Below are 261341 nucleotides of genomic sequence, written 5' to 3'. Positions count from 1 at the left end.
ATGGACATATCTCTTAGGAGAGGCAATAGAATGACAAAAATCTATTCAGGTGACATGTAATTCTTGCCATAATTTATAATGAGAAAATTCGTCAGATAATTCTATTTAGCATAGAGATTTAAGGAGACGTGGATTGTGAGCCTGTAATTTCAGTGTTATTTTTGCATTAGCTAACCTAGCTAGTCACCAAGTCACAAATGAGTGTAGCTGGAGATGTAACAACTCCAATTAACACCACAGCAGGTGTTTAAGTCCAGATAATTTACTTCATGCTTACATAAGGTGTGGAAGATGAGAAATGAGGATTTAGACAGCAGTAATTCTAAAGTGATTAGGTGCAGTAATTTATCTTGAAAACAGAGATGCAAATGACTGAGGTTTGGTCTTGCACCAAGTTTTGTGTTATAGTGCCAACGTGTTTTGAAGTCTAAGAGCTCACTAAGTAGTTAAGTATCACATTAAAATTATGAATATCAAACCTCTGCTCCTGATCCTCAGACATTCTAGTCTAATCCTTCTGCCCTTCTTATCCGTCCCTTGCACTGGAGCCCACACCCTCTCCCACTTAGTCTTTTATTTTTAGAACTGTTTCAGGGGAAACGTAAATGGCTTGCTGTTTTGCTCCTTTTTGTGATAGTTGAAATAAAAGTTTTTTGGGGCATGGCCATTGTCTCTGATTTTCTCTTCACAATGCATGGCACTACTGGTCTGTGTAACTTCACTGAATTTCTACGCAGTACCACAGTATTACTAGAAAAACATGGTTCTCTTCTGCTTTCCATGCAATTAACATTCTTGGTTGAATAGAAATTTAACATTCATATATATATATATACTTCAAATGCTGTATAAGGACTTTCAGGAAAAAGATCAAATAAATAGTATGGTATCTCTATCAATATTTATTATGGAAAGTTGTACATATGCTCAAGTACATATGTTATATATACTGAAAGTGGGATCATCAAGTTCTGCTAATTAGTAGGCAAGATGCTGCTCACATTACAGTTTCAAGAAAATGAAAATTTTGAGTCTCCTCTTTTCACAGGTTCTGGCTTCACTTTTATTCTGTGCATGATTAGCATTAAATTTTAATTCTTTTCATGTACAAACTGCCTAAATTAACTCCCTTATTTCCTGTGTCTTCTAAATTGTTAGCCTAATTAAGAGCTCAGTTAGCAGAACACTTGCATATTAATCACAGGGCTTCTTAGCATGTTATTAAAATAGCATGCTAATATATTAGGTTAAAATAACACTATAACACAAAGAAATGAAACTTCATAGTGTTTCTATTCATAATATCTTAATTTTCAGCAGATATCATCACCCATCATTTTTGCTGAGTTAAATATGTGGCTTCAGCGCTCAGTGATGGGAATTTTATTTTCTTCATGTTACTATTTCAGCCTCTCTTCTTTGAGGCAGTGTCAGGTAAATAATTTTGTCAGACTGCCTTCAAAAAGAAGACTTTCTGTTATTCTGTGGTTTAGTATATAATTTTGATTGTGGAAATATGAGATAGTGTATATCTGCTTTTGAAATTTAATTCAATCCCCCCAGGTTTATAAGAGCAATGATTTATAAAATTAATTTCTTTCAAAGACTGTGTTATTTAGAGTTTACTGTTACAGATAATACTGGAGGTATGTGATTTTTTAAAAAAAATAGGATTAGCAAGAACATAATTTATTGCATTATTAATTCTGTCACAAAATCTTTCAGGATTCTGTAAGAACCATGATTCACTTTCTCTTACTATGTCTATTCTGGCATAAAATACTTGCAAAGAAAAGAACTACTTTTCTTACACTCTCCTCCCTCTTCCTCTATTATAATGTTCTTTTATTTTCTAAATGTAACTCTTTTACACCTTTATTCTAAAACTGAAAACTCTGAGAAATGAAAAGGAAAGTTCTAGGAGTCTTTATCATTTGGAGTATTATTACCATTTTATTCAATTTTCTAGCCATTCATTGGAGCTAGTAACTTTCTAAGACCAAAGTATCAAAGTGTCTATGAATGTAAATTTTCAAGTAACCCATAGCAGCAGTGACAATGCTTGCTGAATTCTGAATATGTTTTTCCCAAATAGTTTAACAACTTTGATATACCAAATACTTTGAGGTTAATCTAGTTAATCTAGTCAATTTTGTAGGCTGCCTAGGTTAAATTTCTGGCAAAATTTTCTCATTGAAGGAATCAAAGACTTCATTTTATGGCAAACCATTATGATAAAGAGATGGGTTATAAGAGCAGGGTGAACAAGTTTGTTGTAGATTCACTTTAAAGTGTGCAGATTCGTTCTGATTTAAGACACTAATTTTGCTCCTAGACAATCCTCTTTTCTTCACTTAATACTGATTTGCAGCAGCAGTTTTGAGTCTGAACCCCTAACAGTTCTATAGCAATTCAGTCCATGAAAGTCTAAGTTATTTCTTATTTATAAGCAGATAGAAGAAGGGAAGAGAAAAGTCTTCTGCTTCTCTAACCACATTTCTAATAGGTACATGAATGCACTTACCTAAATTGTTTTGTCTTTTTCAGTGCCATGTAATGAAAAACCTACATTCTAATTCTGTAAAATACTGTTAAATAGATTACAGCTGTGTCATGTAGCTAGTCAGATTATCCATGTTTGATGAATCTCAGAACTAGGAAAATTGAAATCCTGCAGGATGGGGTTATTACTCCCTCATTATTGTCATATTACTTTAGAAGCAGCTACCAGTATTTAATTATGGTGAGTCCTGCTACTCAAGGAAGTGATTTTTATTCTTTTCAGTCTTTGAATAGGACAGTGTATTCTCTACATTTGCTTTAAATCACTTCATCTCCACTAGAGAGATTAAAAATTAGCAGAAGAAAAAATTGTCAGGAAACATATATGGGAGCTGAGACAAATGTGTCATACAGAAGCTTTAGAGAGTAAGTTGGCTGTCTTTAGGTTGTTGTTGGTAGTGGTGGTTTGTTGATTTTCTTTGTTCTGTTTTGTTTTCCTTGACAGTTTGTCTCATATTACCGGAAAGCAAACACTGAGTGAGATACAGTTCAAGAATATCCACTGTGTTGTGCCTTAAGTAGCTAATTTTGAAAAATTTGGATCTGAGATCTGATCTTCTCTGAGAGTTTTGGGGATGTTACCATGGCTAGGGAGATATCTAGACTAGGAATGCAAGCTATACATTACATAGGTGAGTTGCATGAGATGGAGAGTCCTTCGCATATACGGCTGAAAATCTGAAAACTCAAAATGTAAACTCTGTGGGGCTTTAAGCCATAAACTGTCCAGCTTCTGCAACACTGTTGTCTCTGAGCAATGCGTTTTTATTTTTGATAGCTTTGTCTACAATACCAGCAGAGTGTTGACAAGAATAGTACTGTCCTTTGATGCATTATTCTGCAAATCTTCAGTAGCTGTTGAAAAGAGACTCTATGGAAATTCAAAATCTGTCAAAAATACTCCTCAGATGTGCATTGTCCCTTTTCTATTGATGCCTTTGTTTTTCCTCCAGAAGGACCATTTTTGTCACCAATTTCATCAGCTGTAGTGAGGGTAGGGTCTCAGAAGCTGTCTTGTTCTGAGACCCAAGAGAACACAATGTTTTTTCTATTCATTGTAAAGGCTCTGCAGCATCGTGTGAATGTTACTTAGATAAAAAATTAGGTGTAAATTTCTATTAGAGGAATTAACCTTGACATCTGACATGTATGCTAAACTGGGGAGGGGTGTGGATAAATACAATTAATATCTATGCAATTTTACAAATGAAAAGACAGTGAAAAAAAAGATTTAGAAGCAGATAAACATGTCATTGATACTGTGGAAGTAAATTGGTGATTGTATTAAATACAGTTAAATTATATATCCAAGGCAATGAAACATCTGTAGAAAACAATTTTTCCACTTAGTGGAAGTTTGCATTTCTTTTCTTTGTGATCCATATATTACAATGTCTCAACTACTTGAATTTATACAGTAAGGTTAACATTCATCATTTCTTTAAGGTCATACACATAATAGAACTTCTAATTCTCTTAGGAGTGGCTTAAAAAAACAATGTACTTTGGGGACATTTTTATTATTATTTTCTTAAAGCATGTTTTCTTGGAGTACTATATGCCTGAATAAATAGTTGATTCATATGTAGTTTGGTTCAGAATGCTGGAATGAGCCCTGGTAATTCTGTCTTTCAGAGTTAGATAGCAGGTTATTCTGACTTTGAAGCAAGAGTTATGTGTCCATTATATGTAACACTGGTGAAGAATAGGGTAGCTGTCAGTCCAGATTAAAATCTAGAGTTGTTTCTACAGAACTCTTCACGTTAGTGTGTGACCTGTCAACTTCTCTTTCTTATTTCTGCTTTATGTCAGAGGGAGGAAGTGAAAGGATGTTTATTAATTTCTCACAGCAATGCTCCCAAACACAGGTTTTCAGGGTCATATTTCTTTTTTAAGTAACAATAGTCAGAACTTCAGCTATTACCTTTCAGTGTATTTTCAAGAGGTTATACAGTATTTAATGACATTTTTCCCTTCATGGCGGAAGTATGGCGGAAAATGTGACTATACTACTGTAAGATATTACTGAAATGAAATAGCAAGGCAATGGCAGGACTGTGGGAGATGGTCATCCACCCTGGCAGTCCTTTTTTATTCTATTTGGTTGTCTATCAATGGAGCCAAAACTTCCTTTTTTTTTTTTTTTGTTTGTTTTTTTTTGTGCTATTCCCTTTAATGTCAGCTTCAAAGAAAATGTATAGTATTAAGCTATTAGTAGTAGAATTGTCCCTAAATATGGTAAAGCATTATAATTTAAGAACTGAAACAATTCTTATACAGTGTGTTTGAAATCTTTTCTTCTTTTGACACTTGCTAATAAAACCAAACAGAAATATTTGTCTTGAAAATATTTCTTCTATAGTTGTGTGGGGTTTTTGGTCCCATTTTCCCCCTTATCCTTAAGCTGCCTCATTGCCTTCCCCACTTCCTGCGGGTGGATGTCACAAGGCCTGCATTTGTCCCTGTTAGCAGCAGCAAACACAAAGCAAACAGCACTTCCTCTGCAGCTCAGCCACACTCACAAATAGAGTTTACAGATAGTAAGTAAGTGGTGAACAGATAAATGAAGTTGGTGCTATCCAATAGCATATTATTTGGAACGAACAAGTGCTTAGAAACAGCAGAGCTCTGGATGTTGGGCATGGAGGGAGAGGCCTGCTTTGCTGGGTGCCAGTCTTCAAGTTTGCCACTGAAGTCATACTGCTGTGAACATTTCACAAAGTACTACATTAGAAAAAGGCTTTTCAGAGTCACCAGATTACAGCTTGTTTTGACAATTGTTCAGTGAAGATAGCTGCGGGCGCTGTGCTAGTCAGTCAAGGAAATTGGGACTGTATTTTGGAGGGAAATATATAAAGGGAAGCAGACGTTGGACTGTCCATACAAATGTGAAGAATAAAAAATAGCCTGAAGATACTCTCATAACTCACTCACACAAAAACTTAAAATAAGGGAGAGTAAAGAAGGAGGTTTGTATTTTCTTTAGGCTTGGTTTTTGAATTGTCTGTTTGCATACTTGTAAAAAAAAATAAAACACGTTTACGTACAATAACAGAATGTGGTAAAATGTAGAATTAGTAAAATCACTGATTAAAAAAATCTAAATAGAACTCTGCAAAGTTTATCACAACATCTAAATAGTTACAAAAGCTTTTATCTATCTGTATGTTAGATTAGCTGTAGAAATAATTTTCATACAGTAAATTCTAGCTGTTACGAGATGCTCAGCTTTTCTGGTTGATGATACAATTCTGGAGCAACCCTTCATGGAATTATAGAATCATAGAATAGTTTGAGTTGGAAGGGGCCAGAACCTTCTGCCATGGGCAGGGATGCCTTCCACTATACTCTTGGTTGCTCAAAGCCCCATCCAACCTGGCCTTGAGCACTTCCAGGGAGGGGGCATTCACACCTCCTCTGGGCAACCTGTTCCAGTGCCTCACCACCCTCACAGTGAAGAATTTTCTCCTAATATGTAATCTCCTCTCTTTCAGCTTAAAGCCATCCTCCGTGTCCTGTCACTACATGACCTTGTAAAAAGTCCCTGTCCAGATTTCTTGCAGGCCCCCTTTAAATACTGGAAGACTGCTCTAAGGTCTCCCCTGAGCCTTTTCTTCTCTAGGCTGAACAATCTCAGGCCTCTCAGCCTGTCTTCATAACATAGTTTGTACAGTCTCAGAAAGATGTGTACACTCAAAAGTTTGAAAATCTCACTAATGAATGGACAGAATGTAGCAACTGCTAGTCATCCGAAGTTACACACCTAATTATTTCATTTAAATAAGGTTTGAATAACTCTTAAGTCCTGTTTTTTTTTCCAGCTATGTCTGATCTCAGTATTTCTCGTTATTGCTGAAGCGGTTTCTGTGGTCCAGAGATGTAGTTCATGCCCTTCTCATACTCCAGATAAGTTTAAATATATGCCTTAATAGATGGCAATTCTTCTCCATCGTTATAGTTAACACAATCAATGAAATATATATATCATCATATGTTGCAAGGGTACCATTCAGGGTTTAGAAACATCTGCAGTTTTAAAGTGGATAGTTTCTAAATTATGCATATGTGTGTCGGTCAGTTTATTTCTATTTGTTTAATCACTGATGTTTGACATGGTACTGAACATAGCAGAGGCACTATTGCTACTTCGTTTGTAGTGTAAGTAGTGACAAACAGCAGAGGTAGGTAATCTAACTGCTGATGGTCACAGATATTTCAGAATACAGCATTTTTAATCTAATAACATAACAATATATTTTAAGAATGTAGCAATTAGATGTTTTGTTTCTGAAAGTTGTCATGTTTCTAGTTGATCACCTGTTCAAATGGAGGACGGTAACTCTGACCTAGACTAAATTGTTTTTCAAGTTTAGCAGCATACTTACCCACCATGTTTTTAAAACACCTGCACTTCATAACTATATATCAGTATTTTAGAGTAGTTGAAGTAGTAAATTTTATTTTTGAAAATGGGACAAAATCAAAGAAAGGGGGAAAGATTTGAAGTGCTCATACAGCAGAGATAGAAATTAGTTCCAGCAATACTAACTGATATGCTAGAAAATGGTAGGACTAGAAATAAAAAAAGCTATGAAGTGAGGTGAGATTTTTTTGTGGGTGGCATTGATAAGATGAAAAGAGGTACTGACAATGGTGAATTTGAATTAGGTCCTGAAGTTGTGGTGCTAACAAGATACAGCAGAAAGCTTGATACCAGCAAATTATGTTGTCCAGCTAATGAACCTGATATATAGGTGAAATTCTGGAATTTTTTTAGGTTGGAAGAAACTGGGTGGAATAGCAAGGTGGAAATAGCATTAGCAAGAAGGTGGGGGTTTTTGTGTTATTTTTTTTTTGGGGGGGGGGGTGTTTGCTTTGTTTTTCAACAGCGTAAAGAAATGCATTATGTGTTTCAATAGCTAAAGCTAAAATGATATTTTTTTATTCGCAAGAGGGATCTCAATAAAAGAATGGTATAGATATGGTTATAATGCTATAAGAAGACTAGGCTGGTATACTACCCTTAAATGTGTACAACATTAGAGCTGCCATGAAAAGATGGTGGCTGCTTATGTATGATGAACAAAAAGGAAGGGAATGCATATCTATAAATAAAAATGTAGAACAGGCTCTTAATAGCAAAAATGTATGATTTTTTTTTTTCACATGAACTTCTTAAAACCACATAGAATGTGTGAGAATTTTCTAGCATTTCTCTGGTTTCATAAATACTCCATGGCTTACTTCTGAGAGATTAATGAGTTCAGTATTGCTCACAAGAACTATGTTTCTTTAAGTATGTGCAGTGAGGTTTTCTTGCTTACATATCAAAGAAAACCATTTGTCTTGTGTTCTCTTCTCAGTTTGTTTATGGGAAGACTCCGGAGAAAGAGCTTTTTCTGTTTAAAAAAAAATATTGTAAAAATGCAGTTAGTGTACAGTTAGAGAAAAATGTTCTTCTGAATTATACTGGCCCTTAATGATGTGTTTCCATTGTCATGGAATTGAGGGGTTTTCTTTAAGAAGGTTTATTTGTTCTACTTTTGCCTTTTATAGTCCTCCCTTCGTAAGTTCAATCTTTTACTGGCAGTGTTATGCTTCATGAAAGAACAGCCATACTTCCTTTATCATCCTTTTATTTCTCTTTTATGTCTGTTAGAATTTGATGGCTAAAAGGCTGAGGAAGGAACAAATATTGGCAGATATGAAGACAGCAGGCATGTACTTCATATGGAAACAGTTGGCCGCAGTCTGGCAGAAAAAAAGAGGCATTGTTGTAAGGAAGAATGTATTAATAAGGTTAAAAACTGCATTGGACCAAACATAGATATTGTTAGCACTTGCTTTTTCATACACAGGTAAACTTTGGTTTTCTAGGAAGTATAAAGGGGTGGGGTGAGGGATGATAAAGGGGTGGGGTGAGGGATGCAGTACAGCACTTAGTGTATGATTTTTTAAGGCATGATTTACATGCCTGTTGCTGGGAATGCATCCTGTGGAAAGGTCTCATTTGTTGAATATTTTGCAACTGAATAGAATTACATAGGAGTATGTGTGTCTGTTATATGAATGCATCTACATGTGAATATACACACACGCACATATATACTTATATAAAGCACACACACACACACACACACACACACATATATATATATGTACAGGTACAGTTAATTTCTAGAACTCTCTCCTAGCAGAGCAGAGGACCCACCCAGCAGCCTTTTTTTATTTGTCTTTTTTTTACTCTACTGCTAATCTCCCTTTTTTGGCTTGTTTTTCCTTATTCCCTTCAGAGCTTTGATGAAATGGATGCAGTTGGAGAAGAGTCCAGTGGTAGCAAAAACATACCTGGCATGTACACAAAGAATCTACTGTAGCTGCTCCTTAACCAGGCCTTGAAGAAAAGACTCTGCAGTGGGGCATCTGAACTCATTAGCAACCAAATGCTTACTGCCATTGCAAGGACATTGTTTGTTCCTTTTTTTTTATTTATTTTATTTTCTATCTTCTTATATTCTATAAAGCTCAGCTGAATCTTCCGTAACATTCTGAGCTGACATGAAAAGTCTCTGAAGCATAATGACCTCCTCAGTGTCCTGCATGTTTCTCTCATGCACTTTCTGATGGTCTTAGATGCGTAATTTTCATTGATGCTTCCATGAAGTTAAAGAGAAACCACAATGTGCTGCTTTTCTCATGAGAAAATCATTACTATAAATTGGACAGTCTCATAATCAATTGTATTCTTTCTTTTCAAATGTGTATATTAATATATCAATTTTACAGTTCTAAAAAGCAACAGTAAAAAAATCAGGACACTTTTCATGTCTGTGTTTTCTGAGTTGCTTTTGAGAGTAAATAACACCTTCAGCTCTATGTAAATTCATTAGAATTTTTGCTATGGACTTAAAAAAAAAAAAGTCTTATGTGTATCATTCATACAGTTATTTTTTCATTCATTTTATTTCAGATGACTTTTGACTCCACAGTGTGGAAAGCCAAGCATTAGTAATTCCTGATTATTATTTGTATGTCTTGTGATGTGCAAGAGTCTTAACTGCAAAGACTATTCTGTGTCAAATAGTGTGTGAACAAAGACAATGTCTAAATATAACTCGTAGGATAATGGAGAGAGAAGGGTACTGCAGATAGTCTATTGAGTATCTTGCTGACATGATGTTTCCTCCTGCAGCAGGTGGCTGAGCTGCGGTACTCTGTCAATAGGCTGAAAGATGTCAGGGAAGCTGAGAGGAAGCAGGACTGCTTGCTCCAGGCCCAAACTGTGCCGGGGCTCCAAGCATCCTCTGTAGCTCATGGAGGAAAGAAGGAGGCTGTTAACCCGGGAAGCTGGGAAATAGTAACAGAAAAAAAAAACAAACCCAACAAAAAAAGGAGGAAGAGGACAATTAAAAGCAAGGGACTTCCTCCTGAATCTGTTGTCCCCACCCAGAACTGCATTGCTGTCCTGCAGGGGGCTGATGAGGAAACACATTCACATCATGAACAACCAGCTGATGCACTGGTAAAGAAGATCTCTACTGGTGCTGCCAGGAAAAAGTGGTGGGTCGTAGTAGCAGGGGACTCTAGTTTGAACAGGACAGAAGCACTCATCTGTCAGCCTGACCCAGTCTCAAGGGGCAGGGGCACGGATCAGGGATGCTGCAGAGAGGCTGCCTGCTCTAGTAAGTCCCTCTGACTGTAACCCACTTCTGGTGATACATGTGGGTGCTAGGGATATAGACAGCAGTAGCCTGGAGAATATGAAGAAAGACTACAGAGCCCTGGGTGAGGTGGTTAGGGGTTCTGGAACTCAGATGGTCTTTTCATCAACTCTCCAGGGTAAAGAGGAGGACCTTGAAAAGGCTAGGAGGATTGGCCAGGTTAATAAATGGTTAGAAGCATGGTGCCATAGTCAGGGGTTTGGGTATCTAGAACATGGGATTCAATTTAGTAGGTCAGGTCTACTGGGTGCTGGTGGAGCTGGTCTGAGCTGAGGTTCTTAATGACTTCTTTGCCTCAGTCTCCACTGACAAATGCTCTGACCACTCCACCCAAGTCTTGGAAGGCAGATGCAGGGACTGTGGGAATGAAGACCCACTGTAGGAGAGGATCTGGTTTGAGACCATCTTAAGTACCTGAATGTGCACAGGTCCATGGGACCTGATGAAATCCATCCGCAGATCCTGAAGGAGCTGGCAAATAAAGTTGCTAAGCCACTGGCCATCATATTTGAAAAACCATGGCAGTCAGATGAAGTTCCTGATGACTGGAAAAAGGGAAATATAACCCCCATTTTCAAGAAGGAGAAAATGAATGACCCAGGGAATTACAGACCAGTCAGTCTCACCTCTGTGCCTGGCAAAATCTTGGAGCAGATTCTCCTGGAAGGCATGCTAAGGCACATGAAAAACAACAAGGTGCTTGGTGACAGCCAGCATGGCTTCACTAAGGGGAAATCCTGCCTGACCACTTTGGTGGCCTTCTATGATGGGGCTACAGAACTGGTGGACAGGGGTAGAGCAGTTGATGTCATCTACCTGGACTTGTGCAAAGTGTTAGACACTGTCCCACATGACATCCTTGTCTCTAAATTGGAGAGACATCAATTTGATGGATGGACAACTCGGTGGATAAAGAACTAGCTGAATGGCCGCACACAAAGAGCTGTGGTCAATGGCTCAATGTCCTGCTAGAGACCAGTAGCGAGTGGTGTCCCTGAGGGGTCGGTGTTGGGACCGGTCTTGTTTAACATCTTTGTTGGTGACATGGACAGTGGCATTGAGTGCGCCCTCAGCAAGTTTGCTGATGACACCAAGCTGTGTGGTTCTGTTGATACGCTGGAGGGAAGCAATGCCATCCAGAGGGACCTTGACACACTTGTGAGGTGGGCTGATGCCAACCTTATCAAGTTTGACCATTCCAAGTGCAAGGTCCTACACCTGGGTCGGAGCAATCCCAGGCACAGCTACAAGTTGGGAAGAGAAGAGATTCAGAGCAGCCCTGCAGAGAAGGACTTGGGGGTGTTAGTTGATGAGAAAACGAACATGAGTAGTCAGTGTGCACTTGCAGCCCAGAAAGCCAACTGTATGCTGGGCTGCATCAAAAGGACCGTGACCAGCAGGTCGAAGGAGGTGATCCTGCCCCTCTACTCTGCTCTCGTAAGACCTCGCTTGGAGTATTGTGTGCAGTTCTGGTGTCCTCAACATAAGAAGGACATGGAACTGTTGGAACAAGTCCAGAGGAGGGCCACGAGGATGATCAGGGGACTGGAGCACCTTCCGTATGAAGACAGGCTGAGGAAGTTGGGGCTGTTCAGCCTGGAGAAGAGAAGGCTGCGTGGAGACCTCGTAGCAGGCTCATAGTGTCTGAAGGGGGCCTGTAAGGATGCTGGGGAGGGACTCTTCATTAGGGACTGTAGTGACAGGACAAGGGGTAATGGGTTAAAACTTAAACAGGGGAAGTTTAGATTGACTATAAGGAAGAAGTTCTTTCCTGTGAGGGTGGTGAGGCACTGGAATGGGTTGCCCAGAGATGTTGTGAATGCTCCATCCCTGGCAGCATTCAAGGCCAGGTTGGACAGAGCCTTGAGTGTCATGGTTTAGTGTGAGGTGCCCCTGCCCATGGCAGGGGGGTTGAAACTAGATGATCTTAAGGTTCTTTCCAACCCTAACTATTCTATGATTCTATGATTCTGTGGTTTGTGTGCTGCGCATGCACAGTAACTTGATTATTTCTTCTGTGTTGTGATTCATGTGGAGCAATTGTAGACCCTGAAGTGGAAAGCAGAACTAATGGATGAGTTTATAGAGATTCCCTATCTGTAAGTGTAAATCAACTCCTCCGTTTGAATCTTGTAGGCAGAGTGTAGGTAACAAATACTGAGCCTTGAGATAAGATTTAAAGGATAACTCTGTTTTATGCTGCCTTGAATTTTGTCACACTTGCAAACACTGAACTGTGATGGAAGTGAGGGAATGTGAGTTCAGTTACAGAAATAAGATGCTTTCTTTCCCTGTGAAGCAGTATCTTGTATGGGAAGCTGCTGTTTCCCAGTGGGAACAGTCAAAACTCTCTCTCTGATAAGGAGAAACAAGATACGACAGTAGTGGGAACCATGTGGAAAAGCGGGTCATTTTTGTCTGTGCCTTTTTATATACCTCCCATACAGTTATGTTTATTTTTCTTGTTGCTTTAACTGTATGTTGTGCATGCATTGCATACTCTTCTGTGTCTAGCTGCCTTCTTGGTTCCTAACAGGGAGCTAAATGTAGTCCTCTTCAAGACAAAGGGTTAGACCAAGTATGGCCTTTTGAAATCATCAGATGGTGCTTTCAGAAATTTCTCAATCTCTGAACACAAGAGAGAGACTTTACAGAGACAAATTGAAACTTGAATAGACTGATACCACTACTGGAACAGAGGCACACAGGGAGATACACATAGTGGTGTTGCATGTGGGGCAAATAATGTCTTTAATAGCAGTGTGTCAGCAACTTACTCCAAAAGACAATGGGGAGGGAAGAAAAACCAATGGTGTTATCTGTACCTAATTTTCACATACACTAGGCCTCTAAATTCTGAAGCTATTTGCATGAACACTTTGGTGTACAAAGACCACAGGAGTCAAGGGAATCTCAGAGCACATTAAGATATGAAACCACTCAGTAAACATAATTACAGTTTTAATTAAGTGATTAAAAAAACAGAAGGGACTAATGTGTTCATGTAGTCCAAACTCCTGCATGATATAGGAATTAATCAGAGAATTCCTATGACCTAATTAAAGCATAACTAGGAAAATATCAGATCAAGATTTTGATTTTTGTGTGTGTTTTCAAGATCCAATCTTGACTACCTTCTATAGTGTTTTGAAAAAAAGAAAAAAGAAAATATTTTGTTCCAAACTGGAATAGTTTCAAATTCCAACAATATTGACTTGACTTGAACAGCCTCTGAATTGGATCTCTTTTGTTGTATGTACTTTGTGACGTAGATGCTTCTTAACCTTTTTGTTAAATTTATCAGAATAATTACTTTGAGGTTTTTAAATTGAAAGGATGTTTTTCATAAGCATCTTATGGTTTTTCATTACCATGTCTGATACCATGTCAAATAATCATGCCTATTTTTCGAAGTACCTCCAGTTTTCAGCTGCATCTTTGCATTGATGGCACCAGAAAATGTATAGAATATTTCAGTATTAGTTATACCAGTAGGGAATCTTAGAATACAGTCACAGGTGTTTGAGGTTGGAGAAGAATCCTGGAGATAGTGTACTCCAAGTCCCCTGGTAAAAACAGAGTCAAGTAGAATTGTGTGTGTCTGTGTGTATGTGCTACAAAAATGATTTCAGTTCTTCAGAGTTTTAGAAGGAGAGTATTGGTAGTGTTAACTCTCTTAAATCTGGAAAATATAATTTATTTTCAGAAGTAAAACTTTACTGATAATAATCATGAAACACATCCAGTCAAACTGTAAGTTTTAACTTGCTGATAATACTTAAAATGGCTACAGATAATAGTCTGGAAGCATACTGCTGTTCTGAATCAGAGGTCCTATTAATCAAGTTTTTGTTATTTTTCTCCTCTTGATTGATGCAGCATATATTAAATACATATTTGAGTACTGAGAGGAACAAGTTCTTATTTCTTGTGTTTTAAGGCTGGATATATTCAGTGGTGAAAGATTTTCTCAGTGAAGAATTTTTTTCAACCCGATGAGAATTCTGCGAAGGGGTTAATTTCCTGAACATGATAATGATGTTAGTGGTTATTAGCGTAGAATATAATGAAGCTGCCTGCAGAGGTCCCCTTCACAGTCTCCTGTTCAATAAAATCCCTGTTGCTAGAAGCGTTAGATTGTAGAAGGAATGAGAATAAATTAAGGTTGTTAAAGACAGGATGTCTATCACACCTCTGTCAAATATAACATCTGGACTTGAACACAAGTAGGATTGTAATAACCTCTCAAACATCTGTTTTAGTATTCTGTGTTTGTATAGAACTTTTTTTCTCAATGGTTTAGCAAATAATGATTGATATTATTAGTAAAAACGCAATTATTTCTTCTAATTAATAAGACTTCTGTCAGGTGAAGGCCTGTTCTGAAATGTCTTCACATTCTATGATTATCCTGCTATTTCTTTGATAACTGCCTCTTTTAAACAGGTACTTTGTTCCTCTAGATGAATGCAATTTCCTCAGAAAAATAACTGTGGGGAATTAGTAGAACTATACACAATCCCATCATTTGGATAAACATCAATAGTCTATCAGTGTTACATTTTACCTTTGGCTTCCTTCCTTCCTCTCTTAACGTTCCATTTCTCCATTAATTCTGATAATTTTTCAAGTCATTAAGCATTTCTCCTTTCCCTGGACACTTGTGTGAGTGTCTGGCATGAGTTAAACTCTAGGATGGACCAAGTGCCCTTTGTTTATTTTGATAAATATTTTGTGAAGCTGTAAATGAGAAATACACATCTTAGAACAGGCCATTAGACGCATCTTGGAAGTCTTAAAACTTCTCAATGCTTCCTTTAACCTTAGTCTGTTGGGATATTCCAAAGCTTAAATTTCTTTTGACATAATTTTATAGTTATACTTCTGTTTTGAATATAAAAGATAGATAGTAATTATGGAGAGCTCTAAATATCAAATTTTATCATCCCATTTTAATTTTTTTTTTTGTGAGCCATTCGCAGATTTTCATAGTCTGCTGCCTAATTTTTGTAAGCTAATTGCTACCTGTACATCAATGTTACTGCTTTGGTGAGTTTAGGAGTGAGCTTTTGAAGTGAATGTCCCAATTTTTCTCACCTGCTGCATTTTGGTTGCATCACAGAATATTCTCTAAGAATGTAAGTTATTTTTCATATAATGAAACCAGAACATACTTCCATGATTTTACTTTATGCCACCCCTGCTGCTAAAGTGCAGCCAGTCTGTGGGACCTGACTGTCATTAGTCTGAAATGAATCCCCCTAAAACACAAAGAATGGGTATTGCTTCACTCTACAGATCTATCACAACTTGTTCGTACAGTCCTAAGCAAATTGTTGCAACATAGCTGAGGTAATTTGATCTGGCTCTTGATTTTTCTTGCTCAGTTATAGATGTAGTAGTTTTGGCAACATAAATAACATTGTAAACTGATAAACTGATTTGAAGAACATACAAAACTGGGAGTAAAGTCAGGTGTCTTATGCTGTTCAGAACTGCAAGTGCTCAACTATATTTGATAATATCATAGGGATACCAGGGGATCTGTTAATGTCATCAGCTTCCAGTTATTCTCTTGATTAGCTGTTTAGTCTCATTATACAGTTGGATGTTCTGTCTTGTCTTGCCATTTACAATTGGCATGGTTGTCCAATGATCACTTCCACCAACTACCTCAGCTCACATTAAGAAGGAATTTTAGAGTTCTGTCTAAATGTAATAAAGTATGTAGGTACTACTAGAATAGTTTCCTTCTGCGCAGAATTGTGAGAAAAAGATTAGCAGTTTGGGTAGTTTCTGGGTATGCTTTTAAAGTAGTTTGTATATCGCTGGTGGAAAACATGTTTCAGAGGGTGCTGAAGTAAAAAGCTTCTGTGGCTGCTGATTAGAAAATCACATGAAGTTTACATTTTCTGGTTTACTTTGTTACTCTTAACAGTTCCTGAGCTTTTTCTTTTCTTTTCTTTTCTTTTTTCTTTTCTTTTCTTTTTTCTTTTCTTTTCTTTTCTTTTCTTTTCTTTTCTTTTCTTTTCCTTTCTTTTCTTTTCTTTTCTTTTCTTTTCTTTTCTTTTCTTTTCTTTTCTTTCTTCCCTTCCCTTCCCTTCCCTTTCCTTTTTTTTCTTTTCTTTTTTTGATTTTTAAGATTAACACCTATTCATCATTTTGTTTTGTAACTTTTTAAAGAAACACTTTTTAAAGAAACATCTAGGAGGCAGTTTTCTGCTTTAACATGAATTTCTTAACAAAATGCAGGTTCTCTCTCTCTCAAACTAATCAAGAGAGTCCTCTTAAGAAGGAGCTTTGACACTTATGTAGTTTGGAGGAGTTGATGTTTAACAGGAGGAGCTATTAGTACCTTTATGGCAATAATATCCACACAGAAAAATAGATTATTGCAAGGAGTGGGGGGAAAGCTCAAAGCTGTTTGGCAATGCTATACTTTGCTTCACCAGTTACTGTGATTTTATCTTAACCTCTGGCATATGAGTGTAGGCTTTTTAGGAAGTTAAAAACCCTATCATTAAAATTAAGGTTTGTATGAACCTGATTTGAAAATGACCATAGTGGGGACTAGACCAAGCACTTACTCAGCCCAAGTTCTGATATGTTTGTGTCCAAAAGCAGACTGTCTAAGAAGTAGTATAAGAAAAAGATAAAACTTTTCCATAAAATAGTCTTCTACTCTCCAATAATTTGCAGCTCAGGGTCCAGAGGTGCATCTTCATATCCATCAATCTTTGTGATTCAGATTCTCCTTTCTTTTGTTTTTTTTTCCCCTGTTCAAGACCCTGCTTAACTAAAAGTTCCCTACTATTCAAGTTCTACAGTTTAACTACATGTTGTGTACAATGTCTTGGTTTTCTTCTGATCCTACTTTCTTTGCAGTTCTCTCTCTTTATTAAGTTGTTTCTTATTTTATTCTAAGGCACTCATGTCGTACAGTACTTATTGTATCCTATGCCAGTTATCCTTTTACAGCAATTTTTAAAAACACTTTTTATATTCAAAACAAAGCTTGTATGATTGTTTGAAGGAAAAAGGTCATTTGGTTTCATAAGCAATGTGCAGATTCCTCTGTTGCAAACATCACTGTTAAAGAGGTTGCTTAATTATTTGGTATTATCAAGAAACAAAGCTTAGAAGTGATTGCCACCCTAAGTGAAATATTTGCCAAACACTTTTTAAAATATGAAGATATATTAACATATATGTAGGAAAATACTTTGAAAAGAAAATATATCGGGGAGACTTACACAGGAGATCTTTAGGTTTAGAGGAAATACGCCTTTTTTTTTCTTTTAAATCTAAGTGAAAGAATAATTCCTAGAAAGATGGAAGATACTTTAATGCTGTGATGTTGCTGCACTTCCATTTGTAGTGGCAGTCACAATGTGTTGATTTTGAAATGATCAGTTGGATCCTGGCAGTGTTGAAGGCCAGATTGAACAGAGCCTTGGGTAACATGGTCTAGTGTGAGGTGTCCCTGCCCATGGTAGGGGGGTTGAAACTAGATAATCTTAAGGTCACTTTCAGCCCTAACTATTCTATGGTTCTATGATGTGAGGACTAAGGCAACTAATCATTGTTCTTCAGTTAGAAAACAGAACCCTAGGAAGGTGAACTAAAGAGGAAAAAGAGGAGAAGGAAATGCATAGGGTAGCAAAATAAATATGCATTCTGCTATTTAATTATATATACACAAAAATTTAAATTTATCTATAAAACATATATTCTGTTATGAACCAAATTTGAACAGAGTTATGTACAGGAAAAAAAAAAAAACAACAAACCAATAAGCAAAAAGTCTTAACCAAACAACCAAAAAAACTTCGTGTTTCTTTTGGGGTGTTTTGTTGTTGTGGTTTTGTTTTGTTTTGTTTTTGTGTGACTTGGAAGATAACACTAAGTCAATCTGTTTAGATAGAATAAAGTAATGGGTGAGCTATTTATCATTTATATGTAAATATGAATTTTCTACCTTAGTAGGTTTTCTGGGGGGTAAGTTTTAGTCAGTTTTTTTCCCAGAAGATGAGAAGTAAAAACTGGAAAGAAAAATTGGACTTGTGTTCTAATTGCAGTCTTGGTGAAATAATGAAAGTCTTGAAATGATGTTACATTACTCTGTAGACTTAGGTACAAAAATGCTAATTTATTACTAGACTGCAGCGTCCAATTTGCATTCCAAATGAGACTGCAGAGCTCCCCAAATTAGTAGGTGCCCTCACAGTGTATTTAACCTATGCTTTTCCTGAGTAAATTCATAACAGTGTGTTTGTATGTGCTTCCTCACATACATACCCACATTGGGTCCTGCACCATTTTAAGAAGGTCCAGGTTTTTTAATAGTGATTTGAAGTATGCAGCTCATTTTGGATATTAGCAATCAGGAAAAAAATTGATGCAAGGACTGTTTTAAATCTCTGAACTGCCCCTAAATTCCTGTTTACTGTGACACTGACAAATAATGTGTAGGGTGTATATAATTTGCAGTGGTTAGTGGTATGCATTAAATTGTGCTTGTATGTGTGCATAAACACAGTTGCATACAAAATGGTAGTTATAAAGATGTTTGCTAGAATATTATGAGGTAATAGCGTATATTTGTTGTTAGTTCCAGATGATACAGATATATGAGATGGAGGGAAATGAAGAGTCATATTATTCTTAAATGTGCTGATACAGAAGGAGGAGCTGGGGGGGGGGGGGGGAGGTGTGGGTGGGTGGGAGAGAGAGAGAGAGTGAAGTAATACAGCATAAAGAACCCACAGGCATCTGGGCTTTCCCACTTCAGTGGCAAATAGGGGGAATTATGGGTTGGTGGTCTGCTTCCCGTTAGGAGGACACCCCTCCATCTGTTTTCAGACCAGCCAGCTTCCAATTTAAAACACAGATTTCAATGCAAACCTCAATTTCTTTTCTCCATTTTATATGCTAAGTGAAGCTTATGAATCGGTGTTGCTGCCATAAGGGCTCAGACCAAATTTCCCCCAAAATTCAGGGGCTGTTCATTTGAATACCTGCTTACAGTGGTACACAATGGGCAGCTTTGAGAAGAAAAATTGATAATCTTCACGGAAGAATAATTTGAATGAAATTACACTTGACAGCCTGTCTCCAAGCAAACAAGGAGAGTGAGGGAGCCTTAGCTAAGCTCTGAGGACTTGCCTAAGCCTCTGCTGTTGGAGCTTCCCAGGGAAAAAAAATCCACACTTTCCTACATCTGACTGAAGCTTTTGATTAATTCTCTGTAGCTGTTTCTAGTGAAGAAAGGTAGCCATGGAAGAGAATATGGAAGAGGGACAAACACAGAAAGGTATTGTGCTAAAATTGTTTTCTGTTTGCAAGGCGATGATTATTTTGCAGTTTCTTATTTGCTTTTGCAGCATGATGTAAGGTTTGTGAATATCTTTGTGGCAGATGGGGAAAGATTTTTTATTTATTCTTTTCCTTTTTTTTCATACCATTTAATTCATTTGCCTCTCTGCAATAGCACTTAGCATTAATATGGTGATCGTTATGTGATATTTAGTATTAAGCAATCTAAATAGTGGATTTTACATCTATGCTAATAATATTCACAGAATCGCAGAAAGCATTTAAAGCAACCTGCTTCCCAGACCAGTCTTTGTTAACCTTCATTTATTTCATGTTTTCACGCTTGTCTAGCTGGGTCAAGGGAGACTAGTGTGAACTATGAGAGAGCTACTCACACAATATTTGGAGCCAGTTGCAGTTGATATCTAACAATGTAACCAGTATTTACACCTTGAATGAGAGTCCAGACTGAACAAAGACATGGGGTATATTTTGAATGTATTTAGGCAGTGCTGAAATTTCCTTCTGCCTTTTTTCCACTGCCGTTTTGTGGTGTGTTGAAGCAGCCTTGCTATAGTTCTAATATTTGCATGGTATATATTTGCATTTTTGCTGAAATTCATTTTGCATGTTGCAATTGAAATTGCTCTAGACAGATGTAAGCAGCCTGTTCAGAGCATTTCTGTTCCACTATTTCTGGTTAACTTGAAAATAGTTTAACATTATTGGAAGTGTTAACACTTAAAAGTGCAATTTAAAATTGTTGCAGACTGTTTATTAATTTGTGAATCTCTGAGAAATATAAAGGGTTTAGTCTTTTCCCTTATACAAGTCACATTACAGTACTGAAAGGAAGCAAGGGTTTGGTTTTTTTTTATTTTAGTTTACTGCAATCACAAAAGGCAATCTTGGTGATTATTGGCTACATTAAATCATGTATACTTTTCATTTTTCCATTTATTTTTAATTCACTTCTATTTTTAAGGAGGATTTAGGAACTCACATTCATTTGATATAAATTGCCTGTAAAGGCATATTTTTCTGCACTGATGCCATATTCCATTTTTCTGCTCCCTGATCAATCTGCTTTTTATATGTAAATGTCATGCTTTCTCATTATAAGTGACCCATTTAGACAGAATGCAGCTTTGAATTGTTTATGGTCTTGACTTGATAGAGATGCACATTAGTCATAATATGACCGAAGGAGGATATATGTGCCCCTTCTCTGTGTGGGGCATACTTATATTTAGAAATTAATAGATTAGTATCTGGTTGGTGATTTCAGCAGTTTCTCTGGTTGAATTTTATTACTTGCAAGTGGCAGAAATAAGGGAAAGTACAAGGCAGTTCAGTGGGGTTTTATTTTGGTTTTGTTTGTTTCTGAAGGTAAAATCAATAATCTTGTATGTTTCAAATTATCTATTGTGCTTTACATTTATGACTTGAAGACATGCTTTTTGTTTTTAAAGTTTGAACATATTTTTTCCCCTCTTAAGGAGGGTGAATTGAATTGTTTGACCACTGAATCAAAATACTTTTATTGTTGCTGAATGGTACTGAAAAAAAAAGTGTGAAATTCAAAATCCTTAATTTTTTATTAAAGAGAAAAAAAAAAGCAGAGAAAATGTGAATAGTTCTGTGTATTAAAAGAACATGTTATTGATAAACTGTATCATCATTGTTCATATGATAAGCATCTGAATGACCAATAGGCTCTCAAAATGGTGTGATTGATAGTGTGATTACAACAGCTAACACTACTTATACCCCACCTCCCATTTACAATGCTGTGTGTTCAGCCTTTTTTCCCTTTAGTGGTACCCAGCTGTCATCACAGACAGTGACAGGAGAATGTTAAGAGCTCACAAATTATGTATATTTTTCCTTATTGGTGTGGAAGGGGATGCTGCTTAGTTGCTATGACCATACTTGACAGCTGGTCATGTCAACATATCATGTTCAGATTATGCCAACTTTTAAAATGTATTTAGAGTTTGAATAAAATTATTCACAACTGAGGAAGAAAATTAAAAAATATTTTAGTTTTTGAATTTTTGGGGTTGCTTGAATGTAGCTTTTTGAATTATAGTGACGTATAGAGATGATTATGAAATCATGGATTTCTTCAAGGTTTGCACTTTGCACTTGAAAAATATTGGCTGCTATTAGTATGACTTCATACTTACATTTTTTAGTTTCTGGGGATTTTTTGCTTTAATTTAGCATGATCTATACAGTATGTGTTTACTCAATATCCATAGTATAGTTCGAGGTCATCTGGACTAGCTTTTCTAACTGTAGCATCCCAGCAAGTTTAATTGTAATTCATATATTCCAATTTTTGTCTTCCTGCCATATTGAGTGGAGCTGTTTCTTTCTCCTCTGCTTTCTACAAAATCAATGGGAGTATAAATTGTCACTGCTTATCAACTCCTATGCTCTTCACAGCAGATGCTTTGAACCTCCCACTGAACAGCATTACGTCTTCTTATCAGCCATGATGGAAGTGAATAGTTTCATATTGATGCATTTCATAAGTACCATAAAGATAGCTCTAATAAGAGGGTTGCAGATTTGGAAATCCTGTTATTTTAGATAATTTTATGCAGTAAGATACCAATAAATGCAGACATAATTCTTTCCATAGTGGCTCCAAATAACGATCTTCTGCCCCACACAATCTCTGTATGTTCTAGTGTTTAACACTTATGATTTGTTAATGGCTGTACCTTGGAAAATTGTCAGGAGGGAAATATATTTGTTTCCTGAAAACACCGATTTACTAGAGACTGTATAATTTGTGGTAATGATTGGGAAACAGAAATGGACATTCCATTCCCCTTCCCCTTTTCTTCCTATTGGTCTTGGAAATTGTTGTTTCTTCTTAGGATCAGTATCCTTAATATGGTAAACTGAGATAATGCTGCTGTCCAGCAGTTTTCATATATAAAGGTGTAAAAAATTTAACCAAAAATAAATTTATTCATTAATTTTCTGTTTTAAAGTATTAGAAGACTTGTTATCTTCCTTTTTTTTAACTTGATACCACATTACCTTCACTTGCAAGACAGTAGAGGTTGGGGAGGAGGTTTCAAAGGTATTTGCTATATAGCTGACTGTAGCTGTCCAAGAACTGAAAGTGTATAGAAAGTCTGGCTGAAATTAAGCTATGTGTGAAAACTAGAATATATTGTAAGAAAGCAAAAAGTCATAACATCCTAGAAATATCAACCTGTTCACAATTTCCATAATACTAGCATTATGTTACATGCCTAGAACTGTAACATACGAAGAGCTTTGATTGCAAATTTGCTGGCTGGAAAACCCAGGATAACTAAAGCTTGTGATTTATTTGGTTTATTTTTCAAAAAATTATCAGCTCCATTTAAAAGCAGAAGTTTCACTGATGTCTTTAGGGATGCATACTAATTTTGAAAAACCTCATGTATAAATTTGCATGTGTCAGTGGTTGGTCTCAGCTGCTAGTATTTGAAAGACAGTGATGTCAAACTGCTATGTGGAGAAAGGTATCAGTGCAGTTCCTGCAGAGCAGGTTGTAATGATATCCCCAACACCAGTCCTTCATTCCAACAGAAAACTTCTCAGAGGGCAGGCACTGTAATTTTTTGCATTGTGTGGGACTTGATACAGTGGAGTTTGGGATTATTCATTCTGACTACATACCTATTTCAGAAAAAAAGAAGCATTCTGTAGCACAGCAAGACATACCATTTGCACTAAATTGAAGATAAATGCGTGGGTTTATGGTTCATCCATAACTTCATTTTGTGTTCTGAATTCCTTTATGAAATAAACTCGCTGGAGTGGATGGAGCGTCTGTGTTTGTACACTAGCATACATGAGGAAAATCTAAATTTTCCAATGCTCTCTTGTCTATAGTAAACCTAACAAAAAAAGATAAAGTTCCACTGGTAGGATAGCAAAAAAGAAAAAAAAATATTGTGAAAAGAAATGTTTGTCTACTAGAAAATAAATAATGAGTGTGTATTTGATCTGCACTAATGAATTAAGTGGTTTTGTGGCCTATTATCAAAGTTTTTTTGTTTGTTCCACAGCATGCCAGCAAAGGAGAACTTTAAGCAGAGTTTTAGAAGAAATTCATAAAGAGTCTAGGATGCTATCAGTAATATGTACACAGAGTCTCTGCTTGAATTGCTTCCTCTTGTGTCAGTGCTTTTTGGAAAACGGCAGACTCTGAATTAGTAGGGTACTAGAGACTAGATGAAAGGGAAGATTTTTATTTATATTAAGATATAGGCCATCAGCCAGTAGTCAAAGCACTGCTGGCATCTTTTGCAAGTTAGTCTTCTAAAACTTTTTATTTACCTCTAAGATTAGAGAAGAGTTGTCCAGTTTCTTATTGACTATTTTTAGAAAGTTGGTTAAAATAAAAAAGAGCAAGTCTTAATATTTTGAACTTTCTTGGGTGACTATACTTGTAAATAAACCCAAGATGTTATTTTCTTCTTTAATGTAAATGCCATACTGTGAACCATGCTTGTATCTCCAGTTAGATTTTTTTTTTTACATTGTCAGTACTCTGCCTAGTCTCATAGGACCCCTGAACTACAATCAGTTTGGTGAGTAATTTGGAAGCTGTTTTTAAATTTAGCCTTATAAGTAGGAAGTAGCAAACTTCTGCTGGCTGATGTTCTTCATACAAAACCTGGATTTACAACATTTGATTCTTGAAAACATGGTGGTCAGAGGTCAATCTCTATTTGCTTTAGAAATGTATTTTCAATTCCAGTTTTAGTTCCCAAGATTGGATTTCTTTGTTGAGATTGGATCTTTACAGGTTCCTTCAGAGTAGGATGCTCTTAACTTTCGTCATGTTTAATGTTGCCTGTTCTTTAAAAGTGTGTGTCAGATAAAATACTCACTTGACAACCAAAAAGTCACTATCAAAGTAAATAATTTGTCTTCTTGATCAATGTCAAATATGGAAGAAAATTTTAGCATCTGGCAAAATATATCACTATATTTCCTATTTAATGCTCCTTAGTAGTTAATCAATAAGGTTTATTAAAGAGAAATGTAATAACATTAAATCTAAAATTGAAGTTAATTGTTCCAATATTATAAGAGATATTCTCCTTTATGTAGTAACATTAGACTACCTTATTTAGTATGTTTATATTAGGAGCAGTGAGTTCCAGAGCTGTAATTTGAACATATGTTATTATTCAATACATTAGGCTTTTAATCACAGATAGTGATGTAAATAAATTCAGTCTTTCTTGCTTATTTAATCTTTAACATTAAAATGTCTCTGGGAAGAGCAGAGAACTTTGTGTTTCTTACAGGCTTAATATCATACTAGTCAGAGGCATGAAAATCCAGGATTAATAAGACCTAGTTATACTTTTATATACATTCTCACAGGGTAAAAAGTATTACTGCTCCCCTAAGGCAGATGGAATACTCAATTTAATGTGTAAGAATTTAAATCTTCATGGTATTTTGACACTTGTATGCCAGTTTCATAAATAAACTATTTTAGAAGTAAGATACTAAATAAGAGATGTAAATGCTTAAAAAAAAGTGTTGAATATATTTTAAATGATTAATTTATACTAATTCTTGAAAAAATACTATATGAAAACAACAATATAAATTTATGAAAAGCTTTTGCTACGGTTTGTGAATGTAATAGCTCACTTTAGGGGGAAAAGGAGTATTTTGCAGTTTCTAATTACTCTGAAAAAATAAGCATTTGGTAATGACAAAACAGTACTAGAGATATAGCAAAAATAAATTTGATTCAGCTTAGTGCTTAGGTTCCTTGTGGACAAAGATTAATGGATTGATTAATATCTAAAAATGTATTCATTTTATATCATGAATATGCATTTGTTTTAGATAAGCGCCTTAAACAATTTTGTAAATGCAATTTCTAACCTGTTTGAATTGATTACCATTGCACTCAAATTCAAGATGGAAGAATGGACATTTGCTTTCTTGAAACAGTAGCTCTGAACTGGCAATTCTTCCTATATAAACAGATGAGAATATGTTTGGGTTTTTTCCTCCTAATAGTTCTATATGGAGAGTTAAGTAGAAAATGAGACAAAACTAAAACAAAACCACATTTTTTGGCTGTTCTACTTCAGATTATAGATGCTGTGTATGGTTTTGTAAAACCATAAAGCGCATAATCACCTGATGGCCATTGAAAATCTGAATGTAAAAAAAGCAAAGGTGTAATATTGCTCTTATATAAAATCTTTTTTCAGTTAATATTCTACTGCCTAAACTATTTGAGAATTTTCAGCGAATTCATGCAAATAAATGCATAATTGCTGCTGATATCTTACCACATGATTGATTCCTGACACAGGCCAGCAAGTCCACATTGATATGTTGTCACAAGTCTTTTGCTCGCGGGGGAGAGGCGGGGAATTACAGAGTTTTCAGCTCCAGTGTGGAAGGAATGTGAAATCAGTCTTGTCATTTTCTCAGCTGCAGAGAGATCAGACTGAGAGCATCAAAATTGTGAGAGTCAAAGATAAATATCAAATAGGGATTAACTATCAGAAGTGTGAATTTTTGTACACATATGCTCTAAGGCCTTGTGAAGCAAGGGCACTGACACAAAAAATGGCTTAAGTATTCTGTTAGCTTGTCAATGCCAACTAATTCTACAATACACTAGTATCAAGAAGGCTAAATCTTCTCTCTTTTCCCCCTTTCCCTAATATTTTTTCTCATTCTTACTAGTTGTCACGTAGGACTTCAGTAGTCCTCCCAAAACTTATATTACAACCATCTGGAATAACACTGTTCCAAATAACTGTTGCTAAAATATCACCAACTACTACTGATTGTAAGGATTACTCTTCTCTTTACATTTATAATATCCCTGATAGTGGACACTTTCAGTTTCTGAATAATTATTTGGTTCACATATTGAAAGTTTTTTTTCCCAAGTAATGACACCAATATAACTTTGTACAGCAAATAGATATCACAATAAGTTTAGTATCAATTTAAAATAAAAATCTATCTTTTTAATGTGGTGTGAGGAAGCACTGGATTTGCTGCAGTTCTTGTATAAAACTAAATTTCATCAAAAGGTGAATTTGCTGTACATTTGACATATAAGCTTTGCAGGCAGGTGCTACTAAAAATAAAGTTCAAGTAAAATATAGTATTTGGAGTTCCAGTGAGCATTCCTTGCTTGTCAGTATCTTGCCATTTGTACCCTAAGTGTGTGTTTTAAAAAATGTAGCTCATTGTGACTTCTCTCCTGCTTTTCAGTTTTCTGTGGAAGCACTTTTTTTGGCACTGTCGTGGTTTAAACCCAGTCAGGTAACTTGTTCGCTCACTCCCCCCCTTCCTGCCCTCCCCCTACTCCCGGAGGGACTGAGAGGAGAATCGAAAAGAATGCAACTCCCACGGGTTGAGATAAGAACGATTTAGTAACTAAGGTATAACACAAATCACTACTGCTACCACCAATGATAATAATGATAAAGGAAATAACAAGGGAAGAGAATACAACACCTCACCACCAGCCGACCGATAACTCGCCCCCCGCCCCCAGCCTGGCCAAGCACCGACCCATACCTTCTCCAACCCTGCAGTCCCCCAGCCCTTCCGGCTCACTCCCAGTTACCTCCTGGGCATGACGTGCTGTGGTATGGAATACCTCTTTGGTCAGTTTGGGTCAGGTGTCCTGTCTCTGCTTCCTCCCGGCTTCCCCTCCTCCCTGGCAGAGCATGAGGCTCACAAAGTCCTTGGCCAAACCAAAACATCCTTGTTGTCAGCTCTGTTCCCGAGCTGAAAGTCAAAACACTGCACTGCACCAGCTACCAAGAAAGAGAAAAATGACTGCTACTGCTGAACCCAGGACAGGCACCTGGAAGACATGGAAATGAAATTCTGCAACATTTTTAAATTTCTTCTGTAATATAAGATGACGAGTGCTGCATATTTATTAATTAAGTCATACATGATCATATTCTGCTTCTCAAACTGCAGTAGGATTGTTTCGTATAGGTAAAAGTGGACATTGAGGAGGAATTTGAAGAGAGCTTTGAAGCATACTGAAGTGCTTAAGCATGGATTGCTTTGCATTAAGACACAGTGGGGAAAAAAGTAGAGATGATTGTGTTGATAGAGGTTGAAGAAAAGCAATATGATAAAAAGAAGAAAAGAACAAGAGCTATAATTTGAAATACATTTGGCAGTGTTCAGAAGTTTGAAATTGATATGGAAATAGAGGAAGACAATATTAGAGTTAAAAGACTGAGAGGTACTAAAGGCCTATAGAGTGCCTTGATGAAAATTTTAGGAGTTTCTTAAAATATAAAGTGTGTTTTAAGGTGGAATGTGTTTAAATTGCTTCCAAATCTTTACATTTTAGTCTTTCAAGAAAAAACAAAAGAAACAACAGCAGCCCCCTCCCCCCCGCAAAAAAACAAAAAAAACACAAAAAAACAAAAAGCTCTTATGGTATTGATATAATGATACAAATTTCAATAACTTTAAACTTAAAATAAAACCCAAAAAAGCACATGTAATCTGAACAGAATAGTACTGAATTGATATTTGGAGATTAATGTTAGTAAATAAACATTTGAAAATCTTTACAGGAGGAGCATAACTTCAGATTATTTTTTCAAAGTAGTGAGCATGGAAGTTAAACATGTTCTTCCCCCCCCAAATAAAACAGCAGCCATTCTATGTTTGTGGCTACTGTGGTACTATCGTAATATTAGCATGGGAATATTGTAACTGTGGGCAGTTTCTAACTATTTTGAAGTTATGCATAGATGCTAGAAAGAAGGAGAGCAAGTCTGGTTTTATCTTAAAGTAATGAGAGATAGAAAAGATTCTCTTGGAAAAGGAAAGTGTATCACATGGAAAAGAATTATCATGGTTGACCTATTGGCCTACTTTCTCTGGTGAAGGAAGCTGGTACTGCGTACCTTTGCTTAGCAAGGTGATGTAGCCAGCGTGGGAGGCTCCACAGTGTAGTGGCACCCTCTACTATTGCTGAATCAGCTTAGCTTTCTTTATGTAAGTCATCAAAGCCTGCCACCCCCCGATTTCCCACCAAATCTTGTCTATTAAACTGTATGCAACAGTGAGCAGCTGGCATAATTTTGAATCAGTTTAAAAGCCTTCAGAAAACAACCACAGGAAAATCTTGGGGTGTCTCTTTGCAGCTCTCAAGTGAGGACACATTCATCCATAGTAAGTGTTTAGATTGTATATTTTTATACAGAAGTAGGTCCTGAGCTTCTGGTGTCATGGTTTTGATCGGTATCTCAGGGGTAGGTGAGGAAACCTATCTAAGCCAGGTACTCATCTCTACACTTGGATATCACAGAAGGTCTGACACTTACCTCTTCAGAAGAAAGCCGGGACATACATCTCATCGTGCTTTGCTTCTATCTTCCAAACTGTTTGTTCCCCATCTTTTACTCTCCTATTACATGTCTCACCCCAAACAACTCTCAACCTTTCAAAACCTTCTGCTCTGACAAAGTGCAAGTTACTAGTAGTAGTATCTTGAATACTTTGGGACTTACAAGTTAGAACCTGTATGCAGAAGTTGATGCTGTGCTAAGTTTTTCTAGTATGACAAGAAGAATATGGACTGTGATGCACAAAATACTGTACAGGTGCCAAGAGTGAACTCTCCAAGTCTGCACTAGAGGTAGAAGGCATGTCAAAGTTAGCACTGCTGCTAGTTCTTTTTTTCCTGTTGTATCAGTAAATAAATCCAGCATCTTAAGACTATTCTTTAACCTTTCACATTAGTAAACAGTTGCAGTTTGAGTGGCTTTCTTTCTGATATGTTTTGAGGGGGAAAAAAAAAAGAAAAAAGTCCGGATTCTAGATATTGTGGTGGTTTATATAAAGCCCCAAAGGAACTTGAAGACAGTCTCTTTGTTGCTCTTATATTTTGGGTTTTACCTAGTCATGTTCTTGGACTTTTAGGAAAAACAAAGGTGTACATTTTGACCCATAAGGCCAAAAAGGCTGGACTTGCTCCATGTCTCTCTTGTACTGGGGAGGCCAGAATGGACACAGCCCATCAAATGAGGCCTCACCAGGGCTAAGTAGAGAGGGGGCATTGCCTCCCTTGACTTGCTGGCAATATTCTACCTAAAACAGCCCAGGATACCATTTGACTTCTTGGCCAGAAGGGTACACTGTTAGTTCTTGGACAACTTTTATTGTTCACCAGGACCTCCAGGTCCTTCCCTGCAGAGCTATTTTCCAGCAGGTCAGTCCTTAGCCTGTACTGGTGCCTGGGGTTGTTCCTCTCCAGGTGTAGGACCCTACACTTGCCTTTGTTGAACTTCAAAAGGTTCCTCTCTGTCCATCTATCTCTCCAGCCTCTCAAGATCCTTCTTTCCAACTATGTTTTTCTGCATCATTTATTTACCATGCTCATGGCACAATTTGGAGGCTGGATCTGGTCTCTGGGAAGCTTACATTTGAAATATTCCCTTTTCAATGGAGGAGGAGGAAGGTAACAACTGAGCAGAAGGTGCTGCTGCCACTTGAAGCAGACAAATGTTTCTGTGCCCTATCTGAGTACAACGTTAAACAGGTCAGGTAGCTGCATTAGAAGAAAGGAGATGTAGTAGCTTCTACTGGGTGCAGTGAGCCCGGATTCAACCTCTCTGGCTGTTGGATTAGTCCATTCTGAAAAACCCTAATTGAGCAGATGTCTATGATGAGATTTTTATTTTTACTGAGAATAATAATGGTAAACACAATAAAATTTTGAATTCTGCATATGGCACAAAAGAACTTATAAACTTTCAAAAGATACTGTTTTTCATAGAGGTTGTATATCAATACATGAACTTATGGGGGTTGTAGGTTGCTAAGTCATTGTAAATAGTAACTCAATATGCATAAATGAGTGTGAAAGTAAACATCTGAAATTGCCTTGAGAAAGGGACCATTGACTACTGGCCACTGTGTTGTTCATAAACATATTCAATTATATTATTGAATGTTGTATTATTGACTTTTGAACTGAGTAACTTTAGCATGAAATGCTTCCCACTTAACATGGTTTGCCTTTGTTCATAACTTGTTGTTAAACCACTCCTTTCTAGAAAAGCAACCTACATTTGCAGCTGAAAGACAAATACAGTGATTTACTTTCTCATGAAATAGTCTGTTAGCTGTATAAAATGCTTTTACTATTTTTTGTGATCCTTTAATTAGCAGTACAGTTGTCTTCAGAGACTTTCTCAGCCTTCTAATTTCTTACTGAGAAGCTGAGCACTCCTTCTGATCAACATACACTTTTAACATTATAAATAAGCATAACCGTGCTTTCCCCCTTGCCTTTCCTCTTAGTACTAGGTTGCAGTTCTTTATGAACATCCGTAAATTCTCTTTGTGGTTCTCATGCTATTCAAAAGCATCTGATTACCATGTTGGTTAACTAGATGGCTGAACAAGATCAAAACTAAACAGTACCTTGTTTTCCAAGGTTTCATAATTAACTTGAGATCTACTTCTCTGAGCCATAAAACTTCTTCTGTTTAGTTTTAACTGTGCTAGCTACATAATACTTCCCTTTTGCTGGAAAATTCACAGTCCTAGTAAAGTAAGGACCACTCTTATTCACACCAATGCTGTAGAAATGAGCAGGATTTGCTTGTAAATGCATAGGTTGCCCTTGATTTTAGGGGAATGTAATGCTTCAAAACTGTACATGTAAGTAACTTCAGAATCTGAAAAAAAAACAGTGGCCAAGGCTCTCATCCTGCAAAGACTTATAACACCTTTGATGTTATACACTGTGAGCAATCCCACTGGTTTTACACCAGGTATTCACATAAGCAAAAAGTAAGCACATGCATATTTTTTTAGATTAAGACCTAACAATGCCATAGAGTGATTTGCATGTAGCTGTCAGGTTTTGGCAGGAAATCTGTGAGGGGATATGACAATGCAATTCAATAGGAACTGAGAGGAGACTGGAAGGAAAGTTGAATGGAGGTTTTTTTTAATCAGCTGTTTGTTTTGGTGATTTTGTTGTTTGGGGTTTTATTTTGTTTCTTCTTTGGTTGGTTTTGTTTTGTTTTGCATGGTATTACGGTATATTAATATGCTTTCAGGTATCTTGTGGCTGTTAACAGGTTCCAAGAAATTATTATTCTTTTCTAGGTGTTTTACTTTTTAAGGGTTTTTGTTTGTATTGTTCCTTTGAATTACTAGAATTTGGATTCACTCTTGGGCAGGTTATACTGGACCTTCTAGGGGTATTGAAATATTTTGTTAGTGTGTCTTTTTCAAACTCTTTAGCCAAGCTGACCATCAAATTTGCTGTGCAGATGGAATTTTCCCCAAGGTGGGCTACTAGTGACCTTGTTACCTTTTCTCTGCAACATGGTCATGGTCTGCTTTCTAAGGTTCTCTGAGAGTCTGATTTTGTTAAATTTGTGCTGCAAGTGCAAGGGCTAACACTGGACTTATCCTTCTCCTTGTCCTTTTGTAATGAACTATATTTGAGACTTTTGGTCTTTTAATGCAGGTCTGAAGCAGTGTGTTAGTTGCCTGTGCTTTGTGGGACGGAGTGGAGTAGATATTTGATAAATCTTCCGGAACTGGGGTTCTATTACAAGACTTTCTGTTATTACAAGGTTCTGGACTCTGACAGTATCTAGTGTGAACATAGAAAATGGGTGTTTCTTTCTGAGATTTTTGCCCTATAAATGGCGCTGTTTAAAATCCTAAAGGGGAAAAAAGATAGTGTTGTCAGCTATCTGTAGAGTTGGCAGGACTATCTTCTAGTTTTATAATGCCATTCTATCATGCAGACAAAATTAATCAAAAAAGGTGATTATCACTGTGACTATCCTGAGTTTACTAAGAAATGAATACTACAAAACATCCAAAGCATGTGGCACAAAGGCCATAAAATATAAATTTATTTCAGCTGTTCAACAGCTTATGGAGTCTACTATTTTCCAAATATGTCATCTTTCAAAATTATTCTAGATTTATGAGCACTGTTCACTAGTGAAAACATAGGAGTAATTATTACCTAGTGGTCAGTAAGTCTTTTACGTCAGCTGTGTTTATCATAATGGGTCACACAAGGCTTTTTTTTTTTACCCCTCTCCATCTGGCACAGTCATCAAATATTTAAGATGCAAGGGAACCTGTTATGGGTATCTGGGGTCTTTTTCTGCTTTATGGATGTGTTTGCACATGGGGGACTTTTAATGTTAACAATTTCTTCATTGTGATCTGTTGCGCATGTCCATACCATCTGTATTGTCTGTGCTTCCATCAGATACTCTCTGTTATTACCTATCTCATCCCCTTCTGGAAGATGAAAACATGGACTTTATTACAAATTTATTGACAGCATTAACTTCTAAAACCTAGTTCACGCTCCTCTGCCTTTCTTAAATGTCATTGGAATGTGCAGATTTCAAGTCTTTAAAATGCCTATAGCTAGGGTGGGTGTGTTTTGTGAATGTTATACTCAACCAGAGCTGAGATACACTTTTGTTTGCTGATTGAACAGTACAGTTATGTCCATGCCAGAGGAATTACCTTCTAAAGAACAGTTATTCCTACTTGTCTGTCTTGATTTATTTCTCATATTGTTTTATTTTTATTATTATCTTTTAATGGAGACTCAACCAGATTTTATGCAGCTGCTGCAGTTGCTAAATCTTGTGACATCCTCTGGGATCTCGCTTTTCTCCTTTGGTGGTTCATCCTCTCATAATTCCTGATCTTTTTTTGAGTGCATACAAGCTCTGTACCTCAAGCTGGAAACATGAACTGTCTGTTACTAGAAGTCTGAAAGTACCACTACTCAGGAATCACTGGTCTGTAAGCATTCCTCTAACATCCTGACAAGTCAGTAGACTTCAATGTTACGGAATGTGGTTGTTTTATTTCTAAAGGGATGATTTTGCTAAGATTTTCATAGTCCTTCAGGGACAATGAATTACACAATGGCCCAGATGTAACAAGCAATATAAGAGTATCAGTCATTAAACTAAATTACTGCAGTCATACTTACTGTCCTTAATCTGTAGTGTTTTTATCCCATAACAATCTCAGTGTGATAAACTGTATAAATGAAAAGCTTCCCCACAGAAATGTGATTAGGGGTAATTTGACTGGGGTAGTACTGGGTAATAGCACTGCAGAATTTTTTCAGGTAAGCAAGATCATAAATTCTGTAAGAAATCAAGCTGCTAATATGGAATGATTGCATGGAATAAATGCAATGAAACAAATTTGCTCTTTGTGAGTGGGTACACATGGTAGAAACTTCCACAATTTGTTCACTATTGTCAGAATATGAAAAAACTTCCGATGTTTTTCATTTTAATCATGCTATGAAAAAAGAGGGCAATTATTTGTGTTTGCTTTATGCAATTGCTTTGACTGTTTTTATTCTTTGTCCATTATGACTCATTTTATGAAATTGTTTGTTTTTCCTTTGTTAAGAAATATTAAGGAAACACTATCCTCTTTTCTAAGTGTCTTTATGGTTGCTGGGATAGAACAGGAGTTGCTCTGTCATTGTCACAGTGTTTATTTTAAACTCTGAATTAATTTTCTTGGTTGCTAGGCAATTCTGCTTCATAGTTTTAATGGAAATGACTAATTCATGCTGCTCTTATTGCAGAATATGCAATCGTTTGCTTTAAAACTGAAACTAGGTTTCTCTATGACATAATACTTGACAAATATATCGGTGTACAATTTTATGCCTATAGCTAATAAAGTACCCACATTTTTGTTATTCAGTCCCATGTTTCTTGTACATTCCAACAAAGCTATTGTAAATCTGAGGTATCCAAAGTAGAATTGGGCTTTTATGTGTATGTAGGGGATAAATATCTGCTCTATCTCTGATGTTTTAGAAATTTTTTAAAGACATCTCATCAAGCTGTTTATCTAATATGTATGTGGAGCTGGCATTAGTTAAGTCTTTACATCCTCAATGGCAATGTTGTAATAAGTGCTACGTATCTCAGTTACACAGTTTCCATCTGCATTCAGCAGGTCTTCTTTATTAGCAGTGCAGAGAATTTAAAAAATAAATATGAATATTCAAAGTAGTAATAACCATAACTCTTAACGGTCTGTAGCTCTGGAGCGGTTTTTCATACTGGAAAAATATAACAACTTGGCACAGTTTCTTTAAATTTGAAAATATTATTTATTCTCTTTCTATTCTTATTTAAGGACAAATATAAAAGAAAAAGAACTTTAAATGCAACGGCATCAGTTTCTCAGTATCAGGGTGGTGCAGAGGCGGAGCCCTTGTTTATTTTGTTGCTCTCAGCTCTGCTTTCATTTCTTCTGAGCTATCAGCTAGTGAAATACTGCCTTTTGGCTTATTAGTTCCCTTCCACTCTTGTATTTCCATGTTGGTGAACTGCACAGCTTGAAAATGAATGAAATCCACCCTGTTTCTCTGCAGAAACAGAAAGCATCCTGTGGGCCGGAATACCGACATACCCTAGTAGGCTCTCTGCTCCTGACATTGGTTCAAAGTTTATCAGCTTAGTTTTACCCCAGAGCATCATTCTGCTTAATTGCTCTTTATTTTCCTTCTCCCTAGTTTATAGTAAACTTTTCTTCCTGATGGGACCACCTTTTTCATAGTTAGTGCACTGAGGATCACAGCAGATTTAGTTTATCTGAATATTTCTTTGCAATCAGAAAGCTAAACGATGAGTCTAATTTTGTCCAATTCAAAGACATAATATGTTATCAAGACAGAGAAGATTTGGAGTGCTGTATATTTTAATGATTTTGTATTAAGTTTACAATCTTTGTAGTATCTTTTATACAGCTAGGCTCTGGCAAAGTTTTCCAATTGCTGTCTTACAACTTTACATCTGATGTTGGTGTTAGGTAAGCAACAATACTGTGATATTTCAGAGGTTTCTATTTAGATATGAGAGAAAACAAACTTCAAAAATCATACAATTATAGGGATTTTCAAGAAAATATCAAAAGGATATGGAAAAAAAAAGAAGAAAAGTAAACATTCTGCTGCATTCCTGAGAGAACAATGTGCTTTTTACTTGTTTGTTATATATGAGGTAATAAGGTGGATAGATAGCAAGAATATTTGCAGCTGTAACTGTAATGTGTAATGAAAGTAAGCAGTTGGATCATTAGTGTCCAGTATATACTTGGGAGACCTTCTCACTTCTTGTAAATGAGAGCTGGAATAAGCAGCCAACATTCATGAGATTATATTCATTTTAGTGAGCTCTCCCAGCTCATCTTAATCTGTTTTACCAGTTAAAGAAAGCAATACAGTTTTTAGTTTGTGAAACTCATGAAACTCATGAAACAGAAGCATAAAAATGTTCATTTGAGTGAAGCAAACCTGTGGGAGATATGGAATAATTTTATTAATGAACATATACCATTCCCTGGCTTCATGAGGCAGTACACTTTCTTGGATAAACCGATGATTATAAATGCAACTGCTTTACTGTAATAACTTTACCAAATATCAAGAATTGCCTTTCAACAAATAAAACCAACAAATCAAAGATCCCATCAAAGACCTTCCCAAGTAGTTCCAGAAACAAGAAGCTTCAGTAGGTACAAATGTTGGACCTTTGTCTAATATATGTATTTTCTGTAAGAGTACACAGCTAAAAAAGGAAATGTGTCATAGCAATAATTTACATCATGCTTGGTAATTCTAAGGAATGAAATTATTATGAAATAATGAAGGTTCAGAAGTTGTATTATTGGATTTAAAAAAAAAAGCTTTTCTTTTAACCAGTAATTTATAAGACACTGGCTTAGAAATAATGTTTTGTGAAAATTATTAGGACATCATTTAAGATTCTGGGCTGAGATACCAAAGATTTGAAATTGATTATCTGTATCATTTAGTCACTGTGTCTTTATTTCCCATCTGTGAAAATCCATACAGGACATGCATAAGCTTTCATATCTTCCACCCATGTTTATTGCTTTAGTAAGTTTCTAGTCTTTACATTTCTCCAGTGGAAATCTCATCATAATTGAGGCCTCTATATACTAAAGAAAGAGGGATACTAAGGGAATGCTTACTGGTTTGGGAATAAGTAAATAAATAGAAAAATTAATTGCAGCCAGTAAGTGTTTTTTGCTATTAAAGATGGAATACAAGGTGATTGAAGTATCTTGTCTGTCCCATTTTAGTTTCTAACCAAATATTTTATTTAAATGAGCAAAACTAAAGGAGTTGAAATCATTATGCATACAGCATATGTGTTGTTAAAATGAAGAGTGACAGACCTTTGATTTTTAGCAGTGACATAATCTAAGGCGGAATGCTGTGATATACATATGGTGGATGTCTGTGCAGTATGCCAAAGGAAGGAACAGTTCAGACAGTTGTTAAATTCAGCCCCTTCAAAAGAACTGGATTTCTTAGTAATAATAGAACTGTGACATGCGAAGTTCAGGACAGATATGATTCTACTAGGGATCACTGTCTCATTTTACTCATTTTACAGAAGTGATACACAACAGTGATAAATCGGCCTGCGTTTGCTTGCTTGTTTGTTTTTTTTTAAAAAAAAGCATTTTCTTCAGATGATTGGACATTTTATTTTGGGAAGGTGACTGTAATGAAATGATGAAAAAATTTGTTCTGTCTTTGGTAGCAGAAAACATGGACTTTCTACTAACAACACATGATGGAATGGAACCCAAATACAAAGAAAATTTAAAGTTGAATAGAATAAGATTAGAAAACCTAACTCTTAATAGAAATATATTCATAAGACTGTTTCTTAGACGTATCTGCCCTCCTTGAATACATTTGGTGTACTGCCCACCCAAAAAGAGGCCTCTCAGTGTCTTCCCCAGTGGTGCATGGGAAGTAGTCCCATCATGTCACACTGTACCCAGCCTCTACCCAGAACTGTAAGGACCACTGCAAACTAATTTGTCTTAGTGGAAAGAGTATACTGTGTTGAGTTCTGCACACACAGGTAGATTTATTTTTGCTACTTAAGCTATCTTGTTTGAATGTTGTTTATAGATCTTTCTTTCACACTCTTTGCTAACAAGATGAATGCTTAGATTAATTGTTGAAATAGGCAGCCTTCTGAATACCCCTCATTTCCTTGCAAGTTTGAAGTCCTCTAAGATAGCAGCTCCTGAAATAACGTGATAGGAACAAAATCTCAGTAGCTGAATTACAAAAGCAAATTTCTGGTCTTCATGAATTCAGTGATAAAGTTATTCTTCAAATTACATATATAATGTGTTCTATCAGTAGGATATGGGTTATGTGAAGGCTCTGGCAGTGCAGGTGAGACTTTCAGCATGCATATGCCCTATCCTCATATTCCCTTGCATGCTTCCAAATAACTTGAAATGCTGAGGGGTTTTTGTTTTTGTTTTGTTTTGTGTTTGGTGGTTGTGATTTGGTTTTGTTTTTTTCCTTTTTCTGTGGTAAAAAGAGTAGCCCTAAGCTTTTGATATTTTAGGTTTTGTGTCAAAGAACATGATGTACTGAGCTTTTGCCACTAATGTGAAAATAACAATGAAGAGTAGTTCTGCCTTCCTTGGGGTCTGACTGCAGACAACAAATGTCAAGATTAGAATGACCGAAAGCAATGTCAACTATTAAAAACTTCCCTAAATATAAAAGTAAAAAAGGATTTATTACAAATGAGACAGACAAAGTGTAAGACATGAAGGTACCTGAAGTTAGGCTGTCTAGTACATTGGTCGAGGAAATGTGGGTGGAACTTTGTCTTCAGCTTCAAGTCAAGAATTATAATAGCGGGGTAAGCTTGCTGGGGATTAATGAAAATGCTAAGAAGTCAGTCCATCGAAGCACTGACCCATGTGTTACATCGCTGAAGAAATGTGGTTTTCATATTGTATATGTGAGTCCTGTCACAACTCTTATTATTCCACCATGCTTTGGAGAAAAAAAATACTTTTAAAAGGTGCATCTCAGGGGGGATGTATAGCTGTACACAGGCAGCTGTATAGCTTTGTTTCTGAGGCTGTTATTTGTCTCAAAGAGTATCTGTGGGAAGTGAATTCTCCAGACCTTCAGCAAAGGAATTGGAATTTCTCTCCTACTGCAGTGTTAAGAGTGCAAATTTTCTTTGCTTTTTAATTTTTATTTTATTTTTTTTTATTTAGACCATAATCATTTGTTTCCTTGCATGACAAGCAGAAAAAAAAACAAAAACATCACCCCAAAACCCTGAATGGCTCAGTTTTTATTACAATCTAATATCAAATGTAGAGTATTTATACTATATTATACTACACTGCATACTATGTCAGTGCATTAGTCACTGCTTGGGCTGATTATCTGACATTTGATCCAATCACTTTTTGATGAACTCTTTGAATTAGTACCATGGTGACTGCAGAAGGATCAGGCTTGTTTACATCCTGTATGTACTCAGAAAAAGCTAAGAAGTTCCTGTGACTCAAAGATAGGTTACCGACAGCAAGCAAAAAGGTGTCATTGCTTTGGTTCATTTAAGTGGAACTTGGAATGGTTCATTGCTCACAAACAGTGGAACCACATGTTAAGTTATCAGGTCACGCTAGATGACTTTCAGGAATGACATGTTATTCAGCAACCAGTTATATTTCATATGTTGCATTCAACATTCAAAAAGGAATATTTTACTGGTATTTGGGGTGATTTTTTTCTTTATTGCGACTGTTTTCCTGTAAAACAAGTTTTAGCTCTACGAAGTCAGCAATCTTTAAAAAAGAACCCTCAAACCAATACAATTTATGGCTATATATTTAACATCTTAAGAAGATAGAGACAATGTAAAAGTTTCTTTAAAGCAGCCAAAAGAGTTTTCATACCACAGATTACAATGGCTTTTTTAGGTCAGTATTCTGATATGTTGTACAACTGAGTACTTGATTCTGCTAGGAATGGGGTGAGTGTTTGTGAAGGGTGTGGGACAAGAAGGAAAGTGAAAGTCACATATTTGAAATTATTTCAACTTTTTCAAGCAAGTAGTAATCAAAAGAAAACTTTGAATTAATTTTTTCAAATTTGATACAAGCCTGGGAAATTGCATTTATTAATTAAAAAAAAATGGAAAAGTTTATTCTTTTCAAAATTCTATCTCCTGACATTTTCTTGGGAAGGTTTGTCCTGGGTTTATTTATTTATTTTTTTAAATACATAAGTGTAGTGCTTTCTTTATATTTTCACATGCATAGAAAACTGTTTGGCTATGACTGCTATTCCTGGGAGACAGATATATTTCTGGAAGTGGCAGTGTATAATGCACAGATTGGTTTAGTCATGAAAAATGCTTTTCTGAGTCTTGAGTAGAGGCAGGTGAAGTAGTAGTAAAAGGTACTCAGAAGATGAATGTAACATGTGAGCTTGCACTCTTGGGGTACTGCATGTGGCAGGTTGTACTAGCTGTGCAATAACTATTGTACTTTCTGAATATAACTGTATTGTAGTGGCCATAAAAGCAGTGTGTATACCATTTCACAGAACAGTTTTCTCAGTACTGTGGAAAAACTGAGTGCTATAAATGATGGAGAATAGAGCTTCAAGAAAATAATTTGAGGAAAAAATGCATTTTGTTGAATATCTGCCTTTGTTTTGGAGCAAGCATTCGGCTATAGCATTTCGGAGTCATGATATAAAACAGACCAATAAGGCTTCCTGTGCTAGCAGCATGGGTAGAGTGCAGTTGTATGTTGGTATTCCTTGCCAAGTGAAATTAGGAGAGAAGAAAATGGAAAGTGATTGCAGCTTTCTCATGCTTCACTGTTCAGGAAAGCCAAGTATATCTGGGGGTGAACTAGTCTGGAAGAAATAAGTGATTACCGTTATTCATTACCACTGGAGAACAAAAGAACAACAGAAGAGTGAAGAGGATTTTAACCATGAGGGAATTTAGAGCAGCTATGCAGTATATAGGGTGTCTGCTGCCTGGAAATGTATATCAAGTCTGCTCACATTTTCAAAATTTCTGAGGACTGAGTAATAGGGATTAAATGAAAATATCAGTCTTAATGTCAGAAATGAATGAAACGTTGAAAATGTGAAGTGGATGTATTCTATAGGTTCAGGAATCAAAAAACAGGTGAAAGAATAGAAAAACCTTTAACACCACCTTGCTTTCTTCCCCCCCCCCCCCAATCCCCCTCCCCCCCCCCCCACCCCAACAACCAAACAAAAAGACCCCAGACTATTCTAAGAGGCATATGGGCTTGTTTTTCCTGTTTTATAGCTCATAGCAATTAATGTAGTCTTATAGAGTTAATTATTTTGCTATAACAGGCTTGTGACCCCACTGCAGCTGCTGCTTGGGTGAGAACTGTCCTTTAGCTGTTCCTTTCACATGAATCCTGTGTTTTCTGGCTTCTACAGCAGGTAATAACTGGTCTGTTCAGAATATGTAGTTGGAGGCTTTGTGTCTAGAGGTGATGTAAAATGCAGTGGGTTGGTAGAGGCAAAGTGTATAATGTCAGGTCACTATATCTGCTCAGTGAAGACCTGCATTTGCAGCAGCTGGATAGTGAGGTACGTCTGATGTGTCAGAGACTGTCAGGGCTGTATGGATTTACATGGAGTGGGAGGGTGAATAGCTGTTGGAATTGCCAGTGGCTGGCAAATGAGGTAAATAGGTGGATTGGGAGTGTTTAGTGTAGAAAGAGAGTTGTTAAGACAGGATGGTCTCCATCTTAGCAGGGATGTGGTATGGTATCTGCATGATACTTCTACTATTTGCTATCAAAGCAAGAGGCTGAGCAAAGAAAAAAGAGAAGCACTTTTCAGCTAGAAGGAGTTTCTGTAACAGTCACGCTGGATCTGCAAAGCTGTTGGGGGCGGCCTTGGCACTGACTTTATAGCCAGAGTGGAAGCCTTGAGGACTTCAGCATTTCCCCAGGGCAACAACAGAAGAGAGACAGAAAATGCTGTGTCTGCTTCTAGGAGAAAAGTTCCCATGAACTCTTAGCCCTCTATCACTAGCTGCCTGACAGTTCTGCGTAGGATGGTCACATTAATTTTTATAAAAGCATTGCTTTGCTTTGAGCAGTAACTTAAGCATAGTCCAGTGCTAAAGCTGCCCTTTGGTGATACTTGCCAAAAGCTGAGTGCAGCATGTGCAATCAATCCTAAAATGTTCCTTTTTTGTACTACAGTGAATTCTTTCATATTTACTGCCCTCAGTCTTTGGCGTTGAGAAATGCAGCACAGTGTTAGAAAGCATTTGTACTGTTGAAAGTATTTTGCCACTATTTCTCATGGAAATAACAGGCACTGGACTGGGATCTGCTGCGAGTTTTCCTGGTAACTATGAAGAGAGTTCAGGCTTGTGTAGGGGAGGCAAGGGATACCTGACTGCCTAACAGTGAGAGCATACAGTAAAGTTTGATTTTTCCCTTTCAGATGTAGTTTGAGAAGTGGAGCGAAAGCTGAAATAGTGCTTTTTTCCCTTCTAAAGTGCTCCTGTGGACATAGATGCTAAATTTTATTTGGAAAACTTCCATGGAGACAAAAATTGTGAAATCATTATCTCCCGCTGATTTGTATTTAAGGATGTGTTGAGAATCATAGAATCACAGAAAGGTTTGGGTTGGAAGGGACCTTAAAGATCATTTAATTCTGGTCCCCCTTCCATGGGCAGAGACACCCTCCACTAGAACAGGTTGTTCAAGGCCCCATCCACCCTGACAGTGAACACTTCCAGGGATGGGTCATTCACATTTTCTCTAGGCAACCTTTTCCAATGTTTCGCCATTCTTAGTAAAGAATTTCTTTCTCATGTCTAATCTAAATCTACGCTCTTTCAGTTTAAAGCCCTTTTCCCCCTTGTCATATCCCTGCATGCCCTTGTAAAAAGTCTCTCTCCAGCTTTCCTGCAGTCCCCGTTTAGGTACTGGAAGACTGCATCCTGTAGTCAGTGGCAGATGCAAAACAGATGATCCTGGGGAGGGAAAACTGGAAGCTTTTTGTGTCCTGCAGTCAAGGACAGCAGACAGAGCTGTGCAAATTCTTAGAGAATTACCAAGAATTTGAAATCATGGTGAGGATTTGGTAAACCAGCAGATACTCCCTCCTCAACAGAGCACCATAGGCTTTCACATGACGCAGTGAGTACAGGATAATTCTTCTGATATCCCATTTTGCATGAAGTGCAGGAGAAGCTGTCCTGTGCTCCAACTGACAGGACTGAACTCCTGGCATTTGTTTCACAGACACAACAAATCTCCACAGTGTGTGTGTGTGTGTGCGTGTGCCACAGATTTGCTGGACCAAATCTGAGGGAATTTTGGGAAATACTTCAGGTAACACGTCTCTGAGACTACACACATCTAGTCGCCATTTTCAAGTCCCTCCTGTGAAGCCTAAGACATCCTAAAGTGGTTCAAAGAAAAGCTTGCTAGGTTTCCCAACCCTGAGGGCAAACTAATGTATCTTACTTTGACTTCGCTCTTTGCAATAGTGGGAGAGTTTTTGGCTGTAACTTTTAAGATTACAGCCTAGAGGGAAACCATGCATAGCCAATTTCATGCTTAATAATTGATTTTGAAAAAACAGAAAATAAACCCAGTGTTTTATGTTGGAAAATATTGACATAACGATGGGAACCCCTACCTCTGAAGGAAGCTGATTGTAAGGAAGAGGGGAAAAGAGTGAAAACAGCAAATTAGCACAGGTATATAATTGTATTACTCGTGTGTAGTATCTGTGAAGAATGAGTGATTATGGCTTTGATAAAAAGTGTGTTATGTGAAGTATTAATAATGTATTTAGTTTTATAATATTCTTGTATTTTTAATGGCAAATATAAAGATGAATTTGATGTGTAGGGAACATGGCAAGAGAATAAGTAAATATAATCCTCTTGGGAGATAGAAAGGAGAGCCCCTATGTTACTTCTGTGTGGCATAGTAGCACAGTGGCCTAGGGAGCACTTCAAAGATATGACAGATTCAGGATTTAATTTTGGGGAAAAAAAAAGCTAGAAGTGCCCATGGGAAGGACTGAGGGCTCATTAGCATGGATATAAAGAATGTGCATGGGAAAGGGCTGTTTGTCATTCACCGTCTCTGTAAGCTATCTGAACTATTAGACAATACTGCAGAGATATTATCTATAATATAGAATTGCAGTTTTTACCACTTACTGATGCTGAATTTCCTACATTAATGTTCTCCTCTTTTAAGTTTGAGTGGTATCCATGATCTCAGGCAAGCATAAGGAACATTTTCATTTCCCCTCACACCACTTCCCGTAATTTTTTAAAAAGTAAAAAAATTATGTTATATGGACACTATGGGTGTCTGTAAGCCATGTCAGGTTTGGAAACATCAGTTTTAAGCTGTGAAGTGATACCTGGTCTTAGGTATTAATCAGAAAGGTATTTCTGATGGAGGCAGGAAGTGGAGAAGCAGTCCCAGGATTTTCAGAATATCAGCTAGCTGCAGTATGGATTCTTATAGCCCAGTAACTAATAAACATATAGAAAATATTAGGAGTAAACAGATAAATAAACCCTCCATGGTTTAAAAACTAGCCTGTTCTACAGATACTGCAGAAGGCTGCAGCTATTTTTTGCTCTCTGCATGGCTCCTCAGATAATGCCATTTGGTAACTGGTGACACATGCCTTTAAAAAAATTGTTGACTTTCATTTAAAGTGACAGGGTAATATTGCTAAGAAACTACAGGATGTACATTAAATATATATTTTTGCATTTGGCAATATGCCATAATATATATTTAGTTCTCCTGATAGTTGCTATTCTCTTCTGGCAAATTATTTACATTGGAATAACCTATTTGCAGGGAACAGAAGGGGGAGAAGCTTTTTGAGCATGGCTGTGATATTATGTGAAGTGGCAGAACGGCATGGGAAACTTGTAACTAACCTGCATATAGTTCATTTTAAAATACAAATCCATGATGTAGCTATCTTTCAGAAATCACTGTGGGTTGTTTTTTTGTTATTATTATTTGCTCCTATGGTATCCACATGTACAAATACATTTTAGATTACTTTTTTCATAGATTGGAAGAACATATTTAGGTTTTAATTCTGACCAGTTCTTGTCAAGGATGCAATATACGAAAGATATTTAATTCCCATTGCTCTTACAGCAGTATTGGCATAGGTTTGTGAGCATAGCTAAAAAAAACAAATGCACAAATAATGGATGCAGATTATTATGGTAGAAATGTCTCCTTTAAAGCAACAAATACATTGGAGGATTAAAACATATCACAGCTAACTCTGTTTATGGTGTTCTGGCCTTTCAAACTAAGATTTTGTTCCAGACATCTTTGTAGTTCAGTCTCTGGGATTTAATCTCTCTAATGTGTTACACTTGCTATTGTCCCAGTGAATTTGTTGACAGACAGTAATTGGGTCACTGCATTGAGATGCCCGTTGTAAGCTCTGAGTTCTCTCTGCTCGTTGGCAAGGCAACCACAGTGGTCCAGGAAACATGCGCAGAGTAGGCTCTCGGCCTGCCTCTCAGAAGGTGTCACTGGAGGGCAGGGAAGAAAAACCTCTTGGATGCTGGAACAGGCAGTGAATTCTTCCCAATTTTTTTAATTCGTGCATTGTCTTTCCTTGGTGGGAGCATGGGGACAGACATTCAGACTTACGAATAAAATGAAGCCGTGTGCAGAAACTGAACCTATGGATTATGGCTTTGTTCTTAAGTCTTTGGATATTATTTTAGTGTGCAGGGATTGAATACATTATACGTCAGTCTGATCTAGTTGTTCTAATGTATGACAGAAGAAAGATAAATATTTCATAACTCCTTTAGATCTTGCTCTGGTTTTCCTTTCCCCCCAACTCCTTACAGAGAAGCAACTGATATAGATATATGCAACACTGATAAAGTGCTGTATTCCGTGAATCTATAACTATAATTCCACACATGTTGGAATTCTTATTTATGGTACTAGTTGACACTCTTCACTGACAGTTTTTTTTGGGGGGAGGGCGTATTTGGGAGGGGCACAAAAAAGGAGATAAAATCCATAGAGACTCAGTTTCACTGTCCATTGTGTATTCTCTTTTTGTTCTGTTTCCTTGGGCTGTTTGAAAGAAGCAGTTTGGAGATAGTTTTATCTAGAAGCACGCCAAGCTAAAAAACCTCTACAAATTCTTCTGCTTTTTGTTCAGTCTGATCTAGACTGTGACAAATCACACGATGGCATAAGAAAATGCACACAAACTCTTGTGCAAGCACATATTTTTTAATTTCCAGGGGTGCCATTCTCATAGACGTTGGTTTTCATAGATTATATCACCTCCTCATTGGCTTAAAAGTCTTTTCAAACCTAGAGTTTGTAAGTGATGAGAAAATAAGAAACTGAAAATAAATTAGTCTAATAGTTTAATTTTTTTTGTTTGTGTCTGGATGAAGGTGTTAGCATAGGATACTAGTCTGTACTGGAGTATGGTAATAGTAATTAGTGCAAGTAATAATATAGCAGTCGCACTATTAGTAATATCACAGTAATAAGTAGTAGATATAGTAGGATATAGTAACGTGAAAGTATCTTCTCAAGAAGGCATGATGTAGATGTGTCTCCTGTAGGTATTTTGAAAATTTTGCTTGCTTCAATATATGCAGATATTATAATAGTATTTTAAAGTGAAGCTGAAATGAGTCATACAGCTAGGATTAAAGTCTCTTCTTCAGTGGCATATTCTTGCTACCCTTACAGACAGCAGTTAAAACTCCAGTTAAGTAAAAACCACCTGTGCAAAACCATCTTGATTTACAGTTCCCACAAAATGGCTTCTACATGTCTGTATAATTAATAACAATGAAACTTAAAAGCAAGAGGAGCTATGTGATTTTTTACTCAAATGAAATAAACTTGGATTTTGTGCCTACACAAAAATTTCAAACAAGGAGAGAGAAAATCCGTTCTGTCTTCTTGAAAAGGAATTCTGCTCTGTCCAATCAAGATATTTGAAAGTGTGGGGGGAAAAGTTATGTGAAATTAGTTGAAGGCTTCAGACATATAGTTGGTAAAATAGATTCCATTCTTTTAAAGTACAGAATTTTCATTATTGTCAGAATCTCTTGAAGCAATATTGTTCTGATCTAAATAAGTAGAAATTTAAGGGAAATGCTGCATACTACAGATGCTTATGGAGAGATAAGTTAGGAAACTTCATTTGCAAGTAAAGGAGATGGAAGTTAGCAGAGTTCTTCATGGTTGTTTTAGTAAGTTTTTCAAATGGCTAGAATTTTCCAAACTTCCAAAAAAAGGTAAAATAAACTGCTATCACTTTCTATTTACTTGCTTTAGTTCAATAGTTATTAGCATTTATATTGTTACTAGAAGTTAAATATTTTGGTTTAGACAGAAAAATCTGGAGTAGAAAGAACTGCCATTTTATCTTGATTTTTACCATAGGTTACTTTAAACTGGACACCCAACATTCAAAAGACGTCAGTGATAGTTAACATTCTCACCAGTTTCTGAAAAGTAGTCCATGCACAGGGGAAACTTGAATTTGAACATCCACAAGTTCATAGTAAAATAATTCCTTGGTAAAACCCTCTCTTTTTTTGTGAAATAAAAGTACTCTACAGAGTTGAGGGTCATACTGTGTTCTGCAGCTAAAAAATGTATTCAGGTAGGAATTCCCACAATTATTTTCTCAAGGCAGCTGCCATGGAGCTGGTTAAGTAGCAGCAGCCAGTTCTGTTTTACCATCCATGCTAACCTAGGGGGGTAGCCAGATTTCCTTGTATCTTTCACATAGGTCTCAGTTATTAAAAAACCAAACAAACTAGGAATGCCAGTGTCTTAGTGTTGGACACCTGAACCTCATACAGCATGTAACTCTTGTCTCCTTCACAACTTCTATGCTTCCCATCCTCATCAGCTGATCAACAGCAATTGCTTCTGCTGAAGGGTAAACTGACACTGCGTGGTAAACACTTCACAGTTTGTTTTGGGCCCGCAGATGTTTCAAAAGTAGCACAAAAAATACAGTTTGGAAGTGGCTAGACATACTGCTGTTCAGTTTGACTCACATAGCCCTGTGATTCTAACTCTTTTGTCCTTGTGGCTAAGGGCTCAGTGCTCCTTTTATGGAAATTAATGATAAAACTGCACAGATTTCACTGCTGTATAGTCAGATCTTAAATTTTCTGATTCTGAAGTGCTTTAAATTTCTTCAGGTCCAGGAATAAATACATCCTATTTCATGGGAACATGTTAAAGGACGTGAGCGACAAAGCTATAGAAAAGCCAGGAACAGTAAATAAAATCTTCTACAACTTCAGTCATTTGCAGGAGTGATTAGAAGCTGTGTTTAAGGAGTTTATTTTCAAGTGGATGCACAAGACAATGGAGGACATATGGCACAGTCTTAAATCTCTCAGCATCCCTTGCTTTTATTTCCTGTTTGTAGCACTTTAATTTTCACTGTGTGATGCACATTTTCCAAAATGAACTTTTGATTGTCAGAAGAATTGGGAATTTGATTTTATTCAGCTACTTTTTCTCCTTTAGACAGTACATTTGGAGATAGCTAGTACCTGTAGAAAGCATATCTTAAATACTCACTGGATATCTGTTTTAACAGATGGACTGCAGTGAGCATACATGAAACTGGTGCCAACTCACAGTCAGCAAAGTGTGTCACGCCTAAGGATATCTTTAAGAGGTTAAAGAAAAATAACTTTCTCCAACACCAAAAATGCCAAGGTCGCCCAAACCAAATAAGCCTAAAAATCCTACCACTTTCATTTTTTACAAGTAATTTACTGCATAATGAAACAAAATTACATAGGGTTGTTCGTTTTGGTTTTGTTGTTTTTTTTTTTTTTTCCCAGAAAGAGCAGAAGTGCATTTTCACATTGAAATGAATTCAATTAAATATTTTACTGATAAGTCAAGATGACTGGTACACCTTTTTCTTGGTCTGGTTGTCATGTCATTTTGAATAGCCTACTAGATGTGAAAGGTAAACCAGAGATATTTAAAATACTGCAGAGAGATGTGGGAAAAATCTTTCTTTTGCCTGAGATGTGGCAAGGCTAGACTTCCTGCAGAGTCTTTTCCAATTATGTTTCTTTGGTGGTTTTGAAATTGCCGGATATAACTTCAGCTGCATTCTTGGGGAAATAGCGCATAGCCTAAAAGATTGAACCATCACAGAGGCCATTTACATTTTTCTGTATTTTAAGATCTTGCAGAGTTAATGGAATGCCACTAAAGCATCTCTCTCCACATTTCTTATTTGCATAGTCAGGAGTGCTATTGTAATGCAACACGTGGTTGTCTTTTATTTGAGTTTTGTTACGTGTACCGGGAAAGAATAAAAGCCGCAGCTGAAAAATATGAAGGGAATGGGAGGAAAAGCAGTTTTTCTTATTGTGATATCCTTCTGCAGTAGAAATGTTGGGACCTGACCATAATTTTTTTAGAGTGTGTTACATTTACTCTATTTCAGCATGTATGGAACCTTAAATCACAGTTATGTTAGCTATGCATTTTGATGTTTCTGCCAGAAGAGTCAACAATCCTTATCAGAGTTTTGCATCAAGTGTTACATCATGAATTTCCAAAGAGGCTTATTGTAAAGCATATCTGTGTTTTAAAATAAAGAAAAGCTAGCTCTACTTCTCAGAAAAGCAAGTGTGGGAATATGTAATACCAACAGGATCTAAAAGAATCTCATCATACTGTTTGGTTCTGTAGTTTCCTTCCTACCCTCCCCTAGAGATGTCTAGGTGCTTGTCCCCACAGAGCAGCTTTTGGTCTAAACTGATAGGAGGGCTTCCTGAAGTCCATGGCAGTAGTTCCATGTGGGCTGTGATGGGCCGTAGCACTGTATTTTCAGGTTACCAGCCTGAATCCCTTGCAGTTGTCCATATGAAAGGTGTGGAAGACTTAGGACCCATCCAAAAGGGAGTTAGAGGTTAGGTATGCACATTTTAATCTGATCCTCACTAAACCTCATAAGGTTATGCGTAATCCTGGTGGCTTCTAAGATGTGTATGTATAATAATATGTAAGTTATATTAGAGGCATCCTGGAAGTGGAGCTGCCGATGACTGGCTTACTGGCATTCACATCTTTGCGCAGTTCAAATACGTGCAGAGTGTTGCCTCTCCTGTGTTCACTTGCAGGTTTCATCTTGTCAAGTGTGATCTAAAAATACATCAGAGATGGACAGTGCTAAGTTAATTGTTACAGAACATGCTTGGGATTGATTCCTTCCTCACGTTTCATGTGTCTCTGAGTATATTCTAACAACCAAGCTCTAGGTCAGGTTGAAATGGAGGCCATTCCCTCTCTGCTGAAACTGTTGGATTTTACTGAAAATATTTATGTATTGAGTAGAATACAGAGAGGAAGGAAGGGAAAAAAAATGGGAACAGTAAAGAGACCATGATGACAAAGCCTAGTGTTTGCATGCATATTTTAAATAAGCTGTTACTAATGAAATTATTGAAATGAGAATTTGAAAGTTTACTTATCATGCTCAGCTATCCCAATTTCATTTCTGATACATGTAGTTATTGTCCTTGTGCTGGGTAGGGAAACTTCGCATCTTACAAAGAATTTTTGTACACTGCAATACCAGTGTGATACCAAGGTTGTAGGAATAGCAACTAGTATGTATCATAAGAAACGTGTCCTGATTATTGGCTGTTTTTGCAAATGGAATATAATAAATGCAAAGTCCTCTAAAAGTACAGCTAATACTTTGATGCCCAACTTCTGTGGCTGTTGGTCCTTTAAAATCTTCAAAGAGTGTTTCAATTTAGCCCTCACACTTTTTTTCAGTCTTTTCTATACCCTTATTATACGTTGGACACTGAATTCTGTATCTCAATGGGTATATTTTTCAGATATTATTAAAGCACAGTTATTATTGTAAATGAAATATGAAGATAAAATACACAGCTGACACTTTCACGTGCAAATATTAGGCAGTTTAAAAGGCCATTACTCTCCTTTTCAGCCAATGCCAATATAATTTGCTGAATTCAGTGGAAATTCAAAACTCATGTAACTCTGTAAAAATAGTTTTAAATGCATCAGTAATATGTAAAAAGAAGTTTTTCTGGTGTATCTTTAAGGTGTATATGCAGTAATTGCATGATGTGGTTAATGACTCTTCTCTCTCTTCTCTCGTGATGGCTAGGGAAGACTCCAGTGCTCTCAGTCAGTGAATGCAGTCATCTGAGACTCCTGCACATGCTTCTAGGCATCCCTTCTACTTGCACAGTTACAGTCTGCCATAGTTTTAAATGTGAAAAATAAGGTAATCAGTCTGGGCAAGTAAGACTTGAAAAATCTCTCAGCCTTGTTTTTGTTTAGCAATTTGCATATATTGAGGAAGAATATAGGTCTCTGAGCCTTGAGGTGCTAGCAAGCTGTCTAACCAGACACAGAGTTGTATGTCAGACTGTGGTAGCCTTGGCTGTTCCACGGTCTGGTGTGCATAGCTGGTCATCTGTTTCCTAAGATAGGTGGTACTCCTCTGCTTAGCAGGAGTATCAAGCGTTACGATCACAGAAAAAGATGCATGTATGTCCTACAAATCAGTCAGAGGAAATAATCTGATGATGAAGGCAAAGAATACACACATGCTGGATATGAGGCAGAAGAGAAGGTGCAAAATAGTGTGTATGAAAACATACACACTAATGTTACAGGTACCTAATACTTTCACGATTGCCTTCTGTTTATACACTGACTTCCTCCTAGGTATCTTCTAGGTAGCAGAGTGTTGTGAAACATTAAGTGATGAGCCTATCAGCCTGCCCTGTTAATCGCTATTAAACAGACATTCAATGTATACATTCTATTGTTAAATATGTATTGCAGCTTCTGACTGGGAGACAGCCAGTCATTCATTCTATTGATCAAGTACTGCTGTTTTGTGGACATTGATCAATCTCATAATCAAATCTTGTATTTACATGAATTGTGGTTTAGTATATATTTAAGTTTTTTAGAGTACACAGTAATGTACTTAACCCTTTCAAAATGCTTCATATTGAATTTGTAGGTATGTGGCTTTGCTCTTATTAAAAACTTCAGAAGTAACACAAAGCTGCTCAATGCATGCATGCTAAATTTGTTGATATTTGACATGCCTGGCATATTTATCTGTATCAACTTTTCAGGGCTTACTAGTAAAATGGAGTATTTCTTACATGAAAGTGGCTCCACACTATGAAGGTTTTGAAGGCATTCTATATGTGCAAACTACTTGTGATCTAATTATCTTAAATCCTGTCTATTTAATTTGAACTGTAAAGTTAAGTACTAGTCTGGTCTTCTCCAGCGTTAGTATGTCAGATATTCTACCTGTATTAGCATATGGTAAAGCTACTGTTTTGCATATATTTCAGCTTCATATGGACAGCATCTCATTCAAGAGAAAACCAATTTGCATTTATGGCTTCTTCTTTAAAAGCTACCTTCTCACATTCTCTTCATGTCAATAATCCTTGCAGCGATACTTCTGAGACCCATAAAGATTACTTGTCTCTGGCAATACTACCATTTGGTGCTATATAAATCCAGTCTTGGCTATTTAAGTTTGTGTGCATAAAGTTTTAGCTTTTTAAAAATACTGTACTCGCTGCCAGTTATGTACTAGATTCAGCTTTTATTGATTCATGATTTTATAAATATTATGTTAACAAAGCACAGTTCTGTTCTGATGGGATAGTGTGGCACTGGTAACTGAGTGACCATAATAAAGAGTATGGTAAAGTCCCTCAACATTAATTATCAGTATGTGCAAAACATGGGTCTAAATATATTGTGATGGGGATAAAAGCCTACATATAACTTCCCAGATGAGAGCTGTGTATTTCAGCAACTAACTCAGCTGCCATACTAAAGCTTCAGATGTTAAATGATGTATATAGCTCTTATCTACATAGGAAAACACCAAATTTCATGTGAATATCTGAATAGTAGTACTAATCTTCTAGCAGTATCTTATAGTAATAATACTCTAATGTCCATTTTGCAGATTTTAGGGTGAAAAGCAACAGGAAGAATAGTTAGCTTATTCATCCTTCACCCTTGGAGGAGTCTCTGTCTGTAGTATAATAGAGTGGGTAATTTATCAAAGGACACGGATGTTTTTGGTTTTGTTTTTGTTTGTTTGTTTGTTGGTTGGTTGGCAGTTTTTTTGTTTGTGTTGTTTTCTTGTTTGGGTTTTTTTTTGGAGGGGGGGAGGACTGTTTGATTTGTTAGTTGATTGTTTGTTTGTTTTTTTATTGGTTTGTGTTTTGTTTGTTTTTTTTAAAAGCTTATTCTTGTAATGTTTCCAGCATCAGTATCTGAATAAGTTACACACAGACTAAAACAAATCGCTGCATAAATATTTTGCACATCTGACTTTTTTTGGAACCAGTCCATATTTTAATTTTCTGAACTCTGATTAGTTCAATCATGGTATTTTCTGCCCCATCTGGATTCACCCCCTTTGTGTTCCTAACTATCTGAGTCAGTTTGTGTGCCAAGTGTCATGATAAATACCTAGTTTTTATGAGTTGCATGGAAAAGGTGTGACATGATTTTATCACTTCTTTTCTGTATTAACTTGCAGAGTATGGTGTAGCATGAATGCATCAAAATACACAAAGGATAGCCAGATTTATGTTTTTTGTTGCTTCAAGGTTAGTTTTGTTTTTTTTTTTAATTTTTCAAGTAAATCTATTCAGTGTTTTATTGTAACTTAAGTACCCTCTCTTAAATGAGAAAATATTTGGTTTTATGTTTTATGAGGATGTAAGATTTTCCTAAAATAAACAGCAATAGGTGATATGGAATTTCACTGCTTGGTGAGGCACCAGGAGACAACACATCTGTACCTCTTTCTGGATTCTTTTTAGGGAGTACAAATAGAAAAACTTGCTCGTATTTTGTCCATCTTCAAAGAGGCCAGAGATAACCAGCTTCATGATATCAACGTCAAAATTTATTTTGACTGAAAACTATAATTCCTTCTGTGTTTCTGCTTAACTGAATTTGAAATGAAATTTTTTCTGAATGATTAAATAATCTAGACACACAAATCTAAGCTATGTGTATCTAAGCATTCATGTACAAAGATACAATGCACCATGCTCCTCTGACTACTTCATATGGTCAACCCCAATTCATTACCATATATGCAAATACCTTGGCAAATAAATCCAACTTTTGGAAATGCTTCAGAACCATCTGATAGTTATTAATGTGTACTTTGATTATGATTTATTTTTTTAATTGACTCTTGTAAGTTTTAGTGTGCCTTTGTTCATGGTCTCTATGTAGTTTTGGTTTAGGTTTTGTTTGAGGGTTTTTTTTCTTGCGTATCCTCGTTTATTTATCTTTAAATTTTGAATGTGTTATGGTGTTGTCCATACTTAATTTTTGCTTTGGTAGATGTTTTGTACCCTGTGGTTATGGTGAAAAAATGCTGTTGAACAGGTTTGCCAGTTTTTTTTTTTTCCATTTTGAAATTTTCTTTTTAATTTGAAGATTATTTTTGGAGTATTTTCTTTAGTTGTCTCTTCCTCCTGCAAGTAATACTGATCAGTGGGTATAACTTCAAAAAAGATTTCTAAGCCTTTAAAGCAACCAAGGTAAAATGTCTTTAAAAGTGTCAAGCAAGATTTCTTGGTAAACTGAGCTCCTGCGCACAATGTTCCTGTAATAGTTATTTTGACAATGCTGTTGAGACTACATGACATACATGTTCTCTGAGAAATGTTCACCTTTCCATTATGGTCTTACCTTATCGAACACTTGTAATTCTTTGTGGTTTTTTCTTTCCTTGTGACTTGGGTAACAATATAATTCAATTTCATCTTGCCTACTTCATGGTTTCGTTACTGCTGCAGTTTCTTTTTTTTTGGATGTATGTCTGTATCTGTTAGAAAACCATCACCTTCTAAGGTAAAAAAAAAAAAAAGGCCATTGCTAGACAATACGTAAAGAGCCCAAGGCTGTGAGAATGGCCTAATGAATTTTAAAATCAGCTATAATTGAGATACAATTCATATTTATAATAAAAAATATATAAAAAGACCAAACTGCATATAAACAAAATTTTATTACTAAATGATTTAATGAAAGGCTTTTGCCCTTTGAAAGATAATCTTTGTGTTTTCCTTTAAGGAAATTATCTTGATTTCCTTCAAATAATTTTTAAAGTACGTGATTATCACTCAAAAAATAAATAGGGTATGCCTTACTATTCATGTATGTAACAGAATTAAGATTCAGGGAAAAATGCCTATTCTATATTTACTTAAGTTGTCATATACCTAATTGTCAAATGATCTTGATCTTCATATTATCACAGAATGGTTTGTGTTGGAAGGGACCTTAAAGACCATCTAGTTCCAACCCCCCTGCCATGGGCAGGGACACCTTCCACTAGACCAGGTTTCTCAAAACCCCATCCAGCCTGGTCTTGGACACTTCCAGGGATGGGGTATCCAGAAGTTCTCTGGCAACTTGTGCCAATGCCTCACCACCCTCATAGTGAAGATTTTCTTCCTAATAACTAATCTAAATCTACTTTTTTTTTTTTTTTTTGTTTAAAGCCTTTTATCCTTGTCTTATCCCTATGTTCACATTTTATGATTTGTTATGTTCTCTTGGTTTTTTTTTTGCTGATAATTCTTTTTCCTGATGTATCTCAACATAAAATTAATTTCTGAAAAAAAATGCTTATTCTGAATTAGGGGAATTTTTCTAAGAATGATTCCATTTATTATTGCAACAATAATATTTACTTTGTGATCTGTGAAAAATAATCTAAGACATCACCTAAAACTTGAATAATTAATTTTCAATTTGTACAGTAAGGACCCTCCCCCATGAGATTTCTTTCCTTACATTAACTTCACAGAACCTCAAGGGCAGTTTTAGTGACAGGTACCCTTTATTAAATTTTCTGCTCTCTTCACATTTGTAGGAGATACAGTGTATGCATGAATCATGTCAGTTTATCAGTATTTTATATTATTTGTAATCTAAAAGTTCTGAATACATTCTTTTAGATGAATGATTGATTGTGAAAGCTGCTTTTGTTGCCTGTTTCCCATTCTGTAAAGCAGTGATATGCAAAGAAGACACTGAGCCTGTTTGCCTTAATTAGTTTCTGTATTTCTCTGGAAATTAGTTCATGGGACCTTGGTTGTTGTATAAAAACTCTCTTTTGTATGGTTTGATTCTGTGTTGTAAGTCATCTTGCTAAGAAAGAATAGTATGGTATAAGCATCACTTAATAGCCTGAGGGAGGTGTCAGTGTTTAGTCTTCCTGAGGGATATCAGCCATTTCATCAAGGCCATTTTTATGGTGGGGTTTTCTTTGTTGAATGTTAATCATAGAATCATAGAATGCTTTTAGTGTTTCAAGCTGCTTGCCAATCTTATGTCGGGCTCTGAAGGACAGGGAAAGACTTGATGACTGTACTGAAAGAGGTTATAGAACATAAGTTTTATAACCTCTAATAGTTCTTAGGTGGCCATCTAGGGACTAATAATAATTCCTTGTAAGCACTGAGATCCCTATTTGCCATAGGCGTCCTATTTCTCCCCTATTCAGTAGGAGCATTCATTGGCTTCTAAGGAAAACCACTATTATTCATAATCTCTGAAAAAGACTTATGCACTATGCCACTGCATCCTGGTATAGAGGTTTGAACTAACAAGTGAAGAGGGAACTTTACATGTATCATCATCAACAAGTGGGACAACTGAATGAATCTGAAACCTTTTTTTGTCCCATTGGGAGCTCTGTGTTCCTTTGCCATGGAAAAGTCCCGCAGGAAATGACAAATTCATTTTCTTTCTGTATTTTTTTGCATATTTAGGACACAGGTCTATAGATCTTTTTAGAGCATTGCAGATATCTAAATCAATAAATCTTTGAAGTGAAGCTTAAATAAACCTACTGCCACTGTTTAAACAGAATTGACTTTTGTCCTAGCTCATTATTTAGTTTTGTCTGGTTATTTTAATTTTTGTTTAGAATTCTACCCTCAGGCTGAAAATACCAGTTGGATTGTTGCGTATAATGCTAGCACGCTTAGCTTCAGGGTTGGTTCCTCCCCCCCAACCCCCCACCCCCAATAAAGCATGCTGTTGGAAGTGTATTTTTTAAAGAGAATTACATAAATATAGCATTTAAAAAGGACCACATTTTTTCCCAATGGTGTATACCCTTGAGAGCATGTTTAATTCATCCCCTAAAGAACATGACAGTTCACTTTTAAGATTTCCTTCAGCTTTTGCACTGAAAAACAGGGGTTAGAAATTTTGATAAGTATCTTTATACAATAGGTGCATATTCTTCTCAGCCTTATGACAGTTGGTGAATGTGCATTAAGAGATCATCTTCCTGTCCCCCACAGGAGATCACCTCCACACAACATATGCAGCATTTATCTGCCAAAATTCAGAAGTCTTTTGAATCAAGCTTTTAAAAAAATTCTTCCATCTGGAGCTCATAGTGTTTTCCAGAGATTCCGTAAATTCTACTGAAAGAAATTTCAGAATGTTCCAGAAGCTATAGTTAAGCTTAAATATTTTCTAAAGGAAAGGTTCCTTTGAGTATTGTGAAATAAGCAGCACATAATTTTTATGATGTGTGTGTGTATTTTTGTGGTCTAACATTTTTATATATATATATATATATATATGCATGTGAAGTGAATATATATTACTTTCCTCCTCCCCCTCCCCCTCCCCTGAGTCATAAAGTGGTCAGATTCAGGACTAGTGTCACAAAAGTGGTATATGCTCCCTGGGAAATTGTTTGTCCTGCACATAATTCATTTTATAGTAATAGCAATAGCAAGTTCGTAGTATTGGTAACTGAAAACTTTATGCTGATTTTAGACATGAGAATTTGAAAAAGAGAAGCAAAGATGGAGTGGTAAAAATGGAAATTTCAAACCCTTTATTCTCACATTATTCTCTTTGGTTTATATACACAGGATCTAACTCCCTAGTTGCCTAGGCAGAGCAAAGAAGAAGTGATATTATGAATACTAAACAATCTCTTCAGTTCAGCTTTCTTGCTGGGAAAATTTTAACCTCTCTTTTTGCTAGCTCTACGAAAGCATTTTTTCACTTGTGGTGATCAGCGCAATAAAAATGAGTATTGAACAACAGCGAAAGGGAAAGGCACAGTGGAACTGCTTTGGTTTCCTAGACTTTATTTATTTTCAGTGCTAATAATTTGGGGAATGATAATTGTGGACTGTGATAATGGTCAACATTCACAGATCAGATGGGTGCAACTTACTTTAATTGAAATTCTGAGGTAATTTTATCAACTGACTTCATTTAGCAAAAAGCTCATTTTATAGACTACTTGTTTCCTAACAGGTTTTGACAATCTGATTTTATGAAATGGTTGTCTTGGTAACCCATTCACTTTGCTTATATCTATGAAAAAGCAGATGAGAAAACAGTAATCTGGCTAGAATTGTTTCTTCAATCTTCCACCATTACTTGTTTTCATTTTCATGTCAGATAACATACAAACTGGAATACAAAGTAATCTAAATATGTAATATGTAACACTGAATAATGTTGTCTGTATGGCTCACAGGCAGATAGATGTACTATCCTCACTTTGTATATAATTCACAGGGTTTTAATTATACGCTCTTCAAGGCAGTGACCTCATTTTCAAAGACATCTGTGGAGTGCCAAGCATAACAATGGTACTATCTGTATAATAACTCTGTAACTATGTAAACTCTGTAAAAATATCTTGTGAAACAATAGAAATCTAATTCCTTCTTTGTTTATATTTTTAAAAGTGTGTATACATAAGTTATACTTTCCTTTATTTGCATACTTTCTTAATGGTTATTTTTGTTAAAACATATTTACATTGAAGTATTAGTTTATATCATGTTTTCAAGATATGCAGTATAATTGAGTATCTGTAGTATAACAGAGCATTTGTTTTTCCTAAGGTACAATACTTTGGGGGATTTAAATGCCACAGAAAAATTTGATTAAGATAAAACTGTAAATAATAGGAAGGTTATTATTGAAAATTATCAGAAACACCACCCTGTTATGAGTTACTTGAAATTGTATGAAATTAGGACGTCTAATATCTGTGTTTGCAGCCTCACTGAATTTAACGTAGAAGCAATAGTTCTGATAGCATATAGCCACACAGGAATTTTAGAATGTGGAAAAGCAAATTTGCAAGGCGTTGAGAAATGTAGTTAGGAAAGTGAAAAATGAGAAAGAAAATTATGCCAAAATGAAACACAGTCGAGCAGTCTTAAAAAGCACGCTGGTTAAGGCATGACTGATCACATTTCCAAGTGAACAGAATGAAAGAAACAGGAAAAAAGCCATGTGCCTTCATGACACAGTTAAAGATGTAAGGCTGAGAAAAAAAGAATAACTCCCAAAAGAAAAGGGAAACAACCAAGTAACAATAAAAATAATGTCAGCATTAGTTAAACTGCAAATGAAAAAAAGAATAAGGAGAACACAAAAGGAAAATCTATTCATTTTAGTAAAAAGGTAAGGGGGCATATGAAACGCTTTTGGAAAAGTAGGAAGGAATAAAGAAAAAGTAGAACCAATATTAAGAAAGGTAAGAGGGTTTTCTTTTTCCTTTTTTTTTTTTTTTTTAAGAAAGGCCAAATGCCAAATCCTAAGGTTTAAATAATTTTTTTTAATTATTTCTTTCTTTTTGAAAATTGAAACAAAATTGAGTCTTGATTTTCAAGTTTCCCTTTTCTCCACTAACTCCCACAGGGATGATATCTCATAAAAGTTTAAAAAAGTGAAAAAAACTGGGGTGTGTGGGCTTTATGGAAACAATGGGGTTTCATTTACCAGAGCTTGTTTCCTGAGATGTTGTTTGGGCAAATGGCTCTAAAAGTTTGTTACCATGCATGTTTGGGATCAGCTTTTCTTAACACTTACCTCAGCTTTATATGGTAGGTTTACTTACTTACTTATTTATTTCTCTATTTATTTATTTATTTTCCAAGAGTGGATGTGGGAAATTGCCATGATTTCTCTTTTGTTATGCTAGTATTCACCTTTCCAGTTCCAAACCACTGGAAAACACTAGAAACAGAAGAGAGGAAAGTGTTGCAGAAACAACTTGCAAAAAGTTTGTTTGTTGGTGGTGGGTTCATAATTATTTTACAGTGTGCTTTCTCTTGAACTGAATAAGGCATACAGGCTTTCTGAAGGCTAAGCATATGTTCTCTAAATTCCCTGCTGAATGATCTGTCATAGTCACCTTATGGGTTCAACTCACCGTGGTGATTCGTGGTGTGGAGCCCTTACTCTTCCATTACCTGCATTGTCTCTATGGCACTTGGACTGAAGGAAATATCCCAATATTTTACTGAATGTCAGAGAGTATCTCAAGCCTTACTCAAATCACTTCAGCTTCTCTTGCCTCCTGCTTTCATCTGGCCTGTGCTGTGCCAGGTGGAAGGCTGTGCCAGTAGAGGATGTGCTGGTGATATTGTTAAGGCTTCCCAAGGACTTAAAAATTATAAATTCTCCATGCTTTTCTTGTGAGGATTTCCTTGTTATTATCTATTCCCTGAAGTCATATTTAACTTGAACCAAACTAATGAATAATGCAAGCATAAGCATTTTTTTATATTACTTAAATCAGTCAGTATAGTTATAAATTATTATAAAATACTTAGAATTTTAACAAGAATGGCTCTTAGTATATTAATATAGCTGTAGTATGATAAGACTTCTCTGCTTCTTTCTTCATCTTACTCTTTCATTTTCATGGTAGCAATCATCTCAGCATTTTTTTTTCATGACTTTTTATTTTGTATTTATATTTTATTGTCAATCTGCTGTTTCAAGTCTTCTCAGGGATCTTGACTAATTTAATCTTTTTCCTGAAATTCCTTCATTTGTTTCCTTCAGCAGGAGACAGTTGTCGTTTGGCATGACAGCAAGTTTGAATGGTGAAAACCACCCACCTTTAGTGAAAACCTTACTGCCAGTAGTATTGTCATAGTAGAAGATTTTCAAAGTCCCTCATACTCATTTCTGTATGCTGTATACCCTCCCTGTTTTGGTATGTCCCCACAAAGCACCAGCAGTCTTTAGACTGCTATGGGCATACAAGTCATGTGTGAATGTTGTGCATAGCTGGCTGGATGCCCAGTCATTGGTCTGTGGCCTTGCTGACTAAGAGAAATTCCTGGTGCCTAAACATATGGCTGTGCATTGCATTATGTGGTAGGTAAGACTTTACACACAGATGGATAGTATGAACACATGCATTTTATATTTTAATATTAATAATAATTTTTAAATGTGTGAATTAAAATAAAACATGATATGCAGTGAGTTAAACATACTAAAGAAAGGTTATTAGTACTTGCTAAGACATTGTTCTGACAGACTTTACACCGCTGCCTCATGTACGTGTTTTCTCTTTCCTTCCCTTAACGGGCCAGATTTTCTAGTAGTACACAACAGCCTCATCCTTCTGGTTAACCAGTAATATATAATAGTTACCATGTATACTATTATATTTTATATATAATCTAATGTATAAATATATATTCTTTTATATATTTTTCTATATATAATAGTAATCAATGTATATAATAAATTTATATTTCTTAATTATATAATGTATTATAAACTATAAATATATTATAAATTATATATGATATAAAATAATATATACTATATAATACTAGATATTTGTATAATATATATTATATATAATACAAATATATTTTAATATATTTATATATTATATATAATTATATAAAATATATATAATATATATAATATATAATAGTAATATACAATAGTTACAAAAACATAGTTTTTGTAAATTCCTCTCTGGTATGTCTTTTAGTTTCTGGAAGCATTTTTTGGCATAGGTCTTTGGAAGCATGCACATCTGTAGGTAGTGCTACTCAGGTAAAAAATATAGTCATAATAATCATGTTGCTTTCACAAGACTAACTATTGCCCCCCAGATATGTAAAGAAGTAGTCATTTTGTTTACATGATAGATTGCTAAGTGTGTTGATTAGAAGTGTCAGCAGAAGAATTTTGGGTAATAGAACTAAAAATGTCACAAATCCCTGCTGTTATTTTCTGGGTTGCTCACTAGTCAGAGATACTTGGCCTAAAAAATGTTTATAATTGATGCACATTATTTTTGTTTTAGAATTATTAAAAGATATCTCAGGAAAGGGTCTTGACCTGACTTTCTTGTTTGCCTTGTAACTCTACAAGGATCATGAGATACTGTATGAGTATTTGTTCCTTTTTTCCATCTGTTGTAAATTTACTTGGCCGTTTATAGAAAACAATTTGAGAGAGATCAGTCACTGTACGGGAGAGTCAAAGATACCTATATATTCCTGACACTCCACTAATGTTTTGTGTGTTACATATTGCAGGCCTTAAAGATGAGCTGAATTTCCACCAGATTCCAATGACTTCTCATGGAGTAACTTGATAGGAACAAACCCAGGCCTAAGATAGCTATATATGGATGATGCAGGAAACCTTAGGTGGGTTTTGTCATGTGTATGCCTGATAGCTTAAAGTTCCAACATGGCGAAGTGCTACTTCAGACTACTAATGGTTGCAGGTGGTCTTCTGGAAAAAAAAATTAAATCTTGCAACTTACATTTATATAAGATTAATGTAAGGCAGAATGAATTTCCAGTTTATTTCAACCACATGATGCATCATTATTGACTCTTAATTACATGGCTGCCATCTTTCAAGAACATGGAGTCACAGCATAGTGTGATTTCTTCTGAATGCATTGACACTCTCCCTTGGCTGGCATACACTGCTGCTATGCAGGGAAGCCATCAGGAAAGCCTCAAGGACAAAATAGTTGTCTTTCTGTGATGTCTGTCCTTAAAAGTTCATGCTGAATTGGCTCTCTGCTAAGTTGATTGAAGCTTCTCTCCAAAACAGGTCTCATTTTAATGGACTGGATACATTCTCCACCATGCAGATACATCTGGGAAATCTATGCCACCAGCCTCACAAGGTTGACATTGATAAAGGGGTGCCCTGGACCCTTCCCAAAATGTTTGGGATGTCTGCCAGCAGATTTGTAGGCAGTCAGGGCTTACTCAGAATGAGATGGAAACCAAGTGCCAGGCCCAGGGGTGCACACAGAACAAAACTGGATTCCTGAAAAATTCTGCAAGATATGATTTCCTATATCACCTTATTGATTAGACAGAACCTCAGTGTGAGTCCCAGAAATAAAACCTTTGTCTCTGAAAATTTGTCTCTCCGTTTTCTGAGGTGAATTCATTCCAAATGAGCAAAGGAACTAGTTTGTATATTTTGGTAGAGGCTCACAGCATGGAAGAGTTTACCAAAAGCTTTGGGTTTTGTGTATGCAGGCAAATCTAAGCAATTTTAATGTTGGCCCAGGATTTAAGGTCAGAGTTTATAAACTGGATATTTACCTACACCCTGTGTGCATGTTTAGATGATGTTCATAGTCTTTTGTAATCTTAAATGGGATGTTTGCCCCATCTAAATCTAAATTTAAAAGATAATTCAGCTAATCTCTAAAAGCTATGAGAAAATTCTTTCAATTGCAGCAGAGCAAGCATCACCCAAATTATATTAAAAACCTAGTATATCCTGGATTTCACAAATTGTGATATGTATTTGTTGTGGTTTAAACCCTAGCCAGACAGCTTGTTCACTCACTCTCAGTGAGTGGTGTCTGGCTGGAAGCAATCGAGGCCCACCCCCCCCCCCCCCTTCCCCCTCAGGGCTCTCTCCTTCCCCACTCCCAAAGGGATGGGGAGGAGAATCAAGAGAATGCAACTCCCATGGGTTGAGACAAGAACAGTCCAGCAACCAATTGTCGTGGTTTAAACCCAGTCAGGTAATTCGTTCGCTCACTTCCCCCCCTTTTTCTTGCCCTCCCCCTGCTCTCGGAGGGACGGAGAGGAGAATCGAAAAGAATGCAACTCCCACGGGTTGAGATAAGAACAGTTTAGTAACTAAGGTATAACACAAATCACTACTGCTACCACCAATGATAATAATGATAAAGGAAATAACAAGGAAAGAGAATACATCATCTCACCACCAGCTGACCGATAACTCGCCCCCCCAGCCCGACCAAGCTCTGACCGATACCTCTTCCAACCCCACAGACTCCCAGCCCTTCCGGCTAACTCTCAGTCACATCCTGGGCATGACGTGCTGTGGTATGGAATACCTCTTTGGTCAGTTTGGGTCAGGTGTCCTGTCTCTGCTTCCTCCCGGCTTCCCCTCCTCCCTGGCAGAGCATGAGGCTCACAAAGTCCTTGGCCAAACCTAAACATCACTATCAGCTCTGCTCCCAAGCTGAAAGTCAAAACACTGCACTGCACCAGCTACCAAGGAGGAGAAAAATGACTGCTACTGCTGAACCCAGGACATTATCCACCCCTTATTCCATACCATTCACGTCATGCTCAGATCCCACATTTTCAGTATACCATCACTCTTATCTCAGTGCATGGACCAGTCCCTATAAAGCTGCTGAGTCCATCTGGTCCATGATGTCAGGCTCCATCTCTTGTAACAGTCTTCCAGAGCAGGAGAGACTGTGTGCAGTGTTCACACTCGTGAATAACCTGGGCAATAGTGTCCATTGCTAAGTCCACCCCTCGATCATGAGTCCATCTCTGTGTTGCATCTCTGCTCTGATGGCCTGAAGTGCATTGGGCCCACCAGGCTCAAAATAATTCACTGTCCCCTTCAGCAGTTTCTGCAGCTTGTTGCTGGGGACTCCATACAGCTGCCTTCCATCTCCGATGCTTCCAAAGCACTGGAGGGGCCCAGTGGACTAGATACTTGCCCATACTGTCCCACACACCCTGCCACTCATGACTGTCCAGCCTTGGGGAAAACCTCTTGGTCCCCCTATATCCTCGTCTAACCCCAGACAAGACCCAAACCTGACTCTGCTTAACTTTTAAGATCAGACAAAATGGTGGTGGGTAGAACACAGTCTGTGTGAGTGCCAACATGCTGATCCCCATCACAATCAGCAGGCAGGTCCCAAGGATACCCAAAGGCCATTCAAAACCTTCAGAACTCTCAAACGATGCTGCTGTACTTGTCACTGGGGCTGGTGTAGCTGCTGTACTTGTCACTGGGGCTGGTGTAGCTGCTGTGCTTGCCAGCTCTCCCACCGCCAGCTTCTCTTTTCCTGAGTCCAGCTCTTCCCCCTCTGCCTTGCTGGGAAATGCTGCGTGGTCTCCTGCATCCTCCTGGGGCTCGGCGGGCGGCTTCCGGGAAACGCTCTCGGCCGTCGCGGGGCTCGGCTCGGCCGCGGGGCTCGGCTCGGCCGCGGGGCTCGGCTCCTCCGCGGGGCTCGGCTCTTCCGCGGGGCTCGGCTCCTCCGCGGGGCTCGGCTCTTCCGCGGGGCTCGGCTCCTCCGCCGCCTTCTCCCGCAGCTCGGCAGCCGCCTCCTTCTGCTCCTCGACCGCCCCGACCTCCTCCACCGGCAGCCGTCCCCTCGCGGCCTCCGGCCCCGCTCCCGCCGCCGCTTGGTCCCCGGGGCCGCTTTCCCGGGCCGGTTCGGCTGCCGCCGGCTCCCGGGGCCGCTCCCCCTCAGCTCCCCACAGCCTCACGAAGATGGAGAGTAGGGTGAGGGCCAGGACGGTGAAGAGCAGCCGGACGGCCAGGTACAAGTCCACGGCCACGTCCGTCCCGCCCTGCTGCTGGAGCCCGCCCGTATTACAAGCCATTGCCATAAAGCACAGTGAGACAAGAACCTTAGCCCAGGCCCCATACTTGATAAACACTAACACAGCAAATACCGGCTCTACATAAGTTACAACATTCTGAAGCTGTGAGATCAAGCAAAACAACTCTGAGAGCCAATAAATCAGCATTGTGACGAGTGACTATTAATCCGGTCAGATCTGTCGTTATCTCAACCCTTCGTGCCCCACGTTGGGCGCCAAAAAAAGAACTGTCGTGGTTTAAACCCAGTCAGGTAATTCGTTCGCTCACTTCCCCCCTTTTTCTTGCCCTCCCCCTGCTCTCGGAGGGACGGAGAGGAGAATCGAAGAGAATGCAACTCCCACGGGTTGAGATAAGAACAGTTTAGTAACTAAGGTATAACACAAATCACTACTGCTACCACCAATGATAATAATGATAAAGGAAATAACAAGGAAAGAGAATACATCATCTCACCACCAGCTGACCGATAACTCGCCCCCCCAGCCCGACCAAGCTCTGACCGATACCTCTTCCAACCCCACAGACTCCCAGCCCTTCCGGCTAACTCTCAGTCACATCCTGGGCATGACGTGCTGTGGTATGGAATACCTCTTTGGTCAGTTTGGGTCAGGTGTCCTGTCTCTGCTTCCTCCCGGCTTCCCCTCCTCCCTGGCAGAGCATGAGGCTCACAAAGTCCTTGGCCAAACCTAAACATCACTATCAGCTCTGCTCCCAAGCTGAAAGTCAAAACACTGCACTGCACCAGCTACCAAGGAGGAGAAAAATGACTGCTACTGCTGAACCCAGGACACCAATGTACAACACAAATCACCACCGGTACCACCAACGACAACAATGATAAGAGAAAATAACAAGGGAACAGAATACAGTACCACCTGCCGGGAAACGAGTCTGACCCAGAAGCCCGTGTCCTTCCGGGTAACTCCCAGTTACATCCTGGGCATGACATGCTGTTGTATGGAATACCTCTTTGGTCAGTTTGGGTCAGGCGTCCTGTCTTTGCTTCCTCCCGGCTTCCCCTCCTCCCTGGCAGAGCATGAGCCTCACAAAGTCCTTGGTCAGGGTAAACATCACTCAGCAATAACTGAAAACATCGGTGTTATCAGCACTGTTCCCAGGCTGGAAGCCAAAACACAGCACTGCACCAGCTACCAAGAAGGAGAAAAATTGACTGCTACTGCTGAACCCAGGACAGTATTGAAATTGAAGTCCTTTTTAAGGACTGAAATGAGATTCTTGTCTCTAAAAGTTTATATAGTATTATCCATGATGCAACTTCAGAACTTTATGTAAATCTTGCATCTTTGCTCTTTAAGTTCTGTATTTGAGCAATACCTGTCTCTCTCTCTGAGGTTTTGGATGCGTATTTGTTATGGTTTTCAAGAAACAATTTAAAAGGTCAGTTATGCAAGCATCTACAGGTGGACAGAGAGTATTTTGCATATGGGTCTGAACAAAACCTATTGGTTTTGTCAGCCACCTATAATCTGTGGTCATAGCTCTGCATTAAATTTGCTGCTGGTGACTGATCAGAATAAAAGTTGAAATGAACAGACTGATATCTACCAGATCTCTTAGCTGGCTTTAATTTTTATCCCCTGGCTTATACATTAATAGTATTCCCCAAAGGAAATAGTATGAGTTTCTGTGTTACTCCTGCTTAGAAAGTTTTTGGAGCACCTACAGGGATGCAGTAGCAAGAGAAATGGCCATCTGAGATGTACATTTTACTGTCTGAAGATTTTGCAGAAGCCATTCAGGCAGGGATTTTTGAATGCCCACAATCAGCAGCCTTGAAAGTGATGACTATTGATTGTTGTAGCAGAAAGTGGACAGTCCTACACTTCCAGTTGCCAGAATCAGTGGAAACAAAAGCATCTTACTTGACCATGATCTCAGGAAGCCCATACCAGTTCTTTTCAGAAGGCTCAATATATTCTGGCAGTACATTGCAGATTGCTCTGCTCTTCTAAGCTCCTACACCTGGGAAAATCTGAAAATCAGGAGCAGGAGGTCAGAGCAACATTCATTGTACTTCAGCAGAACCCTAATGAGAATTTTTCCCCAAAGTCTTGCTGTTGCTTTCTTGTTTCATGTTGAAATGTGTACATAAAGGTAAAACTGGTAAGGAGAAATTTAGTAGTGCACCATAGGACTAAAATACAGCTCAATATTTACTTCAGGAGAATTCTCTTGTTTTTAAGGCAGAAGAACCACGGGACTTTTTTTCAGGGATTTAAAAATCCTAGTTGTGTACATTTGTAATTCACATCAAAATATATGCTTTGTGTGGTTAAAATCACTCGCATTTTTAAAAACCACATTCATTTTACTTGAAAGTGATATACAGATATACTATGATATGATAATTAGAATATATATGGTGCCTAATTTTTCAGCTGTTCTCGCAAGTGAGACACTGTAAACAACCCATAGTTGACTTTAGACCAGGGTTTGTTTAAGAGACAGCTCTACTAGAGCTTTTCCCTTATTATCTCACATTTCACTCACATTGTTCCATTTGTGTCTCTGTCTTCTACTCAGTGTGCAGTAGTTCACAATTTCCCTGCACAGAGATTCCTGCTGGCCCAGGATAGTTGGGCAGAAAGTTGTACTAGTCCTTGCGCTGCTTGTACTTGCCCATATTGGACATTGTTAGCTGAGGACACTGGGCGACCGTAACATTTGTCTCCATCCAGTTGGCTGATCTGTTGCATCTTCTCCCACTTCCAGGATCTTTTGTCCAGCCAAGATCTTCACCACCTTTGCTCCAGGCTCCCTTCTTTTTGTCCTTTTTCACAATCCCAAGGTCCCAGACTTCCTAATTTAAGCAGCCAGTGTACAGAATCATGGTGTGTGATCAGCATCTTAATTTGTAGTTCTATGTCTCTAAAAATTGGGAGATTTGGGATGTGCCCTTTTTAAGGCAGCTGTTACAAAAATTTACAAGGAGACAGTACTTATTGCAGCTGGCAAATAGAAAACTTCTGCTTGATTATTCAACAATTCAGTTACTGATATTCCACCTTCCTACACACATACACCCAATTATCTGCCACCTGTTAGTGATCTCAGTTTAAGTTGGAAGGGTTTTCTTGCCTATCACAGGTGCTGATACTTAAAATAATCTGCAGTTGTACCGCCTGCAGACTGACCCAGTCCTGAACTGTTTGCTGCAGCTCTGCCCTTCCCTAGAGCTGGATGGTGTGCGTGGGGTCAGTAGAGAGGAAAAGACCTCTTTAAGCTCCTTTGAGCTTTGCCCTAAAGGTGAAATGTGTTTTAAAAGCAGGTGATGATATCAAACTTTCAATAACTGCATGTGAAAGATGAAGAAAATTTTTGGTCCTTGCTAGAGGACTGTTCAGAAATTGATTCCCGTCAGAAATCTCATTGGTAACATGTCACGTAATTTCTCTTATCTTGAGGCTCTGAAGAACTTCAGTGAAGAAATGCAAGCATTCACATTTGGCCTAGAAAGTACAAATAAGATAGCTCACAGTATTATCAAACTATAATTTTCTTTTTTTTCCTTCTTTCACCATGTTAAGCCATAGTTGATGAAGCAAGGAAACTTACATATTTTGTAAGCATAATCAAACCCAAACCTCTTTTCTTCTGGTTTGTTTTAGATGTAAAAATATTCTTGTAAGTAAAATATTGGGATTTCTTTTTTTCATATTATGTGAGAAATATTTAATAAAAGGCTGAGTTTATGTTAATGGTTTTTGTTGACTTAGAGCAAGCAATCTTCATTTATTTCAGATGAAGTCTTTATATGGGTACAGACATCCTTTGTGACTTTTATAACTGCACATGCTTGTGTGTTTGACAATGAGCGTTTATAATGTGCATTTATAGATGCTTTGGTGCATTACAAAGATAGCTTATGTCCAAAGAATTATACAGAAGAGCCCACTGACATCAAGTGTGTAAGATCTTTGCCAGTATTTTTGGCAGTCAGTATTTCATTAGGAATTTCCTGTTTATTCATAAGCAGATTTTGGTTGCTTGTTTTGTTTGTTTTCTTTTTGGTTGGTTGGTTGGGTTTTTTTGCTACTGTACTATCACACACTCCTGAATTCTAAATTTCAAGAGAAGATACTCTCGCAGGAAGAGCTAGTACAAGTAGGTTGTGTTAAAGAGAAATAGTATTCTGGTCATATCCCCAGTAACAGCTGAAGTGAACCCAGGCAAATGATTTCAGGCACAAAGCTGTGGTAGTTGCAGGTTGTCTATGAATTTAGTCATTAAGAAATTGTACATAAAGGGTAGTAACTACTGCTTCTGAATTTTTATATATCAAGCAGTCAAACATTGGAGGATGTATTTGAATAAATGAGCATCAAAAATGAATAAAAATTTACACATTTTAACAATGATCCAGAATTTGTTCTATGTTAGGTTGGTGTTCACTGACTGAAAGACTGCTGTTCAACTTGCACTGTTTTCTATCTTTATTAATATGAGTAAAAGAACTTAAATGTTTTTCAATTGAATTTCTATTTCATAAATCAATTACTATTTCGATATAGTACAGAAATATGTTTCTAATGTTTCTTTTAATGCTAGATATAAAAGGCATTCTATATTTTCAGTTTCCATCATAACTTGGTGTTCCAAAGGTAGTTAAATGAATATGATTTTGAGTAATTTCTGTAAAAATCATGACTGTTCATATCTATTTATGTGCTGTAATAAACCATTACTAGGCAAATTCCTGAATCCAAAATAAACCCCAAAATAATCCCCAAGTTTACTGATGGCAGTTTTGTTCTTCCTCAGTGCCACTGTTTGTGGTAGTCCCTGGTGAACAGAAATATTTACAAACTCTTTGGAAGGTTTGTTTTGGTGTGAGAGATTTTGTTTCATTTTGCTTTCCTACAGATTTCATTGCATGATATGCCACGTCAGTAAGACATAAGCAGGAAACAAGCATATTCAGGAGAAATTGTGTTGACGGTACAGAATCATAGAATAGTTAGGGTTGGAAAGGACCTTAAGATCATCTAGTTCCAATCTCCCTGCCATGGGCAGGGACAACTCAGACTAAACCATCTCACCCAAGGCTCTGTCCGACCTGGCCTTGAACACCACCAGGGATGGAGCATTCGCAGCTTCCCTGTGCAACTCATTCCAGTGCCTCACCTCCATCACAGGAAAGAACTTCTTCCTTATAGTCAATCTAAACTTCCCCTGTTTAAGTTTTAACCTGTTACCCCTTGTCCTATCACTACAGTCCCTAATGAAGAGTCCCTCCCCAGCATCCCTATAGCCCCCCCTTCAGATACTGGAAGGCTGGTATGAGGTCTCCATGCAGCCTTCTCTTCCCCAGGCTGAACAGCCACAACTTTCTCAGCCTGTCTTCATACAGGAGGTGCTCCAGTCCCCTGATCATCCTCGTGGCCCTTCTCTGGACTTGTTCCAACAGTTCCATGTCCTTTTTATGTTGCGGACACCAGAACTGCACACAATACTCCAGGTGAGGTCTCACAAGAGTAGAGTAGAGGGGCAGGATCACCTCCTTCGACCTACTGGTCTCTCTTCTTTTGATCTGGAATTATTACCTGATATTCTCTGAAGCTCCTTTAACGCTCTATTTCCATTAAAAACATTTGTTACAGAAGTGCAATGAAGCCAAATACATGTTGAATTGAAATAGCAAATTTTTCTGGTTTCACTGGACTCTGTTTCTCAATATTTAGAGAGAGCTTAATCCCATTGTTGCCCTGAGGTTTCTTTTCAACATTTCTGAAAGAAAATGGAACTGAGTTATGAGTGTGCAATATGGGGTTCTTTCCCATAGCTACGATTTTCAGTAAAGGGAAAGAGCATTTCATCGTTCACCAGGCATTTTATAGTAAAACTATTCATGTAAAATTGGCTGTTGTAACTCCAGTCTACATCATGTGAATTTATGTAGATATGAATGGGGAAGTAAATGAAGGGGTTTGATGTTAACTAGATGGCTTTTGGAGCAAAAGAAGTGTCCCAAAATCCTCAGGCTAAAATGCTCCAAAGTATTACTTTATTTCTCCAGATGATGAAATACACAGAGATTTTTTTTCTGACTATTCAGGAGCTGTTATCTTAAGTCCCGCTGTGTATTTGCTATAAGGAAGGTAGTATGGTTTATTATATTTTACAGATTGAAGCCTGAAGTCTTCAGCCTCAAGGAATATACATATGCTAACTTTCTTCTAGCATGTATTTGTCTTGTTGAAGAACTTTGTTTAATACCCTGGAGTATAAATCAGCCTGTACAAATCCATACTGGTTACATACTATCATGGTTTTGACAGAGTTCTAAACCTCATAGAAAGATCAGTTCATTCCTGAGTTGTTTATTACCAACGTACAAAAACCCCGCCCATGTTTTTCCTTCCTCTTGAAGGACTGTGGTTTTTCCTCTTCTATTAAAACAATAGATGCTTAGGTTTTCTCCTCATTCAGCATTTTTCAACACTTTTTTTGCACTTTTCTGCCAGCAGATTTCCCAGTAAAAATGAGATTACAGCTGGAAAAGAATTCTCCTTTGTATTGAAGCCTTTTTCTAGGTTGCAGCTGTAGAGAGAGCTTAATAAAGAAGCTCTTCCATTGGACCATTTCCTTGGACTGTGCAACTGAAATTTTCTGCAACCTGTGACCTGAAAAATTCCTCTGGAAATGATTATAGGTTTCAGATCTTGCCTTGCATTTAATTTGTATTTTTTGCAAAACAAAATTGTTGCTAAAGTTTCAGTTGGCACATCATGGGTCTTTCAGGGAACGTTAGAGGCTTATACCACGTTTGATCTTCTCTATTAAAATATGCTTACCTTGCGACAATAAAGTCATGTTTATCTTTTTTTAATCTATTTTTTCTTAATTATTTTCTTTACACCAGGTCTGTACACTTAGCAGGTCATTGTGAGGACCTCTTTCAGTTCTGATAGCCAGGATATTGCTAAGATTTGGATATCAGAGTAAACTAAGTTTACCAATAAGATCAGAAAAATATCTTGCTTTTATCTGTGTTACATCACTGAATGCAATAGATTACTGCTGGTATTAATGACTACAGAAATTAGTGGCAGATCATTTGGAAGTGAAGATGGATGCTTTCTTTTGTCTTTCAGTTTACACCTTTAATCCTGTTTTATGGGGCAGCTGATTCAGAAAGAGAGCTTTGACACATCAAGAATCGGGTGTCAGGAAGTTGTTTATTTATGACACTTCAGCTATGGAAAACTCAAGAGCTTTCCACTTTCCAGTCCTTTTCAAAGGACTTTCAAGGCTTTCAGATATTTGCACCATCCATGTGGAGGAATATCTGATACCTCAAATGGCATTCTGTTGTAATTGTAAGAAAAATTATGAGGAATAGAATTTTTCTGGTTTTGTTTCTTTTCTTTTTTCCTTGTTTTATTGCAGAAATGTCTTAAAATTAAAGAATGACAGAAGAACAAAGACCTCTCAAGCATTATAATTCTTGCTTAACTGAGAAGAAATTTTATTCCTGCAGAACATTATTTAGCATTTTAATATCAGGGAAGGTCTATTACTATATTATTCTACAGCACAGCTGTTATGTTCATGTTATGTTCAACTGTGCTGTAGAATCAGCTACTTAACTGCTTTGTCTGTGTGTCTATACTTGTCCATCAAAATATAAAATCATAGAATCATAGAATAGTTAGGGTTGGAAAGGACCTTAAGATCATCCAGTTCAACCCCCCCCTTGCAATAGGCAGGGACACCTCACACTAAACCATGTCACCCAAGGCTCTGTCCCACCCGGCCTTGAACACTGCCAGGGATGGAGCATTCACAACTTCCCTGTGCAACCCATTCCAGTGCCTCACCACCCTTACAGTAAAGAACTTCTTCCTTATATCTAACTTAAATTTCTCTTGTTTAAGTTTGAATCCATGATGAAATCATTAATATGATTTTTTTTCTAGAATTTCAAGGAGTATGGTTTTGATTAGATTAGTTACCCTGAACATTGTGGTTTATTGTTGATTTGTAAGACCTTGGACACGCAATTTTTCATGCCAGTAACACCCTCAACCAGTGGATATAGAAATGCTGGTAACTGTAAATATTTACTTATTTACAGAAATGTTTTAAACCTAAAACCCTTAGTGACTCATTTACTCTTAGTAAATAGCTAGTTATGAAATGATGGTGTATGAAGTGGGAGAACAAACTGTACGTTGTCTCCCTAGCTTTGCTTTTATCTTTCTGATGAGTTTTTCATGCTACAAAAGTATTTCATATTTAAATTTGTTACTACATAGTATGTTGGATATGTCTTAAATTTCATATAACTCATGACATTATATCACTTCTGATTTTTTCGGCAGTAAAGAGGTAGGACAGAGAACTTAACCAGGGCTTTAAAGTAGTTTTCCTATTTAACAGGAAATGAAGAATTATAATAAGTAAGCATTCCTGGTTTATTTCCAGAAGCTTCTCCATCTTTCGAGACTTTTCTCTTCTTTTATTGTCTTGAATTGGAAATAAGAAGAGAGGATATACCTTTGTTGGCTGTTAGGTATACTGAAAAGCTAATCCAAATCAATTGTTTTTAAAAGAAGTAGCAGAACATCCATTAGAAAGTGGTTTCAAGGTCAACTTACCAGAAAGTTGATATAAGTGCATTGGGTATGACTGGTTTCTCTGTGACGGGAGGAAATGGCCTAGATGGCTCTTGAAGGCCTTTTCTTTCTCATATTACATCAAATGATAGAAATTAAAATCTTCACATCTCAAATATGCTATACTCAGTATAGGTGTTCCAGACAGCTTTGCTGTTCTCTTCTGGGTTAAAAAACAAGCAAAAGAATAAAGAGAGAGAGGGGGAAAATTCAGTATCCATTACCTCTTCTATACTTGGCTCATGACATCTAGTAGAACATTACAACTCAGTGTCATTGGTAGGTTTGTGCTGGAAATAACCCATATGCTGTGCTAGCTTGGTAGGTCACTGTGATTCTTTTATTTGCATGAAAAGAAGGAGGAATTTACCACAAAGTCTGCTCTTCAGTTTGTGAAGTGCCAGAAGCCTCTTTGCTTTTTACAGTTGCTATGCCTGGGAAAGCAAAAAAATATATGTCTACAGCTGTGTAGGCCATGTTATGACCAATAGAACTGGTTTGAGCAGTAGGCTGTTAAGTCCATTGGAAAAAAAACACAAAACAATTCTTCAAATGTACAGTTTGATAAAATGGTACCGTAACAGCTACAAGGCAGGGGCAAGGTTGCTATAATTAGAAATCCATACAAGCTGAAATTTGAGCTAATTGACTAGTAATAAACCCTGCAATGTCTTTAGGCCATTATCTTTGAAATTGACATCTATCCTATTGACCTCTCGTGGTTACTGAGAAATTTAGTGTTCTATTTTCTGTAGTGGAGGACATGTGTAATTAATTGGCCAAAAGCAAATAGTATGTTAACAAGACTAGGGGAAGCCTTTACTTAAAAACAACAAACCCTCTGGCATTTCCTTCCCAAAGTTATCAAGAATATAATTAAATCTCTCTCAAGCCCTGTGCTTTTATCTAAGAGCACTATATATTTTGAAGTTGGAGCAGGATAGTCTGTAAAGCACCCCAGTTGTTTCCTAGAATTTTCTTCTTGGCTGGATAGTCAGTCCCACAATCTTACTTTTAGCTTCACCTTAGCACTTGGACACTTGACATGCAAAAAAGCAAATAAAATAAGTCAGTCAATAAGGCAAACAAATCTTATGAAGAATAACAATTTAGTAAATGTCGTTATATTTAGGAGGACAAAAAACTTCACCAAACTAAAATTATGTAGATAGCCTCTCATTCACATTCTTTTACTAACTTGTACAAAACTTTGTGGTCCCTTTAAAATCTGCAATGATCCGACTTTGCAGTCATCAAACATACACTTATTTAGGATTATTCAAGTCTTTGTGTGCTGAAATTCAGATTAAACAAAAATGTTTAACTTCCTTTATATTATTTATAACTTACAGCTCCTCAAAAGGATGAAATACAGCTATGTGGATGTATTTATAATGATTTTATAATGGTCTATGTGTGAGTTATATGTGTGTCATCATAAGTAAATTACTCCCGAGGAAGTTGGGGTATTTTTAAATCATTTGGAGAATCGAAATGTAATTGTAGGTTACTGCTTCTGAAGTTCATCTCTATTTTTTTCTGATGCAGAGTTTCACTTTTTTTTTTTATCTCCTTCCTCTCTAGGATTTTTTGTCCTACTGGGTCAGATCACTAATTCCTTATTAAAGGGGGAACGCCAGGCTTGTGTAGGGGCATAAGCAAATGAGAGTATATGTAAGAATGAATAGTAAATTCTCGTACGATTTCTGGACATTTTTATTCAGTTTTCAAATCCTTGGTATTTATGGATCATCTAGAACTTGTGGAAGGTTAGCACACATCAAAACAGGTATCATCACATTCTGCTGTTGATTCTCAAAATACTTTCTTGCCTAAAGAATGATTTTGGATTTTTTGAGAATTTCACAGCTTAAAATATATGATTATCTAGTGATTTTTTTTCTGAATTAAGATTTTCAAAGCTTCCTTAGAACTTATCTTATTAATTTCCAGTCCTGTGCTACTTGATTGATTGGTGGCTTAACATACAGTAAATCTATCAGAATAGACAAGGAATCCTGTATATCTTATGATCAGAACACAGTAAATTAGTCAAAACTTCTTTGGGTACATATATGAATATTTTCAACTTCACTACGAAATACAGGAATTTAAGGGAAGTTTTGTACCAGATTATTGCCATCGAAATCAGTTTGCTACAAGTATGTTGACCAATTTTTCCTCCGCAAGGGGAATAATGAACTGATGACTCAGTTATAACTGAATCATTATTCAATGAATCAATGAATGTGAGCTATTTCTAGCTGTTTAGAAGTAGTAGGAATGAAGGACCTCAAACCTTTTTCTTTGCAAAATTTTTTCAAATGTATGGTTTATGAATGTTGAGGGGTGGAAGTTGTCCTACTTTGTCTGGATTCTACTTGTTTCTTTGTCTTCTAATGCAATATTATTGACAGCAATTTTAACCTGTGCTTCACTAGGAACAAATGCCTTGGCAAATGTCCATTGTAACAGATTTTCTGGGTGACATGCATATTCTATATTGATCTTGCCAAAGCCTGGCATTTCAGATAGCTTCCTTTTCAAGAGCAGGTGTTCATTTATTCCACATCATTCTGCAACCTTGGCAGATGAGATAAAATTCAGAGCTAGTGAAAAAAAGAGCTTGTTGATCAAGCTCCATAGAAAATAAATTCTAAAGCTTGGAGCCTGAAGTAGAAAATCCAGAAAGAGGAAGAAGTGTATGAAATTGCCATGTAGCTGGTTGGAAATAGGGAAGGGTGGTGAAATATACCTGAACATGTCACTAACTTGTCTGGATCCTGCTCTTTTTCAAGGAGTATGATAATACTTTGCCCACACAATTATTTATTTTCTAAGTAATTCACATACTGGTTGGATTTATCTGGACAGGAATCTTAAAGTATTAACAAATATCACTTTACAACCATTCTTCTATCCTTAGGAATACTGAGGATTTATAGTTGCCATTTGATTACAATAGTTTTCTTATTTTTTAAAATAAATCTTATTGTGTCTCTACTTTGAATATCTTGACTTTATCAACATTGTTTTAATTACATATAATGTAAACCATCAACATTTGTTATTAGTGCAAAGCACAGCTTACATGCATGAAATCTGATAGTAAAAGCCAGCTTGAGAACCTAATGTGTACAAAAATCCTACGTCCAGAAGGAAAAATACTGTCAGCCTGTGCATTTGCATGGATATTGTGCACTTGAGGGAGGTAAACATTTGGTGACTTTCACACTGTAGTAAGCTCTACTTTCTGTATACTTTTCCATCATCACTGTTCCCTTGCTTTCAAAATAGTAGATGTATTTAATCTTTAAAGTATTCGTTCACATTTGCATAGGCCATCACATATTAAACCAACTGCAGCAAACATTTTTTCTTATGTATTGCTTAATTTATCCCTTGGCCAGTATAAATATTTAAAAACTGTTTATCAAGCTTATGTGAGAAAAATAAATAATTGCAAATTATTAAGACTGCTGAGAGAGAAAATAAGCTTACTGTAAAAGCTAAAGTGTACATGTATAACATAAAATTTAAACCGTCTATCTTATCCACCTGCTCTGTGGACTGAAGACTCTCTACAATGATTCAGAATCTTCTTGTCACAATGACACCAGAGCTAACTAGATGTGGCCAGAGGACCCATTATAAACTGATGGTACTTTTAAAGACAGGAAGAACTAAGAAGTTAAAATATGACTGTAACTCCTGGAGACATCTCTGATCTTGTTTCATGCATAAAAAAATCCTTAGGTATTCTCATCAGTGTACACCTAAAATAATGTAGGCCAGCAATCTTCAGGTGGATTATGGAGCTGGTGTTGCCATGTAATGCCACAACTGCTTTGCTGACCATACCTGAACTTGCTGCAGTGTATACCTGTATGATTTAGGATTCCAGGAATTACTCTATTACAGTAATTTCCAACTATGAACTTGAGCTGCAAATACTTCATTAGTCTTACTATTTGGCACATATTGAATAGTCACTTTTTTAGAATATCTGAGCAGAAAACAGGCTTTCTACTTGTTAGGATTTGCGTCTCCAGAATTCTTTTTAGTCAAAGTCAGGTTCACAAAACCAGGAAAAATTAGTATAGTTCGTGAGAAGTAAACATGTATCTTCTGGAACAGATTTATATCTCTAATTTGAATGTAACCACACCAGTTCTCTGCATTTCTGCCATATTTTTGAGTAGACATTCATTCATCTAGAAATGACAGAATAAAAATTTATAAAGAAAATTTAATCAAAACAGATAAATTCCTAAAAATTTTTTATTCCCATTGAACTAGCCCCTTTGAATAATTTTTTTGAAGCAAAGTATTACTGATCAGCCTAACATTTACTGAAGAAAAAAAACCCAATTATTTTTAGATTTTCAGCAATCCTGTAAGCTTCTCTTTAATGCTTCAGGAAAAGAATGTGTAGTTATATTTGTCAGCACCACACTAACACTGACATGACAGTGCCATACTTTTTCTCCTACATCCTGGACTCTTTTTTCTGCTTGATCTGCAAAGCAGTAGGAAAAGATGCTAGGTTATTACATATTTTGGATTGACTTAATTTGCCTTATCATGCTGTAGGTTAAAATGGCATAATTAAAAAAATAATTTCTAAAACACCTTTGTATCACAATGTAAAGGTGTGTGCAATGCAGGGAATGGAATATTATGGAAACAAAAAACATGTTAAGTACTCAAAATATGAAAATTATATTTTGCAATAAAAGAGGACTAAAGAATCTCAATTGGATCTTTAACCCATCTGAATTTAGTTAGTGGCCTTGGCACAAAACTTTTTCAGGGAAGAATTTGGAATTATGTTTGAGATACTCTACCCAAGTTTTGTGCAATGCATATTAAAAGCATATGCATTCTTTGGTATTGCAAATATCTTCTGAGTCTTCCTTTCCATGATTTTTCCTGTGTTTTGTTTTCTTGTTAAATCTTTTTTTCTTCCTCAGTTTAAAGCAAGATATACAACCTTATGAGGTCTTAAGCACAGAGTTTAATTAAACAGAAGTGGCCTAAGGAGTTTAACTTATATTGTCTTGGTTTTGTCCATTACACATCCCTCTCATGTAAGTGCAGTCGGTTTTCCCTGCATCCCTGGCTACCTCTTACTTTCTTCACAGCCCTTTTACTTTCCTTCCATAGGATGTTGTTTCCAGATATGCATAATCCATAGAAAACTCTTGTATATCTAGGGACAATAACAAGGGATACTGGAGAAGCTGGACACTGCAAATTTAGTTATGAGGGATCTCAAGAGGAAAGCAGGGGATCCTGACTGAAAAACATCTGGGGTTAGGAGGAGGTAAAGAGAAGAGTATCTGACAGCTCTCTGTGATCAAAGTGCGCTATTACTATCTTTATCCTACCACAGATAGATAGAAGAACTAACAAGTAATCCTGCTTTTGGTGATAATTTTTTCTTTTTTTTTCATAGCATAAGTCAGTAAAACATGTATTTGCATTTTAATAGTGAAAGTGATTGTGACCTATCTAGCTTGTGTTTCTCTTTTAGGATCTTTTTTAAGGTAATCTTATCTGCAAATGTGTTCCTACAGCTGTATGAAGTACTAGAGTTTCACAATAAGACTGAGTATTACTGGAGACAAAACCTATTTAGATTATGAGTCTTCTTGAGACTTTCAGTACTGTACATCTCTTTTTTTTACCTAAAGTTGTCACACAAATGCCTACGGCTAAAACACAGCACAGTGAAAAACAAAAGTATAGATTTGGAAATGCAAACTGCAGAATAGAAATAGGTTCTAACATTTTAAATTATTTTGACAAGTGGTAAGTTCAAATTTTGTGGCCAACACTGCTGAAAATTTGGTTTTCATGTACCGAGACAATGACGTTGTGTGTCTTCATTTGCTAGAAGAATCTCTAAACTTTTTATATTCTACCCAACAGTGGTCACAGCACATTAGCTTTTCTTAATTGCTTTGATTAATATTTGGAAACGCATAAAAACATAATTTATTTTTAAACATCATTTTAAATATCAATAATAATAATGGTTCTGTAATTTCATCACTGTTCTACTCCTAACTATGACTTAAGACAAGTTAGTTTTGTGCTTGTTCCAGCTGGTGTCATTGTTTTACTGATCTTTTTATGTAACTTCTGAATTTGCATTTGGCTTGTCCTTGTAACACTAATGCACTGATGACTGCAGAAATAGTAGTCTTCTCATAAGGACCTGTAATGTGTTGTTGATGACCTTTAAAATATACAGTCTCTGATGGATAGTAGTCAGCTGAAGATTTTCTTTACCTCTCACAAAACATACCTAGGTGTCTCCAGAACAGAACCCAGAAATATTTATTAGCCTTTTTTTTGTGTGACCAGAAGAATAAAACCTATATATATATATTTTTTATGAGGAACTATAATCCTCCTCTTATTTGCAAAAAAAAATATGTGAATAAATTTTTATTTCAGAAATATTTAACTGGGACACATTTATTGGTTTTTGAGGCCCATCTGTCATTGAACATCAGTATAATGGCTATGAGAAGCCTTTCAGGCTGAGAGTCCATATGTGTGACAGCACACCTTGATGCTGTCATACACACATAAATATTGTACCAGACTCCAGGCTTACTCTGTTTACTCTGACAAAAACTGCATATATGAGCAGAATGTGAACAAATGTTTTGGTGATACTTAACTATTCTAACTTTAGGTGTGTGGGAGTTGGCGTCATCTAGAAAATGAGCTGTCTTCTTTTTTTAGCGTAATTTTCAAGCCCACTGAGCCAGCACAGTTCTTCAGAGGCCTGTTGGTAGGAGTCTGTGAAGCTGTAGTAAGGTTTAAAATAAAAAAGCCCACCAAAACAACAAAAAAACCCACAAAACCCTTCCATCAGCAAAGCTGCAAATTGTTCCATACTGAAATACCATCTGCTCTCCAAAAAAACGGATTTTTACTAGAATGCAGCATGTTTGGCTGAAGATGCACCCTGCTGCATGTTTTACAGTTTTCCTCTGTTGTACTTGCACTACCACATTAAACACTATCTGAAGTCTCTAACTTACTCTTACATGTTTGAGTGGATCTGAAAGGTATACTAGCTATCTGAAGGTATGCCTAAGATCTAGAAGGACCCGTAAGTTCCTTGTTATCATCATCTGAAATTTGTGTGATTTTTCTCAAAAGATGCTATTCAAGAAAACAGAAGAAAGTCTTTTAAGGTCATTCGGATGAGCTCATATAAATGTTATTGTCATTTGTGCTTGCGAACATGACCAGTTTTCTCTTTAGAGGAGGTATGGTTGCAGATTCATTAGGATTTTTTTTTTTTTTGCCTAGCTTACTACAGCTTGCTGGCAAAATGTTTTTGTGTTTTCCTAAGCTGCAGAAAAGTTTCTTTGGTTTGAGGATCTGATGAAAATCATGCTGATTTGATCCTGTTTTGCTGGCCTTCTCTTGTCAGCATTTCAGGCATATGAAATTTATTTTTTTTTTTTTGTGGATGTAAGCAGAGCAACCTGTCTGTTATATTAGAACTAAGCGTTTGGAAAAAAATTGGAAATCTTCTGTACTGTATAAGTTTTTGTACATTATTTTTGGCAATTCCTGGAAACTGGAACCTTTTTTTCTTTGCTTATCTCTCCAAGAACTGCTCTTTAATTCGTTCTCGTGAAGCTATACAATTACTCATATCATGCAAATTGCTTTTTACTACATATATGCCATTCTTCCAGGGCTCAGAATCCAAATATAGGTCAGCTTCCAAAAAATCCAGTTGTGAGTCTACTGATTCTAATACTGAGCTTCTAGAGGCCACTTTGTATGACTGTAGGTAATGTCTGCTTTAGTTTATTCAGAAGTCCATTGGCTACTTTCCTTCAGTATCTCATTGGACTGTGGGAATGTAATTCTCTGATTTCTGGAAAGTGTTTTTTTCTCCTTTTGCACACATCATCCTTCTTCTGAATCTCTTTTTACAAACAATAATCAACAAAGTTATTTTTATATTCTGATTTTATATCTTTAAAGTGTTTATCAAGTTAGTCTATTATGTTGCAGGAGAAATATTTGTAGTCTCAAAAATAAATAGCAGATGATGCCTTAAGAGGAAAAAAGTAATGTCCATTAGTGTTTCCTATACAGAAAAGCAAATAAGAATAGTTCCTTCCTTTTTTATTTATTTTCTTAATATGTATTTTTGGTTACATAAATTTTTGGTGTATGATGTTGAAATAAGGATAAACAAAGGTATGTGAGAATCTAAACTGTAAAAGAGCATGAAAGAAAGACTATGAAAGAAAGATTATGAAAGAAAGATCATAAAAGAAAGATGTTGCCTCTAGTTCTATCTGTTTTTGTGTGCTTAATATGGGAGTTAGTTGGTAATGTCTGTTTGGAGTCTTTGGGTGTTATATCTAAGGTAATCTTGTAGCTTTGCTGGTACGCTAAATATTTACCCCTTAATACACTCAATAAGTGCACAGCATATTGACACAGACCATGTGTGCTTGCAGCCAGACTGAGATTTCCCCATCATAAACTGGTAAGCTACTCTACTTATTTGTGGTCAGTGAGTTTTGTGAGATGGACAAGGGAATCATTGCAAACTGGTTTCCCCCCCCCCCCCCATCATCTCTTTCGATGAATTCTGCAATGCCAAGAAGATGAAACCCCTGGAGGCAGCTGAATTTTTGTTCCCTGTACTAGTGGCTGTAACCTAGCCTGGTTACAATTAATACATGATTGAAAAGCAACTGGAAAAAATCTTTCTGAGATTGCAGGTAACATACTGATATGTTTCCTGAATTAAAATGAAATAGAATATCAGCTTCAATATTTTTATAAGAATGCACTGGAATGATTAACAGTGATCTGAGCATAATTTTGGAAATATCCCATGATATTTATCTACAGCATGTGGAAGTAGACTAAATTGTAGTTGTTACAATAACAGTTGTTACAATAGAGTGTTTTTCGTAGTGCTCCCTGATTATGTTTGCAGCAGCATACACAGCTCTGATATCTTCACATAGGGAGGAGATCAGTGGCTTTGGAAAGAACTTTCATGCATTCTTCTTCATCAAGCACTGTTAGATTTGGCTATGTGTAATTAATAAGACTAAAATATTTGTAAACTAGGGAAACAGCATTATAAATCCGTACCAACACTGCTGCAATGTGACCAGCAATGGATGTATAATCCAAATATTTTTAGCATAATGTTTTATACATGTGTTGTTTACAATTTACTCAATGTCTTACCAAACAGAGAAATTTGTAACTTCCATGTTGGATAATATCATGGAAATTCTCAAATCAGCATCATTTCAAAAAATTAAATGGAAGATTTGTGTTCTGGTTTCTGTTGCCTTCTATGACATCTGGTTGCAAACTGCCATCAAAATGTGAATCCCATTAGCTTGCATTTTTTGTTGCACACAGTTAATCAGTTAATCTTCAGCTTGTTGGTATGCTTTCAGTATTGTTGACATAAATTAAAATAGCTAGAATTCACTGAAAATTCAGTATTTTAGTCTATTTAATTTCAAATACACTGAGTATTTGGTCAGCAAAACAGCTGTCTTCCAAATCCTTGAGTACCTCCCTATATGATGTTTTGGATTCTCAGTTTCTTCTCTGTGTTGCACATTTAGAGAAGAGGTAGTCCACATACTTGTCAAGTGAATCAGAATAAGCTTGTCTGGGATCCAGCTAATACAAGTAATTATAAATGAAAAGGTTAGTGCTCTTTGAGTATGCCCAGGACATAAAGTAGCAAGGGTATCTTAATCTTGATACTTTATTTAGAAGTTCTTAGAGAAAACAAGCAATAGATAGTTACATAATGAACCAAAGTATGTCCCTATCTTCTTTTCTCAGTGTCTTAAAGTATAAAGAGCATAAGTCTGACATTCTGTATTCAACTCTTCTATCCTGAAAGAGCTGAAGTACTGAAATATCAGTCTCATTTGTGGATTGTTAATTCATAAAAATCACTTGGCTTTATCAAAAACTTCTCTGTGTTTATTTTATTTTAATTTTATTTTTTATTTAAACCTCCTATGAGAATATTTTTTAAAGAAAAGTACTGAAATTCAGGCAACATGAAAAATAAACAAATCTGTTGAAATTGTTTCCTTTCCAATAGATTGTTTTTAATGAGCAACACTTTCTGAAATGATTGGGGCAGGCGGGGTGAAAGCATTGCTTAGAATACCTCTGAAGATAGTCATAATTCCTTCTTGCCAGACTGTGTAGCTCTGTGTAGCGCTACCACTATCTCGAAAAGTAGCCTAGTGATAGTAAAAATAAATGGTTTCTCTATTTGCAGTTCATATGGATGACACTAGGTCACAAGAGTGGTTGATTCTTCAATTTTCAAAATTTTATCTATATTGCAATTGTGAGTATCCTGACCACAGCCTCTTATCACACTACAGCAGCTGTTGAGTGCAACACAGCTTTCTTCTCATATGTAAGTAAGAGAGGAGTTTCCCATGTAAATGTGGGTGATGGTGTGTGCTGGGAGTAATGATATTGTAAAGGCATACATGAGATCCCAGATAGAAAGACTCATCTTTGCATTCCCAAACCTAGACATAACTGCCCTAGACATAAAAATCGATAAAGTAAAAAAATAATAATAAAAAAAACCTAACCAGAGTTTAACCTAAATTAATTTATATAAATACTTATGAATAAGTATGGTACAGATACTTACAGACATATACCTTTTAATTTTTTTTTCTTCTACTAATGTGTTTGTCTTTGTTTTGATATTTTGTCTCAAAACTTTTGTCTGTTGACCTTTTCACTTTTGTATTTTTTTTTTATTTCCCAGGCATAAAAGGTATCATTCTTAGCTCAGTGGTACAATGAGGAGACTATACAGGAGCTCAGTAAGACTTCCAGACTATGATATTTTCTAAATATGAATAGGTACCTTCTGCAGATAACGGTGCTAACCTATTTAAATTAGTGCACAGTCGCTGCAATGGGTTAATTCTGACAGCTTCAAATTTTAAAAAATAGTAGTTTGCAGCTGTTGTTACTTTAATTTCAGTGAAAAAAAATCACATATTTTCATTTTCTTAAAAAAAAAAGAAAAGGTCTTTTTTAATATAATTATACATAATGTTAACTGCTTTATCAAATAGGAGTTATTGCTGTTTAGTTCATGTTTACTATTTAGCAATAACTAAAACATTGGTGTGTTATCAGCATTATTCACAGACTAAAGCCAAACACAATACTGCAGTGGCTACTAGGAAGAAAATTACCCCAGCTGAAACCAGAACCAGAGTTATAAACTGAGATATTAACATGAAAACAAATTTAACATTCACTAAGTAGTATTTGGCCATAGTCATCAAGGGACTTATAACAGCAATGTTAGGTAAAAATCATTGCTGTAAAAAAAAAATATGGCTATTATTTAATGGTAATAACATCATGTGTTCCTAAAGCAGCTGCTGTACACTTTCTGTAGTGACCTTGCTTTAAATCACCGGTATATTTGATAATATATTACATTAGAATGTTTTTATGCTTAAACCTTTTGAGAATATGAGAAATCATCTGTGTCTCAAAGTCAGACTTCAGCACTACCTGGAAATTTTCTTTGTTTAACCATAATAAAGTAACTACAAATATTTTAAATACAGGAAATCCAATAGAAGTTTTACATATTAAAAATGAATTTTAAAGACTATTATTACTGAAGAGGTCCTTATACTTTTGTGAAAGTTTCTTTTGAACTGTTTCTATTGTATCTATGGTTTCTTTCTAAATATGATATATTGGCTTCTTGATATTTGGTATGTTTGTTTTCTTTTTCTGGAACTGCTTCAGTGAAATAATTTACAGGAAGGTGGATATTTCTGTCTGTGAAATGTGAGATTAGAGAGCATCCCATCACAGTGGTGTGGCTGTGGAGAACTAGAGAGCTCTCCTGCCATAGAAGAAGCACAACTCTCTCACAGCCTGTCTTCCTAAGAGAGTTGCTCCAGCCTTCTGATTGTCTTTGTGGCCCTCCTCTGGACTCACTCCAAGAGATCAGTGTACTCCATGTTTCATTCCGTGTCATTTGAAATCCATAAGTTAATACTTTATTTCTTTATAAAAAGCAATTCAGTTGTAAGCTACAGTCTTGGTGTACTTTTAGGTAAAGGTTAGATTGTATGGGAAGTATATTGGCTTGCAGCTTGGCGTCATAATAAATGATTTAAAAAAATATTATTTGTAAGTTTCTGTCACTATTTGGATAAAAGTGTTAAATTGCAGCTTTATTTTTACTTCTCAGCAAGTTTCTCACCTTTTATTGCCTTGGCTCTTTCAGAGATGTTTTCTTGCTTTTCCATGTGCCTGTTTTAAAAATAGTTCCCTAACCTTGGATTTCTAGGATTAAGAAAAGGATGTGATGCATTTTAATCGTGTTTCATGTTCTGTGTTCTTGAAGAACTCTTTGCAGTGTTATCTATTACCTTCCTGACCTTCAATTAACCTTAGCTAAGAAAACATGCTTTGCTTTTAGCTCAAAAAGTTCAAGAAAGCACAGAATTAGTAGAACATTCTAATTTTGTGCAGCCATCATCTTTCCAAAATTATTTCTTTTTCCATTGAATAAAGCACCTACAAAAGGGAAGGGGGCAGAGTATCATAGAATCATAGAACAGTTAGGGTTGGAAAGGACCTTAAAAGATCATCTAGTTCCAAACCCCCTGCCATGGGCAGGGACACCTCACACTAAACCATCTCAACCAAGGCTTCGTCCAACCTGGCCTTGAACACTGCCAGGGATGGAGCATTCACAGCCTCTCTGGGCAACCCATTCCAGTGCCTCACCACCCTCACAGGAAAGAACTTCTTCCTTATGTCCAATCTAAACAGCCTCTGTTTAAGTTTCAAACCGTTACCCCTTGTCCTATCACTACAGTCCTTAATGAAGAGTCCCTCCCCAGCATCCCTATAGGCCCCCTTCAGATACTGGAAGGCTGCTATGAGGTCTCCAAGCAGCCTTCTCCAGGCAGAACAGCCCCAACTTTCTCAGCCTATCTTCATATGGGAGGTGCTCCAGTCCCCTGATCATCCTCGTGTCCCTTCTCTGGACTTGTTCCAACAGTTCCATGTCCTTTTTCTGTTGAGGACACCAGAACTGCACACAATACTCCAGGTGAGGTCTCACGAGAGCAGAGTAGAGGGGCAGGATCACCTCCTTCGACCTGCTGGTCACACTCCTTTTGTTGCAGCCCAGGATATGGTTGGCTTCCTCGGCTGCAAGCACACATTGAAGCTGGCTCATGTTCATTTTCTCCTTGACCAACACCCCCAGGTCCTTCTCTGCAGGGCTGCTCTGAATCTCTTCTCTGCCTGACCTGTAGCTGTGCCTGGGATTGCTCTGACCCAGGTGTAGGACCTTGCACTTGGCATGGTTAAACTTCATGAGGTTGGCATCAGCCCACACAGCTTGGTGCCATCAGCAAACTTGCTGAGGGCACACTCAATCCCACTGTCCATGTCAGTGACAAAAATGTTGAACAAGACCAGTCCCAACACCCATCCCTGAGGGACACCACTCATTACTGGTCTCCAGATGGACATTGAGCCATTGACCAAAACTCTTTGTGTGAGGCCATCCAGCCAGTTCTTTAACCACCGAGTGGTCCACCCAGAAATTGATGTTGCTCCAATTTAGAGACAAGGATGCCGTATGGGACAGTGTCAAACACTTTGCACCAGTCCAGGTGGATGACATCAACTGCTCTACCCCTGTCCACCAGTTCTGTAGCCCCATCATAGGAGGCCACCAAAGTGGTCAGGCAGGATTTCCCCTTAGTGAAGCCATGCTGGCTGTCACCAAGCACCTTGTTGTTTTTCATGTGCCTTAGCATGCCTTCCAGGAGAATCTGCTCCAAGATTTTGCCAGGCACAGAGGTGAGACTGACTGGTCTGTGATTCCCTGGGTCATCCATTTTCCCCTTCTTGAAAATGGGGGTTATATTTTCCTTTTCCCAATCATCGGGAACTTCACCTGACTGCCATGATTTCTCAAATATGATGGCCAGTGGCTTAGCAACTTCATTTGCCAGCTCCTTCAGGACCCGCAGATGGATCTCATCAGGACCCATGGGCTTGTGCACATTCAGATTTTTAAGATGGTCTCGAACCAGTTCCTCTCCCACAGTGGGCGCAAGGTCTTCATTTTCACAGTCCCTGCATCTGCCTTCCAGGACTTGGGTGGTGTGGTCAGAGCCTTTGCCAGTGAAGACCGAGGCAAACAAGTCATTCAGAACCCCAGCCTTCTCCAAATCCTGTGTAGCCAGTTCTCCTGATAGATTCCAGAGGGGGCCTATGTTGTCCCTCATCTGTTTTCTTATTTGCTATGTACCTACAGAATCCCTTCCTATTATCCTTAACATCCCTAGCCAAGTTTAATTCTAACTGGGCCTTAGCTTTCCTAACCTGGTCCCTAGCTTCCCGGACAACATCCCTCTATGCTTCCCAGGCTGCCTCACCCTGCTTCCACATTTTATAAGCCTGTTTTTTCCCTCGAATTTTCCTCAGGAGCTCCTTATCCATCCAAGGAGGTCTCCTGCCCCTCCTGCTGCACTTCTTTCTAGTTCGATGCAACACTCCTGAGCCTGTAGTAGATGATCCTTGAATATCATCCAACAGTCTTGGGCCCCCTGCCCTCTAGGGCTGTATCCCATGGAACCTTACTAAGCAGGTTCCTGAAGAGGCCAAAGTCTGCTCTCTTGAAATCCAGGGCAGTGAGCTTGCTGCACGCTCTTCTCATTGTCCTGAGGATCTCAAATTCGCCCATCTTGTGATCGCTGCATCCAAGGCTGCCCGGGAGCGTCACATTTCCAACGAGCCCTTCCCTGTTGGCGAGCACGAGGTCAAGCATGGCACCTCTCCTTGTTGGCTCCTCTATTACTTGCAGAAGGAAGTTGTCTCCCACACAATCGAGGAACCTCCTATATTGTTTGTGCCAGGCCGCACAGTCCTTCCCAACAGATGTCAGGGTGATTGAAGTCTCCCAAGAGAACAATGGCCTGCAAGTGTGACGCTGCTCCTATCTGTCCATAGAGTGCTTCATCCACAGGTTTCTCTTAATCAGGCAGTATGTAACAGATCTGCACAGTAATGTCTCCCATTGCTGTTCTCCCTTTAACCCTGACACACAAACTCTTTGTCAGCTGCTCACCTGTCCCCCGAGTTCCATATTCTCCAGCCTGTCTCTAAGATAAATAGCAACTCCTCCTCCCGGCCTGCCAGGCCTGTCTTTTCTAAAGAGCCTAAATATGATATTGTTTTGAACTACATTTGTCAGCTGTGGCCATATTTAAACTAAAGACATTTCCTCATATGCCCTTATCTCATCTATTCAATGACATACTAAGAGCATCTTTGGTATCAGGCACTCTCAGTTCTGTGATCCAGGTAACGCTTGCCTATGGCTTCATCACAGACACTGATGTAAGGCAGGCAAAATTAATGAGTACAGGTATCCACTCAGACCAAATTAAAGAAATCAAGTTTGTCGTTCCAACATCAAACCTGAGAACAGCAGAAATTTCACTCTCACACCATCAAGATGAAGACAACAGCCAGCCTCTGCGTTGTCCAGAAACACCTTTTACAAGCACAACAGAAGGCTTATTTCATTCTCTCTTTCCCACCCCACTAAAAAATACCTTTTTCTTTTTTTTTAAAGAATGTTCTCTGATCTTAGTTTTTTATTTCATTGCATAGTTATTTGATACCTAGAAGAGTACCTAAATAGAAAAGATATTAAGATTTCTTAGTGACTTTCAGCATTCTATCTAGATTGAGTTTTGACTAAACTATCAAATTTAATGGATATAATTATATCTAATTATCTTGCAGATGAACCTTTCTGAAACTAGACAGAAAAGAGTCTCATGGCAAAGAAGCAGTTGAATAAAAGTAATATGAAACATGACTTCAGAGTGTTCTTGAAATGGAATTTTTTGTCTGCCTTTCATATATTAGTTGTGAGTGGTTTTTAGTTGTTTAATATACAAGAATAAATGTTTTTTCCAGTTTATGTAGAGAGTGAAAATTAAATGCATGCTTAATGCAGATTGATCTTTCACTAGATTCTAATCTGTCTAGTTGAGAGCTGTTTTCCTTGATGCAGTTATTCATTCCTTTACTTTAAAAATTGTCACTTCACTGAATACTTGCTGATATTTCTGTTCCTGCTGGAGTCAGTAAGAAATGCTGTTTAGTGGGAGATGGCTTAGGTTTTAAATACATGGTGTTTTTGAAGCCCATAGAAGTTGGCTACTGCAGATGTTTCGGTTCAAAAGGAGTACATAACTTAACTTGAGATCTTGGTAGAATGAAAGTCAGTGACTCAGTTCCAGTGGAAAATTTTCAGTATGATATCATTATTAGTTGTAGGCTTAACAGAGTATGTTTAGCAAAGAGACTTAGCTTATGACCTGTGTCTTTAAAGCTGTTACTAAAGAAAAAAAGTGGATGTGTAAATTTACAGTGACTGAGTAAATGATACCTTTAAATTGTTTATTCTAAGTTCAGTAACAGTTTTATTTATGTCTGCAAAGCTGCTTATTGATAATTCCATCACTTTGTGTTTTTAAATAGGATTAAGGGGTTAATTACTATATATAGGAGTCTAAACAGTGCATTTTAAAGTGTTGTACATATTCACATATATGTGTTTTGAAAAATGTACAAGATGACATTAGTTAGTTTCATGGAACAGTCTTCCTCATAAGTAGTCAAATTGTGACTGTTTTTTTCAGATCATTCAGAAGGATGACAAATATCTGCCCCATCATCATCTGTTGCTTCATCTATTCTTCTCTCTGAGGTGTTGAAGTGACAGTCCTATGTACAGTGTTATCTAAAAGATTATGGTTTTATTTCCAGACAAAAATATTCATGATATTTAAAGCTTCAGACTGAAGTTTTCTATAATTGGTTTTGGAGTTTTTTTCTGCTTTAGTTGTAGTTATTCTGCCCATTTGTGTGATAAATACATATGACAACTTGTTTCATTAAGGAGTATTTTCAGTGCCTTGGAGAGGGTTGGTGGACTTAGATGCCTAGAACAAGGATGGGGAGAAGACGGAGACAAAGCTGTGTTCCTACTGCTTATCCCCCAAAGCACATGAGCTTGATCTCTCCCAGCTTTGAAGAGAGAGAATGAGCAAGATTACCTGCTTTGGTTGTTTCTCAGGAAAGTAGGTGTTCAAAGGAGTAAGAATGGCCAGGATGAAAAGAGCCTGAGGGTAAAGGGAGGAGATGAAGCCAAAGAAAGGCTTTTGAGATAAAAGGATCAGAAGTCGCATATGATACGGAATAAAGTGCGAGGTCTATGTAATGCCAAGTAAAAGAAAGTTTTAATTGGTACGGGATCCAAGAGCCCAGGATATTTGAGTTCTAAAATTGCACTTCCACCAGCTAACAGCTGTACAACTTACACACCTTATCTGCTTCAGTAGTGGAAAGATTTGTAAAGCAAAAGAGATCATTTAAGACAGCTGCATATTTGTCATTTTATTCATATACTTCTTGCCTCTATGTCCTGCACAGCTGCTGGAAAATTTCCTGAGAACCAAGTATTCACAACTTACCTCTAACTGTATTTTTTTATTTCTGACTGTTAAGCACACACAACTGGAAATTACCACAGTAAGTATTTTGAGTATATAAAGAGCTATATAAATGTAAGTATTCTGAGAAAGCATATTAATGTTGTTCTGAGTACCAAACTGAAGGCACTTGCCAAATACCCTGTATGTTCCTCTATTCCACCACAAAAAAAAAAAAAAAAAAAGGAGGATGCTACCTTCCCTAAAATCAATTTTTGATTGATTTAATTATCAATCAAAATGTTTGATTGGTAAACAATATAGCATTTTTGGATATTTAAAACAAAAAATACCTTTTAAACATGTAAAAGGATTGTAGAACATTGCAATTAAACAAGTAAGTACACAGAAAAATCATGGAGGAATGTCCTCTGAGGTTGTAAGGTTTGGATAATGCACTATATAAAGAAAAAAGATGCATCTTAAAGCCCAGTGTAACTCAGTCTACTTGTGAATGAGGAAAAATTACTGCTGAATTATGCTTCAATACATGCTTCATAGTAGTTTTCCATTTGGGAGAAATAGTTCAAGTCTGAAGAGAAGGATTGAGTGACTGACACTATGAACTCTTGGTGAATGGGATGAAAAGGATACTTATTTTCTAGTTTTATGATCCTTGGCATTGTAATTTGCTTTATAATGAGAGTACTAAATATTGCATAGAATTAGTGTTCTTATAAACTGTTATTCCTTCCAGCAGATCAAAAACATTATTATAAAAATCTATAATAGTTTCAATCATTATTGATATGAATATAATAGTTCCACGCATTATCGATAAATATCACATTTTTATAACCTATTTATTAGCAATAATGAATTGCTAGTTTATTTTATGAACAAATCTTAGCTACATGTACATAAAATGCATGTAATGGGCAAACCATTGACCAAATTCTTTTATTTCTATCACATTTCTGTAGCTAGTTTGTTTCATTCCTGTCCCTTTAGTTGTCTGTGTTAAATCAGCCATCAGGTATTTTAAGATTACAAGATTGACTGTGTTATGCCTGACTGATTAGTATTTCAGGAGCTGACTGCTCTGTGTCAGTAACTTTAATACTTATTAGCTGCTAGATTAAGATTTGTCTCATTAAACGGCAATAAACCCAATGTTCTGAAGAGTCTATAACAGCTAGCAAGAACACAGTTTTGTGTACATTGTCATAATCAACAGTGTCTTACAAATAGGAGTATTCGTTTGTGTTCATATGTCTTTCAAAGGTGTTACTGTATAAGTTTTTGCACATATATATGTAAAATATTTTAATTACTACTTTCTCTGGAAAAGTTGCAGTAGTTTACATTGCAAGCTACGACGGTACCTATAAAAAGAGAGACTCTTCTCAAACGTGTACAGATCCCCCTTCCAATGTTTTCATTTAATAATTGGTCCATCTCTCTCTGGCAGCATTACCTATTTGAACACAAATAAACAAAACCAGCATGGACATTTATAAATATCACATATGTAAAGTTTGTTATACAGATGTGCAACAGTGTCATGTACTGTGTCTCAAATTTGGTAAGAAAAGTCTAAGCCATATTGTGTTAATTTTTATAATTGTTTTAGCCATCTACAGTCTGATCTTACTAGATTTTCCATCTACTTCTAAAATACAACTGTCAAACTATGAGCAGGCCTCAGGAACAGCAGCAAGCATGGTGGCTGTTAGAGACAAAAGGGCAAGAGGATGAAAAGTGTTTTATAACATGCTTGCTAGACCTAGTTAAAAAAAAAAAAAAAGAAGATATTGACCTAAACCCATCCCTAAACTGCTAAAGCTTCCTCTCATTTTCATTAGTGAAAATTAAAAGTTTTCATACATGTTTACCTAAGAAAATAATGAATTCAGGTGTAAGGTGAGGCTGCACTCTTAGGAAATAATTGTGGTGTGATGTCACCTATTTCTGGCTATCCGCCTCATATTCTGTATATATTATTGAAGTTACAATTTTAATTTGATTTAAAATGATGAGACAAGCACATGCTCAATACCTTACTAAATGAAGACTTGTGTAGTAACTAACCCAATTTCTTTGACAAGCTGTGATATGTGTAGCCAAGAGTTTCTGCTTAAATTAGTTCTTAGAATTGCAATTGGCAGGCCTGGGAAAGGTGACAGTGATACCTCAAAGGAAGCATGTAGCATGTATGATGATCATCTGCCTGTCTGTCAAGGAAGAAGGAAAAAAACCCTAAAATAATGAAAACGCTAGCTTCCTGTCTGATTGGCAAAGAGAATGAGACATTTTTTCCTAAAATAAGGTAGGTTTGATCAATCAGTTATCTCTCCTGGGCTGTTCAGAGTTCTGGAGTAGAAAGGGGATACAGAGTAACTATTTGGGATGATGTGCAGCCTCTGCCAAAGCTTGGAATGTGCCTTCATTGCATGAAATTTAGACCTTTGATCATGATTTGTGATGAACCTTCAATGCCAAGCCACTGATTCTCTGCTGCCACAATAGCTTAGATTTGCATTCTGCCAAAGGGTACTATTCAGGTGGATTGCTTCATGCTGCCCTCTTACTAATATACGATATCTAGCAAGTCTTCTAATACTTTTGCACTTCTTTAGTGCAACAGAGGAAGTCAGTAAACTATTTGATCATTGATCCAGTATGATAGAAGTTTAATTTTTGCACTCCCACCATTGAGTATTGCTGAAGTATGACAAATGAAAGACAGGAGGAAATTATTGTATGTGTTAATTAATTCAGATTTGCCTTTTTACATACACTCAACACATATATTTTTTTATTTCATTCTGTACCATGCTGGATGTTATAACAGAAATGCTTGTATACACACATTTTTAGTATATTTCCAGTACAGATAAATATGTGTATTTGTCTATATCCAGCTGTGTTTCAGTTACCCAGGAATAGAAGCAGTAGGTAGCCCTTTTTTTAATCCTCTAGATTTCAGTGCAGTTAAGAAGGATGGAACAAAACAGAAGCATCTTTGTTATCTGTGGGATAAGTAAGCATATACTTGCGACTCCAAATCTAGCAGAAAGAGAGGACCTCCTCACTTGCTGTTTAAGTTGCCATTCTGTGTCTTTTGATGATAATTAAAACCATGTTTATTTATTTTAGACGTATCTTTAAGCTTAGTTGAAAACTGAGTTTATAATTTTAAATTATAAATATTGTTATAAAGTTTTATAATAATAAATATATAAATAAATAGAATTAAAAAGTTTTAATATAATTTAGCTCAGATATAAAAATTTTGTTATACTAGGTGATGGTAACATAGAAATTGTAGATATCTCTGCCAGGTGAATTTCCTAAATAGTTTTTTTAATAGCTCAGTGTTATTCTGTTGCAGGTTTCTTGAAATCTATTTCTTCTTATTGACTGACTAGCATATTTCATATTACTACCTCTGTGCACTAAACCTGTTAATTATTTGAAACATATTTGGGCATTTCAATTGAGATTTAATTGCCTTGAATATAACTGAAAAAGTCTATTCAATGCATATGATGAAAATGTATATCTAAATTATATTTCTGATATAGAAAGTACCATGATGGATTATTAGTGAACCTGCTGAATTAAGTTTTATTTCTGTAAATGTAATTCTTTTAAACATTACAATCTGAACTGGAGTTTTAAGTGCTTAGTAAAAACCAGGGACAGCTCTGGATGAAATTATACACAATTTTAAGCAGTGTTCAAAACCTAAAAATTCTGTTGCCCTTGTCCAGGTTTAAATATTACTGTTATCCATTATTCAGAAGAGGAGAGTATCAATATAAGAAAGAGGAAGGGATATTGTGTCATGTATTGTATTTGCATACGTGCCATATATTACAGTGCCATATAATAAGTGTACCTGTATTTTGAATTATAATTATCATGGAGAGAAAGAACTTTACAATTTATTTATTCACTAAGAATAAATAGGTATTTGAAAGCAGGTCTTTAAGGGTCATAATAGTTTTCCCATTCCGATTCACTGCATGATTTTCTATTGTAAGGAATATTAGTGTTGTTCCAAGGAGCATTTGATGACTTAAAAAAAACCAACCAACCCACCTTGAATTACATGCAACATTTGAATTCATATTTGACTACCCTAAGCTAAACTTCACTTTCAAAGACATATGTGGCAAGAGATGTAGATTCATTTTTTCTAAATGCACTGACCTGAAATGGATGGGGTGTTTTATTTGTCATTTATATGTCTTGATCTGCACTGAGGAGAAAGTGCTCACATAACTGTGGTGGTGCAATTTGTGTGCATAATTAGCATGTAAATCACAAGGACAATTTCTGCCTCTTCTCAAAGTATAAGTCTTTTGGCTTCTTGATGCAGAGGAGAAATCACATGAAAAGAAAAGGTTAAGTTATGTTTGGCTGGTGCACTTGGAGATATATTAGCAATCTCGCACCAAAATAGCAGCATGAACTAGGAGAGGTGTGTGCAGGTAGCCTGTATAAGGAACACTTCATATGTCTTTCAAAACAGAAAGTTCATATATCTATATCAAGACTATTTCTAATAAAAACAGTAATAATTATACTAGAGGAGCAGAGATATTTCTGTGTCTATCAGATCTTTGCTGACTGAAAGTGAACATGTGTAGTGCATCATTCATATGCACTATTTAGATAATTGAATATAGTCAGTATTTTGAGTTATATTTTATCCATGTAAAAGAACATTCCTTGTCTTGTCATCTTCTATGTATTTCATTATTACGTTTTCTCTGTGAAATGATTTATGATAAAATAGAAAATGATAATAGAATTCTTTATGTTGAAAGCTACAAAAAAGTATAATGGTTTGGATTACTTCCTATGGTTTATACAAAAATACACCTTCCCAGCAGATCTAGATTTTTATCTAAGGGAAAATATTGGTAAACCTAAGCAAAATAAGAACAATAAATGCTGAATTCTATTGCATATGGTTATTATGCAGGCTTATTGTGCAGAGTGAACTGTTTGAGAAGTAATGAAACCTGTATTTGCAGATGAAAACAAACATCAAAGGAGCATGCAATCTTTTTTATCTTTCCTAGTAATTATTTCTGTGGCTGTGTATTTAACTGTCTTGTGAAGATGGTGCCCAGAGTTGTGAATGACTGCTTGTCTCTCACAGATTGCACAGCTGAGTCAAATTCTGCACTGGTAGTTCAATGTCATTGTGCAAGTTAAAATTGAACTTCTATTGTTCTGTTATTACACAGCTATTTTCACATTATAAACAGCTGAAAGAAAAGAATTGGAGTAAATGCTATGTGCGCTGCATTATCTTCTGTGGTGTATGAATGATGTGTGTTACCAGTTTAAAATCTTAGCCCTGATTCACTGATTTTCTTTAGTTTTGAGTTGATTTGACAGTACTGATAACTCTAGAGTTACTCATGAAGTAAGTAGTGAGAAAGGCAGTAAGCCTACGGAAAAGCTGAATAAATGAGCAAGACCTTCCTCAAGAATACCTGATTATTTGAAAATTTTGTGTGGTTGGAGAAATTTTTTCAGTAACTTTTTGTACTAGTGAAAGTGTTCAACTGCTAAAATATACTACTATTGAAATTTTCCCTCAAAGCCTTGTAAGCCTGAACATTTTTATTGTGAGAGGGGAATAGAAGCACTTTTTCTTCACAAATTATAAATATGTTTCAGTTATTTTTCAAATTTGGAAATAATTGGGGAAAAAAAGGGATTTGTTCCTGGTGAAATGTTCCAGTAGTTGCTTCTAATTTTATCTGTTATCACTTTATCGTACTGTTTTTACTGTTACGCTGTTTTACTGTATTACACTATTTCACTATAATAAAGCTAAAGTAATATTACTGACCCTGGATGTTTATTTAGGTTGGTAATGTCTGAATGCGTGCTCATCTCTCATTGTAGAGGAGCTTCAGGAGGTAGTGCACAGCCAGATGTTTCCAGATACTGATACTCAGACTATTAAATACAGCAGTTGTACGTGAGTTTGACCTTAATGAAATTTATTCTAGTTCAGACTAGTAGTTATTTTTGTTCCTATGTTATTATTTCTTTAACTCTCTTCCCCTTTACCTGTCTCAGAAAGTGAAAAAGATGTCTTTAGAAAAGTCTCTCTTTCACCTCCCTGCCCCAAGCTATTGCAATATCAAGAAACACTCTCCTACAGTCCATGTGTCCCTGTAAATATTTAGGTCTACCTTATTTTTTTGTCTTTGACTTTACAGGCCCTCATACATCAATCCTTCATCACTCTCCTGTCATCTCTTCCTCTCTTTTTACTTTTCTATATAATGCTGACAGGTCAAGAGTGTTACTAGTTTCCTGAGGCTTTCTGCTGTTATGCTGTACTGAAAAATGGTGATGGGCATTTTGTGATGAACTCTGATATCACACAACTATGTATTTCCCTGCAGTCTTTGTTCAATGTATTATTTTCAATGCATATTTCTAGGTTTTATGCCTTTAGACAGTAGAATATCCAGTGAAGGATCCTTTTCTAGTATTTGTGTAGGCTTTTAAACACTGGGGAATTAACTATAGTTATTGTTAACAAAAATCTTAGAAAACAGGGCTGAAGGAATTTTAGGAAATTTCCTGTATTTATTTGCATGAAGAATTAGTTACTCCAAAAGCATCTATTACAACCATGCAGGCATGTGATTTGTACAATTTGTTCCTTAGTAAGACTTTCAAAGCGATTTAAATACCTGAATTAGTACATTTTGCATTTGGGTATTTTACAGTTGGCTGTGAAATAGTGATTTGTCCTTAAGCAGAAGTAGTCTCAAGATACATCCTTTTATTTTTATACAGCGAGAACACATAGTTGGGAATTACCCCAACTTCTGAAGTCTCTTTTCTTGTACATACTTAGTATATTCATTTCAATTTTTCTTACAGGAATTATCCAGCAATTTTAATAATGCCTTTTGTAGTACCTATATTTACAAAATATCAATACAGGTTTCTACACTGCATGTATATTTGAAAATTGCTTAAATTGCTCTGTCCAGGGAATCTTGTGTATAAGTAGCTGCTAAACATGTGCCCACACACACATATATATATGAGATAGACTGTTATTTGTTCATTAAAAGCAGAAAATGAATGTCCGAACAGATAGAGGAAATTACTTCTTTGGTTGTCCAAGCTAGAGGAAATAAGAACTTATTAACTTAAAGGACAAAATACAAAATTACATGTAGAGGCTACATCTACTTTGAGAAAAGTTTATATTTTTTGTGTTGTTTTAGGGGTTTTGTTTGTTTTTTTTTTTGGGGGGGGGCGGTTATTGTTGTCTTTTTTGCTTTTAATATGTCTCTTGTATGCCTGTGATTTTGCACAGTGTAAAGTTTTTGGAGCACATTGAAATATAGTGACTCACCTGTTGAATGTTTTATAAGTAACTTTTAACTGGCTATTGTGTGTATAAGCATTATGGGCATCACCTTGATTTCTATCTCAAATCCTTTTTGGCATTAGCTGGTAATGCTTAGTCAAAAATAAAACTTCTGGCACGTGGATGTTTGCCTTCCCTCAGTCAGTGTTTCATGCCTTCCCTGTCCTTCCACAAGGCAATAGGAAGGGCTCTACACGACATTAAAATCCATATGGGAATGATGAGATTTGGAAGAATCAGAGATGTTGCATTCATGAAACTACTTGACAAACTAGGCAAGGTAGTTTTTGAAAGTTAAGCACCCTTGCTAGGGAAAGGGTTTGCTGTGGTACAGAGCACTGTTTAGACACTGATGGCTGGACAAAATGTTGGCCTTGTATAACACAGGATCAATTGTCCTCACTTAAGAAACATTACAAAGAGTAAAATATATTGAGAGAAAATTCAACTTCTATAACTGTTTCTAATTCTGTATCTTTTAGTGGATGTCTTCATTTATGCTTGCGAGGTATTTGAGTGATGTGCAAAGAAATGATGCTGTAGGCAGGAACAATTCTTTTGTCAGCGCTGTATAGATGAGAAAAATGAATAAAGCTATGATGATGGAAGGAATTGAACTGGATATGCTCTGTCTGTGTTTTTCCTGTTGTTGAGGATTCTCCTCAGTAATCCAGTAGGTTAGCAACAGGAATTCTGAATAGAGGTATAACCTAGGATTGACATTGTAACCGGCTCTGAATAAAACCAGGAAGATGCATGAGGAATTAACTGCTTAATGTTTCATGATAATCAGATGGCATGTCTACATTTAATAGGTCAAGTAGTAACTGAGAAGACTCTGAAGTTGAATTAACCTGTGCTGTTTCACAGATTTTCTGACATTATGGGTTCTTATACTTGACGTCATCTCTCTTTGGCCTGAAGTCTTTAATTTTCAAAAGCATTTCTCTAGAGTAAAAAGCTTCTTTCTGCTTTCTTCATATAGTACAGTAACAGACAATTTTATTTTCTTGTAGGGTGCTTTGAGTGCTGCATCAAATGCCTGGGAGGTATTCCCTATGCATCTCTGATTGCTACTATCCTGCTCTATGCTGGAGTTGCACTATTCTGTGGTTGTGGACATGAAGCACTTTCAGGAACCGTCAACATTCTGCAAACCTACTTTGAGATGACAAGAGCTGCAGGAGATGTTATTGATGTCTTTACCATGTAAGTTACTAGTTTCTTCTAATTATTTCTTTTTAAAGCTACTGCAGTTTTCCACAGGGGATATAAATTTGACTCAAGAAAACGTATTGCAGTGAAAATCATAGAAAGAATGATTTGAATGAGCTCAGGTGATGGATTTCTGACAGAGCTGATATTTTTGCTATTTAAAAGAAATTTGCAACACTATTTAAGTTCCCATAGCTATAATTTAATTTATTACTAAACATTACTTCATGTAATACTGATGAATCCGTTCCATTCATTCTTGCTTTTAACCTTTTTATCCTGGACTATTCTTTGCTGAAAAGTGTAAAAAATTAAAACATCTACATAGATAAAGCAGGAGTTTGTAACAAATAACAGATTAGTTCCAGGAAAAATACAATAAATGAGTTCTATTACCTCTGGTTTTCCTAGATTTCATCTGTTTTGAAGGTTTCATGTTTTGCTACTCCTGAAACCTATATATTTTGTTGAGTATCTCCTTCATTTTGGCAAATTAATTTCATTTAATAAAGTAATTTACTGTAATCTGAAATTAAATTATGTATTTGCTAATCTCTTAAATACTGTCTCTTTAAAACCTGATCTTCTTAGATATTTGAAATTCAAATCCTTATTTGGCTGCTAATGATTGCAACTAAAGCTGAATGTTATCCCCAATTTCTTAAACCTTTTCTTTCATTAATATTTTTTTGAGAAGTTATTTGATCATCCATCAAAACAACTACCTGTTATGTTGTCTAGTTCCATGATAATGGCAGCTCAGTGCTTGGCAGTGGTCAAAAAACAATCCAAGTACCAGGAACTAATAGGAAAATCTTAGAGAAACAGATAACATACTTTTGACATTGTATAAATTCATCTTTCATCCATATCATTAACATTGTGTACAACATTGGTGCCCCAAATAAACTAAAATAAAAGGATGATTAGAAGCTATGTGTTAAAAATTGAATATAGTAGAACTGTTTAAGCTAGAAAGAGGATGATTAAGAGATGTTGGGCTAGAGGTCTGTAAATGCACAACTTTATGATTAAGGTGTGCAAGGTTAGATTGTCTTTCTCTTCCAGTACAAGAAATTTGAGGTTTTGGAGGAAAATAGTAGTCATGAAGCTCAGAAGGTACAAGTGATGGTTCTTCAGTTGTTGTGTTGCAGACCTGTGAAGCTATTTGCATACTATAGATGCTAAAATATTCTGGGTAAAACCTCAGATAATCTTGGAAACCACGTGATGGTTTCTAATGATATACGGATTCACCCAGCTCAGGAAGTTTCAAAGGCTATAATATCACTGGGTGCTATTCTGTCAACTTGCCTGATTTTACTTTTTTATATTCATTGCTTGAGATAGGAAAATGGACAAGATATGTATTTGATCTGACTTGGTATCATGTTTTCATGATAGCTGGAGACTGAATCTTAAATCTCAGCTTGCTTAGAGCTATATTATCAACATGCGTCCCAAAGTTTCTGTTGCGGTTTAAGCCCAGCGGGTAACACAGAACCATGCAGCCACTTGCTCGTTCGTCCTCCTTTTTCCATCCCCCCCCACTTCTGGAGGGATGGGGAGGAGAACTGGAAGAGTGTAACTAAAATGGGTTGAGATAAGAACAGTCCAGTAACTAAGGTGTAATACAAAACTACTACTGCTACCACTAATAATGATAATGATAAGGGAAATAACAAGGGGAGAGAATACAACCACTCACTGCCCTCTGACCCAAGCAGTGATGTAGCCCTTCTGGATACCTCCCCCCAGTTTATATACTGGGCATGATGTGCTGTGGTATGGAATACCTCTTTGGCTAGTTTGGGTCAGGTGTCCTGTCTCTGCTTCTTACCAGCTTCCCCTCCTCCCTGGAAGAGCATGAGACTGAAAAGTAGTTGATCGGAGTAAGCATTGCTTAGCAACAACTGAAAACACTGATGTTATCAGCACTGTTGTCAAGCTAAAGTCAAAAACACAGCACTGTACCAGCTACTAAGAAGGAGAAAAATGACTGCTACTGCTGAACCCAGGACAGCTCCTCTGTGAATGTTTAGCTGTGTTGTCTGAGGAATCAGTAGAGGGGACAATGTACCAAGTAAGGATGTCACTGCCATGTCATATCCAGATTTCTTCTTAGGACTGAGGAATTTAGATGTTCTTGTATAATAATATATGGGGTAGATAGGAAGTATGTGACTTCTGAATCTTTTTGGCGTGGCATTTGGAATAATGGGTCTGACTTGACTTGGCGGCTAAGGTTCATTGTTAACCTGAGTGAAAGATCCATCATTTTATTAGCTCTAACTTATTTTATTGGTCCCTGGGAAGCCATTAGTGCAGAACAGCCGCAAATCGATGCTTTCTCTTCATAGCAAGTTTTCCAGCTTCCCTCTGTCAAATGTTTAAATGAAAATATCAATCTGGAGACATAGGTCAAATGCATATAAAACTGGGTGTGAAATCAAATGCTTCCAATTCATTGGAAATAATTAAGGAACTGTAAAAAACTGTGCTTTTTTGGTCTTTTTTTTTTTTTTTGGCATTTAATTGTAAAGCTTAACTGGTAGCTTTATGACACATTTGGGGTTTCTGATTACTTGTTATACTAAACCCAGTTCTTTACTTGGCAGACGTAATAGAATAAAAATTTTAGTTTATTCAGTTGTGAAATATGTCTCTAAAGTTATGTCTTAAAGGAAAGAGGAGGAGGAAGTATTTTGACTAGAAGGAGATGAGCCATTGCTTTTAACTGGGTAAACTGTATAATTCTCGAGAAACTTGCACAGTTAATTTTCTACCTGTTTAAGTATATGTTACTCTGCTTTTAAAAATAATTTTGTAGGACAAGAAATATTTCATATTTTGTCACAACTAGTAATTAACAGTTAGTGGTACAAAAGCTTTGTGGTAATTATATTGCTTTGAAAGGTTAAAAAAGCAGAATGAAAAAATAAGTAGAAACAAACAGTGCAGTCCCTACTTAAAACTATACATATTGAAATGGAAATTGCTGTCATAAGCTGTTGTTTGGGATGTGGATTACTTCAGTATGTGTAGAGTACTTATTTTAGTTCCTTGTGATTCAAAGAGATCCTAAGAAAATAAATATGGTGGTTTAAATTATTCTAAAAACTGCCTTTATGATATTTTAAATGTAAGAGGTAAAAGGTTTATGTTGCCTGCTTTGTCAGTTTAACAGCTCTGTAGACCACTGAAACTGAGTAATATGCTTAAGGAGGATGTGATATACAGTCATTCTTCTAATAACTTAATAAATTGTAATGTATAGCTGCAAAGTACTGGGTATAGCTATATTCCCTTAATCACTGATTTTGACAAGATTCCGAAGTCAGCAGGAATAGATGTATGATTATCAAATGTGTATTTTGCAATCTGGATTTTTATATTTTTCTGGTGTTTTGAACAAATTCCAGAAGATATCTTGTAAGAAATCAGCAGCACAAGGTATGTTTGGTGTTATTTCCCAACAGCATCTTTTCACAGTTCTTTCTTTTTAGTATGCAAGGCCAGATAGTGCCATCTGTCACGTTTGTGATATATAGGCCATGAAACAAGGGAATCACGCTCTTAGAGTGCAAAATAAAGAAATCTTCCTGATAGAAACATTAACATTTTCCTTCTACAGAGATAATTCAGGTTTAAATGTGTGAAATCAAATAGTAAACAAAATGAAGTTACAGTCTATAAACCTGTTGTTACTATCTTCTCTACTGGAAGTGCCACAGACACTAATGAAAGCATGCTCTTACAGATTAAAGTTTCTTTCCTTTCAAAATATGAAAGCCTCTGTTTCAGGTGCTGTTGTGTCCAAGTTTGATGCTTGCTGGTAACCGTTCTATCAGTGGATAGTCATTGCTTATGAAAAGGATATTATTTGGTAATATACATATGTATGTGAAACTGTTTTCATTTGAAGGAAAAACAAAAGAGCATACGTAGAAGCTTTTATATGCCCCCTCTTAGTTTTTGAAACCAGTGTTTTGAGAGGTAGATAGACAGATGGATGATATTCTGATCTTCTGCTGTTCTTTCATTTCATTGTCTTTGCAATCATCACAAGTTAAATATTGGTACCACTGAAAATATTGTTGTTATCAACATTATTATACTAATATTAATGGAATACTGTGAAAGATATTACAATGAGACCTGTAATAAAGGTTAGCTGATATGAAGTATGAGATTTATAATGCATTTGCATTAGACCATGTGGTGGTCCTGATTTAGTCATCTACTTAGTACACAATAGTAGTAATCTGTTTTTCCCTATACATGTCATTCTATTACAAAAGTTAAGTGTTCTGCACTTGAACATAAATAATGTTTTAAACACTATTTGTATTATGGGAAGGAAAACATCTAAGGATCTGTATCAGGACAAGCAATCACTGGTTTACGCATGGCTGTGTCATAGTATGTTTGGAAACAGCAACCACCCAAAAGAGTCCCTATAGATGACCTTTCTGGTTCTGTAAGAGTATCCATCTAGGCACCAATTCATTCATCTGAGCCTATGAAGAGGAAGAGACAGGAAAGAAGTGGATATGTATTGGAGCATTGCCAAACTAGTAGGATGAATGTACCGTTATTTATCTGAGATGCATATTGGGTTTTTTTTGGACGTGTATACTCCCTTTTGGTAGGGATTATTTTCACATTTCTGAATATGCAATAGTATCCAAGCAGTTTTTTAAACAGTAGCTTACTTTTCCTGTATATAATAATATATTATGTAGGGAGTATGATCTGAAGTTTCTAGCTTCACATGTGTAAAATTAGCATTAAAAGGTTCTTATAAAATTAGTTTTATATAAAAAATAGGTATGCCTTCTTAGAAGTATGTTTGGTTTTAGATAATAGATTTTATTGTTCCATTAGGTCAACTCAATATCTCTAAATTATCTGAAAAAAGTTGCAAATATCAGCAAAGATTCTTTATTACAAAATATTTTGCAAATGCAATACTTGGAAACTATTCTTAAAATCCCTGAATATTACTTTATTAATGCATGTGAAGTGTAGTTTCTTCTGTGACAGCAAATAATTTTTAATTAATCTCATTTCACTGAAGTATTGTAGAAATCCTACTCGATATGTAATACTGTGTGCCTACTGTATTTGCTGCACAGGCAGACAATCTTGCACTATGAAAAATGGACAACAGTGGGCTGAGAATTGTGTTACTCAAACCCTCTTTTGATGACTATGCAGCATCTCGCTTTTTGGTATTTTGAAGATCTAATCTCTAAAGATGTGGTGCAGAGTTAAGTGGAGAAGTCATATGGCTACATACATATTAGAAAGCAGAGTTAACACGATAGAAACTATTGGTAGACCTAAATACTTGGTTCTAATAACTTGCTGTTCATACAGTATGTATTTCAGGGGCTTATTCTGGGCTCAGTCTTGGCTGATAAAATAGACTGAATATTCATGAGTGGCCTGAGTGCAGTAGGAGCACTCCTGAAGCATACTTACCATTTAGCTTTACATGGAAAGGAATCCATGTTGTGCTCTCTGAAAAACATGATGCAAACCATATTTCAATAATCAGGGACAGCTGCAAGACTTGCTTAACCCCCTCCCCCATAGTATATTCTTGAGCCAAAATGCTAATGGTGATTCACCCACAATCTCTACTGCTGTGAAGTTAAAGGTTTATTCACTGAGCTTAATGACAAAAAGACTTGTAACTTGACTAATGAGAGTTCCCACTAGTAGCACTCTGAGTTCTTGTACCTGGATTCTGATTATGTGTAGAAAAATGAAGTTATCTCTTCAAGGAAGGCCTAACTTTGGCCCATATGTCTTGTTCATGTATAATAATTTGACAGGAACAACCAGAGAGAGTACAATGTCATCAAAGGATGCATTTTTTAGATACAAAAAAATGGAGTTTACTTAAGGAGAATAGTTTCTAGTTCATGGGAATGGTTCAGTCACACACAAAAATATCAACGGACAAATACAGCATATTAAAGATTCAATTCAGAACATGGCATTTTAGATCTTGTATCAGTTGTTAGATGCATTAAATCTGGAAAAACATGCCAGTACCTGAGAATATGACCTTTTCAAGATGATACAGTGCTGAAAAGTCACATTTACTGCCTACTCAGCTGTAGTATGTAGCCTGGTGTTCTGTATTCTGTTAAAAGTAAAACCAGCAAGAAATTATGTAAGTAAAATTTAGGATGTGGGACATACCTGCAAAAGTGTGATCCTAATTTTATGAAATGATTGAAGAAGGAAATTCATAGGAGAGCATTTCAATAACAGCAGAATAATATTACATAAAGAAGTATTTGGCCTTCTTCCCTTCATCTGTGAAAATACAATCCACTACTTTTAGCCAAACAGCTGTATAATTTAATACTGTCTTAAGCAGCTCTCTTTCTTGGTTGGCTGGAATTTTAGATTGGCTATAACCACTGTGTGCCTGTGACTCAAAGCATTTGCAATAGATCTTTCTCAGCAGGTGGGTCATCTTCACAGGAAATATCTGCTCTTTTAGATGCCTTCATTTCCTTTTAGACTTAGTTTACTTTATAAACATGTAAAATATCATAAATTCCTATGAATTATACATTTTGCTAAGTCTTGCTTCATGAGCCATGCAAAACTAAAATAACTGGCCTTTCCACAGGAGATCTGAAATTGGTAAAATTAAGTATTACCATCACAATCTGGAGTTTTAACATAAAGTTGTTAATCTGAAGCTATCAGTACGTACCGGGTATAACTTCAAGTTTACATTAGTTATAACAAAATACTCAGAAAACTTGTGATATGCTTTTGCCACATCTTTTTACACTGCTGCTGCAGGAAGGTGCCTGGGAATTGAGTACCTATAGTGTACAACATCATGTAATTCTGCCATAAATCTGCATATTACTGTGCACTAATTTCAATCTTTTTTGTCCTTCTTCAGGCAAAGAGGGCTCCATATTTCTTCTGTAATTAACATCTTTAAAAATGTTTCTAAGAAAGCCTTGCTAGAGGTGAACAGACAGAACAAACCTGGGTTTTCAGAAATAACTTTGAGAAGAGCCTCGTCCATATGTCATAGTCAGAATTTAGTGGTTTGGACTAAAATTTTTCATGATTATTTAAATTCTTAAACTGGATCCTTTCCTGTTCCAAGAAAGTAACAAGATTCATCAGGCAAAAATGTCATTTACACTGGTATTGCTCCTTTTCCTTTAGCTTGTTAATTCTTTACTGCTTTTAGAGCTGGTCCACGGCATCTTGGCTCAACCATCCCATTCCTAGGAAGGAAGCAACCATCAAACTTTTACAGAATGATGATTTAGGGTTGTATTCTGCTTGCCTGTAGAAAGTTGTACATCACAAATCAGTGTTAAAATCAATGATGTCATATTCTGTTTTGAATAGAATAGCTAAATCTGGCCCTTGCAGAATGTGAGTGTATTTTCCATATTTTAGTATGATTATCTTTTATTTATACTATCCTAATCTGGATTTAATTTTGAATGAATTATACATACCATTACATACAAAATTTCTTTCAGAAATACAGAATGAGAAGTTTCTGTTTCCTTTTTATAATGTTTTATTTCTACTTTTAGGTCTTTGTTGCTCTTATCCTTTGTCTACTGTTAGTTGTTTCTCCTGTTAGCATTTCCTGACAAACTTTAATTGAGCATTCTGTACTTCAGTTTTGTTTTTCTCTCCACCTGAAATTCAGAAGTTTAGACTCTGTATTAACTTAATCTCAGAGAAATCCCTCATGGACTTAATGCTTACATTTTTTTATTGGTTTCATTTCCCCTTTCTCCATAGTGAGGATATTTCAGTTTGTTTTACCTCCTTTATGTTGTTACCTAGAGTTTTTTTGGACTTACTTTGCAAGTAGCAGGCAATTATTAATAAATCCTTTTTTCTCCTTGCTGGCTGTGTGTTTGCCTTCTAAGGTTTGTCCTTGCCTGTCTCCTCCCTTTGTTAACAATTCCTCTATGCTTCATGGTACCAACTACCATCTTTGCTCAAGCTGTTTAAGTGGATGTGCCATGAACTTACACCAAGAAATTGTTCCTACATGGTTTGTAGGAGACCCTAAACACTGTTGCTAAATACTTCCATGGGGCATGGGTTCTGCGTATCCTAAACAAACCTTCTTATTTGCAAACGTCCCCTTATATCCTGTCTCTCTTCAAAAAACATACTTGCAGAACTGCTTCTACAAGGTTGAGATAGCTTGAGGGAGCAGGCTGCTATCTCAGCCTCTTAGCAGCCTCTCAGGATCAGTCCTTCAGGGGGCAAGAGGATCAGCATGAAGGCCAGCATTGCTGTTTTACAGAGTAACAGAGATTATTGTGCACTCTAGATGTGAACAGCAACTATTTAAAGAAATAAAAAAAACCAACAAAAACAAACCTCCCAAACTGGAAAAACTGATCTACCCCAATGGTAGTAATTATGTGAATTTGTCATGTTTCTAAATTGCCTATGCCAGCTGTAAAAAAAGGCAATTCTTAATTACAAATTGTACTATGATAATATCACAAACTTTTTTTAGCACTTTGATAGCTTAGTATTTTATTTCCCTTATTTTATGTGTGATTTTTTGTTTGGGTTTTTTGTTTTTTTTTGTTTGAAAATATATATAATTGCCTTAATCTACTTGCGTTCAGAGAGTGTAGGTACACTTACTGGCAATTATCTGCTATTCAGCAACTGTAGTTTCTGAATGTCTATGTCTATATTGGAGAAGTTATAAATTTAGGAAAATAAATGTGAGGCAGAATTATAAATGCTGGAAAACTAGTTCCACAGTAATAAGTATTACTCTGGCTAGGCCAAACAAAATCTCTGTAAGATTAGGATTATATTACTTGTTCAGGCTGAAGCCTATGCGTACTCTAATTGTATTAAAAGGTTTTCTGGACAGCATGGGAATCACCTGCCACAAGGCAAACTAATGTGGTGGGTTTTGCTGCTGTTAACTGCCAACAAAGGTCTGCAATGCATTCTTATGTTAACCAAATTAAAAATATCCCTAGCTAGTATGTAGGTTGCTCCAGAGAAATATCAAGTAGTTTTGATCAAAAAATATGTCATTGTATATTAGCTGAGTACCAACCTTCAAACTTGAGGGTAGAAAGTGTACCATGATTAGAGTGATTAGTGTAATGCTTCAAGGTTCTTACAGTTTGCATGTCGTTTTAGGACACAGTAGAATATAATGGGCCAATGTTAACAGTTCTTCTTGGCTTCTATGTTGGGGTAGTAGATCCATTTATTATGCTGGAACAGTAAAGATTTATTCCAGTGAAGTTATTTTTTCCACAAGACTAAAACATTATTACTTCTAGATGCAGTTAACAGGAACTAATTATGAATATTGAAATAATTTCAAAACAGGCTGTAATAATTATTATCTCAGATGGTTGAAGGAGTCTCAATAACAGCAAAATAACTTAATTTGTTATAACACATTTTTGACGAAAGCCTGCTACATATCGACCTGATCATTCTGCAATTAATCTTATTGCGTGCTGATTTATTTTACTTTTTAATCCTTGCATTTGCCAAAGCACAGTGAAAATCATAGAATCATAGAACCATAGAATAGTTAGGGTTGGAAAGGACCTTAAGATCATCTAGTTCCACCCCCCTGCCATGGGAAGGGACACCTCACACTAAACCATTTAACCTAATAAAATACACGGTAGGAAGTCTGCAACATTGACCTGACTCACTGAGAATGTTTTTATTCACCTCTAAGTTGTCTCTGCTGGAATAGTCTACTCATTGCTCAACTACAACCTGTTCATTGAGATGCTAGCATTGACAGCTTCCATCAGTAACTTCTGCCAGTAGAAGTGTTTTCTTTAGGGCTATTTTAATATTCATCTTGTTGGATAGAATCCAGATTCTGATGAATGAATTAGGAAGTCTGCTTAATATGGAATAATTAAAGACGCAGCAGCAGAAAAAGACTAAAAATTGAAAGATCAGCTTGATTTAAGTCGCAAATTGAAAACAGTGATGTTTATTTTTCTAACATTTCTGAATACAGTGTAGTGAGGAAAAAGTAAATCTGGAACCCAGGGAGCATCTACAAGATTAAGACAGCATGGAAATTATGTCTGAGATTATTCTATTAAAAAAAAAAGAAAAAAGTGTTTTACTAATTTCAAGATGTGATTTTCCCAATTAAATTGGGAATTAGATAATCATTCAGCTTATGCTACTCAGCAATTTATGTGAAAATTGCATGATCAATGCAAATTTGTTGAGATCTTCACAATCTTCATTGATTGCCTTTTAATAGAAATGTTCCATGGCTTTAATTATATCATTGTATGTATCATATAATATTAATAGGAGTACTACATTTACTGAATAAGCATTCAAGATTTCTTTTTGTTCTTCTCATTTAGTGTAACTTTAATCTTCATCTACTAGATCTCTTTCCAATCCTGTCAACAGTACAAAATTTATCTTTATAATTTTGTCTCTTTTTCCTTTGCTTCTTGCCCACCCTTTTCCTTCCATTCCAGCCTACACATGTGTAAGCCTTGCTTGTCCTTTTTCTTTGTCCTTACCCATCTCATCTATTGGCACATGTTCATCATCCCTTCTGTCTTTCCCTTCAGTCTCATGTTCTCATACATTGTCTGCAGCATTTGAGAATTTGCGGAAACACAGATGGCAATTAATTGCCCTGGGTTCATCCAGGAGGAATCAAACCTTATTTTAAAGAAAGACAATTTCCAATTTACAAGACCTAAAATTTATTAGAATTTTATTGGAAAGTCAAAGGTTATGTGAAATTTATGAGATGCTGCAGAATAATTTTATACCACCACTATCTTCAAAACTATACATATATAAAAATATTACTGTTGTAGTACTGTTATTGTAGTAGTAATGTTGTTTAGCACACTCTAAAAGTAGTTATATTTCAATAAAATTCTATCTGACTTGTAAAGAGGCAGTTGAATGATTGTTTCACAATTTTTATTTTTACTCTTTGCATTATACAATATCATTTCTCCTTGGAGTAAGTCTGACTATTTCATCTCATGTAGTCTGATCAGCAGAGATTTTAACACTTTTCTCTGTAGAGTGTGTATGAAGAAGAAAATGTTTTCTATATTTGACGAGTGTGTAGCTATATATATTTTTCTTTTAGAAAGGAAGGTTTAAGGAAAAGGTATGCCTTTGGTTACACATAAGGTGGAAGAAAAAGCAGAGATCTTTCAGTACACTTTTTGATACAAGCAGCTCAGTGGGAGGCTCAGGACAGATGGTTTAAAGGGCTGTTGCAAGGGCTGAAATAGTCTCTGGATTTTCCCAAAGTCTTAATCTCTTTAGGGCAATGATAGCTTGTAATTTCTACAGCACTTAGCCCACAGAGGTCTGTGAGAAGCTGCTGCTGGCAGAACCCCCACCCTTCAGTGCTGGTGGAGGTCACAATTTTATAAGATATATAATGTAAGAATTGGAAGAGATCTTATGGAATAGTCACAAAGTTGCTGACTGTTTATTGTAAATTTATTTTTTCTTCAGTAACTACAAGATAGGCTCAGACCACCATTTTCATATTAAAACAGTGTTACACTGGCTGAATTACTATAAAATTAGAGAAATAGGATTTTTAAAACGTAATCAGCAGTCTTATGCATTAAAATAAATATCATCTTTGCATCATCTAGTATTGCTACAGTGTTAAATTTGCTTCATCACTTTGAATATCCACGCATCTATTCTACACAGATACCAACTTACCCTCATTTTCACTTGAATATGAAATAAAAAGTGATGTAGAGAAAAGCTGAGAGGACTTTGTCAATGGAATGCTGTGAAAAATCATATCCTGTCTCATTCCCAGAACCCTTCAGTTACACCCTTGTGAAAAAAATAATGATACAATAGGTGCCCAAAGCATTACTTTATAATGATTCTTCCACTCCCAATCAGGTCATAAGTTTAACTGTGTTTTTAAGAGACTAAAGGAATCTTAAAATACATTCAGTTAAGATGTAGACACTGTCATACATCTGAAATATCAGCTGTAAATTCTAATCTGAAATGCTTGAAAACCATCCAAACTCAAAGATATTTTAGTGGGGTTTTGAGCTTTGTTACTGGATTGTATATATAAAATGTATTGAGAGCTGCCTTTTGGGTGGTGATGAAAAAGGTAATGCTAAATAAATATTATCATTAGATATTTCTTTTCATAACAATTTTGTTTTTCTTGAATAATATGCAGTTTGGGTAGTTGTTTGGTGCATGTCAAAATTCTTCTTGTAGATACTAATGGGTCTCTGGCTTATGTTTTTGTCCTATGTTGTTAGGAGCTGTCGCTGTCTTGACCTGAACAGTGTGACTGGAACTTACTAATATCTTAGACCTGCAAATTATTTACCATTTTCTAAGGAGCTGCATGACTTCTGCAGTGCCATATTGATAAACTCGAAGTTTATTGTGGCTAGTTTTTAAGGGAAATCCAAGAAAGAAACATTGAAACCTGCTGACCCCAGGCAATGTTCACTAGGAATGTTTCTATGTTTAGACAAAACATTTAGAGCAGAGAGGTTCTTTCGAATGTCTTTTCATAAACCCTGGTTATGAGATAACATCTGGGGGGCAGACACTCCTTACGCCACTATTGGACTTCTGGACAGTGGACATAGCCCACATAGCCACACAGGACAGCCACATAATCCAGTTAATCTTCTATGTAATAAGTGGAGCCTTGTAGGGCTCAACATGTTGCACTGTAAGTCATCCTTCTATTTCTTGAGCTTTGGGTCTGTGAAATGATGCTTTTGAAGTTTGATTATAAAATAATGCCACATGATCTGACCTTATGACTTTTGGAATAACATGTTTCTGGTTTAAAGCTAGGGATATCTCTTGATGACTATTATCCTGCGTCAGACACTTTTTTTCATTGGAATATAAGTGGAAAAATATTGATGAGGAGAAGACTGGCATTACAGCTTGATAACTACTTGTGTATGTAGAAAGGTGTATTGAATTTTGTGACAAAATATCTTTTCTATAACAGGAAACGATGTGCTGGATGCAGTGCTGCCTACATCGTGTTACTCAGGAGATGTATCGGATGATTGTTTCCCTTTTTTTTTCTTTGCAACTTTAGAGAGCAAATAAAATAAAAATTAACTGAATTCTACTTATTCTGAAAAATTATGCTGTCTTACCTACACAGATCCATTTTTACATATTATTAAATTAAATGACCCATTGTTTCCTGTATCAATGCTATTTTATTCCAGAGTTCACTCTTGTCCTCAGCTTCAGCTATCATTATAGCACATCAGCACTTCAGATGTCTCCAGCATAGAAACTTTGAGGCTCAGTTGGTCCTATTATCTCACCCTGAAATTTCAGTCGTTTTTAAATATTTATGCAGCTCAATAATTTTTCCTGTTTCTATACAGGATTGACATCTTCAAGTATGTGATATACGGTGTAGCAGCTGCATTCTTTGTATATGGTATTTTGCTGATGGTGGAGGGATTCTTTACAACTGGTGCCATCAAGGATCTCTATGGGGATTTCAAAATCACCACTTGCGGCAGATGTGTCAGTGCCTGGGTAAGTGGCTATGAAAAACTTTTGTACTTATGATAATTTCAATGTTTTGCGTGCCTTGTGATATTTATTTTTTGGTTGTGTTTTTTTTTTTTCATTTCTTTAATTTTTCTTGTTTAGGAAAAAAATCATAACAAAGGAAAATAGAGTGTTAGAAATGTTCCCTATATTGGTTAGTCATTAAGTAACTCTTGCTACTTAGGAACAGTTAATTCCACTAGTCGAATCATAGAATCATAGAATCATAGAATAGTTAGGGTTGGAAAGGACCTTAAGAAACGTCTAGTTTCAACCCCCCTGCCATGGGCAGGGACACCTCACACTAAACCATGATGCTCAAGGCTCTGTCCAACCTGGCCTTGAACACTGCCAGGGATGGAGCATTCACAACCTCCCTGGGCAACCCATTCCAGTGCCTCACCACCCTAACAGGAAAGAATTTCTTCCTAATATCCAATCTAAACTTCCCCTGTTTAAGTTTTAATCCATTACCACTTGTTCTATCACTGCAGTCCCTAATGAAGAGTCCCTCCCCAGCATCCCTATAGGCCCCCTTCAGATACTGGAAGGCTGTTATGAGGTCTCCATGCAGCCTTCTTTTCTCCAAGCTGAGCAGCCCCAACTTTCTCAGCCTATCTTCATATGGGAGGTGCTCCAGTCCCCTGATCATCCTCATGGCCCTTCTCTGGACTTGTTCCAACAGTTCCATGTCCTTTTCATGTTGAGGACACCAGAACTGCACACAATACTCCAGGTGAGGTCTCACAAGAGCAGAATAGAAGGGCGGGATCACTTCCTTCGACCTGCTGGTCATGCTCCTTTTGATGCAGCCCAGGATACAGTTGGCTTTCTGAGCTGCAAGCGCTGCAAGCCGGCTCATATTCATTTTCTCATTGACCAACACCCCCAAGTCCGTCTCTGCAGGGCTGCTCTGAATCACTTCTCTGCCCAACCTGTAGCTGTGCCTGGGATTGCTCTGACCCGGGTGTAGGACCTTGCACTTGGCAAAGTTAAACTTCATGAGGTTGGCATCAACCCACCTCAGAAGCGTGTCGAGGTCCCTCTGGATGTCATTCCTTCCCTCCAGCATATCAACCGAACCACACAGCTTGGTGTCATCGGCAAACTTGCTGAGGGCTCACTCAATCCCACTGTCCATGTCAGCGACGAAGATGTTAAACAAGACCAGTCCCAACACAGATCCCTGAGGGACACCACTCATTACTGGTCTCCAGCTGGACATTGAGCCATTGACCATAACTCTTTGTGTGCAACCATCCAGCCAGTTCATTATCCACCGAGTGGTCCATCCATCAAATTGATGTCTCTCCAATTTAGAGACAAGGATGTCGTGTGGGACTGGGTCAAACACTTTACCCAAGTCCAGGTAGAGGACATGGGAAACCTTGTTCTCTTGGAGACATAAGCCATTTGGGACAGGACTAAAAGCATGTTATACCTTCAGGTCTACTAGCCAAGAAATATTTCTCTTACTTATATTTTCACTGTTTTTTAAGAAATCTTGCCTGTTCTGATTTGGGACAAGTTGAGACCTGTCATCAGGTTTTGTTTTGATTTTAAATGGGAAACAGTCCATTATTTGCTCCTATTTTATCACTGGTTTGGAGAGACCATTCACTTATGACCCTGGAAAACCTAGATTCAAAAAATTCTGGTTTGTTCTGGGACTTTAATGGAGGTTTGTCATACTGAAATTGCTGTTTGAACTAGGATTATTTTAAGATCTCCGTTCAATATCAGGTAACCAACCAACGTTGCTGGTATTTGACTCTTCTGCATCTAAGGTAAGAGGCCTGGACACTTGGTAACTGTTGGAGTTGGATAAATCTACAGACACCATCAGTGTCAATAAATCATATTTAAATCATATTTTCTGATGAAAAATAAATGATTAAATATTGACAAGTATATCTGGGTGTTAAGGTACACTTAATGTTGTACTGTATTTACAACTGATATATAAAATAATAGCCAGAAGAGTTTGGGGTTCAAATCTCAAAGCTTATTAAATTGGAATACACACTAAGATCTAATATAGGCAATAGAGAATATCTTACAGCCACATTAAAGACTATCAAAACTGTTATTTTGGATATCCTGACATTTTAAGTTAAGGTGAACACAGGTAATCTAGACATTGGAAATTGGAAAATAGGGCATGTATGGCATGCCTACATAGATGTAACATGCTCCACAGTAAAGCTGCCATTTCATCTTTTTTTTTTAATTTTTTACCTGCCTAATGTCATGGTATGATTTTAACACTGAATAAGAAAAACCTTTAAATAAATATACAAAGACTGGGACCATTTTAAATAAAGAGCAATCATTGCTTATACCAACACTGCTTTTATCTCCTGGAAAGAAGTCTAATTTATATTCAGTGAGAACCTACTAAGCTAGCTCAAATTCTGTGCAGAGTAGCAAATTTTTCAGAGCATTATTTTTTCTTCACAGCTCCCAAAATGACTGTCCTCAGTATTGCAGCAGAACAATGATGCTCTCACAGGTTTTTTTTTCCCTCACAGTATAAGCTGTAATTCTGTAGCGCATGTCTAAAGGAATTAACGGTTAAACATCTATTCTATAGTTAATATCACTGTTATCATTAATGATTCATTAAATTGGTTCCCTCAGAATTTTACTTGCCTCATCAGTAATTTGTAATGTTTTTGTTTTACTTTCAGAAACCTTGGGTTGATATATATTAGGTAGTTAAGGCTAAAGCTGTATGCTATTTACGACTGCAATTAAAATAAGACATCAATTATTTTGAGTTAAATACCCTGTTGTTATTATTCCTGCAGTGGTTGGAAGTTCTTTTTTTTCCCTGGAAAAGAAAAAAAAAAAAATCTGCAGTTTGATTGCTTGTCTTACTCTGATGATGCTATCAGTAAGATTGCTATGCAAATGCTGGAGCTATTTTAGGTTATTATTCTGGCTTTTGCTTCTGTGCTCTAGAGGTTAGGGAGTAAAACTATGTACAGCATTTTTGTCAATTAAAACTTGATACTGTTTTTTACTAGGTCTATTTTGATTATCTCGTATTTAAAATTCTAAAGGGGCAAATAACAGATTACATTTTAAAAAACACTTGGAATTAGAAAATACTTCAGTCTGGCAGTGATATGCTTGTAATTTATTCAGTTCCTTAAATCATTCAATGATATGAAGAGATAAGTTCTAAAAACAACAAAACGATGACTGGAGATGTAAATCGAACCTAATCAGTACTCTTGTGTGTCAAGCATAGACTGGTGTATTGCTATGCAAATTTGCTGTAATAAATTTTATTACGTACAGTTGCCAGAATGAGCTAATGTTATTGAAGAGGATTGGCAGATACTGCATGTTGCAAGAAAGCTTCCTTGGATAAAATATTGATATAGTAATTTTATAAATATAAAAATATAAACTGCCAAAGACTAAACAGTTTGTCAATACCCTAATGCTCAGAGGAATGTGCACACAGAATACTTGTTGTTTTCAAGAATTAAAATGATAAAATGGCTCCACATCAAAACCACCTTTTTAAAAATCCAGTTGTGACTATGGTTCTATGATTTCCCATCAAATTTGTTGATGTATTTCTAAATAATAAATTAACTTTTTAAAGTCTGAAAATTATGTCCTTTCGCTTTACCATTGTCACCAATCACTTCTCATTAATATTTTGCAATCTATTATGCAAAATATTAATGACCATGTTTCTTATGCTTGTGACCAAATCTACTAGGAAAATGGAGGACAAAAATAAACAAATTCCAAGGAGGTAAAGCTTGTTTTAACTTTGTATGGAAAAGCTATATTTCTCACAGGAAATCTGAAGGGTAACATCCTTTTTCTTCTTTACCAAATTAGTTTTTGAACAGCAGGCTTTTAAGAAAACTGAAAGCCAACATCTACAAAACTTTTCATGTGCCCTTTCTGACTCTCCTTCACTGTGAATATCTCACTTTCAAGTTCTGCATAGCAAAAGGATTTTTTTTTGCCTGAAGTAATGGAAAAAGAAATAGCTCAACCTAACATTTCCAGGGATTATATAGTTGATTAATAAGAGTATTCAGAGTGTTAGCATCCAAGTCATGCCAGTGCTGCTGTGGAGTGTGTCGTCTCAGATCTGAGAGAGGGCCTGTAAATGTGACAGTGAAGAGCCTCATTGGCAGCGTTTTCAGAATTCATTTACTATGACAAGTAAAATAAAAGTAGTGTAACAATGCCAGTCACATTTGAGAAGGGAAAGCTGTGGTTTAGTCTTCATTTTTCTATGTCTGAGCATGCTTTTAGAGAATTAAATAAACAGCTATATATAATTGTGCTGCAGCATGATTTGTGAAGAATGGGAGACGGGCCTGAAGCCAACTGTGTCACTGTATATTTGTGATTTAATACCCTTCCTATTTATATTAAGCTAGCGTGATCATGGAAAGACTCATTTACACCTTATTTTAGAATGCCTGCTTACAGAGTCAATTAAAAAGTGAAGAAAGCAACACAGATTAGGCTTTTTTCTTCATTCTATGCTAAGAAATGGGGAAGCAGATCTTTTTATCTGATCAGAAAACAGTGGATAAAGATTTCATCCTGGCAATTGTATTTCTATTTCTTTGTATATCACCTTTTAAAAGAAACTTGTTAAGGCTCTAGAGAAGTCTGTTTTATATTTGAAGTTGCACTGACTGATATATCTTCATTATATTTAGTATTTAGGAACATTTTATTTCAATGAATGTAAGGGATTTTTCTGCCTTTGAAAATTATTTTGGCTATCTCAATACTATATACTATTTGACCCATGCTGCTTGAGTGCTTAAAATAAAACTTGAACTTTCCAAAACATTTCCAGAATTTATCTTTCAAGAAAAGTTATAGAAGCTTCACAAATGTTTTGAAAAAAAACCTGTGTAAGTGATGGAAATTGTCATTTCATTTTGCCGTTACCAGACCAGTTATTCTAGAAGCAGTGAAACTTCATCATGTTGACATTTGATTCTCTGAGTAACAGAAGGAGCAGAGTTCAATGCAGGCTCAGCTGTCTTTCCCACCCAGAACAGATGCATCAGTTCTGAATGCTAGAAATGAAGCTCTCATTTCTGAAAATCAGATACTGTATCTGCATATCCTGGTGGCAAAATGCTGAGCTGACAGACAGAGAGGCCTTCCTTCTGATTGAATACTGCTTTATCTGAAGAATGCAGAATGCTTCATACCACTGCTTCTTCATATATGAGAAGTACCTTCTCTCTGAGACATCAGATGTACTTATGAGTCTAGAATCCTTTAATACAATCTGAAATATGGAAAGTCTAACAAAACTTTTGTCCCCATACGTGGTAAGCGACAAATGCCATGAGTAGTTTCAGGCACTGACATGGGAAATGGGGCAGTTGAGATTCATATGGTGGTCTGACCTTTCACACTGCATAGTTAAAAACCAGAATTGTGTATTATTGCCACAATAACCCAGAAGCTAATGGAGAAGTTAGTTTCAGAGGGAATGTGTTGTGACACAGATGTATCTCACCTAACTAGTAATGTTGCTAAGGTTGCCAAAAGAAGGGCCTACGCTCCTTCAGTAGTTAAAGGAGAGATAAGAGGGTTAGAGAGACTTCTCAGATGAGATGAATTTTTCTAAGACTGTCCTATTTTCTGCAAAAAAAATAACCCTCAAGTCTTTCAAGTTGATCTTTTTCATTAAGCATTTCAGACATCTAAGTTTGGTAGGATGCTTTCCCCCTTTAACTGGAGTTTAGGTGAATAACATTTGCTATATAAACACTGCTGGAATTAGAAAATAAAATAAAACTTATTAACAATTTTATAGGTTTCTGAGATTCATCAGACCTCTGGATACTAGACCAGTGTTGGAATTTCTTTAGAGCGCTAGATTCCTTGTAATCTGTTCTTGTTCTTGAAGTAGGAATGATAAGCCCCAGCAATACTTCAGAACTCAGATGAGTGGTTAAAAGAATCTCATCTTTATGCCAATACTCCCAAATACACTATTAATATACATACAGTTTCTTAAAGAATAATGCAAGTTATTACTTTTTCTTAATTTCTCTACTTGTTATACTTTAAGAAGTCTTCTGCGCTGAGCTCAGAGATTTTTTTATATATATATATTTTTAGATGCTGACTGTATTTTCAGTCTGTCTTATTTCTGTAATTGGCCAGGTTGCTTTGTTAGGTTATTTTTATTTTATACTGAGATTTTTCTCACTCAGGGATATCACACTTATGAAGTAACTCTTTCATCTAATCATTCCTGTTCTCACATAACTTAGTTTGTGTTTTATACACAGCCTTTTTGTTGACTACAGGGATCTTTGCTTCCCTTAATAGAGTGTGCCAGACATTGTGATATGCCTTGCCAGTAGCTTCTCTTGGTCTGGCTGCCCACTGACAGAAATTTTGTTCTTGACAAACCGGACAAAACATTTTTTGCTTCAGATTGTGCTGTAAGTGTGTCTTTCACATCGAGGACAGAATTTTTCTTTGCCATGTAAGCTCAGTCAACAAGTAGTTTCTTTAGTTGAACAGTTTTCTGAGAAAGTCCTGTTATACATTCCCAAGGTGTGCTCGACTGTGGGAGCTGTTACGCTTCCTCCATGGGCTTTACTTTTCTGTTATGAACCATCATAAATTGTTCAAGATGATAGCTGTATTTCCCTTTGGTTTAGATACTCCTTCTCAGTTTTAACTGAAACACTTCATCAGATGATCAGTTTTTCCTGAACTCTGTTCTACCCTGGTTGTCTCGTTCTTTTTCACTGCTTCTAGATATCTTACCCTTTTTGTAGTTATTCAAATTTGTGAATGTCAGCTGTGTCATCACAAATTTATGGTCAAAGATGTGTTCCTTATATACTCCCAATGTTTTCTATCCTGCTTGTTTTTCAATTCTCCCACTCAAAGTTATTATCTCCAAAATCCACAGAAACCATATGCAGCTTTTTTCCTTCAGATCAACTGCATCTTCCTATTGATGTCTTATAAATTCATAGTAACCATTCTAAGTGGTTTTTTTTTTGGTATTGCTTGCCAAGGAAGAAGGAGGAGAACTTGTAAATTTATCCCCTTGTTGCTTGTATGCCTTTATTACATATGATGATTAGCATTTGCATTACCTGCTTAGTCTTAGCAAACCAGAGTATTTTGATCAATATTTCTTTTAGCTAAAGAGCTTTAAGGTTTAGGGTCACATTTTCAGAATCCCCTGTCTGATTAAAAGTCATGTTATTAACTTTCATTTCTTGGTAAAACAGCAAATGGGAAATTAAGATCTGTACCCCTTGATTCTCTCAGAGGCTCCTGAAGCCCCACTAAGAACAAATCAGGAAAGAATACATGTTCCTATTTTTGACAGCCAAGCATTCACTTTCAGTCACACATCTGTTTAAAGAAGTTGCAAGAGCGTAATTTTTACTTTCTAGTTTAAGCTTCACTGTCTTGTTCCCAAATATAGACCATGCAAATTTCCTGAACAAAAATTGCAGTCTTGGCAGTGTGAAAAAGGTAAACAATCTGTATAGTGCGATCTTTTCCCAGCTGCATGTTATCTTATTGTGTGTAAAGAAACTTGGCATCACTGAAAACCATTAGAGTATGTATCAGAGACTGATAAATAGGTTTATCAGCAACTTGGAAGAAAATACCTGGAAAATTTTCTACAAGCACCTGCCTGTATTGGTAGGGAGTGGGTCATGATGGAACAGATTTTTTTTTCTTATTCAATGTCTTTGAATTGGTTATGTGGTATGAACACAGCCTGAAGGACCCATGAAGAAGCAGAATTTAATAAGATCCTGTCCTGGGTTCAGCAGTAGCAGTCATTTTTCCCCTTCTTGGTAGCTGGTGCAGTGCAATGTTTTGACTTTCAGCTTGGGAACAGAGCTGATAACAAGCGATGTTTTGGTTTGGCCAAGGACTTTGTGAGCCTCATGCTCTGCCAGGGAGGAGGGGAAGCCAGGAGGAAGCAGGGACAGGACACCTGACCCAAACTGACCAAAGAGGTATTCCATACCACAGCACGTCATGCCCAGGAGGTAACTGGGAGGTAGCCGGAAGGGCTGGGAGTCTGCAGGGTTGGAGGAGGTATCGGTCAGAGCTTGGTCGGGCTGGGGGGGCAAGTTATCGGTCGGCTGGTGCTGAGGTGATGTATTCTCTTCCCTTGTTATTTCCTTTATCATTATTATCATTGGTGGTAGCAGTAGTGATCTGTGTTATACCTTAGTTAAAACTGTTCTTATCTTAACCCGTGGGAGTTGCTTTCTTTTCGAAGAGAGCAGGGGGAGGGCAAGAAAGGGGGGGAAGTGAGCGAACGAATTACCTGACTGGGTTTAAACCACGACAGATCCCTACTCCACTATTATTATTTTTCTAAAGTAGTTTTAAAACTGGTTTATTTATCTGTAACTACATTTAAACACAAAAGCAATAGTTTTCTTGAAGAGTGCCCAAAGTGTTAGAAACACCACCAAAAAAAAAACAAGAGGAAGAGGAAAGCTTTGAGAATGTGAAAATATAAGCATATACATTTTGAGAAAAAGTAATTCCTATCTGGAAGATTGCAAAATTAAATAGGAAATTCAGCAGCTGTTAAATAGATAAGATCCAATGTTCTCTGCAGGACATCAGAAGCCTGTTGGAATGAAAAAATTATTATCTTGCCTGAAGTACATATAAAATAAGTAATGCAAACAACTTTAAGCAGCACAATGCTACAAAACCATCAATATACTAAAGAAGATTCATAAATTAAAAAAAAAACCAATTAAAATTAGTATAATTGTTTTATAAGGAAGTACAGAAAAGATAAATCTCTTGCATCATAAGGATTTCTTCTTTATATGCTCTGTTAGTGGATTTATTTACAAAGCAAGGTTTCAAAAAATTAATCAGTTTGTTAAAGTATCTTCTTTTGGTATTACTGATGCAGCTGTGGAAATCTCCTCCCCCATTGCTACCAGTAAATAAATTGAGAGTAAATCAGAAAGTAAACCGGCTTTATATAAGCATCTTAATAGTTGCAAAGCAATAGACATCATGCAGAGAATATTTCAACCTTGAAATATACATTAAAAGGAAATTTTAGGAAAATGTGTGTGGAAACGAAAGACAGAAATTAACCAGAAAAATTGCTTTTAATTTTGTCAAAATCAGGTTTTCGTCCACAAAAAATGTCTGTAGAAGAAAAATGTTTAAAAAACCTTAAACAGAACACATCCATAAAATGGATGCTTAAAGTCTGTCCCACTGTGAAAATAAATTTGGACCAACATTGACTTTTTTTTTTTTTTTTCTTTTTGTGTTGAAGCAGTTGATTTGAATGTAAGCCAAGAAGAATCAACCACATGACAGTAATAGCATAGCATGAAATGTATCCATGTTTCAACAAGACTCTTGGATCTGTGCCTGGGAATATAACATGTCAGAGAGAGAGATAGAAGGAACATGTTTTGTACTGGAAATAATACGTGTCCAACAAGTGATTGTTAGTGATGAGAATGATAATTTAGACCAAGCAGAAAAGATTTTGTGTGCATTTTCTGTGATTTATAGCACATTTAGTGGTAAGATCACACCATTAGTATCTGTATTCCAGCAGCATTATATGTAAAATTATATAAGCTGAAATACTTTTGCTTCATCTTTTACTTCTTTTGAGAAATGAGGGATGAATTTAGGAGATACTAGCGAGTGCAAAAATGGGAATGTTAGAGGAGGCTGTTTGGTTATGAGATACTTAACAGTCCTTAAACATATTTAGATTTCATACTGTGTGTAAGAAGAGGGTGAATGAATGTCAAGAGATGATGTCTAGGGTGGCAAAGAATGATCTGTAATTTTATAAGCACTGATATATCAGTAAGTTTAAAGGCATCTGTATAATTTTTTAATTTGTGATTTATTTAGATTTAAATATATAAAAGCAGTATTGCTAGTTCTAGACAACCTGACACTCTTATTTAAGCAGCAAATGCTGTTTTAGCTTTGGCAATGCTAAAGTCCTTTCCAAAGGAACTAATCAAGATTTTCCCTTACTCTCTCTCGTATTTCCACATGGAGAACAATACATTTAAGATGCTGTTGTAAAAAACTTTGGGAAGAAGTTGAAGCATTTATGTAGAGATTCTTATTTAAAAGTGCAAAAATTGCAAAATTCTGTTTGAATGAATTCTGAACCTCACAAAATGAAAAAGAACTAAACACCTATAGGGTAAAAATACAGATTGTCAACAAGAACAAAACATCTAATATTTACAGTAATCTTTGATAAAAGTCTATTGATCAAAAGAGGTACTGATTTGGTACTGTAGATGTAAGGTAGTAGGCAGAACCCTGCATTATAGAAAATTGAATACAACAATAAATCTGAGGTAGGAACACATGTCGTACTTCAAATTCTGACTTATAAACTGTAGGAAGAATTGTGCACTCTAGCAGTACAACTTAAGATGAAGTTCAGCATTTGAGAAAATACTTGGCAACTGTAATAACTAATTTAAAAAAGAGTATGTAAATATATTTATGTAGAATGTGCATAGAGTAAGGAAACAGTAGTATCAACTAAGAGGAATTTCTCATAGGAAAAATGGACAAGACTGAAACAAAATACCTGCAAGCCAAAAATAGTTTATGAATTTAAGGCTGGGCAAAGTGCTAAAGCTAAGTAAGATTTTATTAGTATTGAAATGAAATCTATAGATGAATGAAAATGAATGTGGTTTTAGAGAGATGGTAGTTCAGGAAGAAATTGAAAAGATATTCCTGTTCATGCTTCTGAGTTGCCACCAAATGGCACAGAGGGCCTTGTTCTGATGTGCAATGTAGAACCTGTACCAGAACCAGGGCGACACAATGCACTGCAGAGGTCAGATGCCTCCCATTGTTCCAGTTAGAAACAGCCAGGGTCACCCTGGGCTTATCTTCAGGTGATGTCCTGCACAGACAGGGTTACATACCAAAGCATAATAGGCTTTTGGCAGGATGGAGGTGTATGATCTCTGTAGGTAGGGTTTTGATATCTGGCAAAAGCTGTTAAAGACAATTTCTGAGCCTGTGAAGGCTTGGAAAGAACTTCTTAGATCATAAAGCTGAAAGTAAATGAATTTTTGTGTGGGTGTCATAGGATAAAAAATCTAAATGGATATAGACACAGCAAGGTACTTGTGCAAAGTGTTCGCAACTGTCCCACACGACATCCTTGCCTCTAAATTGGAGAGAACAATTTGATGGATGGACCACTCGGTGGATAACGAACGGGCTGGATGGCCACACGCAAAAGAGTTATGGTCAATGGCTCAATGTCCAGCTGGAGACCAGTAACAAATAGTATCCCTCAGTGATCTGTGCTGGGACTGGTCTTGTTCATCGGTCTTGTTGCCGATGACACCAAGCTGTGTGGTTCGGTTGATACTCTGGAGGGAAGCAATGCCATCCAGAGGGACCTTGACACACTTGTGAGGTGGGCTGATGCCAACCTCATGAAGTTTAACCATGCCAAGTGCAAGGTCTTACACCTGGGTCAGAGCAATCCCAGGCACAGCTACAGGTTGGGAAGAGAAGAGATTCAGAGCAGCCCTGCGGAGAAGGACTCGGGGGTGCTGGTCAATGAGAAAATGAACATGAGCTGGATTCAGTGTGCGCTTGCAGCTCAGAAAGCCAATCGTATCCTGGGCTGTATCAAAAGGAGCGTGACCAGCAGGTCGAAGGAGGTGATCCTGCCTCTCTACTCTGCTGTTGTGAGACCTCACCTGGAGTATTGTGTACAGTTCTGGTGTCCTCAACATGAGGACATGGAAGTGTTGGAACAAGTCCAGAGGAGGGCCATGAGGATGATCAGGGGACTGGAGCACCTCTCATATGAAGACAGGCTGAGAAAGTTGGGGCTGTTCTGCCTGGAGAAAAGAAGGCTGCGTGGAGACCGCATAGCAGCCTTCCAGTTTCTGAAGGGGGGGGGCTATAAGGATCCTGGTGAGGGACTCTTCATTAGGGACTGTAGTGACAGGACAAGGGATAATGGGTTAAAACTTAAATAGAGGAAGTTTAGATTGGATATAAGCAGGAAATTCTTTCCTGTGAGGGTGGTGAGGCACTGGAATTGTTGCTCAGGGAAGTTGTGAATGCTCCATCCCTGGCAGTGTTCAAGGCCAGGTTGGACAGAGCCTTGGTTGAGATGGTTTAGTGTGAGGTGTCCCTGCCCATGGCAGGGGGTTGAAACTAGATGGTCTTAAGGTCCTTTCTAACCCTAACTATTCTATGATTCTAAGATGTGCATCTTACAGCTCTCTGTGTTGAAAGCTCATGTCAGAGAGTTCAGAAAAAGTATATGACTAAATTGGGAGGAAGTGAACATACACGTGCTGAGTGGGTTAGAAGTAAGAGAAAATTACATAGTGACATGAGGTTTCTGAAGTTAAATTTTATTCAGGCACTTCTGAATTTGTTGCTATGTTGTTATGTTGTTTTTGTATTTTATTTTTTATAATAAGCAGTAGTGTTCCCATGCAATAAAGTGACTGGAGTTTACTGTGTTTCCATTACAATTCATCTCTCTGTAGTGATAGTACCTTTTAGATATGATGTCACAGACTGTCCCTTGGGTCACTGAAGCAATCATCTAATATTTCTTCAGGTCTTAAAATATGTATAACACACTGAAAGAAGAACAGTATTTGAAATTCAATGAATGTACTTTTCAAGGGACAAGCAGCCATAAATTTTTAAAAGAAAGTGGTAACTGAAATCTAGATCTTATTAAAATAGACAAGATTTAGGTAATGTTTTCAGTGGAAACAAGATTTCAACCAGCTATGACCACCAGGAAAGCTGTCGTGCTGTATACATACCATTTCAGATCGTGCTCTGAAATTTCTACTTCCTGAAATTGATTTGTGCAACAGATTTTATAAGAAAAAAATCTTTCCAGAAGGGTTGATGATTTGCTGGCTTTGATAATCTGTGATTCAGGAAAGCCATTACTGCCAACAAAAATCTTATTAAATCCAACAAGAGGGTTTTACCAGCCATGGTGTTTGGTATGAAACATTAACCTCTAAAAAGGTTATAGAATTGTTTTGTTCAAATAATTATTTACTTTAGCTTTTCTTTCTTAGTGTGAACTGAGTATAGATTAGTGAACTTTTATCTTCATGATTTGGTAGATGAATTTTACTATCATTTATAGTTTGTTTTGCGTTTATGTGTTTGGCTTCTTACAGACCAGAGAAAACAATTTTCACTACCAATGCAGTACATAGCACACTAAAGAACCTCTGTGATACCTCTTTAAGATGCTGTACTGCTATTTCATAAATCTTTGGCTTGTCACATATTGTGAATGCTGCTTCAAAGGAGAAAGATCCCTTTGACTCTTAGGAGACAGTTCTGAATTTAGTACCTGGAGTGAACAGGCTCCTTAAGAATTTTTTGTAAAGTCTCAAGAGTGAAGAGGGAAGATTCTAATAACAGAGAAAATTACCTAAAAAAAACCTCTAATTTTTCACCTGTAGTTTAAGGAAAAAATAAAATTCACAATTTCACTCATTATAATGAAATTACAAACTAGCACCTTCAATTTCTAGAAACTGCTAACTTCTTGTACAAGGTTAACCTTTTGCTTCTTACTGCCCCTGAAGCACAAATTGTAGTATTACCCAGATCACATTTTTGTGTTTTGCTTCACTGACATCAGTTATGGCAGCTTCCAAGGATAACTCATAACTACCAAGTGATTTAATGTGAAATTTTAGTTATGCTTACGTGAAACAGAAGAAATTTCTCTAAATTTTTCCCTCTATTTGTTTTGGTGTTGTCGTGGTTTAAACCCAGTCAGGTAATTCATGGTTGAGATAAGAACAGTTTAGTAACTAAGGTATAACACAAATCACTACTGCTATGATAATAATGATAAAGGAAATAACAAGGGAAGAGAATACATCATCTCACCACCAGCCAACCGATAACTCGCCCCCCCAGCCCGACCAAGCTCTGACCGATACCTCCTCCAACCCTGCAGTCTCCCAGCCCTTCCGGCTAACTCCCAGTTACATCCTGGGCATGACGTGCTGTGGTATGGAATACTTCTTTGGTCAGTTTGGGTCAGGTGTCCTGTCTCTGCTTCCTCCCGGCTTCCCCTCCTCCCTGGCAGAGCATGAGGCTCACAAAGTCCTTGGCCAAACCAAAACATCGCTTGTTATCAGCTCTGTTCCCGAGCTGAAAGTCAAAACATTGCACTACACCAGCTACCAAGAAGGAGAAAAATGACTGCTACTGCTGAACCCAGGACAGGTGTTATGACATGAATTTGGGCATATTATTGGCCGTTGGCTATTCGGTTAAAAATGACTGACAGAGGAAAAATGAAGTTCTTCGTTTTCTAAAATATGCTTTTTAAAATTAAATCAGCATTTGATTCACTTTTCTAAGACACACAACTAAACAGGCTCATGTTTTTAAAAGAGAATCTCTTCCACAAACAAGAATGGAATTCTCTCTAAGAAAGCAGTTCATGTGATCCCAGCAGCTATCATCTGACAGATTTCTGCTGCTCTTATTCTATGCCCAAGGCAGATTTTGGTTTTTTAGGGGATAATAAGCTCTGTTTTTTCCCTCTTTGCTACACCAATGCTTTGTATTATCTCAGCACAAATATTTAAGCAAGCTTCTTAAGCAAGCAAGACTACAAAGAATTTCATCCATACTGCAGCTCAGGAAATAAAATGATATTAAGAGGGGATAGTAATGCTCATAATAAGGCTGACATTTTTTCTCCATTCTGTAGTAATCACAGAGGAGGAAGATTTCTGAATCTGTGTGGAACCTAATCTTAAAAATAGTTACCACAGCTCAGTAATGTAACTAATATCAAATATTTAGTTGTCCATTAAATTATTATACATGTACTACTTTGAAAGATGTACTAAATTTATGAACTATTACGTAGTTTAGAAATTCTAGAAGGTTCAAAAATAAGGTCTCAGATTTACCTAGTTTTACCTAAGTCATAGAATAGAAGGCTGATTTTACTTTTAAAATATTTCTAGAATATAGTAAACTGAGAATTTAAAGGCAATTCTGAGAAGGGAAAGCCTTCTTTGTTATGTCTCCCTCCCACTTTAGAAAAATTGAGTACAACTATTTAGCTTGATAATAAATTAAGATCAGACACAGCATTTTAGTTGGGAATTCATAGACCTGAAGTGAATCTACATTTCTAAGTAATTTTCCAAGTAATTATTTGTAAATGAGTGCCTGGGGTTGAACCAGATGTTGTCTCATTAGCCTTACCACAGTAGTATGGAGAGAAAAAAATAAAGGAGCAGTAATGAAAAATAAATAAATACAAGTGTGTACAGAACACTATTTACTTGCATTGATGATTTTCTCTTCAGTATTTAGAATAGTATTTCTATTATATAAAGCAACTGACAGGCAGAAAAGTCTTCTGTAACATTCAAGTAGTAGATTTATCATATACTTTTTTTTTATAGACTTCGCTTTCACTTTACCAATTGATTTTCTAGTAAGTATGGTTTTGGGAAAAGTTGGAAAGGAAAACCTCCATTATCTTTATGAACACATTTTAAAAATCTTTAAACTGCTTTGATGCTAAAGTTAAAATGGTTCCTTACTTACCAACTGGCAGGTAAAGCTAAAGTGTTGAGTCCTAAATAAAGGATAGAAAGAAGATACCAAGTATATGGAATACTTCTATTAGTTCTATTTTAACATTCCTGCACCCTTCTGCTAATTATTTTTAGTGCTGTAAATACTCTAGCTTTTCAAACTACTGGCAAAAGACTCATCTATCTAGGGACAATCAGGAAAATTAATCTGAATTGAATTTTAAACTGGATTAATTAAACTACATTAGATCCCTATGTAAATACACTTCCTCAGAATTTAAATAGCTTTTATTTAATAATCTTTGGAAACGAGTTAAATTAAATGAAATTAAGGCTTCTTTAATGTTGCTTGAGAATGTCCATCCCATAACTTCAAAGTAATAAAACTGCCATACCTAAAATTCAATCTGTTTGTTGTTTTGAATTGCTTTCCTGGTCAGGTCCACATGGACAAGCCACCCCTCTAACAATTCTTACTACTATTTACAACCTTTTTGAGTCTGGCCTTGTTTGATTTCCACAGATAAAATCTGTGTTTATAAATAAGCTTTTGCCTTTATCACCTGATGTGAGAGAACTTACATTAAAAAAGAATTAGAAGATATTGTCTATTTTCCCCTTACGTAGTTGTTAAGTTTTAATTTTAAGCAGATTATGGACCCTCTTAGTCAGTTTACAAAACCAGTTCTTATTCTCAGAGTCAGTGTTTTTCTATAGTAAGCAACTAAAGTACTAGTGTGCTGAAAGTTTTTTGATTCAGGAATGTGTTTATATTTGTCAGCATTTCTGAAGCCATCAAATCTTGGGGCTGATTTACTTCCACATTTAATTATGTAGCATCTTCATATCTTTTCCACAGCATAAAATCAAAAGGTAATCGTTATTGGTGAATGTGTCTACTAGTTGTCTCAGGTTAACAGAGAGTAGTAATGTAGCATGCTTAGCTACGTACAGAAGCTGGGTGTGTTAATGTAACTACTGGCCCTGAAGGCAAGTAGAGTTCAATGCCTCCTACAAGCAGATTGCTATAATCTTTGCTAAAAAAAGAAAATGTGTAGCCTTTGGAGAACACATGTTGCAAAGCACATAATTTAATATACTTCTTAACAGAAGTAAGCACCCTAATTTGTTCTGAATGATGAATTTCCTTTATGTAGACCCCAAATATGTTCAAGTGTGGTAATAAAATGACAAATATGTTGTCTCATTGGTTCAATACAGAATGGATTTGCCAATGAGATTCTGACACTGCCATGGATAATGTATTGGTTTTATTAAAAGTCAAATTTTAAAAGCAAAAGCAAGCAAAAGCTATGGTATTTCATTCTAATATTTTGCATCATGATTGATAGTGGAAAAAATCCAACCATGTGGCCTCTTGTCTTAACTATGGAGTACTGGTGATGAGAGAGAGGGAGAGACAAGCTTCACAAAGCATGCAGCTGTCTGTGCTTCAGATGTGGTGCTTTGCATCAATTGTAGGCCCAAGAGTGACAAGAATGCAGAATAAGCTTGTACTTCTGGAAGCATAACTGCTGTTTCTTCAGAAACATCATCTTAGTGCTCCATAAGTCATTTTGACCAGATTGTTAATTGATCATCAGACCAAAACCATCATTTAAATAAGGGCAGATACAGACAAATACAGTCAGAAATGCGTGTGTCACGTTTCTGTTCCCTTTTTTGCAATGGAGTATCAGTTAAATTCTGACATACCACCGGTTTTGTTTTTTTTCCTCTTTTGCTGCAGTTTATTATGCTGACATACATCTTTATGTTGGCCTGGCTTGGAGTTACAGCTTTTACATCTCTGCCTGTTTACATGTACTTCAATCTGTGGACCATTTGCCGAAATGCCACCATAGTGGATGGAGCTAATCTCTGCTTGGATCTTCGCCAGTATGGTATGTGAATGAACAGCACTAAATATAAACCAAGATTTCATAAAAGAAAACATCATATTGTATCTCAAATGAACTGCTTCAGTGTTTCTGAAACAATTGTTAAGCATCACTTTCTCTCCTTTTGCACACTAGTCAAGGCAGTATATTAAAAATGCACTGCATTTCTGGGCCTGACAAAATTTAATCAGCATTGTTGATCTTCCCAGAGTACTGAAAATTTGGCTTGGGGTTTCTGTTTAGTCTCTTCTTTTGAAATTGCTGGAACTTGTCTGAAATGCTTAATTAGTCATTTATCTGAAGAATGACTCTTTAATCTTGTGGTAGGACACTGATTTGCAGATGTGGATCCTAGGCGATCATTTCTATCTGCAGAGGTGAACTGGGACAGGACAAGATTGATTGCTTGCAAAAATGTTGATGAGGAGTGATAATATAAACAGTAACACTCGAAGAGGCTGGTGAAGAAAGAGTAGGGCTAAAGCCTAAACTGTGAAGGTTAAAATAAAGTTGGGATATGCACATACCTGTGTTCTGATGGGATGATAAATCTGGACAAAAGGGGATTTGGAACTCTAAAAAGTCTGAGAATTCTTGTGTTGGTGGTGATATTTCAATGAAATATTTCACATTAGTGTTTTCACATGGGGAAAAAAGACTTTTTTAATTTATTGATTCCCCCCCCAGCTTGAGAAGTGAGTTGAGAAAGCAATTATCCATAAAGATCTCAAGAGTATTAATTCTTTCTATGACTTTTTATTTTGCTAATGCTCATGGCTACTTTTTACCATTAATTCTATTTAAAATGTGTGTGTAACATTAACATACAAAATGTATATTCTGTGAACATACCTGGTTCCTGTAAATTCAGTGTAAAAAACACTGATTACTGATAGAAAGAACAGTACCATTTTTCATGATAACCAAGTTATAACAGTTCTCTTCAAGCTAGTCTTTTATTTACAATCTAGACATTATCTAAAGGAAACAATGTATCAGATTCTAGTTATTTTTGTTGATAGAGAAACTGTTATTACAATAAAGTGCATGTTTGGGTAATGCTTTTTTATAACTACTGAATGAAGCTTTGTAGCAGATCAACACATTTGAAAACAATATGCAGCACCTTTCTTCACATGAGTATAGAGAATGTTTGTGAACAACATGGTGAGTATATGTAGTAGTTGCAAATAAATTTCCATTGTTTTGATTAGTGTGTTGATCAAAACCAGGGATGAAGATGCTTTCAGAAATGGCTGAAAAATTATTATCTCCATGTTTCCTAATAGGGCTTTCACTAAATACATTCTGTGTTAGTTTTTTGATGGCTGAAATTAACTAGTATCATAGATCACAGTGTGGTTTGGGTTGGAAGGGGCCTTAAAAATCATTTAGCTCCATCCTACCCTATCATGGGCAGGGAGACCTTCCACTAGACAAGGTTGCCCAAGGCTCTATCCAACCTGGCTTTTAACACTGCCAGAGATGAGGCAGCCACAGCTTTTCTGGGCAACATGTTTCAGTGTCTCACCACCTTCACAGTAGAGAATTTCTTCCTTATATCTAATTTAAATCTCCTCTCTTCCAGTTTAAAGTCATTCCCCCTTTCCTGTCACTACATGCCCTTGTAAAAAGTCCCTCTCCAGATTTCTTGTAGGCCCTTTTAAGTATTGGAAGGCTTCACCTTCCAATATAAGGTCTCCCCTAAGTCTTCTCCATGCTGAACAACCCCAACTCTCTCAGCCTTTCGTAATAGAGGAGGTTTTTCAGCCCCTGATCATCAACAAAAAATTGACTTTTGTTAAAGTTCTACAAGGCAGTCAAGAATTTGTATATCTTAGCTCATATGAAGTAAGATTCTATATGATAAGAATATTAAATATTGTGAATATTTATTCTGCTTCCAGGTATTGTAACTATTGGAGAGGAAAAGAAGGTTTGCACCTCTTCAGAAAGTTTCATCAAGATGTGTGACTCTAATGAGGTGAATAATGTGATATTTTTGGCAAATCATAATATATGTTATAGTAGAAAATAACTGATGTGTGTTTTCTTGCTCTTAATGTTCTAATTCTAATAGCTATGGTGATGCAATAAAATCCCAGTGGAAAATACAGTCAGCAAGTACTTTCCCTAGTCATTTATCACATATCAGATTTAGACAGTACAATTTCTACAGCTTTTTGTTTTCTAAAATATGCTTGTATTTTTTTTATTTCTTTTTTATGAATCCCATTGTCATGTATATTTCTACTGAGATGTTTTTGAAAGCTAATGCATCTGCTGCACAATGAATAGGTCTATACAATGAGTCACTGTTTGAAGATCTTATGATTACTGTTGTGACAGGAAAGTAAAGATTTCAAATGGATTTGACCAAACCTTGTAGTGTGTTAGGATAATAACACCTAGTACATTTTTCCTTGCAGTTTTTCCCTTAGGCAAAGGCCACCTATTTCAGTCTGGCTGAGGTTTCTGCATTTTTAAATGATCAGGAATGAAGGATAAACAAAATTACATCTATTCACATAAAAAGACAGGCTAAAATCTTGATCCCTCTGAAGTCAGAGAATGCTTTGATAAATGCTTCACTGGGTCTTACTGTGTTTGAATAAATCTTCTTAGAATGAAGGTACACGATCTGCCTTTGTAACAAAACCATCTAAGAAAATGCAACCCTTGCTATGCAGTCAACACTCAGTGTGCTGGCAAACCAGAACACTAAAATTAAAACAAATGTAGTCATTTTGTTTGGAGTGGGGAAAGGAAGGTAGTTAACTTGGATTGTTTAAGAAACCTGTTTTATATTATATGACTTTGGTTAAACTTTATTGAGAAATTTGGAAGGGAAGTAAATCAGTATGTGAGGATGGAAAGCTACACCTAATGAAGGGAAATAGGGTTTCTTTAGGCTGTCTCTGCCACTATTGAAACCACCACAAACATTTATAGATCTCGTAAGGTATTATTGTAATTGGAAAAAAAAAAGTGCAGGGCTGTTTATTTTTAAATTATAAGTTTGCTTAATATTTTATGGTTTAAATATAATATTTTAAAATAGAATTATGCTTTATCCCTGCTATGAGTATTGTGACAAAACAAGTACAAGCATAATGTCATGTAGGGATCTCAGTCTTTTGGAAAAAGTATGAGTAATCATTACTTGGTAGAATGGTGTCACCAGGAAAGTGATTATTTGCTCTATGTTATTCTTACTTTTTGTTCAGTTTCTGTTTAGTGTGCTGCCATGAAAGTCACTTTCTTTGTCCCTCTTTGCAGCTAAACATGACATTCCACTTGTTCATTGTGGCTCTTGCTGGAGCTGGAGCAGCAGTCATTGCTATGGTAAGCTACCCAGCATTCTGTACTTCCTTCATCATCTGAATTGCTAATTCATTCTGGTTGTTACTTAGTATCAGTTATTCAATTTTCATACTATCACTCAATGCTGTTACTAAAGTATAAGTCTGTAATTCAGTACTCTCATCTCCATTTAAAATATGTTGGTGGATTCCTTTTAAAGTAGAACATCGTGATTGCTTTTTTTGAATAAAACCTCACCTTTAAGTACATGCTTAGAATTTTTACTGTTCACTTGCTCTCTTCAGGCAAGTGTGTGGACTCCCATGTCTGTTTCATGACCGTAGTAATATACTTTTATGATTTATGACTTTCTGGGTATTCACAGGTTTGCCATGCTGCTATTTTAGGAGCAGACTCTTTTTGTCAGTTCTGTGTATGTATGTGAATGCATCAGTTTTTCTGCCAGGACAAATTTTTGTTTTTTTTTTTTTAATAATGAAGATTATTTTGAATTTGATCCCATTTTGACAAAGGAAATGTTCCAATGAGAAAAAAGTGCATGAGCTAGTTCCTTGTTCTTTGGCTTTTGTGTGTTGTATCTGCTTAAACATAACAATAATGTTAGAATAGGGATTCTGTTCCAGTGTAGGCTTGCATAATACACCCTGAAATGAGAAATGAAAAATGACTGGTACTCAGTATTTACACATTCCATAAGAAAAGCGTTAGTGATGTTTATTACCATTATAACTGCTACTGGTAATTTTTGATTGAATCCTAAGGTCAATAAATATTTCATTCTCCTTAGAATTGCATTCATAAAAAAAGACAATCAGAGAACATTCAATTAACCTAGCGTTCCTGTTGCATTAGTGATTTATTTTTTTTTCTTCTGTGCCATTTTTTTTGGTATTATGTGACACCCTGCCAAGAGGGCATCACTTAGCAGAGATAGCCAAAGGGAAGAAATTTATTTTCAATGCAATTTTTGTTTCAAGACTACAAATAATAATAGTAGAATGTAACTAATATTAATAATTTATTTGGTTTTCCAAAATTAGATTTTTATGCTTCCAGTTGGAAAAATGGTGACCAAATAACAATAATATATTGGTATATTAGTGTCAGAAAACTATATCCAAGAAACCATTAGTTCACCAGTGCATTATTGTTTTAAAGTATATTCAGTAGTAGTTATCAAATGCTAATTTGTTCAGATAACAATTCTGCATTTCAAAGAAGAGTTTTGAATAGGAATAGCCATTGAAAGATTTTTAGTGAAAAGAAGCACATCTTCAGTGGAAGCCAATTACATAGGCACATTGAGCCACACAGCTTAAATACATGATACTTTCAACGAGGTTTAAAAAAAACCTTTATAGGTCACAGTACCATATCAAAGATGCCATAGATGTGTTACACCCGGCACTAATCCACTAGGAATTCACTTTGATGAATCACACCTATTTTTGAAGGGTTACCCACACACAAGTATGCTTTTTATTGGATTCTGTGACTGCATAGAGGAAGCATGACAGCACTGACTGTTTCAACAGAAATGTAAATTAAGGACTAAGTGCTAGTAATTTCTGCACCATCCAAATGCACAGAAAAAAATAGAATTTTGAATCATAATTCATTTGGACTATGTATGATTCTAAACATTGCTATTCTTTCTCATGTCTGTATAGGTAATAAACAAATACAGAAATTATTGTTGATGTAATATATATTTTACTGTTGTTGATGTTGTGTCAGATAGAAACAGAAGACATGAAGTTGTTTAAATGTAAATTCTACCATCCCAAAGGGTTGATTCTAAAGCTAGCAAGCATTCTGCCTGTGATGTTTTCCTAAAACCACTACAGCAAAACTGAATTATGAGACAGTTTCCCCTCTCAAAAGTTACCACGTAAGAAGTGCTCTTCAACTTCCCCAGAGGTTTTGTCTTGCAAGATGGAGGTGCAATCAATTCTCCTGAAACAAGAGAAATGTATAAGTGGTCTGGTCCCTGTCTCCCAGTATGACTGTGCTTTTCTGCAGAATATTGGATGCATATAACGGGAAGAAAAAGTTATTTAGTCTTCTGCCCTCCTGGTATAACATGTCCCAAAAGGAAAGGAAAGACAAAGTAAACCCAAACCCTCCCTAGACTAGATGCAATTCTACAGTTCTGAAAGGTTGAAACATACTTTCACCATATAAAGAAATATAAGCAGCAATGTGCCGCTGGCAACCACCCTGATAGGATGAGGAGGAGAATTGGAAAAAATTAAAAACAATGGGTTGAAATAAAACAGTTTAACAGAGTAAAGTATACTACTACTGCTAACATTAATGAAAAAGGAGATAACAGAGAGATCTAAAACTAAAAAAAAAAAAAGAAGAACAAATATAAGTGGTATACAGCACAATTCCTGACCAATGCTCAGCCTGTCCCAGGCAGCAATCAGACACTTTTGGCTAACTCCCACCACTTTGTATACCAAGCATGATGTTCTGTGATATGGAATACCCCCGTGGCTAGTTTGGGTAAGGTGTCCTGGCTGTGCTTCCTCCAGGCTTCTTATGCACCTCCTCACTGGCAGAGCATGGGAGATTGAAAAGTCCTTGATCAGGGTAAACACCACTTAGGAACAACTGAAACAGATGAATGCCAAATCACAGCACTGCACCATTTATTAGGAAGAAAATGAACTCTATCCCAATCAAAACCAGGACAGAATGTTTCAATATGCAAAAACCATGTGCTGTCTTGTATATGTCTGTAATTAAAACATCCTGAGGCAGACTGTAGAAGCTGCCCTGCTTCAAATTGAATAAGCCTTGACGGAGCCCCACTGGCTTCAGGCTATTCAGGTCATGGAAGTGTGAAATTCAATTAGACAGATAGTTAGAGATGACCTCCTTAGTGTGACAATGTTATCTAGGAACTTTGTGTTAAACAAAAAACGAAGGTGGTGGGACTATTAAACATATATGTCATTATATAACATGGATGTTTATTTGACATTATATAAACTAAAGTAGTTATTTCCAGGCAAGTCATCCTACCTATAGTGAGTGTGAACTCCAAGAGTTCCAGAAGTTTGGGTTTGTAAAATTTTAAGGAAGGGATGGGCAAAGAATGGGAGTTGAATGAAGGTAAGACTGTGGCCAATGTACCTTCAGAATAGTTTGTTGGTTTTTTTTTTAGTAGAAGAAAAATGCCAAGTGAAACTGCAATGCATTAGGTTTAAATTTGGCTTTTACTGGGTTGTTATCATAACTTTTGTGAGGATAAGAAATGTGCCTATGTGGTCCCGTTTTCATCATGTATTCTTCAGTTGAAAGGTTTTCTGGTACACGTGTTTTAAAAGGCCAGGAAGACATGAGTACACTGCTCAAAGGCTCCCCATTTCTAGGATTCTCACGTCTACAATCGGTTCAAGGTTCAAATTATATTCTTCTATTTGAAACTATTTTTTCCATGAAGATGTGTGGAGTAGTTGAAATAGTAAAGCAGGGATGCTTTGCTGTTTTTTTCAGTTCAGTTCAAGCTTGAACTTTGTGTCAGGTTGCTGTTCTACTTCTTGACTTAACCATGCTTAACTCCTTTTGATAAAAGAGCTATCATCAATCTCTATCATATAGTTTTCAAGTTTGAAGTTGCTCTATTATGATTAGTTCTCTTGCTTCCTAACTTTCTGTGACTTCTCTTATAGGTTCATTATCTCATGGTCTTGTCTGCCAACTGGGCCTATGTGAAAGATGCTTGCAGAATGCAAAAATATGAGGATATTAAATCAAAGGAGGAACAAGAGCTTCATGATATTCATTCTACTCGCTCTAAAGAGCGGCTTAATGCTTACACATAAAAGAAATCTTGTCTTACTTTTTACCATGAGAATGCTTTGCTGTTTAACTAAAGGCCATCCAACCATTTTAAAAACAATTGAAAGTGCTTCTCACAAAAGATTGTTTGGGTGACTTACATATCACCCATGTACAATTCTTGGTTGTCTAGCACTTGGTTTCTTAATTAGTTCTTACTTTGTGTGACCATTCTCTACCACAAAGCTCCTAAATAGCCTTTCCTGAATTCTCTTAAGCTAATTAGTTCTGCTAGATCAAGGATATTAAACTATTGTCAAATGCAAATATGTGTTTGATTTTTTTAATCACTTTGTATGTGTTATGCATAACACCTTTTGCATTATTATATGTTTTTGAAAAAAAAAAGTAGCTTTTTATACTTTTTAGTTTTGAGTTCAGTAACTACTTTAACTACAGGTATACTTCAAAGGGACCATTGTACCTGATGTACAATACAGTAAGAAAACATTCTGATGACTTTGCTTTATATTTGGAAAACTTGCTAGATGGACCCTGATCCAGTTGAATGAAGGTCCTACTAACGTTTTAAACAATCAAGGGTGCAATTTCTAAATTTGTAGTGGGTAAAGAAAAAAAGAAAAAAAAAGAGAAAAAAAGTTAAAAAAACTAAAAAAAGGAAAAAAAGTGCTTCTTATCTTTGTTAACATTGTATTATTATTGATGTTTTTAAAGAATATTCTCTTGTTCCAAGTTCCATGGGTGATAATTCCTGTTTGTATTGTGAGCATGCAGACCGTGGTGCTAACAATGCATGGCCACTTGCCTTTTGAAGGAATTCAATACCACGGCTACCTGTTAAAGAGTTATGGTATATAACGATTGTTAATTTAGTGATATAGTTATCCATAGTTTTTTACAGAATGATCTCTCTTTAATTCAATGATGGTTATGCTAAATTGGAGCTGTTCATGTGATGATGTAAGAAATTACTGCTTAGCTACATTTATGAAAGTAATATATCAAAAATACAGTGACAATAGGAGTCAGATGTCTTTTTACCTGCTTTCAATATTTAAACGGATTGCACCTGTCTGAACTGTAAAAGATATATTAAACGAGACTTCCATAAATGTTATAGCTTGGCTTCTAGCTTTCCTACACATATTGGTTTTCCTGTATTACCTTGAAGTAAGGTGAAAGACCACTAAAGATATTATTTGAAAGTATAGTAATATATTTGATCCTTTATTTTGATAGGAAATTGTTATCAGAAAGGTAAGTCATCTTAATTTGAAAGAATTACCTGTACCAAAAACAAAACAAAAAACCTTATGTAAGAAAAGTCAGTATTATTGGACCAAATTTGCTGGGATTCTTTTTTGTTTCTTTACTTTTTTCTTCTTTTCTTTTCTTTTCTTTTCTTTTCTTTTCTTTTCTTTTCTTTTCTTTTCTTTTCTTTTCTTTTCTTTTCTTTTTTTCTTTTCTTTTCTTTCTTTTCTTTTTTTTCTTTTCTTTCCTTTTCTTTCTTTTTTTTTTTTTTTGCCTATTTCTAATGCTACAAGAATGCTGTAAAGTGTCTTTTAAAGTGATGTAGCCTGACAAGACATTTTTGTCAGTGTTAAAAATCTTAGGTAGTTTTGTGCACTTATTGGACCATTGTGAATTCTCTCTCAGTGTAAGTGCATTTCTAATAAAACTTCTTGAGTAAAACTCTTCTTTGTACTATTACTAGTCATGCATCATCAGTAATTTTTAACAATTCTTGTAGTAAGTAGAGGGTGATACTATAGTTACTTGTGGCATGATAATGCATTAAGTAGTAGTATTAGTTGATTGAATTTTTTTTTTTGTTATCTTTTTTTTTGCTTGTTTGGGATTTATTTTTTTTTTTTATTTGGGGCTTTGTTTGGGGTTTTATTTTTTTTACACTTAGGCTTTCCTACAGGGTCGACAGTTTTCTGATAATGTGCAGTACCAGTATTACAGTTCTGCAAAAAGTATTAGAAACTTCTTTTTGGAATCTATATTGTAGTGTTTCAGTTGTGTCTTAAAATGTTTGTGCTGATTTTTAAAAATGTCTTTTAAACTCATGTAATGATGTTAATGCTTTTGGCTCTTCTCTGGTATTAGAGTTTGTATTTTCACAAAGAATGCTTTGTAGCAGGCATTACAATTAATCTGTTTTGTACATAAATGTGCCAACAGCTTGATGGTGGCGTTTTTGAAGTGTAGAACAAAGTGCTTGCAAAAATGTAATAAACACACTTGTGTACTTTGTGTACTTATTAATTGTTTGTGTCACATAGTTTTTCTTTGCCTATACTGGACAAATCATTATAACCTGAAATGGAAGAAGCTTGTTCCTTCGGTTGTCCTTGCTAGTGGTGGACTGTTCTCAGTATTACGCATTTTTTGTACAACCTACTTTTAAATGTTCAAGAAGATAGTTCTTTTAGCAGGAATAATGAGAACAAAGAGTAAGATTTAAAAACAAATAGTCTGGAGAGGTTATATTAATTAGAGAATCTGTCTTTGTCAAATCTTTGGCAAAAAAGAAAAGTCTGATTGACATGAATAATTTAAAAAAAAAAAAGTTATCCAAGCTCTAAAGAGTGATAATCTTATCCCTTTTCATGACACAATTCCCCCTGGCCTGTACCTTTACAAGTCAAACACAGGTAAAAGTACACTGTGCAGCCTTTCAATGGTTAGAAATTATGCCTCAGTTTTGGGTAGTTTTTTCCACTGTATTACAACTCCTGGTCATTGTTCATTTGCAGATCGCTTCAAATATGTCTCTTACTCAATATTTAGTGTCAGAAACAATATATCCTAATGATCTATAATTTATATATACATAAATAATTTTGATATATAGAAATAATTTTATATATATAAAAAATTTATATATAGAGAAATAATTATATATGTAATATATCCCAATATAATATAAAATTTACTCTTCAGAATAAGAGAGTAAAATAATGTCTAAGATCAGAATTTCATAGTTAAGAAAGAGCCAGGTAGCATGAGCCATACTTGTAATATTTTTAATATATCAGTCAAGAGAACAGCTGGGTGAATTCACATTACTGCAGTGTCACTTGGAACAGCTCAGCAGAAGCTGGTCTGATATCTGTTTGAAAGTTCTTAAGGATATTGATATCTAGATGCTACAGTAGCTAATGCTTTAAAACCTTGATAACAATATTACCTTACTTATGTGGATGCAAAGTAATTTAAGTGAAATTGATGGCAGTACAAATTGACATGATATCACTAAGGAAAATTAATCAAAACACAATTTCAGAATATGTTTGTTTCTCAGTTAACTACCTGTTACACAGTTCTTTGTGTGCTCTTGATGAGAATATGTGCCATTATGTCAGTTTTTCATCAGTAGCACGAGCCAAGGAGGTAGATGAGCTTCCCACAGCACATCAGTAGTAACCAATTCACTTCAGACTCTGTGCATATTTGTTTTATTCCATAGTCTTTGTTGACAGCCCATACTAATTCTTCCTAAGGTAGGTTTCAGGGATGTTAATTTCTACAGACTCTTCTGTGCCTAATCTAAACTGTGACTACCCTGTCTTCAGAAACAAGAAAACCAATTACAGATGAATCAATGCAGCACCTTTTTTCTTTTGCTGCACAAACGGGAGCATGTAGTTAAATGAAAATTCCAGTTTAAGAAATTTCCAGGCTTATATTCTCAGTTTTACATTTTCTTTACAGTTTACTGTAGCCCATCAATGGTACTAATAGCATGTTATGAAACATTTAAAAATTGCTTGGGTTACAAATCCTTCCCACCCGTTTTCCCTTACCCACATCTCCTCTTTTTTTTCTTATTTTGCACAATTTTATTTTATCCCTCAGAGAGATGGTATTGGTGTTTCTATTGTCAGCACAACCACATAAAACATTCAATCAATATAATTTAGGCAACAGTGAAGTTCACTGCAGTTGTGGGGATGAGTGGCTACAAACAAGGGTGAAGAGAGAGGAAAGGGAATTTTTAAGCCAGCCTCTCTCCTGAGGCAAATGTATCATATAGCGGTGTGTCATGTTAAAATCAGGAGGCACTGAAATTATTTGCTATTTTCATGATTCTAAATGTTAATGATTTTTTCCCCCACAGGAGCTAAAGTGAAGCAAGAGGATTTCTACTATAATTGGAAACATATTTACAAATTATATTTTAATAAAGTATGCAATCATTAATCTTGACTTAGTGCATTTATTTAAATTGCAACATATATGTGTTGGTCATAAGTATTTGTTGAAGATGACCATGACTGTAATTCACCTTCAGTTGGTATAGTAGATAGTAAGACCAAACATTCCTGTAGTGTATCACTTAATCAATGGCAAAAGTTTATAGAGTTTTTCTGTTGTGAAGATCCAATGCGTCTTTCAATTACTCAGTTCTGGGTTACCCCAAGTATGACTACAGCTGGTTTTCTGAAGAGCACAGCTCAATTCAGCTAAGCCATTAAAGACCAGACTATAATGCATTTCATCCCAGTAGGAAAAAGGTGGTGTTTATAAAAGCTGTCTCTTAAAAAAAACACCCAACATTTTACTTCCATTGAGTTGCACAGAAACCCTGCAAATAGATATTGTTAGGCAGGAAAACAATTTATGTCTCCAAGTGATATCACATTTCAGCACTGCCTCCACTTCGGGTTGATATCAATTAAAGAGAACAAGCTCAAAACGTTTAATGTATTTAAGAGCTCTTTCTCCTCCACGAGTTGTTCTGTCTTTTCAATGAGGAAGGAACTCCAGCAGTTTCTGAAGTTTGAGATTTTCAACTATAGTTTCTTGTTCCTTAAGATATCTGTGGAGGATTATGAGACTTCAGAGGGTTACGTCTCTATTTAACAGTTATTATCAATGGTGGTGACAGGTGAGTGATTCTGCTGGTACACTGAGAGAGCTAGTTAGTAGTAGAGGTGTGGATTACCTGTGGTTTACAGAAGTCTAAGCATCAGCCAGGAGACTTGCAGATATTCTGCAGGAACACAGTTGTCCTGAGAAAACAGTTCTGCCCCCCTTGCACAAGCTGTTGAGGACCTTTCCCCCATGACAAGTGGAGTCTGGCCAGATAAATACGAGCCCCAGAGAAGATCATTTTAGTTGCTCTTTGAATTAGCATTGACAAACTTCCCATAGCTAAAAGGGATGATTTGGGGGCAATGTATCTTCTCTAGAAGTGGTGAGGTAATGTCAAACAGAAGCTCATTTCAAAGCAGCTGCCACAGCTGTAGCAATAACGCAGCAACAACTGGCATTTTTCCACTAGATCCCAATCATACTAAAGAAAAAAGATTTGAAGAAACTAACAAGAGGCTTGCGTGAATAGTTGATGGTTCTGCACTTTGAGCTGCTCAAGCCAGAAATACTGCATAGGCTGGAAAAGTGATAAGAGAGAGGTTTTCCAGTTTCTAAATATTTTTTCTTCTCAGCTGTCCAGGAAAAAATATATTTAGGCATAAATCATTTTCATAGTTAATAGAGTATTTTGCTTTCTGAGACAGTAAGTCCTGCATTTTTAAAAAGTGGTTTACTCACCTGTATTTCTTCTTGAGGATAAATATTAATTTAAGACTGAATCTCATCAGGAACAAATTTATCCTCCACAGGTTCAAGTCCCAGTTAAAACATGCAAATAAATTCCTGGAATTTTATGATTCAGCCTGTTTAGTTTGCATGTACAATCACACTCTCACAAGTTCGGTCTTTTGGAATGATAAACTAAATCATACGGTTAGACACAGAGGCAAATGGTCGTGTTCATCAGCTGGCTGTTCTGAGCTGATTAAGCAGACTGAAACCTTTCTCAAGAAGGCAGTGTTGAACCCCTCATATCGATGCCACTGTTTGAAACATGAAAATGTTAGGCAGGAATATGTCAGTAAGATATTTCATTCATGTCTGTGTTCTCCTTTCATTATTTGCTTTTCCTTGTGCCGTGATTTTAAGTGAAACTGAAGGAACATAAAGCTTGCTGCTGCTGAGAAGGGGAGATCTCACCAGTACACTGAATAGTGTACCACATGGCTGGAAACAGGGGTGAGGACAGTGAAAAAAGAACAAGACAAGGAAAGGTAAGATTTTCTCTTCCTAGTAAACCCTATCTGCAATCTAACAAGTCGGGCTCAGGACCTGTACCTCAATTAAAGAATTATACACAGGTATGCCTCATAGGACTCAGGGGCTCAAGGAATAGTGAGAGTTTCTGACAAGGTACAAGGGGCGAATACTGCCTGGAACATAGCAATTTTGGGCAGTCCAAAGCCACGTTTCTCCTTGAAGGAACAGATGGGTGATGAAGAAGAGGATCACTGCTGCAAACACTATTCTGGCCCCACTGAAGCAAGACTGTATTTCACTAACAGAGGGGAACCAAGTCAGGATTTGAGGTTGAGGAGTGTGGAAGGTCTGCTATTTATATGTCTTGCTTAAAACCAAGTGATATGTGTTAGGATTTTTTGCAATATTTGATTGTATTTTGCATATCTTTTAAATACACACACACATAAAATGTATAGTCTGGTAAAACAGATTTTTATAAAATATACAGTTAATCAGTGCTCTGTTGTATGATATCATTCCAGACTTAGAAGAAGAGTCAACTGATATCCTGCAGACTTTTATAACTTGCCACCAGTTGCCGCAAGAGAAGTGCCCCAAAGAAGAGATCTAAGGACTCCCTGAAACAATACCTTAGTCTTCGCCATATTGACTATCATCAGTGGTCCACCCTGGCCTCCAATTGGGAGACTTGGAGACACACCACACATAATGCTGTTGACTCCTTTGAGAACTCACGCAGAACTAGTCTTGAGGAGAAAATAAAACGTAGAAAGAATTGCACCCCACCTATACCACCTAAGGAGACCTTTCACTGTGCTTTTTGCAGCTGGATTTGCCTATCTCACATTGGCCTTTTTTAGTAATCAGCGCGCTTGTAGTAAGGGTGGGTAAAGCCCTTCCCAAATCTTCATTCGCGAAGTGAAGCCATGAATGAATATTGGACTCCTCTGTATTTTGGGGCACACAGCTCTCTTTTCCTTGTTTGAATTCACCTTATCTTAGTCATTCTTGACCCAGGGGAAAATGTTTCTGTTGTAGGTGGTGACTAGCAGCCAGCTTTCTCACTGAAAGGGCTGCCACTTCTGTTGCCCCAATACTTCTTTTTAGCTACTCAGCATCCTCTATACCGAACACAACACATGTATCCCCTTCTCCTTAAAGGTCTGTGACAGTTGTATAGTCAGAGAATAGACCTCCATGCTACACTCGTACTAATGCCACCCTTAATGGAAAATAGGAAATTCAATTATTAGGGGAACTTTTTTTCTTACAAGAAAAGCAACTTATTTTACTTTACCATATTTATCAAATACTTGTCCAAATTATAAAATATTCTGTGAGAATCATAGCAGTTTTGACTTTTCTCCATGAGCCTATTCAGCTTGTTTTGATTTCTGCTTACACCAGGCCTCTGGACCTTCATGGTATTAGTTTTTTTCACTTCAGATCTTGCAACCATTCTGAACAGAAATGCTAAGCATAACAGTATTTAGGATTTTTCTCAGAATTTAACATGTTCAATTACATGTGATAGCAGATTTCCCCCCCCTTTTCTTTCTTTAACAAGGCAAATGCTATTCTTTTCCTCCCTGAACAGTCTCTGCAGTGTAACCTCAGGTGCTGTTACTTAATGGTTGCTTTTCCTGAACACTTTTCCTGGTAACCCCTTCATCAACACATAACTGCCCCGGGCAAAACTTTGCTGTGCCTGGCTTCCACCTCCATCTCTGCAAGTCAGGTCTGCTCCAGCTGCACACAGCTGAGAATGGCACTGGCATTAATCTGACCTGACTGAGCAAATTTGAAGTTGTACCCAGTTAAGTCTCTGCCACAGTTATTCATCATGTTTCTCTTGGAATGTTCTCAGCCTGATTATCCAAATTTAAGAAACAAACGGTAATGTGAGTACCCTGTGAAGACTATGAAGGTGTTAATGAAGGAGAAAAACCTGAGCTCCTTAAAGAAATTTCTAACATCCTTCAGTACTTTTAGTGTAGAAATAAGAGAAAAACAGGAATGGGAGAAACTTTATACATACAATCTCATCTTACCGTAAATCCTATGCAAATTTGTACTATGCAATACTTTCAACTGATACTCAAGATTTATTGCTTTTGCTCCTCAAAATCAAGCAAAATCATGATAATTATAGAAACAAAGAATATTTTCCTAAATCTGGGTAAGGTTGTTCATCTGGGGCAAAGCAGCTGATACTAAAAAATACCCAAATCCACTAAGTTCATGAAAAAAAATTGAAAGTGAACTTAAACGTGAGTTCATGCCATAAATTATATGATATAATTGAATTATAAAAGTCTTAATTTCTTTTCCCAAAGAAAGAAGTTTATTAACAGAGAAAATAAATAATCTCCTTATTTAAACTACATGACAGGCTAACAGTATTCAGGAATGACATGCATTTTAATGTTTTGGTAATTTGTGTACAGTGTGATATTTTTGCACTTTGACAATATACAGATTCGTATTCATTTGTTTTTAATTTCATTAAGATATAATAGAGTTCCACGTGCACTTGAAGGAGCTATCAAAATGTGAAATTTGTCTCCTCACACCAAAGCTTTCTTGGTGTGCCACAGGGATCAGTATGAGTTTGTTATCTGCAGTAATCTCTTTAACTGAATTAAATTCTTGAGAACAAAATACATTCAGTTCCAAATGAGTAGAGAGGCCAGATTTGTGGAACAGGTATTTATGAATACCCAGGCAGACATTTTGAGTAATGTATAATTTGCAGGTTTTTTTAGGGTCATAGTCCTTCTAGTAATTCTATTGTTTTGTTTTCTTTTATCTGACTAAAAAGGAACAAACCAAAAACCAAACCAAAACCAAAATTATAGAGAGCTTTCTGAGTGAAAATAAACCTATGTTTGATCCAGCATTTTTTTTGGCTACTGCTTGTGGGGTTTTTTTGTTCAATGGTAGACGGGGACAACAAATACATACACTTCAATTTGATGAATGCTGCAGAGATTGTTCTTCTCCATTATGAAACATAGTTTATGGTCAACCAGTATAACAGAATATATTGCCTTGAAAATGTGGTTTCAAAATTCTCACTTGTCTGCAGAAATGTACCCTTGTTTATAATTTTGCATCTACAGTCCTCACTTCATATACTTAAAGTTAATACAATTTAATTTCCTCTGTGTTTTAAGTAGAGAGAAGGTCAATTACATTCCATTTGTCTGATGGTGAAGTTTTTGGTAATATTAATTCTTTTAATTATTTTTATAATTTTTTATATGTGAATTTTTGAAAACAATAATCTCAGCTAAATTTCTTTCTAGGAATTTGTTCAGACTAAGAAATCTCAGTAAACTAACTAAACGTTCTCATCCATTCTTTTTAAGCATTATAATTTTATCATTTTCAAAAGGTCTCTGAAGTTCAAAGCGAATCTTTCTTCTACCCAAGTGCTTTGGGTCACACCCCTAAAAAAGTGATGGAATCAAGTAGAAGTGGTGTGGTGACACTGAAATTGTGTATTACAGACATTTTTCTGTCCTGAATTACATGTCAGCATTTGCTGCAAGATAGCCTGTGGAGTGCTGTGCTGGCTGAACTGTCTTTCTATGAAATTCAAGCAGTTTGTTTCTTGATGATCAGACCCATCAGACCTGTTTAATGTAAGTTAAACAGCAGTGAAAATCCTAACATCAGTAAAACTACTATGGAATTTGTATATTTTTTTTTTTGTTTCTGCCATATAAGAGAGCCTAGTTTTACAACTGTAGAAGTGTAAGACACTACTGTGGGTAAATGATGCATGTTGATCTTCATGATTATTCCTCATTACATTTAAATGACTTTACATACAAAAAACAAAAACAAAGAACCCACAGCACAAAAACAGTATCCATGTAAGGTATTCTTTTGAGGCTTTTAATGACACCGAGGAAAATGGTTGAAGGGGAAGACCGTGGTAAATCTCATACTGAAATTTGTACAATACCGACATCTGGTGCTAAAACTACTTAGAACAGAAAGCTGTGGCTAATTGCGTAGTCCCTTTAAAAGATTATGATTTTAAATAATCTCTTTCAGTAGATTACTCCAATCTGCTTCTTTTCTGTTCTGGGTATTTAGAAATTATTCTGTAACATACAATAAAAAAATCTAAATGCTCTGGTTTTATACAAAACTATACACAGAGTTATCCCTTAAGTCTTAGTTGAATTTGGTAAATAGTCAGCAAATGAATTATTAAGGAATTTCAGTGGTGAACCTGACTTCTTGGCCTATCTTATTATTCTAAAAGGTATTTATTTATTTATTTATTTATTTATTATGCTTACTTACTTGTTTTCCCTGGTGGTAAAATAAGGCTGCTACCCTTTTAGAAGCACTTTATCACTTTCTAGAATAAACATACCTTTAATTAAACTAATGAGTGACAGTAACAGCAGCTTCCAGCTGTATCTAAACTTTATTTGGCGTTGAAGAAACAGCACAGTTCTATATTGATGCGAATAGAGCTGTGCTTGTTTCAAAAGCACAGCTAAAGAGATCATGAGGCAACCACAAGACAACTCAACTTGGTAAGGATTGCAGTAAGTGGTGTTACCTCTGTAGACACGGAAGTTGCACAGTAAGCTGCCTTGATCTCTAGCTAGCCAAGCAGCTGTTCAAAAACAAGCTGTGTCATCACTAGAGCCTAAAACATAAGGGGGGGGATAGACTGGATGACGCTTATGGACATTTAAAATGCTTTAGGGCATCACTCCTGGTCTTCAGCTACTACTCCAGAAGGGGTGTTGAACATGACGTCTCACATCTGTTAGCCTTGTGAATGGTATCAAACACCCTTAAAACATGCACAATGACACTGAAGATATTAGAGTTAGGTGAGTGAATCTTACATCTGTCAATCTCCAATGTTTTGGCTGAGGTTTCTCAGTGCAGGAAAGTCAGGAGAGCCAGCCCTGCTGCTGTCTCTAGCTCAGCCTTCCAGTCTGGGTTCCTTGGTGAGAAGACAACACAGGCATATCCATCTGTGGCTTTTCTGTTTCTCAGAGGATCCCATCTGGAGGAACAACTTGTACATCACACATGTAGCCCTGTTATTGATATAGCATTTCCTCTTACCAGGTAATTAAAATATAGAACTCATTTAATAAGGAAAATAGGAAGGATTATGTCTCAAGACAGATAAGAACCTTCACCCTTCATGTTCCGGTGCCTTCATAGAGCAGACTTACTTTGAGAATGAAATGGAAAATAATAATTATTTTAATGTTAAGAAAAATATTTTTATTAATGCAGTAGTAAAATTCAGCTGTGTCTTTTTTTTTCAAATGAGGGAATCTTATCAGAAATGAAGTCATTATCAAAACAATAATTTAGCAAAACCCTTGGGGAAAAATAAAGAGTTTAATGCCTCCCCAAACATGTAATTTTATTAGTTCTTCCTTAGTTCAGTTTAATAATAAATAGTTCCTTTCCAAGAAGAAATATGCAGGCTAGCACAAAAATAGTGTTATAAATAAAACTGTGAAAATGTATCATGATATTTTCAGGTATAGTAAATATGCCCATACTACTTCTTAATTTTAAGCTTACTTGCATATAGGTCTTGTCTAAATGACGAAAGTTACCATAAGTACAGGTTGGTTTCTTGTTTGATTGATCCAATTGTTAAGCTGAATTGGAGACATTCCTTAGAAAAACTTGTTTTCTCCCCCAAACCAAGAAACATAAAAAACTTATTTGTTGGAGCCCAATGCATTCAGACGTTCCAGATATTCAGATTAATTTTAATTGCATTCAGTATGTTGTACTTTTGGCTTTACTGCAGTATTCTATAGAAGTTTTCAGCTAAACCCTGGCTTCTCTATGAATTTTACTGGACCTGTTGTTTCAAAAAGAAACATTCTTCACTTTAGTTGCTTGTTTGTTTGTTTAAGATTTGTTAAAAGAAGATGTGTACTGCATATGATTTATCAACATCCTGAAAGGAATGCCAGTAACTGAGAAAAACATCAATTACCTCTTACCAGAGGTTCCTGACTGGTAATGAGAATGGCATTCTCTTACTGTAAGGTCTTAATTTGTATAACATCAAAGAAAATGAAGAATTTGACATTTTAATAACTTTAAAAATTATATTTTCCAGAAAGAGTTAATATGGTAATACAAACTCTTGCAGTACAAAATGTAAAAGTCTAACAGATTAATTATTTGATGCCATTACCATATGAAAACATAGATGGATAATATAGCAAAATTATAGAGAATTACCTTATTATAACAGGTACACTAATGTAAAATTTAATTTGAATATAAAATATTGATTTTCATTAAAGGATTAATTACTTGTTAACAAATATTTTTTCCAAAATCAATAAAGGACAATTCTCTTAAATATTATTAGGAAGAAGAAGCAATGTCTTCCCTAAAGACTATTCACATTAAAATGATTATTTTGGGAATCATAGCGATTGTTACTGTTTAAGGGTCATATACATAACAGTAATTGTAAATGCAATCAAAAAATCATAAAGATGTATTCATTAAAGTTTTTTTAAACACACACAGAAAAATACTATCTAGAATATTAGTTATTTGGACCACTTCGGAATACAGTTTTATTTCAGAGAAGTGGCTTTAGTTATTTCACATCACAGTTTCCAAAATTGTATAGTTATTATTTTCAATTTTTCAATAGTGATGATTGAAAACAAATTGCAGTTCTCTTTTTTATCTATTAGCATGCTGAATGTATGATTTGACTAGTGTGTTCCTGAAAAAGATACAAGATCCTTCTCCTACCTATGTGGGGTCACAGATGAATATTGCCATTGAGTGAGACAACAGGGGGGAATTCAGCTCCACAATAAGATAACTAGAAGCATCCACATGCATGATGCATGTGTGTGATCTAGTCTAGTGTCTCAGATCCTCTTCCAGCACAGGGGATCTAGAAAGCAATTCAGACCAGCAAAAGATGATGCCCAGGAGCTTACCAGCAAACACTGCAAGCTCTGTTGGCTATGGATTCGATTGCCAGCCATAAGTGTTTACTGAGAAGTTGTAGGCTATCCCACTTGACCCCCAGTTGCCAGTACAGATAGGCATAAGTTTGCTGTAATTCTTATGTCAGATCCATCAAGACAAGAGCCAGTTCCATGCACATATCACAGTTATGCTAGGGAAGTGTCATCTCAGAAGGCACTGCATGCAACCAGGTGGCTGAGCTGAACCTGAGATCTAAATTGGCTATGATGATATCTTACACATTTTGCTTACATACAAACACCTAAACTTGGGTGTTTAAGCATCCTGATAGTTCAGAAATTTCCAGAAGTAGGAGTGTTATTTGGGAAATAAACATGTGACTAAAATGTACAGATGTCCATGACTAACAAATGGGTTCAGTAAGTATCATAGGGGGGTTTTGTGATAAACCTAATATAGGCCAAAAAGTACAACCTTATGAACTCTATTTTAATTAGTATACAAATTAGTTTAATTAGAATACAAATTTAATCACCAAGAAGACTTGGGGTACAGGTCTCCTTTCTCATTGCAGCTGGGGTTTGATATACAGTGAGACCCAGCTCTGATATCTAAGATACAGCTCTACCACTGGAGAATCCCACACTGTATATCGGAAAGGTAATGTAGATGTATATCTGAAATGCCCAGAGCAGTTTTCTCTCTTGGAAGTCCTGTTTTGCCTTACTACAGACTCAGACAGATCTTCATTCAGCAATTATGCCCAGATTATGTTTTTAAGGCTTCCAAATTAAGTGTAAGGGCTGGAGCTAAACTGAAAGGTGTGCTATGAAATATACAGAGCTCAAGATAAATGCCATCACAAACTTTTCAAGCATAGAACACAGGGAAGAATAGTAAATGACAAAGAAACAAGGGCTACAAGTGAAAAGGAAAGACAAAGAGCTGAAGATCTGTATTACGGGAAAGAGGTTCTGAGGTGTGAGCATTTGAAGCAGAGCAGGAGGGCTGCAATATAGGACATAAGTCTCTACAGTTAAAGGGAAAGAGTCTCTAGAGAGAGGTAACCAGTGAATCTGGGTTGAGAAGGCATTCTTACCAGATTCCTGAATCCTAGACTTCCTTTCTGAAGTTACTGGGACATGGATTTCTTCACAAACCTTTTCTCCTCAAACTAATTCAAAACTGGCTTTACAGAAAGTCAGGCTCTAAGTCAAGAATGAGACACTAAAATAAGTGACTAAACAAATTCAGAGTCAGAATAACTGTAGTCATATTTCTAGTTTAAGAGGAAATGTTGGTGGAATTTAAAAGCACATTAGCTGCCAAAGCCTGACTTCACTGTCGTTCCCCCCTCCCAGCCCCTAAATGTGTGAAATATCTTCCTGTACTCCTCATCATTACTTCTGCAGCCTCTGCAGTTTGGAAAGAGTCCTGGAACTTGACTTCTGGCACCAAATGCAGGCAAAGGGACTATCAGCCTGTGGTTTTAAAATATGCTTATCCAATCATTTTATTTGGTGCACTACATTTTCCACATAGTAGTTAAGCTTATGACAACCACCACATAACAACATGTGTACACATTGCTACTGTTACACGTTTTGCTAATTTGTGCATGTCTATCTCGAAGCTGGAGTTGAGAGAGAAGAGCAAACTATTCCCATGAACTGGGGTGGACAATGAAATGGGTGGACATGCAAAGTAATTGATAGAAAACTGGGCAAATGGGTATAGTTAGTAAGGTAAAAATTATGTGATAAGAAAAAGAAGAGACAAGAAAAAATGATGACAGCATAACAGCAGCTAAGGGACTTCAGAGGATGGGAGTGAATCAGAGTTGAGCCCATTTAGCAGGGAGCCCTGAGAGTTGAAACAGCATGGACAAGTCAAGCTGAGAACAAGGGCCAGGGTGGGAAACCCACTGTAGGGGGAGTCAATCCTCAGTCTGATATGAGACTAGAGGGCAGATCTGAATGAGTGGGAAAGAACTAAAAATCCATACCCCAATAGTGGCGATAATAAATGTATGATAAATTATTAAAAAATGAAAAGATGAATACATAGATGTAAAACTATTTAGCAGTATTTGGAGACCCAAATTTGGAGACTACTTTCTCTCTGGAAATTAGTCCAGAGAGAAAGTAGTCATGGACAATTTAAAAACTCAGTGGGACCTTGAAATAACAGTAGAAAGAACTGCCAGGAGGCACTTATATTAAGTCCCTATTGACAGTAAGACAACTGGGAACACCTGTAATAAGGTTGAAATAAAAAGCAAAAAGAAAGATAAATCTTTGTAAGTCTGTAAGTCACTGCAGAATTATAGAAAGCAACAAAAAGTTTTTAAAAATCTGACAGGATATCTCTGATGTGTTTTAGAAGAAGTTGTCTCTAAATTGGAGAGACATCAATTTGATGGGTGGACCACTTGGTGGATAAAGAACTGGCTGGATGGCTGCACACAAAGAGTTGTGGTCAGTGGCTCAATGTCCGGCTGGAGACCAGTAACAAGTGGTGTCCCTCAGGGATCTGTGTTGGGACTGGCCTTGTTCAAAATCGGTGACATGGACAGTGGGATTGAGTGCCCCGTCAGCAAGTTTGCCAATGACACCAAGCTCTGTGGTTCGGTTGATACCCTGGAGGGAAGGAATGCCATCCAGAGGGACCTTGACACACTTGTGAGGTGGGCTGATGCCAACCTCATGAAGTTCAACCATGCCAAGTGCAAGGTCCTACACCTGGGTCAGAGCAATCCCAGGCACAGCTACAGGTTGGGCAGAGAAGAGATTCAGAGCAGCCCTGCAGAGAAGGACTTGGGGGTGTTGGTCAATGAGAAAATGAACATGAGCCGGCTTCAGTGTGTGCTTGCAGCTCAGAAAGCCGACTGTATCCTGGGCTGCATCAAAAGGAGTGTGACCAGCAGGTCGAAGGAGGTGATCCTGCCCCTCTACTCTGCTCTTGTGAGACCTCACCTGCAGTATTGTGTGCAGTTCTGGTGTCCTCAACATAAAAAGGACATGGAACTGTTGGAACAAGTCCAGAGAAGGGCCATGAGGATGATCAGGGGACTGGAGCACCTCCCAGATGAAGACAGGCTGAGGAAGTTGGGGCTGTTCAGCTTGGAGAAGAGAAGGCTGCATGGAGACCTCATAGCAGCCTTCCAGTATCTGAAGGGGGCCTATAGGGATGCTGGGGAGGGACTCTTCTTTAGAGACTGTAGTGATAGGACAAGGGGTAATGGGTTAAAACTTAAACAGGGGAAGTTTAGATTGGATATAAGGAGGAAATTCTTTCCTGTGAGGGTGGTGAGGCACTGGAATGGGTTGCCCAAGGAGGTTGTGAATGCTCCATCCCTGGCAGTGTTCAAGAGCAGTTTGGGCGAGGCCTTGGGTGATATGGTTTAGTGTGAGGTGTCCCTGGACATGGCAGGGTGGTTGGAACTTGATGATTTTAAGGTCCTTTCCAACCCTAACTATTCTATGATTCTACGAGTTATGTAGAGTATTAAGAATTTATACAACACATAACTACAAGGCGTAAAACAGGCATTCCCAAAGGTAATTCCTTTCCATAAAAATGTAAATGTAATTTGTACTGCTGTTTACCCTGTCTTCTGTAGTTTGCTTTTCTCCATGACTTTGGAAATGGAAAATGTCTTACTGTATTGGGACTGAATCTTCACATTTTGAAAGCCTGTCAATGTATCACTGAACACCACTAGCCTGTGTGTTTAGACTGGTGCCACTTGCTGGTAACTTTTATTTATTTATTTTTTAATTATATTAATAGTAATAGTAATGAAAAAGACATAACAAAATGAATTAAATTAACTATAGCACAAGTATTTGCTTTTAGGTTCAGAAAGTGTTACATTTTCATGTTTCTGGCAACTGCAATCCTCCCATTTGTCCTTACCAGCCTTTCTGTTTTATACTTTCGGTTTGGAATTGTCTGCTGAGTTACTTGTTTGTGGAGTGATTTGATCAAAAGAGAGCTGTTCTGATAGCTATATACCCTGATGACTTGCACACAGCTTTTCATGTTAGCTAGTGTTATCTGTTAGTTTCCTTTTGTCTGTTGCATCTTCTTTTCTATAGTTGTCCAGATCTCAGGATGCAAATATTACATACACAGCAAATGAAAGTTATGAAAGATTGCCTAGTTTCTGGTCCATTCTGGTAAGGGTTTGTTCATATTAGCTAGAGGATACAAAAATAGAGAGAGATGTGGTAGCTAGAAATTAGTGGTATTCAGAAATATTGCTGTTTCAGTGTGTGTAAATGTAGTAATTTAAATTTCAAAAATTTTCAAAAAAAAGATAAAACCCTAAAATATACAGAATTGTGCATTTTGCAAACATGTCCTGATGTATTTTTATTACATTTCATTCCAAAATTTCTTGAGATTGAGATATTGTATTTGGTCATTAAATTATTTTGCTTTTCCTCACATGAATGATAATTCAAGCCTCCACTATCTCCTTGCAGGACTGACATGGTGCAATGCAGACTTGGCTGTCAGAGCTGGTTGGCCCATAATGCAAATGTTCATCAGCTTGCAGAGCATTAGGAAGCTCATCTGAGGAGACTATGAAGCCTCACATCACCTCTTCCGTAAAGCACTGCTCTAAGGAAACAATTTATTGTTTTAGGATTTTTAACATCAGTTTGAAATGAAACAGGTCAGGTAGCTTTGAGTTAGATAGAACTAAACCAACCCAACAATTTTATTTCAGTTTCAACCACCAACATCGTGTAACACTTTCCCAAATAACAGTTTGAACTGGGGGAAACTCATGAGAGGAGACATTCCAGTAGAAAGTAACTCTCACCTGCATCAATGTTTCGTACCCAGTTTTTTTCTGATGGCTAAATCCACTTATATCTCTTGCTGCCACCTAGTGTTGTCACACAGAGTGGCTGGAAAAGTTACCCACAGGGCTGTATTAAGTTTGTAATGTTGTGCTTTCTAAACAGTCTTTAAACAAGAAGAAAGGGTTAAGTTTCTAAGCAAGTACTGGAGATTTTGTTTGTGAGATTGAAAGAGGAAGCTACACCCTGACCTTCTGACTAATTTAATAGTGACATAAAAATGAAAATTATGTGTGAATTGTATTGTCCTTTTACTTATCCAAAAGCTTGCATGGGAAAAAGAAAATTATGGGGTTAGATGTTGTGCTGGAATGTCAGCTGGAGTCTGTTTAGTTCTCTGCTCACAGACACTTACTTATCTGCCACTCCCAAAATATCTTGCTTACATACACACATAAAAGCATGTGCACAGCTGCTCTATTAAAGAAAATAGTGCAGCTTCCTAGCAGGATATCTAAAAGCTGCAAATTTCTCACAGGTGAACGAAAATTTAGTGAATGAAGAACAAAACCAAGAAGCTTCTGGCTAACTCTGTAAGACAGAAGAGTGCCAGCAACATTTGCCTGTCTGCCAAGAAACAATCACTCAATGACTGGAATGTGGATCCCTCCAGATCACTGGTCCTTGGGGTTGTATTTGGTTTCAGAAAGTCCTCTCAGAGCTCCTTTCAGATTTTCTGCAGATGTAGGCAGATTTGATTCTGATTCAGGTAAAAGGTGAATGTAAGCACTGTGTAGCTGGTTGTTCATTTTGCTTAATTGCTAATTCAGTATGTCAAATTGTGTATTTTCAGACAATGCCAATGCCAAGGTACAGTTTTTGCGGTGGTGTGCACTAGGGATATTGGATGAGATTGTGCCAGGTTTGGCCTGTCACCTTACAAAGTCCCTTACCAGTAATCCAGCAAGTTTTTTGCCATTATTTTTCCATGCTTGCATATAAAATTTATACACCCTTACTCAGTTTCCCATGTAAAAACATTCTGATGGATTATAATATGTCCTTCATTTTATATGTGTCACCCTGAACTTTAACTAATTAAAGAAAATAACATTTATGTTATAGAGCTGTAAAGACACCTTATGCAGGCTGGAAGAGAGACACAGTCAGGAGCTATGCAGTATGGATGTGGCCAGCATGTACTACTTAGGCTCAAGTCCGGCTATTGGTCCCTTGCCTTGTTCTCTGTGTTTATTTGTTTACAAAATCTTCCTTTTGTAGGCATCTATTAGTACATATATTGGATTTAAAGCTAAACAAAAATTAGGAAAAAATATTTTAAATGTGGTATTTTATTAGCTGAAAATTAATATGCAATCCCCTTCTCTCATTCTGCTGCTGGTGGTTTCTCTTCTATTGCACATCAAGAAAGAAGTTTAGCCCGTGGAGTAAAGGAAGACACAAGAATTCAAGGAAAAAAAAAAAAAATCAACTCTCTTCTGAACATACCAAACACAGGCAGAGTAGACTGAGTTTCTGCAGAGCTGTGATACTGTTGTCATGCTACCTGGGAATAAATGCTTTAATACGATATTAGAAGGAGCTTGTGCAAGGTCTTAGCTAAAACACTGCCTGTGTTTGGCTGTAGCAAAAATGCATGGAAATGTTTCAAAGATGACCAGGTAAATGAAAAGGACTGCCATATTCAGCTAAACAAAGCAAAACTCAGGGGATACGGTTGTTCACTAAAACAGAGAAGACTTATATAGCAGTGAACGTGAGAGAAGGAGTCAATCAATTCACTAACTAACATATATTCACTAACATATAAGAATAAATATGTAAAAGTTAAATGTCTTATTTTTAAGCTGGAAATTTACAAAATAGATTCCAGACCACTAATGTAAAGATTTTCTGCAGCAACTTTCTAATGGGAAATAGAAGGAAAAAAATATCTTTTTAGACAGAACTTAACAGTCATTTTGAAATAATCCTATGATATTTTTTATAACAGTAAAGAACCAAATGCAATGACATCAATCAACAAATTTATTTTTGAACTAAATAATAGTATATACAGAAAATTTCCACAAGGTGGGGATGAGTTGATGTTTCATATCACGAAGTTTGCTTTGTACAGGACTCAGTTTGTCATTTGTACTCCTTTACAAAGTTTAAGGAAGTGAAATTTCATTTTACAAGTCAGCGATTCAAATAAAATATTCATGAAAACACAAGAGCTTTTCACAGAGTGGTGTACAATACAATTTAAACTTGTTTTAATAACTTGAACAATATAATCCTAGGGCTACTAAGCGTTGGTCCTGAGAGAGTTCCATTCAATATTTTTCACTTTCTTTGATCTAAAATTGTTCCTATGCTTCATTTGCCCAATGTTTTATTACCCTGGATTTGAACTTCAACATTTTAGTTTTATAACTATGAAAAAATTTGCTGGTTTACAAACATAAAATTTCATCTTGTAATGCTGAATCCAAATAAGAATGGTCATTGCAGCATAATATAAGAGAAAAATAGATGCAAAAAAATCTAATATATATAAATCAGATCTAAGGAAATTATGAGCTAAGTGTAATAGAAATAAAAGGGTTTACATATTCATGGTATTAATGAATTCTTTTACAAGAATGTTTTGCCTAGTCTGGGTAGTTTGGGTAGTTCTCTTATTTCAGAAGAGACACAAATTATTTCAGAGCTCACTCGCTTGTTTGAAAGAGATTTGTCGTGGTTTAAACCCAGTCAGGTAACTTGTTCACTCACTCCCAGTGAGTGGTGCTGAGCTGACAACAATCGAGGTCCGTGTCCCGTCCCCCCCCCGGGGTTCTCCCCTTCCCCACTCCCAGAGGAACAGGGAGGAGGATCGAAAGAGTGCAACTCCCACGGGTTGAGACAAGAACAGTCCAGCAACCAATGTACAACACAAATCACCACCGCTACTATCAACTACAACAATGATAAGGGAAAATAACAAGGGAAGAGAATACGATACCACCGGCCAAGAAAACGAGTTCCACTCGGAAGCCCGTGTCCTTCCGGGTAACTCCCAGTCACCCCCCACCCCGGGCACGACGTGCTGTGGTATGGAATACCTCCCTGGCTAGCCTGGGTCAGGCGCCCCCAGTCTCTGCTTCCTCCCGGCCTCCCCTCCTCCTCGGCAGAGCATGAGCCTCACAAAGTCCTTGGTCAGGGTAAACATCACTTAACAACAATTGAAAACATTGGCTTCACCGACACTGTTCTCAGGCTGGAAGTCAAAACACAGCACTGCACCAGCTAACACAAAGGAAAAAAAAAAAAACATGACTGCTACTGCTGAACCCAGGACAAGATTTGAAAAGCTTTTGGTTATTAAGGAGGAAATTAAACATTGACTTGATGAAGAGTTACAGGAAACAGAAAACTCATGGTATTAGAACCAGACTGTTAATCAGCCATGTTGATTTAACCTTGTGTTGTGTTACACACCATATAGAAATGGAATAAATACTGCATGTAATAAATTAGGAAGAAGAGACACATGCCGCAATCAAATCAAGGAACAAATATTTACATGTTTGCAAACTATCACACAATATTCCAGTTTAGATAAAATTTGTGTGACAGGTTATATCAGGGTCCAATATTCTCTGAATAGATTTATTTAGATATTCCACATAGGAAAGGTTTAATGTTTTAATACCAAATTTACTTATTTGACAATGTTTGACTCTAGACATGCTTTTGATTCAGCAGCGTGATACAGCATTGTATCAAAATCACAGAATAAGCACAATATATCAATTGCAATTGCAACATACAGTTGGATCACAGTACTAATGTGATTCCCATTACTCATGTCTACATGCTCACTGTCACAATGCTGGGCCTCCCCAGTTTCTGGGAGGAATATGTTAGATGAAGCTTGCTCAAGTACTCTACCTTCTAATGTAATGTTGTTGGTTGTTCAGATTTTATAGTCTGTGTTGGGCTGAGCCATTGTATGCTTCCCCCTGGGGGTCTGGCTAGCTCAGGAAGACATTCACACCTCTTTTGGTGGGATCAGAGTGGATTATCAGCAAAACTCCGCTTGACACCAGAGTTCCTGTCAACTATTTTGCAGTAAGATAATTGAGTAGGTAGGAAGTGTACCAACTGGCATGTGTGTCAGTAACCTATAAAGTGACAATGAAGTACAGGCACGAGGTAGCTTGGATCTGAGCTGTGGATCCTAAATCAATGACATTTCATCTGTTTGTCTGGAATTTATTAATTATGAATTATGTCTTTATCATGCCAATTTTATTGGTTTTATTCTTTTATCTGATTGCTAGGGATGCACTCAAGTTTCAGTCGTAAGCAACACAATATCACAGAATCATAGAATCATAGAATCAATTAGGTTGGAAAAAAACCTTTAAGACCATCACGTCCAACCGTTACCCTATAACGTTTAATTGAGGCCATATTACATATGGCCTTGATTAAATGGCCTCATACATATTACATATACATACAGAATTACATATTGCATTTGGTTTTATATTTTTTTCCCTTGTAACACTGCAAATGTCCACTGAATATTTTTTGTTGTTTTTTAAGCCGATAAGCATTCTTTGCACTAGTCTATTCTGAAGCTATAAATTCCATGTTTAAGATTGAGTCCATAATATGGCTCTAGTGACCAGTATTCACATTCTTCAGGCCTGTGTATCACTGCTTTATCTTACATGTTTGATTTTAGAAGTATTGCTCTTGATCTTCAGAATCATGGTCTATACTGGACAATTCTATTACTAAAAAAATGTATTAGTATGATTTCTGCAATTCTTACTCATGATGAAAATTCATTGTAGATGACAGGGTACTTTTATTATCAGTAAAGCATAAATACATTCATTGATGCTATTTAATTGCATACATTACTTAATAACACTTTTATTAGATGTTAGCATTCCATTAACACTATTGGATCATTAACTTTGTTACAACAGACAAGTGCAATTTTTTTGTAATCAAGAAAGTAACTAGGGGATGGTTTGTGCACCACAGGATAATTTACAATAGCAATAAAGTCTAATGAATTCTATTATTCATTCTTTCCTTTTCAAGGCATTATGATATCAAGCATCTGGGGTGTGAAGCAAATGGGAGAGGTGGCATTCACAGTACCACAGTATCACAGTATGCTAGAGATTGGAAGGGACCTCGAAAGATCATCTAGTCCAATCCCCCTGCCAGAGCAGGAACACCTAGATAATGTTACACAGGAATGTGTCCAGGTGGGTTTTGAATGTCTCCAGGGAAGGAGACTCCACAACCTCCCTGGGCAGCCTGTTCCAGTGTTCCTTCACCCTCACTGAGAAGAAGTTTCTTCTCAAGTTTAAGTGGAACCTCTTGTGTTCCAGTTTGTACCCATTACCCCTTGTCCTATCATTGTTTGCCACTGAGTAGAGCCTGGCTCCATCCTCGTGACATTCCCCCTTTATATATTTATAGACACTTATAAGGTCACCCCTCAGTCTCCTCTTCTCCAAACTATAGAGACCCAGCTCCCTCAGTCTTTCCTCATAAGGGAGATGCTCCACTCCCTTAATCATCTTAGTTGCCCTGTGCTAGACTCTCTCTAGCAGGTCCCTGTCCTTCTTGAACTGAGGGGCCCAGAACTGGACACAATATTCCAGATGGGGTCTCACCAGGGCAGAGTAGAGGGGAAGGAGGATCTCTCTCGACCTACTAACCACCGCCCTTCTAATACACCCCAGGATGCCATTGGCCTTCTTAGCCACAAGGGCACATTGCTGGCTCATGGTCATCCTGTCATCCACTAGGACCCCCAGGTCCCTCTCCCCTACACTGCTCTCTAACAGGTCGCTTCCCAACCTATACTGGAACCTGGGGTTGTTCCTGCCCAGATTCAGGATTCTACACTTTCCCTTGTTATATTTTATCAAGTTATTCCCTGCCCAACTCTCCAGCCTGTCCAGGTCTCGCTGGATGGCAGCACAGCCTTCTGGCGTGTCAGCCACTCCTCCCAGCTTAGTGTCATCAGCAAACTTGCTGATAGTACCTCATCTAAATCGTTGATGAATATATTAAATAATACTGGTCCCAGTACTGACCCTTGAGGCACTCCACTAGTTACAGGCCTCCAACTAGATTCAGCCCCATACACTACAACTCTCTGGCTTCTCTCCTTCAGCCAGTTCGCAGTCCACCTCACTACCTGATCATCCAGTCCACACTTCCTCAATTTAGCCGTGAGGATGCTGTGGGAGACTGTGTCAAATGCTTTGCTGAAGTCAAGGTAGACCACATCCACCGCTCTGCCATCATCCATCCACCGTGTTATTTCCTCATAAAAGGCTAAGAGATTGGTCAAACATGATTTCCCCCTGGTGAAGCCATGCTGACTGCCCCTCATAACCCTCTTATCCTTGATATGCCTTAAGATGGCACCAAGGATAAGGTGTTCCATCACTTTCCCAGGGATGGAGGTGAGGCTGACCGGTCTATAGTTACCCGGGTCCTCCTTCTTGCCCTTTTTGAAGACTGGAGTGACATTTGCTTTCCTCCAGTCCTCAGGCACCTCTCCCGTTTCCCAAGACTTGGTAAAGATGATGGAGATGATGGAGAGTAGACTAGCATTCTGTCCTAATATGGCACTGTCAGTAATGCTTGAGTGCATTTAAAGTTTGCCTTCCAGGGATTAGAATGAAAGTATAGAAAATAAGCAGATTCATATGGATGATGTAGAAGTGATTCTATGATGATGGTATTTTGAGTCTCAGAGGAAACCTATTCTTCAGTGTGCTTGTGAGTCAGCAAGATAAACCTCAACTAGAATTTTCTTCGACTAGTGATACAGCATAAGATCCGACTGCTGGTTTATTAGGTTTATATGAAGAAGAGTCCAAAAAAGAAATTCTGGATTTATCCAAGATGGGCAGACAGTTTTGTTTTCCTTCTGCATATATTGGCATTAAGCTTGGCACAGGTTCCCTTGTCACAAGAAATGTTAGTGAGGATATGAAATTCCACTGCTTCCATCAGGTTCACACCCACTCATGTCTTGTCCTTTTGGAACACTGTGTGCTGAGTAAGATTTTGGTAGAAGACAGGAGTGACACAAAGTGATGGGACCTGATTAGGACCTGCATTACAGTGAATAGATAAAGGATTGTTTTCCAATGACTTCTCAGTTTCAGGTCAGAGAGAGACTTTGAATTCTAGAATACAGGGAAGTCTCCTGTGTAGGCTGCAATAATTCTGAAAATCTCGTAGAAATTTGTATGTTTTTTAGAAAATCTCCTCAAAGGTTGAGGAAGAATCTGAGGTGGTCTGAAACTGTGGTCTGCTTGTAATCTTGAGTTCCTATCTTTTTTTATTTAACTAGAAGAAAACAAAAAAAAAAGCAAAAATCCATTCACAACAGACAGAAGTCAGAAATGTCAGAAGTACAAGCTGTAGCTGCAAATAGCATCATGCCTACATCTACAGTGCTCATAGTATTGGCTATGCTCTTCACTAGATTCAACAGGAAGCGCAGGAAGAATGTGTCACATTGTAGAAAGCTGTATAAATGATCTGCTGGCTAGGATGATCCCATTCTCCTTTATTCCTTTCCCCCCTCTTTTATTTCTCTTCTTCCTTTTTCTTTTTCTTTTTCTTTTCCCCTCCTTACACTTTTAAGCATGGAAGTGAGCTTGAACCTTTCACTCACTCACTTGTTAGTGAGGAAATGTTTGGATGAGCAAATGCAATTTATCTCAGGGTGTGTGTATATGCTGCTTAGTCCTCTTCTTTCACAGTAACCGTAAACCACTTCCACAGCCTTTCCTGCCACCTCACTCTTGTAATTCTTGACTTTCTTGCAGTGGGACACCAAACAATGGCTTCATCTACATTTTCCTTCTAACTTTTTTCACTTCAACAATACCGTATTCACTTGGTCTTATTCTGGAATCCCGAGGATAAATGTAAACCCAGGATTGCCTGTGTTTCTTGACCAGACCTGATGAGTAGTTTGGATGAGAAAGCCAAGAGCTTCGCATCAGTTGATTGACATTGGCTGCCTGTCAGCAAGCCAAAACAACATATGTGCAATTACTGTCAAACAAGACCTCCCTATGCTTGTGCCTGTTCATGTATAAGGCTTACTGCACGCAGGTGGTTTGAGATCCCTGCATAAGGCTGTTCTGCAAAAGGTGTCCTTTTTCTGCCTAATCAGGCAATTCCAAGTGAATTTCTTTTTGTCTGTCAGTGCATATTGAATCAGTGTCCTTAGGGAACCAAGGTGCAACACTTATCATTTTTTGAATTTGAAGGTGCCTGAGGCAACTGGGTTTGTACCTTTGCCAGGATAGCGGCACCTTCTGGAACATGCCTTCGTGAAGATTGCCAGCAGATGTCTAAGAAATCTCCAAATGTAAGTTAGATTAATTTCTCTGCTACCTACATTCTGGTTTGGATGCCAGTTCAAGTAAATGAATACATGACACTGTAGCTGTAGCTTGATGAAACACACGTATGACTTTCCATTTATTAACTTGTAAACTACCAAATTTTAGCAGAGATAAAGTAAATTAAGAAATTTAAGTTAACTTCAAGGTCAGGGAAACATTTTTTTACTCTGAGGAAACACTTTTAAACACTGAAACAAATTGCCCAGAGAGGGTGTAGAATCTTCATCCCTGGAGATATTCTGATCAGCTTGCTTCAATTTGGCCTTCTTTGAGCAGCAGCTTGGACTAGAAGACATCTGGAGGTTCTTTCCAACACATTTAATTCAGTTTGTGTGATTTGCTGCTATTTGCTAGCATTGTTGCATATGTTACTGATCAGCTCAATTAAGCAGCTAATAGAAATGAGATTATTCATAGCAAATACAGGCAGTTCTTTTTTGCCAAAGGTTTCCAAGGCTGTACTTCACACTTTAAAACATACCACTAGGCAGTGTAATACTGTTGGCAGTAACAAGTAATTCTTAACATTGGCAATTGCCAGCACATCAACTCCACAAGAGCAGCAGTTGAAAACCTGCAGCTTCCTACCAAGAATGACATTCAATTCCATGTTAGAGCTAGAGCTTGAATCTCACAATAACTGGGGGGGGGGGGAGAGGGAGTGAAGCTTAGTTATTGAGAGTTCACCATTATTCCCACTCATTCCCACTCATTTGTATGTAACAGCTATATTGGGGACTTTCACTGGCAATCATGGAAGGAATTCTCAACACGCCTTCACTTCTTTTTTCTGTTTACTGGTGTACTGCAGCCTTTCAGCCTCTTTTTGCCAAAACCTTTTTTCTGCCTCAGAGTTCACTTCATGCTGCTGTTGATTCTTGATACAACTGATGATCATATCTTCAGTCTGGTGCTGACTTCCTCTTCAGTGAGAGTTTTCAGCCATCAGTAAATCTGAGCTCACCAGTTCATCTCCATCCTGCCAGCTCCTCCTCTGAAACTCCCATTGTACTGCTGGAAGGGGTATAATGCTGTTTCCTAGCCATCAGCCAACTGATGACTCCCCCTGTGTTCCCCCTGAGCCAAAATTCTGTGTTTTACATAACTCATGCTTCAGCCAAGACTTTGTATAATGCCATCTGTATTCAGTGAAGAGCAGTAATAAGCACTTTATGAGATTTAACACATGCAATATTCAGGAAAATCAAGCATAGCTACAAAAATTTTAGATTTAGTAAAGGATGGGCAATGATCTTGTCTTCAATAAATTCCCTCCAGAACATAGATTTCAATTGTATATATGGAGATATATACATATATGTGCATATATATGTGTCTATGGAGATACATATATATATGTGCATGTATATGTGTGTCTATATATATACATAAACACCCCCATATATAGGTCACTGTGACCTGGCTCAAAGGTAAAGGGCTTGCTCACTGGATTACTTTTATGAAATTGTAATGATCATTTGATGCAATGAGCTTCCAAACATTAAAAAAAAAATCAAAAATAGTTGAAATCTAATAACAGATGGAGTTAAGCTGCTGACAACTCCACAGTGAGCCATGGAGAAAATTACATTATTATTTTTATGAAGGCACATAGCTCCGCAAAATGTGAAATTAGAAAGCCAATGTTTTACCCAAAAGCAGACAATTGCCTTGCAAATATGTAAATATCTGTCTAAGATCTGAGGAATTCTTACAATTAACATTTGCAATGGATCCTCAACTTTTATCAAGCATTTTCAATTCAGAAGCTATGAACTAGCAAAGGAGAGGAGGAGACATGGGAAATATCTAAGGAAAAAAAACCAAAACTGTCACTGAAAGAGTTCACCTGAAATTAAGAAGCAACTGAAGAAACAGTCAGAGTCAAAAGTGTGTAAGAAGTCAGAGCTACAGATTTTGTAGACAGATAATGAAAGTCAGAATAACATTAATATTTACTCTATGGCTCTAGATATACATACATATTTTTAGAAGTTTATTGTAATTCATATTTGCAGAAAGGGAAGTGAATGAGAATGGATACTTGATCAAAATATTTCAGGACTGATGGAAAACAAAAAATGCAACTAGCTAACGAACCTAACAACCATTGATCCTAAACATCAGCAAGAACAAGAACTTTCTGAAGATTGCACAAAAGTGTTTATTTTGGACCCAACTTTGTAAATCACTCTCTTTGGTTTAGTTTCCATATTCCCAATGTTGCAGATTTAAACTCATCTATCAGCTTTTGAAAGTTTGAAGTCTTTGAGCTGTCACTTAGTGTGGTGTAGCCACTTTCACAGAAGAGGGTTTATATGTATAGTTGGTTAATCTCCAGCTGACTGAAAAGTGGAGCCACTGGAATGATTGTTCATGAGTTAGAAAGACCAGACACCACTGCCACAGGCAGCTGTCTTATACAGACTCTTCACCAAGGTTAACTTTTCTGTTCATGCAGGAAAGATTTCTAAGAAAGTCACTAGAAATTTTCATCATGCTAACCACTGAAAGATCGGCTCAGAATAGCCACAAGATGTCATTGTGGGCCTGCTAAGATAACCAGTTAAGTTTGTAAAAATATAAAAAAATAATATAAATTAGAAACCAGAACTGATTTTCTATTTTGCATATTAATTTACAAGGAAAATACAAAGAACTATTTTATATATTTGGAAAAATTTTTGCAATATTATCCATAGTTTTTATTTATTCACTTCGGAGAACAAAAAAATTAAAGACATGAGTTCTTTATATCAGCCCTTCAACACTGCTAGCATTTGAGAAGGCGTTTGCTGCTGGGGTAACAACTGTTTTAGATGAGATGAAACATGCATATGGGAGTTTAAAAACAACAAATAAATAAACAACTGGAAAAAAAAGAAAAAGAAAATCAAAGAAAGCCTGGGAATGCTTATGCTTTTTCAAATATTTTTTTTATGCAGTCTTGAATTTTAATTATTCCTTCTGGAAGGGTTCCCGCATAATGAAAATTAAGATATGTTTTATATTGTACACAGTTCTTGAAAGCAGAGATTTATACTCCTCATGAGTTCTTTATGAATAAGAGGATGTAATAAAGACAAAATTTTATGACCGATGTGTGATTTTCTCCCAAAATACGAACTTTAAGAAATATAATAAAGATTACTTTTGGCAGAATAAGATAAAATTTTCAGACCTGATTGCTTTTAGCTGAGATCCCAAAATCAATTTAATTATGAGCCAAAAGGTCTGAAGGGAAACTTGGACTCTTTGATGGATATTGAATAGGTGACAATACAATGTAGGTGTTACCATATTTAAATTTAACATTTAGATATCTCACCAGTTAGAAAATTTTCAAGAACCAAAAACAGTGATTGAGAGTGCAAGGTATGTAGGGAGTCAGGGTTTCACACTAAATGATGAACCACTGAAACACATATAAAATGTCAATGAGAAAGTCTGACTTAGTCCTGCACCTTGCAGAGAGCGAGGGGCCCAATCCCATGACTCTGGGAAATACCTTCACTCTTCTGAACCTGACAGCTATTAGCATGGGTTAGCATTCTCCAAAGTATTCTAATGAAGTTCGCTATTGAGAAATACAATCTAATTAATGATGGAGGGGAAAAAATAAGAAAAGAAAAGAAAACAGAAAACCAAAGCAATCTTACAGGGTCTACATTTACTGCATTTATTTAGAAAAGGAACCTGAGCAACACGTTGTCCTATAGTGATCTCTGCTCAAACTGCACAACTGAGATGCATGGGGGAACAGAAAATGAATTCTTTGGAGAATTCTGGTCTTCTAAGAATTTTGATTCTATGAAAAATTATGATATTTCGGAGTTTACTACTGAAAGATGAAAACTACATCCTTTCCTATTAATAAATGAATGCAATGTAAGGTTGCCTTTTTGTTCTGATATCACAGATATTTCTGATCTAATTAGTGTACATGACCAGGATAAATTTGGTGTTTATCCTAAATTAGCCTGTGTTCCATTAACTAATGACCTGGGCTTCCATTACAGCTTAAAGATATTTGCAGTAATTGAATGATCCTTAGTTTCTGTGATCTGACTCCCAGTACAATTAGCAAAAAATTCAAAGAGGACCCTTACTTTTAAAAGTAAGCCCTTTTTCCTGATTAAATAATTACACATTTGTTCAGCACATCTTAGACATTTTATGAACTTCAAACAGAATTATTTTGGCTATGTGAAAAAGAAATATTATTGTGAAAGGAAAAACACAATTTTGTTTCTTACTTGCAGTAACACAATTCCCTTGGCACTGATAGGATTAAGAGATGGTTATTGTTCGTTCCTGAATATAGAAATGCTATCCACAGAGCAACAAATGGTTTTAGCATTATAATAAGGAATATCTCTGCTTTCAGTATAAGGAGTTGTTTCCTGTTTTGTGGACAAATATTCTGCAAATGCTAATGATTCTCAGATATCAAAGGTATCACTTTCCTTGTTTAATGTGTAATAATCTGGTGATAAGACAAAGCAAAATAAATTAGAATGTATGTGGCTCAAAGCCGTAACCATAGGGAACTTAATATTTGCAGTTAGAATGCAAGATGCATACAAATTATTATGGTGATGTGTGGAACAGAAAGTAGTCATACATATTTTTATTCAATGTTACCTAGACATCTTTTAGACTTTAGAGGAAGAAATGGTTCTTACTTCCTTTATCCTTCTATTTTGTTTCTATGCTTATATCTAAATTTATCAACAGAAAGTTTGTACTTCAGTGGGAGCATAGCTGGCGACTTACAGCCAAATCCTTGTGGAGTTTGGGCGAGAGGATAAAGATTTGTAAACCTATGCAGGTTCAGAATGTAAGAAAAGAATAATGAAGTCATAAGCAGAGAGTAGTGATTTTATGTAAAGCTGTTTAGTAAAAATATCTGAGAAAACTGTAGGGGGAGGAATGCTCAAATAACAAACTCAAAGAGTCTATTGCTGTGGTATGAACTCCTGTTGCTCAGATGATGAGACATGGGATGGTGACAGACACATCGATATTGTGCCAGATGAGATGTTAAAAGCAGTGTTGAGAGAACTGTTATGATGACAGACTGTCTCAGCTAAATCCTCTCCAATAGGAAAACCTGTAGTGAATGAAAAAGGCAGATAGTGTCTTTGAAAGGACAACAAAGCTGGTGAAGGATCTGGAGAACAAGTCTTATGAGGAACAGCTGATGGAACAGGGGTTGTTTAGTCTGGAGAAGAGAAGGCTCCTGGGACACCTTATTGCTCTCTACAACTACCTGAAAGGAGGTTGTAATGAGGTGGGAGTTGGTCTCTTCTCCAAAGTAACAAATGATAGGACAAGAGGAGATGGCCTCAAGCTGCACCAGAGGAGGCTTACACTGAATATTAGGAAACATTTCTTCACTGAGAGGGTGATCCAGTTTTGGAACAGGCTGCCCAGGGAAGTGGTGGGATCACCATCCTTGGAAATGTTCAAAAACCATGTAGATGAGGCCCTCAGTGACATGGTTTAGTAGTGGCCTTCGCAGTCCTGGGGTAATGATTAGACTTGATGCTCTTAAAGGTCTTTTCTGAGGTAGCTGATTCTATGATTCTATGTTTCTATTAATGTTTCTATGTGAAGAAAAAATGTATAAAGCTAGTGATTAGTCAGTAGTAATTGCGATGAAGGAATTGGGAAAGTGAACTACCAGAAAAAGGCTTTCTGAGACCCTGAACCACTGGTAAGGTAAGGAAAGCAAGTAGTAAAGACGGCTTTTTTTCTGCTTGATGAGCTGATGCCAAGTGAAAATCCGTGCATCAGGTAACATGAAGACCAACACTGGAAGAAAGAGAACAAATTTCTGTGGGAAAAATATGTCGAGTGATTATGACTGGTCATCCATCACATAGGGATAGGAATATAAATTGTTCATGAGGTTTGCTAATGACCTTCTGCTACCAAAATGAGAATATTCTTTTGACTGCTGAAGAAGGTAAGATTGGTGGACCATGCAACAAATCATGTTTTGGGTTACTCCCATTGTGGGAAAGATGAGTTTTTCAATGAGGTGCCTAGATTATGGTAAACAATAGCTGGGCAAGGTTTCATGAAATATTAAATAAAAATAAGGGAAGCTAGAGGGTAGAAGAACATTAGCCTGATGTGACATGATGAAGCTGATGATAATATAAAAAACACTCAGTTCAGTTGTTGACTAACCTTCTGATGGAAGCGAGATGCTTTCTGTTCCTTAATGGGGATTTCCATGAGGTACACTTCCATCCACTGCCTGGATCACTCATCCTCCTTATATTCCCTTTGCAGAGCTGGAGATTTGGAAGCTCTGCTCTGAGTTCTAGCTCCTTAACAGAATATGTAAGAAACTAGGAGCCCAGGAATACTGAAGCCCAATTTTATTTGAAAACTTCAAATGAAGCTCAATTTTATAAAATTAAATTCCTGATTGTTAGAAAATTTCCAAATTCTTTTCTGCTACAAATTTCTCTCCACCTTTTCCCATCAGGTTTGTGCAGAATGGAAATTCTCATATTCTGTCAGCTCTAATCACAGATTGCTGCTAAAGCAAGGAAGACCAGTTTCTATATATTATGCTGCAGTAGATTTAAAAAACAATTTAAATCTATATCCCTGAATTGTTCATAGAATTAGAGGGAATTTTTTAAAATATTGTTTCAGTTTCCCCTCTCTCTGATTTGATTTGACGTAAAAACATGTATAGGGCAGGAAGTATAATGGGACCTCTATGTTGAATCAATGCATTATGGTTTGTCAATAAGTATTGCTTTGTCATAGGTACTGCTGACACCTAAATTATCATGTTTTGGTATTCCCTGTCATTAGTTAATGAGTATTACTTTTATCGAAAGCTAATGTAACTGATTTCAACTCAAATCTGAAAACTAATAACTTTATTTGGAATGCATATCAATAGTGATATAGTTCTATGTATATGCATTATACATCCTAACAGTGAAATAAATGTCAGTATTTTAACATATATGGCACTGTTCTCCATTCTGCCTCCACTGTCTTCAGCTAGGGGTACAGAGGTGTATTAAGACCATAGGTTTTTCTCTATATGATTCAATAAAAATAAAATTCAGTCAGGTAAAATTTAAATTATTTAAAAATATGCAAGCAATGCCAGGTCTTCCATGTGGAAAGTTATTTCCAAAGGAAACCCTATTGCATACAAATGAAAACTTGTCACTGTTCTTTGTACTTTCTATCAAAGTCACAGCATCTTCCCAAAAACTCTCTTCCAAGAGAACATCAGGGGGAGTCTCCTTATGTGGTTCATTGTGTAAACTTAATCTGTACTATTCATATAATATTCATATATTTATGTAAAAAGCAGGGACATCCTGTGTTAAATCCTTCTATATGGAGTAGAAAAATCATATTTATAACACCTGTGGAAAAGATGGACATGGAATGAATAATACAGCATTTAAGAAAGGAATTTCTCCCTAATTGATCAGTTGCAGTAGCAAAAACAAATAGTAATCGTAATAATAAAAAATACTGAATTTATTATTTGGGATTTACTTAGCACTGAAAAAGGTGTAACTGACATAAACAAGGTCTATTTCTACAATCAAATGTCAAGGCAATGATTTCAGTTTTCTTTGATTCCATGGTAGAATTTTGTTTCATACATTTCAGTTAGTGAAGAGTCTGGAGTGAGCAGCATGATGGAGCAAGAGAGAAATTACTGGAATATAGAAGAGAGGAAGGACAATCAATTATATAAGGACAGAGAATTTTTGTTGAAAATACAGTGGTTAAGGTTAAATAATTGCCTGTGGAAGTGATCACTCTCACTCTCTAACCCATTCTAGAAACACTTAAATCTAATTTTCACCATTCCAGTGCTTTGCTCTTGACTACACTGTGTTGCTCAGTTAGATAAGCTAGCATTACTAATAGAAATATTATGCTAATCCCTAGTGACATTCAGTATACATGACTGTCTGTATATTTAATGTGAAAATTTATCTTATGCAAAATATGAATGCTAATCATTTGTCTCAGTTCAAGAACTTGCCTTCCAGTTCCATACTCAAAGCTGTAGATAATCCTCCATCTCTCCGAAGCAAATATAGGTAAAAAGAAGGTCTTATATTCTGGTTTTACATCCTTATACTAGTTAGAATCTGAACTGTTGAAATTAAAAAAGTTCAAAACCAAGCAGTAAGCAATGCAAATAGAGCTAAAAATAATAACAATAATCATAGAATCATGGAATCATTGAATAGATAGGGTTGGAAAGGACCTTAAGATCATCAAGTTCCAACCACCCTGCTCTGGGCAGGGACACCTCACGCTAAATCATATCACCCAAGGCCTCATCCAACCTGGTCTTGAACACTGCCAGGGATGGAGCATTCACAACCTCCCTGGGCAACCTATTCCAGTGCCTCACTACCCTTACATGAAAGAATTTCTTCCTTATATCCAATCTAAACTTCCCCTGTTTAAGTTTTAACCTGTTACCCCTTGTCTTATCCCTACAGTCCCTAATGAAGAGTCCCTCCCCAGCATCCCGATAGGCCCCCTTCAGACACTGGAAGGCTGCTATGAGGTCTCCACGCAGCCTTCTCTTCTCCAGGCTCAACAGCCCCAACTTCCTCAGCCTGTCTTCATCTGGGAGGTGCTCCAGTCCCCTGATCATACTTGTGGCCCTCCTCCGGACTTGTTCCAACAGTTCCATGTCCTTTTTATGTTGAGGACGCCAGAACTGCACACAACACTCCAGGTGAGGTCTCACAAGAATATGTTAAAAGAGGAGATATTGTGAAAATCTGTGTCTCATAACTTAAGCAAAAACTAGTTCTGACAAAGAGGAACTTTCTCATTTGGGACATGTATGGTTGCATACTTGGTTTCAAAAGTGGAAGGAAGGATACACAGTACTCTAGCAGTAGTTACAGTAGCAAAGATATAGTCATTTGAAAGGCGGAAAAGGTACAAATCAGCAGATTATTGGGATGAAACAGAAAGAGTTTCTTCCTAATTAATTTGTAAAGCTCTACAATTAAGAAGACCTGAACTAAGAGTGGTCAGAAAATACACAGTGACAATAAACGTGAGAGAAGAACCAAAGTAGCTGAGCTGATATAAGGTGACAACATGAGGAAAAAATAGCAATTGACAAAACCCCTTACTTTTTTTAAAAATTGTTTTTATAGTCTCTGCATTTTCCAAGTTTGATGGGGATTTTACTAGTGTTTGAGTATGTATGTATCAGACGACAGCCCTTGTGTGCTTATCTATGTACTAAGCAGAAATGACATGGAAAAGCATGGGTGGAGGGAGAAACACAGCTCATGGAAGGTCAATGGCCAAGTCATGAACGGGGCTGAAGGTTCATGCCTCTGTGCAGTGGCCTTTCTGCTGAACTACAGTCTGCCTTGTCTTATATTACATTGCTTAGAAGGAATATGTAGAGGACAGAGAGAAAAAAACAGAAGACCCAATAAAACTAGTTGAATTGTTTTCTTAGTTAACTGCCCACACCATGTTCAATACAGCTTGTCAAATGGGCAACATCTGATACTTATGAAATAAGGACTGATTTTTTTTTCCCCAATAAAGTATAATTTATCTGGTGGCAGGAAACTGCTAGGGAAGCACGCAGTAATAGTCTTAATGAGTACAAAAACTACTAAGGTATAGGTAAGCCAGGTTCCTGGTAAAAAATAACTCTAAGAGGAAGCAAGGGAGAGCATCAATAAAATATTTAGACTTCCACTCCATATGGATGTATACAGCAGCCAAGGAAAAAAAAAGAGGAAACTGTTACAAAGTGAACTACAAGCATATGACAAATAAAAGTGAGGGTATTTTGTTCAGCAGTAACAAAATAAGAATACATATTTCCTTCAGCATTATAATATCTGAATTAGCCAGAGATATTGCATTATACATGGAGATTAGACCAAAACTAAATTCTGCAGAAATAGAGAAAAACCTCATAGAATTTTAAGTAGTTCTGTGATACTGGATACTGCAGCCTGTATGGCTGCTGTGAACAGTTGCTCTCCCTAATGAATAATGCACAGACTATGATTTCTTTCAAGGGAATAATAGGCTATCTAATGAAAACTTTGAAAGGGGTTACAATTTACCTGTCTGAAGTGAACAAAAAAAAAAAAAAAGCTAGATTACCTTATTATCAAACAAAATAGTATTAACCCTAGCAAAAATAAAAAGCAGCTTATTTGTTCTCTTACCTATTCCAGCTATTCTAGCACTTCTTTTTTGTTTGAATACTCTACATTAAAAACATGAGATTTTCCATGTTAAAAAACAAGTTGCACCTCTCTAGAACAATGTATATTTTTCTATCTATATTGCAGTAAAAAGATGAATGACAATGTCATAATATGTCACTGAAAGATAATTTCAACATCCTACTCACCAGCAATACAAGGGCATAGGATATTTACTTTATGCTTCTTTTTTTTTGTTTTGTTTTGTCTTTTTTTCTTTATTAACTTTCAGATATAGGGAGACTTTGCTTGAGTGTATCTATTGTTCCACATTACATTTGACACTTGTAATTTTGTCTGGAATGCATAAATTGCATGTGTTCCTAGCAAAAAAACAAAGTGTCAGGAAAGTCAAATGAAGAACAATCAACATGTCTGTAGAGTTTAATGTGAAGACTTTCACTCATCTGTAAAGAGCTGAAGGCTCTTCAGTGTCTTCATTGCATATGTGTGTCATACAGCAGTAGGGAAGGGAATGCAATCTGTAATATCAGTCATTGTGTAAAGATTCCTGTAAAGTTTAGCATAATTGTTGAATGATCTAGAAAGCTGGAAGATAATCTGCTTGCATGGGGTAGGCACAAATACTGACTATGAGTTAATTAGCATAAGGGCTTGTCAGGTACTTTAATATAAATAGGACTAGTTTTGGTTTTGTAACTATCACAGTAAGAAGCAAGCATGCAGAGCCTTAAATGACATCAAAAGCCTACACCAAATAAATGTTAAAACAGAACTGTTAAATGCTCAAAAGCCATATTTTATGTCCTCTTTTTCTTGTTCTAGGTGTACTGCATTGCAGTATAATATTTGAATGAAGAGACAGGAAAAAAAACCCAGACTGTTTCATTTAGAAGCAACTTTTCAACTTCATAGGGCTCAAAGGTAAACACTGCTTGGTAGCCCAGTCTCTACACTCCATCTCTGCATATTTTGAAAAGTTTCCTTTGTACTGCAATTGATTTGAAGATACTTGGTGATTGCTTGGTTTGTTGAGGCATGGAATGTTCTGCCTGCAATAATGACTTTGCTAAAGTACCTAGGAAGGAGTCCAGTTCTTACACAACTTCAGCCATTTTTGTTAACTTCATAGCGATTTAATTTGTGGGGTTATGATAGACATTGTTGCAGAACCTTGGGTACAGGAAGCTACTAAGTTTCTTACTTTACGAAGAAGCATTTCCTGGATCATCATTTTTACATGAAATTTAGTTAAACTAGCTGTGAAAAATCAACCCTGCCTTCCTTCTTTAACTGCATTTACTTATAGGAAAATAATAGTAAATGGTCAGAAGCCATTTTCAAAAAAATCACTAAAAAAAAAATGTACTATATTTAATGCAACACAGCCATTCAAATCAAGACTATAAAAGCATTACCTGCATAAGGTTAACAGAAGAATACAGAGTTATTGTAATTGATTGTAAGAAAGATTCTGTGGCAATGACATTAAAGGACTGTTCCAACAATTGTCTATGGTCTTCAGTAATAGCTTCAGGCAGAATCAGATTTTTCAATTGTAGAGCAGTTCAAATAAATTGTTGATTTTTTGTTTTTTTTTTTACTTTGAAAATGACCCTTTTGCACTTTATTAAAAAATTAACTATTCTACGACCAATTTTCTTTAGGTAATATATGCAGTACATTTCCCTACTCTGTGGGTAGCACAAGTTATTCAGAATTTAGAAAATGGTAATCAAAGGAAAAGTAGGACTTAGAAATTATAATTGTCTTCAGCTCTACACACATTTCTATGCTGGGGAGAAATGTGACTTCTATAGAGTAAGGGATAGAAGACACACTGAAATGAAGCACTCAAGTATGAATTCCCGTATATGCTGGAAATTATTCAGGTTGCTACATAACCATATGGGGCTTTGTAAATGACTTTCAAAAATGGATAGCTCAACTCAGTTTAACTTGCCTTTTATTAAGACAAGGTAAATGCAGTGTTCTTCACTAGGAGCTCTTCAGGCTGCAATTATCCTTTAGAAAATGCTAAAATAATAAGTTGGTATTTATATATATCCATGCAGATAATATAGAGATATGTAGAGAAATAGAGATATATCAACATAGAGATATCATATTTGTTATATATATGTATATATGGGAAAATAGGATTAAATTGAAATGTATTTTTTCTGCATTTAATAAAAAAATAAAAAAGCCAGAGGTAGAAAATTTCTGCTGGCAATGGGAAACATATATATTCTCTGTAGCTGAATAACCTATTTGTTACTTAGAATTCTGGGAGTACTGTGAGAACTGGGCTTGTTCAGCCTGGAGAACAGAAGGCTTAGAGGGGACCTTGTAACAGTCTTCCAGTACGTAAAGGGAGCCTACAAGAAATCGGGAGAGGGACTTTTTACAAGGGCATGTAGTGACAGGAGAAGGAGAAATGTCTTTAAACTAGAAGAGATTTAGATGATTAGACATTAGGAAGAAATTCTTCACTATGTGGGTGGTGAGACACTGGAACAGGTCGCACAGAGAAGTTGTGGATGCTTCATCCCTGGAAGGCTTCAAGGCCAGGTTGGATGCGACTTTGAGCAGCCTGGACTAGTGGAAGATGTCCCTGCCCATGACAGGGGGTTGGAACTCATTGACCTTTAAGGTTTCTTTCAACTCAAATCATTCTGTGACTCTATTCCACAAAAATAAGTTCTGCTCTATGAAAAGGAACATGCTGAGGCCAAATCACACTACTATATAATATGCTGACTTTATATATTTTCTCCTTGAATAACAAAATTTATTAAGCATGCTTTTCATAAATAATATTTAAACCACAGTTCCTCGAAGTATGTTGTGAGCTACTGTTCTTCATGAAAAGCTTAGCGGTTGTCTGGTAAGAGGTTAAGTATCAAGAGAAGACATGAGAAAATTTCATCAGCAGCTTAGAATTATGAATAATTAATCATATGTACTAGTGTAAATTTTTATATTATATTAGGTGACTATAATATATTTTAATAAATTTTGTATAACTTAATTATCATAAATTAAAGATATTGTGGATACATAAGTGGTTTATATGGACAGTGTATATAATATTTATATATAAATAATGGCATACATATACACATTTATATACATGCATGTCATTACACATGGATATGCATTTTATATGTATGCATATACATGCACTACTATTAACTAATTTTTTGCTTTCAACAGCATAAAGGGAAGCAGCACAATATAACATTATTAGGAAAAGTTTTACAACCTATGAGATAGATTTTTGTTCTTAAAAGTCTTGTTTTCACTAAATGAATACATTTAAAACCCTTATGTTAAGTGATGCTAATTCTAAAGATTTATTTAGTTAAAAACCATAATTAAATGTCATATTGCAATTCTGAAATCAACTGATAATGTAAATAGCCAAAGTCTATGATCTTACTTCTTTTTCCTTGATCTTATGGGATACTGGACAGTAGATCATTCCCCTGATTAAAGCTATGCAATTAGAATGATTTAGAAAAATGTAGCTGATAAAGAGTTGCCAATTTTTACCAGATAAATGTATTAATATTTGCTCTCAACTTGTACTTTTTAATTTGATTTCATATGTTTTCTTAAAAGACAGGCTATTGTAGAAATGTCAAAATTGTTCAGTGTCATGGTAACATGCTTTTATGCAGGGGTACTTTTAACAGTCCTGAAGTTACACTCTTCTCTCTGTTAATTACTGCACATAATGCTTTTCATGTAACTATAGCTCAGTCATCTCTAAAATGAGTATGTGAGCTGATCACCTCAGAGGTGCAGTTTCAAGTTGAATTACTGAATGTGGTAACGCAATATGTAATACAGGCCGACAACTATGAATTTACTGTTCTATTCATTGTCAAGTCATGCTAAACAAAAGGGCAGGAAAGGTGTTTTGAAAATGCTTAGCTGTCCCCAAGAGTGGTTGGCTTTCCAGAAGTGCTTAGTCTTTATCTCAATAGCTGATGAAAGGAATGGTAGAGTTCATAACTCCAAATTAATTCCCTCTAAAATCAGAGTAGTAAAACCACCAGTGTTATCAGTACTGTAATGTCAGACAACTTGGTGCTTGCCAGACTCAGGCAGTAATTGCATCTTATGAAGCATAATCACAGTGTTGGTACATAGCAAAGACTTGACAAGTTTTATGGCCTTCAAAGTTATATCTCCAAAAGGCTTCCTTTGATAAGGAGTTAAAGTATGTGCCCCTAACAAGACACTAGCGCAAAACCATGTCCCATAACAATATAAAACTCTCATGTTTTCTCTCTCAGCTTTTAAATAGGGACCAAAAATAATGATATAGTAAGTTACATTTGTATTGGTCTGAATATTTCCTCATAGGATGTGTAGGCTGTTATGCAATTATTTTGGTCCGAATATCATGTGTGGGAATATTACTGCTGGGAGTTACTGCAAAGAAGCCTGTTTATAACTGTTGAATCGTTTTATACAGTCAGTGATAATAAACTATAACTGATAGAAAGCAATTATAACCTTAGCTAAATATATTATTTTACCAGACACAAATACATATAAATAATTATGTATTTATAAAGAAAGTTAATAAAAACCCATTATAATAAACCCCACATCTTTAATGCTTTCCACCTTTTCTAGCAGTATCAACACTTTCCCAGAGTTTTTTCAGACTGTTTGGATTTGAAGTCCATTATAATGTTTTTATCTTTTAGCACTAAAGATTAAGTTACACTGTGGAGTAGGTTCCACACTATATGCTTCTTTGTGACTAAAGCAAATTTTTTTAATATTTACTTCTTTCAGGTTCCATATATTCTTATAAACTCAAACACAATACCTTGCAAGCAAACATACATTACATAAATTTTTATATGGGAATGAATGTATTTTGCCTACTTTCTAAACCAGTCAAAATAGTAAGTTCAAAATTTGCAGTGGGTAATGTGAAATTATTGCTGTCTTGAAGTAATATTTTACATTTATAACAATGTATGAATTTTCCTGTCTTAAAACTACTGCAGGATTTTCCTAGCTTTGTGTGTCCTTTCCATGACTTGTTAATTAATGCACAATAAGGAATTTCAGAATACGTAACAGTTTAATCCCGGCCTTGAATACAGCAGGGCTTCCTCTGCTAATTTTATTCAGCTAACAGAGCAGACACAGGCTGAGTATTAAGTTTCTTTACCTATGGGACACATTTTGCTCTCTGTAAAATGTAGCTATTGTATGGCTATTCTTATTTAATGATTCGTTGTGCTCCCTTTTACATTTACTTTTACAGTCTCTGTGTGCTGCACCCGACTTAACCAGGCTTCATTTTGTCATAGGTATCTATGTGCTACAGCAATAAGAAATGTAAACAATCTAAACTAAGAAAAGACTATTTGCTTATTTCAGGAAAATTACATCAGACTATTTAAAAGTTGATTAACTATGAAGATGATGCTCAGATCTTTGCTACAATGTCAGTTACATGATCAGTAAACATAGCCAAAGAATTTGCTATTGTGATGATACCCAACATAACATGAAATAGTTTTTGTTCTAAACACTAGCCCCAAAACTGTGCCCACATGTTGAGTAGGAGCATTTGTAAATTTGAGTTGAAATTGTTGAACTTTTTAGGTGACCTTTCCCTGCTTTTCTGCTCTAAGGCAACAATTTTATTGATATAGTATTCCATTTACATATTTACAAAATGCAAGATATTAATTTTCCATGATGTATTTTTTTAATAAAAATAAACCTCAATTTAATATAAAGACACTTTAAAAAATCAGAAAGGAAATGAAACATTGCTTTGGATGAGAGACAACTCCTCTCAAACCAAAATGATTTAAGTTTTGGTTTTTTTTTTGGTTTTGGGTTGGTTTGTTTTTTTTTTGAGACTATCATAGAAGCAATTCTCTTAATTTTGAGTCAATTTTCTACTTGATCAGTGATATGAACAGTCAGCTTTTTGCATAGCACCCTTCTATTCCAGGTGTCAATTTGCCAGGATGATACTAATGCTGTTTAAACAAAGCTGGTTTTGTTTCATTGCCAGCAGCTGAGCCAGTGAGTTGTAATGATGGGAACTGGAAAATGCATCAGAGTGACTGAACAGGGACTTAAATAAATACATAAATGTGCCATATTTGCATCATGAGTTTTTAATGTGCAACATTTCAGAGAAAAATCTGTTATTTCTGCGACTCATGAATAAAAATGTATGGCCAGTTTAACTGTGGCCAGCAAGGAACTCTTTTTCCCTCTATAACAAATGGTAAGAAGTGTGAATACATAATTAAAGCAGCTTAGAGTACTGTGATTTTCTAGAAAAGCAGCCACACTGGTATACCTACCAGTGGCAAACCCTTTTTATCTCATTTAATAAGCTTTTAATTGCTGGATCAGGCCCAGTCTTACAAAACATTGGACTTTGGCAGACATGCTTCTTAGTCATAAAATAAAGACAAACTCTGGGGCCTCCCTATCACTTGCAGTTTGCTAACTAGATGGTGAAGCAACCAACAGATGTGATCCACGCTGGTAGCAAAGCATTTTGTTTGCTGAATCAGGACAATTAAAATTCCATCAAGTTTTATACAAAACTACAGCAGTAATTTAGAAAAACATAAGCATGAGAGCAATTGCTCTATACAATTCGATGGTGGGAATAGCTAAGCATCATACTGTCTAAGATGTCTTCCTTTTCAAGCTTCAGATTTGGTATTACATTCAGCTACAGCCAGGTGGTAAATACTTGCTTCTGGCAGTTCTTCTTTGGGTTAAATGACTTCATAACTGACAACATCTAATTGAAAACAGCTTGGGATCCCCCAACACACTCTTAAGTAACTGTGAAAATCTATAATACTCTGCTGTCTGAAATACAGGTCAAGTGTAAAGCAAGTCAAGAAAGATTAACAGGTTGCTTAGAGATTGCTGCAGATAAGAAGAGTCTCAGAAGCTCATGTCTCAGAAGGTGAGCAGAGCAATCCTCCTCATGGATGGATTTCACTTGAGTACCCAGGGGAACCTTCCAGCCTTCAAGCTAGCATGAATGATAAGAGCTGTGAGAGACACTTTTGCAACCCACCTTTTTAACATGAGAGACAGAGTGCCCTTTCTATCTTGTTATGTAAAACACACAGCCTTCTTAAAGACATGTGTGTTAGTAGATGAATCTTCTTGTTGCTCGTATGAAAATCGGTTTATGCCTTTGATTATTCTCTTCTCTGTTTTAACTCCATGTAACACTACAGGCTTGGTGGAGAGTGGCTGCTTGGTGAAAAAGAATCTGGGAGTGTTGGTCAACAGCCAGGAGAACATCAGCCAGCAGTGTACCCAGGTGGCCAAGAATGCCAACAGCATCCTGGCTTGCATCAGAAATAGTGTAGCCAGCAGGACTAGCTCATCCCCCTTACTTGGCACTGGTGAGGTCACACCTCAAATACTGTGCTCAATTCTGGGGCCCTGTTACGGTTTAAGCCCAGCTGGTAACTCAGAAAAACCACATAAACATTTGCTCCCCCACCTCCCACCCCCACTTCCTTCCCCTGTTCCCAGAGGGATGGGGAGGAGAATCTAAAGAATGTAACTCCCACCGGTTGAGATAAGAACAGCCCAGTAACTAAGGTATAACACAAACCACTGCTGCTACCACCAATAACAATAATGATAAGGGAAATAACAAGGGAAGATAATACAACTGCTCACCGCCCACCAACCAATACCCAGCCCGACCCAAGCAGTGATCCAGCCCTTCCAGGTAACTGCCCCCAGTTTACATCCTGGGCATGACATGCTGTGGTATGGAATAGCTCTTTGGTCAGTTTGGGTCAGGTGTCCTGTCTCTGCTTCCTCCTCGCTTCCCCTCCTCCCTGGCAGAGCATGAGACTCAGAAAGTCCTTGGTCAGAGTAAACATTACTGAGCAGTAACTAAAAACATCGGTGTTATCAGCATTGTTCCTAGGCTGAAAGCCAAAAACACAGCATTGCGCCAGCTACTAAGAAGGAGAAAAATGACTGCTACTGCTGAATGCAGTATAGCCCCTCACTACAGGAAAGATATTGAGGTGCTGGAGCAGGTCCAGAAAAGGGCAATGAAGCTGGTGAAGTGTCTTGAGAACAAGTCTGATAAGAAGTGGCTGAAGAACTTGGGTCATGTAGTCTGGAGAAAAGGAGGCAAAGGGGACACTATTGGTCTCTGCAGCTACCAGAAAGGAGGTTGTTGTGAGGTGGATCTTGATCTCATCTCCAAAGCAACAAGTAATAGGACAAGAGGTAACAGCCCCAAATTGTGCTAACAGTTAGCAAGCATTGCAAGAAGCTTCCCAGGGAAGCAGTGGAGTCATCATCCCTAGAGGTATTTAAAAGATGTGTAGATATGGTGCTTAGGGATGTGATTTAGTGGTGGACTCAGCAGTGCTAGGTTAATGGTCAGACTTGATGATCTTACAGGTCTTTTCCAACCTAAATGATTCTATAATTCTTCTTCCAACCTAAATGATTCTATAATTCTTTTCTTGTAGAATCTCTTGAAATATGGGATCAAACCTTCATACTCAGCATACGATTGCACCATGGATTTGTTCTGTTTCTTTTGCTACGATTCCTAGGTTTTTCTTTTTTTTCTTGCTGTTTCAAAGCTGATGTGAAACAAACTTTTGTGTTTCTACTTCTAATATAAAAGGATGTCAAATTTACAGTCCGTTTGATTTTTGACTGCAATGCCCACACTAAAATTGTTCAGAGGCACCATATTCTCAAGTTATATAAAGAATTGACTACTGTAGTATTTTACCTTATACTGCAATAAATTAGTTCTGGATCATGTGGGAATATTCTGTTTTTGGAATGTCAGTGCTTTGATATCTTTCTTTTATTAAATTGTATGCTAATGTTGCTGCTGACATTGCTACTTTTAGCAAGTAATATAAATAATAGTAATATACTGTCTTTTAGTTGTATTACTTACATTATTTGTAAAATCCAAATAACATTGGAGCTTTTCAGTGGATGCTCATAGACCAGAAAGTGTGCTATTTTGGTATACAAAGAATATTGTATGAACATTTTGCTCATACAAGAAGAAACTATTATGTCACATTATTTTTTTCCCATAAGATTTGCTGCTGTTGCAGAATACAAATAGTTTGGACTACTGCAGTTATTAACAAGCCAAGATTTAAAATGCAATATATAGTGGTTTTATGGAGTTTATTGCTACAGATTTGCAAGGGAAATACTGTGACTTTTATTAGCAACTATTAAATACTGTGAAGACTTCTAGGATTTGGACTTACTATTAAAAGCAGATAAGTGACATGGGTAATTGTGACACAATTCTGCATCACAAAATCTTTTACGTGCACAGAGTATCACAGGAGAATTGAAGTCATAATATTGGGCTGTCAGATACTACTAAACACTAGACAACAAATTAGGTTTTGCCAGCAAAATTAAATCCATAGCACTGTTGTATGTGTTTCCTTGTGACTAATAGTATTCATGTGGCACTCATGCAGTATATTTGCCCAGCTTTGGATTTCAAATGCCTTTTCCTTTTAGTCACAAATACAGCTGAAGTCACTGTTTGTCTCAGAACAGCATAAAGTATAGCTTTATAAGCTTTATAAAGTATTAGCTTTATAAGAGCTTGGGACTGGTGTATCCTCCCAGAAAGTTGTAGATATGTTAAATGATCAAATTTAATTTAATATTTCCTGTTAAAAATCTAAAGAAGATCATGTTTTTCTGTCAGTGTCTCATAGTTGTGTAAGTACCTTTTCTTTCTTTTTTCCTCTTTTCTTTTCAGTGATCAATGGTATTTGTACCTTCTTTCCCAGAATCCTGTCAGGACACAGTGCATGTCTACATCAGTACTGATGAGTGTGATGCTTAATTTCACATCACATGAAAGTCAAAGCAAACAAAATTATTTCTCTAAGTTATAATTACACAGCTATAGTCCCAAAATAGATGATGGCTTAACACACTCTCTCAAGATTTTTTTTCTGAAGCAGTTTAACTATGGGAAGTACCAAGGCTGCTTTCTTATGTAGAGCTCTATCTATACTCCTTGATATTAAGACACTCTATTGATAAGATGATAGCTTATATTCCCTGGTGTTCTTTAAATGTATATTACTTAGAATTCCTGGCAACAAAAAGTGCTTAAAAACAGGTAAGCACTGTCCTCCTGTATCAAAATGTTCTTTTTTTTTTTTTTCCTTTAAACCAGGAGACCAATATCCAGCAGGTACACTGCATTATCCAGCCTCCTCCATCAGCTTCTGAAATTGCAGAAGGAATGACCTCTACCAGGTCATTCAGTTTCACATTTAGCCGTGGGTCTATGAAGGAGAACTAAAGCATTCAGGGTCTCAACCAGCACTCTATCTGGGTGAAACAGAGTACTTTCTCCAAAGGGAAACATCAGTATTTTATCTTTTTTTCTTTCTCTTTGAAAACATAAAATCAAGAAAAAAATCAATCCCCCTTCTAAGCAGTATTTCTATCCTTTTTTGATAGATTCACTTTTACTACTAAAGAACAATGTCTTTTTTATACATCTAGGCAGCTTTGAAGAAGGAAATTATAAACTGTCTTTTTCTCAGAATAGATATATCCTATAATGGGTTTTTTTCCCTTTTTTTTTTTTTTAACGGAGAAAGAATTCTGTATTTTTAGATCAAGCAAAATTCATGTCTGCTTGGAATGCTTTTATTGACATGTGCAAGGGTGCTTTGATATCAAGAGGACCCTTCCAAAACAAGCTGACTGGTAGATGTGGTCGTTTGAAGAAACATGAAATTTACAGGGAATCTCTCCTAAATAGATTAGTATCTTTAATTTCACAATAAAAGTATATTTGGCAACAAGCAGTATTTGTTCCTCGTTCCTACTCCTTTTGTAAGTGTGCTCTTGAGTTGCAGTGACCAAATCTATTTCACTGGACATCCCGCCCTCCACACTTCCCCAAAAACAGGAAGATGAAAAGCAAACCCTTTTCTGTACTTACAGTTAGATCAGTTCCCCAGCCGGGTTCCTAATGCAGTCAGGTGAACCTTTGTTCTAACATGAGTCAGAACAGCAGTGTGTGTGGGGAGGTTGAGGCAGATAGAAGGATATGGTTTCCTCATCTTCCTTATTCCCACTTTATTTGTTATTTAGTCCATGGACATCTTAATGCTCAACTATTTTAAGACTGATTTACATCAGCAGGAAGCATGCATCTGTTTTATTTTTCTTATCCCACATATTTGTTTACTTGTACAATTATTTTTTTCTGGTAATGCATTTTCTTACAGGTAGCCTTTCATCAGTTTGTACTTGTTTTTTTCACATAGAGCCAATAGAAATAGCATTAGCATAAATGGATTTATTTGCTTCCCCTCAATGAAAGTGAATTACTTGTTTACTTTATCTTGATGATCAAAAATCATAACCTAGACAAAGATGATCTTAAAACAGCAGGTGCACGTTTTGTTTTGTTATTCTTCTTGACTCCTTTGCAAACATTAAAAATCATTCTCAAAGTAATTTCAGAATAAAAAGAATATTTTTCCAAAATAATACAGTTATTCTTAGTCTGTGAGTTAGTTCCAATAAATAAAACCACAAATATTTTCATGCTGGAGCAAATTAATGATCACTATAGTTTGTTAAGCTGCTTAAATGATAGGTGTGCAACCAAATCCTGAAATGGCAATTTCTGAAATGTTCTTTGCAAATTCTGATAGAAAATTGCCTAGGACTATATCTCTGTTGCTTTGGTTAATATAACTCTGCATCTTATCCTCTTCATTTTATTTTGATACTACTACGCACATCATTTTGGTGTCATCTGCTCACAATTAATCCCTCAAGAGAGTACTACTATTTTCCAAATACAAGAATTATGTGTCCCTCAGATGTGCTTACATCTGCTGTATTCCGAAGGCCCTAAAGCATCTCAGACAGGTCAAATATTGGTATTTAATTAACTTCTCTGCCTTAATATATTATCAGCCATCAGACAGCCCAAGTCTGACAATCCCTACATTTTTTTTTCCAAATAATTTGAATTGTATTAGTTCATGGAATGTAGTTTCATATATTAAAATAATTAACTGTTCTGCAATTCAAGGTACTGCTAGGTTTGTGTTTTGAAATTGAGCTTGGTAGGTTTGCAGGAGGGATATCATACACTGTACCATTAAGTCAAATAAAGCTATTTGCCCCTGCTGAAGGTATGCTAGGTTTCTGTTGTTCAGTTTTGAAATTCTTTGCTTTTTTCAAGGAATATGAGCTCTTATAACAGCATGCTTTGCCACTTCTACATTACTGAAAAGCAATAAAGGCTTTTGCTTGTTTAAAGAAATCATACCAATATGACATGAGTACTTTTTTTTTTCAATATTAGTGAATGGGCATAGCCTTGGAAACACCAAGGAGAGATTCCTCAGAGCCCAATACTGCAACTCCTGTTGCTAGGAAACCATTTTTATTTGTTTTCTTTTAAAACAACTAAATCATTTTATGCCTGGCTTCAAAGGCAGCTAGGAGGATGGGGGCGGAAAGAAATGCATTTTAAAATCTCACCTTTTCTTCCTCTTGTTTCCAATATGAGAAAGGCAACAAGTTAATACAATGTGATGGGATTTGGATGAACCATAGAATAATAGAATAGTTAGGGTTGGAAAGGATATTAAGATCACCTAGTTCCAACCCCCCTGTGTCCTGGGTTCAGCAGTAGCAGTCATTTTTCTCCTTCTTAGTAGCTGGCGCAATGCTGTGTTTTTGGCTTTCAGCCTAGGAACAGCGTTGGTAACACCGACGTTTTTAGTTACTGCTCAGTAATGTTTACTCTGACCAAGGACTTTCTGAGTCTCATGCTCTGCCAGGGAGGAGGGGAAGCGAGGAGGAAGCAGAGACAGGACACCTGACCCAAACTAGCCAAAAAGGTATTCCATACCACAGCATGTCATGCCCAGGATGTAAACTGGGGGCAGTTACCTGGAAGGGCTGGATCACTGCTTGGGTCAGGCTGGGTATTGGTCGGTGGGCGGTGAGCAGTTGTATTGTCTTCCCTTGTTATTTCCCTTATCATTATTATTATTGGTGGTAGCAGCAGTGATTTGTGTTATACCTTAGTTACTGGGCTGTTCTTATCTCAACCGGTGGGAGTTACATTCTTTTGATTCTCCTCCCCATCCCTCCGGGAGAGGGGAGAAAGGGAGTTGGGGGGAAGGGGGGGTGACCAAGGAGCTGCGTGGTTTTGTGTTGACAGCTGGGCTTAAACAAAGACACCTTCCCATGGGCAGGGACACCTCACACTAAACCATGTCACCCAAGGCTCTGTCCAACCTGGCCTTGAGCACCATCAGGGATGGAGCATTCACAAATTCCCTGGGCAACCCATTCCAGTGCCTCACTGACCTTACAGTAAAGAATTTCTTCTTTTTATCTAACCTGAACTTGCCCTGTTTAAGTTTCAACCCATTAGCCCTTATCCTATCACTACAGTCCCTGATGAGGAGTCCCTCTTCAGCATCCCCATCAGACATTGGAAGGCTGCTATGAGGTCTCCATGCAGCCTTCTCTTCTCCAGGCTGAACACCCCCAACTTTCTCAGCCTGTCTTCATACGGGAGGTGCTCCAGTCCCCTGATCATACTCGTGGCCCTCCTCTGGACTTGTTCCAACAGTTCCATGTCCTTTTTATGTTGAGGACGCCAGAACTGCACACTGTGGGGAATGAAGGTGATAAGATTTGCATGAAAAAGTTTGGGAATGAGCTCTGAGGCCTTGGTGCTTGACAAACCCTAGGGCGATGAGTTGGAACCTTGAAGGACAGGGAAGGTAAACAAGCAAGCCTTGGGAGGATGGGCCAGGATGTAGCTGTGGTGGGAATCTCAGTTGGAGGGCAGAGGATGTGAGGGTTGTGAGAGGGTCTGCAGCACTGTTATTGGACTATTTACCTGGAGAGTTTCACAGTGGCCAAGGAGATTGAACACTCTTTGTATGTGCAGGCTGGGAAAGTACTGAACAAGGGGATAAAAAGGACTTGGTTGTAATAAATGAGGATTTGAGTCTCTGCATCAGCTTGAGTCCATGTCATGAAATGCCACAGCACACAATACTGCAAGTGAGATCTCATGAGAGCAGAGTAGAGGGGCAGGATCACCTCCTTCAACCTGCTGGTCACGCTCCTTTTGATGCAGCCCAGGATACGGTTGGCTTTCTGGGCTGCAAGCACACACACTGAAGCCGGCTCATGTTCAGTTTCTCATCAACCAAAACCCCCAAGTCCTTCTCCGCAGGGCTGCTCTGAATCTCTTCTCTGCCCAACCTGTAGCTGTGCCTGGGATTGCTCCGACCCAGGTGTAGGACCTTGCACTTGACATGTATGAATAAACGATCTAAAAGCAATAGGGTCTGTGTTGTGCGAAGAGGAGGTAGGCATTTGGGTGAGTATGCAGCAAAGCCATAGTACCCCCTGACTCCCATGGGGCTTCCTCTAACAGCTCTTCTTGTATTATCTACCTGCTGCCTGCTCCTTTCCCTTAGGTACTCCACGGTACTATTTCTGGAGACTCCTTTTCATTTGTGTTTTGGGGCTCTTTGGATCTTTCTTTTCCATTTCAGCTTGCTCCATTTCCTCAGGCCTGGTTCCTGTGGAGAGGACAGGCAGGCAGCAGCCATGGTAGCTGTGAGCCCTCAGAGCAATGGGGAGGGAAGGAGACAGAAAGGGCAGAACCCCTATGGCCACTTGCTTACTCCCTTATTCATCTGCCTTGTCCCCAGTGAGTTTCCATGTGCTTCTTCATGTCAAGAGTTTCCTTGTCCTGCTTCTAGCTTTCTTCTCTACTCCATTTCCCACCCTGTCTTGCCATACCCAATGTGTCTCCTGGTGTGCTCTGTCCAGAGCTGTACCTTGATTCACAGGTAGTGAAGGGGACTCTCTGGGTTGGATGGGGAGCATCTGAACTGGGAAAAAAAAGTGAGAACCCAAGTTACTTCTTAACTCTTAAAGTTATTGGATATGACTCCAACAGTTGCTCTTGTCCAAGAAGGGGAAACACCAGTATGAGCCTGAAGGGAAGTTTGTTGCCCCTGTGCAGCAGTATTTCACAAAGAAATGGCTGCTCTCCATGTTTTCCCATGGCAGGGACTGGTGGGCTTTTGATGGATGTTGAAGCTTTGTGTAAGCAGAAGCCTTTGACATTCTTCCTCCCGCTCACCCTGAAAAGGGACTCTTTCATGCAATGTTTAGGGTTTTGGGGGAGAGTTGAATTTTAAATTATGAGGAACTGTATTCTTGGGTTCTGAAGTGCTTAACAATCTGTGTGCATTTTTATACATAGAAATAACTAAAGTGGGGTATCTCTTTGTTCAAAGACCTGCAGAATGTGAAAAAGTGAATGTTTACTGGTGGATGCATTGAGCAATTGAGCAACTGAACTGCTATTGCTTATTGCTAAGATGTCAATGTAGCTTCAAAAAGTAAGGGAGAGGAAGGAGGGAAAACCCATTCCGAAAAACAACAAACATTTGAAATAAAGTCTAAGCAGACTATCTCTCATTTCCCTTAAAACCTTCTACCAAATGAGAAATCCTATAGCTGAAAATATCTACATCAGAAAATATGGCAATACATTGTTTATGTGGCTGTGATTAATATTTTCTGTATTTGTTTTATGACATTGAAGAAGTCAATCCTAACATGTATAACCTAGTTTCTCTGTCCCAACCTTCTGGTAAAATAAAATTCCTATAATGTAAATCATGGGAATCTTTAGGAGAAAGGTGGGATGTAGAAAAAAATATAAGACATGAGTGGAGATAAAATTTGTTCAGGAGTGATAAAAAGAAAACTGTGTTTACATGGTATGTTTGCAAATAGACTTGCAAATATTCCGCATAATTAAGATAGGTACATTTTTAACTCCACTGTTTTGTGAATACTTCTAGAAAATGAGCTCTTCTCCACAAATTCTTATTCTGCTACTGCTATTTGTGTTCTGACATCTGCCATCTCACTTCTCTGTTACTTGACACTGGGTGGCCAGCTTCATTTTTCTCTCAGATATGCAAAAATTTTCAAAAGAATAGTCAAAAAGCTAAAGGATTTATAGAGCTGTTTTCTGTACAAACAAGTGCTAGACCTATAAATTATCAAGTTAATTGTATTCTGTCATGTAACCAAGACATCTACTATACTGTCTTCTGTTTTCAGTTTCCCTGAAGGATTAAAAGCAGCAACACAACGCTTATCATGGCACTTTGTAGTCTTTTAAAACAAACAGCCTTCCTGAGTATATATACAGTGATTGTGGTGGCAGCTTTAGATTCGACAATGTCAAGGGATGCATTATGGTGAAGCTTTTCAAACTAATTGGGTCAATCTAGAGGCAGCAGGAGAATATGGATTCTGGCTTCAGGTTGATGTGTTTAAAATTTCACCGAGTCTGATACAGAATGACAGTAACTACAGAAATAGGCACCAAGCTTCAGAAAAGCTTAATAGTGTTCTTACATTCTCAGGTGCATTAGCTATTAAAAATGTTTCAGGCTGTCAGCAGAATGTCTTCCATGCAGCAGATTAATTATAATAGAACTGGTAATAGTCTGACTCTATTTTCTGTTTTACCTATTTCAGAGAAACCCCTTAATGATTAAAGGAGTTGCCTTTGCTTATTTCCCATGGAGAACAAATGGTCTGTGATGTGTTTATTCTATAAAATCAATTCAGTATGAAAAGCTTTTACCTTGGGATGTGTTTAAATGTTCTGAAGATGCCATGTGTCTCACAAACTAACCAGAATTGGTGAAAATATTTTCTTGAAAATTTCTTCCTAGAGGAGAAGGATTTTCATCAGCAACAAATTAGTCTGTGAATCAGAGTCAAGTACCAACTTTGGGCAAAGACTTCCAAAACTGAAACAAAATGAGTGAAAACATGCTGGGAGTTTATAAATAAATATTTTTTATTTTTGAAATAACTTGTCTATTAATATTATTTTTTATTAATTTATAGGGTAAAAATTCAACAGATATCTAAAATCTAGAAAATTTTGAATTTCTGAGAATCGTTGTTGAAATTTCAAAAAAAATCTCAGTTTTCTAGTCTGCTGCAATATAGTCATCCTCTTAGACTTTTCCTACTTATTTCTTCTGTTTTTCTTTATTTTAATTATTCCCAATAATTTTAATTTTGACATGAAATCAACTTCCACTTTCTGTTCCAACCCAAATCTGTCAAATTGTGTAGGCACCCCCCCCCAGCCCTCTACTTTCCTTTCCTGTTGGTAGTTGAAAAGTAGAGATACAATTTCACACTTTGGAATAGATTGTCTGTTTAAAGCAATTCTTATCAAATTTTTGAGGTAAAAATGGAAGAAGCAATCTAGAATTCAGTTATAAACGCAAATTATGTAAAATAAATATTAAATAAAATTATCAGCAATATAGGGGACAGTTCTGTTGGAAAAATCTACTGATTCTGCACTTTGCCAGTAGAATTGAAAATGGCATTGTGAATTATTGAACTTCTGAAACAGTGATTAAATCAATTTGTTTCAGAGTTCACCAGATGCTAATTGAAACTGCTACTGATGTAAAAGGAAGTAAATAAAACTTTAATATTATCATTTATTCATTTATTGTCTTCCCAGCCTCTGTTTTTTTTTTAAACATTTTGAGAAATAGGAAGGTAATGATGAAATGCTTTTGAAAGGAGCAGTAAGATTGGTGCCCCAGTACCTGCTGAATTTCTATAATGCATGTTATAAATATGTATTTCTATAAATATTTATATCATGCCATGATATATGACATTTCTATAAAATATGATAGCCAAGTTGTTTAAAATGAACACAGGAAAATGAGAAAATCACACAGCTTCTTTGACATAGAATCGTCACCCAAGGCTCTGTCCAGCCTGGCCTTGAACATTGCCAGAGATGGAGCATTTACCACTTCTTTAGGCAACCTGTTCCATTGCCTTACCACCCTCGTGGTAAAGAACTTCTTTCTATCATATCATATGATAGCTATGAAGATTAATAAAAATATCCCTATGATATCTTTAATCTCTTAAGAGGTTGGAAAAAGTCCAACAAAAGTCAACCACAACATCCACAACTTCTTTCCATTTGAAAGTGTCTCTTAATGATTCCATTAGAGTGGTAATTTTACCTCAGAAATTGCAGAAATTTTTTGTTTCATTCATAATCTTCATATACACCTTTATTAAAAACCATCTTAGGCATTTTTATTCTATGACTGAATATTTTACTAACTAATGCTGAATTTTAAAATACTTATTGCAACTGAGGTGTTGTAAATGATATCCACATCTGTCTTTGTTACCCTGGAAAGCACACATTTTTAAAGTGCTTTAAGGTTGCTGAGTCCAGTCATGCAAAGTTCTGCAACCACAAAATTAGTCACTTTGCATGTTAATGATGGCTGTTATTCTTTGAAAATAATTCATAACTTTTGTAGCTGAAAATTTGGCTTTTATTGCATAAACACATTTAAAAACAAAACACTTGTTGGGAGGAATGTGAAAGAGGTAGTTTAAGCAGAAAACAGAATTTTAACTGCAGAAAACATACACCAGAACTCAGCTGCATGAAAACATGAGAAAGATAGCTATTAACAGGAAAAAGTAGGCTTTGAACTTCATAACTTTCTTTTAATTTCAAAATTGGTCTTTTTTACATACAAAGTAACCTTTTCTGCTTCAGGAAAATTCTGTGATATGAGAGGACCCTTCACTGGTACAAAATCAGTATAATGACCTCCCTGTCTGCTTTCAGTTATGCTCTAGAGAACAGGCATTTATTAAAAGCATCTAGTTTTTAAGCATTCATCAAAGCATGTTTGTAAGGAGAAGTGTTATCTCCACAGATCTGGGGAAGGGATATATAATCTGAGAATTTTCTGAAAACTGAGAGGTTTTAACCTCTACTCACTATCTGAGATGTATTGCCTATACTTATGAATACTGCATTTGTTTTATCTCCCAACCTCAACAATAATGCCAGCAGTATACAAGACTGTTTTCAGAACACTGAATTTCCAGGAACTGAAACTGGTTTTGTCACTCAAATGGCAATAAGCATTCTAGTGCTTCAAATAATGCACAGAACAGTTTGACTTTTATACATTTGAGGTCAAATGAAATTGTCATGAAATAAAATCTTCACTTGGGAGAAAGGAAGATTAGTTAGGCCCCAGTGTCTCATCTTTGAAAATATTTTCAGTTCTTCCTAATACTCCACCCTCACATTACAACAGAAGTGTTCTCTCTGCTTCCAAAATCATTCACCCTTCAGATACTTGTGCCAGAGACGATGCCTACACCATCCTGCTCTTTTTTTCTTTCCCACTCTCATTTTGGAGCACGTTCATGTATCTCCCTTCTAATCTGTAGAAGAGAATATAATCTCATCTGACATACTTCCCTGTAATCATTTCCAGTATTTATGAATCTCAGTATTTCCAGACTGAGATTCAAATTAAAAATTCAGTTTAGGGACTGACTATCTGCCAGATGATAGGTGAAGATTAAAGAGTCCTCTTCCCCTCTTAATATAATATTCTTTTCCAGTGTCAAAGGAAAATGCATTTTCTGATCATTAATTCATCAGTGAATGCTATCTGCTGGTTGGCATAGCACTGCTAAGAAAACTAAAGGTATGTGTTTACAAATAAGTTACTTAGGAACAGTATTTGAATTGATCGTTTTTATTATTTCGTTCATGAAACAGACAGCTGATAAAAACCTGAAGCTATGTTCATGATTTCCCCAGTGCTAACAGACACATGGATAATTTCTAGCACATATAGACCAGTCATGCATAAAGACCAGTGGTTAATTCTCTTTGTGATGGAAAGTTTTAGCAGAGATGATACTAACACTACACTGCAGCATGAGCCTAACTAATTAATAACAGCTTAAATTCACAGCAGTACAGACATTCGGTATAAAATTATGGAAAGACTTAAGAGAGTAATATTTTAAAAAAATGCAAAGAAACAAGTATTAAATGTTTTAGTTGGGAGATGGAAGTGTGAGGGCAAATTTAGCTTTTGAACAACTGGACTATATAAGTATGCATAAACACACATTTGTTTCTGCATTAATTATCATATACATGTCTGTGTGTAAGCAGTTTTCAAACTCTGGATGTCACAAGAAGAAAAAAAACTTGTTTCTTTCCAATTGTATCCAAAATGATTCCGAAAACTGCTTTAAAAGAAAAAAAAATATTATCTTTTGCCTGGAGACCAAGTAGTGAGAGAGAACAGGATGTCTCTCAAGTTGCTTCCTAATGCTCCTCCAGGGAAAAAAAAAAGATGCCTACAGACTGAATAATAACAAGATTTTGTTTTTTTGTCAGGGAACAAAGAAATATACTGACCTCTTATCAGAATACCTCAGCAGCTTTTCTTAATGTTAAGCTGCCAAGTATCATCTCCAAGGTCTGACATTAAGCTCTGTAGCTAGGCAGTGATGAAAAATTTGTTCAATAAATGTATTCCCCCTTTACCATCTAGAAATTGTCTGAAATACAATAACCTTAAATTTCTTCATTAATAAAAATTCATTGATTTCTCCAGCAAATAATTCTTACACTGTGGATCAATTATGTAAACTTATTAGGATTACAATTTGCAAGCCTCAGTTCACTGGTTAATTAAGCAAGTCTCTTGATGTTTCTGTTCTTGTCTAAAATAGGAATATGTACAGAGAGGGTCAAGCTCTACACCTTCTCTGCCTGGTTGTTGTAAGAGAGTAAATTTAGACCTTCCAAAACTTTCGCTAAATTTCTAGAACCAGGCTCATTCAAAACTCTAACACTGCCATTTTTAGATCAAAAGAAATGCTCCTAAAGATCTTGCCTTTATAGCCTATTTCGTCTCTTTCATTTATCTTGGAGTAATGGGAGAGAGAAAGAAGCTGAAAGACACCTGATTTACTTTTTCCCCATAAAAAGCTAATGCTGCTGCCAATGACCTACCTCTTAACCCCCATTCTTGTGCCATTATTAGATGTGACTATTCTTTGAATATTTCTGTGAGGATTTTCACTTGTGTTTGTGGTAGTTATTCATGTTTAGTGTGTCTTCCTTGGAAGTTACCATGCTACTGGAGAAAATGGTAAAGCATACTGTTAGCAATAACTCACTTCCTTTTTTGGCTATGCAAATGGTGATGTGGGCAAATCAACAAGTTTATTTAATTTTCTTAAATTTCATGAATAATGACCTTTCTTTTTAGCTACTTTAATTGATAAATTTCATTTTCTCTTTCATCTATGCTTATGCAATTAATATTTCTCTTGTGTATAATGTAACTCTGGATAAATACTACCTTTTAAAATGAAATTGCTTTTTTTCTCCCTTTTATTTATCCTGTTTTCCTCCTGCTCTTTGCAGTAAAATGAGAAATAGGTGTTTATTGATGCAAAATTAGTCTCTGGTGTAGAGAAGATTTCACAGAATATTTGAATGTTGAGCTATTGATATTCATGACAATCAAGGACTTCACAGAATGTTGCTTTTTAACCATCTTGTAGACTTTTGACAGAAAGCAACCTGTAAAGCTGTATCTCTCTAAAACTGCAGTGTGTTGATTTATCCACCGATAAAAAAGTATAGCATATAGGTAAATATACTGTTTCATTAACAAGCACCAATAAACTGACATTTTTCCATAAAATAGATAAGGTAAACAAACTGTCTAGGTGATTAATGTTATTGTAGCTGACACAAATTATCACAGGGCTGATGCAAGCTCAGTGAAAACAATGTAAATCACATTTGTTGTCTCTGACTTATATCTAAACATCTCATTGCATTCATCTTCCTTAAGGTCTCTATGCACCTACTTAAAATTACAGCAGCATTTGTATCAGCTCCCTATTACAGTAATGGCAATGAGGCTGAATATATCTTGCAAATTTTTTATGTGGGGAAAAACCAGTTAAAAACCACAAATTGTTTGCCTTGGGTATATGCTAGGAGCAAATTCTCAAAAGATTTTTCAAAGTTTTTTTGGAGGTCACCATTTAAATTGTAAACCTTTAGAAACCACAGCTCATGTGCAATTCTAAGTTCCAGATCACGCAACAGTAGCTTGGGGAAAGAGTCACATGTCACCAGACTAACCCGAGGTTTTAAATAATGATTGTTACTTGTAGCAAAAGTATTTTAAGCAAGAATATTTTAGTCAGGTTTATGCTTAGGCACAATATGAGTAATTTAATTTTAATAAAATGGATTATTATTTTTAGAGTTAAGGTGTTTATTAATTGGTAGTAATTCAACTTCCTTTTAATGGACCGCGTGTACTTTTTGTTACTACTTTTCTGATGGGTATGGAATAAGCTCTGCTTTCAGCCCTTTAGTATTCTGTAAATGTCAATTTTTGTAGCATAGTCTGATTCTATATATTTTACTCACAAGGTACTTTAATATTAGGAAATTTGTAGATAAATGATATGTCCCATAAGTGATCCTGTTGTTAGTAAATTCCTGAAGCCTCTTTCAGGCCAAGCTGTCATAAAGGCTCTGCAGAGCAAGAAACCGTGAGAACCTTCCCACTCAAGGTGATAAGTCAGAGTGGATTCCAGCTGGTTTTGGAAGAAATTTTATCAATGTTAGTTTTCATTTTAGCAGGACAAATTTTTTTTGAGAGAAACTCAAACAGCAGTGCTAATTATTTGAACACCATCTGGTCACTGCTATTCTTAATCAAACATTTTTATTGCCCACACAACACCTGCAGAACTGTTTAGGAACTTCTGAAGAGACAGGGGCTTTAAGGGACACTCATTTTGTAGATCTGGATATTGTGTTTCTCAGCCCTGAATCACAGAACTATGAGCTGAAGAGAGCTGAAGGAAGAAAGGATGCCCATATAAATCCCATATGATTATTCAGTGGTTATCGCACAAGATTGCAAAAGATTCTGGTTTGTTTCTTTACTTTGTCTGAGGATTATTTAAATGCAGCTTGCTCAAGCTGTTGTGCTGTCTTGTTGGATTCATGGAGGTTTAAGTCTCTCAGTCATTGTTGCTGAACATATTTTCCTTCATGTAACAAAACAAAGACAAATCCTCATCATCCTAGAGAATCATAGAATGGTTAGGGTTGGAAAGGACTTGAAGATCACCTAGTTTCAGCTTCCCAGTCCTTCCATGCATCACCCTAGACCATGTCACCCAAGGCTCTGTCCAACCTGGCCTTTTTCTCTCATCAAACGAAATCTCTTTTAAACTTGCTGCTCTTGAACTTGCAGCTCTGAGTGTTGCAATGTCTGGACAGACAAGCTGGCACAGCACCTATATGGTTGCATTAATGTAATACTAATTAATGCCCAAAAACAAGGTTAACTAGCCTAACTGAAATACTATGTAATTGCTACAACAGGGCTGATAATTAGTCTATGGGGAGTCTCGTTCTAAAATGCTTTCTGCTTATGAAATAAGAACTAGCTTGGGTATAATTGCAAGGCATTGTTTTATTCCCTGAAATATAACCTGAGCTTCGATCTTAAAAAAAAATGCGGAAAGGGAAAAATTATTAAGCAGCAAGAGTTAAACAACTCCTATTTTGTATGGAATCCAAGTATCTAATAGAAAAACATTTTAATTAAAAATTGGTATGTTTTTTAATCTTAGAATAATTGCACGGTTATAAATTCAATTTTTATTATAGCACTGTGTATTATTTATTACTATTTTACTCCTTTTTGAAATATGTTGCTTTCTTTCAAGTCTAAAGGAAGTAATTCCTTTTACTAAAGTATCTGTTTTACCAACTATGAAATTTCAAGACTATTATGAGTCTTTGTGTTTGACAAGGTTGCTTTAAGTACCCTGTTGTGACTGTTGTAGTCACTGTTTAAACTGTCAAGTATCCTGTAGTAAGGAAGACTTTGACTAAACAATTTCTTTCTCATTTTTAACTAAAATTGTTACTGTTAGCTTAATGTGTCAAAAGCAAAAAAAGAAAGCTTAATTTCATAGTTCTAATGTCTAACTAACTTAAATTTACCAAATAAAATCTCAGTTTACTGGTTTAAATTTCAGTGTCTAACTTCTCATATATTTCTCATATTTTGCACATCTTTATTTTCATGTATGTAGCACAGATTTGCCCACTTACCATTTTGTCAGCCTTGCTCCTCAGACTGGCATGCTTGCTAAAGATTTAGGTCTTCAGCAAAACATAAAATATTCTGGTTAAATAAAGTATTTAGAACACTGTAGTATGTGTAATAAAAAATAACACGCAATTATGAGTCCCCATCCATTTTACTTTGGAATCAGTGGTGTATTTTTGTTTGGTTTTTATTTTTTGTTTTTTTTTTTTCTTGAATAGGCTAATACATCAATTTCTGACTGAATGCATGCAAACTATTTGTTCAGCATCCAGGCCCCATGGTCATGTCTCATTACATCTATTTCACTTTTGGATAAAAATGAGTTTTATCCCTTGGATAGTGCAGTAATCTGATGATATAGTGTGTAGCTGAATTGACCTTTAAATAGATCCAAAGGGTTATGGGTCTGCCTGTAGCTTAAGGATATTTTGAAAATTTTACAGGAGAAGGTAGAGAAGAAAGATTCTAATTCATCAGTTGGACAACTTATTACTTTGATGCTAGGTTTGGTTCTTAAAACAATCATTTACCCTGACGTGAGTAAAAAAATGAGCTTATCAGAAGCTTAGAGACCCATTGTTTCTACTTCATATAATGTCAGTAGTGGCTCATATTTTTTTTTCTTTTTAATACAAGAAATGCCTTTTTTGCAAGGTCAAATTATGTCATTCTAATTTACTTCTAATATTTCTTTTCCCTTCTTGCTTCAAATAATTTTTTAAGAAAACAATGTTTTCTTTTTTTTTTTTTTCTGTTTCTACTGGAAGCTTGGTTGAGGTAATACTGCAGCATCATATCGAGACAGATTTTTATTTTTTATTTTCTATATAAATTACAAATAAATGTAGAAGGCTTTGAACAGTAATAAACCAAAGTTTGGAAACTATACAGTGAGACAAGATACTATTAGCTTGAGAAACTATGCAAATGAGGTTATATAATGCTAGCATGAAAATTACCAGGATTTGCAAATTAATAAAGCACAGAAATGGATTTTCAAACAAAAAGCTGATATCATCAGTAGTTTTGAAGGCAACAGTACTAATATCTGGTTTGGATACAGTATATTATAAAAGACTTACTCTAAATGTTCAATGAGCCTGGCTTTTGCTATCCATCACACACTTCAACCTTTGAGACTCACATTGTGTGAACAAGGATACAACAGGAAATAACTGTGCAAAATCTGCTCTGTGGCCTGAGGACACGACATCCAGGAAAAGGGTCCATGAGAATTGCGCTTGCTCTAGCCTTGTTCAGGGAAGCAAGGACATGTGGTGGAAGATTAGAGGAGGAGGAAATTTTCATTTCATATTTCTGATTGCCATAAATTTTTTTGGCCTAATGAAGTGTAGGTCCTCAATAGCTGAACTCTTATTTCTGTTTCTCTCTTCTTGCTTAGCTCCCAGGTGCTTTGCCTGATTTCTCTATGATGTGCAAAAGTGTAGGGGAGAGTAGGTGAATCTAATACTAATGCATTGATGCAAGCAATGCATTTATTTAAAAGAACCCCATGGATTTCATTTTTCTCTCACACAATGTACAAGTGAGCAAATTCAGATTAAACTGCCTATTTATGTGGCTTTTGCAGATTAGTTGTGTGATCAATGTTACAAATTTGAAAACTTTTATAGATTTACATACATGTTGCCCAGGGAGCCCTTGGGTACCTTCTAAGTGTTACCTCTAATAAGATTTAAAAGTTTTAATGAATAGTGAGTCTGGAGGCCGCAGGAAGAAAATAAATTTTCCAGAATAATAAAGCAGCTCTGTTACAGATGTTTTCTGGGGGAAGGTGGTGTGAGACGGGATTGTGTGGGAGGCATTTGACAGGAAGAACAGATTTCCCATGAGAGCAAGATCACCTTAACAGTAAAACAATGGGTTTGCGGAGAGAGAATTATGAGTTTAATACCATATCAATTAATTTAAAATTTATAATTTATACAGTCTAAATTAGTGTCTCCCTGTGATTCAGCCTACACTGTCTATATATGTTTCTAAAATGTAGGAGGGTTTTACTTGTTTTCTTTTTGTTGGTTTTTTTTTTTTATTTGGATTAAAGTCCAACTGAATTCACAAAATATATAGCAATGAAGCAAAATAATTTCTTTTGATTACAGCATTAACTTTGTGTAAAATTACATTCTTTAAACAAAAGAAAGTCAAATATTAATGATACCTATGGGGACTGAACTGAGAATTTTTTGTTATTTATGTAGGCATTATAGGGCTATTTCTTCTTGGGTATGTGCACATTGCAGGGCATCTGTGGGCATGTGTCCTACAAAAATATAGTTTTTGTATTCTCATGTTGTTCCACTGATTCCAGTTCCTCCCTGTGTCCTCCTCTTCCTCCTTATTCTCCCTTCCATTCCACACCATATGATGGAAAAGGCCTGATTTTCACCATCACCTACTGTATTCAGGAAAATGAAGCAGAGCTGGATCTAAGGGTTAGCATTCTTCCCCATCAGTCTCTCAGGTGCTGCTTATATTAACCAGAATACTTATCTGTAAAGCAAGTACTTGTCCACATAGACTCAGCACTTCTAAATGCCTTTACAGAGCATTTCTGTAGCATATTTGAATTATTTAAAATGTTGAAGACACCTCAAAAAAGTAATTGTACTTTATTATTGCTCGTAAATGGGATGCTCTTCAAAACAATGCATGATTAGGAACACAATCCAGGAGAAGGGGCATGTTGTCTTTCAGTGACAATGAGCTGAGAGAAAGGAAAACAGCTGCACTAGGTATTTGAATTTGTCTGCTAGAGCTGTTTATCATTGAAAGGGTGACACAGGTTCTGATTCTGGCAGCGTAGGCAGTCTAGACTTTTATTAAGTGATTGTACAGTCTAGAGCTCCTGTTACAGGATGAAAAAAGTATGTAATGGAGGACTGGTCCTGTGCATGCCCTAGCATTTCTGAAGATATTGATGCTGGCATTTGAGGTATTTTAGTGTTGTCTTTTATTATGCTGGTCATGGATGCATGTTACTGGAGGGAGTCAGCTCCAGGCACTAGTCAAAGGCTTTTAAACACTCGGATTTCAGGTTTTCTTTTCACAAGTTTGTCTTCCTGGGGCATATCCAGGAAGCCTCTAAAGGTTCTCTATGATTAAAAGAAGTTCAGTAGATAAACACTGTCTTAGATACCTGTGCAGGTCTTACAGTGATTTATAGGCAGTAGTTTTTCTATGCTTTGTGTGTAGCACAGCACATGTGAATGAGAAATTTTGCCTTCTGTAATGCCATAATGGCTGAATTAACATTCCTCATTAGTTTCCCAAGTGCTGACTGTATTGCTCTGTTTATTTAATATCCTGATTAATTACAATAGTGTTAAGATGTTAAGCTACCAGAAAAATTGGGAAAAAAAAAAACAAAAACCTATGGGTTGAATGAATATTTAAAACTCTTGGGGCAAGTACATTTTTCTAAAATTAGAGAAGTAAGCTTTATATAGTCCTCTTCAGCAGGGAATATAGCAATAGGACAAGGGGGAATGGGTTTAAACAGGGGAAGTTCAGCTTATATATAAGGAAGAAATTCTTTACTGTTAGGGTGGTGAGGCACTAGAATAGGCTGTCCAAAGAAGTGGTAAATGCTCCATCCCAGGCAGGTAGAACAGAGCCATGGGCAACACGGTCTAGTGTGAAGCATCCATGCCCATGGCAGGGGGGTTGGAACTAGATGATCTTAAGGTCCTTTCCAGCCCTAGCAATTCTATGGCATTTACTTTCTTAAAGCAAAATTCTATTCTTCAATATTTAAAATTGTTGAAAATTTAGCTTAAGGACTGGAAGCACATCCAGAGGTTTGAAGTGGTGTAAGTAAAAAAAGGACTCAACCTGTTGTAGATGAATGAGCTTTGCATTGTGTTACCAATAAGTTTAAGCAAGTTGGGGGTTTTGTTTGTTTGTTTTCTTTTTTTTTTTTCAGTGGATTTCACTGTTTATGATGGGAAATTCTGTGCAAATCAGGTTAAAGAAAGGTAAGTCTGCGTTATCTGCAAATCCCTGTGCATGAAACTGCAGACCTCTGCTACTCTAACTGCACTGGGAGGGCCCCTGTGTGAAGTCACTGTACTTGCTGAAGGAATTCTTTCTACTTGCATAACATTTTACCTCTTAAATTGCATAAAATAAGTAAGTAAAAAATAATTCTATTCACAGGATTTGTAAAAAACACATCACTGATGATTGTTACACTGATGAAAGCCTGTGTTGTTATCCTTGTGAACAGAGTTTTGTAGAGTAGACTAATGTTTTTGTTCAATCAAGAACATACTTTATTTTTGTTTGTAAATAGATACGTTGAAACATAACTGACAACTTATTTTTTATTCTCTCTTATTAAGGTTTAAAGGTGGGTTACTAGTTATTTTTTCTATATTTTTTCTTTCTAGAAAGAAATTTCCTGAATTTAGAACACAGAACTGCACTAGGATGATGAAATATTAAGATAGGTTTGTTTAGTAGGAAGTAAAAAGCAGCGTAAATAATCTCAAGGAGATAGATTTAAGAAACCCAAAAGCCTGAGGCAGTGCCTTAAGCTAAATGTCTTTATGGGCCAGAAACAAATGAAGTCTACTGATACTTTGCTGAAAGCTGTCGTTTCTCTGCCTCCATGAGTTCCTTGCTGTTCTTTAAAATAGTTTTATAGTTATTAAATACAATTAGGGATTCATGCAAGTTCCCTGTCATCCAAAGGATACAGTTAATGATTATAAATTTCTATTTTGAACTGTCTCCAGTACAGCAGTTCTCGAAAACAACACTTGCAGAATAGTGTGTAAAACAGAACAAAAAAATCCAGTCTTCAGTAGGGACATTATACGTTAAAAATGCAAACCAAGAAAGGCTCATACATGAGAAACACAAGTTTTCTGAGTTTTATGTGCATTCTGATGCCCATCTCTTCGTTACAAGTAATATGTCCTCTTACTTCATACTGTATACTAGCACAGTGGTTCATGCCATTTCCAAAATTGACTCATTCTTCTTTGATGGGTATTAAATTTGATGCAGCTAGGCACACATCTATATTTAGATGAAGCTGTAAAAAATTAACATCCCTTTTCCTCTGAATGTAAAAGACCATATATTTTCTAAAAATTAGTGCAAAATAGCGTTACTCACAAAGGATTCACAACGCAAACAATGTATAATTGTCATATAACCTAGGGGAATTTTTATCTACTGTACCAAACTGTGCAGTCCATATTTGCAGCATGTATTCAGGCTTCCAGTTTAAGCTCTTCAACAACTTAAACTCTGTTTTCAGCTGTGTTGTTCAGTATAGGATCTACCTAATTAGGAATTTTGGTGACTTTGACCATCGTCGCAGTGTGAGCGTACTTACCTGTTTTTTTCTGTACTCTAATCAGGTATTCTTTAGTACAAAACACACTGAACAAGCATATTTCTTGGTTCAGAATTTAAGAGTAATTCTTCTCAAGACAATCCTATTTTCTCTGATGCCTAAAACATTCTTATTCTTTGTAGATTTTTCTATTCATATGAACAACTACTTTTTATTAGAATATTCGTTCAGCTTCATCAGAAGAACTGGTGACTAGCACTGCCAAGAAAGTGAGGTTAGGCGTAACTGATGTGATAGAAAGTAGAAAAGAGAGGTTTTAACTTGCTTGGGCTGAAAAGATATAGAAATTAAGACTAGCACTTCCTTATGCAGCACCCTAACTAGCTGAATACTCTAGCTGTACAAGAATTTCTTTTTCTGTTTCTAAGTGTAGAAATAATTAAAATATATTTTTATATGCTCCCTAACTGTACTTGGGAATAAGAGTCTATATTAATCTCTACCTTACATGCCTGAAATCTAACTAACCTTAGTATAAAAGAATTCAAGAATATTTCTTCAGATGTTGAACTTCTGTCCAGAAAACAGGAAGTGTCCAGAATTATAAGTGTCATCTATTAATAGCACTCTAGAAGAGACAGAAACCTGCATCTCTCAGGGCTAAAAGAAGTTATATTTGGGAATTAATATCTGGCTTTAAATATGATGTGACAGTTTAATCCAACCCTAGATTTTGAGTGTGTGCTTCTGAAACATCTGGTAGCAGACACAGATGGGCACAAGGTTAAAGATATGTTATGCTGAGTTTCTGATTTGACCTTTATGTTTTGTGCTTTTGATGTGGCCTGATATTAATGTTTGGGCTTGGGATTTAAAAAGGTGTGAATGTCTGTGTATTGAATATCTGTCATAAAATCTAAAGTAACTATATGTTGGTAAACAATGTAGAAAGAGATTTATATCTCTAGATAATTTCAAGTGCCCCTGATCACTTACAACTGCATAAAGTCACCTACAGTGTTTCATCTCATACACAGCTTCTTTACTTGCAAGTGCACATGTAAGGCATAAGGAATGGGTCTCCATGCCTGAAGCAGTGAACTGCAGCAATCTTCATCTTCCATTTAAGGGTGAGAAGTAGGGAAGGAATAAGGGCTCCCACCTCACACAGGCTTCCATTCAACAGGAACAGAATTCAGAGATATTACTAACTGGCATATGTGTATGCATGTGTGTATGTGCGTGTGGAAGGTTGGCTCCTGATTTCCTGAAATTCTTCTTTTTCATAGAGAAACAGATAAAAACATAGAAAGAAACACCCTCCCCCCCCCCCCCAAAAAAAAATAAGAAAAAAACCAACCCACCACGTTTTCTACCTAGTTATATAATTAATTCTAAAATATAAGCAGCAGCATTGTGTGCAGATAAAACACATTCTGGAGAAGCACAATCGCATACCTTGTTCTGTAGAAGTGAGCTTTAGAATGAAGCTTTAAAGTGTAAAGGGACTAAAATTTCAGAATATTTTTATGTGACTATGAATATGTTATGAAAATCTTGAAAAAAATCCTTTGTGTTCCTCTTTACAGTTGTCCAGATATTACAGAGCTCAGTTCCATTACAAATTAACTGTGATCCTGTGACTCAAATTTTGTGCACTATGTTAAGGTGAGTACCAGCCAGAAAGAAGAAACATGTAGATGTTTGTTGAGATACTCAAGGCAATTATCAAGATATGCTCACTGAGAACTTAAGAGTTGGGGAAAAAAGTTAATGGAAATAAAATGTGTAACATGCTACACTACACTACATATCACATATAGTTCTTGCTGTGCTGCATAAAATATTTAAGTTTCAAGAGAGCCCCATTTATCCTGGACATCCTCTTCAGACATGTAATAAAATTTGGAATTACTTTGGACAGATATTAGGATCTGGTTGAAGCAGTAAGGGTTGAGGGCTGCCTTGGTTGCAGTGACCACGAGATGGTGAAGTTCAGGATCTTGTGTGGTAGGACTAGTAGAATAGCAAGTAGAATTGCAACCCTGGACTTTAGCAGGGCAAACTTTGGCCTTTTCAAGCAATTGCCAGGGGAAATCCCATGGACAAGGCTGCTTGAAGGGGCCCAAGATAGTTGGTTGACATTCAAGGACTGCTTTTTCCGTGCTCAAGATCGGAGCATCCCGACACGTAGGAAGTCAAGGAAGAGGGCCAAGAGACCTGTGTGGCTAAATAGGGAATTGCTGGGTTTGCTCAAGTGGAAGAGGAGAGTTTACAGGTCATGGAAGGAGGGGCTGGCCACTTGGGAGGAACATAAAGCTGCTGCTAGAGGATGTAGGAAGGCAGCTAGGATGACTAAGGCCTCCTTAGAATTAAACCTGGCAAGAAGGGTCAAGGACAGCAAAAAGAGCTTTTTCAAATACATGGCAGACAAAACTAACACCAGAGGCAATGTAGGCCCACTGATGAACGGGATGGGTGCCCTGGTGACAGAAGATGCAGAGATGGCAGAGTTACTGAATGCCTTCTTTGTCTCTGTCTACTCTGCTGCAGGCAGTCCTGAAGAGCCCTGTACCCCTGAGACCTTAGATGAAGTCAGGTCGACGGAGCGGTTTGCCTTAGTCGATGAGGAATGGGTTAGAGACCAGTTGAGCAATCTGGACATCCATAAATCCATGGGTCCAGATGGGATGCACCCGCAGGTGCTGAGGGAACTGGCGGAAGTCATCGCTAGACCACTCTCCATCATCTTTACCAAGTCTTGGGAAACAGGAGAGGTGCCTGAGGACTGGAGGAAAGCAAATGTCACTCCAGTCTTCAAAAAGGGCAAGAAGGAGGACCCGGGTAACTATAGACCGGTCAGCCTCACCTCCATCCCTGGGAAAGTGATGGAACACCTTGTCCTTGGTGCCATCTTAAAGCATATCAAGGATAAGAGGGTTATGAGGGGCAGTCAACATGGCTTCACCAAGGGGAAATCATGTTTGACCAATCTCTTAGCCTTTTATGAGGAAATAACACGGTGGATGGATGATGGCAGAGCGGTGGATGTGGTCTACCTTGACTTCAGCAAAGCATTTGACACAGTCTCCCACAGCATCCTCACGGCTAAATTGAGGAAGTGTGGACTGGATGATCAGGTAGTGAGGTGGACTGTGAACTGGCTGAAGGAGAGAAGCCAGAGAGGTGTAGTGTATGGGGCTGAGTCTAGTTGGAGGCCTGTATCTAGTGGAGTGCCTCAAGGGTCAGTACTGGGACCTGTATTATTTAATATATTCATCAACGATTTAGGTGAGGGAATTGAGTGTACTATCAGCAAGTTTGCTGATGACACTAAGCTGGGAGGAGTGGCTGACACGCCAGAAGACTGTGCTGCCATCCAGCGAGACCTGGACAGGCTGGAGAGTTGGGCAGGGAATAACTGGATGAAATATAACAACGGAAAGTGTAGAGTCCTGCACCTGGGCTGGAACAACCCCAGGTTCCAGTATAGGTTGGGAAACGACCTGTTAGAGAGCAGTGTAGGGGAGAGGGACCTGGGGGTCCTAGTGGACGACAGGATGACCACAAGCCAACACTGTGCCCTTGTGGCCAAGAAGGCCAATGGCATCCTGGGGTGTATTAGAAGGGGGGTGGTTAGTAGGTCGAGAGAGGTCCTCCTTCCCCTCTACTCTGCCCTGGTGAGACCCCATCTGGAATATTGTGTCCAGTTCTGGGCCCCTCAGTTCAAGAAGGACAGGGACCTGCTGGAGAGAATCCAGCGCAGGGCAACTAAGATGATGAAGGGAGTGAAGCATCTCCCTTATGAGGAAAGACTGAGGGAGCTGGGTCTCTATAGTTTGGAGAAGAGGAGACTGAGGGGTGACCTTATAAGTGTCTATAAATATATAAAGGGGGAGTGTCACGAGGATGGAGCCAGGCTCTACTCAGTGGCAAACAATGATAGGACAAGGGGTAATGGGTACAAACTGGAACCCATGAGGTTCCACTTAAACTTGAGAAGAAACTTCTTCTCAGTGAGGGTGAAGGAACACTGGAGCAGGCTGCCCAGGGAGGTTGTGGAGTCTCCTTCCCTGGAGACATTCAAAACCCACCTGGACACATTCCTGTGTAACCTTAGCTAGGTGTTCCTGCTCTGGCAGGGGGATTGGACTAGATGATCTTTCGAGGTCCCTTTCAATCTCTAGAATACTGTGATACTGTGATACTGTGATTATCTTTTTGGAAACTTGCATACTTATTTTTCTTAGGCTAATATACATCATTTTTCTTCATGGTTTGTGATTTACTGCTTGTAGCTGTACAGCTTTTGGACTGGAGCTGGCTTGTATCTGCCTGATATGGGCTATTGCACTTTAATCATAGCTGTTTCTAAATATACCAAAACTTGGATTTTAATACAAAATTTAGTTTATGAAAAGGATATTGTTTTGTGTTAATTTCTTTCTTTTTACCCTTTCTATACAAATATTGTGGAAGAACAAACATAGTGTCATCATATAGAAAATGCATATAAATTTGGTAATGCTTTTCAGGAAATGCCTTTATTGTCCTTAACAACCATACTGCTTGTGTGACAATGTTCTGTCTGCAGAAAAATGACAGCTGAAATTGAAATACTATTGAAACATTCATTTAACTTACCTTCAAACTCTCTGGTATGGTACAGTACACAGACTACTAAACCCAAAACCTTATCAGCTGGTGGTATTACCATAAATATTTTCCCTGCTATTTGCCATTATATTCATTAAAAATTAAAGTTAGCTAAATTTTTCATATTTGTCAAAAGGACCAACACTGATTAAGCATCCACTAAACATTCACAGCACCACTGAATATTCAGAATGAATTCTCATCATTCTTATTTCTGAAATGTGGAATAATCGTGTCTTTTATTGCAGGATCAGTCTATCTAAGTATTGATCTGATTCACTGGACTATTTTAAAAGCCTACATGTTATGAAAAATGGACAGTGCTGAAAAAAACTGTTTGCATGGACATCTAAAAAAAATCTCCCAAAACTTGAAAAAGAATCAAAAATTCTCCAGAACCTGGGTAACCTGTGTGCTTTAATGAGCTGTAATAAAGCATTAGGGGTTGCGCTGCAGAGGAATCTCAGTTCTTAACCAGTATTTTTCTTTGCCTATGTTGCCACTAATCACTTGCATCTTTTTGGCTATTCCATATTTATTAAGAGAATGACAGAAAAAGTAAGTCATCACGAGCATGTGTGGTAGCAAGCAAGCTGCCTGCACTTTGGAAAATGTGACTGTACTGCTCACAGTGGAAATCCTGAATTTCAGCAGCTGCTTATATCACCCCCTGACACAGTTCTTGGCAATGGGGAGCTGAGCAATACACATTGTGAAGAAAATTGCTCTGTTCTGCCACTTTACTTTTGCAACTTCATTTGTTAACTTCGAGTTTGCATTTGAGCTCCAACAGGGTATGGGAATGAGTATTGCGTTTTACGGTTGTCAGAAGCACAAAAACCTGAAAGTTCCATTAAAGGTTCTAGACTGTAAATCTTTCAGCTGAGTCAGCATTAACTCCAAGTGGAATTAGATCACCAAAACAAGTCTTTCATACTCTCTCACACAAATGTGGATGTGCTGTTCTTAACTAAGCAAACTATAGAAATGCTCTGTGGTTGAGGCATCACATATTCATGCTTCCTAAAACATACTGCTATCCTTGAGGACAGGGGTACCTTATTTCCATAAGGCCTTTAATCTGTGTTAGGAACTAATGTGACTAAAACCCAACCAATTTGCTTATTCTGTTTCACAATAAACCATAGTCAGAAGGAAGGTTTTAAATAAGAATGTTATGATAATATAACACGTAAAGAGCCTCCTAGAATCTAATTTTTGTAAATTAGTTTCTGTCTGAACACAGTTCAGGGAGAGGAGCACAAGTCAGCTGAGATGTTAAGTCAGTTGTGAAATTCACAGAATCACAGAATCCCAAGGGTTGGAAGGGACCTCAAAAGATCATCTAGTCCAACCCCCCTGCAAGAGCAGGATAACCTAGAGTACATCACACAGGAACTTGTCCAGGCAGCCCTTGAATATCTCCAACGTAGGAGACTTCACAACCCCCCTGGGCAACCCGTTCCAGTGATCTGTCACTCTCACAGTGAAGAAATTTTTCCTGATGTTCCCATGGAACCTCCTATGCTCCAGTTTACACCCATTGCCCCTTGTCCTATCACTGGACATCACTGAAAAAAACCTAGTTCCATCACCCCGACACTCACCCTTTACATATATGTAAACACTGATGAGGTCACCCCTCAGTCTCCTCCAAGCTAAAGAGACCCAGCTCCCTCAGCCTCTCCTGATAAGGGAGATGTTCTACTCCCTTAATCGTTGTGGCTCTGCGTTGGACTCTTTCAAGCGATTCCCTGTCCTTCAACTGAGGGGCCCAGAACTGGACACAATATTCCAGATGCGGCCTCACCAAGGCAGAGTAGAGGGGAAGGAGGACCTCTCTTGACCTACGAACCACATCCTTTCTAATGCACCCTAGGATGCCATTGGCCTTCTTGGCCACAAGGGCACATTGCTGGCTCATGGTCATCCTCCTATCCACCAGGACCCCCAGGTCCCTTTCCCCTTCGCTACTGTCCAGCAGGTCAGCCCCCAACTTGTACTGGTACATGGGGTTGTTCCTGCCCAGATGCAGGACTCTACATTTGCCCTTGTTGACTTTCATCAAGTTTCTCCCTGCCCAACTCTCCAGCCTGTCCAGGTCTCGCTGAATGGCAACACAGCCCTCTGGTGTGTCAGCCACTCCTCCCAGCTTAGTATCATCAGCAAACTTGCTGAGGGTACACTCAGTTCCCTCATCCAGGTCGTTGATGAAAATATTAAACAGCACTGGTCCCAGCACCGACCCCTAAGGGACTCCACTAGTCACAGACCTCCAGCTAGATTCTGCCCCATTAACCACAACTCTCTGCCTTCTTCCTTTCAACCAGTTCTTGATCCACCTCACTACCTGATCATCAAGCCCACATTTCCTTAGCTTATCTATGAGGATGCTGTGGGAGACAGTATCAAATGCCTTACTGAAATCAAGAAAAACCACATCTACCGCTCTACCATCACCCATCCACCTAGTTACTTCCTCATAGAAGGCTATAAGGTTGGTCAAACATGACTTCCCCTTGGTAAAGCCATGTTGGCTGCTCTTAATGACCCCCTCATCCTTGATATGCCTAGAGATGGTGTCAAGAATAAGTTGTTCCATCACCTTTCCAGGGATGGAGGTAAGGCTGACCGGTCTGTAATTACCCAGGTCCTCCTTCTTGCCCTTCTTATAGACCAGCGTGACATTTGCCATCCTCCAATCCTCAGGCACCTCTCCTGTTTCCCACAACTTACCAAAGATGATGGAGAGTGGCCCAGCAATGACCTCCACCAGCTCCCTCAGCACCCGCGGGTGTATTCCATCCGGACCCATCTATTTATAGATGTCCAGGTTGCTTAACTGATCCCTAACCCAATCCTCATCTACCAAAGCAAACTCCTCCTTTATCCTGACTCCTTCGGGGGATATAGGAATCTAGGTCCCCCGGGGAGAGTCTGCAGGAGTAAAGGCAGAGGCAGAGAAGGCATTCAGCACCTCTGCCTTCTTTAGATCCTCTGTCTCCAGGGCACCCACCTCATTCAGCAGTGGGCCTATATTGCCTCTTGTGCTAGTTTTACCCGCTATGTATTTGAAGAAGCCCTTTCTATTGTCCTTAACCCGACTTGCAAGATTAAGCTCCAAGGAGGCTTTAGCTGTCCTAATTGCCTCCCTATATCCTCTAAAAACTGTCCTATATTCCTCCCAAGTGGCCAGCCCCTCCTTCCATAATCCATAGATACTCTTTTTCCAGATGAGTTTGCCCAGCAGTTCCTTGTTTAACCATGCTGGTCTCCTGGCTCCCCTACTTGACTTCCTACCCATTGGGATACTCTGGTCCTGAGCTTTGAAGTGGTCCTTGAATGCTGACCAACTATCTTGAGCTCCTTTACCACCTAGTACCTTTTCCCATGATACTTCCCTTAGCAATTGATTGAAGAGGCCAAAGTTGGCCCTTCCGAAATCCAGAACTGTGGCCTGTGCTGATGATTTGGATGGAATATATTACTGCCTGATGCAAGCAGATAACTGCAAAATTGAGAATTCTCTGGTTCTGCTTTTGACTACATGATGCCTAAGGACAGTAGACAAAGATAAGACCAAGATCACTAAATTAATATTTACATTCAAAATAAGGAGTCCAATTTCAACAGTGGAATGGGGAATAAAAGATGGAAAACAAGGGTCTCATTATAAGGATTCATAAAAAACACAGAGAAACACAGGAAAGAAAACACAGAGGGGAATAACCTGTTAGAGGAGGAAAAAGAAAGGAAAAACCCAAACCAAAACCAATCTCTCTCCCATACAATTCCTATATAATTGACTTTGTTATGAAAATTGTTCAGGTGTGATATCTGTTAGTGTTAGTAGCAATATAGAAAAATTCTGGGTAACAGGATATTAACGTATTGCCAATCTCATATGCATGTGTCTTGTTACATCAAATACCATGAAAAATTTACTCATTAATTTCCCTGTTCCATTGGCAAAGTATTTACTGGTGGTGAGTAAAGGTCTCCAAGGACTGCCTTCAAATGGGTAATTTGGCTTCATAGTGTGTTACGTAGAATTACTGAATTAGCAGAAAATTAATTTTAATCTAGATCAGATATGAAGTACTGTATTTGATCATGACTGTAAGCAATGAGTACTAGGATTATATCCAAGAACTGAAAAAGAAATATGGAACAACCATGGTTGAATATTTTGAATGCTGCGGCAGGGAAGGACCAAGAATGGGAGTGGTGTAAATCACTGTTTTCTTGGGTTTTGTTTTTTGTTGAGTTTGTGTGTATTGTGTGTGTGATTATTTTGAGGTAAAATGTACTTAAGCAACCTTAAATCTAAAATTGTAGTGTCTTCTGCATAGAGTATAGCAGTAGTTGAACAGAAATGTGTAAAAGTTTTAGTTTGCTTATGAATTAATTTAAATAAAACCCCAAAGCTAATCCAATCAGAAACTTTCATTAGATTATTGAATCTCTTAGCTACTGGGACACTTATTATTTTAGCACTCAGTCTTTTGATTTACAGTTTTGGAAAGCTTTGTCTTTCTCAGGGCTTTTTTATTGTTGCAGTAAATGGAATTTTGAAGGAGTCTGCTAAAATCATTGATCTTTGCTGCCTGCTTCTCTTAAGCTTCCATTTATATTCATAATTATTTACAGGTAATTTACAAATAAAGTGGTAACTCTAGGCTAAGTTAATCTTCAGTTTGGAGAGCAGGATGTTGTGAAGGACCATGTCAAAGGCCTTACAGAAGTACAGACAGATGGCATCTGTAGCTCTTTTATAAAATAAGTCAGTGAAATAATGCATGGAATAAAGCTCAGTGTGATGGAATAAAAGCCAGTGCAATGCATGTAGCTATTCTCTTTTGAAGCTTCCCTTTGGATTCTCTTCTACTTCTTTGTATCCTCCTCCTTGGCACTCTAGATACACAGCAAGCTGTAGCAGGTGGAGAAAGCCATTCAGTAGGTTTCCCATACTAAAAAGCTAGATTCTTGTGGGCAGCAAAAAGGAGAATAAAGTGGTATGAGGCTCTTTCTTCAGGCAGAAATATGTATACAAACAGTGGAAGGCAAAAGAAATGCTCCCATCCAGGGGATTTACAAAGCACTCTGAAGAGACTTAATTTTTAAAGGTCATTGTGAACTGGTGAGGGATTAGTGATATTCTCTGGAAACACGAAATTTTCCTGTAAAACTTTTTGATCACCCTTAACTCTATTGCCTTTCAAAGGAGCTCAGTCACAGGTTTTGACCTTAGAAAATATTTTACCATGGCTAGGTGTTAGGGTATTTTTTTGTTTGTTTTTGACTATCTTTGTTAGTATTTCTTAACAAGAGATGAAACTTAACCCTTGAAGACCTATATCTGATTGTTTTATTAAAATAATCCTAAAAGATCACTTGATAATTAATAATTTTTACTAGGGCAAAATGCTCCATACTACAGAGGCAGTGTCCAAAATCTGAGGTATAAATTAGACATAAATTTCAACAGTGAGGGAGATTAGTCGCTGGAGAAACAACAAAAGGAAATGAAGATTTTTCCCTTTTTTTTTTGTTAACAAGAATAGATGACTCTCTGATTTTTTAAAAACGCATTTCAGCCAAACAAGAGTTATTTGGATCAATAATAATTATATAACTGGTGGAAAGTTCATACCCTGAGTCATGCCAAAAGCGAAGCTAGATTGAATGCTTCTATCAGTGTTATGAATAATGTATGTAAGTATCAGGAAGTTTTTGGTTATGGCTTGCATACATTTCCCCTTTCATAATCATCTTTCATTGTGCTCCAGCAGAACTACTTTTGTTATATTGAGAAGTATTTCTCTTACTCTAAGAAATACTAGAACTTTACTTTTCAGTCAGAATTATTTTTCATTGGAGAAATATTGTTTCAATATATGGGGACATTTTCAAGTTTAAAAAATTTCAAAATCTTCATTAAGTAAAGACTTGACATTTAAATACTTTTAATGAAATAAACGTGATTAAATTTTATTGGGTTTTTTCTTTTTTTTAATGTTGAAAAGATAAATTCTATTCTTATTTTACATAATGCTCAATTCTTAATACTGCTCATTATCATAACTGCTGCGTTCTTGGAATGTACAGGTTTGTTATTAATTAAATAAATATCAATATTGCAATTTGATCATATCTTGCAGTGAAACCCTAACTCCCTAGACTAAGAGAATATTTAGAACTGTAACATTCATTTCCTAAGGGACTCTTTCTATCCATCAGACCCCCCAAAAAATCGACTTGAAAATACAGACTGGGGTGGTAGATTCTGGACATTTCATTCTGTGAGACATTTTGAAATGTTATATTTTTTCTGACCCCTTTCACAGGGAATTAGAGATATATGAGTGTTCCCTCTGCTTAAGATGTGATCTTTTAGGGTTTTCAACTCTCTGTTCTGAAAAGAGAATTTAAGGATCTTAGTTCATAGCATGAATAATTATTTAGTTTATACAGGCCACAAGAGATCCATCTAAGTCTGAGAGAATAAAAATTTTCAGTTTTCTTGCTGCAGAGATGAAGACCAAGCCCTGACTGGAGACTGGACTTCCAGGACTGCCTGGCAATCTGTATATAGGCTCCATTTTCAAGGATAAATATGAGAACTGTAATTAGTCCATCGGGTACACTGACTGTAAGCAAAAGAATAGCTAAATGAAAATTCACCAAAAGTAATATTTGTGAAAACCAATCAGTATTTGTGTGCTTTCCCATATATCTGTATTTAATCAGAAAATTCTGACCTCCTAATGCTTTCAGATATTCAGAATCTTATATGGATATTCAGATATTTCAGATATTCAGAATCTTATATGGATGACTCATGTTCTATGTCATTGTTTAAACCCAGCCAGTAACTCAGCACCATGTAGCCTCTTGCTCACCCCACCCTTCCTCACTCCAGGCAGGATGGAGAGGAGAATCAAAGGAAAATAAAACCTGTGGGTTGAGGTAAGAACAGCTTAAGAACTGAAGTACAATATACTAATAGTAGTAATAATAATAATGAAAAGGGAATTAAAAAGGGGAGAGAATATAAAACTGAAAAGGAAAAGGAAAAAAAAAAAACCACAAATGATGGACAACAAAATTTCTCACCACCTGCTGACTGATAACCAGTCCACCTCTTGCTATTGTCAGTCCTAAGCTATTTTCAACATCTGAAATAGAGCAGGATATGTTTAAGAGCATATGTACGAGTAGGTACACACACATGATAACAAATGCATAAATGCAAGTATATAAACATATATACGTACACATTTACAAACATATGGAAAATGCTGGAGTGTAAATTTAAGTTACAGATAGTAACAGGTTCACAGGTTTGATCTGAATTTTATGTCTAAAAAGACTTTAAGCCAGTGAATGTACTTAAGGTGTATACATATTTTGCATATGCAGGATGATACCTTATTTCCAGCATATAGGCTGAGATAAAGAAATCCATATGGGTGAAAAATTTAACTTCTGGGCCATCAGATGGGATTTTGATATTGCACTATTTTTACAACCTCATTCTTTCTCGGAATGTGGTTTTTTTTCTGTTTGGTTTTGTTGGTTTCTGTTTTTTTGTTTAATAAAAGGATATGAAAACAAAAGATAAAAGTTGAGACAAGGTGAATAAGTCTTTCACGGTAGAGAATTAAATTGTCAGAGAGTATAGTACTCAAATCCAGAGAAGATATGCAATTCCAGTGATGTGGGTACAAATCAAATACAGCTTCTTATGTAATTACATTAACATTTGCTAACAATGTGTAAAATGGTGGCAATAAGAATAAATTACTTCATATCTCTTGTGATATAAAATCCAAGCAGTTGTCTTCATGATTGTGTGTTATGGTTTGAAAGAATGAGATTATAGTAACTGTAAATGTTACATATTTTCCATTATTTTTATAGACAAAAGACCTACTCACAGGTCAGAATCAAGAATTATATAATTCTTGAGTTTTCACAGAATATTAAATTGGTTCTGCTCTTTTTCTCACACAGATAACACAATAATTTAATAACAGATGTATGTTATCTACTTCTCTTGTTAAAAGAAATCACTCACCTATGGGCCTGGTCTGGTTGAGTTAGAGAGTGCGAATAAAGGAAATTAACAGCTCTTTGCCCTCCACTAAGAGAATATGAAACCAACGTTTTCTGCAGGTAAATGGAAGACATCTCCAAAATTGCACAGGAATTTTACACTGAGAAGAGAGAGTTTTCATTTCAATGACTGACAGAAATCCATGTTTGAAAGTCAATTTATCAATTTTATGATCTGCCATATGAAGATTAGAAATTGAAATTGTTAGTTGACTTAGATGTATTACTGTAGTACAGCAGTTTCAACTAAATCCCTCAGAATTACCAATTTTCAACAAGTATAAGGGGATTGCTTTCAAATGGTCATGTTAGAAATTGCTAGCTGATGCAGGGGCTGCTCCAGAATGAATGCAGATGTGAATCTTCCACACTAAAAGCATTCTTGAAAAAATACATTTAAGAGCATTCATCATGTGGGGGGATTTTCTTCCATATTTTTTAACCACTGTATCAGAAATTATTTTCCAACAGAGAAAGCTTTTTTTAAAATTTACCTATTCCCTGTTTCATTGTCCCTTTTTTTGAGAAGCACATTACAAAGTATTAGAATAACACTGGAGTGTAATGTAGTTTCTTTCAGAAGCCAGGTGATTCTGAATAAAGGTAGCTTTCTGAATGTATGTTATGTATTTTAGTTTTATTTAAATTATTAGAGTTCAGAAATGTAATTGATTGGAATGGTTAGACACATGAAAGTACTTTTAAACTTTATCTAAGCTACATGACCACAAAGTATTTCTATCTTTTATATATGCCACTCCCTTGTGGAAATTAGTCTTGATTCAAGATTTCTAGAAGCACAAGTTTTAGCTCCACTGTTACCACTGCTCTTGCAATTGGAAAAGCCAGTGAACTTCTCTGAGGTGTAAAATAAATAATAAATAAATAAAACACAGTACATGCTTCCCCTAGAAGCAGAGTTTGTCTGTGTTATAAAGGACCTTAGGCAACATGTGAACTAGCACTCACTGCTGGCAATGTGTGAACTAGAACTCACTGCTAGCAGGTCCTAATATAGCTGAAAAATGAAAACAAAATAATACACAGTAGCTCTGCTCTTCCATTTGTCTCTAGCAGTTCTTCAAACATTCAGTGTTTATCACCACTGAATGTCTTTTGTATAAATTGGTTAGGTTTCTTCCTTCTTATTGAAACATTTTTCTCCTACTTTCTTATATATACTATTTGTCATACATTATTTTCACTCTTCCTATTCCTAGGAATAAGGAATAATATTTCTGTGATAAGAAAGGGAAAGGAGTCTCACTGAATCCTTTTTACAGCAGTCTCTTAATTACAAACACAAGGCATTCAGACCCAGAGCAGCTGTAATCTACCTAGTTTAGATTAACTAGAAAAACAAAATTCTGTTACTGACTGATGCCTGGGGGAATTCCTTGCACAGAGATGGGTGATCTGTACTTTTGAATTTTTTGCTGCGATTCCTTCCTACATAAGTAAAATAAAAGTTATATTCTACTTTACTAGGCACAGTGATCATAGTTCTGATTGCCACGTTTTCGTACACATAAGCACCTGTGTATCAATTTTAAAGGTAATTTCTTTGTGTGACCATATGGTGTAGCATCTGCAGATTAATCTATGATATAAGCATCTTACAAGTGAGGACTTTCACACCTGCTCTAAAATGTTATTTTCTTCAGTATGCTAAGGACTTTTTACTGACAGCCTGTTCCACTTAATAACATGTTTTACTACAGTTTTTTTTTTTAAACAAATATTGGTAGGTAGAGTTTACTTTTGGTGTCCTCTCTGGAAATATTGATACTAAATGCAAGATACGGTGAAGCTGTAGCAACAGATAGAGTATAAAGCTCATGGGAATGAAAAACCAAGATACATCTATTTAATATTTTTGTAAAGTTTATTACTTTTTTAATTTTATTTTTGGTTGCAATCTTACTGGGATGAAAACTTTTTATACATTATATAACACAACCTTTAATAGTAGTTTTAAATACTAAAAATCTGGAGGGAATTGGATATAAGCAACAGAGATGTAGAGTTGTTTGTCTTCTGACATGTGTTGTCAGAAGGCAGAAGAAAGTACTTCTGCACATAGTTTGTGTGTTTATTCAGTAGTCCTATGCTGGAACGTTAATTAAACAGGAAAAAGCTTTAAGTTTTAGCAGGTATTATTATCAATGTAATATTGGAAAATAATATACCCTATATTATACAGAAAGAAATTATTGGTAAAGGAATTTAATTAAAGTTGTGGTAATGTGAACACTGAGTGGATTGATTCAAATCTATAAAGCTTCTGAATTTACGTTTAAATAAATAAAATCCACCAAACTAGAAATGTCGTACAACTTTTGAAATCTGTGTATTAGAGACGTAGAGTTTTGGGTTTTTTTTTGTTATTTAATTTTTTTTTTTTTTAGAAAAATGCTTTATTTTTAATAAAAAATTAAAATTTAAGTACCTTTCTACTTATTTAAAAAAAAAATCTGTATTCTATAACATTTTATTAGAAATTAATTTCCTCCCACTACAAAAGCATTCTCGGTTACAAGAAAATAAGAGGATAATAGACAGTTGTGAGGTTTCTTTTTCTATCTATCTGTAATACTGTGTGCCTCCTAATTCTATTCTTTCCTCCATTGTCCCATACACTTTTTGATACCATGGGTTCTTTGCTGTCTCTTAAACTCCTGCTTATTGAAATAAAGCTCTTCCTTTATAATGTCTTTGTAAAGGTTATAAAGAATCATGCACCTCGAGGGCCTGGTCGTAATACTGTAAGCCACTTTTTAGAGTTTTGGATTAGGTTCACAGTGAGCAAAATAAATGAAAATAGAGTTTTTGTAACACTTCTTTATTGCAGCTTTATTCATTATAAAACTTTTAGCTTTGGAACATCTGATCTAACAGAAAACATACTTCTTACCATGTTAGTAATCAGTTTGGTCATATTTTCTGTCTGCCCTTCCTCCTCTGAATATATTTTGTCAAAATATTCACACAAGATATTTCAGCAGTTTCTAACCTCATCACAGTTCTGATCAGAGCCCTTGTTTTTAACGTTAATGTACAGTGAAACAGATTTTGTGTGGTGAAATGCTAATATTTTTCCTACTTTAAGGTGAGATGAAGGTTCATCTTACTGCATACTTCGCATGAAAGTCAATGCCACACAGAACATTAGTTCCCATAGTTCTTCATGTGGAAAAGACATTGTTTGCTTCAGGAGCATCTTATTTAGACACTGACATCCCAAGTCGTTCAGAGGCTGGAGTGTGGTATTATGCTTTGAGACTCTAGTATCTGGGTTGACTTAAGAGACATAAAAATATGAAACTCAACAATACTGATTATGCCAATAGTGCAAATGCCTCTAATTTTACTCCTGTCTGCTAAAAAACATATCTAACAGTGGTATTTACGTCCTCTAGATCCTTCTGGATCCTTTATTTTGATTAATCTTACATTCTACAGGTAAGGTTAAACAAACCTGGAGCACTTACTGTTTGTAATTGCTCTTACATAAATTTCCAGTTGGAAAGATTTTCTATGAGACTTTTAAAAACTTTTTATGAGATTAGGTTTAACAGTATTATATCAGAGGATAACATGCTTTGATTCCTTAAGGAAGGGAAGGAGGTTAAAGAATATGTTATCCAGGATGTGGACCCTCCGTGATGTCAAGTTCACAAAAAAAGTAAGTTCTAAAGGACAGATATGCCAAATTTGAGGTCAGATACACTGATAAATTTAACTGTTAGATCCTCACTTTGCTGGCAGCTTATATATATGAAAATTTTTCCAGCCTTACAATTTACCTTTTTTACTAGAAAAAAAAAAACACTGATTTTTTTGGGAGTTTCTCTGTTCATTGTTGAAAACTGGATTTTCCCTGGTTTTGCTAATACCACGTTGGCAGATTGACCTTGACTCATGACGCTTTACAGTTTTCTAAGTCATGTTAAGTCACTCGTGGGAGGACATAATAATGTGGAAGTATTTTTTTTCTGAAAAATTATTTTTCAATAACAAACACTCTAATAATAAAAGGGAAGAAGATAAAATTACTATGGGAATAATTGTTTATGTCTTTAGTCAAAAGGAATAAAAATATTTCTATTACATACTGGGTTTTTAAAGTGGGTTATCATCTATTTACAGGAGTAAGCTGTAAAAAAAAAAAATCTGTTTACAGCATAACATGCTTCTAACACTTTCTGAAGATGTGCTGTTTTAAATTTTTACAGCTTCACTATTCCTCAACTAATACAGTGTAAAATCTTGTGCCAGGAAAGAGAATATGATTAGGATGTTTGATATCTCTGGGTCTTGCAGTAAGATTATGAAAGAATTACATTTTAGGTATAGCAGTTAACTGCTACTGACATATGCAACTTCCTGGCTCTTCACCAGAAGAAAATCGTTTCTAGTTGAAATGATCAACTGTACTGAATCTAATGTACCTTGAGAGTTAGTTATGAAAGTCAGTGATTTAAAGACCATTCAGCTGTAAGCTAATTGTTTCTACAGTGGAATGATAGAAACATTGATACAGAAATCACTGAGAAAGAGCAGAGGAAATATGTGCATACAGAGAAACATTTTAAAACCTGCTGGCCATCCATTTTTTTTTTTTCTCCTATTGATCAGCTGAGGTGCATTTGTTCTGAGCTCAACCATCATGCTTAAGGACATACAAGCATGTTCTGTACTTAAACTAGAAGATGTTCTGAAGAACTTTTAAAGGTTATATGATTAAAAATATTATTTATTTCTTTTTAGGTAGAAGAGGGGAAAAATAAGGAAATGCATATCTAAGGAGAGAAGAATATGCCTTCTGGATAGCAATAATCAGTTGGCTGATCTGTATTTTTCGAGGGACTCAGTTTTGCATGTAATCTCCTATCTTTTTTCCTATTCATTTTTAATGTGATCGCGAATGAAGAACATCCTTAGGATGCCACCTGTATAATTCCAAATAAAATAAAACTGGGATAAAACAGTTTGGCTTTTTGTTTGGTTTTGGTTTTGGTTTTTTTTTTTTTTTACTTTTTACCAGAGCAACATGTTAAAAAGGTGTATCTTTTCTTTGGAACTCTACTTAACCAGTTTCACTAACATAACCCTTTGAATTAAAATTGTTGCTTAGAGGTGCTTGATGGTAATTCAGAATATTTTGACATTCTTGGACATTAAAGATTTGTATTTTTAGCATAAAATTCCACTTCATGTAATTGGAATGCTCTTCATTATGATTAATTAATTGCAATTTCTTCCTGCAAATCTACTGCAGCCTAACTAGGCTGAAAGAGTAACTGACATTTAAAAGTAGTTATAATTTGCTTTGCTTCAGTTTTGATACAAAAGATAATGGTACTTAAATTTCTTTTTTGTGCATCAGTCTCAGAATGCTCAATAATTCCTTAGCTCTGATGAATATAGAGATCTCATTTATTGTTTCAGTGCCATCTTTTCCTGTATCCTCTTTCTCTATTTTAAAGGTTAAGGACAAATAAAGAAGTAAATAAACCACTATGGTCTTGTTTTTGTGTTCATATTCATCACCAACATTATTTTCTTAGCTTTGCTATATGAGACATATCTTTTAATTTAACCTCATGTCTTGATATGAAGATCTGATTTATTTGAACAAGAAACATTACCATTACAATCTAAGCATTGTTCACCTCGTCATGCATGCTGTGATATATAGCACAAGTCATAATGGCGTATTGAAATGAGTCTCACGAGGGTAGGAAGGCAGGATTGCCATAAGAAAAGTAAAGGTTATATGTCAAAGCTAAATGCTAAATCAAGATCTTTGTGAATAGGGAAATTTCCCACCAAAATTGTCTTTTCTTTTGTGAATATGGCTAAACTGGAGGAACGTGGAATGAATTCTGACCACATCTGATTGTGTGTTGGGATGGGATCTGTACTGCAGCTATTGTGTCCTGGTGTAATAGCTGCACAAACAGAGAGCAGTGGGATAGTGGTGTGCTTCAGTAAATTCCTCAGTCTGTTTATCTGGGAACAAGAACAGAAGGTTGCACTCTTTTCTGAGTTTAGAAAGAAGTAGAGTGCTTGTCCTAGCAAAATAAAAGGATAATTTCTAAAGGATGACTTGAAGAGCAGTATATCCTCTCCACGGTCACCCCAAAGCAGTCAAAGGTATTCATATTCATAAATGGTAGCATATAGGTGTGACTAATTGCCTCAGAGTGGCACTGGATGAGTATAGATTTGCAATGATTCAAGACATTTTTTATTTCACAGTACAGTATCTAATACCAGCATGATGCTCTATTTCTGTTTATTAAACCTGTTCCAAACAGTGTGAAAATTACTCCTAATTGGGGCAAAACAAAATTTAATATAAGAAGGAAAAGAAAGCTAGATATTATTGTTGTAAGAAAACAAAAAATATCATATCTAATCTTCAATATATGTTTAAAGGATTAGATAACATCATAACATCTATGATAGAGTGAGCAAAGCCTACAGATGAAATGATAAGCTAATTCTAAAAGTCTAACATTACCTTTATTTTTCTATCATTTTAGTATCTCTATAAGTGAAGTCAACATAAAGTAATGTCTCATCAAATGGAGCAATTTAATCATTAAAAGAAAATGAAATCATATTGTTAGTATTTAAAAAAAGCTAGCACTCTTTTTTTTAATTTTCTTTTTTTTTCCCCCAGCACTTGATTTACAATAATTTGCCTGAAAGTGGTTTTTGCTGAATGCTCTAGATAATATCACACTGGATGCACAGATGGAGACATTTATTTTGGAGTATAAGACAATCAAGCATGGCGTCCAGCAGACCTCAGTGCTGAGGGATGAAAACAAAAACCTTTGAAGCTTATTTTAAAAGGCCTTCTTGTGGAAGAACTCTGTAGCCTCAGGGACCATAAACTATCCTTTGGACCTAAATAGATTTGAGGAAGATTTGGGGAAGTTTTAGGGGATTGCTAGGAGCAAACACTGGAGGGAGGCAACCTTAATCTCTAGCAATAAAGTTAATGGGTAGAAATCAGCAAGCATTTTTATACTAGGTAAAAGACCTGGAGGAGTGGGGCAACTTAAAGCCTTCTAGATACAATCTGGGGAGAAAATCCCAGTGCATGGATGGAATCAGCCAGGTAAATCCATTTGTTCTGGGAGATATGGGCATAGTGAGTGGACTGGATTTCTGTAGTTACTCAGCAAGAAAAAAGGAACAGATTTCAGCTAACATGCCTCTGGTTGTAGAGCTATACAAAGATTTTATTAACTTTAGAATGATTTCATAAAAGCCAGAAAAACTCCCTATACAATTTATGAAATATTTATAGTCTTTATGTAAAAGGTGCAGTGTGAACACACTTAAAAATTGCTGATTTTTTGGCTGATGCATTCCTATTCATACCACTAAGTATTCCTGCTGTACAAATTACAACTAACTACTCTGGAACAGTTTTTATTTAGTAAGTTAACAATGTGCTTAATGTACTGAATGTTAAATCAAAAGTGTTATGCTTCAGGCCAATGAGTACCTAAGCATACGTACACTGTATGTTTCTCTTAATATAAATACATGAAAATAATGAAAGCCAATAGGCCAACACTCTTTGCTGAAGACTTTTTTACTTAAAAAAAAAATAAAAATCAGTTTCTTTTTCTTTCTATCAAAGGGGGAAAATGTTCCAAGATCATGTGATACAGTGGCATTTTGAAATTAAAGAGAAACTCAATGTTTGCACATCCACATAGGAGGAACGCCTATGAGCTAGAATTATGTGCATGTCTTTTAGGACTTCCAAAGTAGTTTGAAGACATATATGGACTCTTTCATCTTCAAATAATAGATTTATTTTACCTGTTGCTTACTTTCTGCTTTTGTTACAAGCTAGTTCAGAAATAAATATGTTCTATTTTTCTTGAAGAAAATACTGCTAAAGTGATTTTGTCTTGAACCTAGGCTGTTAGCATTCATTACAAAATTTTCTTTGCTAAGCATACAAATTATCAGCAAATAAGTAGACTGGAGATCCTTTAAAATATTATTTGCATATGCTGAAATACAACTGATTGTAACCTTGATAGCAGGGTTTATACTAGGATTTTATATCTATATCCTGAATTGTTGCTTAGCATATTAGAATAATATTGGGAAAATGAGGTATATTCTCTTCAAATCACTAATGGGCTGAATTTTGAGGGAACAGCCTCCTTTCTTCTTGAAAAAATTTTACATGCAATTTCACCAATACACAGGTCAAAGCTATACAAAGAAAAGAAAAAAAAAAAGTCTCCACTGCTTTTAACTGTTTCAAATTAAAAAAAAATATCGTGAAGAGAGGCCAAAGGTTCTTTCTCAGGAATTTTCAAGGGACTGGATTCTCTCAAGTGGATTTGTGGCAAAGGGTCTCCTTTTCTGTCAGGAGATCTCTCCATCTGAACAGCTTCACCATTTGTTAAATCTCAGTTTAAACTGTTAGTGTTGCAACAACCTTGCAAGAGTGCTGCTAAACCAATTTATGAGTAAATCTCTAAAACAGATGAATGACTAAATACACAAAATACTAATCAAGACAAAAATTAGTGTAGCATTTTCCTAGAGGGAAGTAAATGTTTGAAGTGGGATGCATTTTTTCTGTTACGGCTCCTTGAATGAACAAACATTAATCACCTGCTTCTTTCAGAAAGATTCTTTTAATAGGATATCAAATTTTGACTCTGCTCCTGTGGTTTCTCTGTAATGCTCAGGAAATTAACTCTATCACTTTACAGAACAGCACTTTGCATTTCTCATTCAGAGAATGAATGAGGCTCATTCACTGTATTTATCTTATTGTATTGCTTAATAAATAGAAATGGACATGTTTATTGTAAACTAAACCCAGTAATTACTTCAAAATTTAGAAAGTAGATGTAATTTCTTTTAATGAAAGATATTTTAAAAAAAGTTTATTTTCCTTTCTTTGACTATTCTTATGCTCTTAGCAATGAATGTTAATATTAATATTGTCAGTGTGAGAAATACTGAACTAAATAATTAGCATACATGATGTACAAATTATTAAAGTGGCATGAAAAGAAAAACTCTGATTTGTGCAGGAGGGAAGGGTAGCTTTTTTCCCTTACACCCTATTGAATGACTTTTTATTGATATTTCACTGACAAGGGTTTTACTTTATTCTACAAGTCAAGCATCTGATATTTAGCCTGGTAACTAAATAGAGGTTATCAGAAATAACCTCATTACAAAACAGAATTCATATTTCTTTCCAGCTTTCTATATCTTGATGCAAAATTTCATTTGACTACAAAACCTATAGTGTTTATTGATATTATTTAATAGGAGATCTTTAGGTTTAAATTGTCCCAAATATTTTTTTGAAAGTGCTGTCTTAAATTACCCCTACAAGCTAACCTCTGTTAATAAGGACAGGAAAATATAATCAGAAGTGTTATGCTTTCTTTTTCCTTGGCACAATTCAAACAATAGATAACACTACTTAAGACACAAAAGAGACCTTTATAGGAAAAAAAAGTACATTCTGCCAAACAAATCATAGTGGGCACTTTAAGCAAACTTAACGAGTGAGTAGAATAAATATGGTACTACATGATACATATTTTATGAGACCACAGGCCCTTACATATTTTTTTCATAAATTTTTAAACGTGCAATTTTCCACTCCAATAATTTAAAATGAAAAATGTTTTTCCTTTAGAGAAAATTAGTTAAAGCACTGAAAAGCATTGTATGAAAAAAAAAAGGAACTTTGTTTAAGACAAAGAAAATATATTTTTTAATGAAAAGTCATTTTACATATTTTTGCTAATTGCTTGAAGTAGAAAAGTGCATAAGCAATTTTGGAGTGCAGATTGCCCTGGGTTGGTTAGAGCTTCTTGTAAATTACAGTGATGCTTTACAAAATGCTTCCCATTGGTTACAGAACATATTGAGGCAGGAGTCCCAAAATTACTGTTGCAGGTAAGACAGAGAACATCGAGGCTTTCACTGACCATAACAGAATTCCACTTTTCAGTGAAAAGCAGGCTGAATTGGTTGGCTGGTGTTCTCCAATAATGTGAAAGATTTTTATTTATTTATGACTTTCAGAACTCATTCAGGAAACTGTTTGTGATGGGACTATGTATGAAGAAGTGCATTCTATTTGTTCAGAATAAATTCTATGCTAACGTAGGAAGAAGAAGCTGACCAATGGCAATTATTTATTAATGTAAGAACTTTTTATAATAAATCTATACCCAATGACAGAGAGATAACATATTTCAGACTGATTATGATGATAAAAATCTCATGATCCTATTACCTATGAAATGGCAAATGAAGAGTAAACTTCTGTCTAACTTTTACTGAAGAATGTTAAACTCCTACAGTGAAGAAGATTTTTCAAAGTTTTTGATCCTGGTAGAAGAAACAAAGCTAATCATTTGTCTTCTCTAGAAGACAAACCTTATAGGTGCTGGCAACTACAGTGTGTCCTGTGTGAAACAAAATTACAAATGTTATTACTTGGTTTAAAGCATATGGCAAAAAAGAACTGTGATCTTACCTTTGACGAAAACTGTGATGAATTTTTTTTATATTTACATATATAATTCATTCCAGGGAGAATAAAAGGATCTTGGCAGGACATTGAGTCTTAAAACATCTTGTAGGATGGTGGCTTACAAACTCAGTCACTGAAGATGTCTGGGATGTTTTTGAAGGAATGTATGTATCGGAATTTTAATAGGTTGTGGACTCCTCCAAGGTCTAATATGATATTGCAGGCTGCACCAACTCATGAAACCTGATCTTTTCAGACATGCCCCGCATAATATGACAGGTCCCACATCAAATCTCCTTTCTACAATGTGGTTACAATAAGAAAACCTTGGAAACTATGTTTGAACACAAGTAATAAAGTATAAAAGTAATTTATGATGTTGCTGTGATAGAAAGAAATTCTATGTGCAGAGGGTTAGCTGTGAAAATTCATCTATAGTAGATTAATATGGTAACACATGATCTGGTACAGTGCTGAATGCACAGTAGATTGTTGATAGAGTGTTGTTTGCTTATATTTAAAAAAGAAACATTAATATAAAAATATACGTTTATAATAGAATAAAAACTCTAGTAGAATAGAAAAAAAAAGTCAAGAGAAAATAAAGCTTGTTTCAAGATAATGAGCATACTTAATCTGTAATTTTTTCTTTATTATTTACGTTGTCATATTAACTCCTGTCAGTGTTCAGGAGTTCTTGCTATTGCCTGGAGCCTTTTAAGCCTAACGGTATGGAAACAGAGCTTCAGGGAGTTTGCAATCTTAAGTATTTTTTAAGTGGTGATATGTGAAAATCAGGTACTCTAGAGGACATGGGAGCAGTCAGTGTTGGTTAGTTATGTAAATAATTGTGTCAGTACAATGCAGACTAAACATGCTGATTTTCTGTAGGTATACAAACCTGTGTTTAAGTAGAATTAAAGGGAGAACAATTGGTTAGTTGCAGCAGTAAGAAATAAAGCACAGAAGTGTTTATTAGAAAATTTAGAAACCTAAGAGAATTTAGGTTCAAGGGACTGCTATGGAGTCCTCTAGTCCAGCTCTCTGCTCAAAGTCAATTGCTAACAGATAGGTTGTACAATTAAGGGAATTCTGAAATAATTTTGGTACTGAATTAAAAGATGTCAGTTGTGCTTACAAAAGGTCCTGAAGTGTCTGTGTCTTCAGGGTGAAGACACATTATTTAACTCGAGTGAAAAAAAAAAATATGCAAGTTGATGAACAACTCTTAAGGAATATGTATAGGGCCAATCCAGGTTTGGAGTTTGGGCCTCTTCCTTGATTTCTTGCCTTGCTTTCCTGTCCTTCCTAGTGCTGCCCATTTTACCACCTCTTCTTTTTTCTTTTGTCCACCTCACATTAGCAGCATGCAAAAGCAGTTGTTTTGTTTAGTTTCTTTTTTATTAATTATCTTAATTCCTCAGTTTCATATTTCTTGATAGAGTTATGTTAGGTGCCTTAGAGGTTCTTAAGAGACAGAGCTATAAGAATTAGAAATATGCCTTAGGAAGTCCTTTTTTTTCACTTCTGCTTCTGAAGAAACAAATCTGTCAATTTTAGTATTTGTTGCTTCTCATTGCCAACTTTCAAACTAGGACCTGAAAAAGAAAAGTAATGAGGCAATTTTTGTTTACTCATCTGTCAGCTTAGACTATCCAGTTTTACTTTACAAGAAAGAATGAGAATTTTCTAACAGAAGATTTAAATCTTGACAGTTTTTTCTGATTTACTTCCATTCATAGTGTGCAATGGAATATTCTGATACCCATAATTAAAAATTTTATAAATAAATTAAACAAAAAACAAAACCAAAACCAAACAGTTCTGTGCCAAACACCCGTTTCCTTTACATCCTTCTTTAGGAATATATATGCTGCTCCATGCTGCTATAAAACTTGCTAGAAAATCTTAAATTTGCCTTTGGTCTTAATCTACAAGCAGTGAACATAATGCATGTGTGCAAAGATTTTAAAGCAGGCTCTTAAATCAGATTTTAACTCAGGCTCAAAATTGAAAATCTGCTGCACTACCTAGCAACTGATTGTAAGGCATTTGGGGAGCTTTCAACCCTTGGTTGACTTTTTGGTACTTTGAAAAGTACTGAAGCATTTTAAAGTCTTATTTTAGCCAATCATCATATATGACTCACAATATCGACAAAAATATGAACTTCTTAGTAAGAGGCTACTATTTTTAGATGAGCCTAGAATGCAGTTGTGATAATAAAAGGAGTTGAAAGAGTACGTTACAGCATATCAGCTGTAAATACATATTTTCTTGAAAAATGTTATCAGCTTCGTTGTGCCAGTATATAACATCTGGTAACCGTTGTGCATTTGAAAACACAAACAGAAATTATTTAGTGAGCTGCCTATGAAAGCAGCAAAACACCATCCACAGTGTTTGATCTTTTACCCATAGCGACAAGTTGCATCGGATATGGATTCTTTGCAGCCGTTAAAGTGATGAAAGGGGAAGTATTTGAGGAAGGGTTTATAAGCTTGGGAATTTGCTAAATTGAGATACGAAGTAATTGTTTCTAACTTTCAATAAGCAATTTTTTTTTGTTTGTTTGCTGTTTTGTTTGTTTACCTAATAAACCAGATGTAATCATATCCTGCTTTAAATTTATTTAATGTTTTTATTTTATTGGGGTTGTATTACTATAATTATTTGATTAAGTTCAAAAAATATAATTACTGATAAACAGATGCAATGAATGGTCACTCTTGGACTGTGATTCTGTTTGTACAGCCCATAGAAACACAAATATAAAAGGAAAGAATGCATTATAACTCATGTATTTGGCTGAAAAGTGCCAATGGTTACATATTTTCCACTGATGAAGTATAAGTTCTACAGTTTATAATTGGGAATAACTAACCTTTACAACAGAAATTATGACAACTGAATTTTGGAAAACATCGATGGTCAATTTATGGGAGAAAAATTCTGATCCTGCAGAGACAAACAGTTCTTGTGTATAAGGTCTTTTATGGGAGTTGTTTAGATCTGCTCCAGTGCCTTCTTGCTTGAAAACACAGCACTAAAAGAATGAATGGTAGAGACTGACTACTGATGAGTAATTGTTAGGGTATACTGTAACTTTTTTTTGTTATTTGTGCTAAAGGAATAATCAATATCATTAAGCTTAGAAGGTCTCCCTGAAACTGTGAGTTTTCTCTACATTTCAAAAAGTCCAAGCAAAAAAGCAATGCAGAAGGATGCCATCAGAATCTGCTGGATTCCATTCAAATAGTTTACTTGGAAGCCATTCAATTACAGCAAAGCCCAAATAAGCCAGACAAAATTTGTGCACATATTTTGGAAAAATGCCTTTATTTCTGTTTTCAGTCAGGAATTACTTCCTGATAGATATACCCTCAAGTCTAACACATGGATCCATCTGTAAAATAAACCATAAAGCAGGAAAAAAAATAATGTGCTTCCTCAGAGGACAAGAAGATGAAAATTTAATTTCTGAGGGTTTTTTTTAATATTGTCTTCAATTAAGTTATATGAATATAAATTCATGGCTCTGACATTAATATTTTTGAAATGAGAAAGTAGATAGACCTATGAATTCAAAAGACTAGATAAACTAGTCATGAGATTAAGAAAATTGATGCCCAGAATGACAGTTTGTCAATATAACGTTGGGATGGGTTTCACGTACCTGGAAAGACAAAGACAGATAAAAAGCAGCCTGAAACATAGTGCAAGAAAAAAGAGAAGAGCTTGAAAGGCAAGCGTAAGATGTTGCGAGCTTTCTTACTCTTGATACTGTGCAATGAATTCTATCATATTTGTTGCTACAAAGTGAAATGAAGGCTGATGCATTTTCCCACTCTCATTGTATTTCTGTATTAGGACAACAAATTCATGCTTTGAATGCAGTCTCATTCTATTAACTGTGTGTATATCTCAACAGTATCTGATCTAACAGGAAATTCACTTTAGCACCCTCTCAACATCTCCAAAGGCATCTTGTTTACAATGATTGCTCAGTAATATTTCCTTGAAAAGTGTGCTTAGCCGGAGCAAATAATGTGTCTGGTTAGAATCTCTGAGTGAATTTTCACACAGTGTGACTGCTATGTAGGTGCTTGTAAAAACCATGAAACCATCTCACGCAGTCTATTGCCTGACGTATTATTTTTTCTTATCTCTAAATATGCTGCATCACATACAGACACTTTGATTTATGTTATCTGATGTCATACATTTCCTTGCTTCAAGTCTTAGACTTTTAAATGAACCTTAACATCAGACGCATCTTTTAGCAAGCAGGAAAAATGATTCCTTTTTGACACTTGAAACTCCATTCTCCTATCTTCAGTGCAGACTTAAAACAGTATTCTCATCTTAAATAGCCTTGGTTATTATTACTGGAAACACAGAGGTCTTACCTGAAATATTACACTATATATATGGTGTAATATATGACACACTGTGTTTTGTGGGTTTGATTACATACACCAGGATAATTTTCTGGTAAAATTAAACAAACCCAAAGAGATAAGAATTTAATTGCAAATATATATATATATATATATACACAAACTATATATATACACATATATAAATTATTGCTCCTCTTTGCAAATCACTAGCATGGAATTAACATGCAAATTTTCCATCTAGTCAGAGAACCATTGCATTTTTATTAAATTACTGAGTTTAATATCTATAGTCAATGGTGTCTCCAAAGCAGTATTGCTCTTCAGTAAACATTTCCCATCATATGAAATGAAAGAGGCTGTTTCATAGTTATTTTGAAGCAGAGGGAATTAGATCTACCAATGGAAATGCTCACATCTGGATATTAAAAATAAAAGTGCTCTGATTTTGTTGTGCAAGTACCAATGACAGCTCTCCTTTCTGATCTTATATTTTGCAATAATACCACATTCCTATGAACTGTCTGTATTGCTTTGAGACTGCAAAACATAGAAATAACTAGAAATATGTATTTAAATTATGCTTTTGATTTCTCTTTATCATTTTCCTATGAGTAATTAAATCCTTAACTGGAGAAATTAAACAGTTGCCTATGATTTATTATGTTTCCTCTAATACATGAGGATTTCTAACTTTGTCATGTCGAAATCCAGCAGGTGTGCCATCTGCCTCCTAAGAGGCAGCAGTCTTGCTCAAGGAGCAGACAAAAAAGGGACTGAAAGTAGGGTTTTATTGAGGACCTAGTGTCAAACACTTGGCATTACTAATTGATGAGGGTCTTCACACAGTGGTGTCCTACTTAGGTGCCACAAGTTAACGGTGGCACTTACTAAAAGTCTTGTGAGGTGTTATGCTATTCCACTAAGATGCCCTGTTTACTCTTTTTCAGGAATCTGTGTAACATTTGCTGTGCTGCCTGCATCTACACATTCAAAGGCCTCTCTTCAATCTGAAAAGAAACTCAGTCCATCTGTGAAAAACTTCTCATATTACCCTGGAGGGAATCTCTCACACAGCATAATTCTCTCTTCTGTTGATCTATCTCGGGGTATTATGAGTATACTGTATAGGGGCATTTTGTCTCACTTGTTGCAGTTTTATATAACAAAGTCTAAGAAACTAAATATGTTAAGAAATACATGTTAAGAAATACATGTGTTAAGAAAAAGCTGGTAAGTCTTTTCTATGTGTCTATCTCCCCATGACCTCTCTGAAGCTTGCATATCGCAATCAGATCTTTACTGAAACATCTCTTGAAATCTTTTGAGTTTGAATTTATATTAAGTTAATCTCCATGATTTAAAACCAAAACAAACCCTCCTAATGAAAAGGTAGCTGCTCCAGTGTACTTGTTTCAGCTGGGGTAGAGATAAGTTTTCTTCACAATAGCCAGTATGGTGCTACGTTTTGGATTTGTGACCAAAATAGTGTTGATGGCACATCAGTGTTTTAGCTATTGCTGAGCAGTGCTTAACACTGCTGGGGGGGTAGGCTGAGTGAGTAGGCTGGGGAAGCTCAAGTGGGAGGGGACACAGCTGAGACAGCTGACTCCAAGTGACCAAAGGGATATCCTGCACCACAGGACACTGTGTTCAGCAATAAAAGCTGCAGAGAATGAGCTCAGTGTTATGGCATCTGTCTACCCAACTATCAGTTATGTGTAACAGGCCCCTGCTTTCCTGCAGATGGCTAAACATCTGCCTGCCAGTGGGAAAAAGTGACTGAGTTTCTGTTTTCCTTTGATTGTGTGCAGTTTTTCTTTACCTGTAAAATTATCTTTATCTCACCTCATGATTTTTTCACACTTTTATCCCTTCAATTCTCTCCTCATCCCACAGAGGGGAGAGAGCAAGCAGCTGTGTGGGGTTTGACTGGCTAGTGGGGTTAAATCGTAACATCCAGGTTACACACTTTCACCAACTACCTTTGACGGGCTCTGGGATTTGTCATAACTCTCCTCCAGTAGATTCAAATTGCTAATACAACATAAAGCTGCCATCCTTGTTCTCCTCCACCACTCTTGTTTGTTTGCAAAGATAGTTTTCTACCGTGTAATGGTCCCAACAATGATACCAAGTGTCACAGATTGTTCAAACGAGCAGGAAATAGTAAGGAGTCCTTCATGATTACCCTCATCTGGTGACAATGAGTTGATGGATTAGCAGTTGCTTCCTTAAATCTCGGAAACAAAGAAATTTAAGAAGCAAAGCAAGTAGCAGCTCATCCTTTTTTATGTTCTCCACATTACTTCTCTTGGTTTATCTCTGCTTCAGTCTCAGAAAAGGGAACAATGTTGCCATATATGAAACCACCAGGATTGTACCCAAAATTGTTTAACCTCTGTGTGTGATTGTGTATATGTATGTAATTCAAGCTTGAAAGTATTTCAGTAACAGTGGTGTAATTAAAATAGTAATTGCTGGGTTTACATATAAGAGAAATAGTAGTCTAACTATGTATTTATTTAAAAAGCAAACTGTGAAAAACTCATAAACTTGACTATGAATCTGCAACTATGTTCAATGCTGCTTTTAATGCAATTAAGGATTTGGTTTATTACCTGGGGAGTATATATTTCTTGTTCTTGGAAAAAGCTGCCTTTGGAAAGCTATAAACAGCTAGCCACTGAATATATATCTGATCCTTATCTTTATTTTAATTTGATTTTTGTCAGGGTCAGACTATGTGCCCTGAAATTTCTTTTTTAAACTCAGATTCTCATAGCTAGCTGAGTCTAAAAGACAAAATAATTGGGATTTCTGTGACTCAGTGCAGAAACAAAGATGCAGAGTTCACAAAGAGTTAGGAAATTAAAAAAAACAAACCAAACCAAACTGACTATTCTCAATCCCTCATAGGAGATGTCTAAAATAAAACAACTAGCTACTGGGAGTGCCTGATATGCAAACAGAACAAATCTTAGTCTTTTTCCTAAGCCATTTTCTTTATGTCTCCAGGAAGATGCTGCATCTGTCAATCTTCAACCTGCAACATTTTCTGGCAATAGAAGTTCTTTCTCTTTCTTGTAACAAAATAAGCAAAACTCACCTTACCTTATTCTTTCAGCACATTTAACAAGGTTCTTTATAACAGTTAAATTTCCTAAATCTAAATAAGCATCCCTTATTTGTAATCGAATCTCAGCCATAACCACATCTCATGACCATTCCTAGAAGAGGCTGTTGTCTAACCTGAGACTAGAGTTTCAACCAGGCTACTACAACAGTCCAGTTCCAATGGAGAGATGCTGAACCAAAAGTGATGTAGACAGATGTTGCTCTTTTTTGGAGTGCATGCATTGCTAGATCTAGCATTGCATCTACTGTGCATAAGCAGGATTGTAGCCATGTCTATTTTCCAGACACTGGCAAATCTTGTATGGCAAATGCTTATATGGAATTAACATTTGCCATCTGCATAGTTTTTAAATGGTAATTCTGAAAGAGAGGAGACAGCTTATTATTGGAAGAGGGCCTGTAGAAAATTCTGAACTGTTTACCAGCCAATGAAGGTTAGTTTGTTTAAATCTTGAAGTCATGCAAGAAGTTATAGTTAGGACTTTCTGCAGACTGTTCCATTCCTCCTAATGACTGTGACTTTTCTCTGTCATGCATTTAAAAATATATGACATATTATATTTATATATAATGTAGGCAGGATAAGCAAACTATCTATACTAAAGTGTGGACATGATAACTCAGACATTTTGTACATGCATTATAAGAAGTTTGGTGAACTACAACATTTTGCAGTGGGTGTTTTTTATTTCTCTTCAGCTTAAAAAAAAAACTACAGAAGGTAAAAGACCACAGGGAAAAAAATTACAGTTTTAAGAAAACTAACATAATATCATAATATTGAGTGCGCCCTCAGCAAGTTTGCCAATGACACCAAGCTGTGTGGTTCAGTTGATATGCTGGAGGGAAGGAATGCCATCCAGAGGGACCTCGACATGCTTGTGAGGTGGGCTGATGCCAACCTCATGAAGTTTAACCATGACAAGTGCAAGGTCCTACACCTGGGTCAGAGCACAGCTACAGGTTGGGCAGAGAAGAGATTCAGAGCAGCCCTGCGGAGAAGGTCTTGGGGCTGTTGGTTGATGAGAAAATGAACATGAGCTGGCAGTATGCACTTGCAGCCCAGAAAGCCAACTGTATCCTGGGCTGCATCAAAAGAAGCATGACCAGAAGGTCAAAGGAGATGATCCTGCCCTTCTACTCTGCTCTTGTAAGACCTCACAGTATCACACAGTATCACAGTATGCTAGAGATTGGAAGGGACCTTGAAAGATCATCTAGTCCAATCCCCCTGCCGGAGCAGGAACACCTAGATAAGGTTACACAGGAATGTGTCCAGGCGGGTTTTGAATGTCTCCAGGGAAGGAGACTCCACAACCTCCCTGGGCAGCCTGTTCCAGTGTTCCGTCACCCTCACTGAGAAGAAGTTTCTTCTCAAGTTTAAGTGGAACCTCTTGTGTTCCAGTTTGTACCCATTACCCCTTGTCCTATCATTGTTTGCCACTGAGTAGAGCCTGGCTCCATCCTCGTGACACTCCCCCTTTATATATTTATAGATACTTATAAGGTCACCCCTCAGTCTCCTCTTCTCTAAACTATAGAGACCCAGCTCCCTCAGTCTTTCCTCATAAGGGAGATGCTCCACTCCCTTAATCATCTTAGTTGCCCTGCGCTGGACTCTCTACAGCAGCTCCCTGCCCTTCTTGAACTGAGCGGCCCAGAACTGGACACAGTATTCCAGATGGGGTCTCACCAGGGCAGAGTAGAGGGGAAGGAGGACCTCTCTCGACCTAATAACCACCGCCCTTCTAATACACCCCAGGATGCCATTGGCCTTCTTAGCCACAAGGGCACAGTGTTGGCTCATGGTCATCCTGTCGTCCACTAGGACCCCCAGGTCCCTCTCCCCTACACTGCTCTCTAACAGGTCGTTTCCCAACCTATACTGGAACCTGGGGTTGTTCCTGCCCAGATGCAGGACTCTACACTTTCCCTTGTTATATTTCATCCAGTTATTCCCTGCCCAGCTCTCCAGCCTGTCCAGGTCTCGCTGGAGGGCAGCACAGCCTTCTGGCGTGTCAGCCACTCCTCCCAGCTTAGTGTCACCAGCAAACTTGCTGATAGTACACTCAATTCCCTCATCTAAATCGTTGATGAATATATTAAATAATACCGGTCCCAGTACTGACCCTTGAGGCACTCCACTAGTTACAGGCCTCCAACTAGACTCAGCCCCATAGACTACAACTCTCTGGCTTCTCTCCTTCAGCCAGTTCGCAGTCCACCTCACTACCTGATCATCCAGTTCACACTTCCTCAATTTAGCTGTGAGGATGCTGTGGGAGACTGTGTCAAATGCTTTGCTGAAGTCAAGGTAGACCACATCCACCGCTCTGCCATCATCCATCCACCGCGTTATTTCCTCAGATATTTCCTCACCTGGAGTATTGTGTGCAGTTCTGGTGTCCTCAACATAAAAAGGACATGGAACTGTTGGAACACATCCAGAGAAGGGCCATGAGGATGATCAGGGGACTGGAGCACCTCCCGGATGAAGATAGGCTGAGAAAGTTGGGGCTGTTCAGCCTGGAGAAGGCTGCTTGGAGACCTCATAGCAGCCTTCCAGTATCTGAAGGGGGCCTATAGGGATGCTGGGGATGGACTCTTCTTTAGAGACTGTAGTGATAGGACAAGGGTTAATGGGTTAAAACTTAAGCAGGGGAAGTTTAGATTGGATACAAGAAACAAGTTCTTTACTGCAAGGGTGGTGAGGCCCTGGAAGAGGTTGCCCAGTGCGGCTGTGAATGCTTCATCCCTGGCAGTGTTCAAGACCAGGTTGGACGAAGCCTGGGGTGATATGGCTTAGTGTGAGGTGTCTCTGCCCATGGCAGGGGGTTGGAACTTGATGATCTTAAGGTCCTTTCCAACCCTAACTATTCTATGATTCTATGAATATTATGATAAATTTATTTAAGATAAGAAATGAATGATATAAATTTTCTTCTTACAGGAGCAATATCTGAGTGCAAAACAGCTGATTGACTGTGGTCGCACTCAGCAATCTGAGCGCAACCTGAATGGAAATAAAACTGAATGGACAAAGAAATTCAAATAATAGTGTTAATAGTAGCTGCTTTAGAATTAACATATTTTAATTTCCTTGGATTGGCTGTAACTTTCAACCCCTGAAGCTGACTGTCCATAGAGCTTTTGACTATGAAATGCAGATGAAAACAAACCCATGATTTTTTTGAAGTGGAATCTGTTAGTTGGAGAATCGTAAATATTTATTGTAGGACCACCCAAATTAAAGGCAACTCTACATTTGAGCTGACTACTTCAGGGAAAATGCTGTCTTAAAATAGATGAGCTCCTTGGCTTTTCACTTGGTTTTATTTTTCTGAGTCACTCTCTCCAAATGTGCATGCAAGGGCTGTGAAAATAACTGACTGGAGAGGATATTAATCAGACACAAAATGGAAATCAAAGTAAAAATATATTGCTATTTACTAATTATCAGCATTTTAAAAAATGTGAGGCTTCCTTATTTGAAAATGAGAATTGACTTTCTGATATAAATCCAGGTTAAGTTACTGTAATGTTGCAGCTGGCAGCCCAAAGTCTCTGTCAACAAGAATCTTTTTGCCAGAAAACAAAGTGAAACTTCTGTGCATAAAGTAATCTTGTAGACTGATAACATTTCTACTCACTATACTCAAATATGTACAGGCCTTAAGTCCTAGTGAGGAGTCTAGAACTGCTTGATTGTCCAAGTCCCTGAGTTTAAAATCAAAGGAAAAACAATGTGTTCTGGTTCTTTTGTTAAAAAATTTGGGCTAAGCCATCTCTGAAGGAGCTGTCATATCTCCCTTAACTATTGCCGCTAGTTACATCTAGAGGAGGAGAACCTTTACACTGTGTTCAGATGTGGGTTGGCAAAACTCCCAGCGATTCCCCTTTATGCTGGAACAGGAATGTTTATACAACTATATTAAATAGAAATCTTACTCAAAAATGCATTCTGAGGTACAGCGATTCTATCAGAGAACAGCATGTTATAACAAACAAAATAATTTACTGGCTGAGATCTCTGTTTCTAGGGTTGCCATTTTAATACTTACTAGCCTTGTTAAAGCTCAGAAGTAAAGGCAATGAGAAATAAGGATTCACAAACTGCAAATTTAATTTATACTCCTCATATATACATATTTTCAATTTCTCTCATGCTATATTTAATATTTCTCTAAATTGTTGATTTGGTTTTTTTTATACACAGTATTGTCCTTTCACTGCTCTCCCAAGTCCTCAGATAATGGCTTTGGGCTGGCAGCAGGCAATAGTGTAGCAAGTCAGCAGCATCTCTCTTTGCCAGAAGTATGATGTTGATGTTTTTTTCGTCCACATGTAAGAACGTACTTGGTAGTGTTTCTACACATCGCTAATACACATTACACCTTACGCTTTCTTCCTTGGTTCAAACCTACATGGTGCATCAACGTTTGCTCTCTATGGTATGTGTTACATACTGTTTTTTGTTCTCTTTGTTAACCCCAACATTGTTTTATTCATCTCCCAGAGCTGCATTTCTTTGATAACCAGTAGCTGACTGCTGGTGATTATCATTGATGAGTTTAGAGTCAGAGGCAGTTCATTCTACTCACAATAACTAATTGCTATTACCAGCCATCTCCTTCAAACCCCATGCGCACGCTTCTATGGAGTCAGTAGTGTTAACAGTTCTCAATAACAAAATTCATAACAAAGTGGAAAAATGTCTTTCACATCAGAAAGTGACAGCACTTATTACTTGAATTTTGACCTTAGCAGAAATTTGATTGAAATGTTCCAGATATCTCAGTGATGATTTCATTTGTGTTGCTGTCTTCCTTTCTTTAAGCATGCTGTGTTTATTAAACCAGGGTCTTATTTAAACTTCCAAAATACAAAGGTGAACTTTTTATTTCCGTAGCTCTGCTGCATCATCCTTCATTTTCCACTGTAGTGTTTGAATATCTGAAGTGATATTTTTTTGGGCTTACCAATGTTATGTTACCTTGTTTTTCAGCTGTGCAAATTATCTGTTTTTACAGTTGCAGTAAACACTGAAAATGGCAAGTTAATAAATAATACACTGTTTTTCTAATTCTAATAGCGATAAAGGCTAGAAGAAGTCCTTTGCAACTTATGGTGTTGAGTTACTTTCTTGCTTTGGACTGTGTCTTATATGTTCTAAACAAATAGGGAATTTGAGACTTAAACAAAACTGCCTGGTTTAGATAAGCAAGCAAGAAAACCCTCCTACTCAAGGACCATTTTAGTCCCTTGTGATTCTTTTTCAGGGTCAGTGAAGTTTTTTTGGAACCTGAAAATGGGAGATCTTACTAGATGAGAGAGCCAAGTGAGCACAGACCTCAAACAGAATGAGTTGCAGTGTGCAATGCAGTCGGTTTAACAAAGCTAACATAAATAAAGTACAACCACTGAGGTGGACTAAGTCATGTGGAAAGCCAATATATATAATTCAGCCTATAAAATTATGCCATAGAATCAACATTTTTAAAACACTTAAAATGCAAAGGTTCATGAACTTCTAAATAGACCTGTGGGCATTTCAACTTATCATTGATCTTTATTAAATAAATAATGTACATAACAAAAGCAATAGTAAGCAATATCTCTTCTTATGCCTTTAGAAGGCTCAAGGTAAGATGTAACATTACCTAATGGTAAAGGTATGAGTTAGGCACTCATCAGAAATTGTTTAGGGCTTCTTTTAGCTTCTGTTCTTTTGTGCATAGTAACCAAATAAGATCTGACTTTGATCATCTCTCCTTAATTTTCTCTAAAGGGTCATGTCTCATAAAGCGTACTGTTAAATGCTACTCTGAAAAATACTGATATATTTAAGTGAAAGTCACAAAAGCTTTAGCTATAGCAATCATTCTGGTTTGGGATTTTTTTGACTGCTATATTAGCTGTTTAGTATAACCTTTGGACTCTTTTGTTTTTTTTACCCTTTTTTTTTTTTTTACATAATTTAAATTTAAATCACAGAATACCCATGCTAAGCAACATTTTAAAGATTCAAACGTCTCTGCCTTTATGCTTCCTGCCACGGAATCCAGTTGATAAAATAGCTTTTGTATCAAGTTACGGATTTTTTTTTGTTTTTATGTTCATTGCTTGTTTTAAAGAGACAAATTAATCACTTAGCATAACTATAAACAGAGGCAATAATGTGTATGTAGCTAGCATTCTTTAATCTCTTTTCAGTACCTCAAACCTTATTATTTCTCTTTAGTAACATAGATCACATTTGTTTTCCCTTAAATACTTCATAACCTGTTTCTCTTATTTGTCTGTTGAGAACTTCCTTTTTTCTTTTTTTTGTCTTTTTTTTAATGAAGTGACATTTTTTTTCTAACTTTTTATATAGGACAAAGTTTTTTCTCCTTTTATCTATTCCCTCATCTTGCTGAAAAAGCAGTGCTGTTTTCTCTTGTTGTATCAGGATTAAACTGAACTTCTCCCACTTTCTGCCATTTCTCATGACAAATTACATTTAATTCCACAGACTTGCTGGCAATATTTGCATAATATTTGCAAAAATTGTGTAATATTCTACAGAGTTGCAGGCAGTATATTGCAGGAGAAGAAAGTATTTTAGGCAAATTAAGCTATTCTCTTTAAGAATCAATACGGTTCTCTGAGAGAGCCTGCAAACCTCCCCCACCTCCCAGCAACAACATAGGCTATTTTCACTCCATCTATACCAAAATAATCATTTGTACAATTTCCATATATAATGGAAATTGTACACAGAGGAATTTTCTGTGAATAACATTTTCTCCTCTGGGTCTCAGACACTGTGTCACCTTTTGTTTATATAGCAGCAACTAATCTGCAGTGAAAGGGTTGTAAAGATGTAGAGAATAAGTGGGGGAATAAGTTGCATGGGAACTGGTTGCCTGGGAATAGAGAAGACAGTTACTAATGTGAAATTGTAAGACAAATCTTTCTTTTATATTTAATGCCTTACAAATTATGAAAACATTAATATATCTAAACTGCTTATATTACAATTGCATCCATCTTGTGTTTACAGGTAGCAAATAATTATTTTATGTGTGGGAAGTTACATGTTTTCTATCTTTCTTCTAAGTCAGAAGTATTACAGGCTGCTTATATTACAATTGCATCCATCTAGTATTTACAGGTAGCAAATAATTATTTATGTGTGGGAAGTTACATGGTTTCTATCTTCTAAGTCAGAAATATTACAGGCTGCTTATATTACAATTGCATCCATCTAGTGTTTACAGGTAGCAAATAATTATTTTATACGTGGGAAGTTACATGTTTTCTATCTTCTAAGTCAGAAATATTACAGGGAGCAGAAAACAGAGAATCTTTCATGTCTTCCTGTCTGCATTCAAATGCAGAAACAAACCAATGAGAAAATTTTGCTGAAGCAGTAGATTTTAAACCAGAATACATGCTCTACTATGCACCATTTTTTGTGGTATATGGAGGTGGTAATTTGTGAAGACATTGGGGTTAGGCATTGGTTAATATATTTTAATTCGTGGGTAAAACTGCATGAAACTTTACAGCTTTAAAGGCTTACTAAAAAATATAAAATGCATGATGTAGAATCAGACTCTTCTGGACTGCTTTCCCATTCTGAAAAGTTTCAGAGCAAGAAGATTCTGTTCTGTATAAAGGAAATCTAAACTGATGCTAGAAGGCAGAGAAACAAACCAGGAGGTTGCTGCTACTTGAGGTATGGGGCTGCTTCTATGCATCTAAACCAGTCTGTGTGGCTGAGTTTTCTCTCTCATATGGCTGTGTTCACACTGATCAGCTAAAAAAGCTTTACTGAAAGGAGGTTCAGATACTAAGCGAATGGTCATACGGGGATATTTGACTTTTGCTCTATTCAGGTGGTTCAGATAGCTCTACAGTGTAGGTCCACATTATACTGATCCTTTAGAGGAGCAGCATTTTAGTTTCAGGTCAAAATTAGGGTCTAGGGAAAGGATTTTTATTTTCCATTCATCCTGAAACATCAAATGACTATTTTTAGACTGCTGCTCTATTAAACCTATATTACTATGAAAGCACATAAGCTTGCAACTGCTCCCTCCAGAGATCACCCTTGATGTATGCTCATTTATATTTAACATTGTAAGGAGGCGCTTCTCAACTTGTCTCATCATTTGAATATTCAAATTTACATAATTTTTTTGAGATATTGTTGGGATTATTGATAATTATGTTAGGGAAAAATATGTGGGGACTTAAAAAAAAGATAATTGCAAACTTCTCATATATATACAAATTTTTTTCTAAGAGAAATTTAATGCTAGAAAGACATGCTGGTGTCTGTCACTGTCTGAATAAATTTATATTTCTTTAGCATGTTATTTTAATGCCAGTTATTTCACTGATTTTGAATGTGGAAGATAACAGAATTGTATCTCTGTCTCCATATTGGACTGTAATTTTGGGGAGTAAAAAATAGAAAAGGGAAGAAGAGGGTTCTTAACAGTGAAGAACAATCGAGACTTATTATTCTCTAACCATCTATTTGCAAAAAATTCTTTCTACCAAGCTGAATAAAAATGTTTTCTGTCCTAGAACCTAAAGGAGAAGAAAAGAAGCCCTGACATGTGATGGGTCTGAGCCGGGGTCACCTGGAATAGACACAGCCCCATCAGCTGACCACCTGCTCAAGCTATATAGCTTCTAAATAAGAAAATTATTTTAGGAGGAAACAGCCTATGAAGGACGGTAAGTTCCTGGAAGAGAATGCCAGAAGCATATGCTATTGTAGCCACTAAATTCCTCTGGTCTAAGTCAAAAACGGAGGTCAATAGTGGATGACATTGCTAACGCAGGGGTGCTGGATCCACATCTGGGACAAGTTAGTCCCTATACCCAGATAGTGTGCTGATGAAGTCAACCAAAATACTTCAGTTTACTGAAACCATCAGAAATTCATAAACAGAACGAAACTGGCAGACTCCAATGCAACACCCAGTCCTGTGTTTCGATAAGAAGTTTTTATTAGGACAGAAACTGTGACTTAGACAGGAAGAGTGTATGCAATGATTAAATCCGAACTGTTTTGGAGGGATTTTATATAGTAACTTGTGCACTATTTGACATTTAATACCCCTGCAGTCTAAATGTAACACAAAACATATGTATAAATAATTTATATACTTTTCTTGGAAGAAACATCATTCCATTAAGTTGTGTAGAGAAGAGTAAGGGAAAGATGTCCTGTTTCACTAGGCTGTAAAACGGATTGCTGGGACTTTCTTTGTTCAGAACAGGGAACTCCAATCTTCATACCTTTGCAGGAGCAATACTGTTGGTTTTTGCATAATTTGGAAAATACATGGTCCTTAGAAACAAGGATCATTTTAAGAAACCTTGCAACACATGGAACTAAAACATGAATTTCAGAAAGCTTACTTTGTATGAATATAGTGATTTTTCTTAACGTTTAAAAAAAACATTAAATATTTGAAGATGGTTGTAGGGAGTGGATTTTGGCTTTATTTTGGAGCATATTACAAATATTTGAATGTGGCTTTTTTTTTTCAACAGAACTGAAAATCAAGGTCTTTAATGGGCTTGATAGTGATCAAGAACCTGAAACTTAAGGACACTTTAATCCAATGTTTTAATTCTGTAATAATCGCTTAGGCACCATTAGATGCTTACAATTTAAATATTTTTCCACACTGCTACAAACTGAAAAGGAGACCAGCTATTACCAAATATGTATCTATCTGCTTTTGCTGTTTTGTGCTATATGTCTGTAAGATGTGAAACTTTTTCTTCTCTTGATGAAGCCTTACAAAGTTTTTTCCTACTCTTAAATGAAGGTTGAATATTGCACAGAGGCTGATGATGTCTTTTCCAGTTCAGTATGTGAATTATAGTGCACTGCCAGCTCAACTGTCATGAAGATGATTTTCTCTTTTAAACACTTCATGTTTCCTAAAACGTCATTCAAATTACCTAGACATTTGCTGCATTTTGATATAGGGTTCATGACTGAAGACTATTATTAGCTGACTAAGGTAGTTATTAAGATATGTGATGGTTGGCTTTTACGTCTTCCTCAGGAGCCAAGTACAAACACACCTTTCTTTATTTAGAATTTGCATACAGTATTTCAATTCTAACACCTGTAGCTGGAACTGTTTTACTATTCCAATTCTGAATGTTCTTTCACCATGGCATACTAGCTGAGATAAGATGTGCTGCTGGTTAGAGGAAGACGCAGGCACAGACACATTCACACCCCTGACTGACTAGGAGTTATATGAAAAGAGATTTCTATGAAGTAATGAGCTGAATGAATCAAAGTAATGCGCTGTGAATCCACCTCACCTGTTGTCAAGGTGAGGTAAGGTTAAAAAGTAACTTGATAGGGTGGCTGCTGTGGCCTTTTTATTATTGTTTTGAACAGATTTAATATTTTCTTTAAAGCAATTTTGAAGGTAGTTAACTATTTCCCAAAACAGACTTCATGAACAAAATGATATTGGTATAGAATGAGGCAATGAGGACCAAAGAAAGACTGGAGGAGAAAGAGGGTCTGTAAGAGATAAAAGAATTATGATGAACATTGTTGTGTGGGAGAGACAACTCAGGTCAGGAAAACTGGAGAGTGAGGGGAAACATAGGGAGATGCATAAAATTAGGTCTGAGCAGGAGCATACAGAGCATCCAGAAAAGTTTAAACATTGATTATCAAGCTGAATTGTCTCTATTTAGTGATACACAGTGAAAGACTTTAGCCTGTGGATTTGTAATGCTAATTCTATATACTCTGAATTTTCACAGAGAATCACATTGACCCTGGAACTGCTGAGAGAGGCAGTGAATGTGTAGCATAAAACAGCAATAAGTCAAAATGTAGTCAAGGCTCAGCCATTCACGATCCAAGAGGAAATTTAGAAGTCAGTTCACAAAATATTATCAAACTAAAGGAAGTCTGTATCCAGTCCAGAACAGGATGCCTCTGGGTTTGCCTAGTCATAACAACTGAGTTTTTGCTTCCCTTATAAACTCTACCATACCAATGGCTTTGCTGATCTTTATTTGAGGTGACAAGCATCAGTGTTACTTCAGGTCACTGTAGTTTAGATTTTGTGGATCTTTGAAAACCTAAGTCTCAACTCAGGCAACAATGTTTGATGTATGCTCACCCCTAGTGAAATCAAAACTGAGTTGACCTGATATGGACTGACTCTAAATGAATCACAGGCATAAATGTTTGGAGCAAGACATAATTATTGTCAAAAAAAATGGATATGAAATCTCACTTGTAATCCTATTTGTATACATTTTTATAGAGCTGAAACTTAATGAAAAGGCAAATATATTGATGTGGACTGTGTGCATTTTGAACAGTGGTTGTTCTCTTATTACATAGATAGCTCTTGAAACCAGCATTTCACAACTTGTTTAAATTACTCTGAGGTTTTCAAAGACACAGGATAACTGTTGGCAGCAATTCCAAAGAAACTGTTTACGTACATTAACAAATATCTCACCAATTTTAAAAGTGAGACTGTCATTAAACTGGCAAAATATTGATGTCTTCATTCGCCAGCAACTGCTTTAAACATCTAATCCTTAAGTACAAATAGTAAAAGAAGGGAAGTCTAATTTGTAACATGCGAGATGCGAGTAAATCCATGATTCCTGAATGAAAGAAAAAAGCCTTTTAGATAGCAGATATTTAAAAATAAATAAAAAGAGTAGTTTTGCACATTCGTACATAGTTTTTTACATTGTGTTGGTACTGAATTAGTTGTCTTTTTACACAGATAGATCAATAAAATTGATCTATCCAAAACTATATAGGAAATTCAATTATAATGAACCGTGATTTCTTAAAGACATGGTGAAATCATCCCCAATATAATATTCTATCTTTTAAAAACAGGAAAATTTCAGTGTAAAATTTTTAGAAGTTAAATTACTATTAATCATGTTGTGCAAATAAATAAAATTGTCTCATTTTCTTTCTCAAAAAGTAGTATCACTGAAAGATCAGACTAATTTACTCAGGTACCAAATCTAAACAAAGATAAGTGAAGAAGTTCAGATAACCAGCTCCACAGGTACTCACTTTTGGTTTGAATATTAACAGATTTTGACAGAGAGAAGCTTTGTCATATAAGGTGGGTTTATATAGATGCAAGTTCTGCATTGAACTCCTTCAAAATGCAGATGAATCCATAGTGTTTGTAGTAACTGTACGCTGAGCTACCAAGTGCAAATACAATGAGTGTTTGTTAAGCCAGACAATTTAGTGTGTTTCTATAAATAAGTTGGTAGGAAAATTACCTTTATGGCTGTTGTATTTGTCCAGCTTTCAATTTGTTAATACTTTCAAGTGGCTGTTGTTTTGAATTCTTTACAAAGTTTACTTGGATAGTTTCCTTCTCACCCTTTCCTTGTGTGTGTTGTTTAATTTCACATCTTTGGAGACTGTACATTATTGGAGACCTTGCTACTTTTTTCTGGCCTGCATACATGGGTGCTTCATCAGGACCCTGAACTCTGGCAAGGCTGAGCTGACGTATACCTTCATTGCAGTGGCTCTCTGTAATACTCATAACAAAGTGCAAAGAAAGCATGTGCATTTCTCTATCACATGAATAGTTTTCTTACAGACCGGGTACTAGAATATGTATCATAATGAGGAAATTATAGCTGGATCTTTGCCACTCTGGAGAGAGAGGGGTGCACAAATAAAACTTGAAAAAGAAAGGTGATTCACAGGAGACAGTTTCAGGAACATCTAAGCCCTTAGAAGCCCTTCTTAAGCTAGATGAAGGAGGAGAAACCTTTCCCAAAGAGACATATGAAGAAATAGCTGATTGTTCTAGGGAGGTAATTGTCAACTTAACTGAATAGCGTACTTAATTGTGTGGCTTTATACTTTGGGGTTTTTAACCTCTAGCCTGCTTAATGCTTATGCAAAGAGAGATGATGTGAAATTTGAATTATCACCTATGCAGAGCTGACTAGATTTTTTTTTCATTGATATATGTTTGGGGTACTGTTTGATTTCCTAAAGTCATCTCATTGTAGGGTGGCAGATTAGATTACATCCAGATGTCTCTTTGAGACTCAACTATACTGCAATAGAGAAATATTTATGTTTGCCATATTATATTTCCTCCTGAATAATCCATTTATTTACTTTGTTCTTCATGTTTGTAAAAAACTTGTTCAGGAATAAGGAAATGTGATATGACTGTGTCCTTAATGCTTTTTAAGGGTACTGGTAACTAGAAAAAAATGGATTCTAACAGTTTCACAATACCAAACATAGCATCTGTTTCAAAATTGAAACAATGTTAAAAATTTTTACTTTCCATTCAGAAGTATATTTCATTGTTTCATATATTCATTATTTCTGACAAAAGACAATGCAGACCATTAAATATTTTAAGTACAAGTATTTATTTTATCATTCAACTTGAACGGCTTTTTGTGATTCAGGTTTGTCACACAGAAGTCAGAGCTTAATTTAAAAAAAAATCGGATAAAATTGGAGTAATTTCTAAGAGTCTGTTTCTCTCTGGTAAAAGGGATCAGGTTCCTGTACTGAGGTGTATGGTAGTTAAAACAGACTTGAAAGAACTGTAGATTGTCTGGTTTTTTGCTTGGGGAGTTTTGTTTGTATATTCTTGGGTAAAGAACAATTATATTCATACAATTTAAAAAATTCTCTATTATGAATGGTGTAGAGCATTGAAGCATGCTAGCTTTCCAGAGAGCAGTCTAAGGAGGACTGCAGTGCAGGTTTTCACTGGTTTTGTAAATGTGGCCAACTGTGTGAAAACTCCATTGATCCCCTTTGTAATAATTTTCCATTATATTGCCCTGTTTCAAGTATAATCTGCCCTAAGTAGATTATATTTGGCTTTAAAATATTTTCAAAGGCGCCATCGCTGCAGGCAGAACTACTTTTGCAGTTGAAGTGGATACCATTGTAGAAGTTCAAAGACAGGATACGAAGACTTCAGATTTTGAATTGATGTGTCAATCCACTTTACATATATATGCTGTACAGATGTTTGGTTTCCAGAGTACTATTTCCACTTTCTTTTGTCAATCAGTGCTCCAATGGAGAAAATCAGCTGCTCTCTGTTTCACAAGTGAGTCATTTATTTGTTTCTCAAAGATACTATTTGCAGCTCTTGGCTCCCAAAATGAGTCACTTCTTTCTGTTTTTCCAAGGCTCAGTTTTCAACTTTCAGTTCATTCAACAAAATTCTTTACTGTATTTCAAAAGACCATTAAACAAAGTTCATATTTTCTTAAAATACTGCATTACTCCTGGGATCACAGCATATTAAAAATTTTGTGTTATCAGATGTATCGAGAGGAATTTTTTCAACTAACTAATTGCAATGGGTAACTTCAGCAAAGAAAATCTTTATAAAAAAATGAAGAGTTATTGTTTTAGTAAGGACTGTTAAATGGTGCCTTTGAGATTTAAAATCAAACCACTATAAAATATTCTAGTGTATAATGCTTCTATAGATAAATTTGTTACTTGCTGAAAATGTTAATTTCTCAGAGATCAAAGTATGTGCTCTGAATTGCAACCAGTTCTCCTTCAGGCTTTATAAACACCCAGAATTAACCCATAATCTCTTGCAGCAAGCACTCTCACATTTTAAATATATAGATGAGGAAGAATGCATTTTATTAGTCCTTTAAATCTGAAACATGGTCAACTAGTGTTTACTCTAGCTTCAGTATTAAAAAGAGTAAGTAGTTTTGCCTTAAAGGCAGACAGAAAAGATAAAACTCTACCTGAAATTAATGAATAATTGCAGCCTATATTCGTTTATTTCTGGTGATAGTACTATAATGGATTTTAAAACTCAAAATGCCAAGGAAATGCAACAGAATAAAAATTGCTGATTTCCAAAACAATTATTTTATCACAGAATAATTATATTTTGGTGGCATGAAAGTGTCACGGTACTCTGTATTTCTAGTGTAACATAACATCTGCATCTGTTGGTTGCAGAGAAAATCTTTTATCCTGGTGTTTCAGGTGTACAAAGCTAATAAACCCTAAGTCTGAGAAGGGTAGATCAGATATCATCAGAGGTAGTATAGAAATAGTAGGCTTTTAAACAGAAGCTCTATAATAAGCAATAGGTTACAGTATCACAGCATGCTAGAGATTGGAAGGGACCTCAAAATATCATCTAGTCCAATCCCCCTGCCAGAGCAGGAACACCTAGATAAGGTTACACAGGAATGTGTCCAGGCGGGTTTTGAATGTCTCCAGGGAAGGAGACTCCACAACCTCCCTGGGCAGCCTGTTCCAGTGTTCCGTCACCCTCGCTGAGAAGAAGTTTCTTCTCAAGTTTAAGTGGAACCTCTTGTGTTCCAGTTTGTACCCATTACCCCTTGTCCTATCATTGTTTGCCACTGAGTAGAGCCTTTATATATTTATAGACACTAATAAGGTCACCCCTCAGTCTCCTCTTCTCCAAACTATAGAGACCCAGCTCCCTCAGTCTTTCCTCATAAGGGAGATGCTCCACTCCCTTAATAATCTTGGTTGCCCTGCGCTCGACTCTCTCCAGCAGGTCCCTCTCCTTCTTGAACTGAGGGGCCCAGAACTGGACACAATATTCCAGATGCGGTCTCACCAGGGCAGAGTAGAGGGGAAGGAGGACCTCTCTCAACCTAATAACCACCGCCCTTCTAATACACCCCAGGATGCCACTGGCCTTCTTGGCCACAAGGGCACAGTGTTGGCTCACGGTCATCCTATCGTCCACTAGGACCCCCAGGTCCCTCTCCCCTACACTGCTCTCTAACAGGTCGTTTCCCAACCTATACTGGAACCTGGGGTTGTTCCTGCCCAGATGCAGGACTCTACACTTTCCCTTGTTATATTTCATCCAGTTATTCCCTGCCCAGCTCTCCAGCCTGTCCAGGTCTCGCTGGAGGGCAGCACAGCCTTCTGGCGTGTCAGCCACTCCTCCCAGCTTAGTGTCACCAGCAAACTTGCTGATAGTACACTCAATTCCCTCATCTAAATCGTTGATGAATATATTAAATAATACCGGTCCCAGTACTGACCCTTGAGGCACTCCACTAGATACAGGCCTCCAACAAGACTCAGCCCCATACACTACAACTCTCTGGCTTCTCTCCTTCAGCCAGTTCACAGTCCACCTCACTACCTGATCGTCCAGACCACACTTCCTCAATTTAGCTGTGAGTATGCTGTGGGAGACTGTGTCAAATGCTTTGCTGAAGTCAAGGTAGACCACATCCACCGCTCTGCCATCATCCATCCACTGTGTTATTTCCTCATAAAAGGCTAAGAGATTGGTCAAGCATGATTTCCCCTTGGTGAAGCCATGCTGACTGCCCCTCATAACCCTCTTATCCTTGATATGCTTTAAGATGGCACCAAGGATAAGGTGTTCCATCACTTTCCCAGGGATGGAGGTGAGGCTGACCGGTCTATAGTTACCCGGATCCTCCTTCTTGCCCTTTTTGAAGACGGGAGTGACATTTGCTTTCTTCCAGTCCTCAGGCACCTCTCCCCTTTCCCAAGACTTGGTAAAGATGATGGCGAGTGGTCTCTAACCCATTCCTCATCGACTAAGGCAAACCGCTCCGTTGACCTGACTTCATCTAAGATCTCAGGGGTACAGGGCTCTTCAGGACTGCCTGCAGCAGAGTAGACAGAGACAAAGAAGGCATTCAGTAACTCTGCCATCTCTGTATCTTCTGTCACCAGGGCACCCATCCCGTTCATCAGTGGGCCTACATTGCCTCTGGTGTTAGTTTTATCTGCCATGTATTTGAAAAAGCTCTTTTTGCTGTCCTTGACCCTTCTTGCCAGGTTTAATTCTAAGGAGGCCTTAGTCATCCTAGCTGCTTTCCTACATCCTCTAGCAGCAGCCTTATATTCCTCCCAAGTGGCCAGCCCCTCCTTCCATGACCTGTAAACTCTCCTCTTCCACTTGAGCATACCCAGCAATTCCCTATTTAGCCACGCAGGTCTCCTGGCCCTCTTCCTTGACTTCCTACGTGTCGGGATGCTCTGATCTTGAGCTCGGAAAAAGCAATCCTTGAATGCCAACCAACTATCTTGGGCCCCTTTACCTTCAAGCAGCCTTGTCCATGGGATTTCCCCTATCAATTGCTTGAAAAGGCCAAAGTTTGCCCTGCTAAAGTCCAGGGTTGCAATTCTACTTGCTATTCTACTAGTCCTACCACACGAGATCCTGAATTCCACCATCTCGTGGTCGCTGCAACCAAGGCAGCCCTCAACCCTTACTGCTTCGACCAGACCCTCCTTGTTAGTGAGGATGAGATCCAGCAGCGCTCCTCTCCTGGTTGGCTCATCCACCATTTGCATGAGGAAGTTATCATCCATACACTGGAGGAACCTCCTGGACTGTGGCTGGGTTGCTGAGTGGTCCTTCCAGCAAACATCAGGGAAGTTAAAATCCCCCACGATGACCACGGCCTGTGACCGTGAGGCTGCTCTCAGCTGCCTGTAGAAGGCCTCGTCAACTTCCTCACCCTGATCTGGTGGTCTGTAATAGACACCTACAACAGTACCGCCCCTGCCAGCCTGCCCCTTAATTCTCACCCACAGACTTTCAACTCGCTCGTCATCTGTCCCTGGACAGAACTCAGTGCATTGTAGTTGCTCCCGCACATAAAGAGCAACCCCACCACCCCTCCTGGCTGGCCTGTCTTTCCTGAAAAGGACATAGCCCTCCATGACTATATTCCAGTCATGTGAGCTGTCCCACCACGTCTCTGTAATTGCCACCAGATCATAGTCTCCTGACTTAACATAGGTTTCCAACTCCTCCTGCTTATTTCCCATGCTGCGTGCATTGGTGCACAGACATTCCAGGGAGCGAGCTGAGCACACCGATTTCACCCTAGGATTATAGGAGGCCTCCCAGTCTTCATCAATTCTGGAGTGCTGCCCCACTGGGGCAAGCCCAGCTACAACCCCATCCCCCTTCAAATCTAGTTTAAAGCTCTCCAAATGAGCCCTGCTAATTCGTGCCCCAGCATCCTTTTGCCTCTGTGAGATAAACCTTTCCCACTTGTCATTGTCCAGACTGGTGCCCTATAAAACCAGCTGTTATCAAAGAATCCAAAGCCCTGCCTGTAGCACCAGTCTCGAAGCCAATCGTTTATGAACTGAATCTTCCCATTCCGTCCCACATCATCAATGGAAGATGGAAGGAGTGAGGAGAAGATCACTTGAGCCTTTCACCACCCGCCCCAAGGCCCTGTAGTCTTTCTTCATCCCCCTCAGACTGTGGGAAGCAGCTTCCCCCCCACCTGTCTGGAAGACCAGCAGCAGGTAGTAGTCTGTCGGGTGCACCAGGCTGGGGAGCGCCCTGGTGATATCCCTGATCCGGGCTCCAGGCAGACTACACACTTCCCTATGATGAGGGTCAACTCTGCATATCAGGCCCTCTGTTCCTCTCAGAAGGGAATCCCCTACTACAATGACCCATCTTTCTTTCTTATCAGAGGCAGTCTTGAGGTCGACCGCCTTTTCCTATGTGGCCTTGTAGGCGGGTCTTGCACCACATTCTCACTTACCTCTCCTTCAAGATCCAGGGCCTCGAACCTATTACAGAGGGACACCTGGGGAAGCAGGGCAGGAAGGGGGGAGGGTTTCCCACGACGCCGAACTGGAACTCGCTTCCAACCCTCGTCGTCTTTTTGGTCCCCTACCTCTGTGCAACAGCTACAGGGCAGGGGCTGTCTCGGGCCATCCCCCTCTGTGTGAGAGGGCAGGGGGTCCTTCCCCTTTCGGGGGGTATCTCCCTGGAGCCATTCTGACTGGCACGCCAGGGAGTTACTCCACCATTCGATGTCCCTTTCACATTCCCTGATGGTCCTCAGCGTCTCAACCTCCTCCTTAAGTCTTGCCTCCAGGCTAAGCAGATCTTCTACCTGCTCACACCTCACACAGGTGGAATGCTGTCCTCCCTCCCCCGGCAGCAGCAGGCTCTGGCACTCCCTGCACCCAGAGACCTGAACAGCCACGGTTTGGGACGGGGTCTCTGTCTGAGTTGCTGCAGTCTTCTTACTGCAAGCTCTCTTTCTGGAGGCGACCATATTGGTCAACAGTCGGACACCAGCAACAGGGTCAGCAACACGACCGGCTTGCTCCTCCCTGCGCCCGGTGGGCAGTGACACCTCGCTGCCCTCTCAGAGGCTCTTTCAAGGCAAGGGGCAGGGGGGTGGTCACCGTCACCGTGGGAACGCCCCCCGCCACGTCAGCCGCTCTCTCGCAGGGGCTGCTGTGGCTTCGGGGATCGGGAGATGTCGGGAATCGGGGTGTGTCTGCGCTATTCCCTCTGATTTTCCTTATCTCCGTTGACTCTCGCGGTCGCTGAAGCGTGCCGGCTGTGGCTCTAGCTAGGCTAGCTCCGATCAGCTGACTGAATGCTAGTAGCGAGGTTGTAGAAATTGAGTTGTTTTCTGTATAGTAAATGTACCCCACAGAGCAATTTTCTCACTTCCTCAAACTGTTGCTAAAAACTGCATAGAAACATGCTAGTCCACACCTCTGTTTGTTTCAGATTACCTCTAATGCTTTAGTTGCTATTCCAAAGCGACAAAGCAAGCACTATTGGGAGGTATTACTAGATAGGAAAAATGGTAAACATTGCCTTAATACCAGATCTACAGAGCATGCTAACAGACTCATAATTGCTTTCTCTTTGTTTTCAGTCCCGGCTCTAAAAATACAGACTGGACCAAATCATCTTATTTTCTTTTTCAGTCTTCCCACCTCTTAACTGCCCTGTGACAGTCTTCCTATCTGTTTAGAATGAAAATTTAAGTAATGACCAGTCATTGCAATGCATTTGTGGATTTAGTGTGTTCAATACCCATTGCATTAATAACACCTAAGTTATTTGAAAATGAATGCTGGTGATCTATTAGACAAGCTTTCTTTAACATAATAGTATTGATGCCATGCTGATAGCTTAATGTTAATCCATTACCACTAAAGAAATGTAAAGCATTGTCAAAGAGTCTTTTTGCCTTAGCACTAAGGAACTTGTTTCATCTTCAGGATATCTTAAAAATTTTGGGTGTGGGTTGTTTTTTTGGTTTTGTAATTTTTGGTTTTTATGGTAGACAACAACTCCAGCCCATAAACCAGTATAATGTGCATAATTAATAGTAGTTAGTAAAGAGTATAAAAAATAAACTGATTTAGAAATTTTATTTGCTGACCTTCTGACAGACTTCTAAGTGTGTCGTCTACTTCACTACTTACTTATGTTAATTTTATCTCTACATAATCTTGATGTTTATAGTATAGGTAAGCTCCGTAGTGATGAAAGAAGCACAAAAAGACAAATCCTTCCCAAACAGCTAAGATATATGCCTTTCCTGAGTAACTAAAGCTGGAAGCTGAAAGATGTTTTCTTGGCAGTACATATAATTTCTTTATAGTTCTTTAAAATGAAGTGCTGGGAATGACAAAATGTGCATTTAAAGAAATAAAATGAATAGATAATTTATCTCGTAGTTCTCTGTTAAATAAGATTTACTTTTGAAAGATTGTTCTTTTATTTTTATAAGTTTATTAAAAAAACTTACTGAATTATAGTAAGCAATATATGAATGCTATGCAGTTAAGACATTAAAAGATCAGGCAATCAAGATATTTTTCAAGAAATCAGCTAAATTTTTCTTTTTATTGTTTTATCTGGGGTTATAGCACACTAAAAATATTTTTTTGTACAATGATGAAATACCATGGATTGTATCTAAGCAACAGCAATAATGAGACATGTTCAGATATCCACTGCATCAAAAGTTAGTTTTAGTTTTACTATATACTGAACGTAAAATAGGAATTACTATATTAGGTAGTTTCTGATACAACTGAGAATATTATGTTTTTAATAAGCTGAACTCATTTCCACCTCAGGCCATTTTCAGGAATGGAAAGGTCAAACAAAATAGGGTATGGTGCATAGATACATAAGTATTTCTTCCTACAGGACTATCTGGTCTCTGCTCCAAGGAGATAGAGTAGGGCAAACTTTTTATTAGTGCCACTGCATGTTTAGTTCATGCAGCACTCACATTGTGGTGCATGGGGGAAAAAAAATCCATCTTATTCTGTTTTAATTAATAGGGAACTCTGAATGCATTGAATTTAGAATTTTGTAACTCTACACCTCACTTAGAAGTTTTATGAATATGAATTAAATTTAGTGTGGCTCTGTTTAATTAATTTTTAAATCCATTTTGAGCTTCTGACAGTATAAGGAAAATTAAGTTTTCCTTTGGTGTTTGCTACAGAGTTCAAACATCCACAAAGCAACTAATAAATTCGTATCCTCATAATAACATCAGCTAATTTATTTATTCTGCTTACAAGGAGCTGATTTATATTTTCAATTCTATTCTATAATATCAATTCCATTTCAGAGTATTCTGCAGTTACAACTTTAATCAACCTTTACTTTAAAAGGTATTAGTCACATGAGCAAAGACATAAATTTGTTATTTTCCTTTAAACTGTTCAGGATTCATAGAAGTTTCCACTAAAGAACAGAACAAAGGATTGCCACTTAAACTCGACATCTTAGTTTTAAAAAGAAAATGTTTAAATCAGTATATATGTTGCAAGTTCTCCAAGGCAATATACATTTATAATGACTTGGATAAAGCTGAGTAATTTAGCCTATGATGTGGTATATCAGAGCATTTTGTGAATCTTTGGAAACGGAAGAAAGACGTGTCTTTTAAGAGGAGAGAAAGAAGTACTAGAGGAATGTGCCTGTGCAAAAGCAGAATGACATCAAAAGAGCATGTAAAGATAACAGCTTTTCCTCCACATTCTTACAACCTTTGTTGCTGAGTTGTGACATGAAAGAGCCTGAGGAAAATAAAGAAAAAGTTATATTCGAAGTTATTTCAGACCTTATTTTATTTCTTCTGCCTCCCACCCCTGCTTCGTTTTTCTCTCTCTCCTCCCCACCAGCTTCAAGCTGCTTTAAAATTTGAGCTGGAATCCATAATTAGTATTTAGAGTTAAGAACTCAGATATAATGCATTCGGTAAAACTGTACAGACTAATAGTCATCATAATACATTTTATTTTGAGAAATACTAGTTATTCAGTTAACAGCTTTAGATTGGAGCATTGGGCAACCATCAATGCCATGAAATATTACCGAAAAAAAAAAGGTTGGATTCTGCAGCTAGGATGGAGTAACTCCTAGTTACTAGTATGAACTGGGAGAGGAGTGGCTGGAGAGCAGCCCTGCAGAAAGGGATCTGAGGGTGCTGGTTGACAGCAGGCTCAATGTGAGTCAGCAGTGTACCGTGGCAGCCCAGAGGGCAAACTGCACCAAACACAGTATAACCAGCCTGTCAAAAGAGGTGATTATCCTGCTGTATTCAGCATTGGTGTGGCCTCACCCCGTGTGCATTTCTAGCAGCCACTATTCAAGAAATATGTGATGGTCCTTAAATGTACCCAGAGGTGGGCAGCAAAGCTGGTGAAAGGGCTGTGAGGAATGCCCTATGAGGAGCAGCTGAGGACTTTGGATTTGTCTAGTTTGGAGAAAAAAAGGGTGAGGGGCAACTTTGTTGCCCTCTACAGCTTTCTGAGAAGGGGAAGTGCAGAGTTAGGTGCTGATTTCCGTGGGATCCAGTGATAGGACACAGAAATGGTTCAAAACTCTGCCAGCTGAGGTTTAGACTGGACATTAGGAAGCATTTCTTTACTGAGAGGGTGGTCAAACACTGGAACAGGCTTCCCAGAGAGATGGTCAAGGCCCCAAGCCTGTTAGTGTTTAAGAGGAATTTAGACAATACTGTTTAACAGCATGTTTTAACTTCTGGTAAGCCCTGAAATGGTCAGGCAGCTGGACTAGATGATTGTTATAGGTCCCTTCTAACTGAAGTATTCTAGTCTATTTTCTAATTGCACTTTTGAAAAGATGCATCCTAATCCATGACAGTAGTAAAGGAAGGGGTAGATTTTAGGCCATGAACTCACAAACGTGTCTTCCAAAACATTTGAGTGATGGCAGATAAAATGGTTATAAAAGATGTAAGATATAGGAAATCAAACGTGTCTGCATAAAAAAATCAAGATAAATAACTCTAATGTAAAAATAAAACTTGGTATTTTGTGGGTTTGCATTGTTTGGTTTTTTCATTTTTTTTTTTTTTAAATTCAAATATCTTATTGCTGTAATTTATAGTTGTGAAGTGTTATCTGGAATGAAAGTATCTTGCATTTCATCTCATATGATCTTCACCGTTCAGTCTGTGGCAGTCCTTTTGACATCAATGCCTTCTGTCTGTCAGATATTACATGGTAGATAACCTTACAAAACCTCATTCATTCAAAAGTTATATTGATAAACTCTCTTCTACAAGTTACAGAGAGGATGCTGAGTAGAGCAAAGCTGGATATTTATCTATAGCTGGTCTTTAAGCCACAGGTGGTACAATTTCCTGAATTTAATGCTTGCAAATATCACATAAAAGCTGCTTTTTCATTCACTAACTTGCTAGTTTCCTCCCAGCTCATGTCCAAAACTGTTACACAAATATTTTGCCCAATCTGAATTCCTGTCGACCTGTCTCATTGACTAGCTCTCAACAAGATAAGAAAGGAAAAGACTGGATAGACTGTAAGCATTCATTCTGACATCCCATGACCCACCTCTTTCATGAGCAGCTTTCATCATTCAAATGCACTTTCTTCTGGAACAAAATAAATGTTCACCCCCATTAACCAACTCAAGCTGTGTCAAGTCATTTTAAATTTGATTAGTAACTGGCTTCTGAATTTAATTTCCTTTGTGTATACATTACTGCTGTTGTCCATAGGTTCAAAAACTACTGACCTTCAAAAAAAGCCACAATCAGATCCTGTTAATCCAAAGCAGTAGATTCACTTCTTTCATATTTATTCCTCCAGTTTCAAGAATATTGACCAGAACTAAATCTTGCAGTATCAAGAAACGTTTGACCTCCAGGAAACAGTTTCTCATCTTTGTAAACCTTGGCTTTAAAGGAAAAGCTAAAACTTTATTAACAATATCGTTTACCATTAGCATTACCATTACCATTAACAATCAATGTGAAATAGCTTTATTTGTTAATTGTCTGCTGATTTAAATAAATGTAATTGTCCTGTAACTTATTATATATATGCTAGTGTTGAAAATTTCAGAAATATATGCATGGTTGTGAGAAGCCTAGAAAATCCAGTTTTCCAAAGCAGTTGCTTGGAATCACTAAGCTTTATTGATACAAAATAGATGTTACCTCATTTCTTTCTAGATCTTGCATAAGGACTAGGTCACATTATCTCTTCTGTTCTCATGTATCTGGCTTCAACAAACATGGGGTGTTCTCTCCTAAATCACTGAATGAAAAAAGGTTTATGTTAAATTACACTGTCATACAATCTAGATGACTCAGATTAAAACTTTAATTTATGGGACGTACAAGTGGATTTATATAATAATCATAATAAATATCAACATCAATTAATAATAACAGTAACAACAAATAATAATAGCAACAACAGAATTGGAAGGGAGAACGGAAAATTCCCCAGCTGTGAAGCAGAATGATGTCTCCATACACCATTTGTAACAGATTAAAGAACAAAATTTTACCTTTTCTTTTTAAGCACATTCAGCGAAGGGTTTTTACGTATTTAATTCTCTCTATTGATAGATTTATTTTTTTTTCAGTTTATAAAACTGCTTTTCATTTTAATTAGGAATTAAGCCTACTACATAGTCCCATTTTCCCCAGGAGGGAGCATCTGAGTCTTTCAATGTACCATATTTTCCAGATGTCTTTGATCCCACCTAGCTCTTCTTTGGACTTCCCCCAGCTTTTCAAGATTTTTTTTAGGATCATAGCGCTAGCAATAGTTGCATTATTGGACCAGCTGCCACTTAACAAGTGCCAAGCAGGCTGGCAGTTCTGTGAATATTCTTATTAACCAATCACTTGTTAGTTCATTCAGTTTTCTACAGGCAATCTTGCTGGGATGCGGTAGTAGTTTTAATCTCAGTTTTGTTTCCCCATCCTATGCTTCTGTATTCTAACCAAACTACTTTCTAGCAGAGAATCTTTTTTTTTTTTTTTTTTCTTCCTCAATTTAGTCTCTTTTTTTGTTTGAGTTTCACTTTTGGCTTGGCAGAGGGTCAGGGGAGTTATTGCTAATATGAAAAAAATAAAATTTTAATTTTAATCTACTTTTCAAAGCACTGATACCCCTTCTCCTTCCCAGCTTCCCAAGTCTGGATACTTAGGTAGGTAAAATTTATAAGCGTTTTTCTCACTTTCTAAAATTGGGGAAATTTAGTAACCCCCACAACTTTTGAAAAATAATTGGTAGAGAGGTAGAAGTACCTCAAGCTACTTTCTTCTGTTCTCTACTGTGAATTTTATTAAACTTGCTACCACTTATCCCTTACGTTCTTTCCTTTGTTATATTCCTAAAGTCTTTTGATTTTGTCTTGCTTTCTAAGTGCAATAACCTCTTTGAAGGAAGGCCTAAATGCAAAATTAATGATGTAATTATTTTTTTTCTATTTCATTCATGAATTGCATTTTAGATTAGCAAAGATCAATTCAACTACATTTTATAAGCACATATAAAAAATACTATGATCATTTAATCTAGCAGGAACCAATGATTTGAAAAATCGTTCCCAATAATGACTGTCTCCTTTTTTTTCCTATCTGTCTTTTTTCTGTCTTCAAATAGCTTCCAGACAGCTCGTCAAAATAAGGTATAAGCAAAATTTAAATTCTTTTATAAACCAAAGGAACACATACAATACAAAACCA

At 36.7% G+C, this 261341-nt stretch overlaps 1 protein-coding gene across 1 annotated transcript; it reads left to right on the top strand.

The window, feature by feature from the left end:
- The first annotated feature begins 19022 nt into the window (after positions 1 to 19022).
- On the top strand, positions 19023 to 139735 carry GPM6A (glycoprotein M6A). Its single transcript, XM_062623309.1, has 7 exons — positions 19023 to 19596; positions 100036 to 100228; positions 113683 to 113839; positions 131240 to 131393; positions 133298 to 133374; positions 134670 to 134735; positions 138398 to 139735. Exons 1-7 carry the CDS (start codon positions 19560 to 19562, stop codon positions 138548 to 138550), a joined length of 837 nt encoding a protein of 278 aa, XP_062479293.1. The 5' UTR covers positions 19023 to 19559; the 3' UTR covers positions 138551 to 139735.
- Positions 139736 to 261341: the final 121606 nt, after the last annotated feature.

Source organism: Pezoporus occidentalis, unplaced genomic scaffold (genome assembly GCF_034315485.1).
Source record: "Pezoporus occidentalis ecotype Australia unplaced genomic scaffold, CSIRO_AGI_Poc_V1 ctg1, whole genome shotgun sequence".
NCBI classification, from domain to species: Eukaryota; Metazoa; Chordata; class Aves; order Psittaciformes; family Psittacidae; genus Pezoporus; species Pezoporus occidentalis.
The sequence above is the reverse complement of the archived record's forward strand: the minus strand, read 5'-3'. Positions and strand labels throughout refer to the sequence as shown.

What these genes read in the sequence shown, in the direction of transcription:
- GPM6A (XM_062623309.1), top strand. Translation starts at nt 19,560, where the DNA reads ATGGAAGAGAATATGGAAGAGGGACAAACACAGAAAG. An exon ending in AGATGTGTGACTCTAATGAG is followed by an intron (nt 133,375 to 134,669) that starts GTGAATAATGTG and finishes CCCTCTTTGCAG; the next exon opens with CTAAACATGACATTCCACTT. An exon ending in GAGCAGCAGTCATTGCTATG is followed by an intron (nt 134,736 to 138,397) that starts GTAAGCTACCCA and finishes CTTCTCTTATAG; the next exon opens with GTTCATTATCTCATGGTCTT.